At 43.4% G+C, this 265,582-nt stretch overlaps 4 protein-coding genes and 1 non-coding gene across 10 annotated transcripts; 2 read left to right on the forward strand and 3 right to left on the reverse strand.

The window, feature by feature from the left end:
• Positions 1-3,410: 3,410 nt before the first annotated feature.
• On the forward strand, positions 3,411-13,942 carry LOC139388294 (myomegalin-like). Its single transcript, XM_071134884.1, has 14 exons — positions 3,411-4,751; positions 5,060-5,194; positions 5,300-5,419; positions 5,753-5,845; positions 6,552-6,764; positions 7,130-7,300; positions 7,694-7,804; positions 7,956-8,093; positions 8,306-8,485; positions 10,584-10,778; positions 10,903-11,094; positions 13,075-13,207; positions 13,404-13,583; positions 13,733-13,942. The coding sequence occupies exons 1-13, from the start codon at positions 3,657-3,659 to the stop codon at positions 13,550-13,552; spliced, it is 2,925 nt and encodes a 974-aa protein (XP_070990985.1). The 5' UTR covers positions 3,411-3,656; the 3' UTR covers positions 13,553-13,583; positions 13,733-13,942.
• A 51,379-nt stretch (positions 13,943-65,321) lies between these two features.
• LOC139388713 (volume-regulated anion channel subunit LRRC8A-like) lies at positions 65,322-106,211 on the reverse strand. 2 transcript variants are annotated; one of them, XR_011629312.1, is made up of 4 exons: positions 106,053-106,211; positions 80,903-83,024; positions 66,679-69,681; positions 65,322-65,529 (listed from the first exon to the last, which is right to left on the reverse strand). XR_011629312.1 is itself a non-coding variant. In XM_071135566.1 (3 exons), exons 2-3 carry the CDS (start codon positions 83,012-83,014, stop codon positions 69,406-69,408), a joined length of 2,388 nt encoding a protein of 795 aa, XP_070991667.1. In that variant the 5' UTR covers positions 83,015-83,024; positions 106,053-106,211; the 3' UTR covers positions 65,382-69,405. The 2 variants fall into 2 exon arrangements, 1 of the variants encoding a protein (XP_070991667.1); XM_071135566.1 differs by having other exon boundaries at positions 65,382-69,681.
• Positions 106,212-132,009: 25,798 nt separating this feature from the next.
• On the forward strand, positions 132,010-139,146 carry LOC139388714 (uridine-cytidine kinase 1-like). The gene is made up of 7 exons (XM_071135567.1): positions 132,010-132,348; positions 132,657-132,816; positions 133,075-133,171; positions 137,487-137,629; positions 137,774-137,868; positions 138,236-138,284; positions 138,377-139,146. The coding sequence occupies exons 1-7, from the start codon at positions 132,262-132,264 to the stop codon at positions 138,562-138,564; spliced, it is 819 nt and encodes a 272-aa protein (XP_070991668.1). The 5' UTR covers positions 132,010-132,261; the 3' UTR covers positions 138,565-139,146.
• Positions 139,147-139,304: 158 nt separating this feature from the next.
• LOC139388715 (rap guanine nucleotide exchange factor 1-like) lies at positions 139,305-239,084 on the reverse strand. Of its 5 annotated transcripts, none has more exons than XM_071135569.1 (28): positions 238,822-239,043; positions 188,496-188,641; positions 176,135-176,313; positions 173,551-173,707; positions 173,006-173,094; positions 172,762-172,914; positions 169,745-169,804; positions 164,749-164,863; positions 164,232-164,418; positions 161,614-162,156; positions 158,429-158,646; positions 155,480-155,647; positions 152,305-152,466; positions 151,900-151,983; positions 150,070-150,155; positions 149,669-149,771; positions 148,590-148,665; positions 148,130-148,214; positions 147,888-147,980; positions 147,515-147,629; positions 147,348-147,418; positions 146,031-146,115; positions 145,813-145,907; positions 142,050-142,128; positions 141,834-141,935; positions 141,582-141,679; positions 141,312-141,440; positions 139,305-140,567 (listed from the first exon to the last, which is right to left on the reverse strand). In XM_071135569.1, exons 1-28 carry the CDS (start codon positions 238,847-238,849, stop codon positions 140,417-140,419), a joined length of 3,657 nt encoding a protein of 1,218 aa, XP_070991670.1. In that variant the 5' UTR covers positions 238,850-239,043; the 3' UTR covers positions 139,305-140,416. The 5 variants fall into 5 exon arrangements, with proteins under 5 accessions (XP_070991670.1, XP_070991672.1, XP_070991674.1 ...); XM_071135570.1 differs by having other exon boundaries at positions 139,560-140,567; positions 147,888-147,976; positions 148,126-148,214; XM_071135571.1 differs by lacking the exon at positions 169,745-169,804 and having other exon boundaries at positions 238,822-239,052.
• On the reverse strand, positions 207,532-207,607 carry trnaa-ugc (transfer RNA alanine (anticodon UGC)). The gene has a single exon. It is a non-coding gene; the product is annotated as a tRNA-Ala (tRNA).
• Positions 239,085-265,582: the final 26,498 nt, after the last annotated feature.

Consider the following 265,582-nt stretch of genomic DNA (forward strand, 5'->3'; position numbering starts at 1 on the left):
AGTTTGTTCACTATTACTTTCCAAGTCTACAGGAAAGACAGAAGTGGAGGAAAGATGGAAGACAACTTACTGTGGATCAGGTGGTCCTCATCGTGGACCCTCTGCTCCATCAAGCTCTCAGGCCTGTTGGGAAGGTGACTCATACTTACCCCAGAGCTGACGGACTTATTAGATCTGCTGCTATCCAGGTCAAAGGTCGGACTTACCTACGACCAGTAGACCGGCTGGTGCAGCTCCTAGGCATCCTTGATGACGACGCAGAAGAACCATTCGCCTAGAACAGACTTTCCATCTGGTTAGAATGTCATAGCAGACATTTAGGGTGGCTGTGTAAGAAAGCCTGTCCCTTTAAGATCTCAGTGATGAGCTATCACATGCTGGCAGTGTTTAGTTCATTACCAAGTGCAGCTCGCCACCTACTGCTGTGAACACAAATCTCCATTTTGGACATTATTTCCTTTCTGACCAATTTTCCTAATTATGCCCTCGATAGGATTTAGCAGGAAAGAACACATGGCACTTTGAAATCCCTTATAAATACATTTTGCACTTTATTTTAAGTCGCTCTTCTTTGCTGTTATAATAAATCTATCCAAATGAATGTAAAGACACAAGGGCATGCTAATTTAAAATATGTCTCGCCATTCTTAGCCTGGTTCTTTATGGTAATGCAGGCACATTATGGGACAGAGGCCAGGTCAAAATCAATAATACTTTTTTATAAGGAAATTGGTGCGACCAAATCATGTGCTGGTGCCACCAACTGAAAAAGTTAGTTTAGATCCCTATCATGCTTACAATTTCCAGAACAATCTAAGATAGCAAAACTATTTTTGGGCTGTCCTGGCATAAAATTGTCCAGTTGTCAGCTGTCTAAATTCTACCATCCACAAACTAAGACCAAATATTGCTGAAAGAAAAATATATCTGATAATCGTTGCATAAGATGACCAGTTGCTTTGCCTCTTGGTGGCATTGTGATGCTGTGTTGTTAAAAACTTCTTAGGGCTGAAATCCCGTTAACGGGATCGATATGACAACACCCAGTGAAAGTGCAGGGCGCCAAATTCAAAACATAAAAAATCTCATAATTCAAATTCCTCAAACATACATGTATCTTATACCGTTTTAAAGGTAGTCTTGTTGTTAATCCCACCACAGTGTTCGATTTCAAATAGGCTTTACATCGAAAGCAGCACAAACGGTTATGTTAGGTGACCACCAAACCACAATAAAAACAGCCACTATCCCAGCCAAAGAGAGGAGTCCCAAAAAGCACAAATAGAAATAAAATGAATCACTAACCTTTGATGATCTTCATCAGGTGACACACATAGGACTTCATGTTACACAATATATGTATGTTTGTTTGATAAAGTTCATATTTATGAAAATATGAGTTTACATAGGCTAGTTCCAAAAACATCCAGTGATTTACGGAATAAGCAAACCATGCAATAATCTGAGACGGCGCTCAGAAGAAATAGTCACAATAGCCGCCATGTTGGCGTCAACATAAACAAGAAATGACATGATAAATATTCCCTTACCTTTGATGATCTTCATCAGAAAGCACTCCAGGAATCCCAGGTCCACAACAAATGTTTGTTTTGCTCGATAATGTCCATTATTTATGTCCAAATACCTCCTTTTGTTAGCGCGTTTGGTATACATATCCAATCGCTCATTCTGGTCAGCGTTACATCGGACAAAAACTTTAAAAAGTTATATTACAGGTCGAAGAAACATTTCAAACTAAGTACAGAATCAATCATTAGGATGTTTTTAACATATAGCTTCAATAAAGTTCCAACCGGAGTATTCCTTTGTGTCTTGATGAGCAATGGAACGCAAGTGAATACCATGAGGAATGCACGTGATCAGAAAATGGCTGACTGCCAGTCACCTGATAGATTCTGCTCTCATTCAGTCCCACAACACAGTAGAAGTCTCGTTCAAATTTCTATAGATGGTTGACATCTAGTGGAACCCATAGGAAGTGCAACACCATTAATATCTCAAGGGGATTTCATTGGGAACTGTGGTGAATACATACCAAGCTCAGATTTCTCACTTCCTGTTTTCTCCTCAGGATTTTGCCTGCTATATGAGTTCTGTTATACTCGCAGACATCATTCAAACAGTTTTAGAAACGTTAGAGTGTTTTCTATCCAATACTAATAATAATATGCATATATTAGCAACTGAGACTGAGGAGCAGGCCGTTTATTTTGGGCAACTTATTCATCCAAGCTACTCAATACTTCCCCCCCAGCCATAAGAAGTTATTAACATGGAAATCTTCCTCCATGTCCTCTGAAACAGCTGTGTGTTTTCACTGCCTAAATGTGGTTTAATGACAGTAAAGATGTTTACGTCGGGCTAAAGATATTTAAGTCAAAGGGATGATAGGCAGCACTGAAAACACTTAGGGCCTAGTCAAAAGAACAATGACTTTGCCATGTACTGTATGTTGAGTTATTTATTATGAAGGGAGGTGATCTATTTCACAACTGCACAGAAGTTATTACAAATGAGTGAAAGCACTCCAGACACACTCAACTAGAGTGGGCCTCTGTGATTGGGGTGTGATTGGGAGCAGAGCAAATCAGAAGAGAGTAGGAGTGGACGCTATCTGTGAGTCTGTATCTGGCAGTGCCCATGTTTGCTCCACACTCTTTGCCCAGGCTATTAGGTTAATACAGCAGTAGCACCCAGCAAGCGAGAGTTGTCCTCACAGGGTTATTCATAGATTAACTTTATATAAAAAATATAACCCCTGTTGGTTTCTGTCTGGGCTGCCTGTCAGATTAGATTAGATGGTTTAAGTGGGTAAAGGAGGCCAGGCCACAGGTGGATTGTTGAAGATTTTGTGCGTGTGTTTGAAAGTGTCCGAGAGGGACACACATAGAGGTCTAAGTTGTCAGGCAGTATATCACTGTGGTCCTATCATGTTTTCTGAGGTGAGGCAGGTGGTGGCACAGAGGACTGAGGACCAGGTGAGGCCATCTCTTAATCTCAAAAGAGATAAATCAGATTTACAGGAGGACAGCCAAGGATAAGGGTACCAGCTACTACCACACCTTAACCCACCCCCAGTCAAAGTCAGTCTTCACCTGTATAGACCTAGGGCCAACCCAGAGCCTGTTGTCCTTGTGATTGCAGCTAGGCTAGGTAGACAGGCCAGGGGTCTGACGGGGCAGGATTACGAGGACAGCAGCCAGCCGTAACACAGGAGATCACAGCGGGTCTCATCCAGGGGATTTAGTCTGATTGAATGTGTGGGGCAGTGGAGGAGGGATTAGGGGATAGGTAGCAGGGACAGATTTCTTAACGCTTACGCTGATCTCACCAGGAAGAGCTCTGTCAGTCTCTCCGCTTCAGTCAGAGAGAGAGGGAGAGTAGGCTGTGTTCCATGATTGGCAGGCAGACGACCATGGGACAGCACAGTGTTATTTAGGGTCTGTAGTAGACTATTTGTGTTGGACTAAACTGTGAGCTTACTGCGCTGTCGTCACTGACACAGAGATGGATAGAGAGCATTTTCTGTGTGCCATGGCTGGCAAGCTGACGACTGTGGGACATCGGAGCATTTATACAAGGAGCCTATCTGAGTGTGTCTGAACTGTACTGAACTGTGATCTCTTGTCATCACCATGAAGGACCCGTGCCGCGTTTGCGGCGTGCGCCTCATTGGCAGCCAGTGCCGCTGGATCTTCAACCCGTTGGGCAAGCGGCAGCTCCAGGTCATCCTGTCCCACGTGCTGGGGCGCCAGGTCGACCGCGACCCTGACGGCCAGGCCTCAGAGTTCCTGTGCGGCAAGTGTGTGTTCACACTGGAGCGCGTGGTGCAGTGCGATGTGCAGATAGGCAGGCTGCAGGAGGAGCACGCCACTCTGGTGCAGCAGCTGCAGCAGGAGAGGGAGCACCTGAAGGAGTGTGTGGCCCACGTCTACGGACGCCATAACCCCTTGCCTAAGAGGCCCGATGTGGGGGAAGAGAACAATGTTAAGGTCCCCCTCTGGAGGTCCTCTGAAGGTGGGGGAAGCCCAGAGGATTACGGGGGAGGGCAGTGTACGTCAGAGGGGCAGACCAAGGAAGGCGCGGGTGAGGGGGATGGTCGGGGGAGGCGCTCTGTGAGTATGGACCTCCTGGGTGGACCGAGTGGTCCAGGGGGAGTCACAGGTCGGTCAAGCTCAGTCCCCAGGAGGGTGCAAGCAGGGACAGATCTTTGCCCGGTGTGCCAGGTGAAGAACCCCTGGCTCCAGTCATCACGGCTCCGCTCCAGGAGCCTGATGTACCTGGACCTGGTCTACCGCAAGGGTACTCTCGCCTCTCCCGGCCCCAGGCTCCGCTCAGCCTCGCTCCAGTCCCTCAACCTTGACCACCCTCAACAAACAGAACCCCTGTGCCCCCTGCCACAGAGACAGCACAGAGAGTCGAAGATACCATTGAGGGAGCGTTCGCCCTCAGTTGGCCCAGCTACCAGCACTACCACACCCCAGAGAGCCCAGCCTTCCATAATCTCTGACCTGCTGCAGCTGCTGCGCTCCATCCCCAGACCACCAGTGCCAGGTGCCCCCGGAAGCCGCATCCCCATACTGCGTAGGAGGCCCAGTGACGGACAGCCGCTCCCCCCAAGACGCAGCCTCACCCCTTGGGCCTGGCACAGGCTGAGGGAGGCAGAGTGGAGGTCCCTCCAGGACCTCACTGAGGAGTTTAATGATGATTACATGCCGCTCAGAGTCGAGGTAGTCCAGTCAGCCCAGACCCTTACTCTGTAGAGAATCTAAAGGCCCTGGAAATGTAGCCTGGTTAAACTAGACTGAATGCTGCGCTCATGTGGCATTTATACAGAATTGGAATCATAAATTGTTTTGAATGATTAAAGATTAAAAACTAAATGGGATTTAAAGCTGATCTTTGCCCATGTGTCCTAGTATTGGACACAATACTATAAATAATCCCTCTGTTAACGCACTGTCCTTTTGTCCTTTGTTAGCCAACTCATCCCTCCATGTTGATGAATATTCCTGAATCTTGTGCTTTACTTTTCCAGGGTTTCACTGAGCATCAGAGTGAAGTGAGCAGACTGGAGACAGCCCACAGGCAGCTGAGTGAGGAGATGAACCAGTTCAGAGCAACCAACCAGAACCTCTCCAAGACCCTGGAGGACACCCAGAACAACAACAAGGTAGATTGAGGTGGAAAGAGAAAATGACCAATCTAACATGTTAGAGGCAGATTCATCTACTGTTCTGGCTACTTAAGGTCCCTGACTCCTGGTGTGTTTTAATAGGTGCTGTCTGGTAAACTGGAGGACACTGAGAACGAGCTCACCACTGAGAAAAATAACACTCTGAAACAAGACAAAACCATCCAGGGACTCACTCTACTGCTCAAGGAGAAAGAAAAAGAGGTAAGGTTGATTTGTATATTGCTTTTTCAACTGCTTTTCTTTCTCCAATGAGTGCTGACCATGACAACACAATTTGATCGTGTGAAATGATAATATACTGTTGTAAATATACCAATGTATGACAGAATGTTGACCATTATAGTTTTTCCCCATACGCTATGCCATCTGTGTTACGCAGACTGAGGGCTTATGTAACATCATCACACTAACCTGCCTGCCTGCCTGCCTTGCCTTGCCTTGCCTTGCCTTGCCTTGCCTTGCCTTGCCTTGCCTTGCCTTGCCTTGCCCTGCCCTGTCTGCCTGTCTGTCTGCCTGTCTGTCTGTGTGTTCCAGATTGAAGAGCTGTACCATGAGATTGAGGACAGGGACGAGGTTTTAGTGAAAGCCAGGGAGACGGCGCACAAAGCCCAGATCCAGAAATACCAGGCAAGACGTCAGACCAGACACTTAGCATTGGTCCTGTTCCAGGCTCAATACATTGCAGTCGCACTAAACTCATCCACCAATGGCTGTGTGCCACGTCAGTCACTCCGCAGTCGGGCTTGCTATGTCATATGATGTCATTAGCTAAACACCTATAAAGGCATTGTAACTCTGCTACTCTGCTGTAATTCCAATGTGCTGTCCCTCCAGGATTCCTCGATCAAAACCTTTTTGCGAAATTAACAATTCTCCCCATATTTTGCGAGGGATTGCAAATTTGACCAATCACTGCAATGTTACCTCATAAAACATTAAAATCAGCTCAATATTACATATAAAACTGACACATCACCGTAGTTCAAAAAGAGGGCTCGCAATTTCAACCAGCCAATGCACATTTACCTCATATGGTTCAATCAAGACCCAATCAAACTGTTTCCCTTGTCAGCGCATTTTCGGGACAAATTGGAGAAAATCCCTGCATATTGCCATGCAAAATGTCAGAACTGTCACAGCAGAATCAAACATTTTTGTCTGCAAATATCACATAAAATCCCCCTGAAGTCCTGGAGGGACTGAATGTGTGTACAGTATATGCGTGTTTATAAAAGGTCACAAATGCAGACTCAACATGTACGCCACAAACTAAAAAGACAAAAAGAGGTCTCCTGCTTCTCTAACTGTATCCTAATTTCATGCTTTCCCCTAGGGTGTGGAGGAGCACCAGAGCCTTTTGATGGAGAAGCAGGAGGAGCTGGCCCAGCTCCAAGGGGAGCACCAAACCAAGCTGCTGGAGGCCCAGAAGCTGCAGCGCTCCCTGGGCAGGCAGAAGCAGGAGCTGTCTGACCTGCAGCAGGCCAAGGAGCAGCTGGACCAGTTGCTGGAGGAGTTGCAGCAGCAGAAGGTCGACAAGGCCCTCAATGTAAGCCCACGGGAGGAATTTCTATTCTGTCATTGTGAGGGAAAACTTTGATAACGGCAAGCTGGCAGCAGGTCTGCTGTTTTTTTGTTTGTTTTTTTACCACATAACTACATGGTTTTATGTAATATAATGCAGAGTGTATTACCCAAAGCCCTTTGCCCAAAATATGAGGGTGACTTATTTTCAGTGCTTTTGCTAACCACGTGACCCGACCAGGAAAGAAAACTCCGACCCTACCTGTAATCAATGTACCTTATGAGCACAAGACGTTGAAAATACTGGTTTGGTTTGTGGTTTTGGTTCAAAAGCCGTTTAAAATACGTATTTTCAATGCAACCACACAGTGGCATTGTTCTAACCCCCAGGAGGTGCAGAACCAGCTGAAGAAACTGACCGTGGAGCCGGGCGAGAGGGAGAGCAGCCTGAAGCAGCAGTACCAGGAGCTGCTGGAGCAGACCAAGAGGAGGCTGCAGGGCCATGAGGTCACCATCCAGCGCCTCACCACTTGCCTGACCGACAAGGAGCAGCAGCTGCAGGTAGAGAGACATAATGCAGGAGGGCAGTGAAGAAGAAATGGATAGTCTAAGAACTAGAGAAACTCTAGGTGAAACCATGGAAATATAATCTATAGAAGGGGTTTAGAGCCTCTAACCCTGACCATTTGGAGAGGCCAATTCTATAGTTTCTATGGGTGAAACTAGGTAAAGGCGATGTGCTAGCACGGGAACTGGTTCTGGCACGGGAACTGGTGCTAGCACGGGGACTGGTGCTGGCACGGGGACTTGTGCTGGCACGGGGACTGGTGCTGGTACGGGGACTGGTTCTTTTTTTTCTGTCTCTATTCTATCTTGTTCCTTGTCTAACTTTCACACTATTTTCTCTCACTTTCTCTACCTCCTCTCTCTGTCTATTCTCTCTCTTCCTCTCAGGAGTACATGAACATAACGAGAGACATGGAACAGAGCAGAAGTCCTGGGGGAAGCGACACCATGCTGTCAAAGCTACGAGAACAACTGAAACAGAAAGAGAAGGCTCTGGAGGTGTGCTTTCCATCAATGTCTTTTTAAAATAAAATATTTCACTCACTCACACACACACTTTCTCTCGTGTTCTAGATCTGTCTCATCTGACAAAGAATGTTGTAAGCATCTACAGTCTTCATTATCAGCCTGTTGTATTGCTCCTCTACAGGAAGCGCTGGATGATAAGTTTGCGGCTCTAGAAGAGAAAGACAATGAGATCCACCAGCTGCACCTGTCACTCAGGGAGAAGGCGAGGGACCTGGAGAGACTCAACAAACTGCTGTCTTACAATGAGGACACGATCAATGTAGGGACCACTAGTGCTGTTCACACTACCTTGACTGCTCAGTGCTCACACTGTTTGCAATCCATAGACACTTGTGGAGATCTGAGAGGATTTGATGGTGATAGCTACACTTTGCCTTACTCCTGGGGTAAAAAGCATGTTCAATGAAGTCTCAGACGGCACTATTTTTCACACCTCTTGGACTAACACATATTCTCTCTCCCGAACTCCAGAGTTTTGACACGTTGATAAAGGAGAAGGACGTGGAGCTACAGTACCTTGTGAACATGCTGAAAAACCTGCAGCAGGCCAAGCAGGACGTGGAGGACAACCTGAACTGGGCCTGCAAGGAGAAGGATGCCATCATTAGCCAGCTGCAGCTCTGCCTGGAGTGCAAGACCAAGGACATGGAGGTAGGCTGTTGAGACACGCACTAAGAAACATGCTAATGCATGCACTCACTCACCCATCCACCCACTCATTCACCCACTCATTCATTCACTCACACATAGACACATACTTACAGTACGTACATATCCCCGTAGATACACAGTACCCATCAAAAGTGTTTTCTTTATTTTGACAAATGTTTACATTGTAGAACAATAGTGAAGACATCAAAACTATGACATAACACCTATGGAATCATGTAGTAGCCAAAAAAGTGTTAAACAAATATATTTGAGATTTGAGATTCTTCAAAGTATCCTCCCTTTGCCTCGATGACAGCTTTGCACACTCTTGGCATTCTCTCAACCCGCTTCATGAGGTAGTCACCTGGAATGCATTTCAATTAACAGGTGTGCATTGTTAAAAGTTTATTTGTGGAATTTCTTTCCTTCTTAATATGTTTCAGCCAATCAGTTGTGTTGTGACAAGGTAGGTTTGGTATACAGAAGATAGCCCTATTTGGTAAAAGACCAAGTCCATATTATGGCAAGAACAGCTCAAATAAGCAAAGAGAAACAGCAGTCCATCATTACTTTAAGACATGAAAGTCAGTCAATCCTGAAAATGTCAAGAACATTGAAAGTTTCTTCAAGTGCAGTCGCAAGAACCATCAAGCGCTATGATGAAACTGGCTCTCATGAGGACCGCCACAGGAAAGGAAGACCCAGAGTTACCTCTGCTTCAGAAGATAAGTTCATTAGAGTTAACTGCACCTCAGATATTTCAGCCCAAATTAATGCTTCAGAGCTCAAGTAACAGACACATCTCCACATCAACTGTTCAGTGGAGACTGCATGAATCAGGCCTTCGTGGTCAAATTGATGCAAAGAAACCACTACTAAAGGACACCAATAGGAGGAAAAGACTTGCTTGGGCCAAGAAACACGAGCAATAGACATTAGACCGGTAGACATCTGTCCTTTGGTCTGATGAGTCCAAATTTGTGATTTTTGGTTCCAACCACCGTTGAGTGTCGTTGAGAGATGCAGAGTAGGTGAATGGAGGATCTCTACATGTGTGGTTCCCACCGTAAAGCATGAGGAAAGAGGTGTGATGGCGTGGGGGTGCTTTGCTGGTGACACTGTCTGTGATTTATTTAGAATTCAAGGCACACTTAACCAGCATGGCTACCACAGCATTCTGTAGTGATACCCAATCCCATCTGGTTTGCGCTTAGTGTTAGTATCATTTGTTTTTCAACAGGACAATGACCCAAAACACCTCCAGGCTGTGTAAGGGCTATTTGACCAAGAAGGAGAGTGATGGAGTGCTGCATCAGATGACCTGGCCTCCACAATCATCCGACCTCAACCCAATTGAGATGGTTTGGGATGAGTTGGACCACAGAGTGAAGGAAAATCAGGCAACAAGTGTTAAGCATATGTGGGAACTCCTTCTAGACTGTTGGAAAAGCATTCCAGGTGAAGCTGGTTGAGAGAATGCCAAGAGTGTGCAAAGCTGTCATCGAGGCAAAGGGTGGCTACTTTGAAGAATCTCAAACTTTTTTGGTTACTACATGATTCCATATGTGTTATTTCATAGTTTTGATGTCTTCACTATTATTCTACAATGTAGAAAATAGTGAAAATAAAGAGAAACCCTTGAATTTTTTTATTATTTATTTTACCTTCATTTAACTAGGCAAGTCAGTTAAGAACAAATTCTTATTTTCAATGACAGCCTAGGAACAGTGGGTTAACTGCATGTTCAGGGGCAGAACGACAGATTTGTACCTTGTCAGCTTGGGGATTTGAACTTGCAACCTTTCCGTTACTAGTCCATCGCTCTAAACCACTAGGCTACCCTGCCGGCCTGACTGGAACTGTACATAACACATATAAAAACACACAGTTTGCAATATACTCACAACAAATATCCACAAAAATGGACACTCACTCGACACAGTCATACAGTAATAATATACTGCCTTCTTAGATCACGTCTATCTTGGAAAAAAGTTTTTTCTCCAAGGGACAAGCTGGATAAATAAAGGTTGAACAAAAATATATATTCAACTAATTATTTCTCTCCGTGTCTCTCCATCCCCCTCTCTGTGTGTAGGAGATGGCGAATGCCCTGCTTAGTCAGTCCCAGTCTCAGGCCTGTGACCTTGCAGAGCAGATGGGTCAGAGGTTAAAGGTGACAGAGGCCATGCTGGCGGAGGCAGTTAAGGCCCGGGAGAGGCTGGTGGAGAACAACAAGAGCACCGTGGAGGGCCTGCTGTCCACCATCAGCAGCAACGACCAGCTGCTCAATGTACATACACACACACGTTCATATCCTCCAATCTGTCTCAGACACATTCATCTACACCCAATAACATGTCATTTTTACAAGAGGTGTAGTTTTACGATCTTTCATGTCTGTGTTGTCTTACCAGAAGTCAGCGGAGCACTATAACCGCACACTGTCTGAGCGCACCCAGGAGATCCAGGAGCTGAAGCGACAGCTGTTTGTCCGGCAGCAGCAGCTGGCCTTGGCAGAGAAACAGAGTTCTGAGGCAACACAGGAGGGTTACCTGGAGACTGCCGAGCTCAGGGCCCTGCTGACGGAGAAGGACTCCATCATCAACGTAAGTGGGACCGAAAGCGCTACTCAGTTATTTGGTTAGATGCATTGTAAAAAAATGACTATTTTGTAAAGTGTGGGGGTCATTTTTAAGAGTTTAGGATTTAGATGGGTGCTGGCTTCACTATGTGTAGGATTTTGCTGCTGCCCAACTCATACGCAGTAAAAATGGAAGACACTTTGGTTATTATTATATATTTATCTCGAATCCCACCGTACCTTCTCCGCTGTGCAATCTCGTTTCCGAGCCGGTCGCGGGTGCACCTCAGCCACGCTCAAGGTACTAAACGATATCATAACCGCCATCGATAAAAGACAGTACTGTGCAGCCGTCTTCATCGACCTGGCCAAGGCTTTCGACTCTGTCAATCACCATATTCTTATCGGCAGACTCAGTAGCCTCGGTTTTTCTAATGACTGCCTTGCCTGGTTCACCAACTACTTTGCAGACAGAGTTCAGTGTGTCAAATCGGAGGGCATGTTGTCTGGTCCTCTGGCAGTCTCTATGGGGGTGCCACAGGGTTCAATTCTCGGGCCGACTCTTTTCTCTGTATATATCAATGATGTTGCTCTTGCTGCTGGCGATTCCCTGATCCACCTCTACGCAGACGACACCATTCTGTATACCCTTCCTTGGACACTGTGCTATCCAAACGAGCTTCAATGCCATACAACACTCTTTCCGTGGCCTCCAACTGCTCTAAAACGCTAGTAAAACCAAATGCATGCTTTTCAACCGTTCGCTGCCTGCACCCGTATGCCCGACTAGCATCACCACCCTGGATGTTCCGACCTAGAATATGTGGACATCTATAAGTACCTAGGTGTCTGGCTAGACTGTAAACTCTCCTTCCAGACTCATATCAAACATCTCCAATCTAAAATCAAATCTAGAGTCGGCTTTCTATTCGCAACAAAGCCTCCTTCACTCACGCCGCCAAACTTACCCTAGTAAAACTGACTATCCTACCGATCCTCGACTTCGGCGATGTCATCTACAAAATAGCTTCCAATACTCTACTCAGCAAACTGGATGCAGTTTATCACAGTGCAATCCGTTTTGTTACTAAAGCACCTTATACCACCCACCACTGCGACCTGTATGCTCTAGTCGGCTGGCCCTCGCTACATATTCGTCGCCAGACCCACAGGCTCCAGGTCATCTCCATGTCCATGCTAGGTAAAGCTCCGTCTTATCTCAGTTCACTGGTCACAATTGCAACACCCACCCGTAGCACGCGCTCCCGTGTATCTCACCGATCATCCCTAAAGCCAACAGCTTATTTGGCCGCCTTTCCTTCCAGTTCTCTGCTGCCTGTGACTGGAACGAATTGCAAAAATCGTTAAAGTTGGAGACTTTTTATCTCCCTCACCAACTTTAAACATCTGCTATCTGAGCAGCTAACCAATCGCTGCAGCTGTACATAGTCTATCGGTAAATAGCCCACCCAATTTACCTACCTCATCCCCATACTGTTTTTATTTATTTCATTTTCTGCTCTTTTGCACACCAGTATCTCTACCTGCACATGACCATCTGACCATTTATCACTCCAGTGTTAATCTGCTAAATTGTAATTATTCGCCTACCTCCTCATGCCTTTTGCACACAATGTATATAGACTCTTTTTTTTCTACTGTGTTATTGACTTGTTAATTGTTTACTCCATGTGTAACTCTGTGTTGTTGTCCGTTCACACTGCTATGCTTTATCTTGGCCAGGTCGCAGTTGTAAATGAGAACTTGTTCTCAACTAGCCTACCTGGTTAAATAAAGGTGAAATAAAAAAAATAAAAAAATGTGTGTGTTAATGCTGGGCTAGAACAAAAGCCTGCGCACATCATTGGCCTGCAACCATCATCCCTGATTTCCCTTGCAATAATTGCTCCTCGTAGAATAGCGTTGAATAAAGATAATTGCAAGGTTATTCAAGGTTATGAACAAGAGAGTTCCAGTGTGTTAAACATTTGATTTCCTCTTCAAGAAACTTCTGGAGCGTGGGCAGGAGAGAGACCAGTTCCTGGCTGAGTTAGGTCAGAAGGAGCCTGCACCGCCCCAGGTGATGGAGATCAGACAGACCATCAAAGTTCTGCAGGAGAGGCTGGAGGAGAGGGAAGGTGAGAAACTCGTATCTCTTGAGCTACAGGCAGGTCACCAGTAATGTGAGACCAATGACTTCAAGCTGAGGACGAAGTCATTTTCAAAGCATTCAGGAAACGGGGGAAAACTTTGGGTTGAACATTGCTTTCTTTAGTCTCTCTGGGAAAGGTAACCCACTAACATTGTCCTCAACCGCTCTGTCCCTCTTTGTAGCGCAGCTCTCCAAGAAGAACAACGAGGACAACATGGAGAAGGTCCCTCTCACCAAGAATACTCTGGTCATCCTGAAGAAGGAGCTAGCTCACAAGACTGATGCTCTCAACAAGGCTCTGAAGAGGGAGAATGACCTCAAAGTGAACTAAAAGAACACACGAACAACCCTGCTCATTCAAGGTGTGTCACTTTTTGGGTGTTTTGTTGGCTCGTCATTCTTAGGCACAGATCTAGAATCATCTTACCCTCCACAAATCCTAATATTTAACCATTAGATGGAAAAACACAAAACTGACCTTGATGTCTTCCTGTGTTCCAGATGTCCCTAGCTGATCTCGAGTCAGTGTTGTCAGAGCTGAAGGAGCGTATCGAGGTCCAGGCGGTCAGTATAGACACCCTCACCACCACCCTTGGGACCAAAGACAAGATTATAAATGAGTGGACGGCCAGTGGCATCTTCACACACTGCTACTAATCAACACACACTCATACACACATTCAAACAGGCTCATTAGGTTACCTGGTGCCATTTGGGTTCACGGGTAGCTTTCATAGGGTTAATCCATTTGACTAACCTTGAACTGAACTTATCCATCACCACCTGTTCTACTCTTGAGCGTGGCTTTAAAGTTGAAACCATGTATTGCATTCGTTGTAAATTGTAAAAGGAAATTGGGTGAACATGTCTGGGCAATACATTTACTTCAATACGTTTGTTTTTTCAACCCTTTAAGGGCACGTTTTAATTTGCTGTAAGTTTCCCTCAGTCTCTGCTACAGTGCCTTTAGAAAGTATTCAATCCCCTTCACTTTTTTCACATTTTGTTGTTGCAGCCTGAATCTAAAATTGATTAAAGGGAGATTTTGTGTTACCGGCCTACACACAATACCCCCATAATGTCAAAGTGGAATTATGTTCTTAGAAATGTTTACTAATTAATTAAAAAGGAAAAACAACTTGCAGACTTGTTTGCGTGTTGCTGTGCGTTTTGTTGCCAACCTTACTTTGCTACCTGACAACTTTACGGTTTTTACTTTTTAATTACCGTTTATATTTTTAGTTTTTCCCTCACTCAACTTTTTTTCATTAAACTTTTTCACTCCGGATGCTTTAGCTGGACATGGTTCGTCAGGACCTCCAACAGCCGACCTCCAACATTGGTTAGACGCCAAAGCTTCCTGCCATTAGCTCTGACAAATTGAAAACCCTAGTCATTGGCGACTCCATTACCCGCAGTATTAGACTTAAAACGAATCATCCAGCGATCATACACTGTTTACCAGGGGGCAGGGCTACCGAGGTAAAGGCTAATCTGAAGATGGTGCTGGCTAACTGGTGAGTGTAGAGAGTATAGGGATATTGTTATCCACGTCAGCACCAACAATGTCAGAGGTCACCAAGGGCAACATAGCTTCAGCCTGTAAATCAGCTAGAAAGATGTGTCGGCATCGAGTAATTGTCTCTGGCCCCCTCCCAGTTAGGGGTGATGAGCTCTACAGCAGAGACTCACAACTCAATCGCTGGTTGAAAACTGTTTTCTGCCCCTCCCAAAAGATAGCATTTATAGATAATTGGCCCTCTTTCTGGGACTCACCCAAACAGGACCAGACCTGGCCTGTTGAGGAGTGACGGACTCCATCCTAGCTCTCATCTTATCTACCAACATAGACAGGGCTCTAACTCCTCTAGCTTCACAATGAAATAGGATCCAGGCCAGGCAGCAGGCTGAAAGCCAGCCTGCCAGCTTAGTGGAGTCTGCCACTAGCACAGTCAGCGTAGTCAGCTCAGCTATCCCCATTGAGACTGTGTCTGTGCCTCGACCTAGGTTGGGCAAAACTAAACATGGCGGTGGTCGTCTGAGCAATCTCACTAGAATAAAGACCTCCTCCATTCCTACCATTACTGAAAGAGATTGTGATACCTCACATCTCAAAATAGGGCTACTTAATGTTAGATCCCTCACTTCATAGTCAAAGAACTAATCCCTGATCACAATCTTGATGTGATTGGCCTGACTGAAACATGGCTTAAGCCTGATGAATTTACTGTGTTAAATGAGGCCTCACCTCCTGGTTACACTAGTGACCATATCCCGCGTGTTTCCTGCTAAGGCGGAGGTGTTGCTAACATTTACGATAGCGAATTTCAATTTACAAAAATGCCCCGACGTTTTCGTCTTTTCAGCTTCTAGTCATGAAATCTATGTAACCTACTCAATCACTTTTTATAGCTACTGTTTACAAGCCTCCTGGGCCATATATATGTCCTCACTGAGTTCCCTGAATTCCTATCGGACCTTGTAGTCATAGCAGATAATATTCTAATCTTTGGTGACTTTAATATTCACATGGAAAAGTCCACAGACCCACTCCAAAAGGCTTTCGGAGCCATCGTCGACTCAGTGGGTTTTGTCCAACATATCTCTGGACCTACTCACTGTCACAGTCATACTCTGGACCTAGTTTTGTCCCATGGAATAAATGTTGTGGATCTTAATGTTTTCCTCATAATTCTGGACTATCGGACCATCATTTTATTATGTTTGCAATCGCAACAAATAATCTGCTCAGACCCCAACCAAGGAGCATCAAAAGTGGTGCTATATAAACCCAAAGATTCCTTGATGCCCTTCCAGACTCCCTCTGCCTACCAAGGACACCAGAGTACAAAAATCAGTTAATTAACTACCTAACAAATTAAAAAGCAGCATTCCTCAAGAGACGATGGCTTTCACTTCAGCAGTAATACATTCATTAACTTTTTGGAGGAAAAGATCATGATCATTAGAAATTACAGACTCCTCTTTAAATCTGCGTATTCCTCCAAAGCTCAGTTGTCCTGAGTCTGCACAACTCTGCCAGGACATAGAATCAAAGGAGGCACTCAAGTTTTTAGTACTATATCTCTTGACACAATGATGAAAATAATCATGGCCTCTAAACCTTCAAGCTGCATACTGAACCCTATTCCAACTAAACTACTGAAAGGGCTGCTTCCTGTGCTTGGCCCTCCTATGTTGAACATAATAAACGGCTCTCTATCCACCGGATGTGTACTAAACTCACTAAAAGTGGCAGTAATAAAGCCTCTCTTGAAAAAGCCAAACCTTGACCCAGAAAATGTAAAAAACGTTCAGCCTATATCGAATCTTACATTCCGCTCTAAAATTTTAGAAAAATCTGTTTGTTTTCACTGCCTTCCTGAAGACAAACAATGTATACGAAATGCTTCAGTCTGGTTTTAGACCCCATCATAGCACTGAGACGGCACTTGTGAAGATGGTAAATGACCTTTTAATGGCGTCAGACCGAGGCTCTGCATCTGTCCTCGTGCTCCTAGACCTTAGTGCTGCTTTTGATACCATCGATCACCACATTCTTTTGGAGAGATTGGAAACCCAAATTGGTATACACTGACAAGTTCTGGCCTGGTTTAGATCTTATCTGTCAGAAAGATATCAATTTGTCTCTGTGAATGGTTTGTCCGCTGTCCGCTGTTCCTCAAGGTTTATATATTTAACCTCTTTGGGAGGTCATTCGAAAACATAATGTTGACTTTCACTGCTATGCGGATGACACACAGCTGTACATTTTAATGAAACATGGTGAAGCCCTGAGGAAGTGAATGGCTGAAAACGTTCCACTTTTAAACTCGGACAAAACAGAGATGCTTGTTCTAGGTCCCAAGAAACAAAGAGATCTTCTGTTCAATCTGACAATTAATTTTGATGGTTGTACAGTCGTCTCAAATAAAACTGTGAAGGACCTCGGTGTTACTCTGGACCCTGATCTCTCTTTTGATGAACATATCAAGACTGTTTCAAGGTCAGCTTTTTTCTATCTACATAACATTGCAAAAATCAGAAACTTTCTGTCCAGGAATTATGCAGAAAAATTAATCCATGCTTTTGTTACTTCTAGGTTAGACTACTGCAATGCTCTACTTTCCGGCTACCCGGATAAAGCTCTAAATAAACTTCAGTTAGTGCTAAATACGGCTGCTAGAATCCTGACTAGAACCAAAAAATGTGATCATGTTACTCCAGTACTAGCCTCTCCACACTGGCGTCCTGTAAGGCAAGGGCTGATTTCAAGGTTTTACTGCTAACCTACAAAGCATTACATGGGCTTGCGCCTACCTATCTTTACGATTTGGTCACAAGATGTCACAAGATGCAGGCCTCCTAATTGCCCCTAGAACTTCTAAGCAAACAGCTGGAGGCAGGGCTTTCTCCCTATAGAGCTCCAATTTTATGGAATGGTCTGCCTACCCATGTGAGAGACGCAGACTCGGTCTCAACCTTTAAGTCTTTACTGAAGACTCATCTCTTCAGTAGGTCCTATGATTGAGTGTAGTCTGGCCCAGGAGTGTGAAGGTGAACGGAAAGGCACTGGAGCAAGGAACCGCCCTTGCTGTCTCTGCCTGGCCGGTTCCCCTCTCTCCACTGGGATTCTCTGCCTCTAACCCTATTACAGGGGCTGAGTCACTGGCTTACTGGTGCTCTTCCATGCCGTCCCTGGAGGGGGTGTGTCACTTGAGTGGGTTGAGTCACTGACGTGGTCTTGAGTTGTTCCGTGGCAGAGACCTTTGCGGGCTATACTCGGCCTTGTCTCAGGATGGTAAGTTGGTGGTTGAAGATATCCCTCTAGTGGTGTGGGGGCTGTGCTTTGGCAAATTGGGGGGGTTATTTCCTGCCTGTTTAGCCCTGTCCGGGGGAATCATCGGATGGGGCCACAGTGTCTCCTGACACCTCCTGTCTCAGCCTCCAGTATTTATGCTGCAGTAGTTTATGTGTCGGGGGGCTAGGGTCAGTCTGTTATATCTGGAGTATTTCTCCTGACTTATCCAGTGTCCTGTGTGAATTTAAGTATGCTCTCTCTAATTCTTTCTTTTTCTCTTTTTTTCTCTCTCTCGGAGGACATGAGACCTAGGACCATGCCTCAGGACTACCTGGCATGATGACTCCTTGCTGTCTCCAGTCCACCTGGCCGTGCCGCTGCTCCAGTTTCAACTGTTCTGCCTGCGGCTATGGAACCCTGACCTGTTCACCGGACATGCTACCTGTCCCAGAACTGCTGTTTTCAACTCTCTAGAGACAGCAGGAGCGGTAGAGATACTCTCAATGATCGGCTATGAAAAGCCAAATGACATTAACTCCTGAGGTTCTGACCTGTTGTACCCTCGACAACTACTGTGATTATTATTATTTGACCATACTGGTCATTTATGAACATTTGAACATCTTGGCCATGTTATGTTATAATCTCCGCCCGGCACAGCCAGAAAAGGACTGGCCACCCCTCATTATCTGGTTCCTCTCTAGGTTTCTTCCTTGGTTTTGGCCTGTTTTTCTTAGCCACCGTGCTTCTACACCTGCATTGCTTGCTGTTTGGGGTTTTAGGCTGTGTTTCTGTACAGCACTTTGAGATATCAGCTGATGTAAAAAGGGCTATATAAATACATTTGATTTGATTTATTCCATGTGTAACTCTGTGTTGTTGTATGTGTCGAACTGCTGTGCTTTATCTTGGCCAGGTCGCAGTTGTAAATGAGAACTTGTTCTCAACTAGCCTACCTGGTAAAATAAAGGCAAAATAAAAAATAAAATAAAAGTGATGAGCTTGGAGGGCACTATGGTGTTGAACGCTGAGCTGTAGTCAATGAACAGCATTCTCACGTAGCTGTTCCTTTTGTCCAAGTGGGAAAGAATAGAGATTGCATCATCTGTGGATTTGTTGGGGCGGTATGCAAATTAGAGGGGTCCTTTCAAAGCATTTCATTGCTACAGATGTGAGTACTACAGGGCGGTAGTCATTTAGACAGGTTACCTTGGCGGTCTTAGGCAAAGGGACTATGGTTGTTAGTTTGATCCATGTAGCTATTAAAGACTTGGTCAAAAAGAGATTGAAAATGTCAGGGAAGACACTTGCCATCTGTTCAGCGCATGCTCTGAGTACACGTCCTGGTAATCCGTCTGGCCTTGCGGCCTTGTGAATGTAAATCTGTTTAAAGGTCTTACTCACATCGGCTACAGAGAGCGTGATCATACAGATGTCCAGAACAGCTGGTTCTCTTACGCATGGTTCAGTGTTGCTTGCCTCGAAGTGAGCATAGAAGGCATTTAACTCGTCTGGTAGGCTCGATTCACTGGGCAGCTCTCAGCTGGCTTTCCCTTTATAATCCGTGATATTTTGAAAGCCCTGCCCCGTCTGACAAGTATCAGAGCCGATGTAGTAGGATACAATCTTTTATGCTGATCTTCTTTTATCTGAATGGCTGTTGATTTACAGTCTCATTGTATGATTATGTACCCAAATTATTGTATTTACAATTTAATTTGTATAATTTTGTCAGCTCAAGGTCTGCAGTTGAGATGTATACTTATATATTTTCCGATAATTCTGTCTAGCTAATCTAACTATTGTGATCACCACTGAATCTCTCTTATTGGTTAAGAAATAGGCTTGGGTGGTATCCAGGTTGTCATACCAACCTTGTGTCATCCCGGGATATTCGGTACTACTGGCACTAAACACAAGGGGCGCAATTTTCAAACCGCAGAGAGCCTCTGTCGTTAATGTAAAATCCCATAAAGAATACTATCTAAATGTAGACATCCCAGCTCATAAAGTATCAAATAAATATGCTACTCACAGTTTGTGCTGCACGCACAAAACAAATATTAGACAGCAAGGCTGTTGATCCAGGAGGGGACTCTTTACTGTTACCAAGAGGTAAGCTTGATTTATACTTAACAAAAATATAAACGCAACATGCAACAATTTCAAAGATTTTGCTGAGTTACAGATCATATAACCAAATAAGTCAATTGAAATAAATACATTTGGCCCTAGTCTATAGATTTCACGTCTGGCCAGGAGTGCAGCCATAGGTGGGCCTCGTAGGGCACAGGCTGACCCACTTGGTAGCCAGGCCCAGATCAGAATGAGTTTTACCTCACAAAATGGCTTTATTACAGACAGAAATACTCCTCATCACCCCCTCCCTGGGAGGGCATGGTTACACTTGGTCGGAGGTTGTCAGGCCAGTTGTATGTATTGCCAAATTCTCTATAAATTCTCGCTATATAGTCCTTTTGCAGCCTACCTGTATGCCCCACCCGTGTTGCTGTATACCACTGTATAGTCCTTTTGCAGCCTACCTGTATGCCCCACCCGTGTTGCTGTATACCACTGTATAGTCCTTTTGCAGCCTACCTGTATGCCCCACCCGTGTTGCTGTATACCACTGTATAGTCCTTTTGCAGGAAAATATTGTTTATTTAATTTGTTTTACATTTTCATCACAACGTTAGTCTATAATACTGATTTGTTCAAAACATTGCTGTTTCTTTTGCTGTAAATAATTGTTTATATTATTTATTTTACATTTCGTAAATACCGGGTCGATAAGCAGTATCTGTAAGAATAGTAATACCATTAAAATCTTAACGATACCCATCCCTAGTGGCTAGTGAGTCCAAAAAGCACCAGGTATGCTACTGTAGAGCTCTACTTCCAGTCATTGCGCTAATGCTAGTTAGCATCAGGCTCGTGATACTACCTCTAACTTCCTTCATACTGGACGCGGAGACATGACATCATCTGACTCTGGACAAGTAGAAAAATGCATTGACTGCTAAAATCTGATGGTGTAGCCTTTTTGACATCCCCAGGTTGTACAGTGCTTGAAAGTGGAGAGCAAGCAGTGAGCAGCTGTTCACATTTCCTTTGACCAAGACTACAGTCCCACTAGTCTATCAATATCCAGTGTAATATTTACGGAACCTGCTGATTTCCAGGTGGCGCCCATGTCGGTGTACGCCTGCCTGGGCGGTGACGTGGCGGCCATCTGGGACGCCTACCTGACGCGGCTGCAGAGCAAGACGGAGGACATGAGGATCAAGGTCATGATCCTGGAGTTTCTCACCGTGGCCGTGGAGACCCAGCCGGGCCTCATTGAGCTCTTCCTCAACCTGGAGGTCAAGGACAGCACAGAGGGGTCTAAGGTGAGGAGCTAGACTGGGCAGTCTGAGAATAGGACTGAAATATGTTGGGACCGTTTTGTTTACTTGTTTACAGACTTTGTGTATTGATGTTTGACACATATAACTGAACAAAACTATTTAAACAACATGCAACAGTTTAAGATTTTACTGAGTTACAGTTCATATGAGGAAATCAGTAAATTTAAGTTCATAAGGCCCTGGATTTCACATGACTAGGGAATATAGATATGCATATGTTGGTCACAGATACCTTTCTGTGCATTCAAATTGCCATCGATAAAATGCAATTGTGTGCGTTATGCCTGCCAATACGATAACCCCACCTTCACCATGGGGCACTCTGTTCACAACAGCAAACCGCTTGCATCCATCAAAACGCCATACGTGTGGTCTGTGGTTGTGAGGCCGGTTGGACGCACTGCCAAATTCTCTATAACAACATTGGAGGCGGTTTATGGTAGGGAAATTCACTTTCAAAACTTGAGACATCTGTGACATTGTGTTGTGTGACAAAACTACGTTTTAGTGGCCTTTTTTGTCCCCTGCACAAGGTGCACCTGTGTAATGATCATGCTGTTTAATCAGCAACTTGATATGCCACACCTGTCAGGGGAATGGATTATTTTGGCAAAGGAGAAATGCTCACTAACAGGTATGTAAACAAATTTGTGCACAAAATGAGAGAAATGCGATTTTTGTGCGTATGGAAAATGTCTGGAATCTTTTAATTCAGCTCATGAAAAATGGGACCAACACTTTTCATGTTGCACTTATATTTCTGTTCGGGATATTTGTTTCTTTTTCACCATTTTCATTTAAAACAATCACAGCAAGGTAGTTAATTGTTACCTAGAAATGATTTGGTATTGTGATTAAAAAAGACTGCATTGGACCTTTAAGGAGCCCAAGACCCATACAGAATGGAGTCTATTGAGATGCTCCATTCAACAACCCAATCTGAAACTGTAGTGAAGGTCAGTTGCAATATACTTTCACAACTTACTCATGAATGTGGAGATAAGATGTTCGGATTGCTAACATCTGTGAGGGTCTCATTTTCTTAACAAAACACACACTTCACCTTCCAATACACACACTGCTAGGCCTCTCACCACTCAAGTGTTTCACTTGGCAACCAGGAGAAGACAGGCTGTTCAAAGTTGTAACGTAGACACTGGGAGTCGAGAAGCAGGTGCAGGTGGTAAGTTTAATATAACAAGTAACATGGAACGATACAATATAGGAGTAGCGTCTAGACCAACAGAAACAATACTGCCTGGAGAAGGAAGCTAAGGGAGATAAAGGGGAGGTAATGAGTGAGGTAATGGAGAACAGCTGAGCTTACTGATGAAGCGCAGGTGCGCGTAATGATGAAAGCCAAGTGTGCATAAAGACCGGTGGTTAGTAAACTGGTGATGTCGAATGCCAGAAGGGAGGAGCGGGGATAGACGTGACAGTACGCGCGGCTCCAGCCGCAGGACAGCCCCGAGGACGAAGAGCAGGCTGGTCCGGAAGCCGAAGATGTATATTACGGATGATATTGGGATCCAGAATGTCCTCCACCGGAACCAAACACCGTTCCTCTGGGCCGTACCCCTCCCAGTCCACCAACCCCCACGACGTCGGGAGTCCAGTAGGGATCTAACGGCATAGGCGAGAGCTCCCTCGGCGTCCAGGAGGGCGGAGGGGTGTCGTGGGGACAGCATCAGCCAGAGGACCAGGAACCATTGGCCTGAGAAGGGAGACATGAAAAGAAGGTGAGATACGTTAGTCACTGGGAAGCTGTAAGCTATACATCACCTCCTTGGCCCCCCGGAGAACCTTGAACGGCCCCACAAACCAGGGGCTCAGCTTCTTGCAGGGCAGGCGGAGTGGGAGGATTCTGGTAGAGAACTAGACATGATCCCCAGGATGGAACATGGGAGTCTCACTGTGGTGGCGGTCTGCCTGCTCCTTCTGATGGCGCCACACTTCCTCTGCGCGCCTGATCCACTCATCAACTGCAGGAGCTTCAGTCTGGCCTGGGGTCCACGGAGCCAGAAATGGCTGAAAACCCAGAACACACTGGAAGGGAGTCAGCCCGGTGGAGGAGTGACGTAAAAAATTCTGTACATACTCTGCCCATGGAAGGAATTGGGCCCACTCTCCCTGCCGGTCCTGGCAGTGACTCCTCAGGAACCTCCCCAGCTCCTGGTTCATCCTCTCCACCTGCCTGTTGGACTGAGGCCTATACCCGGAGGTGAGGCGGACCGTGACCTGAGCTTCTCCACCCGTGATGTGAATTGGGGCCCATGATCGGACACAATGTCCTCCGGAAGGCCATAATGCTGGAAGACCTGCTGGAATAGTGCCTCAGCAACCCGGGGAGCAGTAGGGAGACCAGACAGAGTAATGAAACAACAGGATTTAGAAAATCTATCCACAACCACCAAAATGGTGGTGAAACCATCAGAGGGGAGATCAGTGACAAAGTCAATGGATAGATGAGACCAGGGACGATGAGGCAAGGAAAGGTAAAGGAGTTTCCCTGCTGGAGTGTGCCGTGGGGACTTAGTTTGAGCACATACAGAACAGGAGTTGACTTAGCAACTAACGTCCTGTGGCAAGGTAGGCCGCCAATACTTCTTGGAGAGAGACTGGGTAGTGCGAGAAATACCTGGATGTCGGGCAATAACAGCTGTGTGCACCCAGGTCAGCAGCCGATCCCTTATCCCCGTGGGAACGTAGATGCACTCAATGAGGACAGGTAGTGGGTGCAGGCCTCCTATCCAGAGCCTGGTGGATGTCCACATCTATGCCCCAGACCACAGGGGCTACGACTCAAAGGGAAGAGATTATGGTTGCATTCTGGACAGGACCCTTGTCCGAATCGTAGAGGCGGGACAGGGCATCGGCTTTGGTGTTCTTTGAACCTGGGCGATCGGTCAGCGTGAAGTCAAATCTTGTAAAGAATAGGGCTCACCTTGCTTGGATTCAGCCTCCTCGCTGTCCATATGTACCAGGTTTTGATGGTCGGTGAGGATGACGAATGGATCCTTGGCGCCCTCCATCCAGTGTCTCCACTCCTCTAATGCCAACTTTACTGCCAGGAGCTCCCGGTCGCCAACATCATAGTTCCTCTCTGCAGGAGACAGCTTTATGGAGTAATATGCACATGGATACAATTTCTGTGGATTACCTTGATGTTGGGACAGGAGGGCACCCACACCTACTTCTGAAGCGTCCACCTACACCACGAAGGGCAGCGTAGGATCTGGATATTTGAGCAGCGAGGTGGAGGTGAAAAGTCCCTTCAGTAGGAGAAATTCTTCATCAGCTGCAGGATTCCACCGCAACTTCCGGGGACCACCCTTGAGAAGAGAAGTGAGAGGAGAGGCGATCGAGCTAAAGTTCTTAATGAATCGACAGTAGAAGTTGGCAAATCCCAAAAAACATTGTGAACCCTTTATGGTGGTTGGGACTGGCCATGACCTGACAGAATCCACCTTCTTGTCATCCATCATGACTCCTTGCGGGCTGATCTGGTAACCCAAAAAGGAGACATCCTCCTAATGGATTTGGCACTTCTTCGCTTTGACGTACAGGTGGTTGGCCAGGATGCGATCCAGGACTACTCGGACGTGAGTGACATTATCCTCCAAGGTAGCCGAGTAGACCAAGTTGTTGTCGAATATACACGACCACCTGGCGTCCAAGCATGTCCCGGTGCAACTCAGTGAAGAATGCCTGGAACTCTGGCAGAGCATTGGCTAATCCAAAAGGCATCACCAAGTACTCATAGTGACCAGATGTCGTGCTGAAGGCCATCTTCCATTCATCCCCCTAAAAGATGCGGATCAAATTGTAGGCACTCCGCAGGTCCAACTTCGTAAAAAAATGGGCCCCACGGAGTTGCTCGATCACGACCGGTACGGGGGAGGGTAGCGGTACTTCGTGGTGATGGAATTCAGATTTCTGTAATCGATGCACGAGCGCAACCCTCCGTCCTTCTTGGCCATGAATAAAAAGCCTGCTGGCGCAGGGGAGGTGGACGTGTGAATTAAACTCTACTGGAGCACCTCCTGGATGAACTCCTACATAGCCTTGGTTTTTATTTCCATCAACTGGTATGTCCATCAATTAATAGGCTAAAAAGCATTATTTTTCATTGTTTTTCTTCTCCTGGACAATTGGCTGGTGCCAATTTCTATTATTACTATTACTAACGGAAACCCTGGTATTTTTCTGATAGACAATGAAATTAAATACACAGTTTGAGATCATTGTGAATGGGAATTGGGCTTCCTGGGAAAATGTTGTCTGAAGTTGCAATGGTAACCAGGGGCTTAGCGACGGGTCAGTTGTCCTGATTAATCCTTAACCCCATTTGATTGTCATTATTGTGCTGATGACATTTCTTAGTATGTGTGTAGAATTGTAGGCTTCACTGTGTGCGGCGTTGTATGGGCCGGGACTTGTGTTTGTTCCGGTATGTGCATTGGCTCTGTTTGTCTTGGCAAGGATAGAAAAAGGTGTTTGTGTATTTTGACTGACATTGTTCTGTTTGTCTCTATCAGAGCACCTGTTAGGGATCAGGGCCCTGAGGCAGCGTCTGGAGGAGACCATCCACACCAACGACCGGCTCAGAGAACAGCTGTAGAGGAGACTGGCCGAGGTTGAGAGGGACCCAGGGACACAAACACATGCACACTAAGACACACGCACACACACACTCAGACACACACTCAGTAAATAGGAGCAAGAGTACTCAAGCGCACACACACCTCTACCTTGCTTTCTCCCACTCTCCCTATTTCTTCATCCATCTCTCTCCCCCACTCTCCATCTATGTAACTGTTTAAGTTTGAATTCTCAGTGACAAACTGACTGTACGTACTGTACTGTGTGGGTTATCCAGTAGCCACCAACATCTTCATCCATGGTACAGAGGGGCAGGGCCAGCTGATCAGCGAGCTGCGCTTTCTGTGGAGTCAGTAACAGGCCCTGAAGGAGCAGCCGAATCTGGGCTCCAGAGGTACGACTAACAAGTATTTGTTTGTTTTTGACTGCTTTGCACATTCCTGAAAAATGTTCTGTGCAGATTATAGCATGGTTTTATCACGTGAATGTGGTTCCTGAGATGTGATTATCAGATCATCTACACAGACCTGCTTTGATAATGCCATTAATACCACTTAGCAGATGCAACATCCTTATCGAATGTATGTTTGTTTATGGGTAACTCTGTTGTTTTTGTAGCAATGCTTTGCTTTATCTTGGCCAGGTCGCAGTTGTAAATGAGAACTTGTTCTCAACTGGCCTGCCTGGTTAAAAAAAGGTGGGAAAAAAGACTAGTAATAGTGAGTGTATATTTTGTTAACAAGGGTATGTGATCCCTGGATTGCTTGAACCCACAACCTTGGTATTGCCCAATATAGCAGAGGGATAATATAACATTTAGTTGTCTATTATTAATTGATCTAAATTAAATATACAGTAATTATTCTCTCTTCAGACAAGCAGAAGAACGAGAAGCCACGTGCGGCTGCTTCTCCATTTTAGAATAAGGCTGTAACGTAACAAAATTTGGAAAAAGTCAAGGGGTCTGAATACTTTCCAAATGCACTGTAAAGTGTGCAACTTCTTTTTTTAGATTTTTATAGTTTACTCTCCGTTAGTCAGCATCTCTACAATTTTGGGTGTGTCAGCTCATGTTTTTTACTAGACTGTAGTTAACAAATGTCACATTTATGTTATGAATGTTCTTCTCTCTTAGGATGTAGTTTTGTTTTAGGGAGTTGTGTGTATAATGTCAGTGAATTTGAGATGAGTGACCGTGTGTAACATCAATGTACATCTGTCATATATCAGTCAGTGACAGCGTATATAAAATCGGGTTGTATGTATAATGTGTGTTTTCTGTGTTCTCTCTACCAGACCTGAAATGCCAGACCCATTAAAAAATGGACACCATGTCCCAGTGTAGTAACAGCTCAGGGGACAGTGTCTCTGGCTCGGGTCCCCCTCTGTCCTGACTAGTGTCCGGCTACTACCTGTAGGCCAACCGCCTGGGCCTCCCCGAGAACCACAACGCCCTGTGTAAGCAGATCTCTGAGTGCAGGAGGCTCACCTGCACCATGGACACCTACCTGCAGCCAGCAGGGCTCCTTTGACAACAATGCAAATACAACACACTCTGAAGAGTTATTGATTCCCTTGTTTTATACCATTTTCAGTTTTTCAGCTCATACTCTAAGAATTCAGAAGAATGAAAATGTACCATTACAAGCTTAAGGTCATAAGGTTTCATAATGTCATTCAACCCCACATTAACTATGACAGCATCAGCCCCGTGACTGACGCACAACCTGGTGATATCCAGAACTTTTGCCCCAGGAAAACAAAGTCTTTGCCCCAGGTACAGATATGCCTCACCATCGAACTCCCTATCACAACCAAGGCCAGAGCCACAGAACACACCTGAGAAGAGGGCTGCTGAGACTCAGGTTGCATGCAGGCCCCAACAGCCAAAGGGACAGAACTCTGATCCAGAGAGCACAGCCCAGCAGAGGGGGCAGCGGTGGTCCAGGATGTGCCCAGGCAGTTGATAGACTAGGTCAGTGAAGTAGCTGGAGGGGCATCCACAGCCACGGAGGGAACACCCAAGTCCCTGGCAGAAGACAGCTGGTACAGGGGCTCAAAGCAATTTGAAAATCTTGAGTCTGGACGCAGGGGAAGGCGGCATGCCCAAACCCAACTTGGGTTTCATTAAATAACCTATAGGCACAATACTTTTTATTGCACATTTAGTCCTAATCAAACTGATGCATTTGGCGATGTTGAGATTCAATTCACTGACACTATGAAGAATAGCTTAACCATACTCATTGTTAGCCTAATATATACTTCGTATCTAGCACTGCCTCGCAAATTAACCAAACGTATATTAAATTACCAAGATATACCCTATACGCACAGTTCTGACTATCTGTCTGCCCCGGTCCTCTCTCGCCCTCAGGTTGCCCTAGCTGGCTCCTCTTTTCACTTTGCTATGGTCTTCGTTCTGTTGTTGTAGAATAGCTCTGCCTACTCATTGATAGCCCCTACTTTACGAACTTGCGCGAGGCATTGCAAGCCAGGAAATTGCGAAATACAGCATTATGATAGACTATATCTTTTGATTACGGATGGCTGTGCGCCTCCCATCTCTCCCTTTGCTGTGAAAGATGCGATAGCTTGTGTTCTCGAAGTAGACTACGGCAAAAATACTTCGGAATCGAAGCTTGACAACCATAAGCTTGACAACGATAAACACCTAGAGTCGATGGCAAGGAGTTGATTCTTTTGGAGTCGACTCCCCACTAAGTTAAAGCAGATATGCAATTTGTTGACACTACAACACAGTAAAGACTTGGATACACAATATCCCGAACGCTAATTTGATGCTCTGTTTTGCTTGTTTACAGCTTTTTTCATTTCGAAGGGAACTGTTTAAGGCGGTCTTGTATTGTTACATCATCAACATTTCAATAATAACATTCTAATATGGGGTGCTAATATGGTCAGCCATTCTAAAACCTGGCTTAACTCTCTATATACACTGAAAATACAAAAGTATGTTGACACCCCTTTAAATTAGTGGATCTGGTTATTTCAGCCACACCCGTTGCTGACCGGTGTATAAACTTAAGCAAACAGCAATGCAATTTCCATAGACAAATATATGCAGTAGAATGCCCTTATTGAATAGCTCAGTGTCTTTCAATGTGGCACCATCATAGGATGCCGGCCGGGATTTCCTTGTTACATCGCGACTCCTTGTGGAAGGCCAGGCGCCTGCAAGCTGACTTCTGCCCTGCTATACTGCATCGTACATTGGTGAGGCTGGCTCCCTACAGCCCCAGTGTGTGGCAGTGCAGCTGGGCTGTGTTTCAGCGCAGCCGTGACTCAGGAGACCCATGAGGCGGTGCACAATTGGCCCATCGCGTCAGGGTTAAGGGAGGGCTGCCCGGCCGTGTTGTTATTGTGAAGTAGAAATGTTACATCGCGACTCCTTGTGGAAGGTCACAGGACGGGACCGCCGAGTGCTGAAGCACATGAAAATTGTCTGTCCTCGGTTGCAATACTCACTACAGAGTTCCAAACTGCCTCTGGAAGCAACGTCAGCACAATAACTGTTCGTCGGGAGCTTAATGAAATGGGTTTTCATGGCCGAGAAGCCGCACACAAGTCTAAGATCACCATGCATAATGCCAAGCATCAGATGGAGTGGTGAAAAGCTCACCGCCATTGGACTCAGCAGTGAAAACAAGTTCTCTGGAGAGATGAATCAAACTTCACCATCTGGCAGTCCGGCGAACAAATCTAGGTTTGGTGGATGCCAGGAACACGCTACCTGTGCCCAGCGGGCAAGTTAGCTGGGCATGCTGTTGGACTTACATGCTGAGGTATCACCACACAGGCTACGTTTTCTACTGTGATTGGTCAACAACGGCAGCACTGCTTGAAAAATAGAGCACAATCCTATTTTCTCCGCCGGTCTCGGCTGGCGGTTTCTACGGGCATGAGCCCCGCTGACCATTCAGCCTGGATAGAATTTCAGCTTAGCATCACTGAAAATGAAAGGGCATCCCGGTCCGCCATGCCCTGTCTGACAGCGCCTTAACACTATTCAAAGGCTACACGGAATCTCCGAATAATGTTTACATCACTGGTTAGAAGAGAATTAGTTGAAGACAGTCATCTAAATTCTAGAATGTTGGATGAAGTCTCTGGGAGGCTAACGAAACAGGGCAGAAACAAATCAGTTGCTTTGTTATTTAACTGCAACGAATCACGACCCAGTATAGGATATCACCACTGAAAAGGGTTGGTTGTTATTTAACTGCAACGAATCACGACCCAGCACAGGATATCACCACTGAAAAGGGTTGGTTGTTATTTACGTAATAGTTTGACTTTCAAAAACGGAGCATTGGTGTGGGGCCATCAACTTTTATGCCCTGAATTTTCTGTGCCATTTGAGCTTAAAAATGTTAATGGCGTTTGTTTAAAATCCTGCGATGGACAGGTGCGTAATAACGGTACCAAACCGAATATATGAATCTGAAATCGCTCCGCCATTTCCCAGTTGCTAAAATTCGAATGGTTTGCCTAATTTCAGTTTGTGACAAAACAAAACTGTGAAATATATGTTCGATATCCCAAAATATGGTATTTTCAGCTGTTTAAAGCTGGTGTACAACCCTGAAAGTAAAAGACGCAAAAACAAAACTTAAGGAAAGCATAAAAGTAACGCACATACAGTACCAGTCAAAGGTTTGGACACCTACTCATTCAAGGGTTTTTCTTTAAATTTTTTTAGTGTAAACAAATCTAAATATAATCATGTAGTAACAAAAATAGTGTAAACAAATCTAAATATATTTTAGATTCTTCAAAGTAGCGACCCTTTGCCTTGATAGCTTTGCACACTCTTAGCCTTCTCTCAACCAGCTTCATGAGGAATGCTTTTCCAACCGTCTTGAAGGAGTCCATCTCAAATGGGCTGAGGTCGGGTGATTGTGGAGGCCAGGTCATCTGATGCAGCACTCCATCACTCTCTTTCTTGGTCAAATAGCCCTTACAGAGCCTGGAGGTGTGTTTTGGGTCATTGTCCTGTTGAAAAACAAATGATAGTCCCACTAAGCACAAACCAGGTGGGATGGAGTATTGCTGCTGAATGCTGTTTAGCCATGCTGGTTTAGTGAGCCTTGAATTCTAAATAAATCATGGACAGTGTTACCTTGAAAGCAACCCCACACCATCACCCCTCCTACTCCTACTACATGCTTCACGGTGGAAACCACACAAGGAGATCATATGTGCACCTACTCTGCGTCTAACAAAGGCGGCTGTAAACAAAAATCTCACATTTGGACTCAGACCAAAAGGACAGATTTCCACTGGTCTAATGTCCATTGCTTGTGTTTCTTGGCCCAAGCAAGTCTCTTCTTATTTGTGCCCATTAGATGTGGTTTCTTTGCAGCAATTCAACCGTGAAGGCCTGATTCACGCAGTCTCCTCTGAACAGTTGATGTTGAGCTGTGTCTATTACTTGAACTCTGTGGTTTGATGCACTTGAAATAACTGAGGTCTTGACATTTTCCGGATTGACTGACCTTCACGTCTTAAAGTTATGGACTGTTGTTTCTCTTTGCTTATTTGAGCTGTTCTTGACAAAATATGGACTTGGTCTTTTACCAAATAGGTCTATCTTCTGTATACCACCCCTACCTTGTCACAACACAACTGATTGGCTCAAATGCATTAAGGAATTCCACAAGTGTACTTTTAACAAGGTACACCTGGTAATTGAAATGCATTCCAGGTGACTACCTCATGAAGCTGGTTGAGAGAATCTCAAGAGTGTGCAAAGCTGTTAAGGCAAAGGGTGGCTAATTAACGGTCAATTACCGTGAGACCGGCAGTTATTTGCTTGACAATCACCGGCTGACAAAATGTCATGACAGCCACAGCCCTAGTTATGGCATCAGCTAATAGGAATCCTAATAAAATATAATGACAGCCACAGCCCTAGTTATGGCATCAGCTAATAGGAATCCTAATAAAATATAATGACAGCCACAGCCCTAGTTATGGCATCAGCTAATAGGAATCCTAATAAAATATAAATATATAAATAAGTGCGGCCAGACTTACTAAGGATCTTCAGCAGACTGCACTACCAGCAGGGCCTTCTGCTCCGCCTCCACCCTCTCCTCTACCCCACCTCCGGCTTCAGCTTAGGAGGGGGTCTGATGAGCCCTCTGGGCTTGGGGGCCAGCGCCTCCCCATTCTTAGCCTGGGAAACAACGGAAGACATCAGGTAAAATACATGGAAATAATAACAGTTTGGATGTTACCTTTATTCAATCCGTGATTGTTGTGGAGGAGGTACGTGCACATCCGGCAAAGGTAACACAGATTAATCTGCAAAGAATGGAAAAAATTTATAAAAATTACAAATACAATTTAAAATCTCATCCTCCTACATCCATCTGCTGCCTTCGACACCGCGAACCATCAGATCCTCCTCTCCACCCTCTCAGGGCTGGGCGTCTCAGGCTCTGCACATTCATGGATTGCATCCTACCTGGTAGTCCTGTCCTACATGATGACATGAAGATGATCGGTGTCTGCACCACATGCGCTCACTTCTGGTGTCCCCAGGGCTCGGTTCTAGGCCCTCTCTTCTGTTCTCTATTCACCAAGTCACGCGGCTCCGTCACTCACATGGTCTCTCCTATCGTTGCTATGCAGATGACACGCAACTACATTTCTCCTTCCCCCCCAGGTGGCGACACACACCTCTGTATGCCTGGCAGACAACTTAGCTTAGATGTCGGGCCACCACCTCAAGCTCAACAAGATGAAGCTGCTCTTCTACCCGGGGAAGACCTACTCTCTACATCACGGGCACTATTTTCACCTCCGGATGAGTCGGGGGCCTTGTTGATAAAGTTGTAGCGTCTTGAGCAGGCTTTCCATTAGGGACATAAAGAGGCGGTACACCCCAGGCCAGCAGGGAGAGTCCTGGGACTTACGGGAGAAACCCTGATCAGAGAGATGGAGAGAAGCTAACGTTATAATAACAATTCTGTTTTTGACCACGGCCTATTGGGCTCTGGTCAAAAGTAGTGCACTATGTAGGGAATAGCGTGCCATTCGGGATGCATCCTATGTAATTCCCTCTTCAGACAAATGCCTTTATGTCTTCAACTGAAAATGCACGTGCTGTGGGGAACTGAACCCAGAGACACAGAATGTGACCCGTAACCCAGTGACCAACTGCATCCCGTTCAGACTCATCATCACTTAGGTAATTCAGCCATTTTATATAAATGCTTTTATGTCATGTGCCGCATCCTAAATGGCACCATTTGCAGCCATGTTGTGGATGTGTGTTACCTGTGAGGCTCTATTGGAGGGCACTGCATAGGCACTGAGCAGAGGGAGACAGATGCTCTGGATGACGCTGGCCCCGGCTACTGCTGCTGCCCCCTGGAGGACAGGGCACAGAACATGCTCAATGGCTGAAACACAGAGTACATTTTCATGTTTAAATAGGTTTGTCTTTGCAGAATAGATAATGATATCTAATAATATTACATCTAAGTCTTTCTACAGTACTCAACATTGTGCTATTGGGGTGTGACAATTGGTGTCCTTCTGTACCTGTGGTGGGTGGGTGAATGAGAGAGACAGACAAAGTGTGTTCTTGTGGTGGGTGTGTAATAGAGAAAGACCAACATGTTTTCTTTTAGGGCCTCTACCAATTTTTGGGGGACCAAGGAAGCCGATGGACAATATTTTATGGCGATATTCAATATCATTACATTTAAAAATGTTAGTAAACATCTTCCAGAGACATCCATATATGCATCAATAAATCAAACTATATAACATAAATGGTAATAATTTATTTGTATGGTAAATCTCTATTGATACACTGGTCAGTAGCCTAGGCCTACAATACAGGTGAATGCATATGCAATAGAAGTGTGCATGCATTGAGTTACTGAGCTTGCTACGGCGCCGGCTGTAGTTTGCAACACAAGAGGCACGGAGGGCTCTCGCTAGAAAGGGGACATTGGCTGCGCCGATAGTCAAGACTAAGAAAGGGGTAATACTGGCCCTAAATATCGGCCAAACTGATTATCGATCGGTCGTTGACTAATGTGTACTTGTGGCGTGTGTGTACCTGTGGCGTGTGTGTACCTGTGGCGTGCGGGCCAGCGGGAGAAGCAGGTGCAGGGCAGCCTCAGTAAAGTAGAGGTTATATTTGGATCGCAGGCTCAGTTCTAGAGTGCTGAGAACCGAGTGGAGAACGGGAACCTTCCTCATCACTAGAACCCAGTGTTCCTCGTCGTCACGACACAGCTCCATAGCCAGGTGTAACGCCAGCAAACACACCTTAGAGAAAGAGAAAGATTGAAAGGAAGAGGGGTACAGAGAATATTAAGGCTGAACACTTAGTCAAATTGCTTTACATAAACTACACTTGAGATGATCCACCACAGACAAGTAACATAGATCATTCTGACTGCTGAGTTGCCCTGACTAAGTTCGTCATAGATTATCATTTTTTCAGCACATACAATTGATGAAAGATGCAGAGTTAATTTTTTGGGAATGCTTTTTCAAAACACTTGGAACAACAGGTAGGTACTGTGTGCGTTTAGAAGAGTAAAATGGCGGCCTCGGTCTGGTTGTGTGACTCACCCGTCCCTCTGGTCCTTCTGGACGCTACTGGGGGCATCAGTCTCCATGCGGTCCTTCTCCTCTGGGACATCCCCTGCCTGGGCCGTGTGATGCGTGCTGTCAATCAGTGCCAGTGCCTCGTCCTGCACAGTCTCACACACACACAGCAGTAGCTGGGGAAGTTGGCAGATCTCACCACCTGGTAAATGTAATGAGCAATACTGTTACAGTGGTATACATGTCATGTATACAGTGGTATACCCAGGGGTGCAAATAAGGAGATACAGTCTGGTACGGCGTCCCGGCAAAATAAATAGTGGGGGTAAGCCGTACCAGTAAAACATGAGCCTTTCAAACAAAATGTCAAGAAAACTGTAGGCTATTAGACCGTTATTTATCATTACCACATGTCAGAGGCAAGGAACAATTGCGAATGGACATTAAAACGGGCGATATAGTCTACGCTCCAAAATGCAATGTGGTTCGACAAGAAAACGTACATTTTGCCATGGGAGAGATGAATGGCGGACAGCAGTGGACGCCAAATGTCATTAAACGTTTGTGTAAAAGGTGTCTCTTTCCACGACTATTTGGAGGCTTGAAATACACTACATGAAATACACTACATGACCCAAAAGTATTCGGAGACGTGCTCGTCAAACATGTCATTCCAAAATCATGGGCATTAATATGGACTTGGTCCCCTCTTTGCTGCTATAACCGCCTCCACTCTTCTGGGAAAGCTTTCCCACTAGAAGTTGGAACGTTGCTGTGGGAACTTGCTTCCATTCAGCCACAAAAGTATTAGTGAGATCGGGCACTGATCTTGGGCGATTAGGTCTGGCTTGCAGTCGGCGTTCCAATTTATCCCAAAGGTGTTCGATGGGGTTGAGGTCAGGGCTCTGTGCAGGTCAGTCAAGTTCTTCCACACCGATCTCGACAAACCATTTCTGTATGGACCTCGCTTTGTGAACGGGGGCAGTATCATGCTGAAACAGGAACTTCGCTAAACTGTTGAATCGAATGGGCCTAGCCCGAACCAAGATAAACAGCCCCAAACCATTATTCCTCCTCGACCAAACTTTACAGTTGGCACTATGCATTCGGGCAGGCAGCATTTTCCTGGCAACCGCCAAATCCAGATTTGTCCTTTGGACTGCCAGATGGTGAAGCGTGATTCATCACTCCAGAGACGCTTTTCCACTGCTCCAGAGTCCAATGGCGTCGAGCTTTACACCACTCCAGCAGATGTTTGGCATTGTGCATGGCTTAGGCTTGTGTGTGGCAGCTCTGCCATGGAAATCCAATTCATGAAGCTCCCGACGAACAGTTATTGTGCTGAAGTTGCTTCCAGAGGCAGGTTGGAACTCGGTAGTAAGTGTTGCAACCGAGGAAAGACGATTTTTACAGATTCTATGATTAGGCCTGCAGGCGTGTGCACACATAGCAGGTCCCGTACGGGGAAGAAATTACATATACTTTCACCCCTGGTATACCATACACACACCCACACCTAGATACACACAGCGGTTGTTCCCTTCCATACCATCGAGGCCCTGCATCTGCAGCGCAGAGATGAGAGCAGAGGCCTTGGTCTTTGCCATCAGCTGCTGGTCGGTCTGCAGGACACTCTCCAGGATCAGAGAGAGGGGAAACAACACGTCAGAGGTCGTGGCCACCACACTGGAGGATGATGGAGGGAGGATGGGCAAAAAGAGGGGAAGATGTTAGAGCCAAGATGTACAGAGAGAGTTGAGACTGAATTAAATATACAACACAGGTTGGAGGTGATTTTTAGCATCCTGATTTTTCTACCTGAGTGGACACAATGTATATCTATTACACCAATTCACACACACACACACACACACACACCTTCTCCACTGTTTGAGCAGGATCAGCAGCAGGGTAGTCATCATGGATCCCAGACGTAGACAGTGCACCGATCTGGGCACCAGCAACTGAAGAGACAGTGGACGAGAACATGAGTGAAAAGATGAGTGAGACAGGGATGATGAGAAAACAAGTGAGTTAAAAGGAGTACAGAGATTAAATACAAGAGAGGAAGTGACAGCAAGTACACATTGCAGCAGTTGTCATGGTGACTAACTCACAACAGCTTTGGTCCCATTCAGCACATCCATGAAGAGCTTCAGTCTGGCAGAGTCCTCATTCAACTGCATCACATCTGACTGGAGACAATACACACATCAATCAACCAACCAACCACATTGACATATCTGCATTTCACTCTGGACAAAATAAATGTAAGACTCAACACACATCAGATTTATATAACATACAACAACCAGTTCCAGTACTTGTAACTAAACTAATACAACTGATCACATGAAATTGGTAGTCTCACATCGCTACTATAACCCAAAGTCAAATTAATTCAACCTTGAACTTGAAAGTCACCGTTCAGTGCAGAGCAGTGGGATGTGATAACGTACGTGACCATGGCTGCATTCCATATATACAGTGTATACCAACCATTAGGAGCACATTCCTAATATCGAGTTGAACCCTCCCCTGTTGCCCTCAGAACAGCCGCAATTCATCGTGGCATAGACTTGAAATCGTTCCACATGGATGCTGGCCCATGTTAAATCCAACGCTTTCCATGGTTGTGTCAAGCTGGCTGGATGACCTTTGGATGGTGGACCATTCTTGATACACACAGGAAATGGTTGAGCGTGAAAAACCCAGCAGTGTTGCAGTTCTTAACACAAACCGGTGCGCCTGGCATCTAACCAGTTCAAGTGCACTTAAATATTTTGTCTTGCACATTCATCCTCTGAATGGCACACACACAATCCATGTCACAATTTTCTCAAGGCTTAAAAATCCTTCTTTAACCGGTCTCCTCCCCTTCACTGAATGAAGTGGATTTAACAGGTGACATCAATAAGGGATAATAACTTTCACCAGGATTCACCTGGACAGTTTATGTTATGGAAAGAGCAGGTGTTCTTAATGTTTTGTATACTCAGTGTATAAACATGCACACATATATTTTGTATACATTATTGGGTCATGGCGTACGTGACTGGTGGAGAGGATAAGCAGCAAGAACCAGTCTGACATGACCATCTGGGTCTCTGAGAATGAGCGCATGCCCTCTTCCTCAGTCTCAGCTATGTGCACCACCAGAGACTTGACGTACTGGGACCAGTAGTGCCGCCCGCTGGAGAACTTCTGCAGTGCGTCCTTCAGAGTCTGCTCCAGGGAGCCACTGGGGATCAGAGGTTCGTTCAGATGAAAGAGTACTGCGTAGAATAGATATGAACGCATCTCAGGTAGGAATTTGTGACTTATCTATCCATTACGTTTCAAAAGTCCATCTCATTTAGTTTATTTCATATCTCTATTTTACTAATTTTCACAAGAAGTTTTTTGCATTTCGCTCCAATTCACACAGATATACAAAACTTGACACATCACATGCAATTCGGGTTGATGGAGCCATTGGTATCAGTAACAACTCAATCCACCAATCCAAACAGAGGAGGAAATATCATAGATTTAATATATTAAAACTTATAAAAACAATGATACTGTATCATCTCTCATGTCGGTCTGTGTGTGGGTGTGTGTGTTCACGTGTGTGTTTCAGGTTGTGCGCGCACCCAGGCAGTGTCATAGCTCACTCACTTGGTGCGTAGGACAGAGATGGCTCTGTCCGATTGGTCCTGCCACAGGGCGTGGAGGAAGGCCAGGATGGCCCGGTGCAGCGGGGGGACACCAGTACTTCCCCTGCTGTCGAGTCGATCAGGTCCAACAGCACCTGCAGACAGCTCCAATCACCCAGCAGAAACTCCTGAGAGGGAAGGAGGGAGGGTGAGAGGGAGAGAAAGAAAGGTATTTTAAATGACTGAACTCAGTCCACAGCCTTGAGATGGGAAGAGGAATTTATCTTGCATAAAGACGCAGAAACTCAAAAAAAGAAACGCTACATGTAAAGTGTTGTTCCCATGTTTCATGCTCTGAAATAAACGATCCCAGAAATGTTCCATACACACAAAATGCTTATTTCGCTCAAAATGTGCACTTTTTTTTTTACATCCCTGTTAGTGAGCATTTCTCCTTTGCCAAGTTAATCCTTACAGGTATGGCATATTAAGAAGCTGATTAACACAGCATGATTATGACACAAGTGCACCTTGTGCTGGGGACAATAAAATGCCACTCTAAAATGTGGTTGTCACACAATGCCACAGATGTCTGAAGTTTTGAGGGAGTGTGCAATTAGCATGCTTACTGCAGGAATGCCCAACACAGCTGTTTTCAGAGAATTTAATGTAAATATCTCTACCATAAGCAGTCTCCAACATTGTTTTAGGGAATTTGGCAGTACGTCGAACCGGCCTCACAACCACAGACCACAAGCGGTTTGCTGTTGTCAACGTTGTGAACAGAGTGCCACATGGTGAAGGTGGGGTTAGCATATTGGCAGGCATAAGCTACGAACAACGAACACAATTGTGTATTGTTTGGGTTTTTGCTGTCCGGGTTATTACCAGTGGTCCTTGGGTTGTGTTTGCGCCTGTGTTTTGGCTTCACCCATTTGTACGTGTTCCTGGTTGTTTTGGACATTAAAGCGTTTTTCCCTGGTATCTTCTGCTCTCTGCGCCTGACTCCACACCCATCACTCTTCAGATGTTACACTAATCATGTGAAATCCATAGATTAGGGCCTAATGAATTTAAATTGACTGATTTCCTCATATGAACTGTAATTCAGTAAAATCTTTGTAATTGTTGCATGTTGTTTACATTTTTGTTCCGTTATATGTGGCAAACATCAATACACAAAGTCTGTTAACAAGTAAACAAAATGGAGTCCCAACATATTTCAGTCCTATTCTCAGACTGCCCAGTCTAGCTCCTTACCTTAGACCTCTCTGTGCTGTCCTTGACCTCCAGGTTGAGGAAGAGCTCAATGAGGCCCGGCTGGGTCTCCACGGCAACGTCCCAGATGGCCGCCACGTCACCGCCCAGGCAGGCGTACACCGACATGGGCGCCACCTGGAAATCAGCAGGTTCCATAAATATTACACTGGATATTGATAGACTAGTGGGACTGTAGTCTTGGTCAAAGGAAATGTGAACAGCTGCTCACTGCTTGCTCTCCACTTTCAAGCACTGTACAACCTGGGGATGTCAAAAAGGCTACACCATCAGATTTTAGCAGTCGATGCATTTTTCTACTTGTCCAGAGTCAGATGAACTCGTAGGTACCATTTTCATGTCTCCGCGTCCAGTATAAAGGAAGTTAGAGTTAGTATCACGAGCCGGATGCTAACTAGCATTAGCGCAATGACGAAGTAGAGCTCTAGAGTAGCATACCTGTAGATTTTTTGGGCTCACTAGCCACTAGGGAAGATTTTAACGGTATTACTACTCTTACTGATAGTGCTTAAGGAACCGGTACTTTAACGTTATTCTCATCAGTTCTTTTTGTTATTTTTTACAAAATGTAAAATAAAATAAACTATTATTTACAGCAAAAGAAACCGCAATGTTTTGAACAAATCAGTATTATAGACTAACGTTGTGATGAAAATGTAAAACAAACTAAATAAACAATATTTTCCTGCAAAAGGACTATACAGTGGTATACAGCAACACGGGTGGGGCATACAGGTAGGCTGCAAAAGGACAAAGAGTTCTTAGCAGTTATTCTGGAGAAAGATCAACATATTTGCATTTTCTGGCAGAAGTCGGGACCTCTCCTGGCTTATTGTCTTCCCTGCAGTCGAAGATACTCTCTCTCTCGCTAGGGGTGGAGGAGGCTTGGGCACAGAGGTAGCTTTTTGCAATGTGAGGAGGGGCAGAGTAGCTCTATTCTCCCACCACCACTACATCACAGGATCTTCAGCCATGGGGATGGGAGGCAGGCCTTTGTAGCGCTCCACCTCTAGGTCAACATGCTCGCTGAGGGTGAGGGACAAGGTGTCCTGTTGGATCGTCAACCTCAACTCCCTGTCCTCCTCTGAGAACAGCTCCTCCAAGGCACTCCTTGTTTTGTAAAATGGAGACTGTCTTCTCCTTCAGACTCCTCCTCCTGTTGCTGGTGCTCTGTGTCTGTCTGCTTCTGCTCCTCTGACAACCCTGGTGTTGCCTCCCTTTAAATCTGGGATCCATTGCTGTGGCCTCATGCAGGAAGGCTTGAATGTCCTCAACCTGATAGGGCTCGGTGAGGTTCTCCCACACCTTCGCTTTGATGGGTGCCGCAAACGTTGCATCTTCATGCTTCACAGTGACGTGCTCTTCCAGTTTGTGGAGGATGGGTATGATCTGTCCACAGGTGGCATTCTTGTCACATGGGTGGATGTATAGAGGATTCTCATGATCTGGACAAAGTCCTCAGCCTTATGCAAGTCCTCATCCTTCAGACGATCCAGGTTGTCCTTGGTCATTGCTTTTCGCAGTCATGGGTCCAAGGCTGCTGCTTGGATCGGTGGATACTGCTCCATGAATCTCTCTATTATTAGATAAGAGTTCCATCTAGTCTTGACGTCAAGGATGAGTGAGTGTTGCGGAAGGCCTGAAACAACAAATTAAAAATTAAATTGAATTAAATTGTTAAATGTGGGAATTTCAAAATAATACTTTAATAGACTGAACTGGCTTCTTACCAAGGAGCTGCTGCTTTTCCTTCAATACTGTTTTGGACATCGAGGATCTCTTGAACCACACGACCACTGCTCTGATTCGGGCTGCCCATTTATCAATGGAAGTCATTTTGTATATTTATATCATTGGTTAATTCTCAAATATTAAAATGGCATACAAAGAACAGCATACAAACAAATAGATAGCATACGATCATAGATTAATTTTAGACTACACAAGCTTCCAAACAATTACAATGGCAAAGTCACAATAATGGCTTCAGATCAAAGTCTACGTTGAGACTGAAGGGAGCAAAGGTCTTTAAGTTAAAGATCCAGGCAGCCTCTCGTTTTAACAATAAATTGTCGAGGTCACCCCCTCTCCTACGGAGGGTGACATGTTCGATGCCAGTATAACGCAGAGACGAAATCGAGTGGCCTGCCTCCAAGAAGTGGGCCGCAACTGGGTAAGTCAAGTTTTTGCACCTAATGGTGCTACGATGCTCTGAGATACGTACTTTTATTTTGCGCTTTGTTTTACCCACATCATTTTTACCACAAGGACACGTTATAAGATAAATAACTGCCTTAGTGGAGCACGTAATAACAACTTTGATTGGGATCGATCTCCCTGTTTGTGGGTGTTTGAAGGATCTACATTTATAAGTGCCATTGCATTGAGCACAGCTATTACACTTGTAATTTCCATCCAGAAATTCAGGAATATCTTTGGGTTGTTCAGGAATATCTTTGGGTGGTAAATCAGAGTGTAGGAGAGGGGGTGTAGGAGAGGGGGTGACCTTGATAATTTATTGTTAAAACGAGAGGCTGCCTGGATCTTTAATTTAAAGACCCTTGCGCCCTTCGGTCTCAACGTAGACTTTGATCTGAAGCCATTCTTGTGATTATTGTGACTTTGCCACTGTAATTGTGTGTAAACTTGCATAGTGAAATTGATCTATGATCGTATGCTATCCATTTGTTTGTATGCTGTTCTTTGTATGACATTTTAATATTTGATTATTAACCAATGATATTAGGCCACTCCTGGCCATGATTACAGACACCTGTGTCTTTTGACACTATATAAACGACTCATCCCGCAGTGTTTGTGATTATACCCTGATGAAGACAGCTTGGCTGTCGAAACGTTGGTATTACATTTTTGCATCTGAGCTCCAAGAGTGTGCGGCTCTCTTTTATTTTCAGGTAAATCAGAGTGTACCAATTGGTCTCAGATTTCTGCCCCGCGAGAATACGACCAAGGGAAGGTCCGAAAACATATTACCCAGACGATCATCAGATTTTAGAATGTGCCTATGTTAGTGAACGATTCCCTTAATTTGTTCAGAACGCTTTGAATAGCGGGTAGTTAGAACACAAGAATGCGTCTTTTTGCGAGACTGACCTTGAAAAAGATAATGTCTCGTTTTGATTTGAATTTTCTCAATGGCAATATTAATCTGATCATTTTTGTAGCCCCTCTCCTTGAACTTTCCCTTGCGTCTCAGCCATATTTCTGTCGAAATCTGATTGATTTTTGCAAATTCTTTTGATTCGACACAATTGGCTGTACTGCAAACTATTTTTCAAGGGAAGTGGATGACAACTATCAGCCCTCAACAAACTGTTACGATCAGTAGGCTTCCTGTAAAGATCAGTGTATAGAGCATTATCTTCACACAAGATCAGAAGATCAAGAAAACTGATTTGACATGTATCAGATTGCATAGTAAATCTCAAATGATCAGAACAGGAGTTAAGAAAAGCATGGAACGCCTGGAGCTGTTTTGCATCACCCCTCCATAGAACAAAAATGTCATCAATATACCGTTTCCAAATAATGATGTGAGGCAAGAAAACATTTTTGAGAGGATTGAAAATAGACTGTTTCTCCATGTAACATACAAATTAGCATAGTTAGGAGCCATGGGGAATCCCATAGCAGTACCCTTCATCCGAATAAAGAAATCAATTAAAAAAACATTAAATAATTATGTGCGAGTACTATTTCAGCCAATTGGATGACTTTGGGAGTTTCAGTAAGCAACAATTTGCCTACTTTATTCCAATATTTCTGTTATTCAGTGATATTTATTCCCATAGTAATTTTCGTTATGGATCCATCCTAAAGGGTAGAGCCGCAGCTTTCAAGGGACTCGGAAGCTAATAAGAAATCCTGCTATGCCCTCTGACGAACCATCTAACAGGCAAAGCGCCAATACAGTACTAAGATTGAATCGTACTACAACGGCTCCGACGCTCTTCTTATGTGGCAGGGCCTGCAAACTATTACAGACTATAAAGGGAAGCACAGTCACGAGCTGCCCAGTGACACGAGCCTACCAGACGAGCTAAATCACTTCTATGCTCGCTTCGAGGCAAGCAACACTGAGGCATGCATGAGTGCATCAGCTGTTCCAGACGACTGTGTGATCCCGCTCTCCATAGCCGACGTGAGTAAGACCTTTAAACTGGTCAACATTCACAAGGCCGCAGGGCCACACAGATGACCAGGACATGTGCTCCGGGAATGTGCTGACCAACTGGCAGGTGTTTTCATTGACATTGTCAACGTGTCCCTGATTGAGTCTGTAATACCAACATGTTTCAAGCAGACCACCATAGTCCCTGTGCCCAAGAACACTAAGGTAACCTGCTTAACTATTTTTACTAACTTTCTATAAAGATTTATTTGGTGAGAATTTATTTTTTTCGGGATATGTATGTCCACATCCCCGTCAGTCCATTATATTGGTAAACTACACAGTAATGTAAAATGTATTTTTTTTTTGTGATCCAATACATAATATAGTACGTTTAAAAAAAATCCAGCTCGCAACATGCATCTGATTATTCATTATGAATAGGATTTATTTGAATTATTTTGTTTACAATCTTCATTGTAACCACAATGTCACAAATAATTGAACCCACACAACATGAGCAAATTAACTTGGTCAAAACCTGTCTTTATTAAAGACTATTAGAAATAATGTTGGTACTTATTTATTTTGATCCAAAGCCATGAATGAGTGAGTCACTCAGCTTTATGCTGAAAGATCTTCACTGGACTCTCTTTATGTTTCTTCTTCGCATCAGCAAAGGACTCAGTGTTTCAGAAACTCACTTTATATAGAGGGGATATCACTCTTTCACATAGGTAAATAAATACAGTTTGTTATTTAGAATTTTAAAAAAAAAAGTTTTTAGAGTGAGAGAAACGTCAGTCCACATGTTAAGTGTAATTCTCCGATTGTATTTACCCAAGTCTCTCTCAACTCCAGGACCACAGCCAGCATTTTTAGTTTTTTTGTTAGTTTTTTGCCTGATGCAGGATTCAAGTGCCAGAGAAGAGAGACTCTCAGATTGAAAACACCTCCATTGATTTACGAAAAAATAGTCAATTTGTGCCACAGTTTAGACTACCAACAGATCAGCATTCTAACTCCCCCTTGTGATAATGTGGTGCAATGACAGAACGATGCAATCTACCACAAACGGTTGCGGCATAGGCTCTAAACTTTTAACCAGTTGGATTTAGGGGGCGCTATTTTAATTTTTGGATGAAAAACGTTCTCCTTTTTAAACAAGATATTATGTCACGAAAAGATGCTCGACTATGCATATAATTGACCACTTTGGAAAGAAGACACTGACGTTTCCAAAACTGCAAAGATATTGTCTGTGAGTGCCACAGAACTGATGTTACAGGTGAAACCCAGATAAAAATCCAACCAGGAAGTGCCGCATTTTTTGAAACCGCCTCATGCCAATGACTCCTTATATGGCTGTGAATGAGCTACGAATGAGCTTACATTTTCCACATTTTCCCACAGGTGTCTACAGCATTGTGCCGTCTTTTTAGGCATTTCCCTTGAAGAATGGCTGTAAAGGACCATATATGGCATGTGGTCACATGGTGTCTCCCGCAGAAAACCTAAAAAAATACTGAGGTAGACATTTTTCCAATCACTTCTTATTAGAAACCAACTGCCTCGACGGATATATTATCGAATATATTTGTTAAAAACACCTTGAGGATGGATCCTTTGCCGTGTTTCTGTCGATATTATGTAGCTAATTTTGAAAAAAGTTTGGCGTTATAGTTGTAGCATTTTTCGGTCGATTTCTCAGCCAAGCATGGTGAAGAAATGGGAGCTTTTTCGCCTACAAAAATAATATTTTTGGAAAAAAGGAACATTTGCTATCTAACTGAGAGTCTCCTGAGTGAAAGCATCCAAAGTTCTTCAAAGGTAAATGATTTAATTTGGTTGCTTTTCTTATTTTTGTGAAAATGTTGCCTGCTGCCAGCAGAGCCTAGCATAGCATTATGCCATGATAAACTTACACAAATGCTTGTCTAGCGTTGGCTGTAACGCATATTTTGAAAATCTGAGATGACAGTGTTGTTAACAAAAGGCTAAGATTGTGTTTGAATATATTTATTTCATTTCATTTGCGATTTTCACGAATAGGAAAAGTTTATAGGGGTATTTATGTCCGTTGCGTTATGCTAATGCGTTTGAGGCTATGATTACGTTCCCGGATACGGGTTTGCCCGTTGCAAAAGGTTAAAGGAAGAATCACTATAGTTTGTCTGGATTTCCTGAATCAGAAATCCCCTAAACTAAATTGTTGTTCTGGTCTGTCCTCTCTCGAGGTTATGGAGAAGGTGATCACAGATGCTATCTAGATGCATGGAAGGGATAATTCGGCTGAGAACAGTGTGTACCTCACCCCCTCTAACCAGCTGATTAACGAGACGCGGTGTGATCATAACAACATGCAGGAACTCAAGTTCTTCTGACTTAGAATTCCTCACAATCAAATTTCGACCGCATTATCTACCAAGGGAATTCTCTTCGATTATAATCACAGCCGTATATATTCCCCCCCAAGCAGACATGATAAACGCCCTGAAAAAACTTTATTTGACTCTATGTAAACTGGAAACCACATATCCTGAGGCTGCATTCATTGTAGCTGGGGATTTTAACAAGGTTAATCTGAAAACAAGACTCCCTAAACTCTGTCAGGATATCGATTACGCAACCAGGGCTGGTAAAAACCCGGGATCATTGTTATTCTAACTTCCACGTTGCATATAAGGCCCTCCCCCGCCCTCCTTTCGGAAAAGCTGACCACGACTGCATTTTGTTGCTTCCAGCCTACAGACAGAAACTAAAACAAGAATCTCCCGCGCTCAGGTCTGTTCAATGCTGGTCCGACCAATCTGATTCCACGCTTCAAGACTGCTTTGATCACGTGGTTTGGGACATGTTCCGCATTGCGTCCAATAACAACATTGACCAATACGCTGATTCGGTGAGCGAGTTCATTAGAAAGTGCATCGGCGATGTTATACCCACAGCAATGATTAAAACATTCCCAAACCAGAAACCATGGATTGATGGCAGCATTCGCGCAAAATTGAAAGCGCGAACCACTGCTTTTAAACAGGGCAAGGTGACCGGAAACATGACCGAATACAAACAGTGTAGCTATTCCCTCCGCAAGGCAATCAAACAAGCTAAGGGTCAGTATAGACACAAAGTAGAGCTGCAATTCAACGGCTAAGACACAAGAGGTATGTTTATTTTTATTTATTTTTTATTTCACCTTTATTTAACCAGGTAGGCTAGTTGAGAACAAGTTCTCATTTGCAACTGCGACCTGGCCAAGATAAAGCATAGCAGTGTGAACAGACAACACAGAGTTACACATGGAGTAAACAATTAACAAGTCAATAATACAGTAGAAAAAAGGAGAGTCTATATACATTGTGTGCAAAAGGCATGAGGAGGTAGGCGAATAATTACAATTTTGCAGATTAACACTGGAGTGATAAATGATCAGATGGTCATGTACAGGTAGAGATATTGGTGTGCAAAAGAGCAGAACAGAAAATAAAGAAAAACAGTATGGGGATGAGGTAGGTAAAAATGGGTGGGCTATTTACCGATAGACTATGTACAGCTGCAGCGATCGGTTAGCTGCTCAGATAGCAGATGTTTGAAGTTGGTGAGGGAGATAAAAGTCTCCAACTTCAGCGATTTTTGCAATTCGTTCCAGTCACAGGCAGCAGAGAACTGGAACAAAAGGCGGCCAAATGAGGTGTTGGCTTTAGGGATGATCAGTGAGATACACCTGCTGGAGCGCGTGTTACGGGTGGGTGTTGCCATCGTGACCAGTGAACTGAGATAAGGCGGAGCTTTACCTAGCATGGACTTGTAGATGACCTGGAGCCAGTGGGTCTGGCGACGAATATGTAGCGAGGGCCAGCCGACTAGAGCATACAGGTCGCAGTGGTGGGTGGTATAAGGTGCTTTAGTGACAAAACGGATGGCACTGTGATAAACTGCATCCAGTTTGCTGAGTAGAGTGTTGGAAGCAATTTTGTAGATGACATCGCCGAAGTCGAGGATCGGTAGGATAGTCAGTTTTACTAGGGTAAGTTTGGCGGCGTGAGTGAAGGAGGCTTTGTTGCGGAATAGAAAGCCGACTCTAGATTTGATTTTCGATTGGAGATGTTTGATATGAGTCTGGAAGGAGAGTTTACAGTCTAGCCAGACACCTAGGTACTTATAGATGTCCACATATTCAAGGTCGGAACCATCCAGGGTGGTGATGCTAGTCAGGCGGGCGGGTGCAGGCAGCGAACGGTTGAAAAGCATGCATTTGTTTTTACTAGCGTTTAAGAGCAGTTGGAGGCCACGGAAGGAGTGTTGTATGGCATTGAAGCTCGTTTGGAGGTTAGATAGCACAGTGTCCAAGGAAGGGCCAGAAGTATACAGAATGGTGTCGTCTGCGTAGAGGTGGATCAGGGAATCGCCCGCAGCATAAGCAACATCATTGATATATACAGAGAAAAGAGTCGGCCCGAGAATTGAACCCTGTGGCACCCCCATAGAGACTGCCAGAGGACCAGACAACATGCCCTCCGATTTGACACACTGAACTCTGTCTGCAAAGTAGTTGGTGAACCAGGCAAGGCAGTCATTAGCTTCCTCAGAGCATGCGCAGACCAGCTGGCTGGTGTGTTTACGGACATATTCAATCAACCTTATCCCAATCTGCTGTTCCCACATGCTTCAAGAGGGCCACAATTGTTCATGTTCCCAAGAAAGCTAAGGTAACTGAGCTAAACGACTACCGCCCGTAGCACTCACTTCCGTCATCATGAAGTGCTTTGAGAGACTAGTCAAGGACCATATCACCTCCACCCTACCCGACACCCTAGACCCACTCCAAATTGCTTACCGCCCCAATAGGTCCACAGATGACGCAATCGCAACCACACTGCACACTGCCCTAACCCATCTGGACAAGAGGAATACCTATGGGAGAATGCTGTTCATCGACTACAGCTCAGCATTTAACACCATATTACCATCCAAACTCGTCATCAAGCTCGAGACCCTGGGTCTTGACCCCGCCCTGCGCAACTGGACTTCCTGACGGGCTGCCCCCAGGTGGTGAGGATAGGTAACAACATCTCCACCCCGCTTATCCTCAACACTGGGGCTCCACAAGTGTGCGTTCTGAGCCCTCTCCTGTACTCCCTGTTCCCCCCCGACTGCGTGGCCATGCACGCCTCCAACTCAATCATCAAGTTTGCAGATGACACTACAGTGGTAGGCTTGATTACCAACAACGACGAGACGGCCTACAAGGAGGAGGTGAGGGCCCTTGGAGTGTGGTGTCAGGAAAATAACCTCACACTCAACGTCAACAAAACTAAGGAGATGATTGTGGACTTCAGGAAACAGCAGAGGGAGCACCCCCCTATCCACATCGACGGTACAGTAGTGGAGAGGGTAGTAAGTTTAAGTTCCTCGGCGTACACATCACGGACAAACTGAATTGGTCCACCCACACAGACAGCGTTGTGAAGAAGGCGCAGCAGCGCCTCTTCAACCTTAGGAGGCTGAAGAAATTTGGCTTGTCACAAAAGCACTCACAAACTTCTACAGATGCACAATCGAGAGCATCTTGTCGGGCTGTATCACCGCCTGGTACGGCAACTGCTCCGCCCACAACCGTAAGGCTCTCCAGAGGGTAGTGAGGTCTGCACAACGCATCACTGGGGGCAGGACACCTACACCACCCGATGTCACAGGAAGGCCATAAAGATCATCAAGGACAACAACCACCCGATCCACTGCCTGTTCACCCCGTTATCATCCAGAAGGCGAGGTCAGTACAGGTGCATCAAATCAGGGACCAAGAGACTGAAAAACAGCTTATATCTCAAGGCCATCAGACTGTTAAACAGCCACCACTAAGATTGAGCGGCTGCTGCCAACATACTGACTCAACTCCAGCCACTTTAATAATGGAAATAGATGGAAATTGATGTAAAAAATGTATCACTAGCCACTTTAAACAATGCCACTTAATATAATGTTTACATACCCTACATTACTCATCTCATATGTATATGTATATACTGTACTCTATATCATCTACTGCATCTTGCCATCTTCTTTATGTAATACATGTATCAGTAGCCACTTTAAACAATGCCACTTAATATAATGTTTACATACCCTACATTACTCATCTCATATGTATATACTGTACTTGATACCATCTACTGCATCTTGCCTATGTCGTTCTGTACCATCACTCATTCATATTTGTACGTACATAATCTTTATCTCTTTACATTTGTGTGTATAAGGTAGTAGTTGTTGAATTGTTAGGTTAGATTACTCGTTGGTTATTACTGCACCTAAATATAATCCCAAATCAGAGACAACGATAAACAGCTGTCTCTGATTGGGAACCATATCAGGCCAACATAGACATACAAAAACCTCTAGACATACAAAAACCCTAGACATTCTGTGCTTCTGTGGAACCGGACCGTGGATCATCGCCAGAGGCTCTGGACTGCAGCTCATCACTGAAGAATCTAGACTGCAGCTCGTCGCTTGAGGCCCCGGACTGGGGACCGTCGCTGGAGACCCCGGACTGGGGACCGTCGCTGGAGACCACGGACTGGGAACCGTCGTTGGAGGTTCCGGACTGTGGTCCTTCGTTGGAGGTTCCGGACTGGGAACTGTGGCCGGAAGCTCTGGACTGGGAACTGTTGCCGGAAGCTCTGGACTGGGAACTGTCGCCGGAAGCTCTGGACTGGGAACTGTTGCCGGAAGCTCTGGACTGGGAACTGTCGCCGGAAGCTCTGGACTGGGAACTGTCGCCGGAAGCTCTGGACGGTGGAGTCGCACAGGAGACCTGATGCGTGGGACCGGTACAGGTGGCACCGGGCTGATGACAAACACCTCAGGGCGAGAGCAGAGAGGAGGAACAGGACGTACTGGACTGTGGAGGCGCACTGGAGGTCTATAGCGCAGAGCTGGCACAACCCTTCCTGACTGCTCACTCCAGCCCGGCAAGTGCGGCAAGCTAGCAAAGGATGCACTTGGCTGTGAAAGCGCACTGGAGACCTTATGCGTGGGACCGGTACAGGTGGCACCGGGCTGATGTCATGCACCTCAGCATGCCGCTCTGCCACGCTCTCAATGCCGGAATCTTGCGTCAAGCTCCTCACTCAACTCCCTGACAGGCTCCATGTGCGCCCACATTTTTTTATTGGGGTTGCCTCTTGTGCTTGCTCCTTTGAGCTATCTCCTCGTATCGTCGCCATTCCGCTTTCGCTGCCTCTATCTCCACCTTAGGACAGCGAAACTCCGCAGCCTGTGTCCAGGGTCCTTTTCAATCCAGGATCTCCTCCCAAGTCCACTCCTCCTGTACACGCTGCTTGGTCCATTTTTGGTGGGATCTTTTGTCACGATCGTCGTATGAGTGAGACCAAGGCGCAGCGTGGTATGCGTACATTCTATTTTAACCTCTCTGCGCAGGGAATCCGCTAGCGGGCTGAAATTCCACAACATACGGTGATCGCTACATAAATAGTCACATTAAACATTCATGAAAATACAAGTGTCTCACATGTATTGAAAGCCTAGAATCTTGCTAATCCAACTGCGTTGTCAGATTTAAAAAATGATTTACTGCGAAAGAATATGATGCGATTATCTGAGCATAGAGCCCCATAAAAATAAAAAAAATTAACCAGCACAGGCGTAACATAATCACAAACTGCATTAAAATAAGTTATTTACCTTTGACGATCTTCATCTGTTTGGAATTCCAATGCTCATTGTTACACAATGAATGATCTTTTGTTTGATAAAATCCATTTTTATAGCCTAACACAAAACATTTTGTGAACCGCTTGTGTCGTGAATTCTGTCTCATTCAATTTTCGATGACACATTCCAGGTAAATAACCCACACAGAACGTGACTTTTCCAGCCATGTTTGGTTTCACTGCAATCAACTGGTTTGTTTGTAACACAATCAAACGTGATGGGCCATTTCGCGGGACGTATTGACTGAAAAAAAAACGATTTGAAGACAAGTCATGACATCATTGTGCACAAATGATTTGCCCGCTGTTTCGTTGATTGACTGTCTTTTAACCCAATGACCACTGATCGTCTTGAAATCTAGCTGGGTAGATAGCCAATGAGCTGAGCTAAATGGCAATAGGTCATGTGTATGTGTTGCAAGACAAACCCATGTAGTAAGCTCCAGCGTAACGAGAGTCATTCGCTATTGAAGTTTCATACCGGAAGGAGAAACACATATTACGCACTGCATTGTTTGGAAAACACGCAAATTCAGCTGTTTATATATCAATCATTATGGCGACTAAGTCAGGGAAAGCTAATTCTAAGTCTAGGATATACATATGTACACACAATTTTAGAATAAATTGATTGGGAAAGTGAGACATTGTTGTAGGACGTTTCATTTAGCGATTGTGGAGGAATATTTTTTGAACGGGAGTGGACATCGTTTTGGACTGGAAAGTTCTTCTCATGCTAATGCCCTTGTTTGAAATTAATAATATAAAATATTATTTGTGATTTTTTTTATTTTAGAAGCAATATATAAACATGTAATGTCATGAAATGTGAGATGCGTGTGTCTGCCGCTCCACCCCAACCCACATGAAATGGCCTATTTGAGGCTGTTGAGGGGAGGGCAGGCCCACAACAATGGCCAAAGTGAAATGGAGACAGTAGATACAGCTGGTCTGTTGTAATATATTAAAGACAGTAGATCTAGCTGGTCTGTCATAATATAATAGAGAAAGTGGATCTAGCTGAAATGTCATAATATAAAAGAGACAGTAGATGTAGCAGGTCATAATAATATATTCAACCTTATGTTCCCTGTACTCTATCTGTTTATTATACCTGTTGATAAAGGGCTCATATGTGAAACTATTCTAACCGAACATTTTCTTTCACAGTGACACTGACTCCGAATGGGAGTCTTATCCGGTGTCCTGTGTGAATTTAAGTATGCTCTCTCTAATTCTCTCTTTAGCTCTCTCGGAGGACCTGAGCCCTAGGACCATGCGTCAGGACTACCTGGCAATGATGACTCCTTGCTGTCCCCAGTCCACCTGGCCTTGCTGCTGTTCCAGTTTCAACTGTTCTGCCTGTGGCTATGGAACCCTAAACTGTTCATTTTTACTCTTGAGGTGCTGTCCTGTTGCACCCTCTACAACCACTGTGATCTCCACCCGGCACAAGCCAGAAGAGGACTGGCCACCCCTCATAGCCTGGTTCCTCTCTAGGTTTCTTCTTAGGTTTTTTGCCTTTCTAGGGAGTTTTTCCTAGACACCGTGCTTCTACACCTGCATTGCTTGCTGTTTGGGGTTTTAGGCTGTGGCTATATAAATAGATTTTATTTGATAGAGGACTGAGGGTCTTCCAAATATTGAAAGTGTGTAAATAGTTACCCATGTTATTTTGTAAATGTATATATTTTTTTCATATTTTTTTTATAAATAATTATATTTATTCCCCAATTATTTTTTTTTCTAAAAATGTTTTTGGGGGGGAGGGTGTGTTAGAATACCATTTTGGTATTTTGTATATAGTTATTCCATTCAAAATGTATACCTCACAAAAGAGAGTTTGAACAGGCTAGTGATAATGATGGCAACAATTTGGGCAGATAATTTGGTTCTGTGCCTGAGCTACAGGCTGTTAGAAATGGTCTAGATTGAAAGGGTCTAGATTTTCATTGCAGCTCTTTGCAGAACATCAGCTGACTGGATTTATCGGGAGAAGGAGAAATGGCCTTGGCCAAGGCTGCACAGTAATGTTTCTTATCGATGGCGAGTTGCTATGGGGGGTGCAGTGCTGTTGATCGGGGTAGGGGTAGCCAGGTAGAAAGCATGGCCAGCCGTAGAAAAATGCTCATTGAAATTCTCAATCAGAGGGTTTATCGGTGGTGACAGTGTTTCCTATCTTCAGTGCAGTGGGCAGCTGGGAGGAGATGTTCTTATTCTCCATGGACTTTAGTGTCCCATAACGTAATTGAGTTTGTGTTGCAGGAAGCAAATTTCTGCTTGAAAGAGCTAGCCTTGGCTTTTCTAACTGCCGGTGTATATTGGTTTCTAGCTTCCCTGAAAGTTGCACATCACAGGGGCTGTTCGATGCTAATGCAGAACTCCATAGGATGTTTTTGTGTTGGTTAAGGGATGTCAGGTCTGGAGAGAACCAAGGGCTATATCTGTTCCTGGTTCTAAATTTCTTGAATGGGGCATGCTTATTTAAGATGGTGAGGAAGGCATTTAAAAAAATAACCAGGCATCCTCTACTGACGGGATGAGATCAATATCCTTCCAGGATACCCCGGCCAGGTCGATTAGAAAGGCCAGCTCGCTGAAGTGTTTCAGGGAGCGTTTGACAGTGGAGAGTGGAGGTCGTTTGACCGCTGACCCATTACGGATGCAGGCAATGAGGCAGTGATCGCTGAGATCTTGGTTGAAAACAGCAGAGGTGTATTTAGAGGGCAAGTTGGTTAGGATGATATCTATGAGGGTGCCCGTGTTTACGGCTCTGGGATGGTACCTGGTAGGTTCATTGATAATTTGTGTGAGATTGAGGGCATCAAGCTTAGATTGTAGGATGACTGGGGTGTTAAGCATGTTCCAGTTTAGGTCGCCTAGCAGCACGAGCTCTGAAGATAGATGGGGGGCAATCAGACTTATTATATCAAGATACCTTAATAGAAGAAAGGTGGAAGATACCTTAATAGAAAATTACTAAAGTAAAAGTGAAAGTCACCCAGTAAAATATTACTTGAGTAAAAGTCTAAAAGTATTTGTTAAATATACTTATGTATCAAAAGTCAATGGAATTGCTCAAATGTACTTAAGTATCAAAAGTAAAAGTATAAATAATTTCAACTTCCTTATATTAAGCAAACCAGATGGCACAATTTTCTTGTTTATTTTTTTTATTGACGGATAGCCTGTGGCACACTCCAACACTCAGACATAAATAGGTGCATTCTGGACAGGACAAAGCATTTGTGTTTAGTGAGTATGTCAGATCAGAGACAGTAGGGATGACAAGGGATGTTCTCTTGAGAAGTGTGTGATTTGGACCATTTTCCTGACAAAATGTAATGAGTACTTTTGGGTGTCAGGGAAAATGTATGGAGTAAAAAGTACATTATTTTCTTTAGGAATGTAGTGAAATAAAAGTACAAGTAGCCAAAAATATAAATAGTAAAGTACAGATACCCCCCAAAAATACTTAAGTAAAAATACTTTAAAGTTCTACTTCAGTACTTTACACTAGTGATCTGGTTGAATCATCAGCATACATGGACACACATGCTTTTTTTAATGCCAGTGGCAGGTCATTGGTAACAATAGAAAAGAGTAGAGGACCTAGAGAGCTGCCCTGCGGTACACCACACTTTACATATGTGACATTAGAGAAGCTTCCATTAAAGAAAACCCTATGAGTTATATTAGATAGCTCTGAATTCACGATATGGCAGACGTTGAAGAGCCATAACACTTAAGTTTTCTTAACAGGTTATGGTCAATAATATCAAGGCTGCACCAAAATCTAACAGGACAGCTCCCACAATCTTCTTATTATCAATATCTTTAAATCATCAGTCATTTGTGTCAGTGCAGTACATGTTGTGTGCCCTCTATAAGCATTTATTTTTTTATTTTACCTCTAGGCAAGTCAGTTAAGAACAAATTCTTATTTTCAATGATGGCCTAGGAACAGTGAGTTAACTGCCTTGTCCAGGGGCAGAATGACAGATTATTACCTTGTCAGCTAAGGGATTTGATCCATCAACCTTCCAGTTACAAGTCCAACGCCCTAACCACCAGGCTACCTGCCACCCCAAGCATGCTGAAAGTCTGTTCATTTGTTTACAGAGAAATAACATTGTATTTGGTCAAACACCATTATTTCCCAACAGTTTGCAAAGAGCTGGCAGCAAGCTGATAGGTCTGCTGTTAGAACCAGTAAAGGCCGCTTTACCACTCTTGGGTAATGGAATGACTTTAGTTTCAGATTAAAGATCAGCTAGGACTGGCTATAGAGTCAACTACCATCCTCAGTAGCTTTCCATCGAAGTTGTCCATGCCAGGAGGTTTGTCATTACTGGTCAATAACTTTTTCCACCTCTCCCACACTAACTTTACAAAATTCTAACTTGCAATGCTTTTCTTTAATTATTTGTTTTGAGTACAATGGCTCACTGTTCGTTGTTGGCATTTCCTGCCTAAGTTTGCCCACTTTGCCAAAGGAGGGCTTTGTACGCATTACCCTCTGTAGTGCCTTGCGGCCAAGCAGTTACCATTCCAGGCGGTGATGCAACCCAGCAGGATGCTCTCGATGGTGCAGCTATAGAACCTTTTGAGGATCTGAGGATCCGTGCCAAATATTTTCAGTCTCTTGAGGGGGAATAGGTTTGTCGTGCCTTCTTCACGGCTGTCTTGGTGTGCTTGGACCATGTTCTTTTGTTGGTGATGTGGACACCAAGGAACTTCTCAACCTGCTCCACTACAGAATGGGGGCGTGCTCAGCCCTCCTTTACCTGTAGTCCACAATCATTTCCTTTGTCTTGATCACGTTGAGGGAGATGTTGTCCTTGCACCACATGGTCAGGTCTCTTGTCGGTGATCAGGCCTACCACTGTTGTCATCGACAAACTTAATGATGGTGTTGGAGTCGTGCCTGGCCGTGCAGTCATGAGTGAACAGGGAATACAGGAGGGGACTGAGCACACAACCCTGAGGGGCCCCCGTGGTACCGATGGTACTTAATTGGCAAAGTGGGCAAACTTAGGCAGGAAATGCCAATAACGAACAGTGAGCCAGACCTGGACTAAAGCATCCGCCAACTCCTGGACAGTCTGTGGTGCAACGTGACGTTGGTGGATGGAGCGAGACATGATGTCCCAGATGTGCTCAATTGGATTCAGGTCTGGGGAACGGGCGGGCCAGTCCATAGCATCAATGCCTTCCTCTTGCAGGAACTGCTGACACACTCCATCCACATGAGGTCTAGCATTGTCTTGCATTAGGAGGAACCCAGGGCCAACCGCACCAGCATATGGTCTCACAAGGGGTCTGAGGATCTCATCTCGGTACCTAATGGCAGTCAGGCTACCTCTGGCGAGCACACGGAGGGCTGTGCGGCCCCCCAAAGAAATGCCACCACACACCATGACTGACCCACCACCAAACCGGTCATGCTGGAGGATGTTACAGGCAGCAGAACGTTCTCCACGTCGTCTTCAGACTGTCATGTCTGTCACATGTGCTCAGTGTGAACCTGCTTTCATCTGTGAAGAGCACAGGGCGCCAGTGGCGAAATTGCCAATCATGGTGTTCTCTGGCAAATGCCAAACGTCCTGCACGGTGTTGGGCTGTAAGCACAACCCCCCCCCCCCCCCCTGTGGACGTCGGGCCCTCATACCACCCTCATGGAGTCTGTTTCTGACTGTTTGAGCAGACACATGCACATTTGTGGCCTGCTGGAGGTCATTTTGCAGGGCTCTGGCAGTGCTCCTCCTGCTCCTCCTTGCACAAAGGCGGAGGTAGCGGTCCTGCTGCTGGGTTGTTGCCCTCCTACGGCCTCCTCCACGTCTCCTGATGTATTGGCCTGTCTCCTGGTAGCGCCTCCATGCTCTGGACACTACGCTGACAGACACAGCAAACCTTCTTGCCACAGCTCACATTGATGTGCCATCCTGGATGAGCTGCACTACCTGAGCCACTTGTGTGGGTTGTAGACTCCGTCTCATGCTACCACTAGAGTGAAAGCACCGCCAGCATTCAAAAGGGACCAAAACATCAGCCAGGAAGCATAGGAACTGAGAAGTGGTCTGTGGTCACCACCTGCAGAACCACTCCTTTATTGGGGGTATCTTGCTAATTGCCTATAATTTCCACCTGTTGTCTATTCCATTTGCACAACAGCATGTGAAATGTATTGTCAATCAGTGTTGCTTCCTAAGTGGACAGTTTGATTTCACAGAAGTGTGATTGATTTGGAGTTACATTGTGTTGTTTAAGTGTTCCCTTTATTTTTTTTGAGCAGTGTATATCTGGGCAATTCCATGGTAATGGAAAAAGTAAATAAAAATAACTATGCACAATGACTACTTTCAACAATTTCCACAGAACATTTTACAAAAACATCTACTGGAAGAACTTTGCAGATAATGTTTGGTAACAGAATAAAACTTTTTACAAAGATTTTACAAATATCTTTTTATTATTATATACTGTGTAAATTTTTTCAAAAAACACATTGAAATAAAATGTTTTTTGTTTGCCATACATGTCATTACAGGAAATAAATACTAAAATAATGTATCACAATAGTGAAAAGGGAGCGGTAAAACACCTGTCGTGGTGTTGTGAAGCCTAAAGTCTCCCCCTGTTACAAGGGTCTGGGGCATTCATCATTTCTCCACTTAGAAAGATAGTGTTCACTCATTTTGGAAACAAAGTGGGCAACCATAACGGTGATGAAGAAACAGAGATGGTTTATTTGTTTTCACTTTTGGACACGTTATATTCTGCATTTCAATGAAACAATGACATTATAGTACCGCCCACTGTGGGCGGCATACAATGTGTAAGTTGAGATGAATATGACCATCCAATGATCAAAAAGATGGGAGAGGAACCAAAACCTGACTGGACAAAAGCCAGCATAGAGTCGGACCCTTACAATGCCAGCCAGCGCTGTTCTAGATTGAAAGGGGGATACCTAGTCAGTTGACTCAACTGAAATGTCTTCCGCATTTAACCCAACCCTTCAATCAGAGTGAACACAAAACAGAGTAAAAACATCTATGAACTCATTCAGTTGGCTGACTGAAATATGTATCATTGTCCTGTCAACCACCCAAATATGTATGGCTTATAAGAAACAACGAAATTGTTTGACAAACACAATCTGAACTTCCATGGGCCTTCCAATACTGAGAGAGCATGCCTTGTCCATGTCCATTTGTCATGCTGCTGAGCTATTATTTAACTAATGCCATCGTACCGTCAACCTTTTGCACCTGCACTTTTTGTTGCTAAACCAAGTACATTATGTAATGAAAGTAAAAAGCAGTTTTCTATCTCAGCCTCCCTAAAAATGTGAGAACTTTTTAACTCTATCATGAACTTTAGCAGGTAGTGCAGTGTTTCCCAAACTCGGTCCTGGGGACCCCTAGGGGTGCACGTTTTGTTTTTTGCCCACCACTGATTCAAATAATCAACTAGTCATCAAGCTTGGATTATTTGAATCAGATGTGTAGTGCTAGGGAAAAAAGCTAAATGTGCACCCCTTTTCCTCCCCAGAACCGAGTTTAGGAAACACAGAGGTAGTGCCTGTTTATGAATATGCTCATTGTTAGGATTTCAACAATAAGTTGCTAATTGAGAAACTCTACTCCTAAACATGTAAAATACATACTCATGAGAAGCATCAATGCTGCTTAGACTATGTAAAAGACCACAAGTCGGTATACAACCGAAATTATGGATTGAGAATGCCGTTAATTTCTCTAATCTTCATGGCCAGACATTTATGATATTTTTATGGTAATACACAACCATAGAACCTTTTTCTTACATGACAAAATTAAGGCCTACTCAGTGCTCACACGGGGGCGCTCCACCCACACTGGATGCACAAAAGGATTGTCGAAGCAAGGCATGCATCCCATGGAGCACTGAAGACCATTTCTGTGAGAATTACAATTTTGCTTGTGAAAGCAAGCTGTCAGTCATTCTGCAGAAACATAAAGTAATTTGGGGACATATACATGTACAGTCAAAAGTTTGGACACCTACTCATGCAAGGGTTTTTCTTTATTTTTACTATTTTCTTCATTGTAGAATAATAGAAGACAAACTATGATATAACACATATGGAATCATGGAGTAAGCAAAACAAGTGTTAAACAATTCAAAATATACCCAATAGAGATGTTTTGGGATGAGTTGGACTGCAGTGTGAAGGAAAAGCAGCCAACAAGTGCTCAGCATATGTGGGAACTCCTTCAAGACTGTTGGAAAAGCATTCCAGGTGAAGCTGGTTGAGAGAATGCCAAGAGTGTGCAAAGCTGTCATCAAGATAAAGGGTGGCTACTTTAAAGAATCTCAAATAAAATATTTATTTTTTAACACTTTATTGGTGACTATATGATTCCATATGTGTTATTTCTTAGTTTGTCTTCACTATTATTCTACAATGTAGAAAAACCCTTGAATGAGTACGTGTCCAAACTTGACTGGTACTGTATGTAAAATATGCAAAAACCGGCACATTGCTGATGGGAGGTAACAAAAAAAGTTACAGGGTATGCATAAACTGTTGGGACCATGGTATAACGACCTAGCTAAAGTGACGGCACAGTGGGGGTAGGTGCAAGGGTCTTCCCCAAAGACTGATACAAGATCACATGCTATTTAATCTCCCCAATGACTAAGCTCATAATTGAGGGTATTGCAATCTGACCCTAGATCTGTCGTTAAGGGCAACATGTAGAGCCAGATATCGTTCCTACAGGGGCCTGAGTCATCATGTAATCAGATATTTTCTGCAGGTCACTCTCTCACACACACACACTCACTCTCTCACACACACTCACTCACACACTCACACACACACACTCACACACTCACACACACACACACACACACACACACACACACACACACACACACACACACACACACACACACACACACACACACACACACACACACACACACACACACACACACACACACACACACAGCTCTGTAAACACTTGGCTGACCTCACCATCGGTCCTTTAACTCACCTGTTCCCTCTATGGTGACATGCTGGAGTGGAGTGGGGATTGATGTTCAATGTGCATTTAGGGGGGAAAGTCTACAGTCTTGTGACTCAAAGGTGAAAGTGTTGCCACTGTGTCGAAGGTCAGGCCAAGTACAAAACAGATATACATTTTTGCTTGTTGGGGGGAGGGGCATGGAAAGGACATAAAAAGCTAGAGATGAGTTAGATACAAATAGTTCATTAAAAATTATGTTTTAGCAGTGTAAAAACAGTACATAAGCAGAGGTACAGTGCCTTGCGAAAGTATTCGGCCCCCTTGAACTTTGCGACCTTTTGCCACATTTCAGGCTTCAAACATAAAGATATAAAACTGTATTTTTTTGTGAAGAATCAACAACAAGTGGGACACAATCATGAAGTGGAACGACATTTATTGGATATTTCAAACTTTTTTAACAAATCAAAAACTGAAAAATTGGGCGTGCAAAATTATTCAGCCCCTTTACTTTCAGTGCAGCAAACTCTCTCCAGAAGTTCAGTGAGGATCTCTGAATGATCCAATGTTGACCTAAATGACTAATGATGATTACAATCCACCTGTGTGTAATCAAGTCTCCGTATAAATGCACCTGCACTGTGATAGTCTCAGAGGTCCGTTAAAAGCGCAGAGAGCATCATGAAGAACAAGGAACACACCAGGCAGGTCCGAGATACTGTTGTGAAGAAGTTTAAAACCGGACTTGGATACATCCCAAGGAGCACTGTGCAAGCGATAATATTGAAATGGAAGGAGTATCAGACCACTGCAAATCTACCAAGACCTGGCCGTCCCTCTAAACTTTCAGCTCATACAAGGAGAAGACTGATCAGAGATGCAGCCAAGAGGCCCATGATCAATCTGGATGAACTGCAGAGATCTACAGCTCAGGTGGGAGACTCTGTCCATAGGACAACAATCAGTCGTATATTGCACAAATCTGGCCTTTATGGAAGAGTGGCAAGAAGAAAGCCATTTCTTAAAGATATCCATAAAAAGTGTTGTTTAAAGTTTGCCACAAGCTACCTGGGAGACACACCAAACATGTGGAAGAAGGTGCTCTGGTCAGATGAAACCAAAATTGAACTTTTTGGCAACAATGCAAAACGTTATGTTTGGCGAAAAAGCAACACAGCTCATCACCCTGAACACACCATCCCCACTGTCAAACATGGTGGTGGCAGCATCATGGTTTGGGCCTGCTTTTCTTCAGCAGGGACAGGGAAGATGGTTAAAATTGATGGGAAGATGGATGGAGCCAAATACAGGACCATTCTGGAAGAAAACCTGATGGAGTCTGCAAAAGACCTGAGACTGGGACGGAGATTTGTCTTCCAACAAGACAATGATCCAAAACATAAAGCAAAATCTACAATGGAATGGTTCAAAAATAAACATATCCAGGTGTTAGAATGGCCAAGTCAAAGTCCAGACCTGAATCCAATCGAGAATCTGTGGAAAGAACTGAAAACTGCTGTTCACAAATGCTCTCCATCCAACCTCACTGAGCTCGAGCTGTTTTGCAAGGAGGAATGGGAAAAAATGTCAGTCTCTCGATGTGCAAAACTGATAGAGACATACCCCAAGCGACTTACAGCTGTAATCGCAGCAAAAGGTGGCGCTACAAAGTATTAACTTAAGGGGGCTGAATAATTTTGCACGCCCAATTTTTCAGTTTTTGATTTGTTAAAAAAGTTTGAGATATCCAATAAATGTCGTTCCACTTCATGATTGTGTCCCACTTGTTGTTGATTCTTCACAAAAAAATACAGTTTTATATCTTTATGTTTGAAGCCTGAAATGTGGCAAAAGGTCACAAAGTTCAAGGGGGCCGAATACTTTCGCAAGGCACTGTAGTTGTGATTCAAAACAATAGCATGTAACCATCACCTCAGCTGAACACCTACAAGAGGGGGGATTTTTTGTGACGCTATAAGGCTGTTAAAGTATTACTTTAATTATATACATCTATATATGGCCACAGCAAAGAAGATAAATATACTCAAATATATTATCCAGTTTTATTTGCAGAATCTCTATTTCCTACTCTGAGTCAGTCAGCGCTAACTGTTATCATATTCACCCTTTCAAGCCTGCGCCACACTAAAGCTGTGAATCAATGAGCTCTCCAGTGAAGCCCTGAGATTAAATCCTATGGCACTCAGATCAGTTTTGGTCATCAATCATAACAGCCCTGTCAAGGAATGACCAGGAGTCCGTTTGAGAGCTGTACCTGTTTGCAGTTGTTATCAAATGTTCTAAAAAGCCTGGAACAAGTCAGAGAGGAATACTTGGACATTATAGTATGTCTGTAGTCAAACAACGATTTATATACACTCACTAGATGACTGTTAGGGGGCGCTATGTTGAAGCCACCGTATCTTTATCTTGGTACTCCCCCACCGTTAAAAAATATATTTTAAAAGCTATAGAAATGCCTTTATTAAATGTCTACATTTGTTTTTGCCACATATATTATAATTACAGACACCTTAATGCATACTTATGTGAGTTAAACATACAAATAGAAAATGAAAAAATATATAAACATTTTCCTTAAAGCATAATTTTTGGAGATTAATAATATTAAAGTACACTTTTTTTGGGGGGGAATTATGCTTCTACAAACAAAACAAATCTTAAATACATGCAATTTTGTAGTTGAAACATTTAATTGAAATAAAATCAGCAAAAAAAGAAACATCCCTTTATTAGGACCCTGTCTTTCAAATACAATTCGTAAAAATCCAAGTAACTTCACAGATCTTCATTGTAAAGGCTTTAACCTTTCTAGGGCAGGCGTTCCACTAGCGGAACCCCTCGACAGCATTCTGCTGAAAAGGCAGTGTGCGAAATTCAGAAATATTTTTTCGAAATATGTAACTTTCACACATTAACAAGTCCAATACAGAAAATGTAAGACAAACTTCTTGTTAATCTACCCATCATGTCCGATTTCAAAAAGGCTTTACAGTGAAAGCACAACATATGATTATGTTAGGCCGGTACTCTGGAGCGGGATCGATTTGGAGGTGGAGGGTCCGTCACGGTCTGGGGCGGTGTGTTATAGCTAGAGGTCGACCGATTATGATTTCTCAACGCCGATACCGAGACCGATTATTGTAGGACAAAAAAAACAGCCGATACCGATTAGTCGGCCGATTTTTAGAATGTATATATACAGTATATCACAGAAGTGAGTACACCCCTCACATTTTTGTAAATATTTGAGTATATCTTTTCATGTGACACCACTGAAGAAATGACACTTTGCTACAATGTAAAGTAGTGAGTGTACAGCTTGTTTAACAGTGTAAATTTGCTGTCCCCTCAAAATAACTCAACACACAGCCATTCATGTCTAAACCGCAGGCAACAAAAGTGAGTACACCCCTAAGTGAAAATGTCCAAATTGGGCCCAAAGTGTCAATATTTTGTGTGGCCACCATCATTTTCCAGCATTGCCTTAACCCTCTTGGGCATGGAGTTCACCAGAGCTTCACAGGTTGCCACTGGAGTCCTCTTCCACTCCTCCATGACGACATCACAGAGCTGGTGGATGTTAGAGACCTTGCACTCCTCCCCCTTCCGTTTGAGGATGCCCCAGAGATGCTCAATAGGGTTTAGGTCTGGAGACATGCTTGGCCAGTCCATCACCTTTACCCTCAGCTTCTTTAGCAAGGCAGTGGTTGTCTTGGAGGTGTGTTTGGGGTCGTTATCACGTTGGAATACTGCCCTGCGGCCCAGTCTCCAAAGGGAGGGGATCATGCTCTGCTTCAATATGTCACAGTACATGTTGGCATTCATGGTTCCCTCAATGAACTGTAGCTCCCCAGTGCCGGCAGCACTCATGCACCCCCATGCTTGACTGTAGGCAAGACACACTTGTCTTTGTACTCCTCACCTGGTTGCCGCCACACACGCTTGACACCATCTGAACCAAATAAGTTTATCTTGGTCTCATCAGACCACAGGACATGGTTCCAGTAATTCATGTCCTTAGTCTGCTTGTCTTCAGCAAACTGTTTGCGGGCTTTCTTGTGCATCATCTTTAGAAGAGGCTTCCTTCTGGGACGACAGCCATGCAGACCAATTTGATGCAGTGTACGGCGTATGGTCTGAGCACTGACAGGCTGACCCCCCACCCCTTCAACCTCTGCAGCAATGCTGGCAGCACTCATACGTCTATTTCCCAAAGACAACCTCTGGATATGACGCTGAGCACGTGCACTCAACTTCTTTGGTCGACCATGGGGAGGCCTGTTCTGAGTGGAACCTGTCCAGTTAAACCGCTGTATGGTCTTGGCCACCGTGCTGCAGCTCAGTTTCAGGGTCTTGGCAATCTTCTTATAGCCCAGGCCATCTTTATGTAGAGCAACAATTCTTTTTTTCAGATCCTCAGAGAGTTCTTTGCCATGAGGTGCCATGTTGAACTTCCAGTGACCAGTCAGTATGAGGGAGTGTGAGAGCGATGACACCAAATTTAACACACCTGCTCCCCATTCACACCTGAGACCTTGTAACACAAACGAGTCACATGACACCGGGGAGGGAAAATGGCTAATTGGTCCCAATTTGGACATTTCCACTTAGGGGTGTACTCACTGTTGTTGCCAGCGGTTTAGACATTAATGGCTGTGTGTTGAGTTATTTTGAGGGGACAGCAAATTTACACTGTTAAACAAGCTGTACACTCACCACTTTACATTGTAGCAGAGTGTCATTTCTTCAGTGTTGTCACATGAAAAGATATACTCAAATATTTACAAAAATGTGAGGGGTGTACTCACTTTTGTGATATACTGTATATATACACATTTTTGTAATAATGACAATTGCAACAATACTGAATTAACACTTTTATTTTAACTTATTATAATACATATGGGCTTTTGGATGAGTGTTCTAATGTGATTCCACAGGTTGGTGGTATGTTTTGATTTAGCCGTTGCTGGCCCCATGCTTACATCTTTATCACAAATAAGACACCTTGCTTTCCCTGGTGCCAATTCCATGTAATAGTCCCACACTGGTGCTCTGCTTTTCTCTGCCATCTGTAAAACACACACACAGCTCTGAAGTGACAATGATACTGAAGAGTCTGCTTAGGAGACAAATACTCTCAACTGTTTGAATAAAAATATAGTTTAAGTTACCTGTGATGAATGTTGAAAACAAAAACTGTCATTTCTATATGCAGGAAATCCTATTTTAATAATGGACATGGTAAGAATTGACTACCAAAATGCAAGTCATAATTCCAATGACACCTAGCAAAATCTGAAAAGCGGTTCCTTCATTCATTTATTCCATAGGATATTTTTTAGATTTACTTAAAATAAGGTCTGTGTTTCATGTAGGCTTACACCACCTTGCCAATTTTATAACTGTGTAGATATCCATAGGACAAGATAACTCTGATCAATATTGGCTAAATATAAGCAAAGAATTGTTTTTTTTTTTTGTAGAGTGGATTTCTGAAAATATTTTGAGAAACATTACCTTATCCTAGTGAGATTTACACGGGTATCAAAACGCTGAGGTGGTTTAAGCCTGCACCCTATCCTGCACCCTAACCTGCACGAAACACAGACCTTATTGGAAGTAGATCAAGACATTCTCTATGGAAGACATGAACGGTAAAATAACGAAGGAACCCCTTTCAAGTTCAGCCGCAAGTTATTACAGGAATTCTAACGCGTTGACTATTTCTCTCTAAACCATATACCTTTAACTATTACGAGCCTGCAGCTGCCTACCACCCCTCAGTCAGACTGCTCTATCAAATATGAGCCTTAGGTAAAATCCGGAAACTATCACCTCGAAAACAAAACGTTTATTCTGTTCCGTAATTTATCTAAAGGGTGGCATCCATGAGTCTAAATATTCCTGTTACATTGCACAACCTTCAATGTTATGTCATAATTACGTAAAATTCTGGCAAATTAGTTTGCAAAGAGCCAGGCGGCATATACCCTGACTCTGTGTGCAATGAATGCAAGAGAAGTGACACAATTTCACCTGGTTAATATTGCCTGCTAACCTGGATTTCTTTTAGCTAAATATGCAGGTTTAAAAATATATACTTGTGTATTGATTTTAAGAAAGGCATTGATGTTTATGGTTAAGTACACATTGGAGCAACGACAGTCGTTGATTGATTATTTTTTATAAGATAGGTTTAATGCTAGCTAGGAACTTACCTTGGCTTACTGCTTTCGCGTAACAGGCAGCCTCCTCGTGAGGCAGGTGATTAGAGAGTTGGACTAGTTAACTGTAAGGTTGCAAGATTGGATCCCCCGAGCTGACAAGGTACAAATCTGTCGTTCTGCCTCGTTCCTAGGCCGTCATTGAAAATAAGAATGTGTTATTAACTGACATGCCTAGTTAAATAAAGATGAAATAAAGGAGTAAAAAAATTAATTTAAAAACATCGGCAAAATCGGCGATTTCCGATTGTTATGAAAACTTGAAATCGGCCCTAATTAATCGGCCATTCCGATTAATCGGTTGACCTCTAGTCCCAGCATCATCAGACTGAGCTTGTTGTCATTGCAGGCAATCTCAACGCTGTGCGTTACAGGGAAGACATCCTCCTCCCTCATGTGGTACCCTTCCTGCAGGCTCATCCTGACATGACCCTCCAGCATGACAATGACACCAGCCATACTGCTCGTTCTGTGTGTGATTTCCTGCAAGACAGGAATGTCAGTGTTCTGCAATGGCCAGCAAAGAGCTCAGATCTCAATCCTATTGAGCACGTCTGGGACCTGTTGGATCGGAGGGTGAGGGCTAGGGCCATTCCCCCCAGAAATGTCCGGGAACTTGCAGGTGCCTTGATGGAAGAGTGGGGTAACATCTCACAGCAAGAACTGGCAAATATGGTGCAGTCCATGAGGAGGAGATGCACTGCAGTACTTAATACAGCTGCTGGCCACACCAGATACTGACTGTTAATTTTGATTTTAACCCCCCCTTTGTTCAGGGACACATTATTCCATTTCTGTTAGTCACATGTCTGTGGAACTTGTTCAGTTTGTGTCTCAGTTGTTGAATCTTATGTTCATACAAATATTTACACATGTTAAGTTTGCTGGAAATAAACACAGTTGAGTGAGAGGATGTTTCTTTTTTTTGCTGAGTTTACTATAGAATTCCATGCATTCCTATAGAGGACTGCTCCTACTGGGGAGTGCCAATATGACCTTCCGGTGGCCTCTCAATGGCCAATACATAGCATCAGCAATCGAGGGTTTATATATATCATTGGTCTCAACCAATGATTTATATACACACTTGATTACTAATTGGGGATGCTGTGTTGAAACCACCATGCCTCCATCTTGGTACACCTTAATGCATACTTTTAAATTATATTATTTGGGCTAAACATACAAAAACATATTTTTTGGTGCATTTTTAGCATCAGCAATCCAGGGTTTATATACATCATTGGTCTCGACCAGCGAGCCTTTGCAATGGGATCTCTTGCTCCTTTCTGATGCACTCCTACTCTGTGAGCGTTGCTCCATTCATTTAAATCTGGGCCCTAGCCTTGACTAAAAAATGCAAAACTGCTAACTTTTCAGAACAGAGCTAGATTCAAAACACCTAGCTGGAAAGTTTTATTCGGTAAGTAACATTGCGAGAAAAGGGAAATGACATATGTAGTTTATACATAAAATGAAAATGATTGTGTGAACAAAGATGAATTATTAATCTCCCTTTCCTCCAAAGTTAGGCTTTCCTCTCCTAATATAACTTGGGACAGTTGGTGAGAAAAATAAAACCATCAATGCCTGTGCTCGAAACAATTTTACAACAGCTATACATTTGTCTGCATATTTAGCAAAATCATGAACATTATGGTTTTAATCAAAGACAATGTGGGACGTACAGCACAGCACCCAAAAGGTAAGGCCATATTAGTAACAAGAGTTGCCTGGCTGGTCTTGAAGGAATCAGCTGAGGTGGCAATTGCCCTCCAAATTATGTTGTTTACTCCAAGTCCAATCGATAAAAGTGTCTCTTCTTCGATATCCTGGCAGAATATATTGCACTAACATGTACTGTATGAGCCAATGCCATATCCATGGAAACTGTTTTGGAGTGCAAACATCTGGATCATTTTCATTAGGGCACAGTATCAAACGTTTCAAAACATTTAGCAACAGGAAACAAAAATATGTGTTTCTTATTGATAGTCCCTCTGTTTCAGACCATTTTCTTCCATTTGGTGGCTAATGAACAGGGCCCTGCTTTGGATGTATTGCCATCGAGATGTGTTCCCTTAAGCCAGTCGGATCCTGTGTCCTCTCACTGCCGTTTGGATAAACACATACTGCTGGTAATGGTGGACTGTATACTTTAAAGTGAAAATGATGGAAAACAGAGCACACACACATTGCTTGGTAGGCTACATGAGCCTTCCACTCCGATACAGCGTCTTTTCCATGTTGACCACTGGCTTTCTAGCAGTGGATCAGTTAGGCAGAAGATACTATATTTCTGAGTTCTAGGAGTGTGTGTGTTTTTATTTTTACCACATGGGGGAACCGTGGGGGTACTGCTTAGCTTTATAACCCCTTGTCCCTTTGTGGTCTCTGTCTATACGGAGACGACTCAGTACTAAAAAAGGGCCTCGATCTCAGAGAGATTTCTGTCTGGTTAGTCTGTTAAAGAGCATCTTGTGAACCTAAACAAACTAATTCAACCAGTAAAGCCAAGACACCAACCAACCATCCTTCTCTAAACGTACGTCCAGAAATATTGACACCTCTCACCCCTTTCTCCTTCCCGATACCAGTGGAGGCTGGTGGAGGGAGAAATTGGAGGTTGGCTGCTGATTTAAAATGACATCATCCTCCACTGCCAAATACCCCTTCTCTCTCCCGCTTTCCTCCTCTCCTTAGGCTCTCTGGAGTCTCTCCTCAGACCGGCTCTTTGTCGGCCCTCCACAGCTGCTCTTTGACCTCGGGGGGCAGGGTGTTAAAGAGGTCCTCCTCCACCACTAGACCACACCTCTTCAGCAGCCTGCACTCTCCCAACTCCACGGGCAGGCACTCCAGACGGTTCCCCCGCAGCTCCAGCTGGGTCAGGCCAGTCAGCTCGCCAAAGCGCGAGGGCAGAGTCTGCAGGCAGTTGTTGCCCAGGTTAAGGGTGCGCAGCTTCTTGCACTGGAACAGATCCGGCGGGAGGGACTCGATCTGACAGGGACAAGGAGGGAGAACAGAGAGAGGATGAATGTTGAAAAATAGGAGAAAGGTTCTTGTATTTGTTAACTTCTCCCCAGTGCATAGTTAACAGCTATATTTGTAATAGCAGACTTGGAAAAAGAGGCGAGAGAAATCCGTGCACTGTTCCCGCCGTAGTTACCCAATCAAAAACCAGTCACACACCAGCCCATAGAACTTTAAACCAATCAGAAAAAAATCAAAACAATCTGCCCTAAAGCAAAGACTGGCATGATACCCTAGCCAAGAATCTAGAGTAAATTATTTAGGTAGAGGCACAGACATACCGTGCATTCGGAAAGTATTCAGAACCCTTGACTTTATCCAAATTTTGTAACATTACAGCCTTATTCTAAAATGGATTCAATTGTTTTTTCCCCCTCATCAATCTACACACAACACCCCATAATGACACATCAATATAATTTTTTTGAAACATTCTTTGCAAATTTGTAAGAAAGTTAACTGAAATCACATGTACATACGTATTCAGACCCTTTAATCAGTACTTTGTTGAAGCACCTTTGGCATCGATTACAGCCTTGAGTCTTCTTGTGTATGACGCTACAAGATTGGCACATATATTTTGGGAGTTACTCCCATTCTTCTCTGCAGATCCTCTCAATCTGTCAGGTTGGATGGGGAGCATCGCTGCACAGCTATTTTCAGGTCTCTCAAGAGATCAAGGACATTCAGAGACTTGTCTTGAAACCACTCCTGCGTTGTCTTGGCTGTGTGCTTAGGGTCGTTGTCCTGTTGGAAGGTGAACCTTCACCCCAGTCTTAGGTCCTGAGCACCCTGTAGCAGGATTTCATCAAGGATCTCTCTGTACTTTGCTCTGTTAATCTTTCCCTCAATCCTCTCAGTCCCTGCCGCTGAAAAACATCCCCACAGCACGATGCTGCCACCACCATGCTTCACCGTAGGGATGATGCCAGGTTTCCTCCAGACGTTTGGCATTCAGGCCAATCTTGGTTTCATCAGACCAGAGAATCTTGTTTCTCATGTCCTTTAGGTGAATTTTTGCAAACTCCAAGCGGGCTGTCATGTACCTTTTACTGAGGAGTGGCCTCCATCTGGCCACTCTACCATAAAGACCTGATTGGTGGAGTGCTACAGAGATGGTTGTCCTTCTGGAAGGTTCTCCCATATCCACAGAGGAACTCTGGAGCTCTGTCAGAGTGACCATCAGGTTCTTGCTCACCTCCCTGACCAAGGCCCTTCTCCCCCGATTGCTTGGTTTGGCTGGGCGGCCAGCTCTAGGAAGATTCTTGGTGGTTCCAAAGTTCTTCCATTTCAGAATGATGGAGGCCACCCTGTTCTTGGGGACCTTCAACGCGACATTTCTTAGTACCCTTCCCCAGATCTGCGCCTCAACACAATCCTGTCTCGGAGCTCTACGGATAATTCCGTTGACCTCATGGCTTGGTTTTTGCTCTGATATGCACTGTCAACTGTGTCAACTTATATAGAGAGGTGTGTGCCTTTCCAAATCATGTCCAATCAAGTTGGAGAAACATTTCAAAGATGATAAATGGAAACAGGATGCACCTGAGCTACATTTCAAGTCTCATAGCAAAGGGTCTGAGTAGTTCTGTAAATAAGCTCTGTTTTGATTTTTTTTATGTATTTGCAAAAAAATCAGTTTTTGCTTTGTCATTATGGGATAGTGTGTAGATTGATGAGGAAAAATTACTTTCATCCATTTTAGATTAAGACTAACATAAAATGTGGAAAAAATCAAAGGGGTCTGAATACTTTCCGAATGCACTGTACACGTACATATTCTATAATAACTTATGCATCATGCCCACACTATCACCTGTTATTATTGGCTGCCATCTGTTGGGACAACAGCACAATGAGTGCATCCTATATAGATTATGTTAATTTAAGACAATTACGATCAGAGTATGCCGATTTACGAGCCTAAAAATAGCCTTAACAAATTACAAATGCGTTTCTTAGCTTCATGCGCTGAATATGTGAGATGGCTGGGGCTACTTTGGCATTGTTCTTCGAGCAAAAAACTCAAATGTAGCACATTGGTGTCCAGCTGCAAGCATTGGATCCTCGTTAGGGCCCACCTGGGAACGACGTTTTGCAAATTACACAACTCATTTAAGTCAATAATGTGCAAATTGCAAAGAGAAGACTCCGGAGAGGATCGTAAAAACGGAACACATCAGAGGGGTTCCTTGTAAACGGGGCTAATTTGGGATGCATAACACTCTGTTCCAGGACTATTTTCAGTGTGGACAAAGGAGTGCAGCAAAGGGTGTTTAATAGTTTTCCAACTTCATTGGGAGGAATGATGTTTGAAATTCTTTTGACATTTTTATCACGTTTTTTTAAATCATGATGAAAATGTCATTTTTTAGACCTATACATGCCTTCTGTAAAACCATATGACCTGTGAACGTGATAAAGACAACATATTGGTGCCATTATACTACTTATACTGTGCTTTAAAATATGAAGTATGTCTTGAATCTAAAATATAATTTTCACATTCATTAATTAAAACTACCCTTTTGAATTTGTTTATTTTAAGACACTTTGTTTGGAACAATATACTCCACAAGTACATCACATTTCCAGAGTGGGCTCTCTGCTAATTCTGAAGGTATGTAAAATTATATGAGCACCACCACCACAGTGAATGGAAAAATGGATTCAAAGGGAACTCCCTCTGCTGGTGACTTGCTGAATGTGCAATCCTAAATGTGGTCTGTGATTGGTTAACCTCCCAAGGTCGATGTCTGCACCCCCACAGAAATCAAATAAGCAAAATAAAAAACATCCCATACAAATCAGACAGTTTTAGCTAGAGATGTTTTTTGTTGTTGTATTGGATGCGTCCTAATTCTAGGATACCCACATACCTCACAAGACATGTCTGAAGGTCCCCCGGTACAAGTTGAAAAAATGTATGGAAATATATATATATATATAAACTCAGCAAAAAAAGAAACGTCCTCTCACTGTAAACTGTGTTAATTTTCAGCAAACTTAACGTGTAAATATTTGAATGAACATAAGATTCTACAACTGAGACATAACCTGAACAAGTTCCACAGACATGTCACTAACAGAAATGGAATAATGTCCCTGAACAAAGGGGGAGGGAAGGGGTCAAAATCAAAAGTAACAGTCAGTATCTAGTGTGGCCACCAGCTGCATTAAATACTGCAGTGCATCTCCTCCTCATGGACTGCACCAGATTTGCCAGTTCTTCCCCCAAGGCACCTGCAAATTCCCAGAAATTTCTGGGGGGAATGGTCCTAGCCCTCACCTTCCGATCCAAATAGGTACCAGACGTGCTTCAATGAGATTGAGATTCGGGCTCTTCTCTGGCCATGGCAGAACACTGACTTTCCTGTCTTGCAGGAAATCCCGCACAGAACGAGCAGTATGGCTGGTGGCATTGTCCTGCTGGAGGGTCATGTCAGGATGAGCCTACAGGAAGTGTACCACATGAGGGAGGATGTCTTTCCTGTAATGAACAGCATTGAGATTGCCTGCAATGACAATAAGCTCAGTCCGATGATGGTGGGACACCGCCCCAGACCATGACGGTCCCTCCACCTCCAAATCGATCCCACACCAGAGTACAGGCCTCGGTGTAACGCTCATTCCTTCGAGATATATATATATATATATATACACACACAGTGGGGAGAACAAGTATTTGATACACTGCCGATTTTGCAGGTTTTCCTACCTACAAAGCATGTAGAGGTCTGTAATTTTTATCATAGGTACACTTCAACTGTGAGAGACGGAATCTAAAACAAAAATCCAGAAAATCACATTGTATGATTTTTAAGTAATTAATTTGCATTTTATTACATGACATAAGTATTTGATCACCTACCAACCAGTAAGAATTAGTTTTTCTTTAAGAAGCCCTCCTGTTCTCCACTCATTACCTGTATTAACTGCACCTGTTTGAACTTGTTACCTGTATAAAAGACACCTGTCCACACACTCAATCAAACAGACTCCAACCTCTCTACAATGGCCAAGACCAGAGAGCTGTGTAAGGACATCAGGGTTAAATTGTAGACCTGCACAAGGCTGGGACGGGCTACAGGACAATAGGCAAGCAGCTTGGTGAGAAGGCAACAACTGTTGGCGCAATTATTAGAAAATGGAAGAAGATCAAGATGACGGTCAATCACCCTCGGTCTGGGGCTCCATGCAAGATCTCACCTCGTGGGGCATCAATGATCATGAGGAAGGTGAGGGATCAGCCCAGAACTACACGGCAGGACCTGGTCAATGACCTGAAGAGAACTGGGACCGCCGTCATGGATTAAAATCCTGCAGCGCACGCAAGGTCCCCCTGCTCAAACCAGCACATGTCCAGGCCCGTCTGAAGTTTGCCAATGGCCATCTGGATGATCCAGAGGAGGAATGGGAGAAGGTCATGTGGTCTGATGAGACAAAATATAGAGCGTTTTGGTCTAAACTCTACTCGCCGTGTTTGGAGGAAGAAGAAGGATGAGTACAACCCCAAGAACACCATCCCAACCGTGAAGCATGGAGGTGGAAACATCATTCTTTGGGGATGCTTTTCTGCAAAGAGGACAGGACGACTGCACCGTAGAGGGGAGGGTGGATGGGGCCATGTATCTTGGCCAACAACCTCCTTCCCTCACTAAGAGCATTGAAGATGGGTCGTGGCTGGGTCTTCCAGCATGACAACGACCCGAAACACACAGCCAGGGCAACTAAGGAGTGGCTCCGTAAGAAGCATCTCAAGGTCCTGGAGTGGCCTAGCCAGTCTTCAGACCTGAACCCAATAGAAAATCTTTGGAAGGAGATGAAAGTCCGTATTGCCCAGCGACAGCCCCGAAACCTCAAGGATCTGGAGAAGGTCTGTATGGAGGAGTGAGCCAAAATCCCTGCTGCAGTGTGCGCAAACCTGGTCAAGAACTACAGGAAACGTATGATCTCTGTAATTGCAAACAAAGGTTTCTGTACCAAATATTAAGTTCTGCTTTTCTGATATATCAAATACTTATGTCATGCAATAAAATGCAAATCAATGACTTAAAAATCATACAATGTGATTTTCTGGATTTTTTTTTAAGATTCCGTCTCTCGCAGTTGAAGTGTACCTATGATAAAAAATTACAGACCTCTACATGCTTTGTAAGTAGGAAAACCTGCAAAATCGGCAGTGTGTTAAATACTTGTTCTCCCCACTGTATATAGATATTCATGACTCGTTTCAGGAAACTAGACGTATGTCACATGTCACTACTTCACAGGAGCAGCATTTGAAGAAACATTGTTTATCAAAATGCGTTTTTTGGAACATGTGAACGTTCATGTGCCTTAAAAAAAAAGTTGTATTCCTTCCATAAATATTAATAAAATTGTTAAAAATGACGAGCTTAGTTGGTTTAGCCATGGAAAAAGTGAGGAACCTTCCCACTAGCCATGATTAGCTGAGAATGTATGGGCTAAACATGCCAGGAGTTGAGTTTGGATTGGTCTGCCATGTAGCCCGCTTCTGTCTATAAAGTGAGCTGTTCAGTATGTGTTGACGGTCACAGGGTAGCCTAGTGGTTAGAGCGTTGGACTAGTAACCGAAAGGTTGCGAGTTCAAACCCCCGAGCTGACAAGGTACAAATCTGTCGTTCTGCCCCTGAACAGGCAGTTAACCAACCCACTGTTCCTAGGCCGTCATTGAAAACAAGAATGTGTTCTTAACTGACTTGCCTCGTTAAATAAAGAAAAAAAAGTATTATCCCTGTACCGTTTACACCTTCTGTATGAGGCAGTATTTTCGTTTTTGGCAAAAAAAAACGTACCCATTTGAAACAGCCTATTTCTCAGCCCCAGAAACTAGAATATGCATATAATTGTCAGATTAGGATAGAAAACACTAAAGTTTCCAAAACTGTAAAAATATTGTCAGAACTGATATTGCAGGCGAAAGCCTGAGGAAAATCCAATCATATTTTGAAACCTCTGTGTTCCTATGCATGCCTATCCTCCATTTAAAGGGATATCAACCAGATTCCTTTTTCTATGGCTTCCCTAAGGTGTCAACAGTCTTTAGACATCGTTTCAGGCTTTTATTTTGAAAAATGACCATGAAGGATCACATTGCGTAAGTGGATAGGTGGGGGCTCTCAGAGTGAGTTTTGTGCAACTGAGTAAAGCGGCCATTGTTTCTCCCGCTGTTATTGAAAAAGCTACACACTTGGTTGATATATTATTGAATATATATTTTAAAAACAACATGAGGATTGATTATAAAAAACGTTTTACATGTTTCTGTGGACATTATGGATATTATTTGGAATATACGTCTGCGTTGTCGTGACCGCTCTTTCCTGTGGATTTCTGAACATAACGCGACAAACAAACGTCGGTATTTTGGGTATAAAAATAATCTTTATGGAACAAAAGGAACATTTGTTGTGTAACTGGGAGTCTCATGAGTGAAAACATCCGAAGATCAAAGGTAAACAATTTTTTTGATTGCTTTTCTGATTTCCGTGACCTAGCTACTTAATGCTTAGTGTACATAATGTTATGCTAGCGCTAAACTTACACAAACGCTTGGATTGCTTTCGCTGTAAAGCATCATTTCAAAATCTGACAGGTGGATTGACAAAAGGCTAAGCTGTGTTTTGCAATATTGCACTTGTGATTTCATGAATATGAATATTTTTTAGTAATATTATTTGACTGTGGCGCTATGCTATTCAGCGGTTGCTGATGACAATTATCCCGGTACCGGGATGGGTAGCGTCAAGAAGTTTTAAGAGGGTGTGAACGATGCTGAATGGGTGTAGACAAAGATGAGCTCTCCAGTAGGTGTACCAAAACATTCAAGGGCCATTTTAGTTATAGCCTAATGTTAGCTAGTCAACATGGAACCTAGTTTGTTACACTCTGAAAAGTGGGGTTATAAGTTTATCAACTTTAAATGCAGAATTACTTTCCCACTGTTCCTCCACGCTCCCGAGTGGCACAACGGTCTAAAGCACTGCATCTCAGTGCAAGAGGCATCACTACAGTCCCTGGTTCAAATCCAGGTTGTATCATATCTGGCCGTGATAGGGAGGCGCACAATTGGCCCAGCGTCGTCCGGGTTTGGCCGAGGTAGGCCGTCATTGTAAATAAGAATTTGTTCTTAACTGACTTGCCTAGTTAAATAAAGGTGAAATAAAAATATTAAAACATGGTGTATGACATACAATTTTCTAGCTCTGAGTCTCTACTTTTATCCAATATAAAAAATAGAATTTCAGATTTCGCTACATAAGACCGAATTGAGGCGGTTGGTCACATATGGAGACTGTTTAGAAACAAAAATAAGGGGTTAAATACGTACATGTAAAAAATAAAATGAATCTCTCCGATATAGGACAGACTCTTCAGAACAAACTTCCTTTAGATTTTTTGTTTGGACTATCTGTTGTTCAAAGTAGTGAATCTGTTATTCAATGCATTTGTATGGGTTAATAGCTTAGACTCTTATGGGTTAAACATCCTTCCTCCCTATGAAGTTTCTATGTGACAATTGCCAGAACAATCTGAGATACCCAAAATATTTTTTGCTCCCGCTGGAGTGGAATCGCCTTAAAACCATGATTCTGTACAGAAGACAGTAAACCTTTTCCAGCTATCATTGGGGCGGCAGGTAGCCTAATGGTTAGAGTGTTGGACTAGAAACTGAAAGGTTGCTCGATCGAATCCCCGAGCTGACAAGGTAAAAAAAAAAAAAATGTTGTTCTGCCCCTGAACAAGGCAGTTGTTGCCTTGTTCAGTTAAATAAAAGGTTAAATACAAAATAAAAATCTGCTTAACAAGGCTGAGTTGCATCTAATGGGGTGTAGGACACACTGTTCAAAGAATGACACTGTTTTAGAGGAGCTTGACTAGTGAACTATTTATTTATAGTCCTAAAAACGAATTCACTAGACATTTTGACTTCATATTGGCTTGAAAATGCTTACATTTTCAGTTACTAAAAAAATAAGTACAGTACCAATATAGTGAAAATCACCCCAGAGACAAGTGCTCTTTATCTGCAGCCAGAAGTATTTTATTTATGCATTTTTTGCTTTACAAAACAGACAGATAATGACAGCAAACAATACACTGAGAATACCCCCCACCCCTCAACTGGAGACAAATCAATACATTCAAAAACAACAAAACATAACATTGCTCTTAAGGAATTGGCACCTTGCTTCAATGATATTTGACACACTGCACAGTATAAGGACTATGCTCGGCATTAAAAATAATCACTGTGGATCAGGGTTGGTTGCAGGTTGCATGTTGTTTCCCATCATCACTTGAAAGATACGTGATAAAGGGCTGCCATATCTTAACAAATGTATTAGATCTGCCAGAGATATCATGTCGTATCGTTTCTACGTGTAGCAAGCTGGTGACTTCAGCTAACCAGGTTTTAAAAACAGGTACAGTCTCCTTATTCCAAAGGCTCAAAATGTTTCTTTTTGCAATAACCCTGCCATATTGTAATGTTTTTTGTTCCCAGTGGGTTAAAGCCGTTAGGTGCTGTAACCTGCCTAAAACAGGAGTATCCGGGGCTGGTATGAGGTTACAGCTGTAATACTCCTGAGAAACACTTAGAAATATCCTGCCAGAATGTGTGCAGTTTGGGGCATGACCAGAAGAGGTAACCTCAGATCCGATATGCCCTCAGATTTGCACTGAGGGCATATCGGAGAGACCGAGGGGTAGAACGAGTGTAATTTGGTACAGGAATAGTGTAGTCTGTGAATCACTTTGTATTGAATAAGTTGGTGTCGGGAGTTTATCGAGCACAAGTGAATATCTTGAAGCAATCACACCAACAGTCATCAGTAATCTCTATAACAAGGTCTTCCTCCCAGGTCTCCTTCAAATGTTAGAGTAATATGCTGTAAAGTTATCTACAAAGCTGGAGATCAAACTCTTGGAGCCAGGGGCGAAGTTCATGAAAATATACAACTGGTGGGCAGGTGTAATTGCCTCAAAATGTGGTATATTTAAGTAAACGTAGTTTCTTATCTGAAGATATCGGTAGAAGTTAGATGCGGGGAGATCGTACATTTCCCTCAACTGTGTGAATGTGGCAAAAATATTGATGTAAAGGTCTGTAATAGTAGTAATGCCCAGAAAAAAAAGTGTTGTCAATTGGTGTGTGGGGGGGGACATAGTTATGTCAAATAGGACATACAGAGGTCTCCGGGAGACCAAATGTTTTCCTTATGATACCATTTTTGCATAAAGTTATTGCCAGTAATACCTGTAGAGGATTTAGTTGATGAAAAGAAAAGTGCTGGAAGAGAGGTGTTGTGTATATCTTGGATCTACCATGCCAGGGTATGCATCCTGCCAATAAACCTAATAAACCTGCCCAATAACAATGTTGAAAATTTGGTAGGCTCAGGCCACCTAATTCTTTGGGCTTGATTATATGTTTTTTAGAGATCTAGTGTACTTTGTATCCCCACACAAAAGGCAAGATAATAGAATCCAAGGATTTGAAAAAAGCTTTACTTAAAATACAGCCAAATTCTGAAAGAGATAAAGGAATCTGGGGACTGTAACAATTTTAATAGCGTTAACACAGCCTATCATAGATAGAGGCAACACTCTCAAGATCTCAATGTTGCGTTTCAACTTCTCTATCACGTCGTGGTAGTTCAATTTAGGGTCCTTGGGGATGACAACCCCTAAATATTTAATTTAGTCTCCTGTGAATTTAAAAGGTATATGTTTAAGGAACTCTGGGTTTAAGTCCCCTTTAAGAGGCATGAATTCGCTTTTTTGCCAGTTTATGGTATACCCAGAGAGTTCTCCTAATGATTCGATGAGCTCCAACAGCAGTGGAAATGACTCTTCGGGGCGTGAGACAAACAAGATGATGTCATCCGCATAGAGCGAGATGCGGTGATCAACCTTGCCTATGTTTAGCTGAAGCAATGGCAGGACGGCTTCTGATACAGACAGCTAGGGGTTCCATAGCAATGGCAAATAGCAACGGACTCAAGGGGCATCCCTGGCTGCAGGAATGTTAAAGTGAAAAGGAGGGGAATTATTGTGATTAGTGAGAACTGAAGCCGTCGTTCACGCATATAGTATTTCAGGCCACGAGACAACACTCTTGCCCAGACCAAACTCATTTAATGATTTCTGGTGCGTTAAGTGCAAGTATTGCAATTTTAAAATAAAGATTTAATAGCTCTTCATACTGTCCCTCGAGGGTGGCGATGCATGTCTCGTGGTCACCTGCGTTTCCTTCCAGATCAATAATGTGGGTTGTATGTTCAGCCAGGGAGGTTTGCACTGATTGTAAGGATGAGTCGAGATGATTAAATCAAGCGTTCATGTCCTCTTCCATTGTCTTGATAGCTGCTAAAATAATAGTCGGTGAGGGCTCCGAGTCAGGGCTAGCGATTACGGTCAGGCAAACGCAAGCATCGCCATCCTCGTCTTGTGCTGTGGTGGGGACTTTACCATCTTTCTTTCCGGTTGTTTTTGGATTCATTAGTTTCCCCATGGCCGTGTTTCTCATGGAGTTGCTCATAGTAGCAGTTTGGTTGGGCAAAAGTAGAATTTAAATCAAATTTAAGCAAGGGTGAGGAGGTAGTCGGAAAAGCGTCTACTCCATGGTGCTCACTAGCGCCCCCCCCCCCCCCCATCAGTGTACTTTTAAAACTCGGGCACATTGCATCACATCAGACAGTTACTTTACTTGAACTCATTTGAAACATATTATTAGCACTAGCAGGGTAGGCTGTTACTGTCTCAGAATTATGGGCAAATTAACTATTGAAGCGATAATTTCAACTCAACGGAGTTGGAGACATCTCGGTCTACTACACAAAACTCTACAATGTGTACTCTACAATATGTGCACAAGATCATTAGGGCAAATTATCCCTAACATAACCACGTTCCGGTCTTCATCATTATGCTAAGCCCTACCTTCCCATTCACATGTGAAAGAGGCAGGTAGACGAGAGTAGAGCTTTTCAAGAACAAATGTCTAACATTTTCCTGTGACACACAGATAAATGCAAAGACAAGTGTTTCTTTGACCATTTGACCTGACCAGGAAATAATCTGGGCCCTAACAAAGATAGTTAGTTCCAAGTGTGTATCAAATATTTTCTCTGGGACGCTCAAATACTAGATCTGTACTCACCCTGTTGGCTGTCACAGCAAAGTACTGCAGGTTCTGGAGGAAGCCCACGTCGGCATGTATACTGGTCAGGTTGTTGTGACTCAGGTCCAGGAAGCGCAGTTTGCGGCAGTAGAACAGCTGGCCCGGGATGTTCTCGATCTTGTTGCGGTTTAGGTAGAGCCTCTCCATGTTCGTCAAGGTGCCGATCTGGATGGGGATATAAGCGATCTGGTTGTACCACAGCTTCAAGTTTACCAGACGGTGCAGGTGCTGGAAGCTGATGATCTCCTCGATGGTCTTAAGGTTGTTGTCCTTCAGGTCAATCTCCTGCAGGTTGTGCAGGCTGAAGATGGAGTGCGGGATACGTTCCAGGTCGCAGCGCAACAGCTCCAGCTCTGTCAGGTTCACCATCTTCTTCAGGCTGTTGAGCACCATCAGCTTGGTGCCCTCATTGTTGATTGACAACTTCTGGAGGTGGACCCCAACGTCTGTCACCACCTGAGGCAGCTTGGTCAGGTTACTCTTCAGACGGAGCACTTTGAGCCTCTTGAGCTCTCGTAGCCCGTCGATGACAATGTAGCGGTTGTTCTCTGCGCTCAGGTTCCCTGTGAGGTGCAGCTCGCTCAGGTTCTTCAGGCTGTAGATCCATAGAGGAATCTCCTTGATGTCAGTGAATTTTATGTGGAGGGACTTGAGGTTCTCCCTCAGAAAGGCCAAAGCTGGGGCCTCAATTTTTGCCGGTGTGTGGTAGAGCCACATCTCTCTCAGGCTGACTAGCTGGGCAATGATGGGGGGGATGGTGACATCAGGGATGAGCTCCAGCTTGAGCACCTCCAGTTCTATTAGGTCAAACACTGTTTCAGGGATTCCGTTAAGCATGAACAAGTGCAGCTCCAGTTTCTCCTGGGAGTTCTTGGTGATACGTTGCCGCAGCTTGTCCAGCGTCCACTCATTGTTGAGGTTCAGCTGACGCAGTTTGTTCTCGCTAACCTCCGACAGGAAGACCGCAAAGCGTTTGGAGTAGAGCGGGTCATACTGGTCTATCATGTGCAACATGAAGGCAAAGTCGTTTTTCACGTCTGGTATGTCACTGTACCTGCTCTCCTCGCGGATTGACTCAAAGGAGTAGCGCTTAAGCGAGCGGCTGAGCATCCAGCAGAGGGTGTACATGCAGATGAGACCGTAAATCCCCACCAGGCTGATATAGAAACATGCCAGAATCTTGAAGAGTGTGGCCAGGGGGTGAGCACAGTGGTACATCCTATAGCCCGTCAGCTTCTCAATGTCCACCGTGCAGATCACACTGAACTTGATGTAGTGCACATAGTAGGCCGTGTAGCAGATGATCAGGATGAACTTGATGACTTTGATGATGGTCTGGCGGATGTAGAGCCGGTAGACAATGTCCCCTTCTTCGACGTGGATCCGGAACTTCTTGACCTTCTCAAAAAGAGCTTTGGCCTGCTCGCCTTCCTTCTTGTCCAGGACACCCGTGTCGGAGCGGTCAACAATGCCCTGCTCGATGAGGGACTTGGTCCTTTGGAGCATGGGCACGCTGGCCTCCACGTCCTCGCTGATGCATGATGCCTTCTTGTCCATGGTACCGTTCATCTTCCCCAGAGGCTTGGGGTCGCTCTCCTCCACTACAGTCTCAGACAGAGCCCTGGTGGTCCATGGCGAGTCAAAACACTTGAGCAGGATGGACACAAAGTGCTCCAGTTTGGAGCTAGTCCGGGGGAACTTGAACCAGAAGTTACTGCAGGCTAGGAAGATGAGGGTGTGCAGTAGCACCAGGTAGGGGAAGTACTTGGCAAACCAGTGCAGCTTGTTCTCATAGCAGACTGCGTCAATGTAGTTGTACTGGTGCCGGTCCAGTTCATACTGGATGCCTTTTGGCTCTGGGTCAAAGGGGTCACGGAAGCTCATATTGAGGTACTCACAGGATTTGTTGACCACCCACTTGCAGGGCAGGCAGATCATCTTGTCCTGGGTTACCTGTAGCGTGCCCCCAAACACGGCGATCATGAGCATGACGATGGAGATGTAGTCTGTGAAGACGTCCCACCATGGCTTCAGGATGCGGTACGCCGGCTGTGTGTCGGCAAAGTATCGGAGCTCTGTGATGGGGATCATGATGGTTTACCTATAGAAAGGGAGAGAAAAAAAATGTCATGCAAGACATTCACAATGCCACTCGTATACTTCAAAGTTCATTAGAGTAAAAGCTTCAAAAGGTTGGCTCCAACATGCTTGAACTACAAACATAGCTCATCAAATCGAACAGGATTGCACAATAAAGTCAGAGAATTATTTCCGTTGTGGGGAAATACGTCATGTCAGCATGAGTTAGAGCTGGGCCATGTACCGGTATTGATACACGGACCGGTTTGGGTTTATACTTTACCTTCAAAAACTGTATTTGAATATTTGGTTTGTTAAATGTGATATGCCATGTGTAACGTAGATTTTTATAGATTACTTCGCTACTTAAGTCATCTCTCTCTGCTCTCTCCATGCCTCTTTCCACACAGACCTAGCCCCGCCCCGTCACTCAAGGAGCAGATGTTGTTCCTCAACCACGAGACACTTGAATTCAGTCTCTGCATGATTAATGCAGCACATTAAACATTGTTGAAGACAAAGATGCTGTTTTCACTTTGCTTCTTAATATAAATCCACTAGTGTTCTATTAGTTTGTGTTTCTTATATCTGCAAACAGCTAGATTGTCTTTTCTTAGCAAACTGGGCCTGAATCTTGTTAGCCGCTAATGCTAATCGCTAACTAGCTAATAAATGTACTGAGTCAGAGCAAACGTAACTAGCTATACAGCCTGATAATACCAATGATGGTGTAGACCCACAGTACCAGCCAAAAGTTGACACACCTACTCATTCAAGGATTTTTCTTTATGTGTACCATTTCCTACATTGTAGAAAAATAGTGAAACTATGAAATAACTCATATGGAATCATGCAGTAAAAGAAAGTGTTAAATCAAAATATATTTCAGATTTTAGATTCTTCAAAGTAGCCACCCTTTGTCTTGACAGCTTTGCACACTCTCAACCAGCTTAACCTGGAATGCTTTTCCAACAGTCTTGAAGGAGTTCCCACGTACAGTGGGGCAAAAAAGTATTTAGTCAGCCACCAATTGTGCAAGTTCTCTCACTTAAAAAGATGAGAGCCTGTAATTTTCATCATAGGTACACGTCAACTATAACAGACAAAATGAGAAAAAAAATCCAGAAAATCACATTGTAGGATTTTTAATGAATTTATTTGCAAATTATGGTGGAAAATAAGTATTTGGTCAATAACAAAAGTTTATCTCAATACTTTGTTATATACCATTTGTTGGCAATGACAGAGGTCAAACATTTTCTGTAAGTCTTCACAAGGTTTTCACACACTGTTGCTGGTATTTTGGCCCATTCCTCCATGCAGATCTCCTCTAGAGCAGTGATGTTTTGGGGCTGTTGCTGGGCAACACGGACTTTCAACTCCCTCCAAAGATTTTCTATGGGGTTGAGATCTGGAGACTGGCTAGGCCACTCCAGGACCTTGAAATGCTTCTTACGAAGCCACTCCTTTGTTGCCCAGACGGTGTGTTTGGGATCATCGTCATGCTGAAAGACCCAGCCACGTTTCATCTTCAATGCCCTTGCTAATGGAAGGAGGTTTTCACTCAAAATCTCACGATACATGGCCCCATTCATTCTTTTCTTTACACAGATCAGTCATCCTGGTTCCTTTGCAGAAAAACAGCCCCAAAGCATGATGTTTCCACCCCCATGCTTCACAGTAGGTATGGTGTTCTTTAGATGCAACTCAGCATTCTTTGTCCTCCAAACACGACGAGTTGAGTTTTTACCAAAAAGTTATATTTTGGTTTCATCTGACCATATGACATTCTCCCAATCTTCTTCTGGATCATCCAAATGCTCTCTAGCAAACTTCAGACGGGCCTGGACATGTACTGGCTTAAGCAGGGGGACACGTCTGGCACTGCAGGATTTGAGTCCCTGGCGGCGTAGTGTGTTACTGATGGTAGGCTTTGTTACTTTGGTCCCAGCTCTCTGCAGGTCATTCACTAGGTCCCCCGTGTGGTTCTTGGAATCTTGCTCACCGTTCTTGTGATCATTTTGACCCCACAGGGTGAGATCTTGCGTGGAGCCCCAGATTGAGGGAGATTATCAGTGGTCTTGTATGTCTTCCATTTCCTAATAATTGCTCCCACAGTTGATTTCTTCAAACCAAGCTGCTTACCTATTGCAGATTCAGTCTTCCCAGCTTGGTGCAGGTCTACAATTTTGTTTCTGGTGTCCTTTGACAGCTCTTTGGTCTTGGCCATAGTTTGGAGTGTGACTGTTTGAGGTTGTGGACTGTTTGAGGTTGTGGACAGGTGTCTTTTTGCAGGTCTGTGAGAGCTCTTGCTTGTTTGTATAACAAGTTCAAAAGTGTACAGGTGCCATTAGTGGCTGATACAGGTCTGTAGCAGTTTGGGTCGAGTACCCCCTTTGAGGACAGGGGAGCCAGGCTCTGCAACAATTTTGGCAGATAATAAGAAGTTGCAGGTCTGTGAGAGCCTCTTTCAGAAATCTTGCTTGTTTGTAGGGTGAGTGGACCAGTGGTAGCCATAAGCATGGCCAGCCGTATGCTTATTGAAATTCTCAATTATAGTGGATTTATCGGTGGTGACACTTTGGGCAGCTAAAGAATAGCCAGGCTTCATCTACTGACGCCTGGTATATTTGTTCCTAGAAAAGTTGCATATGTCAGTCAATGTCATTCCAGGATACCCCGGCCAAGTCAATTTCATCTACTGAAAGACCTGCTCGCCTGCTCGCAGAAGTGTTTCAGGGAGTGTTTGACAGTGATGAGGGGTGGTCGTTTGCTCGCAGACCCATTACGGATGCAGGCAATGAGGCAGTGATCGCTGAGATCTTGATTGAAAACAGCAGAGGTGAATTTGGAGGATGAATTAGTTAGGATGACATCTATGAGGGTGCCCGTGTTTACTGATTTGGGGTTGTATCTGGTAGGTTCATTGATCATTTGTGTGAGATTGAGGGCATCAAGCTTAGTTTGTAGGATGGCCGGGGTGTTAAGCACGCACGTCCCAGTTTAGGTCACCTAGTAGTGCGAGCTCAGAAAATAGATGGGGGGCAATCAATTCACATATGGTATCGAGGGCACAGCTGGGGGCAGAGGGAGGTCTATAGCAAGCGGCAAGAGTGAGAGACTTGTTTCTGGAAAGGTGAATTTTTAGAAGTAGAGGCTCAAATTGTTTGGGTACAGACTTAGATAGCCTGCAGAGTTCTGTATTACTATCTTTGCAGTAGATTTCAACACCGCCCCATTTGGCAGTTCCATCTTGGCGGAAAACGTTATAGTTAGCAATGGAAATTTCAGGGTTTTTGGTGGTTTTCCTAAGCCAGGATTCAGACACGGCTAAGACATCTGGGTTGGCAGAGTGTGCTAAAGCAGTGAGTAAAACAAACTTAGGGAGTAGGCTTCTAATGTTAACATGCATGAAACCAAGGCTTTTACGTTTACAGAAGTCAACAAATGAGAACACCTGGGGGGTGGGAGTGGAGCTAGGCACTGCAGGACCTGGATTAACCTCCACATCACCAGAGGAACAGAGGAGAAGTAGGATAAGGGTACGGCTAAAGACTATACGAACTGGCCGTTTAGCACATTCAGAACAGAGAATAAAAGGAGCAGGTTTCTGGGCACGATAGCATAGATTCAAGGCATAGTGTACAGACAAAGGTAAGGTAGGATGTGAGTACATTGGAGATAAACCTAGGCATTGAGTAATGAAGAGAGAGATATAGTCTCTAGAGATGTTTAAACCAGGTGATGTCATCGCATATGTAGGAGGTGGAACAACATGGTTGGTTAAGGCATATTGAGCAGGGCTAGAGGCTCTACAGTGAAATAAGACAGCAATCACTAACCAGGACAGTAATGGACAAGGCATATTGATATTAGAGAGAGGCATGCGTTGCCAAGTGAACATATGGGTCCAGTGAGTGGTTGGGCTGCTGGGGACACAGCGATTCAGACAGTTAGCAGGCTAACAAGCTAAAAGTTAGTAGGCCGGGGCTAAACAAGCTAGCAGCTAGTAGATCGGGGAAAAGCTAGCAGTTAGCAGGCCGGGTTAGCAAGCAGATAGCAGGGGCTAGAAAGTTAGTCTTTGGGGGACGTCGCGATGGGGGTAAGTCTGTTTTTGCCTCTTCGTGCAGTGACGTCGATAGACCAGTCGTGGAATTAGTAGGGTTCCAAGTAGCTCTAGGTAGCTAGCAGGCCTAGCTGGTTAGTATAATCTGCCTTCAGCGGGCGTCGCGCCTGAGGGGCCTGTTGGAGTCCTCGGGCAGATTATGTCGGTATTCCAGTCGTAGGGGATCTGCGGGGTTCCATGCCCCGTACCGGCTGTAGAAGGGGTCCGGATATTGTAGCCCAGGAGTATACTTCGGTGGTAGCACAGGAGCCCTGGCCGGGCTAGCTTCAAGCTAATTGGTGCTTGCTCTGGGATGGAAACGCTAGCCAGGAGTATTCGTCCGGGATTGCGGTTAGCTAGTTGTGAAGATCCAGATGAAAATGTTCAGTTTGCGGTAGGAATCCGGGGATAAAAATAACAGGTCCGTTATGCTCTGATTAGAGTCACGTTGTTCAAACTGACGAGAGCTTTCCGAGCTGAAGGTTAGCTGATGACCGCTGGCAATGGTTTGCTGACTGATAGCTGGTAGTTAGCTGGCTAGCTTCAGTTGAGGGATTCCAGATCCGAAGTAAATATAAATACTTTAGGGAAAAAAAGCAGATCCACGTCACATTGGGTGAGGCGGGTTGCAGGAGAGTATTTAGATGTTGAGGTTTAGCAAAATATTTTAAAGGATATGCGATGAAAAATATGTAATGCGATATATACAAGGGACACGACAGGACAAAGACGTCTGACTGCTACACCATCTTGGATTCATTCATTATCATTAAATAGCCTACCTAAAATATGTCAGTATTTTTAAACTAAGTACAATTTCAGGAAATTAGCTTCAAAACAACATTTTCCAATGTCAAAAAGGGGGAAAAAAGGTTGGGAAACCCTGCTCCAGCCAAATGTTTAGGCTACGCTTCATCACCAAGTTAATTCAAACAATTAGGAAGTAATCTTTATGATGCCTTTTACAATAGGCCTACAGCCCAGTCAGCTACTTTCAGGTCAAACCAGTGTGTGGGTTGCCAGAGTGGTGTGTGTGTGTGTGTGTGTGTGTGGGGGGGGGGGGGGGGGGGGGGTGTACTCCATGTCAGGGACATCCCAGACATCCTGTGAGCAGACAGAGAACACTATGTGGCTCCAAGAACACAGCGGAAGCTGGATGCAGAGGGGAACAGAAACTGACACAGCACACAAATGCTAAAGTAAGCAATAAATGTATTGTTACAAGACCCCGCACAAAAATGAGTAATCTGTGTGACTCGTACTTTAAGAACACACATTTTTAAAAAGGACAAGCCCATCAGGTAGGCAAACTTGACATTGTCAGGAAGGCGAGCTTTTGAGAACTTTGGCCTTTGAAAGTACTTTAAGAAAACAGGGACTGGCTGCAAGAGTGAACATGTTTCTAACGGTTAACTTTCTGAAGACATATTACTTAATGACGGTATTTATGGGCCAACAGCTAAATGTCTTAGACAGCCTGTCTGATTATAATAAATCCAATGCTGAATCCATTAACATGGCTAGAATGTGTTTATGCCGAAAAGGCTCACATCCTCATGGTGTTCCATCTGTTATGTCTAGCTCAGCTATAGTCAAACTGTATCCTCTCCACCAGTGATATTTTATCTCCCAGACAGCACAGACGTGGAAAAATGTAAGGTTACTTTGCATAACCCTGGTTCTCTGCTATTACTAGTGAGATCTCTTCACTAAGACTGCCCACCCTCTCGGAGGTGCCTATCAAAAGTGTTTGTTGGAGACAGACAGGTAAGAGTGGCGAATGAGGTGAAACCCTCACACTTCCATAAAAGGGATAGCCCTCTGGTTATTCTCAAGCATGATTTTCTTCCTCATGCTCCTGTGAGCAGGGGAATGCAGTGAGATGTCTCATACCATATCAGAGAACCAGGGATATGAAAGTAATCTTCAGTTCCCTTTCAATTATTTGTTTTGATATCTCACATGGGGATATGGCCAACTCCCGTATTGCAAAACATGCTCTCCAAAGCCAGGGAAGTCCCAACATCAGCAACCCTCAGAGGTCCCGAATACGTACCGAAGAGGTGCAGAGACAACCCAACGGGGGAAAAACTTTATAGAGTGAGGGTCAGCCCAAAATAAGACGCATACAATCTCAGTTTAATGAGATATGCTACAAAAACAGTGCCCAAGAGGTAAACTCCTTTGTAGGAGAGGGACCTTCCAGGCACCTCCAAAGATTATCGCCCCATTATAATGATTCCCATGATCCGGCAGGATATCGTCAAAAAGAAAAGGGCCCAATAAGTGAAGCGCATAACACCCTTGCCCGAGCTCTCCTACAATCCAAGTAGATGCGAACCGCACCTAATGGACAACAGAGACACCCTTCTAGAGAAGGCAACAGGTGAAAAGCCATAGGCTCCAAGGTGCGACAATGGGAAAAAGTCGACCCGGGCCAAAGATAGGGTTAGGTACATTGACCTGAAAAACCCCAGGGCAGACTGTTGGCGCGAACAGTGACTGGTAAAGCACAGTCCACACATATGTTTAGCGATGCCAAAGGCCTTAGTAAAGTGAAAGGAGGAGGAATATTACATCTCCACACTTTCCAGTGGCTAATAATAGACACGTTCCAGGACGAGCTAAAATCTCAGAGACTGGGATTAAGCAAAGAGCCCTGCTTAGAGACTACACAACAGTTATGGATAATCTGTTTCAAGCATCTCTGAACTTTGCTCCATTCATCTTTGCCTTGATCCTGACTAGTCTCCCAGTCCCTGCCGCTAGAAAACCTTGAGCCTTGGAAGGCTGAAAAAGTGGCTAAAGGACCATAACAAAGATGAACCTTCTCTCACCCTGTCACGCCCTGGTCTTAGTATTTTGTGTTTTCTTTATTATTTTGGTCAGGCCAGGGTGTGACATGGGTTTTGTATGTGTTGTGTTTTGTCTTGGGGTTTTTTCGTACGTATTGGGATTGTGGCTTAGTGGGGTTTTCTAGGTAAGTCTATGGCTGTCTGGAGTGGTTCTCAATCAGAGGCAGGTGTTTATCGTTGTCTCTGATTGGGAACCATATTTAGGCAGCCATATTCTTTGAGTGTTTCGTGGGTGATTGTTCCTGTCTTTGTTGTCACCAGATAGGCTGTTTAGGTTTTCACGTTACAGTTGTTGTTTTTGTATGGTTCGTGTTTATTCTTTATTAAACATGTATCAAGAATACCACGCTGCATTTTGGTCCGACTCTCTTTCACCTAAAGAAAACCGTTACACACCCCAACAAATCCTGCAAGGAGCATAGGACCATGGAAAACAGTGTAGTGAAAAACAATCTGTCTAGTCACACCACTTCTCCACAAAAAAACAACACACCAACTGTGAAAACAGAAAGCTTGCATAAGTGGCTGCTACTCTTTTCCAAGAGTTGCAGGCCTGTCTCTTTCCCTTTTTTCTAAAGAATCTGGTTGAGGGTGGAGAATTGCTTCGTTCGCTAGGGTTTAAACCCTGCATGACGACAGCCAGGGTTGGGGAGTAACTGATTAATGTATACTGATTACAAAAAAAATACTTTTAAATTTAGAAAGAATGTTTGCGAAAAAAAGAGACCTTTCTGTTCTCAATGACATTCAACTCAGCATTGGAAAAAAGGCACAATTTGAAGTTTGTTTCACCTGAGCGAGTCTGACCACAAGTCAGAGATCACATATCCTTTTTGTCTTCTTCTAATGCATCTTAAGGCGAAAGTAATACAAAAGTAACGGAAAGTAAATGAGATTACATTATTGAGTTTGGGTAATCCAATGTCCAGGCTCAGGGTAGCCTTAGCAAGGATCCTGCTAGTGAGGGCCTCTTAGCTTCCCTGAGGCAAAGGCAAACTGGTACTGCGGGGAGCAGTTAATAAATACAAAAAAAAGGGGGGGGGGGGGAAATCAGGGCTTTCCCGTTGTATAGATCCATTGACGGGCGCTGAGCCACTACAGGGGATGGCCACTCGATGTCTAGTCTGGCCGCAGCCGCTTTCAGACATAAAAGAGCCCAAACTTCACTGGACGTGGTCTGTGGGCCTGAGAGGGTGGGAGAACGGGGTCGTCAGTCCCCATCTCCTGCACTCTCTCAAGGATCTCCATGATATTAATCTCATCGTGATCCCCCAACTCGCCTTCCCCTGACACTATGTCGTCAGCCATTAAGGGGAGAGAGTGGAGGCTAGTGGGGCATTAGCTAGCTAGAAGCTACCTTGTTGTGAAGGTGTGCCGTGGCTAGCTCAGTGCTGGCCAAGTTAGCCTTCAGAAAGAGCGCTTCCGCAACCGAAGGTGCCGTGAAGGCTGAGATGGTCAGTCTAGTAAACACAACAGGTGAATGTAGACGATAAAAGTGTGCTCACAATGCTACCGTGTTGCAGATAAGGTATGCTAGCAAGGTTAGCTTGCCTCTCAGAAAGGTAGCCAAGTTAGCCTTGCAGAGTGGGCTAACCGAGTCTCAGTAGCTAGCGGAGAAAAGGATTTTAAAACAAAAACTTTCCGATTTGTACACAACCTCTTGACAGGGTATGAAGACCACCAGTTGAAGTCAGAAGTTAACCTTCGGGGTTCATTTCTGGGTATCCAGTCGATATGCGGCGAGCTAGAGTAGTGAGACCATTCGTGAGGAAGAGAAGCAAGAATAACCAGAGGGTGGGAGAGTGGCTCCTTTTGTAGAAGTGAGTGTCTCACCTCATTCGCTACTCTACCTCTGTCTCCAACAGACGCTTTTGATAGGTACTTCCATGAGAATAGGCGGTCGTAGAGAACCCCCACATGTGAGATATCAAAATTAATATTTGAAAGAGAACGACCCATTTACAGTGCCTTGCGAAAGTATTCGGCCCCCTTGAACTTTGCGACCTTTTGCCACATTTCAGGCTTCAAACATAAAGATATAAAACTGTATTTTTTTGTGAAGAATCAACAACAAGTGGGACACAATCATGAAGTGGAACGACATTTATTGGATATTTCAAACTTTTTTAACAAATCAAAAACTGAAAAATTGGGCGTGCAAAATTATTCAGCCCCCTTAAGTTAATACTTTGTAGCGCCACCTTTTGCTGCGATTACAGCTGTAAATCGCTTGGGTTATGTCTCTATCAGTTTTGCACATCGAGAGACTGACATTTTTTCCCATTCCTCCTTGCAAAACAGCTCGAGCTCAGTGAGGTTGGATGGAGAGCATTTGTGAACAGCAGTTTTCAGTTCTTTCCACAGATTCTCGATTGGATTCAGGTCTGGACTTTGACTTGGCCATTCTAACACCTGGATATGTTTATTTTTGAACCATTCCATTGTAGATTTTGCTTTATGTTTTGGATCATTGTCTTGTTGGAAGACAAATCTCCATCCCAGTCTCAGGTCTTTTGCAGACTCCATCAGGTTTTCTTCCAGAATGGTCCTGTATTTGGCTCCATCCATCTTCCCATCAATTTTAACCATCTTCCCTGTCCCTGCTGAAGAAAAGCAGGCCCAAACCATGATGCTGACACCACCATGATTGACAGTGGGGATGGTGTGTTCAGAGTGATGAGCTGTGTTGCTTTTACGCCAAACATAACGTTTTGCATTGTTGCCAAAAAGTTCAATTTTGGTTTCATCTGACCAGAGCAACTTCTTCCACATGTTTGGTGTGTCTCCCAGGTGGCTTGTGGCAAACTTTAACCGACACTTTTTATGGATATCTTTAAGAAATGGCTTTCTTCTTGCCACTCTTCCATAAAGGCCATATTTGTGCAATATACAACTGATTGTTGTCCTATGGACAGAGTCTCCCACCTCAGCTGTAGATCTCTGCAGTTCATCCAGAGTGATCATGGGCCTCTTGACTGCATCTCTGATCAGTCTTCTCCTTGTATGAGCTGAAACTTTAGAGGGACGGCCAGGTCTTGGTAGATTTGCAGTGGTCTGATACTCCTTCCATTTCAATATTATCGCTTGCACAGTGCTCCTTGGGATGTTTAAAGCTTGGGAAATCTTTTTGTATCCAAATCCGGCTTTAAACTTCTTCACAACAGTATCTCGGACCTGCCTGGTGTGTTCCTTGTTCTTCATGATGCTCTCTGCGCTTTTAACGGACCTCTGAGACTATCACAGTGCAGGTGCATTTATACGGAGACTTGATTACACACAGGTGGATTGTATTTATCATCATTAGTCATTTAGGTCAACATTGGATCATTCAGAGATCCTCACTGAACTTCTGGAGAGTTTGCTGCACTGAAAGTAAAGGGGCTGAATAATTTTGCATGCCCAATTTTTCTGTTTTTGATTTGTTAAAAAAGTTTGAAATATCCAATAAATGTCGTTCCACTTCATGATTGTGTCCCACTTGTTGTTGATTCTTCACAAAAAAATACAGTTTTATATCTTTATGTTTGAAGCCTGAAATGTGGCAAAAGGTCGCAAAGTTCAAGGGGGCCGAATACTTTTGCAAGGCACTGTATTAAGACATTGTTGGGGCCAGGAGTTTTTACTGATCACATGACCTGATTAGGGAAAATAATCTCTACCCTAGTCAGGACAAGAGGTCAGAAACACCTTTGTCCTGAGACATTAATACTACTACTACAGTCTACTGGGGAAACCAGTAGACCGTAGGACATTCCTCAGGAAATGAAATCATTATTCAGGTACACAAGTCCTCCGTATTTGGACTGTTTAACCCAGACACGCTACTTAATGAAAACATCTCAAACTGAGATCATAGTGAAGCTTAGAGTGCCTACCCCCAGCAGAACAACCCCTTCCAGTATCACAGACAAATTTCAGACATCAGCTATCTAATCAGTTGAAAGAGATTTCCCGTTTCCTTTTTGTATGTGTGAGGTCAGCTGGGGTGGACTGGGTGTAGACTTTAGTTTCTAGCTCCCTCTCTCCATGTGCACCTCCCCTTCTACCTGCACGAACTAACAGGAAGAGAATAAGGGAGTGTGGTCAATGGAAGCTCACAAAAGAGCCTCATCCAGTCCAAACCAGTCAGACGAAGCCATCTTAAGTCACTCTATTTCTTTGGATCGCTGCCCACTCTTACAGTAGCTCCCAGTTTGTCAGAAGTCTAGTTTAAACACTCCGACTGAGACCGAAAAAAAAGTTTGTTTCGCTCTCTACGCTGTCCATTCCCCCCTCCCTCCCTCCCTCCCTCCCTCCCTCCCTCCCTCCCTCCACCCCCATCCCCTCCCCTCTGTAGCACGAACCAAGTAACCTATCAAATGAAGTCTTTGTTTGCACAAATTTCAAGTCGTGGTGGCATGACTTCTACAATTCCGTCTGAGCATAATGAATAATGTGTGCCAGCCTACTGGGTGACTCAAACAGGCCGTTGCACAGCTGCTCAGTTCACAGTGTACCTAGCTGCGCACTGAGCACTATCTGGCAGATCTGACACTGTAAAGGCAGTTCACATGGATCACTATACGGCAGCTTGATAAATCATTCCCGTTTGCCCCTGGGGTATTAAACATATCCATCCAACAACAGTACACACAACATACTTTCTCTCTTTCTGCTGGAGTTACACTACCGGTGAAAAGTTTTAGAATAGCTACTCATTCAAGGGTTTTTCTTTATTTTTACAATTTTCTACATTGTAGAATAATAGTGAAGACATCAAAACTATGAAATAACACATAAGGAATCAAGTAGTAATCAAAAAAAGATATTCTTCAAATAGCCACCCTTTGCATTGATGACAGCTTTGCACACTTGGAATTCTCTCAACCAGCGTCATGAGGTGGTCACCTGGAATGCATTTCAATTAACAACTGTGCCTTTTTAAAAGGTTAATTTTTTGAATTTCTTTCCTTCTTCATGCGTTTGAGCCAATCAGTTGTGTTGTGACAAGGTAGGGGGGAATACAGAAGATAGTCTTTTACCAAATAGGGCTAAGTTCATATTATGGCAAAACAGCTCAAATAAGCAAAGAGAAACAACAGTCCATCATTACTTTAAGACATGAAGATCAGTCAATACCAAAAATGTCAAGAACTTTGAAAGTTTCAAGTGCAGTAGCAAAAACCAAATCTAATTTTATTGGTCACATACACATGGTTATCAGATGTTATTGCGAGTGTAGCAAAATGCTTGTGCTTCTAGTTCTGACAGTGCAGCAATATCTAACAAGTAATATCTAACAATTCCACAACAAATACCTAATACACACAGATCTAAGAAAAGGAATGGAATAAGAATATATAAATACAGTGGGGCAAAAAAGTATTTAGTCAGCCACCAAGTGTGCAAGTTCTCCCACTTAAAAAGATGAGAAGGCCTTTAATTTTCATCATAGGTACACTTCAACTATGACAGACAAAATGAGAAAATAAAATCCAGAAAATCACATTGTAGGATTTTTTATTTATTTATTTGCAAATTATGGTGGAAAATAAGTATTTGGTCACCTACAAACAAGCAATATTTCTGGCTCTCATAGACCTGTAACTTCTTCTTTAAGAGGCTCCTCTGTCCTCCACTCGTTACCTGTATTAATGGCACCTGTTTGAACTTGTTATCAGTATAAAAGACACCTGTTCACAACCTCAAACAGTCACACTCCAAACTCCACTATGACCAAGACCAAAGAGCTGTCAAAGGACACCAGAAACAAAATTGTAGACCTGCACCAAGCTGGGAAGACTGAATCTGCAAATGTACGCAGCTTGGTTTGAAGAAATCAACTGTGGGAGCAATTATTAGGAAATGGAAGACATACAAGACCACTGATAATCTCACTCGATCTGGAGCTCCACCAAGATCTCACCCCGTGGGGTCAAAATGATCACAAGAATGGTGAGCAAAAATCCAAGAACTACACTGGGGGACCTAGTGAATGACCTGCAGAGAGCTGGAACCAAAGTAACAGAGCCTACCATCAGTAACACACTACGCCGCCAGGGACTCAAATCCTGCAGTGCCAGACGTGTCCCCCTGCTTAAGCCAGTACATGTCCAGGCTCGTCTGAAGTTTGCTAGAGAGCATTTGGATGATCCAGAAGAAGATTGGGAGAATGTCATATGGTCAGATGAAACCAAAATATAACTTTTTTGGTAAAAACTCAACTCATCGTGTTTGGAAGACAAGGAAGGCTGAGTTGCATCCAAAAAACACCATACCTACTGTGAAGCATGGGGGTGGAAACATCATGCTTTGGGGCTGTTTTTCTGCAAAGGGAACAGGACGACTGATCCGTGTAAAGGAAAGAATGAATGGGGCCATGTATCGTGAGATTTTGAGTGAAAACCTTCTTCCATCAGCAAGGGCATTGAAGATGAAACGTGGCTGGGTCTTTCAGCATGATGGCCTAGCCAGTCTCCAGATCTCAACCCCATAGAAAATCTTTGGAGGGAGTTGAAAGTCTGTGTTGCCCAGCAACAGCCCCAAAACATCACTGCTCTAGAGGAGATCTGCATGGAGGAATGGGCCAAAATACCAGCAACAGTGTGTGAAAACCTTGTGAAGACTTACAGAAAACGTTTGACCTCTCATTTCCAACAAAGGGTATATAACAAAGTATTGAGATAAACTTTTGTTATTGACCAAATACTTATTTTCCATCATAATTTGCAAATACATTTATTAAAAATCCTACAATGTCATTTTCTGGATTTTTTTCAAATTTTGTCTGTCATAGTTGAAGTGTACCTATGATGAAAATTACAGGCCTCTCTCATCTTTTTAAGTAGGAGAACTTGCACAATTGGTGGCTGACTAAATACTTTTTTGCCCCACTGTATATGGATGAGCAATGAACGAGCGGAATAGGCTAAGATGCAATAGATAGTATAGAATACAGTATGAGACGAGTAATGCAAGATATGTCAATATTATTAAAGTGCCATTATTAAAGTGACTAGTGTTAAAGTGGCTAATGATTTAAAGTATGTATGTAGGCAGCAGCCTCTCTGTGCTAGTGATGGCTATTTAACGCATCTGATGACCTTGAGATAGAAGCTGTTTTTCAGTCTCTTGGTCTCAGCTGGGATGAACAGGCAGTGGCTCAGGTGGTTGTTGTCCTTATGATCATTTTGGCCTTCCTGTGACATCGGGTGCCTTAGGTGTCATGGAGGGCAGGTGGTTTGCCCCCGGTGATGCGTTGTGCAGACCACACCATCCTCAAGAGAGCCCTGCGGTTGTAGACAATGCAGTTGCCGTACCAGGCGGTGATACAGCCCGACAGGATGCTCTCAAATGTGCATCTGTTAAAGTTTGTGAGGGTTTTAGGTGACATGCCAAACTTCTTCAGCCTCCTGAGGTTGAAGAGGCGCAGTTGTGCCTTCTTCACCCCACGGTCTGTGTGGGTGGACAATTTCAGTTTGTCAGTGATGTGTACGCCGAGGAATTTAAAAAAACTTTCCACCTTCTCCACTGCTGTCCTGTCGATGTGGATAGGGGGATGCTCTCTCTGCTGTTTCCTGAAGTCCACAATCATCTCCTTCATTTTTCTGACATTAAGTGAGGTTAATTTCCTGACACCACACTCCGAGAGCCCTCACCTCCTCCCTTTAGGCGGTCTCGTCATTGTTGGTAATCAAGCCTACTACTGTTGTGTCATCTGCAAACTTGATTGAGTTGAAGGTGTGCATGGCCACGCAGTCATGGGTGAACAGGGAGTACAGAAGGGGTCTGAGCATGCACCCTGTTGGGGCCCCAGGATCAGCGACGTGAAGATGTTGTCTCCTACCTTCACCACCTGCGGGCAGCCCGTCAGGAAGTCCAGGACCCAATTGCACAGGGCGGGGTTGAGACTAGGGATGCACCGATATTACATTTTTGGCCGGTACCAATATCTGAATATTTCCTTGCCAAATAAAAACTGATACCAATATTTAACATTTTATCGGCCATTTAAGCATTCTAGTACAATGAAATAGTTGAAACACTCACACACTGACCAAAAAGTTATTTTTTTGGCATTTACGTATGTCCCCATTACCAGTAAAACATAATCAAAACCCATTTCTTTCACTTACTTGCTGTGCTGTTTTGGTGTTCATTTGTTCAGTCGTTCATTCTCAACCAGGATTTCATTATACATGTCAAGCAGTGAAGTTTCAGCTGTGTCTGTCCGTGGCCTTTCTTCCTCGGTTCGCACTGTCACTGTGTCCGTTTTCATCTTGTCCAGCTGTGTCTAACATTTCACGTAAACCCTGTTTTTTGTGTGCATTGAAGTAAAAGGTCCTTGTACCTAGCATTGACCATGGTGGTGACAGAGTAAAGAGGCTCAGAGAGAATGGCACGAATCACTTGTTCACAGCCTTGAGAACTTTTGCAAGTTCTCTGTGTCGGCAGTTTTGTGGAGCAGGCGTCTCAATGCCATGACAGAGGGTATCATGTCTGCTGCAGACGCAGTTGATTAGCTTATTTCTCGAGTCAGCTGTTCAAATGGAGCTAGGGGTATGTTCATGTTACCAAGTTTCAAACATGTTCTCAAATGTCATTGAAATGGCAGCAGCGGTATGAGAACCAGCACATTCTTGAGCATGCCATACAGTTTTCCTCAGTACGAAATCCTTGTCGACCCACTGTGCTGTCAGACTCAGCATGCTCATGGGGCTGACATCGCTGGTCCAAATGTCAGTTGTGAAGCTAAAAGCAGTGATGCCCATAGCAAGTAGCTCATAGATGTGCGTTTCAACAATACTATTTAACTCCAACATCTGCAAAATAGCACCTACTTGGTAGTGTGTTTTCCTGGGGCTCAAGGTGCTTGACCAGTCGGGGAAAGCCAACATCATCCATGACAGAGAATGGTTGATTGTCAAGGTCAATGAATTCCATTATCTTGGCGTTAATGGATGTGGCCTTTGAGTTGTCTTGCTGAAAATGTTTTACTCTTTCAAATGACTGCTCGACTTGAACTTGTTTAGTTGTTGGACGTGTGCGCTTGGTATTTTTCTGCTTTTGTTCTGTGTAGCGCTGTATTTTTGTGGCGTCATTACATAATCTACCTACGTTTATATTAGGTATGCACGTCAGCTTTGACATTGGTTTTGCACATTGGTGTTAAACTAGACACTGGCCCGATGCTGGCATTTTTAGAAATATATCGGGCATCCTTAGTTGAGACGCAGGGCCTCAAGCTCAATGATGATCTTGACGGGTACTATGGTGTTGAATGCTGTAGTCAATGAACAGCATTCTTGCATAGGTATTCCTCTTGTCCAAATGGGATAGGGCAGTGTGCAATGTGACGGCGATTGCGTCGTCTGTGGACCTATTTGGGCAGTAAGCAAATTGAAGTGGGTCTAGGGTGACAGGTAAGATAGAGGTGATATGATCCTTGACTAGTCTCTCAAAGCACTTCATGATGACAGAAGTGAGTGCTATGGGGCGATAGTCATTTAGTTCAGTTACCTTTGCATTCTTGGGTACAGAACAATGGTGGCCATCTTGAAGCATGTGGGGACAGCAGACTGGGATAGGTGGAGATTGTAAACACACCAGCCAGCTGGTCTGTGCATGCTCGGAGGACGTGGATAGGGATGCCGTCTGGGCCAGAAGCCTTGCGAGGGTTAACATGTTTAAATGTCTTAATCACGACGGCCACAGGGAAGGAGAGCCCACAGTGCTTGGTAGAGGGCCGCGTCGGTGGCACTGTATTATCCTCAAAGCGGGCAAAGAAGGTGTTTCGTTTGTCTGGAAACAAGACGTCAGTGTCCATGAAGTGGCTGGTTTTCCTTTTGTGGTCCGTGATTGTCTGTAGACCCTGCCACATAAGTCATGTATAAGCAGTTGAATTGCGACTACACTTTGTCTCTATACGGACATTATGCTTGTTTGATTGCCTTCCAGAGGGAATAACTACACAGTTAGGCCATATTTCCAGTCGCCTTGCCATGGTTAAATGCAGTGGTACGCGCTTTCAGTTGTGTGAAAATGCTGCCATCTATCCACGGTTTCTGGTTAGGGTAGGTTTTAATAATAGTGGGTACAACAACTCCTATACACTTCCTTATAAACTCACTCACTGAATCAGCGCATACGTCAATATTATTCTCTGAGGCTACATGGAACCTATCCCAGTCCGCGTGATCAAAACAATCTCCAAGCGTGGATTCCGACTGGTCAGCCTTGCATTGAATAGTCCTTAGCACGGGTACTTCCTGTTTGAGTTTCAACTTATAGGAAGGGAGGAGAAAAATGGTCAGATTTTCTGAAACAAGGGCGGGTGAGCATTGTGGAAGTCAGAGTAACAGTGTTTGTGTTTTTCCCAGCGCGAGTGCTACAGTCGACATGCTGATAGATCTTAGGTAGCCTTGTTCTCAAATTTGCTTTGTTAAAATCCCCAGCTACAATAAATGCAGCCTCAGGATATATGGTTTCTAGTTTGCATAAAGTCCAGTGAAGTTCCTTGAGGGCCGTTGTGGTATCGGCTTGAGGGGGGATATACACAGCTGTTACAATAACCGAAGAGAATTCTCTTGGGAGATAATACGGTCGGCATTTGATTGTGAGGAACTGTAGGTCAGGTGAACAAAAAGGACTTGAGTTTCTGTATGTTTATACAATTACACCATGAGTCATCAATCATGAAACATACACCCCTGCCCTTCTTCCCGGAGAGATGTTTTTTCCTGTCGGCGCGAAGCACTGATAATCCAGGTGGCTGTACCGACTCCGACAGCATATCCCGAGAGAGCCATGCTTCCGTGAAACAGAGTATGTTAAAATCCCTGATGTCAATCTAGAAATCAACCCTTGTCCTGATTTTGTTGTTATCTGATTTTGTTGTTACCTTGTTATCTAGGGACTGGACATTAGCGAGTAATATACTCGAAAGTGGTGGGTGGTGTGTGCGCCGCCGAAGTCTGACTAGAAGATCGCTCCAGTCTCTCTCTTCTCCGGCTGCGTTGTTTTGGGTCGGCCTCTGGAATCAGTTCAAATGCCCTTGGCTGGGGCGGACAAAGGATCTGCGTCGGGAAAGTCGTATTCCTGGTCGTAGTTCTGGTAAGTTGACGTCGCTCTGATATCCAATAGTTCTTCCTGGATGTATGCAATAACACTTAAGATTTTCTAGGCTAACAATGTAAGAAATTATACATAAAAAACTAAATACTGCAACGTTTCCTAAGAACTAGAAGTGAGGCAGCACTCTCTGTCGACGCCATCTTTCACAACCATCAAGCGCTATGATGAAACTGGCTCTCATGAGGACCGCCGCAGGAATGGAAGACCCAGAGTTACCTCTGCTGCAGACTATACGTTCATGAGGCCTTAGAAATTGCAGCCCAAATAAATGCTTCAGAGTAACAGACACATCTCAACATCAACTGTTCAGTGGAGACTGATGAATCAGTCATTCATGGTCGAATTGCTGCCAAGAAACCACTGCTAAATGACACCAATAATAATAAGAAAGTCGCTTGGGCCAAGAAACACTTGCAATGGACGGATGATGTCCGCATGTGTGGTTCTCACTGTGAAGCATGGATGTGGAGGTGTGATGGTATGGGAGTGCTTTGCTTGTGACACGGTCTGTGATTTATTTCAAATTCAAGGCACACTTAACCAGCATGGCTACCATACCATTCTGCAGCCATATGCCATCCCATCTGGTTTAGGCTTAGTGGGACTATCATTTGTGTTTCAACAGGACAATGACCCAACACACCTCCAGGCTGTGTAAGGGCTATTTGACCAAGAAGGAGAGTGATGGAGTGCTGCATCAGATGACCTGGCATCCACAATCCCCCGACCTCAACCAAATTGAGATGGTTTGGGATGAGTCAGACCACAGAGTGAAGGAAAAGCAGCCAAGTGCTCAGCATATGTGGGAACTCCAGGTGAAGCTGGTTGAGAGAATACCAAGAGTGTGCAAAGCTGTCATCAAGGCAAAGGGTGCCTATTTGAAGAATCTCAAATATAAAATATATTTTGATATGTTCAACACTTTCTTTGGTTACTACATGATTCCATTTGTGTTCTTTCATAGTTTTGATGTCTTCACTATTATTCTACAATGTAGAAAATAGTACAAATAAAGAAAAACCCTGAACGAGTAGGTGTTCTAAAACTTTTGACCGGTAGTGTAGTGTCAAGAAAAAGTATGTGAACACTTTGGAATTATCTGGATGTTTGCTTAAATTGGTCATACAATTTGATCTGATCTTCATCTACTCACAACAATAGACAAACACAGTCTGCTTAAACTATTAACACACAAACAATTATGAGTTATGTCTTTATTGAACACACCGTGTAAACATTCATAGTGCAGGGTGGGAAAAGTATGTGAACCCTTGTTTTAGTTCAGCAATATTCTTGTGATGTCGGGTGTGAACCGCTCTCGAGGTCATGCCACAGCATCTCAAATCGGGTTGAGGTCAGGACTCTGACTGGGCCATTCCAGAAGGCATATCTTCTTATGTTGAAGACATTCTATTGATTTACTTCTGTGTTATGGGTCGTTGTCCCGTTGCGTCACCCAACTTCGGTTGACCTTCAATTGACGGACAGATAGCCTTACATTCTCCTGCAAAAAATATTGATACACTTGGGAATTTAGTTCTGTCGATGATAGCAAGCTGTCCAGGCCCTGAGGCAGCAAAGCAGCCCCAAACCATGATGCTCCCTCCACCATACTTTACAGTTCGGATGAGGTTTTGATGTTGGTGTGCTGTGCCTTTTTTTCTCCACACAGTGTTGTGTTCCTTCCAAACAACTCAACTGTAGTTTAATCTATCCACAGAACTTCCAGGTGCTCTTTTGCGAACTTCAGATGTGCAGCAATGGTTTTTTTGGACAGCAGTGGCTTCTACCGTGGTGTCCTCCCATGAACACCATTCTTGTTTGGTGTTTTACATATCGTAGACTCGTCAACAGCGATTTTAACATGTTCCAGAGATTTCTGTAAGTCTTTAGCTGATACTAGAATTATTCGTAACCTCATTGAGCATTCTGAGCTGTGCTCTTGCAGTCATCTTTGCAGGACGGCCAGTCCTAGGGAGAGTAGCAACAGTGCTGAACTTTCTCCATTTTTAGACAATTTGTCTTACCATGGACTGATGAACATCAAGGCTTTTAGAGATAATTTTGTAACCCTTTCCAGCTTAATGCAAGTCAACAATTCTTAATCTTAGGTCTTCTGAGATCTCATTTGTTTGAGGCATGGTTCACATCAGACAATGCTTCTTGTGAATAGCAAACTCAAATTTTGTGAGTGTTTTGTATAGGGCAGGGCAACTAACCAACATCTCCAATCTCGTCTCAATGATTGGACTCCAGGTTAGCGGACTCCTGACTCCAATTATCTTTTGGAGAAGTCATTTGCCTTGAGGTTCACATACTTTTTCCAACCTACACTGTGAATTTTTAAATTATGTATTCAATATAGACTAGAAAAATACAATAATTTGTGTGTTATTGGTTTAAGCACACTGTGTGTGCCTATTGTTGTGTCTTTGATGAAGGTCAGATCAAAGTTTATGACCAATTTATGCATAATTCCAAAGGGTTCACATACTTTTTATTGCCACTGTGTGTGTGTAATATATATATATATATATATATATATTACATTATCTCCAAAATGTCAGACAGAATTATAATCACTTGGTGAAGCCTGATTGAACTGCAACATATCTTTACCACTCAAATTGTTTCCCTGACAGTTGCCTGACATAGTATTCAAGTAGGCAGATAGAGAGCTTAAGGCTTACCTGCCACCCCACCTCCTGCATCTTAATTTATGTTATTCCCCGGTAGATTGATCGACGTAGTCTGATCGTCTGGGCTACAGAAATCTGAAAGCATACCACTAACAGAACAGTCCTTGTGTAGAAATGGGGGTACAGGAGAATAGTAATTGCCCAGCTGAACATTGGATGGTAATGCATTTCAGTAAGAGATTACCTGAGTCTGTTTTAGGTCTCCATCCAGAACAAGCAAAGATGATGACCAGTCTGTTAAATGGGTATGGCTTGTTTTACGTAAGGCTTTGAGGAGAGGAGTAAAATAAGAGAATTTGGTGGCCGGTTTTCAGATCCTACCCTCAGCCTTATGTAGGTACAGTGAGTCAGTGCTCCCACCTTCTGAAGACAAAGCTACCATTGTCCAGGCAGGGCTGCTTTGTCCTGGCAGTGTTGACTGGCATACATTAGAAAAAGGGCCAAACATAGAAATATAATTACTAGAAGGCCCGTCACCACTGCGATTTGTATGTACCATGATAGGTACACTAATTGGAGATGCTAGTTCTAATAATTATATTTCTATGGGGCCAAACCTGAGCCAAACTTATATCACTGAGTCAAGGCCAAATAACCTCCTCCAAGGGCATTACTGCTCTTTACCTGGAACTACAGGGAGACAATCTTAGAGAAAATATCAAAGAATGGTCCCTGTGAAAATAGGGAACAAATACTATCCCTATAAAAGAGCATTAAGATGTTGAGTGATGTAGCTGAAATTCATCAGAGGGTGATTTGCACTGCCAAGAGGATCCAAGGACAGTTGAGACAAATTACATTTGATTTACAAACATGGTGGTGCGTAGCAGACAAACAAGCCATTTGTTAGCAACCTAATCAACACCACGTACTCGACAAAGAAGTTAGAGGTCAAGTTGTTTGTAACATTTTTACACACAGGGTAATTACATTGTGTCCCTCTTTATGTCAGCCTTGTAAAAGAGATGTTGACTTTCTTCAACAATGTTTTGAAAGTAGACCAAGGCTGAGACAGTAGCACAGTCCAGTGCATAGGATTAGCGTGAGGGCTGTTTGTGTTTGTTATGATCTGGTGAGTAACTTCAAAAATAACACTCTGCAGAACATTCCAGTGACCTCGCCGATGTCCAGCCCCAGGGACAGACAGTGTCACAGAGAGACAAGATGTCATCATCATTTTATGTCAGGGCATCCATGCTCAGGTGTTATAATTGGATGGAGGGGGGGACATGTAGTGGTGGCCGTTTCTTTTGGAATAAATAGCAATTTTGTGAACAGTTCAACCTCTGAAATAAAAACACTCCAATTTAGCCTTGATGTCCAACTCACATACAGGGTTCTGATGGCATCAATGTGATGTGTACATTTCATTTATAATTTTCTCCATGAGGTTCAGTGGACAACGTTAAGTGGCCTGGCTGGCAGTCCTATATGATGTTCTGGACAGTAGCCTACCTGAGGTGCCCCCAGGGCAGGTAAAATGCCAACAGACAGCAGAATATTGCTTTTGGCACTAGCGCCAACTAACGCTAACTTACATATCGATACTTGGGAGTGAAAGTATCGATATGTCGTCCAAAATAATATCGCGAAATGTAACTGTATACATTCTTCCTCCATCACTATCCAAATCCATTATTTGCTGAAATGCAACTGCATAGAATGACATGCTGCCAACTGATGTGCTATTACAGACTGCAGATAATCCAAGACCGGTGAGCACTTAAAGGCCCACTCAATATGTGCTTCTGTGTGCCATTGTTTGAGCTGTTATTATTTTGTATTTTTTTTACAATACATGTTGTAAGGCCTACTTTACATTTTTCCAAATAATCATTCCATATTGAAATATCATCCCATGACATTAATTTAACAAGTGTATATCCAGAAATCATTCATTATCGTCACTAACATTTTATTCACATTGCAACGATTTATAGGAAAGTGATATACAATTGCCTACCTAGACTGGTGTAACATTAAACCGCTGTGAAATCATAAAAATACTAAGAGTCTAAATGCGTGTGCCAGGTGCCGGTTGAATGGCACGTGTTATGGCTCCAACAAAATGCACAATCTGATAATGAAGCAACAAGCCACAAAAGACAGTTTAAGTGTATATATAAAGTCGTTTCGTGTCTATAACAAAGGTAGAATTACGTTATCACCGACAGTCTTTGTTGGATTCCTAAACAACACCCCGGTGACGCTGTTACGATGTCATACACAGGAGTCGCATTTTTTCTCTGAACATCATAATGTATAAAGTCCTTACTCACCTAATTTGTTACAGTAACTGTCTTTATCCTCTTCAGCACATAATTGAAACATTTCGTATTGTTTCACAGAGGGGCAATGTTACGGTTCACACTAACCATCCGCAGCACGTGTGTGTCGTGAGCAACATTAGCATATAGTGGAATCGGTGGTTCGCCTTCAAAATAAAAGTCTGCATTTGAAACTGATGCAAACGGATAAAAAGTCAAAACATGCCACAATTGAACTATAATTATATACAAATTAACAAAATACAATTATTAGTTCATTTGAACCCCCAAAAATCACACTGGGGATGTATTTGAATTCAGAATTTAATTGGGGGCATACTTATATGCACTGTACAGACTAACCTATGGATTGTGCACCCATGACATGGGAGATCAGCCACTCAGTGACACCCACAGAACACCACTATGTAGAATTTACACAAATATTAGTGTTTTAGCTATTATTGCAAGACTTTAACTGTGGGAAATCACCATCCCAGTCAGTATATTGTGTGTATTGAACATTCATATTGAACTGCACAGCCTGACCTATGGATTGTGCACCCATGAAATGCAGTGTGGATAAGCATCTCTGGAAGTATAGTTTATTAAGTTACCATGTACTTCCCTCTGGAAGTAGTTAATTAAGCTACACTAAAACTACCCTCGCAAAATATACATTTCTTAACTAAAGTTACTTTGATGGATGGAAACTACAAATGTAACGTCTGTGCTCAATGCAATGGCACTTATAAATGTAGATCCTTCAAACACCCACAAACAGGGAGATCGATCCCAATCAAAGGTGTTATTACGTGCTCCACTAAGGCAGTTATTTATCTTATAACTTGTCCTTGTGGTAAAAATTATGTGGGTAAAACAAAGAGCGAATTAAAAGTACGTATCTCAGAGCATCGTAGCACCATGTAAAAACTTAACTTACCCAGTTGCGGCCCATTTCTTGGAAGAAAACCACTCGATTTTGTCTCTACGTTATATTGGCATCGAACACGATCGACAATTTATTGTTAAAACGAGAGGCTGCCTGGATCTTTAATTTAAAGTCCCTTGCTCCCTTCGGTCTCAACGTAGACTTTGATCTGAAGCCATTCTTGTGATTATTGTGATTTTGCTTATGTAGGCTTATGTAGCCAAATTGTATCTATGATTGTATGTTATCCATTTATGTTTTATGTATGTTATTTTAATATATGAGAATTAACCAATGATATCAGGCCACAACTGGCCATGATTACAGACACCTGTGTGTGTCTTTTGACACTATATAAATGAGTCATCTCACAGCGTTTGTCATTATACCCTGATGAAGACAGCTTGTCTGTCAAAACGTTGGACATAAAAATGATTGCATCTGAGCTCCTAGAGTGTGCGGTTCTCCTTCATTTTTTCAAGTGTTCTACTCCGCTAGCCAGCACCTCGACTAAATAGGTGAAGTTAATTTCGCCTCTAGATTACTTTGAAAAAGGAATTCACTACATCGTGATAAATTATCATATGTAAATCTGAAATGTCATCACTTTGGGGTTAATTTGAGTCAGTTACAGTAAGACAATAATCATGCAACAACAGGGAATGAGAATTATAATTAATTAAAATTTTTGTAGGGGTTGATACATTTGTGAGGAAAAATCAAGTCTGACTGTAGCGGGTGCGTAATGGGTGGCAGAGAAGTCAGGCGCAGGAGAGCAGAACTGGGTGATAACAGGAGATTTATTATGCAAAACCAAACGGCATCTAGAACAACAAGATAAATAGGCACAAAAATAACCCACCGTGCGCTAACGGGGAATGTGCACAGGCACTACAATAAACAATCCCACACAAAGACATGGGGGGGAACAGAGGGTTCAATATGCAACAAGTAATTGAGGGAATTGTGTGAGGTCTGAGGAAAAACAAGGTGTGAAGTGTGAGGAAAAACAAGAAAACACATGGAAAATGAAAAGTGGATCGATGATGGCTAGAAGACCGGCGACGCAGACCGCCGAGCGCTGCCCGAACAAGGAGAGGACCCGACTTCTGTGGAAGTCGTGACAGTACACCCCCCCCCCCCCCCCCCCCCCCCCCCGCCCTTGACGCCTGGAGAGGGCCAAACACCACCGGCCTGAGGAGAGACACATGGAACGAGGGGTTAATACGGTAATCAGGGGAGCTGTAACCTATAACAAACCTTGTACACTCTCCTCAGGACTTTAAATGGCCCCACAAACCACGGACCTAGATTCCGGCAGGGCAGGCGGAGGGGCAAGCGGAGGGGCGAGAGCTAGACCCGGTCCCCCGGTACGAACACCGGGGCCTCACTGCGGTGACGGTCTGCGCTGGTTTTCTGGTGCAGCACGGCCCGCTGGAGGTGAACATGGGCGACATCCCATGTCTCCTCCGCGCGCCTGAACCAGTCGTCCACCGCAGGAGCCTCGGTCTGACTGATGCCAAGGCAACAGAACCCGTTGGTACCGCAGTACGCACTGGAAGGGGGAGAGGTTAGTGGAGGAGTGGCGGAGCGAGTTCTGAGCCATCTCGGCCCAGGGCACGAACGCTGCCCACTCCCCCAGCCGATCCTGGCAATACGACCGCAGAAACCTGCCCACATCCTGGTTCACTCTCTCCACCTGCCCATTACTCTCGGGATGAAACCCCGAGGTAAGGCTGATCGAGACCCCCAGACGTTCCATGAACGCTCTCCAGACCCTCGACGTGAACTGTGGACCCCGATCAGAAACTATATCCTCAGGCACCCCGTAGTGCCGGAAGACGTAAGTAAACAGGGCCTCCACAGTCTGTAGGGCCGTAGGGAGACCGGGCAAAGGGAGGAGACGGCAGGACTTAGAAAACCGATCCACAACGACCAGGATCGTGGTGTTGCCCTGTGATGGACGAAGATCTGTTAGGAAGTCCACCGACAGGTGTGACCACGGCCGTTGTGGAACGGGTAGGGGTTGTAGCTTCTCTCTGGGCAGGTGCTTGGGAGCCTTGAACTGGGTGCACACCGAGCAGGAGGAAACATAAACCCTCACGTCCTTGGCCAAGGTGGACCACCAGTACTTCCCACTAAGGCAACGCACCGTCCAACCGATGCCAGGGTGACCAGTGGAGGGTGACGTGTGGGCCCAATAGATCAAAGGGTCGCGGACAGTAGACGGAACGTATAGGCACCCAGCTGGACACTGGGGGGGAGTGGGCTCTGTGCGTAACACCCGCTCTGTGTCCGCGTCCAACTCCAACACCACCGGTGCCACCAGGCAAGAGGCCGGAAGTATGGGAATGTGATCCATGAACCGCTCCTCTGTGTCATACATCTGGGACAGTGCCTTAGCGTTCTGGGAACCTGGTCTGTAGGACAGAGTGGAAAAAAATGGGTAAAGAACATGGCCCACCTTGCCTGGTGAGGGTTCAGTCTCCTCACCGCCCAGATGTACTCCAGATTGCAGTGGTCAGTCCAGATGAGAAAAGGGTGTTTAGCCCCCTCAAGCCAATATCTCCACGCCTTCAGAGCCTTGATAATAGCCAACAGTCCCCCACATCATAGTTTCGCTCCGCCGGGCTGAGCTTCTTCGAAAATAATGCACAGGGGCGGAGCTTTGATAGCATGCCCGAGCACTGAGAGAGCATGGTTCCTATCTCAGCCTGGGATACGTCCACCTCCACTATGAACGCCAAAGAGGGATCCGGATGAGCCAGCACGGGAGCCGAGGTAAACAGAGCCCTCAGGTGACCAAAGGCCCTGTCTGCCTCAGCCGACCACAGCAGCCGCAACGGTCCCCCCTTCAGCAGTGAGGTAATGGGAGTTGCTACCTGACCAAAACCCAAGATAAACCTCCGGTAGTAGTTGGCAAACCAGGGTAAGCCCAGCACCACGGGAAACGCAGGAGAATCAATAAGGAACAGATTGATTCTCTCCTTATGACCCTCCTGCGTAACCATATTAAGTGGAGCGGTGGCCTCCCTAATCAGCCCTGACCCTAATGGGCGACTATCTAGGGCGTGCACAGGAAAAGTCATATCCACAGGAACAAGGGGAATCCCTAAACTATGAGCAAATGAATGGTCAATAAAATTCCCAGCTGCGCCTGAATCTACGAGCGCCTTATGCTGGGAATGCGGGGAAAACTCAGGAAATGAATTTAACACATACATGTGAGCAACAGGGGGCTCTGGGTGAGCCTGGTGCCAACTCACCTGGGGTGACACGATAGTGTCCTGCCTGCTGCCTCGACTCCCTGAGGAACCCCCCCAGCACGACCAGCAGTGTGCCCTCTGCGGCCACAGATGGTGCAGGGAATGGCCCCTTCTCCGGTCGCCCTAAGTGCAGCACCTCCCCAACTCCATCAGCGTCGGAGCGGAGGTGCTGAAACTGACAGGTCCCGATCCGGACGTCCGCGGACAGTCAGCAGGTTGTCCAGCCGGATGGACAGGTCCACCAGCTGGTCCAATGTGAGGGTGGTGTCTCGGCAGGCCAGCTCCCGACGGACGTCCTCGCTCAGACTGCACCTGTAGTGATCGATCAGGGCCCTGTCGTTCCATCCGGCGCTGGCGGCCAGGGTCCGGAAGTCCAAGGCGACTGTGCACTCCTCGTCCCCCGCCTCAGGTGGAACAGACGTTCACCCGTCGGCTCGATCCTCAGGCGGGTGGTTGAACACTGCCCGAAAGCGGCGGGTGAAGTCTGCGTAATGGTCCAACGCCGCGTCTCCCTCACTCCATACGGGTTGGCCCACTCCAGGGCGAGGGCGGACACACTCTCACGACCCGAAGGAGCCAGGTGGACGGTCGCCAGGTAGAGCTCCAGCTGTAGTAGAAACCCCTGGCACCCGGCAGCAGTCCGATCATACTCCTACGTCGAATCCCGCTGGGACCGGGTGAAGGAGAGGTGGAAAGTGGGACCTGTTGTAGTGGGGCTGGTGGAGGCGCTGGAAAACCTCCTCCTCTCTCCCAACGATCCATCCTTTGCAGCACACAATCCATGGCGGTGCTCAGATGTTTGCAATATGGGCGCGTGCTGCTGGACACCCTCCTCTATCTCTGAAGGGAGGGCGTCTGCTCCTGCTGACTCCATTCTTTCAGGTGAGTGATTCTGTCAGGAGGTCTGTGTGTAGCTGGTGTAGAGGAGTCAGGCACAGGACAGCAGATATGAGTAAATAAACATATTTTACTTAACATATAATAAATGCAATACAAATACAGAGCCCACATTAACGGACCTTCCTACATAGAAACAATCACTCACAAACAAACATGGGGGAACAGAGGGTTAAATAATGAACAGGGAATTGGGGGATTGAAACCAGGTGTGTAAGACAAAGACAAAACAAATGCAAAATGAAAAGTGGATTGGCGATGGCTAGAAGGCCGGGGACATCGACCACCGAACGCCGCCCGAACAAGGAGAGGGGCCGACTTCGGCAGAAGTCGTGACAAGCTGCTACCCCAAGCCATAAGACTGCTGAACAGTTAATCAATTGGCTAAACCCAGACTATTTGCATTGAAACCCCCCCCCCCCTTTTTTTTTTACACTGCTGACACTCGCTGTTAATTATCTATGCATAGTCACTTTACCCCTACCTACAAGTACATATTTCCTAAATTACCTCAACTAACCTGTACCCACATTGACTTGGTGCCGGTACCCCTTGTAATATAGCCTTGTTATTATTTTATTATGTTACATTTTTTTACTTTTATTTATTTAGTAAATATTTTCTTAACTTTCATTTTTCTTAAAAGTGCATTGTTGGGGGCTCGTAAGTAAGTTTAACTTTTAGCTTGCTTGGACAGTTTCACCACCACCACCATGTGAGTTACCTTGTTTCCCCTTACAGCTTAGACAAGAAACAGTCAGAAAATGCAATTCTTTACCTTGTATTTCTAACAGTTTAGCAGAAGGCCACCCCAACATATTCGAGTTGGTAAGTGCATGAGAAAACAACACATTTACTAATTCATCTGTTCTTGATTCTTTGTCTCCTGTGGAGCTCAATTAGTCCAGTAGTCTACTAGTTAAAGGTGAGTAGGTTGTCTTTTGCTACTTCAATATATAATTTGCAGTATTTTGTCGCTGTTTTTCATGTAACACACAGATGTTCTGCAGTTCTATTCTGAACTCTGCCCCTCATCTGTCTCCTGACCTCCCCAGTTAAAACAGAGCCTGTAAACAACAGTGAGACACCACAGAAGGCAGTACTGGACAGCCATGCAGGCGACGATAACACCACACACAGTTTCAGCCTCTCACTTCTCCCTTTAAAACGGAGCCTAAGACACATGCATACTCACAGATGTTGGTTTAACAGCCATATTAAAACCAACTCTCACCAAGTTTACCATTACAGACATCCGTTTCCCTTCACACCAACACACATACTGTAAGCTGTTCATGTGATGTCACCATTACTCTCACTCTTGTTATAAAGTCAGCTTTTACCATATTTATTAAACATCTTGTATTTTCTTTCTCCTAGGAATTATATTTTATGCATTGCTGGTGAAATGGACAATCAAACACGTCAGGTGTGGCTTGATTGGATAATACAATTGCCATGCAACCTTATATCTTGTGCAATCTGTGCATTCTTTTGAAGGAATGTGGATTGACCTACATGAAATTATCTGAAGGATGAGGAAAGAATCTACAGGAATTCTTCCCTGGAAATCTTGTGGAATTAACTGCAGGACTCTTACCTACAGGATATCCCACAGGATCTTGGGGCCATTTTGGTGTAGGACAATTCCTTCATGTAGTCCTTCAGGAAACAGTCCTGCAGGATTTATTTGAGGACTATCTGCAGGTTCCCTGCAGGATTGCTTTCCTGAAAGACTACCGGCATGATTCCTACAGGATCCTGCAGGAATTGTCATACAGGAGAGTGGCCCCGAAAATCCTGTGGGATATCCTGCATGACTTCCTATTCCTGCAGGATAAATAATCTGCAGGATTCCTGCAAAATTTATTGTGAAGGATTCCTGTAGGACTTTTTTGGAATGGTGGTCTGGATTGCGCTGCTTGTATACAACTTTTTAACCCTTTACAACCCATATCGGCCTTCGATGGCCTTTCTTTAAATGAATATAGCGGCCGCGAACGGTCTTGTTTTTCTAACAATAACGTCTCTGTCAATAACACAAAATGAACTCGCTAACAACTTGTTTTAGTATTCACATGGCTGTTGTCATCAACCAGACACCGGAAACAGGGTATGCTGTCATTAGGTTTGTTTGTGTGATTTTTTTTCTCTTCCAATTCATTACTCAAAATGCTTGAATGATTGCTCCAGCATTTAGCTGTGTACAGTCAGCTAACTAGATGGCTGTTTTGTCTTGTTTCTACAAATGTAATTCATATGGAAACGGCTCAAGCTGCTTGCTATAGCTACCTAGTCTGTAAGGCAAGAAAAGTTGTGTGCCGGTAAATGTGGGCTGCGCTCTTGAAGCATCAACCTCAGCTATCCATACAGTCAACCAGCTAACTAGCCACCAAAATGGAGATTAGAGCAATTTGTGGTTATCTGTTGGGATAAGGTTATGGTTTGTCATGTTTGGTAGGTACAGATATTCATAGGCTATACGTTGCCCTTTTCCTATTATTTGACAGTTTAGCTGTCGTCTTAGTGGACATGCCCGCGCAGTGGAACTCATAGGATATTGAGTGGCAGTGATATTTGTTTACATAGCCAGCTAACAAGTTGCTTGTTTTGTCCTGTTTCTACGGATGCTATTCACTTGGAAACTGTCCCATATTCGTAACTAGCTAATAAGCTAACATTGGCGAACTCTGTAGTTAGTCTGTCAGGCAAGAAAACGAGAGTTGATTGTGCTTCGCTCGCGACGCTGTCATTTGATCGTCTCACTCCCTTCGTACAAAGACAACCAGTTAACTATGCCTGTCGTAGCATCATCCCCCGTTCTGAAAGACTTGGCATTAACCGTCAGTCAGACATCATATGCTGCGACATCTGTAGAACGTTGATAACAATGGCAACGATGCGACCGAGTTGCAACACAAGATCGTAATCAATAAAAGGTCACAATATGGTGCAGAGCGTTCCATTTGCCTCCTGGGGGGCAAGGAGACTCTCCAGCTCCCCTACCATTGACAACTGAGTGCCATTTTCACGGGATTGTTAAATAAATGTTTACCATTTGGTTGTAATATCCTCGATCTTGAAGAGCATAGTCAGAACTACACATTTCTGATTATTCCATGCAAAGTAATTGTGCACATTTAGCTCTATCATCAGAGATATAAAGCAAGTAACTGCATGCTTTTCATGATCACATAAATTGATCATGTCATTTCAGATATGTGATGGTAGCCCCTCAATATTGGCCACCATTAATTTGATATTTGACTGATATAAAATTAAAGTGAACTATACAAGCATGAGTTGTTTAGGTTCATTTCTCGTCCTTTGTGGGCTCTGCCGTTCAAGCAGCAGAAGGGTGAAATTGCCCGTGCAGTGGTAAGTAGACCTAAGGCCTTTTCACACTGCATTGTTCTTAGCCCCGGAGTATCTTAGCCCCAGGAGACTGGCACGGGGCTAAAAAGTGTAGTTCTGAGTGAACTTAGAGGTAACGATATTAAAATCAAATAGTTTTACTATAACATTTATTTAACAATCCCTCGAAAACGGCACTTAGTTGTCAATGGTTTTAGCAGAGTTCTTGCCCCCCAGCAGCCCAATGGAATGCTCTGCACCGTATTGTCACGTTTTAGTGATAACAGCACATTAAATGTTCTATCCTTCTTTTTGTTCTCCACTTTCATGGGATTTCCTCAGCATTCTAAAAGTCCCATTGTGACATCATCATGACTTACAACATTCCATTCACTGTAAATGCAACAATACAACTTTTGACACAAATCAGCTACTTTGTCAACAATGTAGACACACAACTAGTGAACACAACACACACAACTACTGACCACAACCAAACAACTATTGGCAACGACAACACAACTACAGACTACAACTCCTGACCACAAGTACTGACCAAAACCATACAACTACTGATCATAACTACTGATCCCAACCACACAACTGACCACAACCACACAACTACTGGCCACAACTACATTCCATAACTACTGAACACAACCACTGATCACAATTATTGATCCCAACCACAAAACAACTGATCACAACTACTGATCACAACCACAACCACACAACTAATGGCCACAACCACAAAACTACTGACCACTAATGACTACAAATAATGACCACTACTACAGGAACCACACAGTACATTCAAATCTAGGTAGTGTTTTCAGTAGCTAACTAGATGGTAACTTTACAGGTAAAGCTGTGGGACTTGCTTTAGTTATATATAGTCAAAGTAAAAATAATTGGTCTGATTACTTTGATAGACTACTATATCAACCGTATTACTTTTGGCTCCAATGCCTTCCCACTGTGTGACACAATGTCACTATTTTCATTCCATTTCCCCCAGTGGTGTAGATTTTGCACATACTGCCACGTTCAGAACAAGTTCCCGAGTTGGATGACCGTTGGATGTTGGATGACCGTTAAAATAGATTTTTCCCAGTCGGAAGTTGGAGATTTGAGTTGCAAGTTTTTTTGAATGTGGCATACGTGTGCAACAGTTGGTGTTTTCAAGACAACTGTGGTGCGTTCAGTTCGCTTAAACATTTGCTGTTGCGGAATAGTTTGTACTGAAAGACAAAGCACTACATGCTGACCATGCCGCCCGCAAGCGTTGCAAAATAAATGTACACATAAGTTATTCAATCATTGCACCCACACTGTTTATGCGCTTCTGCGTAGCCAGGCGCTAAAATAGAACTTGGTTCTATTTGTGGCGCTTGACGTGCTGCAAGTTCCGCCTCTCCCATCATTGGTTTTTAGGAGCATACAGTGGGGCAAAAAAGTATTTAGTCAGCCACCAATTGTGCAAGTTCTCCCACTTAAAAAGATGAGAGGCCTGTAATTTTCATCATAGGTACACTTCAACTATGACAGACAAAATGAGAAAAAAAAAACAGAAAATCACATTGTAGGATTCTTTAGTAATGTATTTGCAAAGTATGGTGGAAAATAAGTATTTGGTCAATAACAAAAGTTTATCTCAATACTTTGTTATATACCCTTTGTTGGCAATGACAGAGGTCAAATGTTTTCTGTAAGTCTTCACTTGGTTTTCACACACTGTTGCTGGTATTTTGGCCCATTCCTCCATGCAGATCTCCTCTAGAGCAGTGATGTTTTGGGGCTGTTGCTGGGCAACACAGATTTTCAACTCCCTCCAAAGATTTTCTATGGGGTTGAGATCTGGAGACTGGCTAGGCCACTCCAGGACCTTGAAATGCTTCTTACGAAGCCACTCCTTCGTTGCCCGGGCGGTGTGTTTGGGATCATTGTCATGCTGAAAGACCCAGCCACGTTTCATCTTCAATGCCCTTGCTGATGGAAGGAGATTTTCACTCAAAATCTCACGATACATGGCCCCATTCATTCTTTCCTTTACACGGATCAGTGTTCCTGGTCTCTTTGCAGAAAAACAGCCCCAAAGCATGATGTTTCCACCCCCATGCTTCACAGTAGGTATGGTGTTTTTTGGATGCAACTCAGCATTCCTTGTCCTCCAAACACGACGAGGTGAGTTTTTACCATAGAGTTATATTTTGGTTTCATCTGACCATATGACATTCTCCCAATCTTCTGTGTCTTTTATACTGATAACAAGTTCAAACAGGTGACATTAATACAGGTAACGAGTGGAGGACAGAGGAGCCTCTTAAAGAAGAAGTTACAGGTCTGTGAGAGCCAGAAATCTTGCTTGTTTGTAGGTGACCAAATACTTATTTTCCACCATAATTTGTAGGATTTTTTATGAATGTATTTGCAATGTGATTTTCTGGATTTTTTTTCTCATTTTGTCTGTCATAGTTGAAGTGTACCTATGATGAAAATTATAGGCCTCTCATCTTTTTAAATGGGAGAACTTGCACAATTGGTGGCTGACTAAATACTTTTTTGCCCCACTGTATATCCATGTGGGTGATTGAAAGATGAACTGAGGTCCACACTCCAGTCCAGTTGGTGGTGGTAATGCACCTTAAATTGGTTGCCAAACACCTTATAAAGTCCAAACAAGAAGAAGCCTGAAGGAGGAGAGATTACTGGAAAATAACTTGGTTTACCGTTTTATCTGTGGATTAATTGTCAGAATAGAGGACCTTGTAAATTTCAGGTAAAATAACAACCCTGTCACTGGTGTAGAGAGGAGTAGGCAGGAGGCAGTTACAGGTTTAGAACTCCTGAATTTATTTAAGCACCAAAGATCAAAGCGGGACGACACCCAAACGCTGTTGTGCTCAAACTACATAAACAAAAACGTGTTTGTCTCCTGAGGGGGAATAGACTTTGTCGTGCCCTCTTCACGACTGTCTTGGTGTGTTTGGACCATGATAGTTTGTTGGTGATGTGGACACCAAGGAACTTGAAGCTCTCAACCTGTTCCACTACAGCCCCGTCGTGAGAATGGGGGCGTGCTCGGTCCTCCTTTTCCTGTAGTCCACAATCATCTCCTTTGTCTTGATCACGTTGAGGGAGAGGTTGTTGTCCTGGGACCAGACGGCCAGGTCTCTGACCTGCTCCCTATAGGCTGTCTCATCTTTGTCGGTGATTAGGCCTACCACTGTTGTGTTATCGGCAAACTTGATGATGGTGTTGGAGTCGTTCCTGGCCATGCAGCCATGAGTGAACAGGGAGTACAGGAGGGGACTGAGCACACACCCCTGAGGGTCCCCCTGTTGAGGTTCAGCGTAGCGGATGTGTTGTTCCCTACCCTTCCCACCTGGGGGCGGCCCGTCAGGAAGTCCAGGATCCAGTTGCAGAGGGAGACGTTTTGTCCCTAGGTCCTTAGCTTAGTGATGAGAATTGAGGGCACTATGGTGTTGAACGCTGAGCTGTAGTCAATGAACAGCATTCTCACATAGGTGTTCCTACTGTCCACGTGGGAAAGGGCAGTGTTGAGTGCAATAGAGATTGAATGATCTGTGGATCTGCTGGGGCGGTATGCGTTTTTGAGTGGGTCTAGGGTTTCTGGGATGATGGTGTTGATGTGAGCCATGACCAGCCTTTCAAAGCACTTCATGGCTACCAATGTGAGTGCTACGGGTCGGTAGTCATTTAGGAAGGCTTCCTTAGTGTTCTTGGGTACAGGGACTATGGTGGTCTGCTTGCAACATGTTGGTATTACAGACTGGTTGAAAATGTCAGTGACGACACTTGCCAGTTGGTCAGCGCATGCTCAGAGGACACGTCCTGGTAATCCGTCTGGCCCTGCGGCCTTATGAATGTTGACCTGTTTAAAGGTCTCACATCGGCTACGGAGAGCGGGATCACACAGTCGTCCGGAACAGCTGGTGCTCTCATGCATGTTTCAGTGTTACTTGGAGCAAAGCGAGCATAAAAGTAATTTAGCTCATCTGGTAGGTTTGTGTCACTGGGCAGCTCATCTGTTAGGTTTGTGTCACTGGTAGGTTTGTGTCACTGTGCTTCCCTTTGTAGTCTGTAATAGTTTGCAAGCCCTGCCACATCCGACAAGCGTCGGAGCCGGTGTAGTACGATTCAATCTTAGTCCTATATTGACGCGTTGCCTGTTTGATGGTTTGTCGGAGGGTATAGCGGGATTTCTTATAAGCTTCCGGGTTAGCGTTCCGCTCCTTGAAAGCGGCAGCTCAACCTTTTAATACAGTATGAATATTCTCTGTAATCCATGGCTTCTGGTTGGGGTATGTAATAGATGTTACTGTTTCATCAGGGAGCCACAAAGATGAAGTAAACAAATGTAATCGCTGAATTCACGTTGTTTGCTATTTCATGCAGCCACAGAATAGAAAGCTAAATAAATTGTTTTGTATTCAAATTTCGCAATGTTTAAAGTTGAGATATCATTCACACAAAGTAATTCAATTGGTTGTGCAAGTAATCCTCCACGATAATTGTAAAATTTGCCTCATGCTAGGTTCAGACGAGGGACACAAAAAGTGTCATACCAGTCGGTATAGCGGGACAAGAAAGCAAGAAGGAGGGTGACGCAAAAGAAAGCCAGCATGACAATATGCATTGCTATGGTGAGTTCAGTAAATAAACAGTGCAAATCAACATCCAGTAGAAAACAACACTATGGCAGAAGGCAGAAGTTGAAATATTTGGCGGCAGTTGGTTAAACTCTGGCGGCAAGGCCCGTCTACCGTGGCAGCTGACGGCATTCACCGCCAGTCTCAACAGCATTTTCCGTTGTGCTCTTATTGAAAACAATGACTTCCAGCTTGCCATCTACCTCCTACCATCTAAGCACAGCATCGTGTAAGGACATTCAAAACTATTCAGATTAACAGTTAATGAAACCAGCAACGCACATAATTATTGTCAGTGATTGACAGTATATAGGTATTATTGCATGCTGAATAAGTAATCACATTGAAATGAGATTCAATGATCATGATCAGTTTTATATATAATCTATGACAGTTTTGTAAATTGGTTTGGTAGCTGTATTGACATTGTTGGTTGGTTAGCAAGCAATTGATGTTACACATCATTCACATTTGGGAAAATTTGTCCCGCCGCTTGGTAGCTAGCTGTCGTTAGTTCAAATAAATCAAATTATGTACTAATATGAAAGGGAAATTGTAGGCTAAACTATGAAGTATGAACACCCGATATCTTAATTTAATTAATGAGGTCCCATGCAGAGGGTTCTCTGTTGAACGTAGACATGCTTTGGGCAGTCCTTGCACTTTCAAACCTATGCCAAACCGTCACATATAGCACCGCCCGTAATGCTAAATGGCGTGAAAAGAGTTGGCTTGTTTGACATTGCAGCCGACACTGCAGGCAACTGCCGACTGACTGATCTACAAATCACCTTGGATCATAAAAAACGACTCATAATTGTTTGTAGATCAGTGAGTCACAATTTACCCATGATACATCACGTTTTTTGAAGCTCTCGAACACAGTCAGTGTGTCTGTCACGCCCTGACCATAGAGAGCTGTTTATTCTCTATGTTGGTTGAGTCGGGGTGTGATTTAGGGTGTATTATGTAGGGGAATTGTATATCTATGTTGGCCTGATATGGTTCCCAATCAGAGGCAGCTGTTTATCATTGACTCTGATTGGGGATCATATTTAGGTAGCCATTTTCCCATTGTGCTTGGTGGGATCTTGTCTAGGTATAGTTGCCTGTGAGCACTACTCTGAGCTTCACGTTTCCTTTGTTCACTTTATTGTTTTTGTTATTGGAGTTTTCTCTTCCTAATAAAAAGGATGGAAATATACCACGCTGAATTTTGGTCCTTATGACGATTGTGACAGTGTCCCTTCACACTGCGGCTGCACTTGTGCATCGAACCATGTGCAGTGTTGCAGACATGTTGAAATTGTAGTACCTGGATGTAACTGCCGCCCGCCCACATGGTAGAGGCGTTTGAGTTCTATCCACATAATTTGTAATGTCAAAATGATTTGCATATTCAGCACAGCCTACACGCCCATCACATCACAAAATCCGGTGACAGCCAGCTCTGCTTCTTCGTTGACACTTAGCCCCCTGTTAAACTGTAATAGTGACAGAATGAATTAACTAGGAAGGAAATGCGTTGATTTACGGTACCAGTCAAAAGTTTGGACACACCTTCTCATAAGGGTTTTTCTTTGTTTGACTGTTTTCTACATTGTAGAATAATAGTGAAAACATCAAAACTATGAAATATGGCCAACATGGAATCATTTAGTAACCAAAAGTACACATATTGCACTTTTACATTATTCTCCAACACTTTGTTTTTGCATTATTTAAACCAAATTGAACATGTTTCATTATCTACTTGAGGCTAAATTGATTTTATTGATGTATTATATTAAGTTAAAATAAGTGTAAGATGTAAGAAATCTAACGTTTCAGTTCCTTGCTCAGAACATGAGAACATATGAAAGCTGGTGGTTCCTTTTAACATGAGTCTTCAATATTCCCAGGTAAGACGTTTTAGGTTGTAGTTTTTATAGGACTATAGGACCTCTATACCATTTGTATTTCATTAACCTTTGACTATTGGATGTTCTTATAGGCACTTTAGTATTGCCAGTGCAACAGTATAGCCTCCGTCCCTCTCCTCCCTCCTCCCTGGGCTCGAACCAGCAACACAACGACAACAGCCACCACATCCAAGCAGCGTTACCCATGCAGAGCAAGGGAAACAACCACCCCAAGGCTCAGAGCGAGTGAAGTTTGAAACGCTATTAGCGCGTGCTAACTAGCCAGCCATTTCACTTCGGTTACACCAGCCTCATCTCGGGAGTTGATAGGCTTGAAGTCATAAACGGCGCAATGTTTGATGCACAATGAAGAGCTGCTGGCAAAACGCACAATGTTTACGTGCCTGCTTCTGCCTACCATCGCTCAGTCAGATTATATGCTTGTATACTCAGTCAGATTATATGCAACACAGGACACGCTAGATAATATCTAATAATATCATCAACCATGTGTAGTTAACAAGTGATTATGATTAATTGTTTTTTATAAGATAAGTTTAATGCTAGCTAGCAATTTACCTTGGTTTACTGCACTCCTTGTGGAGTGCAACGAGAGAGAGGCAGGTCGTTATTGCGTTGGTCTAGTTAACTGTAAGGTTAAAAGATTGGATCCCCCGAGCTGACAAGGTGAAAATCTGTCGTTCTGCCCCTGAACGAGGCAGTTAACCCACCGTTCCTAGGCCGTCATTGAAAATAAGAATGTGTTCTTAACTGACTTGCCTAGTTAAATAAAGTTTAACTAAAGGTGTTTAAAAAAAATAACAAATCAGCGCCCAAAAATACGGATTTCCGATTGTTATGAAAACTTGAAATTGGCCATTAGTCGGTTGACCTCCAATCTGGACACTGCACTCGCATTGGATCCCTGCCTTTTGGCTGATTCATATGTAGTCTCAGGCTGGGTAGAAAAGAAGTTGAGCACTGTTAAATTGGTGAAGGTAGCTCAAAGTGGTCTTGTGATGATTTTCTTTGTTTATTCCATCCGGAGAGAGCGTGCACTTCATGTCACGTGACTAGGGACAATACCTCTATGACTTGCTTTGCTCTCCAGAGCAGGGTGTCTGAGTGATTACTGGGGTGGCGTTGAGGTGGACTGAAATGGAAAATTCCCTGTGTCTGACGAACACCGTTTGGTGCGACGCAGACCCGGTGGCGAGCGTGGTAAAACTGAGAAGACATTGTTCTTTTGAGTTTTGAAGCAGTTTTTACCTGATAAAGTCATGTTAGGATATGTCAGTTATTCAGTGAGAGCTTTTGTGCCAAACCCACTAAGGTGTTCAGATGCCAAGCTAATGGTTATGTTGCAGCAGTGTGTAGGAGGGAGATTCCAAGATATGAGAAGTGTGCAGGAGGGCATGGGACAAAGGAATGTGTAGTTTTGTGTCAATTGTGGAGTTGCCCAAGTTGCTGGGGATCAGAAGTGCTCGGTGCGAGAGAGACAGGTTGAGGTTGCCAGGGTCAGAAAAGAACAGCAGGTGTGGTATCCTGAGGCAGTGAAGAGACAATGCGTTTACACTTATCCTACAACTACTACTGCACTGATCACAGTCAAACAGAAAAGGCTGATGCTTGGAATTCATTTTTATTGTGAAGTTATTTGATATAGGAAAAATAAAGGGCCATGGCAAACTGCCAATCATGGACACTCTCCCTCTTCCTCCATGGTGTCCTCCAGTCACTCATTAGAAGCAATGCCTTCAATCCATACAGAATGTAATCATACGGTGCTGTAAAACAAACAAAAATGTAGTTTTTAATTGAATCAAATCAAATTGTATTTGTCACATGCGCCGAAATGAAAGTCACATACAGTGAAATGCTTACTTACAAGCTATTAACCAACAATGCAGTTAAGAAAAAAAGTGTTAAAGTATCTACTAAAATAAACTGAAGTAAAAAAATAAATGAATAAAATAAATGATTATGGAGCAAAAATAAAATAACAGTAGTGAGGCTATATACAGGGGGTCCCGGTACAGAGTCAATGTGCGAGGGCACCGGTTATTAGTCGAGGTAATTGAGGTAATATGTAGAGGTAAAGTAACTATGCATGGATAATAAACAGAGAGTAGCAGCAGCGTAAAAATGGGGGTGGGGGGGACAAAGTCCGGGTAGACATTTGATTAGCTATTCGGGAGTCTTATGGCTTGGGGGTAAAAGCTGTTAAGAAGCCTTTTGGATAAAGACATTGGATAAATGCATTTATACACATACAGTAATTCACAATCTCCAATCATGCTGGTGCTGTGGCCAGGGCTGGAAACCGTGCTGATACTGGGGCCGGGACTAGTACTGGGACGGTAACCGGTAACTGGTGTTGGTGCAGGTGCTGTGTTGGATCTGGGACTGTAGAGTGGAGAAATGACAACCTGAGGAGCAAGCAGGCACACAAGGGAGTCCAAGACCGTCAGATTAGGAATGGCACCTTCCTGTGGCCTGCTCACTCTGGGTGAAGGTTTGATCTTTGGTCCCTTTTGTCCCATCGCACCTCGAGTGGTGGTCGGGTGCTGGGGTTAGTGCTGGGACTGGTGTTGGATCTGCAGAGGGGAGGAAGGACAACCCAAGGAGCAAGCAGGCACACAAGCAAGCCCTAGACCCAGAGGTTGGTGGTGGGACTTCCCTGTGGCCTGCTCGCTCCGGATGAAGGTCCGATCTTTAGTCTCTCCTCCGTGCCTCTTCCAGTGTTCTGGTGCTGGATACCGGGAACTAGGTTGGTGCTGGGAATGTAATTGGTGCTGGAACTATAAAGGGGAGGAAAGGCAACCTGAGGAGCAAGCAGGCAGACAAGGAAGCCCTAGACCCGGAGGTCAGTTGTGGCACTCCCTGTGGCCTGCTCAACCAGGGTGAAGGGCTGGGGATGGAGAGTGACGTGGGACGTGGTGAAGGGGCAATGCTGCGAAGAGGCTGAAGGACGGGTCCGGGGTTGGTGTTGGTCCGGGCAGCATGGAGGGCAGTTTAGATGTTAATGTCCTTCCATCTTGCAGCTCTGTGTGCCCATAGGGGAAAATATGCAGTGTTTCTTAGATGGGTCCTTCTGGGAACCGGCAGCATGCTGGTCAGGCTCCGATTGGCTGTTGACACGGTACCTGTGGAGGTTGTACCTAGGGAGAGCTGCCAGTGTCGGGGAGATGGGTCGAAGGATGGAGGAGGTGGAGCGCTGCTTGATCAGTCCTTTATCCACCCCAACCTGCATGATGACAGACACGTTTCTATTACTTAATAGCTTAATGGTCCATGTTATAACTATCTTAAAACAATTCTGTGTATTGGGTAGTACATCTCATAGAGAAAACACGTTTATATTACTGTATCTCAGCCTATTAGAAAAATAGCAAGGTCCACACTCTTGAAATAAAGGTGAAAAATATTTATTCCAATTCATCGATTCTTCCATTCTTTTTAAACTCTTTTCCAAGAATGCCGACCTTCCTAAGAATATTACCAGTGTGCAGCTTTTCTTTCTTTTACTATTTACATATTATTTCCATGTATCAGGATTGGGCAAAGCAACCATCTACTGTTATGAAAGTCTGATTTAAGGAAACTGATGTTACCTCCTCCAACAGCTCATGCAGCCTAAATATTTCTCCATACAGTGCCTTAATCTCCCTCATGTTTCCTCGCTCAGTACTCCATGTCGCTCTAGCCAATCTCCAATAGGCAAGCTCAAGATCATGGATATCCTCCCGAATGCGTAGTTCAACCTGGGTCCCCTTCTCATTGGGCCTCTTCTTTTTCCTCTTCTTTGGGGTTGAATCTGTATTTTCCATGCCCTGCCTACGCACCTTTGGGGCATGAAGGACATTTACAATAGAACATGTTATATTTGATTTTACTCATTGGATTATTATGTGCATTCCGTTGTTATAGAAGTGGTTCCCAAACGTTTTAATGTCCCGTACCCCTTCAAACATTCAACTTCCAGCTGCGCACTCTCAAATGTTGTTTTTAGCCATTTTTCCCCATGTTTTTTTATTTCACCTTTATTTAATTAACCAGGTAGGCTAGGTGAGAACAAGTCCTCATTTACAACTGCGACCTGGCCGAGATAAAGCAAAGCAACACAAACAACAAACAGTCAGTAACACAATAGAGAAAAAATAGTCCATATACAGCGTCTGCAAATGAGGTAAGGGAGGTAAAGCAATAAATAGGCCATATTGGAAAAGTAATTACAATTTAGCAATTAAACATTGGAGTGATAGATGTGCAGAAGATGAATGTGCAAGTAGAGATACTGGGGTGCAAAGGAGCAAAAATATAAATAACAGTATAGGGAGGAGGTAGTTGGATGGGCTATTTACAGATGGGCTATGTACAGGTGCAGTGATCTGTGAGCTGCTCAGACAGCTGCTGCTTAAAAGTTAGCAAGGGACATATGAGTCTCCAGCTTCAGTGTTTTTTGCAATTCGTTCCAGTCATTGGCAGCAGAGAAGGAAAGGCGGCCAAAGGAGTAATTGGCTTTGGGTGTGACCAGTGAAATATACCTGCTGGAGCGCGTGCTACAGGTGGCTGCTACTATGGTGATCAGTGAGCTGAGATAAGGCGGGGCTTTACCTAGCAAAGACTTATAGATGACCTGGAGCCAGTGGGTTTGGCAACGAATATGAAGCGAGGGCCAGCCAACGAGAGCATACAGGTTGCAGTGGTGAGTAGTATATGGGGCTTTGGTGACAAAACGGATGGCACTGTGATAGACTGCTTCCAATTTGCTGAGTATAGTGTTGGAGGCTATTTTGTAAATGACATCACCGAAGTCGAGGATCAACAGGATAGTCAGTTTTACGAGGGTATGTTTGGCAGCATGAGATTTAATTTTGGAATGGAGATGCTTAATGTGATTCTGGAAGGAGAGTTTAGTCTAACCAGACACCTAGGTATTTGTCCACATATTCTAAGTCACAACTGTCCAGAGTGGTGATGCTGGATGGGCAGGCAGGTGCGGGCAGCGATCGGTTGAAGAGCATGCATTTAGTTTTACTTGCATTTAAGAGCAGTTGGAGGCCACGGAAGGAGAGTTGCATGGCATTGAAGCTCGTCTGGAGGTTAGTTAACACAGTGTCCAAAGAAGGGCCAGAAGTATACAGAATGGTGTCGTCTGCGTAGAGGTGGATCAGAGAATCACCAGCAGCAAGAGCGACATCATTGATGTACACAGAGAAGAGAGTCGGCCTGAGATTTGAACCCTGTGGCACCCCCATAGAGACTGCCAGAGGTCCAGACAACAGGCCCTCCGGTTTGACACACTGAACTCTATCTGAGAAGTAGTTGGTGAACCAGGGGAGGCAGTCATTTGAGAAACCAAGGCTGTTGAGTTTGCTGATAAGAATGTGGTGATTGACAGAGTCGAAAGCCTTGGCCAGGTCAATGAATACAGCTGCACAGTATTGTCTCTTATCGATGGCAGTTATGCATATGTCACTTTAACCATATCTACATGTACATACTACCTCAACCAGCCTGACTAACCGGTGTCTGTATGTAGCCTTGCTACTTTTATAGCCTCGCTACTGTATAAAGCCTGTCTTTTTACTGTTGTTTATTTCTTTACCTACCTATTGTTCACGTAATACCTTTTTTGCACTATTGGTTAGAGCCTGTAAGTAAGCATTTCACTGTAAGGTCTACACCTGATGTATTCAACGCATGTGACAAATAAACTTTGATTTGATAGTATCCCAAGAAATTGACTGATGGACCACTTCAGCTAACAGTCCGGTATGCTCTAGACAGCTAGCAGGCTAGCAGATGGGCATTCAGGGGTCATCGCGACGAAGGAGCCTGTTGAAAAACCCCCTTGGGCAGATTACGTCGGTAGTCCAGGTGGGGCTCCGTATCGGCAATAAAAGGGGTCCAGGCCAATTGGCAAAATAGGTATTGTAGCCCAAGGAATAGCTGATTGACCTCTTCAGCTAGCCGGGAGATGGGCCTAGCATAGGCTAGCTCCAGGCTAATTGGTGCTTGCTTCGGGACAGAGACGTTAGCCAGGAGAAGCCAATCGGATAGTAGCTAGCTAGCTGCGATGATCCAGGTGAATAGGTTCAGAGCTTGCGGTAGGAATCCGGTGATATGGAGAAAAAGGAGTCCGATAAGCTCTATACAGACAGAGAAGAGCTCCAACTTTATAATCATTTTGTCCCACACATTGAAATGTAGTTGCGGAGAGTCCCTGTTATCTTAGATTCAGATCATTCAGGTAAGAAAAAACATCACCCAGATAGGCCAGTTGTGTGAGAAACTCGTCATCATGCAAGCGGTCAGACAAGTAAAAATGGTCAATTTTTAAAAAAGTGTCAATACTTTGCCCCTTGATAACCAGTTGTAAAAGCGTTACATGGTCGCTGCCCATATCATTGCATAGTGCAGAAAATACACAAGAGTTCAGGGGCCTTGCTTTAACAACGTTAACTATTTTCACTGTAATGTCCAAAACGTCTTTCAAACTGTCACTAATTCCCTTGGCAGCAAGAGCCTCGTGGATGCTGCAGTGTACCCAAGTGGCGTCGGGAGCAACTGCTTGCACTCGCTTTACCACTCCACTATGTCTCCCTGTCATGGCTTTTGCTCCATCAGTACAGATACCAACACATCTTGACCACCAAAGTCCATTTAATGTCACATAGCTGTCCAGTACTTAAAAAATATCCTCTCCTGTTGTCCAGTTTCCAGAAGAGGACGTCTTCCTTAATTGACCCCCCATAAACGTAATGGACATATACCAGGAGCTGTGCCAGGCCTGCCACGTCTGTTGACTCATCCAGCTGTTTAGCATAGAATTCACTGGCTTGTATGCGAAGCAGTAATTATTTCAAAACATATCCTGCCATGTCACTGATGCATCCGAGCTGACAAGGTAAAAATCTGTCGATCTGCCCCTGAACAAGGCAGTAACCCACTGTTCCTAGGCCGTCATTGAAATTAAGAATTTGTTCTTAAACTGACTTGCCTAGTTAAATAAAGATAAAATAAATAAATTGTCTGTATAGTTTTTTTTGGCCTTTTCACTCAGCATTGTCCTAGCCATATCCACAGCAGCAGGAAGAATTAAGTTCTCCACAATTAGTATGGGGCTTGCCTAGCCACTCAGTATCTCACCATATAAGACGCTTCTAGCCCCTTCTTATTAATGGTATCTGTTGCTTTAGTACATCTTACTACTCGAAAGTAGTCTTAATTCTAGCTCAAAAACTCCCGTGGCTTATTTTCCAAATGGGCATGTTTTGTCTCTAAATGTCTGCGCATGAGTGAAGGTTTAATCAAGTTGTGAGATATATGTGCAAAAAGTACTAACACACTGTGGCTGAGGAAAGGCACTACTCCCAATATAAGTGAACCCCAAAACAATGTAGTTCTCATCATATTTACGCCTCTTCGATGGTCCAACATCCCTGTCTGTTGTTCGGTGCTTTCCGGGGTAAGGGGGCAGTAGCTCTTCGGCTGCAATCAGATTCACAACTGTCAGTGTCTATGCTAGCTGGGCTAACGACAAATGTAGAATTACTGATGCAAGCATTGGATGTGCTCGTGGAAGCAGAACAACCTGTGTCGTCGACAGGTGAAGGTGTAGTACTGCTAGTAGTAGCAGTACTACCAGTAGAGCTGGTATGTGTCTCTATGGATGTGCTTGTGGAAGCAGAACAACTTGTCGTCGACAGGTGAAGGTGTAGTACTGCTAGTAGTAGCAGTACTACCAGTAGAGCTGGTATGTGTCTCTGTGGACGTGTGCCTTACTTTTTAAAAAAACATTTATCAATTTTCGAGCAAACCGAATGAGCAGCAGCTACGTTTGGCTACATACGGACGTTAGTGAAATTCCCGCGAGAGAGTAACGGTTAATGTGATTGGATGTTAATTATTTGACTTTTTATTTGGTGTACCCCCGAGGGTATTGCGCATACCACTGGGGGTTTGGGAATACCTGATATAGAGTATCAAGAAGGTATAATGTTGACACTAGATCAAGCCATAGTTAGTTCAATTGACCATGAATTGTTAGACTGGACCACTTTAGAAAAGGAAGACATATTTAGCATACAGATTGGGACGTTGTGAGAAGTTGTGAGGCTGGGGTGTTGTGAGCCTGGTGACTTTGGGAATCGTCCCGTGCAGTCTGATTGGCTAGAAAATGAAAATAATGACAAATATGCAGTCAGTAATAAGAGGTTATCATGACACAAGCTGGTCATTTTCAGTCTTAGAAAAGCTCATGTCAAAATTCTGATTTTAAAGTTTTGACTTTATGAAGGTTGTGAGAAAGAAATTAGATTCTAAACATTCTTATGATGAACCTCGGGAAGGAGAACTTTCCCATAGTTCCCTTATTACTGTAATCCTGAAAAATAGACACTATGGCTTATAAATCTTCTTACATTATTTAAATGATCTCAATTCAATTGTTCCACTAAATAAGCCTACTCACACTAAATCACAAATGGTCACAACTACTTACCACCAAACACTTCAAAATAACCATCCAAGATATAGCAATGATTTTGAACCCGAATTGAACTCTTAAGTGACAATTTGCAGTAAAGTGACAGTAATGCTATGGCCAACCACTTAGGCTGTCAACATCTCTAAACACAGTTTTTTTTATGACGTAAAGATTGTGATTCAGTAACCACGAGCACAACCGTTCCTTGATTTTAACTGGCGGCTTTATTCTGTAGTTTTAGTCAGAATTATCACCTTCCGTGAGAACTATAAAGTAAATGAAAAATACAGTTAAGCACACTCTTACAACCTTATCTTACGAGTGACTTATTAGCTTGGTATAACTCTGAAGTGCTTACATACATAACAGTTTAACCGGCGTTATAACGGGTTCAGATTAAACACATGAATAAAGGAAAAATACCTCATTGGCTGCTTATTACAGAAGGGAGGAAATCAAACTTCACACTTATTATTCCTGCCGTGAATTCACACTTCATCCTAACATACACTCTTCAACCTTTATGAACTACACCCGATGACATGAAAACTTAGCTAACGCAGCGCAGGATTGCCTTCCCTCCAAAAGTGTGTTGCTACAATAAGGATCCCCGTTACAACAGTATTAGCTACGTAGTTCCGCTTGTATTATCGTTTCCCCCACACAGCGGACAGGTAAACAATTCAAACAAAAGACAACGACATAACCTGTAAGTCTAACTGTCAGTTACATAATGTAATCATGACACACACCCACCCTGACAGACAACCAATCACCAGACCAGAGCGATATAAGCCTATTTTCATTTTGTTTTTTACAAAAACTATATTTTGTTATTTGTTTCATTAGTCCATTGCAAAATGCATCATACAGTTCAGTTCTGTGTTTTGAAAGTTAAACATCTTGAAAACTTGATTGCTGATGTGCAAAACATTTTGGGACTATATCAACAGTGGACTAATGAAACAAATACCAAAAGATAGTTTTGGGGTGTAGTTTTCCTTTAACCAATTAACCCACTTCTATGCTTGAAATACAATATATCTCATCAAAATAATACAAACCACACTGTAAGAATGTGTATAACTGCACAGATACTGTCAATGATACTGTACATATTGAATTTGTGTTTTCTGATAGTCCAAGATACAGTCTGGGAATGTCCTAAAATGGCACCCTATTCCCTACATTATGTACTACTTTTGACCCGGGTCGATTGAGCTTTGGTCAAAAGTAGTGCACATTATGGGGAATAGTGTGCCATTTGGGATGCATTCTAGAACTATGTAAAAATCACTTCAGACCTCTTCCCCTACAGGCTATTTACTAGTGGGGTACCTGTAAAGAGTAGGCTATCTATGTGAATAGGCACTTTAAAAAAAAAACATCGCCCATTAAGTCTACCAGGATATCTTTGTAGGCCTATCTTGTGTTTTGAGGTAGGCTAATAGCCTAAGCTTCTCACAAGTATATTCCTATAGTTTGTCCACACAATCAATTTAGCCCCGATATTAAATAGTTTTTTCCAAGTGGAAATTAAGAAATGTCTATAGAAATTCTGGGACAACTGCAATTAGGAAGAAACATGTATTCATTAGAAAAAAATCTAGGCACCTAATTGGGTACCTATTAGGGCTCCCGAGTGGCACAGCGGTCTAAGGCAAGCGGTCTCAGTGCAAGGCGTCACTACAGACACCCTGGTTCTAATCCAGGCTGTGTCACAACCGGCCGTGATGGGGAGTCCCATAGGGCACAACTGGCCCAGCGTCGTCCGGGTTTGGCTGGTGTAGGCCGTCATTGTAAATAAGAATTTGTTCTTACCTGACTTGCCTAGTTAAATAAAGGTTACAGTGTAGATTCATTCCAGTTGTCAATGGTAAGCTAAAAAAAATAATACTCTTCAGGATGCAAGCAGCGTTTTGAAAAACCTTTGCACTGTCTCTGCAGGTTTTTTTTATTTTTAATACTCATTATGACATAATTGTGAGGTCATATGGGGGACACCTGGTGCATTCAAAACAACTGGGAACTTGGAAACGTCAGTGCATTCAAGAAAACTGTGAAAAAACAAGCCCTGACTTTCCTACCTGAAGAGGTCATGATTTGACCCCATATATATTTTTTAAGAGTTCCCAGTTGTTTTGAAAGCACAAACTTTGCCTGAATTGGGAATTTTAGTAGATACTGTGCTGTGTGCAGTTCCCCCCCGCCCCCCTTAGACATTTGAGTCTAAAATAGCCTACATGTAGAAAACGAACACTGGAACAACTGTTGCGTGGCTGTTAATCATCATTGTGCATCCCTCCACATAAGCATGGCATTTGATGCAGTTTATGATTGTTTCTATGAAAATTATATTGGGCTCCTCCTGGTGGTCTCCTGTGTGTATTTAGTCCTTGCTATCTGGGATCCTTGGAACATCGGTCCGCCCCCACCCCCTCAAGATAACCAGTAGACCTAAGCAATATAACATGATTATAACAGCTGAATGGTGGCCAATTGAATGGCAACATTACAGAGTAAACACATTTAAAGAGTTTCAAATGAGGACTCTTAATTTGACGTTTTTACAAACATTAGTTTTGCCCCAGGAAGTGCTTGGCCGTGTTCTCGCGTATTTACAAATATGAACGGGAACAGATTATTGTTTTGGAAGGCAGCTGACTAGCAACAAAAGCGTGCTGTTTTTCGACAATTGACCCGACATGACTGCTGCCAGACCGCTTGAGATGGAGCGGCCAAGGCACCGTCCGTTTCTGATCGGTGTTAGCGGAGGAACTGCCAGTGGCAAGGTAGGTAACGTTAACTAGCTACATAATAATAGCTATCTAGCTAGCTGTCTGGGTAGCTAGCTAGGTCGATTCAACAATCAGTAAAGTAGCTAGCTAGCGTTAGCTAGTTTTCGTTTTTCCTATGAACTGAAAGCAAAACTCTGAAAGCAGACAGACACATCAGGATGTCACTTGACACCAAGCCATCTATTAAATTATTGTCTTGTTTTCTGTCTGTCTGACAATTTTGAAATGTGCCAGCTACTTCACTCTGCTATGGCTATGCCCCAACCTTATCAACAAACTGAAATTATGTTTCTTATTTTTAGTCAACAGTATGTGCAAAAATCATGGAGTTGCTGGGCCAGAATAAGGTGGACCATCGTCAGAGGCAAGTGGCCATCATCAGCCAAGACAGCTTCTACAAAGTCTTGACACCTGACCAGAAGGCCAGGGCACTCAAGGGCCAGTACAATTTTGACCACCCAGGTACTACAGGCCTGTATGGATATTGTAATAACATAAGTATAATTGTTGTAGTTAACATACACTCTCAGGCACTTATCACTCACTAGATTACATTAATTCAATTAATTCATGCATTTACATCAAGCAATGGCAAATGTTCTTCTAACTAATAGCTACAATGTGAAAACTGTAGGTTAACTTAAGTAATCATTATTATAAACATAAAATAAATGCATATCTGGGTGGAAAAAGTGAATAACGTTGAAATGTTTATTACAGATGCTTTCGACAACGAGTTGATGTACCAAACCCTGAAGCATATTGTGGAGGGGACAGTGGTGGAGGTGCCGACATATGACTTTGTCACGCATTCGAGGTGAGGTAAACACTCCATACGGAAACATACCATTTCAGTTGGAAATGCCCTTTTTGAATTCAGACAGACCGGGTCAAAAAGGCCCACCCTACACATTCCAGACCTCAGATGGTTGACTCTTGAACTAAGACATGACCTTTGACCTAAGATGTCTCTAACCCAGCTCATCTGCAAACACACCAAACAAAAATATAAATGCAACATGTAAAGTGTTGGTCCCATGTTTCATGAGCAGAAAAAATGAATTAAAAAATGAATACGCACATCAAGCTTATTTTTCTAAAATGTTGTGCACAAATTGGTTTACATCCCTGTTAGTGAGCATTTATCCTTTGTCAAGATAAAGAATCCACTTGACAGGTGTGGCATATCAAGAAGCTGATTAATCAGCATGATCATTACACAAGGGCACTCTAAAATGTGCAGTTTTGTCACACAACAAAATGCCACAGATGTCTCAAGTTGAGGGAGCATGCAATTGGCATGCTGAATGCAGGAATGTCCACCAGAGCTGTTTTTTGTATTTATTTAACCTTTATTTAACCAGGCAAGTCGGTTAAGAACAAATTCTTATTTACAATGACAGCCTACCAAAAGGCAAGATACCTCCTGCTGTGACAGGGGCTGGGATTAAAAATAAATAAATAACATATAAATATAGGACAAAACACACATCACGACAAGAGAGACAACACAACATTACAGAGAGAGAGACCTAAGAGAGAGAAAGACCTAAGATGACAACATAGCAAGGCAGCAACACATGAGAACAAGGCTTTACGGCAAAAGCACACCATGCGATTATCTGAGGACAGCGCCCGCATACAAAACCATGAAAAACATACTTCCACCAGGCATCTGTGACACAGCGATATAATAAATGCCTTACCTTTGATGATATTCTTCTGTTGGCACTCCCAGTTACATCACAAATGGTCCTTTTGTTCGTTAATGTCCTTCTTTATATCCATAAAAACTCAGTTTAGCTGGTGCGCTTCAGTCAATAATCCACCCAGTTTCCCTCCATCAAAATGCATACAAAATGAATCCCAAACATTACTAATAAACTTTTCCAAACAAGTCAAACGACGTTTATAATCAAACCTTAGGGAATAGTGTGCTAAACACTGAAAACAGACACATCAGGATGTCACTTGACTCCAAGCCATCTATTAAATTATTGTCTTGTTTTCTGTCTGTCTGACAATTTTGAAATGTGCCAGCTACTTCACTCTGCTATGGCTATGCCCCAACCTTATCAACAAACTGAAATTATGTTTCTTATTTTTAGTCAACAGTATGTGCAAAAATCTTGGAGTTGCTGGGCCAGAACATTTACGTACCCTAATACGTAAATAAACTATCACATTTAAGATGGAGAATCGTTATTGTCTTTAACGAAGAAAAATACAGAAGAACACGCTCTCATTCACACGCTTGGAAACACTACAGCCAAAATGGGAGCCACCTAGAAAAACTGCAATTTCTGGCTCAGAGCTTCCTACTGCCTGAGCTGTTGTTGATGTAAATTGAGAAGAGCGTGGTGCTTAAGATTGAGCCTTGGGGTACTCCCCAAGGCAGATCCCCTGACTTTATACTTTCTACCTTCTTTGAGGTAGTTAGCAAACCAGGCCAAAGACCCCTCAGAGACACCAATACTCCTTAGCCGGCCCACAAGAATGGAATGGTCTACTGTATCAAAAGCTTTGGCCAAGTCAATAAAAATAGCAACACAACATTGCTTAGAATCAAGGGCAATGATGACATCGTTGAAGATCTTTAAGGTTTCAGTGACACATCCATACCTGAGCGGAAACCAGATTGCATACCAGAGAGAATACTGTAGACATCAAGAAAGCCAGTCAGTGGATTATTTACAAGTTTTTCCAACACTTTTGATAAACAGGGCAAAATAGAAATAGGCCTAAAACAGTTAGGATCAGCTTGATCTCCCCCTTTAAATAAAGGACGAACTGTGGCTGCCTTCCAAGCAATGGGAACCTCCCCAGAAAGGAGAGAGGTTAAAAAGGTTGGAGATAGGCTTGGCGATGATAGGGGCAGCAACCTTAAAGAAGAAAGGGTCTAAACCCTCTGACCCAGATGTTTTTTGGGGGTCAAGTTTCAGGAGCTCCTCTAGCACCTCGGACTCAGTGACTGCCTGCAGGGAGAAACTTTGTAGTGGGGCAGGGGAAAAATAGGGAGAAGCGTCGGGGATAGTTACATTAGAAGGGGTGGGAGATGAGGAAATGTTGGGCGGGCAAGGATGCATGGCTGAGTCAAATAGGAATCCTGTCTTAATGAAGTGGTGATTGAAGAGCTCAGCCATGTGCTTCTTGTCGGTAACAACCACATCATCAACTTTAAGGGACATGAGCAGCTGTGAGGAGGAGGGTTTATTCTCCAGGTCTTTAACTGTTTTCCAGAACTCCTTGGGGTTAGACCCACAGAGAGAAAACTGCTTCTTAAAGTAACTAACTTTGGCCTTCCAGATAGCCTGAGTACACTTATTTCTCATTTGCTTGAACAAGAGCCAGTCAGCCTTAGTATACGTGTGCCAAGCCTTTCGCCAAATGTAATTGTTGAGGTGGAGTAACTCTGCAAGATCACGGTCGAACCAGGGGCTGAACCTGTTTTTAATTCTCATTTTCTTGATGGGGGCGTGTTTAACAATATCACTGAAAATATCAATAAAGAATGTCCAAGCGTCTTCGACAAGCTGATTCTATACCATTTTACAGAGGCCAGTTCATGAAGGAAGGCTTGCTCATTAAAGTTTTTTATCAAGCGTCTATGACAAATCAGGACAGGTTGTTTCACTGAGCAGCCATTACGAACACAGCCTGTAAAACAGTGATCACTAAGGTCATTACAGAAAACACCACACTGATATCAGGATTATTTGTGAGGATAACAGCAAGAAGAGTAGCCTTTCCTGGGTGTTTGGAGTCATACCTTGTGGGATGGTGCGGTAAAAATCTGAGAAAGATTTAGGGAGTCCCATTGCTTTAGGACTTGGGCAGGTGGTTTAAGCATGTCCCAGTTTAGTTTACCTACCAGGACAAATTCAGACTTGGTGTAAGGGGCCAGGAAAGAGTTTAGGGCAGGTAGGGTACAGGCCGGTGCTGATGGAGGACGACAGCACCCAGCAGCAGTCAACAAAGAGCTATTTGAAAGTGTAATGCTTAAAACCAGCAAATCAAATTGTTTGGGGACAGACTAGGTGGAGACAACCGAGCACTGAAGGTGATCCTTGGTAAAGATTGCCACTCCCCCTTTGGAAGATCTGTCTTGCTGAAAAAGGTTATAACCATTAAGGTTAAGATCATTATTCAAAACACTCCTCTTTAACCACGTCTCAGTAATGACCAACACATCTGGATTGGAGCTGTGAACCCACACTTTTAATTGATCCATTTTAGGTAATAAGCTTCTAGTGTTAACGTGCAGAAAACCCAGGCTTTTACGAGAGCAGAAATCAGTGAAGCAGATATCAGAGCACAAGTCAGAATTGGGGCAAGCAACAGTAGATGGGCCAGGGTGTACATGCACATTTCCAGATATCATCAACAGTAATACAATACATCTGTTCCCAGAATTTAATGTTAATTTCTCTACCATAAGCTGCCTCCAACATTGTTTTAGAGAATTTGGTAGTATGTCCATCCGGCCTAACAAATGCAGACCACGTGTATGGCGTCGTGTGGGCGAGCGGTTTACTATTGTCAACGTTGTGAATAGAGTGCCCCATGGTGGGGGTGGGGTTATGCTATGGGCAGCCATAAGCTACGGACAACGAACACAATTGCATTTTATCGACTGCAATTTGAATGCACAGAGATACCGTGACGAGATCCTGAGGCCCATTGTTGAGCCCACTGCCGCCATCACCTCACGTTTCAGTATGATAATGCATTGCCCCATGTTGCAAGGATCTGTACACAGTTCATGGAAACTGAAAATGTCCCAGTTCTTCCATTCTTCTTATACTCTTCAGACACCAGTCACCCATTGAGCATGTTTGGGATGCTCTGGACCGATAACATGTTCCAGTTCCCGCCAATATCCAGCAACTTCACACTTCTTGAGGTGTATGGTGGTCACACCTACCTTTTAATTTAAGGTATCTGTGACCAATGGCTGAATATCTGTATTCCCAGTCATGTGAAATCCATATATTAGGGCCTAATGAATTTAGCAAATTTTTGCATGTTGCGTTTATATTTTTGTTCAGTAAACATACCATGAAAGTTTGTCTGTGTATAGATTGTGTCTTTGTGTGTACTAAATGTGCTTAGTTTATGTGTGTGTGTTCCAGGCTGCAGGACAGGATAACAGTGTACCCGGCTGACGTGGTGCTGTTTGAAGGGATCCTGGTTTTCTACTCTCAGGAAGTGAGGGATATGTTTCACATGAAGCTCTTTGTGGACACAGACTCTGATGTCAGACTGTCTCGCAGAGGTACTACTGACACACAAATTAAGAGGATGTACCATCTATAGATTGTCATATGCACTTCCATACCCATACTTCACTCTAGCATCTTGGATATACATATTTGTCACGTCTTGGTCCTGATCTGCTTGTTGTGGACTTCACCTGCAGTTCTGCGGGATATGAAGAGAGGCAGAGACCTGGAGCAGATCCTCACCCAGTACACCACGTTCGTTAAGCCAGCCTTCGAGGAGTTCTGCCTGCCTGTAAATGTCCAGCACTGCCACACTTACAATATGCAAACAGATTATGGACACAATATGACACATAACACATATTCAGTCAGCTGATTTACGTCAGTGAGACTTTTAAATGTGACTCAATTACAAGTGTGGCTACTTTGAAGACTCTAAAAGACATATTTGGATTTGTTTAACACGTTTTTGGTTACTACATGATTGATTCCATAGTTTTAATGTCTTCACTATTATTCTACAATGTAAAAAATAAAGAAAAACCCTTGAATGAGTAGGTGTGTCCAAACTTTTGACTGGTACTGTATATTCTGCTCAAAATCCAGTCTTTTCAGAGCATTAGCTACCCAAATGAGATTGATGTTTTTTTTTTTTCCAGACCAAGAAATATGCAGATGTCATTATTCCTCGAGGAGTTGACAACATGGGTAATAATAACGCTCATGTATCATGAAGAATCTCCATCTCCCTCTTCTTTCCCTTCCCACTCATATTAATCTGCCTTTCTTTCTCTCCGCAGTGGCCATCAACCTCATTGTGCAGCACATCCAGGACATCTTGAATGGGGACCTCTGTAAGTGGCACCGTGGAGGAGCGGTCAACGGGCACAGCCGGGGCTTCAAGCGGGCCGCCTCGGAGCAGGGGGACCTGGCCAACTTCCCCCCAGGGAAGAGGGTCCTACTAGAGCCCAGCAGTCGCCCCCACTGAGACAAAAATCTGTGTTTACTGTCTGTCAGTCTGTCTACTATATATGTGTGTGTGTTTTGTAGTATGTATTTAGAATTGAGGGTTGATGCTTTTACTGACTAGGTTTGGGATGGGGAGAGCTGGGGGGGGACTAGCTCCTGTAACTCACCTGCAGACTGCAGAGCATCCAATCAGATAGGGAAGCCTTGAGAATACATCCAAGATAATTCATTAATATATCACTGATTTTTAAAAAAATTACTCGTCTTCCATGTGTACATTTTTAGCCTGCAGTGGTTTGACTACCTCCGGCTGACATAGGAGTGAGATGGTGGAAAAAAGCTTTTTTTTTTTTTTTTTTTTAAATGTCTGTTTTGATTTTGGCTTTGTTTGCTGCTTAAAATGTGTTATATTGTATCTGAACATGTGGAAATCAGATAAGTACAATATTTATCACCTTCTAATGTGTAGGCTGTTTGGATTGTGAAATATTTGCTGGATCATCCCTTGATGCCATGGTAAATTCATGCCTTGTGAGTTTATTTTTTTAAAGCATTTTCCTAATGACCATGATATTTAAGAAATAAAATACGTTCACTATCAGAGGCTTGTGGTTATTTCTTACCCTAATGTGCGAGCACAACAAGCCTCCCATTGACATCAATGCATGATTATGTAAAAGAGTGCAGATCTCGTTGGGATTTGGCCCATAACGAGGAAGTAAGTAGCATAGTATGACAAACCTCTTCCATTCGGCAGACGGTGATGTATAGAAACAGAGCAGTTTTATTGGAGTTGGAAAGCACAGTGTGATGAGTTGGATGACACCATTATTCCAAAGGAATAATGAATAACTACAGCACACAATGGACTGACAAACCCAGACACGCACTCCCCTTTACTGGGACACAGGCCTAGTTGCCTGACAGTTCTCTTACTCAAACATGGCACATGATGATTGAATATGTCAGACATAGATCACAGCATCTTTAGTACTTCTCTTTTTGTGGATTTAGTTTTTTGCTTTGCTTTTTTGAGTGCACATTTGTATGGCACTTCTCTTAATAGACAATCCTTTTTAAGAACAAAAGGAGCACTGTATATAATAAATCATAACCATATATGATTCATAATATTAATAATAATACACTCTTGTTACAAGTCTAGTCCCTTTGTGGTCCTCCACCTCGCCTAACCCCTTAAATGACCATTTCCAAAACCACATTCCTGCCCAGTCGAGTCTGCATTGTGACAGAGTTCATGGCAGAATATAGTCCAGAATACTGAGGATTCCAAGGATACAAGGAAGTTAAGTCAGGAGAGGGAGCAGTAGGGACTGACCCCAGGATGGCCCACACTCTGTAGGGTGAGGGAGGGAATATCTGGGGATCTAGAGGAGCTTTCACCTCACACACTCGCTGACACACACATTTATACATTCAAATGGGAGAGGACAGGGAGTAGTCTCTTCCGTTGTTCGACATCTCCACCTCCTCTCCTTATATGAAGTTATCCTCTTCTCCTTGGCACCAGTCTTTCTCCTACCGTTGGTTAGGAATTTGTCTCCTGCCAACTGCAGTTCTGGGTGGAGAGAATCCAATGTAACCCCAATCATAATCTCCCCATAATCTCCCAGTGTATCAGAGCAGCACAGAGTCACTGTAAACCATAGCAGTCTTTTCCCCCCTACTAGCCTACTGTATATCCTCTGGTCTGGTCCAGCCCTAGTTAGTCTTTCTTCCCCTGTTAGTGAGGTCCAGTTGATTGTGTCCATCCATCTATCCTTTCTGTCCATCTGTAGCACAGTGGAGGTCCCTCGGCGAGCCCTGGCTGTGGTCTCGGGGGCCACACCGCACCGCTAACCTCCCCGTTCCTAAGTCTTCTCCTCGCGCTCCGTCCGCCGCCGTGTGATGTTACGAGGCTTGATCTTCAGTGAGAGTTCCCACAACGCCTCCTCGGCCAGATGGTCGCTGAAGTCGTTGAAGAAGCAGACTATGTCGTCGTTGCGCTTCAGCTCGTAATGCCTGGTGGGAAAGACGGAACGAGTCGATCAAAGAGATGCCCATGTCTTTCCATGACAGACTGACCAGGTGAAAGCTATGATCCCATATTAATGTCACTTGTTAAATCCACATCAGTCGGTGTAGATGAAGGGGAGGTGACAGGTTAAAGAAGGATTTTTAAGCCTCGAGACATGGATTGAGTATGCGTGCTATTCAGGTGTGTGCCATGGATGTGTGCCATTCCTACGCTGCTGGGTTTTTCACGCTCAACAGTTTCCCGTGTATCAAGAAGGGTCCACCACCCAAAGGACATCCAGTCAACTTGACACAACTGTGGGAAGCATTAGAGTCAACATGGGCCGGCATCCCTGTGGAACGCTTTTGACACCTTGTCGAGTCCATGCCCCGACGAATTGAGGCTGTTCTGAGGGCAAAAGGGAGGGGGGGGTGCAACTCAATATTAGGAAGGTGTTCCTCAGTGTACATGGTCAACCTTCTGTTGTATGGAGGTTAACATGGAGGTTGTAATGTACACTGTGGATCACTGCTTACCTCGTGGGATAATTATTGTAGTCTTATTGAATTACATTAAATATAACATATTCATCTATCATAAAATGAGGTTACCACACTCTCAATCTGTTTGGAGTTTTGTGGATGCTTTTCTCATGGGACAACAGTTCTACTCACACTTGTCCCCTCATATCAATGGGTCTCAATGGGACTTACCTGCTTAAATAAAGGTTAAATAATATAAATACTCACACTTGCTGGAAGCGCCTCATACTGTCCAGGATGTTGAACTGCTGCCAGCGCTTGGAGAAGTTGACCTTCCCGTCGATGAGGTCCGGGTTCCCCAGGTGGACGAAGGTCAGGTCCTGCAGGATCAAACCACTGGAAAAGGAGAGAAGAAGAAAAATGGAAGAGAGAGATTAGGCTAAATATAGACAAACAGTCCTAGGAAGAACAGGCAAAACACACAAACACTTTAATTGAACATTACCTAGCTCAGTTGTACATGAAACACAGACTTACAGGTATGGGATGCACGGAGGCTCCACGTCGGCCAGAGCCGCCCGGTACGCTCTGAAAGACGACGAGCTGTCAATCAACGTACAGTATTCCTCCAATCCCTGTGAGAGAACAAGTGTGTTACAATGTGTTATACCCATAGAACACCACAATACCTGAGTATATTAAAGTGAGACTCCATAGAAAGAATTGAAACACAAGTTTGAATATCTAGATCTTTCTATGTCAGACTTGATCCACTACTGTCTGACTCACCTCTGAGGTCTGTTTCTGCCACTCTAGCCTGCGGATGGGGGCCGAGTCCAGGGCAGACAGTATTGCCAAGTATGAGTTGAAATTGTTCAACTTCCGTAAGTGCTACATGGGAAAAAGAAAATCAGGACAAGAACAGTTGTCCAGAGAGTTAATCATCAACTAAATATACTAGTTAAGAGGAAGAGCTGTGGTTGTATAAATGCCGAGATTGGTTACCTTCATGATCTTGATGAACTTGAGGAGTAGCTTCTCTCGGTCCTGGCCTTTCTCCTGCTGAATGATTAGAGAGCGCACCCTAGAGGACAAACAAAGTGTTGCGTGTGAGAGAATTAGAATCTGGCTGAAAATACTTGGAATCAGTTACAGAACCCATTGCCCTTAACTTCTTGGATATAGGGGGCGCTATTTTAATTTTTGGATGAAAAACGTTCCCGTTTTAAACAAGATATTTTGTCACGAAAAGATGCTCGACTATGCATATAATTGACAGCTTTGGAAAGAAAACACTCTGACGTTTCCAAAACTGCAAAGATATTGTCTGTGAGTGCCACAGAACTGATGTTACAGAAAAACCCAGATAAAAATCCAATCAGGAAGTGCCGCATTTTTTGAAACCGCCTCATGGCAATGACTCCTTATATGGCTGTGAAGGAACTAGTAGTCAGCTTACGTTTTCCACATTTTCCCCAAGGCGTCTGCAGCATTGTGACGTATTTGTAGGCATATCATTGGAAGATTGACCATAAGAGACTACATCTACCAGGTGGTCGCTTGGTGTCCTCCGTCGCAATTATTGCGTAATCTCCAGCTGCAGTATTTTTCCGTTTTCTTCTGATGAGAAGGCAACTGCCACCACGGATAGATTATCGAATAGATATGTGAAAAACACCTTGAGGATTGATTATAAACAACGTTTGCCATGTTTCTGTCAATATTATGGAGCTAATTTGGAAAAAAGTTCGGCGTTGCAAGTGACTGCATTTTCCGGTGTTTTTCTTAGCCAAATAGCCAAACGTGATGAACAAAACGGAGCTATTTCGTCTACACAAATAATATTTTTGGAAAAAATGAACATTAGCTATCTAACTAAGAGTCTCGTCATTGAAAACATCTGAAGTTCTTCAAAGGTAAATTATTTTATTTGAATGCTTTTCTTGTTTTTGTGAAAATGTTGCCTGCTGAATGCTAGGCTTAATGCTATGCTAGGCTATCAATACTCTTACACAAATGCTTGTCTAGCGTTGGCTGTAATGCATATTTTGAAAATCTGAGATGACAGTGTTGTTAACAAAAGGCTAAGCTTGTGTTTCAATATATTTATTTAATTTCATTTGCGATTTTCATGAATAGGAAACGTTGCGTTATGGTAATGAGCTTGAGGCTATGATTACGCTCCCGGATACGGGATTGCTCGATGCTAGAGGTTAATGGTTGTGAGGTCTAGGGTCCGCTCACCAACCAAGAATTCACAAAATGGGACAAACACCAAATTGAGACTCTGCATGCAAAATTCTGCAAAAACATTGTGTACAACGCAAAACACCAAATAATGCAGAGCAGAATCAGGCCGATACCCACTAATTATCAACATCCAGAACAGAACTGTTCAATTCTACAACCACCTAAAAGGAAGCCATTCCCAAACCTTCCATAACAAAGCCATCACCTACAGAGAAATTAACCTGGAGAAGAGTTCCCTTAGCAAGCTGGTCCTGGGGCTCTGATCACAAACAGACCCCACAGAAACACAGGACAGCAACAGCACCACAATTAGACCCAACCAAATCATGCAAAAACAAAAAGATAATTACTTGACACATTGGAAAGAATTGACCAAAAAACAGAGACAACTGGAATGCTATTTGGCCCTTAACAGAGAGTACACAGTGGCAGAATACCTGTCCACTGTGACTGACCCAAAATTAATGAAAGCTTTGACTATGTAAAGACTCAGTGAGCATAGCCTTGCTATTGAGAAAGGCCGCCGTAGGCAGACATGGCTATCAAGAGAATACAGTTTATGTGCACACTGCCCACAAAATGAGGTGGAAACTGAGTTGCACTTCCTAACCTCCTGCCAAATGTATGACCATATTAGAGACATATATTTCCCTCAGATTAAACAGACCCCCAAATAATTTGAAAACAAATCAAATTTTGATAAAACTCATATCTGTTGGGTGAAATACCAGTGTGTCATCACAGCAGCAAGATGTGTGACCTGTTGCCACAAGAAAAGGGCAACCAGTGAAGAACAAACACCATTGTAAATACCTATATTTCTGTTTATTTATTTTCCCTTTTGTACTTTAACTATTTGCACATCATTACAACACTGTATATAGACATATGACATTTGAAATGTCTCTAATCCTTTGAAACTTTTGTGAGTGTAATGTTTACTGTTCATTTTTTATTGTTTATTTCAGTTATGTTTATTATCTATTTCACTTGCTTTGGCAATGTAAACATACAGTACAGGTCAAAAGTTTGGACACACCTAATTTTTCTTTATTCTCATTTAAAAAAATATATATTTTCTACAGTGTAGAATAATAGTGAAGACATCAAAACTATGCAATAACACATATGGAATCATGAAGGAGTTCCCATATATCTGCAGCTCAACTCATCCCAAACCATCTTAGTTGGGTTGAGGTCGGGTGATTGTGGAGGGTCATCTGATGCAGCACCATCATTCTCCTTCTTGGTCTATAGCCCTTACAGAGCCTGGAGGTGTTTTGGGTCATTGTCCTGTGGAAAACTAATAATAGTCCCACTAAGCCTAAACCAGATGGGATGGCGTATCGCTTCAGAATGCTGTGGTAGCCATGCTGGTTAAGTGTGCCTTGAATTCTAAATAAATCACTGACAGTGTCACCAGCAAAGCACCCCCACACCACCACCTCCATGCTTCACGGTGGGAACCACACACATCATCTGTTCACCTACTCTGCGTCTCACAAAGACACAACGGTTGGAACCAAAAATCTCAAATTAGGACTCATCAGACCAAAGGACAGATTTCCACCGGTCTAATGTCCATTGCTCTTGTTTCTTGGCCCAAGCAAGTCTCTTCTTATTATTGGTGTCCTGTAGTAGTGGCTTCTTTGCAGTAATTCAACCATGAAGGCCTGATTCACACAGTCTCCTCTGAACAGTTGATGTTGAGATGTGTCTGTTACTTGAACTTAGTGAGCATTTATTTGGGCTGCAATCTAAGGTGCACTTAACTAATGCACTTATCCTCTGCAGCAGAGGTACCTCTGGGTCTTCCTTTCCTTGTGGCGGTCCTCATGAGAGCTAGTTTCATCATAGTGCTTGGTGGTTTTTGCAAATGCACTAGAAGAAACTTTCAACGTTTTTTTTACATTTTCCGGATTGACTGACCTTCATGTCTTACAGTAATGATGGACTGTCGTTTCTCTTTGCTTATTTGAGCTGTTCCTATCTTCTGTATACCACCCCTACCTTGTCACAACACAACTGATTGTCTCAAACGCATTAAGAAGTAAATAAATTCCATAAATTAACTGTTAATTGAAATGTGCATTCCCAGGTGACTGCCTCATAAAGCTGGTTGAGAGAATGCCAAGCGTGTGCAAAGCTGTCATCAAGGCAAACGGTGGCTACTTTGAAGAATCTAAAATGTATTTTGATTTGTTTAACACTTTTTTGGTTACTACATGATTCCATGTGTTATTTCATTGTGTTGATGTCTTCACTATTATTCTACAATGCAGAAAATAGTAAAAATAAAGAAAAACCCTAGAAGAGTAGGTCTGTCCAAACCTTTGACTGGTCCTGTATGTTTCCCATGCGAATAAAGCCCTTTGAATTGAACTGAAAGCGAGATGGTGTGTGTGTGAGAAAGTGAAAATGTGCCATTGTGAGATGTTGACTGGTCATTACAAAGCTAGGTGATTTATATGGTAATGCATAGACAGGCTGTATGTATAGGCTCAGGTCCAGCTCTCACCAGTAGCTCATGTTGTTAAAGTGCTCTGTGAACTGAGTCAGATTCGGACTCTTCTCCTCATTCTGCTCCTTGGCCCAAAGCAACACCTCAGGAATCTATCAAAATAGAAAAAATAAGGAGAGAGGAGAGATTGAGTTAAATTCGTCACTGGAGCAGAATGTCAATTTCTCTGCAGCGAAGGTGAAGAAAAGCAGAGATAGTTAGGGGCTCTCTGGTACCTCAATTTTGTAGAACAGTTCTGCATCCAGTAGTGTGAGCTGGTCGGCAATCTCATGGCTGCGGAAGTCATGCAGCGTTCCGGGCCTGGAGAAACACACACAAGTTATGTCCTTCTATTCTCGTGGGGACCTAAAATCAATTTCCATTCAAAATCCTATGTTCCCTAACCCCTTACCCTAATTCTAACCCTAAACACTAAGCTTAGAATAGACAATAAAATACAAAAAAACATGGACAACCCTTAAAATTTGTGAATTCGGCTATTTCAGCCACACCCGTTGCTGACAGGTGTATAAAATCGAGCACACCGCCATGCAATCTCCATAGACAAACATTGGCGGCAGAATGGCCTTACTGAAGAGCTTAATGACTTTTAACGTGGCACCGTCAGAGGATGCCACCTTTCAAACAAGTCAGTTCGTCAAATTTCTGCCCTGCTCAACTGTAAGTGCTGTTATTGAGAAGTGGAAACGTCTAGGAGCAACAACGGCTCAGCCGTCAAGTGGTAGGCCACACAAGCTCACAAAACAGGACCGCCGGGTGCTGAAGCGCGTAAAAATGGTCTTTCCTCGGTTGCAACACTCACTACCGAGTTCCAAACTGCCTCTGGAAGCAATGTCAGCACAATAACATTATCTAGGGAGCTTCACAAAATGGGTTTCCGTGACTGTGTAGACGCACACAAGCCTAAGATCACAATGCGCAATGCCAAGTGTCGACCGGAGTGGTGCAAAGCTAAGGCTCCTTAGTTCCAGGAAAGGGAAATCTTAACAATACACCATACAATGACACTCTAGACGATTCTGTGCTTCCAATTTTGTGGCAAATAATTGGAAGCACAGAACATTCCGAACACCTTTGGGATAAATTAGAACGCCAGGCCTAATCGCCCAACATCTGGACACGACCTCACTAATGCTCTTGTGGCTGAATGGAAGCAAGTCCCTGCAGCAATGTTCCAACATCTAGTGGAAAGCCTTCCCAGAAGAGTGGAGGCTGTTTTAGCAGCAAAGGGGGAGCAAATCCATATTAATGCCCATGATTTTGCAATGAGATGTTCGACAAGCAGGTGTCCACACATATTTTTAGTCATGTAGTATAGCTCTCGTCCTCCATGAGACGTGGGAAATGTCCCCCACGAGGGAGAATGTTCCTTGATTTCCTGTCCTTGTGGATAGCATAACCAACCCACCCACCCACACAAATGCTTCATGATAGAGAAAGCAAACAAATCAATAGCACAAGCAAATGCAAGAAGAGGTTGCTCTAGCCCCCTCCCATACTCTCCTGACCCTTGACCCCGTGTTGACCCCTACCTGGCGGACACGCCCCGGGCGGCCAACGGCTTGAGAGAGTTGGTGCAGCGTAGCAGCTTCTTCTGCTCCACCTGGACAACAATACGTTTAGAATGCCATTGTATTTGACCTGCAGTAGATAGTACGGTGCCTTTCATGTCCAAAGTAATGTGAAACAGAAAACAGACCTTGTCCAGGATGTTCTTGCGGAGCACGCGGGCCAGGCTCAGCTCGCCGTTACACACCAGCCTGAACACCAGGTCCATCAGCTGCTTCAGGATGTCCTCCGTCAACTCCACCAGACTGGGAGGGAAGAACGAGAGGGAGGAAAAGAGCAGGGGACAAGTGAGTCATCGCCTCCACATCTGGCCATCACCATCAATCACCGTAATATATATGCGTTTAATAACTAATCCTGTAAGACCAACTAGACAATAAATAAATCATTCCTTCAAAATGGATTCAATCTGGCTACAGGCCAGAAAAACTGTTGGAGACCCTTGTTGGAGTAAAAAGCCATTTGTGTGGCTCTATGGAGAGAGTGGGTCCATCCATACTCACCACAGCTCATCCACCACTCGAACCAGCACAAAGAAGGTGTTCTTGCTGACCCGCTTCTTAAATATGTCTGGACTGTGACAGAACCTGGTATATGTGCTTGGTGGTGAAGGAGAATACGTATTCTCAACTCTTTCTCCTCATAGTAAATGCACACATTTTCCACTGTCTTTCCAACACACACAGTATCTAGCCATCGAGACACTGGTGGCGACCAACACGTCCGGTGAGTTTCAAAAGGATATCTGTAGTGCAGCTTCTTAATGAGGTCCTCTGGGCTAATGAATGTCCTGTATGTGGTCAGGAAGGCTTCACAGTACAACACCAGATCTGTCGGGGAGCAGAGGAGAACACCACCCCTTTAAGTCTGAGGTCCAGAACTAATGATGGATGCTATGAACTTTAGAAAGCATGGAGAGGGGGCATGAATAGATAGGTAATAGGTCATCTCCATTCTGACAGAACGATCTGGAAAACAGGAATGTTTTATCTATCGCGAGATATATCTATTCTAGAACTGTTCACATGTCAGAGTGAAAAGGGAGAATATACTGACATCACAATATACTGACATACAATTTAACAGACAGAAAGTGTAATCGGATCCCGTCCAGTATGAAAACACACATACACAGCCTGTGCCACTGACCCAGAACCACACATTCTAATGGGGGCTGCTGTCAAACGGTGATAAACGCGACCTACCTTTGCGTTCCGTCTCTGTGGCGTGGACTAACAGAATATCCCCTGATCCAGCACGCACGTCAGGACCATCATCATTCTGAGAGAGAGAATGAGAAAGACAGATGGAGGGAGAGATGAATAGATGGAGAAAAAGAGCACGGGGGGCATAGAGGGATAGAGAGGGGGGGGGGGTGGGGTAGAGAGAGAGAGAGGGTTAGGTAGAGAATTGATGAGGATTAGGGCAAAAATGCAGTCTAGCCCAAAATGCAGCGCTCTCCTCTCTGTCCATGCTCACCCTCCCTCCCTTCCAGCCCTGCACCAGCTCCACTGACGAGTGAGAGAGGGGGAGAGAGAGAGGGCTGGCATACGCAGGACACAGGCTGATCACACAAGCTGACAGATCCCCAACAAAAATACCCTTGTTTACCGCTACAGCTGTCCTTTGTTGTTTAATCAGACCTCCCTTCTCTTATCCCCTTTCCTCCCTCCCTTTTCTCTCTCCTTCCCTCCCTCCCACCCTTTCCTCCCTCCCTCCCAACCTTTCCTCCCTCCCTCCCAACCTTTCCTCCCTCCCTCCCAACCTTTCCTCCCTCCCTCCCAACCTTTCCTCCCTTTTCTCTCTCCTTCCCTCTTGCTACATCTGACCTTGCAGAGTGGGGACCACCATTTCACACAAATCACACACACACACACAGACTCTCCTGCCTGTCAGACTGCACCAAACAGAAAAAAGGAAAAGACATTTTAATGGAGAAACGTGCCCTGCAGTTCCTGAGAATTTCTTCTAGAGGTCAGTAGTGGACTGAGAGTTTTCTTATTTGTAGTCTTTGGTTTCAGCGTCTCACTAACATTATGTATCATGAATACCTGGGACCACGCATTTTTAAAAGGCTTAATACGGATGACGAACTAGTTTTGAATAAAATTGTCCACTAAATGGACTATATTATATTGTTATTATGAATAGAATCCCATTGAAAGAAAGCGCAGTAGCCAAAGACAACCACATAATTTTCTCTATACAATACTTAGCCAATAGACATTGGTGGGAATACTGTTAGTGCCGTAGTGAATGAGGGTTAGGGTTAGGGATACGTTACCTCTTGTTTTAGTGTAATCCTGGACATGATCTCTTTGTGGTCAATGAGAGAGAGCTCATCCACTTCCTCGTCACAAGGCGCAGAGTCTGTTGACTTCTGCCTCCTAGACAGACAGACAGACTAGATCAGTGTACCTGGATTTATATACATAGAAATAGAATGACTACCTATAATAGAATAGTCACCCATGAAAAATTTTCCATTCAAATTGATAAATGGACTTTGTCTCTTCTAATACCGTAATTCTCTCTATGCTTACATATAGAATTGGTCATTAATCAGTATCCATTTAATTCAATTGGCCTTTAATCTTCTAGGATTACCGGATCAAGTAATGACGTAACGGCTGAACGGGGAGAGTGTTTATGCAATGTAACCCTAGTGGCCACTCAATCCCTTACCTGTCCTTGTCCAGAGCCTCCTTGCTATTGGAGGAGGGCATCTGTGGAGAGGGGTCTTCAAGGACGTCGTCAGCAGAGTTGGGCTCCTGTTGGGGAAGAGTAAGCTCTGTCAAGGTAGGATGAGGAGCAGGACACATGGAACACCAACACATCATGTACACAAATGCAGTCTTCATAAAGTAACTGTTGGCACAGGTAGAATGGAACAGGTAGAAGATATTAACCACTGATACAGGATCAGATCTTTGATCATCCCCCTAATGGTTACTGTTAGGATTGTGGGTAGAATGATTTGATCCTAGATCTGTGGTGAGGATATAAACTCAGCAAAAAAGGAAACGTCCTCTCGCTGTCAACTGCGTTTATTTTCAGCAAACTCAACATGTGTAAATATTTGTATGAACACGACAAGATTCAACAACTGAGACATAAACTGAACAAGTTCCACAGACATGTGACTAACAGAAATGCAATAATGTGTCCCTGAACAAAGGGGGGGTCAAAATCAAAAGTAACAGTCAGTATCTGGTGTGGCCACCAGCTGCATTAAGTGCTGCAGTGCATCTTCTCATGGACTGCACCAGATTTGCCAGTTCTTGCTGTGAGATGTTACCCCACTCTTCCACCAAGGCACTGGCAAGTTCCCGGACATTTCTGGGGGGAATGGCCCTAGCCCTCACCTTCTGATCCAACAGGTCCCAGACATGCTCAATGGGATTGAGGTCTGGGCTCTTCGCTGGCCATTGCAGAACACTGACATTCATGTCCTGCAGGAAATCACGCACAGAACGAGCAGTATGGCTGTTGGCGTTGTCATTCTGGAGGGTCATGTCAGGATGAGCCTGCAGGCAGGGTACCACATGAGAGAGGAGGATGTCTTCCCTGTAACGGACAGCGTTGAGATTGCCTGCAATGACAACAAGCTCAGTCTGATGATGCTGTGACACATCTCTACCCAGACCATGACAGACCCTCCACCTCCAAATCGATCCCGCTACAGAGTACAGGCCTCGGTGTAACGCTCAGTCCTTCAACGATAAACGCGAATCCGACCATCACCCCTGGTGAGACAAAACCCTGACTCGTCAGTGAAGAGCACTTTTTGCCAGTCCTGTCTGGTCCAGCAACGGTGGGTTTGTGCCCATAGGCGACATTGTTGCCGGTGATGTCTGGTGAGGACCTGCCTTACAACAGGCCTACAAGCCCTCAGACCAGCCTCTCTCAGCCTATAGCGGACAGTCTGAGCAGTGACGGAGGGATTGTGTGTTTCTGGTGTAACTCGGGCAGTTGTTGTTGCCATCCTGTAGCTGTCCCGCAGGTGTGATGTTTGGATGTACCAATCCTGTGCAGGTGTTTTTACACAAGGTCTGCCAATGCGAGGACGATCAGCTGTCTGTCCTGTCTCCCTGTAGCGCTGTCTTAGGCATCTCACAGTATGAACATTGTAATTTATTGCCCTGGCCACATCTTCAGTCCTCATGCCTCCTTGCAGCATGCCTAAGGCACGTTCACACAGATGAACAGGGACCCTGGGCACATTTCTTTTGCCGTTTTTCAGAGTCAGTGGAAAGGCCTCTTTAGTGTCCTAAGTTGTCATAACTGTGACCTTAATTGCCTACCGTCTGTAAGCTGTTAGTGTCTTAACGACTGTTCCACAGGTGCATGTTCATTAATTGTTAATGGTTCATTGAACAAGCATGTTTAAACCCTTTACAATGAAGATCTGTGAAGGTATTTGGATTTTTACGAATTACCTTTGAAAGACAGGATCCTGAAAAAGGGCTGTTTCTTTTACTGCTGAGTTTATGATCTAGGTTGAGTGTTACTTACTCTGAGGCAGAGTGGCAGCTCCCCGTTGGCCTGGCTGGATGAGTACAGGTTGACATACTCACCCTCGCCACCCTCGTCCACACTCTACGTGAAGAGAAGAGGGACGACCATGGAATTAAATGGAACACATTTTATCTCTATGGGGACAGCAAGCTCAGAGGTAAGATGAGGCATGGAGAAGCACTTCCACTCAACTACATTGTGTTGTATGGTTTCTACTGGACGTAACTGTCAATAATTGGCCACCAGGTGGCACTGGTGATTAGTGTTTAGTCTGTACAGTATTTCAGTAAAATTTGTGTCTGTTACACATGATAGTGAATAGGAGAATAGGGTAATAAAATAGCCAAAATATAAGGTCTGGGAGTTAGATTTGTCTGTCTGTCTGCCTGCCTGCAAGCTCACCACTGTCGAGGTGTGGAGGAGAGAGTCAGAGAGAAGAGAAGTGGTCTCAGAGGAAGGAAGACAGACGGCCACAGAGCCCAATAGGTCGGCCAGGGAACAGTCGGGCCCATCCCCGCTGCCAGCCAATAGGGTGGCATTGGCCAAGGCGACCTGGTCCGAGCTCTGCGATTGGTGGAGAGTAGGAAGGGAAACCAGGAAGAAGGAGAAAAGAACAAGGTAAAGACAGCAGATAGGATCAGGTCAAAGCTGAAAAGGAAGTGAAGTTGAAAGTCTCCAGCACCTCCTAAGCTCCTACTAACTTGGACTAATGTAATTCAACATACTATAACAATAAATTGAATGATATCAACCTTTCTATGCCTTTCACATAGCCAAGAACACACCTGAACATACAACACACCTAAAGCAATTATTTCACCATAAACACCACCAGATAAAGGTATATTTACAATGCACAAATGTGTGTCTGAGAATGTGTGTGTTCGTGTTTGTCTGAGATTGTATGTGTTCGTGTTTGTCTGAGAATGTGTGTGTTCGTGTTTGTCTGAGAATGTGTGTGTAAAACGTTGTGCATCTCAACCCCGTCATGTTCCTGCATACATACCAGCACACAGAGCAGCCAGCACATAGATCACTGATAAACACCACACACACACTGGCATGCATGCTCCCTTCCACACACACTAAACCTACAGCACCTAGGGTATGCAAAAGAGGAGGGAGAACGAACTATGATGTTTCCACTAAAAACTTAAGGACAGCTTATTTTCTTTCCATCCAACAAATGTTCTCCATACTATTCTCCACAACCATAAAATATACTTGACAACACAGGTCTGCGCGCACACACAGACAGACACAGACAGAGACACAGCAGAGAGCCACAGACATACAGAGACACAGACAGACATACAGAGACACAGACAGACATACAGAGACACAGACAAACACAGACAGAGACCGAGACACAGACAGAGACCGAGACAGAGACCGAGACACAGACAGACCGAGACACAGACAGACCGAGACACAGACAGACCGAGACACAGACAGACCGAGACACAGACAGACCGAGACACAGACAGACCGAGACACAGACAGACCGAGACACAGACAGACCGAGACACAGACAGACCGAGACACAGACAGACCGAGACACAGACAGACCGAGACACAGACAGACCGAGACACAGACAGACAGACCGAGACACAGACAGAGACACAGACCGACCGAGACACAGACAGAAACACAGACAGAAACACAGACAGACAGACCGAGACACAGACAGACAGACCGACCGAGACACAGACAGACCGAGACACAGACAGACAGACCGACCGACCGAAACACAGACAGACAGACACACACAGACAGACAGACCGAGACACAGACAGACCGACCGAGACACAGACAGACCGACCGAGACACAGACAGACAGACAGACCGACCGAGAGACAGACAGACCGGCCGAGAGACAGACAGACCGGCCGAGAGACAGACAGGCAGAGACCGACAGAGACAGACAGGCAGAGACGGACAGAGACAGTGATCGACAGTGACAGACAGAAATAGACAGACAGAGACAGAGAAAAAGAGAGACAGAGACATAGAGAAAAAGAGACACAGAGAGAGAGAAAGAAACAGAGACACGGACAGTGACAGGCAGGCAGGCAGGCAGGCAGCAACCGACAGAGACAGACAGGCAGAGACAGAAAGAGACAGTGACAAACAGTGACAGACAGTGACAGACAGTGACACAGACAGTGACAGACAGTGACACAGACAGACAGAGAGACAGACAGAGACAGAGAGAAAAAGAGAGAGAGAGAAAGAAAGAAACAGGGAGACAGACAGAGACCGAGTCAGACAGAGACACATAAAGAGACACAGACAGGCAGAGAACGACAGACACAGACAGAAAGAGACACAGACATACAGACAGTGGCAGAGACAGACACAGACACAGACACAGACACAGACACAGAGACAGACACAGAGACAGACACAGAGACAGACACAGAGACAGACACAGAGACAGACACAGAGACAGACACAGAGACAGACACAGAGACAGACACAGAGACAGACACAGAGACAGACACAGAGACAGAGCGTAGAATAACAATTTTCCACTGAAATTACATTGTTGGCAATAAATCAATTCCTTTAAATGACTCCCATCTCCATGACATCGCCTCAAAACATCATGCCCCGAGGACTTGAGGAATGTGAACATTCCACTGGCAAACACACAGGGTGGGGGGGAGGCAAGATATGTGTATCAGAGAGAGGAGGAGGGAGATGCTGTGATGTTGAAATTAAACTAGAAATAATGTTGGATTTGATTTAAGGGGCAGAAGAGGGTAGAGGTCAGCAGGAAGGAGAAAGGGGTAGAGAAGGAGGTGGTAGAAGAACGAGAGAGGACGAAGAGGAGAAAGAAGAGTAGGACAGGAGGAGGAATCTGTTTTACATCAGGCCAGGTCCAAATGGCATGCATTCCTCTAGATTCCACAGGAAGATACACACCACTTCCCCCCCCCCCCCCCCCCCGACCTCCTCAGTGTGCCCCTCACACCCAGGGGTCACACGGGGTCAGGCCACACCATAAAACCAACATCATCCGCCTCCTATCGAATAGAGGTTTGAGGTTATGAGATGGAAAACTGTGTCAAGTGTTAACTCGGTCATGAGCTCAGCTACCCACCACAACCTCATTCATCACCAGGTTTCTATCTGCTATAGAGGTCCCTGCTTTTGTAAGATTGTCATTTGCGACTCCTCTTTGACTCCACTTGTTCCACATAACCACTTCTGTGCCGGTTGTTTTCAGGAAAAATAAAAACATCAGAAATGCATTACTTTGCATCTTATGATGCTAAACCGAAGTATTACAACACACGGCATTAAATGCACACGTCAGTACACACACACACCATGTGTGTGACGATAGCACACCGCTATCGTCATCAATGTCGGAACCATGCCAGAGACGAACAACAAAACACAGGGACCATGTGCCATTCAGGACAATCAGAACCACACCACGTGGATCCAGAGAAAACATACAGGCAGTTCAACACAACACACAAGATCACAGCACCAAACGGAACCAGAACACACAGCACACGGGAGGCCCAGCCTTTGGGCCACCGGGGGCCAATCAGGTAGACTCACCATGGGCGTGGTCAGCGAGGAGTGTCCACTAAGGTAGGAGGAGCTAGAGACCAATAGGCTGAGCCCCAGGCCAGAGCCCACCTCCTCTGCTGCCGCCACCAATGAAGGGTGGAGGTGGCACGGCAGAGAGGAGGATGAGGAAGAAGAGGGGGAGGAAGAGTGGGAAGCCTGAGGAAGAGAGAACGAATGAAAAAAAGGAGAGGGGATAGACAAATAAGAAGAGAGGGGCAGTGAGAATAGAGGGAGAAAAATAAGAATTAAAGAGAAGACGAGAGAAAGGTAGAAGACACAGAAAAAATAAAGACAGAACTTTATCACACTAAGAAGAGAAAGCAGTGTAAGATCAAATCCCGTTTCAGAATCAGAGCGATGAGAAAGAAGGAACCCCCACACTGCTCTTTAATAAGCTTATCGTATCGGCCTCACAGCCTTCGTCAGAGCTATAAAAGACAGAGTTAAGTTGATAGCATTAGTACACAATTAAGTCTTGTGAATGGAGACGTGCAGAAACGTCTACCACAGAAGAAGAAACGCACATAAGACTCCTTGTTGCGGACACTGAACATGAAGCCAGCCACAGGGTCAGAAAAGGTCATTGCTAAGCGTCATCTCTAGGGGTTGGAACAACACAAAAGAGTCGAGACCTGTTTAGCCCATCGCTCAAACAGTGTTTGGATCTGACCATCTTAAACCTGACCAGACGTCTTGCTCTCTGAACTGTGTTGCTTCAAAGAAACCAGGTCAAACTACACACCTCGAAACAGGAGAAATGTGATTTTCGCTTTCTCTCTTTTTCTCTTGCCATCTTAGATTCCGACTGGCAGACCATCGAAATTGCTTTTAATTTTCCCAAAGCCGTGTAAAATCTGAGTTTTTAAAGTCTGTAACATGTTGGCTTATTGGAAGGCAGGAGGAGGACTAGGAGATACAAACAGGCTTATCCTACCCAGGCCACACCCTCTTCAAGCCCCTTACACCACCAGCCCAGATTACCAGGAGAGACAGAGGAGGAGGAACAAGGAGAGAAATACAGTTGAACTGTACAGTACAGTAAAGTGTACAACAGAAATCCTCAAACTAAAAGGCTGGGAGTCTTCCAATAGACAGTGGTTGGTGGTTTGCAGAAGGAGAACAGCGGACCAGAGGATTATGACCCCTCTGTCGCTCAGTGGTAGGTTATATATAGTATTGTACTGTAGTGAGGTCTGCAGGAGTGCAATCTCAACGTGAAATCCAGGCATGGAATTGGAATACATACACAAATCTCCCACAGACATCCATGCATGATTTACATAAATATACTCCAGCAGGCTATTTTCATTTTCTGGGTTTCTAGTTGTGGATAAATCCGGCACTAAGCGCAAAATCCACTCAAGGGAGCAGTCCAGTAGCCATCTAGTTTCTACCCATGTGTAGTCTTTAGTAAAATGGCTGACAAACCACATGACACCAGTGTGTAGAATCTAACCTCTTTTATACCTCAACCCACAGCCAAGTTGAACCAATCTCCATTAACCTGAATAAGGTTGGGCCAATCAAATCTATCTGACCACCCCCTGACCTCCTTAGCCCCTCTCCCTGGGTTCCCACCTCCATTGACTGATTGACCGACCGGACTGTCAATCAGACAGACGTCTCAACTAACCTAGGGCAACCAGGACTAAGATAAAATGACTGGATTTGATAGAGTGATATTGATATTGAGAAAGGCAAGTCTCAACTTGTCTGGTAGGGGTTACCACCGACATTACACCACTTAGAGCGAGAAAGAGAGAGACTAGGCAGACTGAAGAGGACTGGGGGTAGATGGAGAGATAGAACGAGAGACTGATCTGAACAGAAGAGGGGAGAGATAAAGAGAGCATTGATGAGGAATGGATTCCTGGAAGCAGGGAGCTCTGGAATACTGTCCTTCCCAGCCAACCAGCCAACAACCACTACACTAGCACAAGTTACCTCAGAGTTCTTCTTCTGGGTCATGTTCATCAGGCTTCAAACTGATGAACAAGGACTGAAACAGGAGAGGGACTACCTAGAATTGTCCAATAAGAAATGCTCTATTTAATTTCACTGTTATATGTTGCGTGCCCTCATGAACACAACCCTGCTTCACATTCACCTCCATAGTGGGTAGTTTTGTTTTATTAGTTGTACGGGATACACATGGTATACACATGGTATACACATGGTATACACCGTACAACTAGAGGCTTACTTGCAGGTTCCTTCTCAGTGATGCAACAACAATAAGAAATAAAACATAAGAATATGAACATAAAAGTAAATGGCTCAGTAGAATAGAATAAACATTTTGGCCTAACTATAACACAGGAAGGCACAATTTGTAGTCCAACATTTACATGTTTTGGGGTAGGGGGATTTGGGGGCAAGTGTTTAAATAGTTTATAGTTGACACATGTTCCACACCACTGGTTGCCAATGACATATAGACAGGGGTCAACTGTCCTCTGGGGTGTTATACAGCATATGACCACCGTGGGAATCGGACCCCTCACCTTTGACCTCCAGGCAATAACTACTGTTGTGATTTCTACAGCATGCAGCACCATGACCTCAATGTTTCACCACAGGGGGCTTAAACTGTCACCTTTTACATTTCCTCATTTAATTGTTGATGTAAAACTAAGTTAAAAGTGTTAAATCACCAACCTTAAACTCCTACAAGTAAAATATGCCATCATTCAGCACTCAACCATGACTGGATGTCCGCCTGGAAAGGAGACCTTACACAAGAAACCTTTGGATCCAAATTCTCCACGCTTTCCCAGTGTGCACTTGCTCCCTCCACCATCATAACCAGTGCATCAATCTCTACGGAGGATTGTGAAATTCCACTGGTGAGGTCTGAGGCGGGGTGGTCAGTAAGGGTGAAATAATGTGTGATTGGGTGGTGAGGACTTGAGGAGGAACACACACACAGACACTCACCAGCTGCCTCTGCTTGGGGGGCAAGGCGGGAGGCGGGAAGAGGGGTACGGGCAGGGGCTCGTGGACCGAGTCGGTGCTGCTGAAGGAGTCGTTGAGGCCGTAGACGTCCTGGAAGCGCTTGTTCCTCTGCTCGTAGATGCTCTCGCTCTGCGGCGTCTGGTAGAACACGGAGGGCTGGGGCTCCGAGTAGTCCTCCACAAACTGCATGTACGCCAGGACTGAGGGGGGGGGGGGGGGGGGGCACGGCGAGACATTAAAAGTTATTTCAAGCGAAATGTTAATATGCACACTACCATGCATCAATCTTATGTGATGCAGGGAATTATAACTGCAAGAATTAGCGTAATCATAGACACGATAACGCCCTTAAACACAATATTAGCTCTGGATGTTCCTAAGATAGGAGTGAGGTCATGTAATGTTAAACGGGGTCAGTTTGACAAGGAATGGCATAGCTTGACAGGAAGTGGCATCATAGTTCAACAGTCCCGAGTGGATCAGTTGGTAGAGCATGTAGCTTGCAATGCCAGGCTTGTGGGCAATGTTCCCTCAAAACATTTTTTGGCACTGAGCAAATTTCCGGTTTGCTGAGCGCAAAAAACATCAAAAACTATGGAGAAAATGCCTCCCATAACATTTTAACATGGACATAGCTGTTCTATCATTCAGCCTACAGTAGCAGCCAATGTGTGGTGTTCAATGTAGGCCTACATTCCATGAGACCTTTGGAAAAAACATGTCGGGCTTGGTTTATCCACTTCACCTTCAGACAATGAGGTGACTGAACATGTTATTGCGTTGTTTGATGCAAGAAACAAATTTTACAAAATAAAATGCATTATTATTCCCATATCATTATTACAGAGAATCAGACAAATTATGCTGCCCTCTGCCTATTGGCCACTTAGCTTATTGAAGCCTGTCTCAAAATGCAACACTGTCCCTTTAAGGCAAAAAATAAGCTCTTTACCTGATTCGCTTTTCAAATATGTCTAGAATTTTGCGCTTTTGTAAAAACAATCACTCCTCTATTGCTGACTACAAATTATCTATAACTGGACTAATAACTCACTAACTAGCAAAGGATATGAACAAAATGCACACTTGGCTGCATGCAGCTTTCGCTTTGACCTCAAAACAAGCAAATCTACTCACGACCGCTCATGCTGTTAACACAGTCCAGTTCAAAGTAAACGGCAGAGATCCATAATAGATTTTTTTATACCACACCGGTCTGTGTAGAGTATGGGCTGAGTAGAGCATGTCAATGCAATAGAAATCCTACTCCGATGCATTTTGCAACAAAATCTCTTGCATAGTTAGTTTTGTTTCGGTATGTTGCATTGAAAGTGACTAACATTGCGTTGATTTGATCACAATACCCACAGTAAAGGGAAACGTTGATAGTGTTAACAGGGAAAACTCTAGAACAGTGGTCACCAACCTTTTCTGGATCAAGATCACTTGGGATTCAAAATGCAAACAGAGATCTACCGTTCAGATGTATTTTTTTACACGACTTAAACATGTCAACCTATGCAACATTAACCAACTAAAAACAGCAATGAGGTTTGTGCAGTGAGCTATAGGCCCAAAGCACATTGGCTTTGCTTGAATTGCCCTGTCAATGCATTCTTGTTCGGGGACATTATTAAAAAATGATTTCAAAATTTGACGTAGGCTATATGATCGCACTGGTAATTGATCGGTTCTATTACTTGTGAAGCACAGCTGAGTGAGCATACATTTAAAGAATTTGCTTTTTATTTTATCGATGCAGGCACCGTCTCAGAGGAGGGAGAGAGCAGCAGACTGAGGGTCCACCTCTCAACATCCCTCCGCTATACCTTACCAATAAGGGACAGAGTCTTCCAGATGATGGCAAAACTAGAGTCGCATCGCATTATTTCTGCCTCATGCACAAATTCATGTTGTTACTCCAATGAACTGAGAAAGTGAAATATTCCTCAATATTGAAAAAGACCCTGGCCGCTAATCAAATCAAATGTATTTAAATAGCTCTTCGTACATCAGCTGAAATCTCAAAGTGCTGTACAGAAACCCAGCCTAAAACCCCAAACAGCAAGCAATGCAGGTGTAGAATAATAATAACACCACAAGCCTATAGATACACTTTCCTACTCATTCATTACTGCTGCAGTGCTTGTTGTAGCGCTGAGTGGAAATAGGAAGAATACGCATTTTATGGCTTAGAACTGTCAACACTGTTCTGAGTAACAACTTAAACATGAACTCACTCATAAAAACAGCATCTCTTTGCTGTATTCGTTGACAGTCTCTCTCCAGCCATGGTTTTAAACGTTTTGAAATCTCAGAGTATCAACTTTGCTGTAGCTTTCTTTGATGCCTGCTACATTACTGCAGACATGGTCATCTAAGCCATCTGATTGGCCAGCGGTAGGCCTATAGCGCAGTTGATTTGTACTCTGGGCACGCTAGGAAGGCGGGCCGTTTGCCTACCTGGAGTGCAGGGCAGCGGAATCGGGTGCATCTACAGCCAACAGAAATCGGACGCATCTACCGTTGTTTACAGAAATGTTTTGCGATCGACTAGGAATGCCTTGGAGATCGACCAGTCGACCCGTTGGTGACCACTGCTCCAGAAAGTTGAGTGAAATTCAATCTCGTGCTTCTCTCTGTGGGCTAATATTTATGCGGGGCTACTGCGCCCACACAGCTTAGAGGGAACATTGGTTGTGGGTTCGATTTCCGCTCTGGAGCGTCCACTAAATGACAAAAATTTAAATATAAAAAATGTCAACAGGAAATGACATCATAGCTTGGCAGGAAGTTACATATTTGTGACCTCTGTACCCAACTGCCAGTGGATCAGGAGTCCATTGTGCTTGTCCTGGAGTTACACTTCCTCCCTCTATTCTCTGTGGCAGATTTCTTAAACATGAGTCGTGCATGAAAGACACTGCAGCTAAGTTAGCACTCTAACCACCTCTCTCCCTCAGTCTCTATCCTTTCCTCCTTCAATCTTCCTCGTTTCATTTCTCTCTCTCTGTGTTTTGCTCAATTATCTCCCTAAACCATCTCCTTCCCTTCCTCAATCATCCTCCTGCTCTTTTTCTTTCCTTTTCTCTCAATTTTCCTATAATTCTCTCTCTTCCACTCCTTCTATCCTTTTCTCCCCCACACCCCATCTCTCCATCACTCACCGTGCTTGTTCCTCTTCTCAGGCAGCGGCGGTGGACTAGAGGGAACGTCTGCGTTCTCGCTGGCCAGGTACTGGGCCACAAACACTCCCCCATTGCTCTGGGGCATGGGTGAGATGGGCGTGAAGAGGGGGAAGGGGGGCGTGGGGTGCAGCAGCTCCTCTTCCGACAGGTTATCGTACTGCGAGGGGAACCTCTCGTAGAGGGGCCCCCGCGAGGAACCACCCCAGCACCCATCCGGATAAGGCGACACCTGGGCGCTGCGCCGCTTCTTTTGGGGTAACGCTGGAGGCGCGCTGAGGCGGCAAGGGTGCAAGGGGCTGATGTGAGAACCGGGCTGGGGGGTCCAGTATTCGGAGTGGTGAGGGTGGGGGGCGGGTGGGGAGCTAAAGCGGGTGGGAGGAGGGACGGGGGAGGATGACTCGCTGTGAGACTCAGGGAGGGGCGACAGAGAGGTGACCCCTGAGGGGGCGAGGGGTTCCCCAGTGAAGACTGAGAGGTCCTGGTGGAGGAAGTCATAGTCCGGGTCGTAACTCTCAGTGTTGTCTGAAGAGAAACAGAGGAGAGATCGAGAGAAAGAGAGAGGGGGAAACAGTCTTTGAAATGCAGTATTGGTGGTTACGGTTAAGCTGTTGACATTTGAAGTGAGTATTTTAAAAATAGAGTGCTCTCATGTGTGAGAGAATATGCCTCTGGGTATGATAAGTGTACATGTAAAAAAAAATGCCCCGCCCCCAGAATTTGGGCCAACCAATCACAGCTCTCCGTTGGATAATAACTGTCTCTAACCAAGCTTGTGTCCGTCATCCTCAGTATTCATCTTTCTCGCAACAAAATGTGTGTAATGGGAGTGACTGAATATAATGAGTATATGAGCATATGTTAACAGCTGTTTGTGTGTGTGTTTACATGGGTGTTTTATATATCTATATATATATATATATGAAGTTTGCATACACCTTGGACAAGTACATTTAAACCCAGTTTTTCACAATTCCTGACATTTAATCCTAGTAAAAATTCCCTGTCTTTGGTCAGTTAGGATCACCACTTTATGTTAAGAATGTGAAGTGTCAGAATAATAGTAGAGAGAGTAATTTATTTCAGCTTTTATTTCTTTCATCACATTCCCAGTGGGTCAGAAGTTTACATACACTCAATTAGTATTTGGTAGCATTGCCTTTTTTTAACTTGGGTCAAACATTTTGGATAGCCTTCCACAAGCTTCCCACAATACGTTGGGTGAATTTTGGACCATTCCTCCTGACAGAGCTGGTGTAACTGAGTCAGGTTTGTAGGCCTCCTTGCTCGCACAAGCGTTTTCACTTCTGTCCACACATTTTCTATAGGATTGAGGTCAGGGCTTTGTGATGGCCACTCCAATACCTTGACTTGGTTGTCCTTAAGCCATTTTTCCACAACTTTGGAAGTATGCTTGGGGTCATTGTCCAGTTGGAAGACCCATTTGTGATCAAGCTTTAACTTCCTGACTGATGTCTTGAGATGTTGCTTCAATATATCCACATAATTGTCCTCCCTCATGATGCCATCTATTTTGTGAAGTGCATCAGACCCTCCTGCAGCAAAGCACCCCCACAACATGATGCTGCCTCCCCCGTGCTTCACGGTTGGGATGGTGTCTTCGGGTTGCAAGCCTCCCCCTTTTTCCTCCAAACATAACGATGGTCATTCTGGCCAAACAGTACTATTTTTGTTTCATCAGACCAGAGGACATTTCTCCAAAAAGTACGATCTTTGTCCCCATGTGCAATTGCAAACCGTAGTCTGGCTTTTTTATGGCGGTTTTGGAGCAGTGGCTTCTTCCTTGCATATCGGCCTTTCAGGTTACGTCGATATAGGACTCGTTTTACTGTGACTATAGATACTTTTGTACCTGTTTCCTCCAGCATCTTCACAATGTCCTTTGCTGTTGTTCTGGGATTGATTTGCACTTTTCACACCAAAGTACGTTCATCTCTAGGAGACAGAACGAGTCTCTTTCCTGAGCGGTATGGCGGCTGTGTGGTCCCATGGTGTTTATACTTGCGGACTATTGTTTGTACAGATGAACGTGGTACCTTTAGGTGTCTAAAAATTGCTCCCAAGGAAGAACCAGACTTGTGGAGGTCTACAATTTTTTTTCTGAGGTCTTGGCTGATTTCTTTTGATTTTCCCATGATGTCAAGCAAAGAGGCACTGAGATTGACAGTAGGCCTTGAAATACATCCAAAGGTACACCTCCAATTGACTCAAATGATGTCAATTAGCCTATCAGAAGCTTCTAAAGCCATGACATCATTGTCTGGAATTTTCCAAGCTGTTTAAAGGCACAGTCAAGTTTGTAAACTTCTAACCCACTGGAATTGTGATACAGTGAATTATAAGTGAAATAATCTGTCTGTAAACAATTGTTGGAACAATTTATTGTGTCCTGCACAAAGTAGATGTCCTAACCGACTTGACAAAACTATAGTTTGTTAACAAGAAATTTGTGGGGTGGTTGAAAAATGAGTTTTAATGACCCCCAACCTAAGTGTATGTAAACTTCCAACTTCAACTGCATGCATGTGTCTGTGTATATATATCTCTCTATCTATATATGCGTGTGTGTGCATCCCTACCCAGCGTCTCACAACTAGTATTTTGGGAGCACTGTCCGCTGTCCTGTTCCATGGAGCAGAGATGCTCTTCAGACTTGCTGAGCTTTCCCATGCTGCTGCAGGGCGAGAGGCGCGGGGAGTTGCCTCTGTACGACTGGCTACCCCCTGAAAAACGCCTCTGGAGGAACTCCTGCTCATAGTCCTGCTGCTGCAAAGACACAGAGACAAACAGGCAGGTGGACAGACAAACACAATGAAAAACAGACACAGATGTCAGCAACACAGTTTCAGGAAATAAGAGAGACCTTTGTGGAGCTAGGATCTGTTAATGGCTGGCCTAATCAAGTCTGATCACTAGTCTGTATCGGCCCATTATAATCGCTTGGTAATCCACCCTATTCAAAACCATACTCTGACAAAGTTTCTCTAGACCACTGTACTACCATTACCATTGGACAACTGGAATATGTGGGTGTTACTCAACAATAACCTTACAAAGTACTGGTATGTGTCTCTGGTGAGGTGTGTGTGTTGGTACCCGTCTATGGACGCTGCAGGGCAGGCTGGAGCCACGGCTCATGGGGCTCACCACTGCCACCCGGGTGGGCGACGGGGCCGACTGGCGCTTCTTTGGGGGCAGGGCCGGAGGAGGACTGGAGAGAGCGAAGTAGGATGTAGGACCCTCAGTGAGAATGGACATTAATCGGCAGTGAATTTCAGTTTACTTTATGAATTGACTGACTTCAATTCAAATTGACCCCAACCCTGTTTTTCGGGCTTCTGATGCACAACCAGGCTCACAAATACAAGTAGGGACATTGGTACACACACACAGTTTACTGCTCCTTGAGCTGGATGACAGTAGCTACATTTCCATCCAATTGGCGACAGATTTTCATGTGACGATACTCTACAATCCGCATAAAAACAAATATGCACATCTCCCCACCAGAGACGAGTTTCCATTAAATGGACCTGTTGCAGATGAAATTACCTGGTGCACATAAAAATTTGAATGGGTTTCAATCGTGTTTTCAACTCCACTGATGGTTTTGGCTCGTGTGCTCTAGCCAACAGCTGGCAGATACAGTGCAGGTGGGATAGCCTACACGATGACATTATTATGGATTATTATCACATTATTATTTGTCTAAAGGCATCGATCATCATTGACACTAGAATAAGACCCTAGATATTTATTGGAAAGCAGCATTAATCACTCCATGCACTTTCACCACCTTGTGAAGTTCATCATAACTTATTCAATCTACAGCCTAATAAACTGCATTCTTTATCGAGTCGTAGTGGGAGGACCACACAACATATCATCACGTGAATCTAATTTGACTTCCATATGATGGTTATTATATCAATATTTGCGCATAAAGGCATTTCCATTGCCATCTCTCGCGTAATACATTTTACAGACCTTGTCTAGCGTATTTTGTTTTGTCGACATATGGAAAGTGCTGTTTCCAACATGTACTTTGCTCGCATAAAAAGGTTGGATGGAAACCTGGTTACTGAGGGGTTATTATGGTCAAATCCAGAGGTGGGACCAATTCACTATTATTCGAGTCACAAGCAAGTCTCAAGGTCCAAGTCTCAAATCAAGTCCCAAGTCCAGTCTTGAGTAAAGTCCAAGTCATCCATACAAAGAGCAAGTCAAATTGAGTCAAGTTTTTTCAAGTAAAAAAATAATAATATAATATATATATACATACATATACATATACACACACACACATATATATATACACACATATATATATATACACACACACACACACACACACACACACACACACCACACACCACACACTTGTTCAACTACCAATCTTTGTCTATTTATTGAGGCTACCAGACAGCCCTTTCATTATTTTGTCTACAACACATTGATTATTGATTTAAACATATTCCAATTGCAAGCTTCATAAGTCAATTATACATTTCAAGCAATTTTGACGTACCAAAAGCCCAGTCGGCCGATGCTAGTAATTGTTGCTTGAAGCCCCATTGCTGGTGAGCTTGCAAAGTAATGGGTTCATATTCTTGAGCACCTCGTTTATGTGGAGCTGAATATTCATTTATGGCAAGTCTCTCTCCCTACAACTTTACGTTTGCGCCGTACCCGATCCTACAGAAAATAGGCCATCTGTTCGGTAGTTCAGTGGTTTCCAAACCTTTTGACCTGGGACCCCGAAAAGCAGTGGTTCAAAACTTGCGACACCCGCGCATGCACGCCATCACTGCCAAATTTAGCCTGTCATTACAGCCATAAACGCAGATGCATATTCAAAACGCAAGACACAGAAATAAACTGCGTTTTACACCTGCATTTTGAGCTTAAAGCCATTCATGTTAGCAGTCAATATCAACTAGGGATATTATGTCACATTGTCACTTCTCTGGAGTCCAGAGTAAGCAAGATGATATGGCCTACCTACATGCGGTAGAGTTTGCAGGACTGAATGGAAAGCATGATCTGTCTGTAGCCTTTTTCTTCCCCACAAAATGTATTTTCCAGAATATGTTACATCTTCATCCCATAAGTATCGAATGTTAAATGTTGCAATGTTAAAGCTATCTTTAGACATATAGCCAGTACCACCACTGAGGTATATAACCCACCCAAATTAGGCCTATCTGAAATATGAAATCACCAGGTAGCCTATTGTTTTAAGATACATCCGTAGCGGATTTCTAAATGGTACCTTATATGGATTGTATTCATTTAGGTAGGCTACTCTGTTTTCTCCAGGCAAAACCAGAGAAAATTAAACAAGCGCTTTCTGGTCTGCCTTTGTACACCAATGCTGATGACTGGCTACTGGTCAAGAGTCAAGACCTGCAACTCTTTGGTTCTAAAGCACAGAAAATATGTTTTTTTAAATAAGAATTCGGTCCAATGCCGTAGGCCTATGTTAGTGACCAGATCGAATAAGCAAAAACGAAATACAAATGGTAGTCTATATGTAGCCGATTAAAATAACCTTCTCAATGCGCTAGCTTGTTGATTGACAATTTGCTGGTCAAATTAGAGAGCCGAGTAAGCGTTTCACTAGCCAACACATTTTTCCCCCCAAGTGTGATACGGTCTCTGGCTGCATGGAGAGTAATCCACGGAGACGCTGTGCACACAAAAAGAGTGACAAACCTGGCCAGATCATTTAAAGCCATCAGTCTCAAGTCAAAGTTGAGTCCCGTGTCTTGACACTCCAAGTCAAGTCTCAAGTTAGAAAATAAACTATCAGGTCAAGTCATCAAATGTAACTCGAGTCATGTGACTCGAATCCACACCTCTGGTAAAAATCAGCATTACGTGCTTAATGCCTCGTTTTCAATGACATCCGGAAGTTGGTCCTTCCAGGTTATCACACTGCAATCACCACAAGCCAATGTCAGGTTAAAGGCACAGCATAAAATCAGCAAGCCATGGAGACCATGACAAGGAAAGTAACAGGGTTGGGGTCAGCTTCATTTCAATTCCAGTCAATTCAGGAAGTACACTGAAATTCCATTTGGTGTACCTTTTTAATGTTACACATAGGATTTGTTTGAATTTTTGTATAATAATGTCAGAAAATGGCCAATATACATCTGGTGCTAATTGTGAAATGATAGTGTTTCACAGTATTATTTCCCCACTAGTATTATGGACAATCTCTGAAATGAAGAAAATCCTGTGTTGAACACTTTTAAATGGAATTGACCCCAACCCTAGAAATGGATGACATTCAAGATGTGTACACACCATAGACACAGATACAGTTGAAGTCGAAAGTTTACATACATTTAGGTTGGAGTCATTAAAACCTGTTTTCAACCACTCCACAAATTTCTTGTTAATAAACTATAGTTTTGGCAAGTTGGGTAGGACATCTACTTGTGCATGACACAAGTTATTTTTCCAACTATTGTTTACAGACAGATTATTTCACTTATTATTCACTGTATCACAATTCCAGTGGGTCAGAAGTTTACATACACTAAGTTGACTGTGCCTTTAAACAGCTTGGAAAATTCCAGAAAATGATGTCATGGCTTTAGAAGCTTCTCATAGGCTAATTGACATCATTTGAGTCAATTGGAGGTGTACCTGTGGATGTATTTCAAGGCCTACCTTCAAACTCAGTGCCTCTTTGCTTGACATCATGGGAAAATCAAAAGAAATCAGTCAAAATTGTAAACCTCCACAAGTCTGGTACATCCTTGGGAGCAATTTCCAAACGCTTGACGCTACCACGTTCATCTGTACAAACAATAGTACGCAAGTATAAACTCCATGGGACCACGCAGCCGTCATACAGCTCAGGAAGGAGACGCGTTCTGTCTCCTAGAGATGAACGTACTTTGGTGCAAAAAGTGCAAATCAATATATCGACATAACCTGAAAGGCCGCTCAGCAAGGAAGAAGCCACTGCTCCAAAACCGCCATAAAAAAATCCAGACTACGGTTTGCAACTGCACATGGGGACAAAGATCGTACTTTTTGGAGAAATGTCCCCTGGTCTGATGAAACAAAAATAGGACTGTTTGGCCAGAATGACCACCGTTATGTTTGGAGGAAAAAGGGGAAGGCTTGTAGGCCGAAGGACACCATCCCAACCGTGAAGCACGGGGGTGGCAGCATCATGTTGTGGGGGTGCTTTGCTGCAGGATGGACTGGTGCACTTCACAAAATAGATGGCATCATGAGGGAGGACAATTATGTGGATATATTGAAGCAATATCTCAAGACATCATTCAGGAAGTTACAGCTTGGTCGCAAATGGGTCTTCCAAATGGACAATGACCCCAAGCATACTTCCAAAGTTGTGGCAAAATGACAACAAAGTCAAGGTATTAGAGTGGCCATCACAAAGCTCTAACCTCAATACTATAGAACATTTGTGGGCAGAACTGAAAACGCGTGTGCGAGCAAGGAGGCCTACAAATCTGACTCAGTTACACCAGCTCTGTCAGGAGGAATGGGCCAAAATTCACCGAACTTATTGTGGGAAGCTTGTGGAAGGCTACCCAAAACATTTGACCCAAGTAAAAAATGTACAGGCAATGCTACCAAATCCTAATTGAGTGTATGTAAACTTCTGACCCACTGGGAATGTGATGAAAGAAATAAAAGCTGAAATAAATCACTCTCTACTATTATTCTGACACTTCACATTCTTAAAATAAAGTGGTGATCCTAACTGACCTAAGACAGGGATTTTTACTAGGATTAAAATGTCAGGAATTGTGAAAGACTGAGTTTAAACGTATTCAGGTGTATGTAAACTGCAGACTTCCACTGTATGTATGATTACATAACATCATTGGTACACAATCATGCACCAAGCTTTCCCCTGATTGGACGTGGGCTTCATTGTGCGCCACGAGGCAATGACGCATAATTAGGAACTCAAACGTGCAAGATACAGCACTCCACTAATCAGTTCCTCTAGCAATCAAGACACTTCTGGGATCCGGATTGGATAGTTATAAAGGGGGCGGGGTTTCATGATGCAGGGGAATGACCCTATAGGCTAACATACGTGTCAGTCTTTGTGGATCTCCTTTGGGCAGCTACAAAGTGGTCAGTAGCCAAGTGTGCTCTGTTCCCCAACAGACATGGAGAGAGGGATGGAAAGCACAGAAAAAAATATGAAGTGAGAGAGCGGGAGGAAGAGGGAGAGAGGAGAGGAAGAGTGAGAAAAAGAGAGACAGCAGTGCAATTCAAAATCCTAGTTGTCATATTATCTGATCTACTGGCTAAGCCCAAGGTCTATGGATTTGTCAAAGCTCTGCTTCCTTAAGCACACAGTGACTGAATAAGTGACTGCCTGCCTATAACCCCCAGTTTCCAACCTCTTATGACTATCCTTTTCAATTTAAGAGAGGAAGATCTTCTAGGCTTAAAAATTCTAGATTATTAGAATTCCCCTTTGAGATAAAATGTTTTAAAAGTCTGAACATTGTCAATGTGGAAAAACCAGACTGTGGATGTCCCAAATGGCACCATATTCCCTAAATAGTGCACTACTTTTAACTAAATCCCTACGGGCACTGTTAAAAAATATATATACTGTACTACATAGTGAATACCTTATATAATGCTCTGATTTTAACTAGAACACTATGGGGCACTGGTCAAAAGTAGTGCACTACATAGGGATTAGGGTGCTATAGGGCCTGGTATAAAGTAGTGCACTACATAGGGATTAGGGTGCTATAGGGCCTGGTATAAAGTAGTGCACTACATAGGGATTAGGGTGCTATTTGAGACACATCCTTAGTAGCAGATGAGATACTATGAAAGTGAGTTTCACAGACTCAATTAGGCTTAGTTCATAAATAAACCCTCACCTCAAGTCAATAAAAAAATTATTCATGTTGACTTAGATACAACTGAAACGTTGACTTCGCTTCACTTCCTCTTTGGTAGAATTCTATACTGAATAAAAATATAAACTCAACATGCAAGAATGTCAAAGAATTTACTGAGTTACAGTTGATATAAGAAAATCAGTCAATGTAAATAAATTCATTAGGCCCTAATCTATGGATTTCACATGACTGGGAATACAGATATGCATCTGTTGGTCACAGATACCTTTAAAAAAAGTAGGGGCGCGGATCAGAAAACCAGTCAGTATCTGGTGTGACCTCCATTTGCCTCGTGCAGCGTGACACATCTCCTTTGCATAGACTTGATCAGGCTGTCTGTGGCCTGTGGAATGTTGTCCCACTCCTCTTCAATGGCTGTGCGAAGTTGCTGGATATTGGCATGAACTGGAACACGCTGTCGTACATGTCGATCCAGAGCATCCCAAACATGCTCAATGGGTGACATGTCTGGTCAGTATGCAGGCCACGGAAGAACTGGGACATTTTCAGCATCCAGGAATTGCGTACAGATTCTTGCAACATGGGGCCGTGCATTATCATGCTGAAACATGAGGTGATGGTGGTGGATGAATGGCACGACAATGGGCCTAAGGATCTCGTCACAGTATCTTTGTGCATTCAAATGTCAAATCGAAAAAATGCAATAGTGTTCGTTGTCAGTAGTTTGGGCCTGTCTGCCACCATGGGACACTTTGTTTACATCAGCAAACCGCTCGCCCACACAACGCCATATACGCTGTCTGCCATCTGCCCGGTACAGTTGAAACCGGGATTCAGCTGTGGAGAGAATACTTCTCCAGCGTGTCAGTGGCCATCGACGGTGAGCATTTTCCCACTGAAGTCGGTTACGACGCCGAAACATAGTCAGGACGACGAGCACGCAGATAAGCTTCCCTGAGACGGTCTCTGACAGTTTATGCAGAAATTCTTTGGTTGTGCAAACCCACAGTTTCATCAGCTGTCCGGGGTGGTTGGTCTTAAATGATCCCGCAGGTGAAGAAACCGGATGTGGAGGTCCTGGACTGGCGTGGTTACACGTGGTCTGCAGTTGTGAGGCCGGTTGGAAGTAAATTCACTAAAACGACGGAGGTGGCTTATTTCCATTTTCTGGCAACAGTTCTGGTGGACATTCCTGCAGTCAGCATTCAAATTGCACGCTGCCTTAAAACTTAAGACATCTGTGAAGTTGTGTGACAAAAACTGCACATTTTAGAGTGGAATTATATTGTCCCCAGCTCAAGGTGCACCTGTGTAATGATCATGCTATTTAATTTGCTTCTCGATATGCCCCACCTGTCAGGTGGATGGATTATTTTGGCAAAGGAGAAATGCTCACTAACAGGGATGTAAACAAATTTATACAGAACATTTGAGAGAAACACTTTTTGTGCGTATGGAAATTTGTTGGGATCTTTTGTTTAAGTTCATTAAACATGGGACTAACACTTTATATTCTTGTTCAGTTTAAAAACAGATTTGCCTACACTGAAGAACAAGTTCAGAAGTTCTAATGCTACAGGATCACAGAAGCAGTCGCTGACACAATGCGGTCTGCAGACCCGCTTGTGCTTTTTCTGACCGCAGACAGTCCAGATTGCAGGACCATGTCCGGTTCCTTCTTATAGACTGTGGGAAGGGGGGGGGGGACTTCTCTTTCTACATAAGACCGTGGTGGGGGAGGTTGCATGGGTCTACAGTACGCCGATAGATGGCATTATCCAGCCGGACGTTCGAAGGGGGGCGGAATGTTCCGTAATGATGAAAAGTTTTTCATGAGTGAAAAAGTTGATCTACATGAACGCTTAAAGACGAACAGACCACTCTCAAATGGGTGCATCTCAATAGTCTAAAGTAGCTTCCTCGCCTCCAATGTTTTTTTAATATTTTTTTTTATATCTCAAAGCAAATTCAATTCATTGCAGATGAAGACAGGTGGATGAGAAGATGAAGCCCTATAAGTTTATTTTAACATTTTGAATACACCATAAATAAGACCCCGAGTTTCTTCTCACCACCTGACTTGACCAGGAAAACTGTGGGCCCTAGTGTTAAAACTTTAGGCCCTAAAAGCAAAAGGCCCAAAGATTCTGTCTGGTGGGACCTGCTGCATACTATTGATAAGACACTGTCGATAACATCTAAATGGCCTCCCAATGTTCCTAACCTGAGCGCATCCATCTTCAGGCCAGGGAGGGGGGGTTTGGGCGGGGCTATGTCCTCCTCTGCCATGTCCGTCATAGCCTCGGTGGGCGGGACAGTGGGCGTGGTCTTACTCAGGATCTCCCGCTCCCGTTCAGTCAGGGGCAACTCGGATGTGCTGGAGACATAACAGGAGAATGTGTGAGTGAGAGAAATGGTCAAGTCTGGTGTGTGTGTAGGGGTGTTTGTGTGTGCGCACGTCCACTTACCTCTCAGGTGTGGCAATAGGTGGTGGTGGTTTGTTGAGAGTGGTGGGCGAGGGCTGCTCCTGTTTCTCTATGGTGAGTTTGACCAGTTCCTTTAAGAAAAGCACACAACTCCAATCAACAACTATTGATATTCATGTAATGTACATTACACACTACAACTACTGTTGTAAGTGGTGTCAATGTATTATAAGGGACAGAGGTTAAAATAGTGTCCAATACACTATCATATTGAATTACTTGTTAAAGAATTTGACCAGGTTTCACATGGGAAAGAAGTCTTCTGACCTCAATGGGACTACCTGGTTAAACAAAAATACATTTGAGATGCACTTGATTCAGCTTGGCTTTGCACTTCTGGGACTTAAACAATGGTTCCTTTGTACCAGGCAAACTAAATCAAATACAGCTTAAGTATTTGAAAGTAGGCATATTTGACAAATGTATTCAACCCAGGTCTGCAAGGGAGAAACAGGTAATATGACCCTCTGTGAGCCCCGGAGAGCTGAAAACTATCGTTTCACATTCCCACGACCGTCTCTTCTCACCTTGACCCCGTCTAGCACAGCCTTGATAACGGTGGTGACCGCGACCACGTTGTCCTTGTCGTCCAGGTCGATGTCATCCAGCATGACCTGGTCGGACCAGCGGATCAGGTTGGCTAAGCTCTGGTACACACGGTTGTGACACGACGACACCGCCGAACTAAGGAGAGAGAAGGGGGAAGTCACGAGTGATAGGTGGGATAGGGGGTGGGAGGGCGTGGACGACGACATTTCATGTCAGACTCCATAGATTGATAACACAGACAACTAGACTAAAGGACTACTAGGGTATCTTTTCAACAGCCAGATGTATCCACACATGGGGTTAACTCAATATTTCCCGTGGTGGTATTAAATGCAGAATGTGTTTGTGTGCTGGAGGGAATTGTCTGGTTGGTAACTACAGTATAGTGTCTGTGCTGAACTAAGCATTGAGAAACAGTAGGGTGTGGTGAAGGTTCAGACCAGTTCCAACACGTTGCAGCTGATTCACAACTCTGGAATATCCCTCCACTGCCTCTACAGGAATCAGCTCATAGAAATATAATCAATAGAACGAGCCTCCCCGTGAGTTTACTAGTCAAATTGTCAGGGTTAGTGGTTCCAAGCCCCGTCTATAGATTATATTTCTATGACACAGCTACACTTGGGCTGGGGGCTGGGGGCTGTATGGGCAAAGTGGAGCCAAAGACTATGGCTAGTAGCCAGGATGAACTAACTACACAGGCAAGAGGAGAATCAAGTAAATAACTCAGCAATAACAACTGGGGTTGTATTCATAAGCATCTCAATCACTTTTTCCTTTTAAATCACAATAATTAAGATCACATGGACATTGGGGACTTGATCCTAGATCTGACTCTTTATGAAAATGGGCACTGGACCCAGGTTCTTCCAGAAGCAGAGGCGTAGGACTTGAGTCCCTGAGGCTGGGGTGTGATCGGTGATCTAGACCTGTATGGTTATTACGATAGGCCTGTTAACTTGGGGAGTGTGAGTTTGACCTCTAGGGGCCTGAGAAGTATTATCGGGTTTGGGGGTCTGCGGCTGGAAAAGCACAAGGAGGCTGATGTGTGTGTATGTGTGTGTGAGTTGAGGAGGTCAGGCCCCCAGAGACCCATTCCTCAACCACTGTAAGCACTATCTGTCACTCAGCACTAAAAACAGGGTCCGGATACAAAACCTGTCACATCTGACCCCCTTCAACAATGACTGATGGCGCTGTGCTAGCAGTACGCTAGTTCTGGCAAGCACAGCCATTCCAGAGGAGAGAACTCCAAGTCTCTCTTTCAAAGAAAGACTGTTCTATAAAATATACTGTTAAGTGAAGGATTTGTTCTTGGCCATATTCATTTGGCACCAAACAGAAGAAAAATAACTGAAACAGGGGGAGGGACTACCAGGGACTACCTGAACTTTGTTTTCTGTTACAAAACATTTTGTTACGGTGTGCACTAATGAATGCGACCCGGTTGTCTTTCTAACCAGCTGTAAGTGTTCTGAACAGCTACGGACGGTCGAGTCCATTTTTCCACCACAGGGAGTCACATCCCAGATGAGGAGATTAATAGGGACAACATGAACACGATGGTATGAAATACCTGACCGGTCAAGATGTACACTGAATAGTCCAGGAAGGTGATTATGCCTCACTATTAGGCTCGGGCAATATACCATACACCACGGTATCTATACATACATTTGGCGTGATTTTCAATACGGGGTTGCATACTATGCCACTGTTTAACTATAAGTTAGCTATCTAAGATGTGCCAAATAAATTAGATTTGCTCAGGGCTCCAACTATGTATTTGGTTTGCTAACTTGCTAGACGGCAAAAGATCAAGCTTCTCGCTTACAGCAGAGACAATCAATCTCCTCCTGGAAACAAGACCCTAAATTGTTTTGTGTGCCCAAATGCAGTTTTATTTTTAAAGAAATAGCGCCCCATGTGTGCACTTGAAATACCATATGACCCGGTATGGTACACATATATGGCAAGTGTAGATCCTGATCATTTTGCAACATCCGTACCTTTTTTAGAGAAATGTTACAACACGACACATTACTTCTAGCAGCCACAAGCAGCTAGCTAGCAGTTAGCGATCACACCATTGGATTTGTGCCACAAATGCAACATTTTTTTGCATTTGAAACAGTGGCCAGGTAAACAAAACCAAGGCACGGATCGCTGTCATACCTTGTCCATAGACTGCTTACAGGGTAAGGAAACTAATAGATAAAGGGATATCTCACCCAAATCTCAAAATGAAGTTACATCTTGGGGCCACCATTTGTTTCTGTTATTTTGTGGCAAATCTGCAAGAATGCTTTGTGATGTAGCACAAAGCCCATATCACTAAGTTGCAACATGCCTGGGCTACAATATATGAGAAATGACAGACTAAGATCCCACTAACCTATGTTAAATACTCACCTAAGCCCATCTACTTTTACCTGCATACTATTTTGCATGCTAACTCCCTATACATTGAAGACACGTTGAAAATGCATCTTTTTGATTGAAAAGACATTTTAAAACATCTTGTGCTCACTATAAGGCCTTCTACATTCTCAGCCCACATACCTGTGTGTTATCCGGGCCTCCACCTGCACCAGGGGTAGAATGGCCTCCAGGACCTTGCTGGCCGAGCCAGGCAACATCTCCAGCACCTTCTTCTCCACCATAATCTTGTCTACTATGGTCTTGAAGTAACGCAGAGCGCTCACCACCTCCTTCTCCTGCTCCTCCAGCCGACTCACCTTCTACAGAACAGAATGAATGAAAATCATGGTCAAGCTTAGAGGAAATCTAAGTTGTTTTCAGTAGGCAACAAAAGGATGGAAACAGTGAATCGGGGAGGTACTATTCGAACCTGTTGTCATTTTCTATCGCAATAATCTATCGCCATTATTAGGGATCCTAATAAATCAAATCAAATAATGGCCCCAATGAACACAATGAAACATGGTAACTTGGAGGAAACCCTCTTCATATGATATAATAATTGATGGATGGAAAAAATGAGCATTTTCAAAAGAAGCTTAATCCAGCCCTTAAAGCAGGGGTCTCTAAACTAATTATGCCCAGGGACCGCAGTCGGTCTTCAACGAGGTCAGGAGGGCCGCAATGAAAATTAGTTATATTTCCTTGACGTCAAAATTTGCAGAAAAAAGTCCTCTATCTATTGCTTGTGGAATTTAATGCTCCCTGACTGTCCAGTGATTATTAGCGAGCTGCACAGCCAGTAAACTGTATGAATATAGGTCCATTATAATTTCTACACAGTTTTGATTTGGTTTTACTCAAACCACCCGCGGGCCGGATTGGGCAGTAAGTCTGTCACTCCAGCCTTAAAGGGATGGTTTGGGATTTTGGAGTCGGATGAACTCATGGATACCATTTTTATGTACCTGTGTCCAGTATGAAGGACATATTAGGTAGTTTTGCAAGCCCCTGCTAACTAGCATTAGTGCAATGACTGGAATTCTACAGGAACTGCTAGGTGTTCCCATAGACTTGGTGTTATTGCGTTAACGCTGGTAATCAATTGCGCTAACGCAAGTTAGCAAATTCCTTCAAACTGAATGCAGACATAAAAATGGTATCCGTGAGTTCATCTGACTCTGGGGAAGTAGAGAAAGGGCATTATTGCCCAAATCCCGATCTCTCTCTTTAAAAATGACAGCACACATTTTGACAAAAACAATATGAAATGTAGTATTGTCCAAAGAGACAGATTCCACACATACACAGTGGTTCCTTCTTTAAAAGTTGTGTCATACTGCAGACACTGCATGCTGCTGCCTGCATTCTGTGGCACGTCATTTAATTCTATGCCATTTCTTATGTTTCTGCAAGTAATTTCTAGTTTGACCATCAGAGGGCATCTTTGAGAAGCATTTGATAGTATTCCCTATTGGCATTACCAGAGAATTTAAAACCTTTTTTGTAATAACATAGTATATGGGATTGATTTGAAGAAATGTGGCTTAATTAATTTTATTAATATTATGGTGTTTCCATTCAGAGAAAAATTAAACCCTCAGGGTTTCCGTTAGATGGAGTGGAAAATATGGCGCTGTACAACGTGACAGTCGGGAGTAGGCTACAGGATTGGAGGATTCTAAATTGTTTGCCTTATTGAGACAACTCTGTTCCAATATTTCTGTAAATCAGCGATATTTATTCCCATAGTAATTCGTTATGGATACATAACTAAATCAACATCTGCATTTTTCACCATGCCAGCTCCTATTAGTTCTATTGAGCACCGTAGCACCAACTTGCTTTCCGAACGTTCTATTCCCAGCTTATCGTCAACGTCACAACGCCTGCTTCACTATTGTTGGCAATGAGACCTGCTCACGTTGTTTTTATAGTTAAAATGTACACTAAATTAATATTGGAATTCTGTGGTCTTCCCATTGTTGCCTATGGGGAAAATATAGGCATGTCTGTCTATTTTGCCAAATATCTTAAAAAATATCTAAATATACACATCGCAAGTCGGATGCCATTTCAAATCATGAGAATATCCTCTTTCTAATTATGTAAGTCTGGGCAGCTAGCTCGGTTGTCATCAAATGCTAACCCCAAAATACTTTTTGCCCTTGGAACGGTGAGCTCTCCCCATTGTTTTCCTATGGAGAGGCATGCCGGTCTATTTCGCCAAATATCTCACTGTGTAGATTTTTTTTCTTTTTTCGAGTCGGGTGTAACCGGTGTGAAATGGCTAACTAGTTAGCGGGATGTGTGCTAATAGCGGTTCAAATCGGTGACGTCACTCGCTCTGAGACCTTGAAGTAGTTGTTCCCCTTGCTCTGCAAGGGCCGCGGCTTTTGTGGAGCGATGGGTAATGATTCTTTGAGGATGGCTGCTGTCTATGTGTGCAGAGGGTCCCTGGTTCGTGCCCAGGTAGGGGCTAGGGGAGAAACGGAAGCAAAACTGTTACATGGGCACCATTTTAAAATCAGGAGAATCTCCTCTTTGTAATTATGTAAGTCTGGGCAGCGAGCTCGTTTGTCATTGATCGCTAGACCAGTCAGGTTTTATTTTTTTATTACGCACAGTTGACACCATCGAGGTGCGAATGTTTACTTTCTACACAAGTTATTTTTTTCCAGTTTCGTCCAACGAACATATTGTAGTGGTATAATAAAAAGAGATAAATTTTTTTAATGGATTTCTAAGCATCACTCCAGTCAAAACAGGCTCTGCGAACGTTCGATTCCATTAATTTGCTAGTGTTCCAGTTTAGCCATTTCTCAGCTTTGGGTGAATTTTGACTCATTCTATTGTCGTAAGGACAGCGTAGCTAACAAATTGTCAGCCAACATAACATGTAAGGTAACTTATTTGAAAAGTCATGACTTTATTAAAGTCATTACTTTGGTCGTTAGGGCAAATCTGGTCTGTGATAGGAGAGGGGGGGGGGGGGGGGGGGTTCACACCTAGCTCGGCTATTAGACTATTCTTTAGTAAAGGTTGAATAGTCTATTGTTCAGCTATTAGCACCCCTCCCCAACCCATCTCATTCCTTTCTCTCTTCCATGCATCATCATTCTGCTCGAGTGGCTCGCTTGTGGGCATGCTGGCAGGATTTGGCAGCATCTTCAGTTGTGCGTGAAGAATTCTGCATACAGTAGCACGTTTGTATGAAGGTGTGGTTATTCACAGGCAAATTGTTATATGCTATGGGGGTACATTTGTGTCTTAGTTTTGAGAGCAAAACTTTATTTTCAATCAAAAATAACTGTTCCGAAATCAACTTTTTTCCCGACACAAAGGAAGTCAAAGCAGACACCTACGAAGATGGCGTCTCAGATAAGCAGCACTGGGCTGTATTGAAGATGGCGTCTCAGGTAAGCAGCACTGGGCTGTATTGAAGATGGCGTCTCAGATAAGCAGCACTGGGCTGTATTGACGTAACCTGAAAATGACATCTGCTGCTTTAGATTGAACGGTCATATTTCAGTTATTGTTTTCATATCTATAAAAAATAAGTTGTTTTCTTTACTTTCAGAGAGCGAGCTGATCAAGGGGTCGAAAATGTAGATATTTCCAGATGTTCACGGTTTGAGGAACAGGCCGGGGAAGCTTTACTTTGGCAAAAGTGTCCATAACCAGAGGTAATTAAACTGTTCTGTGTTATTTTTCTCCATCTCTGCCTGTCTTGTTGTACATGGAACCTGTCTCACATGTATTTATTAAAAAACCTTTAAGATGTCAGCTGCTCATTTTCAGATTTACACCACATGAACACAGCCATTTTCACTGGACTATCTGTTGCTGCCAAGTCATGATTTCCCTAGGGGTTAACCTTGCAATAACCAAGTGGTGAGACACATAGCCCTCTATATTTAAATGTTTCAGGTACACTCCGATAGGTGTCTGCGTCACATACAGTATCTTCTATTAACATCATCTTCTATTGTTTGTCCACATGTGTCTGTTTTTCAGCATAACACCAGGTGAGACCACACACACACACAATAAGTCTCTCTTCTTCACTTCATCCCTCTCCGTAAATCCTCTAAATCATATCAGCTGTTTTGGTGAACCCCTCCCGCATCTGAACTGGCTGACAGAGGGCACAGCATGATCATAGTTGAGATGTCACTTGGTCGGGTCAACAGGAAGTATTATTGAAGAGATTCTTTACATTGAAAAAACAAGGCATAATTATGCTCTCTATCCAGCTGTCACTCGTCTGCAGGTATGTTTTGATGTGAGAGAGGAAGCCAGTCCCATCATCGCCACCTCACCCGCACTTAAGATGGCCCGGAGATGGCCCCCCAGTTGGCCCGGAGGTTAGGAGACACAGCAAATGTGATGAACTGAGAGAATATTAGGGTAGCACTGTAATTCAAGAATCATATGCTGTCTGCTACTGTTCTTATCTCTTTCCCTTTCTGTCTTTTACACTTCACCTCGTCATTCTTCCTCATTTTATAAAGTACACCATATGTGCATTGTACAGATTGAACTTGTATTTATAATACAATATTACAATGATCATAATTATAATGCATTTGTAACACCTGGATAATGGACTTCTTTCAATAAAGCATTTCACATTCTCCACTGGTTGAAATTAAGTATCTCATTGAAGTACTATCCTGTGTCCTCAGATCAATGAGGATGGAGGGAGTTAGATATGCATCGTTTTTCTTCTTTATATATGAATTACAAATCAATCATGTTTCTAGTCTATTGCATAGTTTCAATGTGTAATCATTGATGTCCCAGGAGCAGGAGTGGTAACATGGTTGAAGTGTATAATTGTAATACATACAGTGGGGCAAAAAAATATTTAGTCAGCTGCCAATTGTGCAAGTTCTCCCACTTAAAAAGATGAGGCCTGTAATTTTCATCATAGGTACACGTCAACTTTGACAGAAACTGAGAAAAAAAAAATCCAGAAAATAACATTGTAGGATTTTTAATGAATTTATTTGCAAATTATGGTGGAAAATAAGTATTTGGTCACCTACAAACAAGCAAGATTTCTGTCTCTCACAGACCAGGAACTTCTTCTTTAAGAGGCTCCTCTGTCCTCCACTCGTTACCTGTATTAATGGCACCTGTTTGAACTTGTTATCAGTATAAAAGATACCTGTCCACAACCTCAAACAGTCACACTCCAAACTCCACTATGGCCAAGACCAAAGAGCTGTCAAAGGACACCAGAAACAAAATTGTAGACCTGCACCAGGCTGGGACGACTGAATCTGCAATAGGTAAGCAGCTTGGTTTGAAGAAATCAACTGTGGGAGCAATTATTAGGAAATGGAAGACATACAAGACCACTGATAATCTCCCTCGATCTGGAGCTCCACGCAAGATCTCACCCCGTGGGGTCAAAATGATCACAAGAACGGTGAATAAAAATCCCAGAACCACACGGGGGGACCTAGTGAAAGACCTGCAGAGAGCTGGGACCAAAGTAACAAAGCCTACCATCAGTAACACACTACGCCGCCAGGGACTCAAATCCTGCAGTGCCAGACACGTGTCCCACTGCTTAAGCCAGTACATGTCCAGGGACGTCTGAAGTTTGCTAGAGAGCATTTGGATGATCCAGAAGAAGATTGGGAGAATGTCATATGGTCAGATGAAACCAAAATATAACTTTTTTGGTAAAAACTCAACTCGTCGTGTTTGGAGGACAAAGAATGCGGAGTTGCATATCTACTGTGAAGCATGGGGTGGAAACAACATGCTTTGGGGCTGTTTTTCTGCAAAGGGACTAGGACGACTGGTCCGTGTAAAGGAAAGAATGAATGGGGCCATGTATCGTGAGATTTTGAGTGAAAACCTCCTTCCATCAGCAAGGGCATTGAAGATGAAACGTGGCTGGGTCTTTCAGCATGACAATGATCCCAAACACACCGCCCGGGCAACGAAGGAGTTGCTTCGTAAGAAGCATTTCAAGGTCCTGGAGTGGCCTAGCCAGTCTCCAGATCTCAACACCATAGAAAATCTTTGGAGGGAGTTGAAAGTCCATGTTGCCCAGCAACAGCCCCAAAACATCACTGCTCTAGAGGAGATCTGCATGGAGGAATGGGCCAAAATACCAGCAACAGTGTGTGAAAACCTTGTGAAAACTTACAGAAAACGTTTGACCTCTGTCGTTGCCAACAAAGGGTATATAACAAAGTATTGAGAAACTTTTGTTGTTGACCAAATACTTATTTTCCACCATAATTTGCAAATAAAATCATTAAAAATCCTACAATGTGATTTTCTGGATTTTTTTTCTTCTAATTTTGTCTGCCATAGTTGAAGTGTACCTATGATGAAAATTACAGCCCTCATCTTAAGTGGGAGAACTTGCACAATTGGTGGCTGACTAAATACTTTTTTGCCCCACTGTACATGCAGACACAGCATCATTCAAATAATGGAGTTTGAAATGACTGAAAAAGAATGTCTCAGATTTATATCTGAACCGCACCTTTATTTGACAAGGAAAAGTACATGATCAGTGAATATATTCAATGTACAGGCTACAATGTGGGAATGTCATGCGTGGTAATAACTGCAGTACATGTGTAATTAAGGACTTGCATCCTTGGCACAATAAAGCTATTATATTATACTCTATCCATATGTAACAGTATAGCTTCCATCCCTCTCCTCGCCCCTACCTGGGTTCAAACCAGGGACCCTCTGCACACATCGACAACAGCCACCCTCGAAGAATAGTTAGTTACCCATCGCTCCACAAAAGCCGCTGCTTTTGCAGAGCAAGGGGAACAACTACTTCAAGGTCTCAGAGGGAGTGACGTCATTGATTGAACCGCTATTAGCGCGCACCCCGCTAACTAGCTAACCATTTCACACCTGTTACACATAGGCTTCATTAATGCCATTCCGACGTTCCATACACAGATTGGCTACATACGTAGCTAGCTACACATCCATAGGCATAGTTATTTTCATCCTCAAATACACAATAAGCAAGTAAATAGTTAGCTAGCTATGTTACTTCAGCTGCATTGCAAGGCAAGCTTACACAATTGTACATTCAATTTGCAGTAAATGCTTTAGCTAGTTAGATTCTTTACATCCACTGTTTCACATGATGACAGCCTGGTTTGCTGGTATTCTCAGGAGTCCCTAAAACATTAAACGCGAATTACAAATTCATTCTCCATTAGCTAGCTGGCTAATGGTAGCTAGTAAGATAACTTGATAAATAGCGAGTTTCGTAAATTAACTATGACAAAAAAATATGCACAATCGTTTCTCTACATTAATATATTCCTCTCAATTGTACATGTTTGATTGACTCGTTATGACGTTATAACAACTTACATTTGGTTCCACCGTAATGTTTTGTCAGCAATCTTTGTTGAAGAACGCCAAAGGCACGGGTGGCTAGCGTCAAAATTCGTCATATGATTGGTCATATAAAAACCTTGGGAACCAAATGCATATTGAGTGCTCTAACTCCCCCTTGTGGTGGTCTGGAGCAATGAAGCCGTGATGCTGGGTACCTCTAAGTCCCGCGGTGCAAGCTCGCAACTTTTAAAGGAGGAACCACTGTACCCAAATATCCTAACGAGGTTTAGGCAATGTCAACATTTGATCTATCACGATTATGTACCAATAAAATGGGCCGATTTTTTGTATTTAGAACATTTATAAAATCAGCTAAAACAACAGTAGGGATATAGCGCAAAATCAAATGCAACTGGACGCATCATGACAAAAGATAATGTTGAAAGCCTGGGCAGAGGTTAAGTGCAGGCAATGGCAAATCTTTTCAAATGTTCCTTTCTGGTGGAAGAGCAAAACAGGTTTGTGTGTCGTGCACATGATGGAGCAGTGACTGTGATGAGGAACAGGCTGTTTTATCGTAGTGGGCTAGGTTATAGGCCTACATCATGGGCTGGATAGAGGCAGTCTACAGCCTTCAGAACTGGATAATCGCTTTGTTTTGTTTTGTTAGAAATAATAGAAAAAATAAAATGTTTGTTCTATCCCTCAAAGATGCGATTGAGAATAGCCTAGGCTTAGCTATAAACTTTTACTCTTGAAAGCCACAAATACTTCAGGACAACACCTTCGGCTAGAATATTTGGGAAATAAGCTACCTTTCATAACTTTAAATTGTCTCAAAGCAGGGGTGTCAAACTTGTTCAATGGAGGGCCTAGTGTCTGCGGGATTTTGTTAATTTCCTTTCAATTAAGACATTGACAACCAGATAAGGGGAGTTCATTACTAATTAGTGACCTTATTTCAATCAAGTACAAGGGAGGAGCGAAAACCCGCAGACACTTGCAATCTGTGGAATTAGTTTTTGACACATCAAAGTTTTTATGAAAATGTATATAAACCCTGGATTGCAGATTGGACAGTGAGATGCTTTGAAGAGACCGGTTGACCATATTGGCACTCCCCAGAAGAAGTAGTCCTCCATAGGAATGTATGGAATGCTACAGCATTTAAATTAGAATGATTCAAGGACAAAATTACATGTATACAAGTCTTTTTTTGTTGTAGTGGGAACAGTAATATATGAATGTTCAAAAAAATGATACCTTAAGGAAAATGTTTTATTTTATTTGTTATGAATGGGGTGGCAGGTAGCCTAGTGGTTAGAGCGTTGGGCCAGTAACCGAAAGGATGCTAGATCGAATCCCCGAGCTGACAAGGCCGTCATTGGTTCTTGATGGACTTCTCGTTAAACAAAGGTAAACATTTTTTTTCTTAAATTAATGTTTATGTTTAGCTCAAATAACATTACTTTAAAGTATGCATTAAGGTGTCTGTAATAGAATAAACCAAAAAACCAATGTAAACATGAATAAATGCATTTCTATAGTTTCCTAAATAAAATAAAAATTACAATGGAGAGGGAATGCCAAGATGGAGACCCGGTGGCTTTAAAACAGCACCTTGTCAGTCAACAAGTGTATATAAATCATTGATTATTGGCCATTTGGTTTTCAACCTACTAGGGACTGTACATTGTTTATAATGAGGGATATCTGGAGAAAATTGGACCCTGGAAATGAAAATGGATGGCCCTTCCTTCAGTAAAAATATATTTTTCCTGAACCGCCCTGAACGCTTGAACAAAAAAAATTACCCTCCCCTATACCCAAAATAATATTTAAAATATAATGTGGATAGCAGAGAACATGATTAAGCTTTTTGTGCTAATTGAACATTTCTGGGATGTTTAATTTCAGCGTATGAAAGATGCATATTTTTGTTCAGTATAGTTGATTTCCTACTAATGACATTTTTGGGGGGAATATTGTTGAATTCCGTTTTAATCGCTGGATTCCGTTCGTATACCCCGCAAAGCAGATTTTATAGGGCCCTACATTCATTGTTTGATGGTGAGAAACCATGCATAAAACGATGAAGCGCGACTTTCAGTTATATTCATGGACTATAGAATGGCGAGAAGGGAATATAGGCTGTTTTTTTAAATCTTTTTTTTAATCTTTATTTAACTTGGCAAGTCAGTTATTAAGAACAAATTCTTATTTACAATGACGGCCTACCCCGGCCAATCCCGGACGACGCTGGGCCAATTGTGCGCCGCCCTATGGGACTCCCAATCACGACTGGATGTGATACAGCCTGGGTTCAAACCAGGGACTGTAGTGACGCCTCTTGAACTGAGATGCAGTGCCTTAGACCGCTGCGCCACTCAGGAGCCCAAATGCTATAGTCTAATGCTCGACAGAGAGCGAAACAATATTTTCTGACTGGACATCTCGTGCTGCTTTGAAGGAATTCTCTGCTCTGTCTGGCCTACATTCCTCTCTTGCGTTCTGTAGGCTATATAATATATTTATTGAAATAGGATATAGCAAATAGGAACAGGCAAATTACTCAGAATGTCACTTGCTCCCCTGCTGCGAGCTGCAAGACTCGGCTATTCTATGCACTGCGCCAGTCAACCTCAAATAGGCTAAACAATTGTCTGTCACATCACAATGTCGTCACCATCAACGATCGCAGTCAATCATCGTTGATAGACGTTGCTATCGTAATATCACCCAACCCTAAATCAAACCCACAACTCCAGTGTTACAAGCACCACCATGAGAATCCCTATCTCATATGGCACTAAGCCATATACAACACTGTTGGGGAAGTCAAGTCATTATCCTAATAGCCTTGGGAATGAGTGTTCATTCATGAAACTGGCCAGCTTCAGCTCCATTCATATCTGTATGGGTACTCCACCACCCTATCCCCTATTTAGTGCACTAGTTTTGACCAGGGCTTTATGGGTAATAGTGCACTATATAGGGTATTGGGTGCCATTTGGGAAGCAGCCTGGGTCTCACGCTTGAGGCTAGCACCAATACCCCAAACAGCCCAGAAACAGAGAACCCACGGGAACCTCTCACACACAAACACACAATATGGCAGAGCAATAGAAAGGCACAGGATGGAAAACGACACACACACAAACACACACACACACACACACACACACACAGGTAAACAAGAGCATGGGATAGGCGGGAGAGCTTGGTTTCCCACGACATGCGAGTACACACACTAGCACCCCTCCCACTAGAGCTGGAACCATAAACCGAAAATGAAAGACTCCGACATTGCCCTCCTCTTACCACAACGTCCTCTTCCTGAAGCAATCTGTAATTTCGGTGATTAGGCTACACAACGTCCTGATGATTATTTGGTTATAAAACAATTATTTGGTCAACAGCAACATGCATGAACCTGTGTGAAGGGAGAGATGCATTCTGATAAGCGCAAGCATACCGTGCTTTCAGAAAGTATTCACACCTTGACTTTTTCCAAATGTTGTTGTGTTACAGCCTGAATTTAAAATGTATTAAAAAAAATGTAAATGTCACTGGCCTACACACAATACCCCATGATGTCAAAGTGGAATTATGTTTTTCAGAATTTTTACAAATTCTCAAATGTCTTGAGTCAATAGGTTTTCAACCCCTTTGTTATAGCAAGCCAAGTTCAGAAGTAAACATTTGCTTAACACGTAACATAATGAGTTGCATTGACTCACTATGTGTGCAATAATAGTGTTTAACATGATTTTTTAATGGCTACCTCATCTCTGTACTCCACACATGCAATTATCTGTAAGGTCGCTCAGCCGAGCAGTGAATTTCGTAGACAGATTAACCAAAGACCAGGGAGGCTTTACAATGCCTCACAAACAAGGGTACCTATTGGTAGATGGGTAAACATACAAAACACAGACATTGAATATCCCTTTGAGCATGGTGAAGTCATTAATTACACTTTGGATGGTGATTCAATACACCTAGTCACTAAAAGATGAGTTTTTCAGGATAAAAATACACGGAATTGAGAAAATTACAGGAAAAATCCTACAGGAAACCTGGTTCAGTCTGCTTTCCAGCAGATACTGGGAGATCAATTCACCTTTCAGCAGGCCAAGAAGACAGTGAATGTTCCTGAGTGGTCAGGTTACAGTTTTGACCTAAATCCATTTGAAAATCTATGGCAAAACCTGAAAATGGTTGTCTAGCAATGATCAACAACCAATTTGAAAGAACTTTGAAAGGATAAATGGGCAAATGTTGCAAAATCCAGGTGTGGAAAGCTCTTCGAGACTTACCCAGAAAGACTCACAGTTGTAATCGCTGCCAAAGGTGTTTCTATAAAAGTATTGACTCTGGTGTGAATACTTATGTAAATCAGCAATCTGCATTTAATTTTCTATAAATTTCAAACATTTCTTAAAACACTTTGTCATTATGTGGTATTGTGTGTAGATGGGTGACAAAACATATATTTAATGCATTTTGAATTCAGGCTGTAACAATATAAAGTGGAATTAGTCAAGGGGTATGAGTACTTTCTGAAGGCATTGTAGGTCAGTTGAGCAACATTTCCAAAATTGAATTGCTACTGTAACTTCTGTTAAAAATTAGGATAGACTCAGCTTTATGCGAGTATAACAATTACAAATTATTTCTCAACTCTCAATATTTAGGAAATAACGGAGTATGTAATTCAGATGACGCGCTGGCGGAACAGAGCAGAGTGTGCCATTTGCGGTGAAATTACTGTTAGATCAATTGCATGACTATCTAGCAACAATATCATACTTAGCCAATGTTTTTTGAGTTCCTACTTCCTCAGGGTGGTGAATAATGTAGCATAGTCTAGGCCAAAATGCACTATAGAGATGCCGGCAAATTCATCTATAAAAGAGCCAAAAAGATACATCTGAATATTCTGGATCCTATTTTGACATGTTTGCACATCAAAATATCCATCATGCATTCCCTGATCATGTTAGATGAAATAGTCAACTCCTTTTATGTCCTACTTGGCACTGGGAAAAAATCAGTCTAGAGCCCTAATGGAAAGTAACTGTGCCTAAAAAAAGGTCAATTTATCACAATATAATTTTTAGTATTGCTTAGCTCTACCTCCCACCCACCCACCCACCTTGTTGACAGGTTTCTCTTGGCTCTTGACGGCTGGCTCAACCTGCAGCTGTTTGCCCTTCTTCGATGGGGTCCTCTTGATCTTTGGAGAGTGGAACCTGTCCTTCAGCTTCATGGTGAAGGAGGAAAGGTGGGAGCGCTGCGAGTCTGAGGAGGAGGAGAGGAAGACAGGGAAGATACATCAGTCAGAGGAGAAGGAATGGCAGAGAGGGAAGATTGAAGTAGCCTATTAGATATGTAGGACTTCGGAACCATAGTAAATGTCAGAGAAGTAGGCTAAAGCACAGACCAGGGTCGTGTTCAGCAGGCACAAATCTGTCTGAAACTGGGAGTTACGATCTGAACTTGTCCAAGAGAAAACAGTTTTTTTTTCTGTTGCAAAGTTTTTTGCTACGGTGCCTTAATGAACACCACCCAGGCTAAAATATAAGGCAGAGAGAAATAATATAATTAGAAGCAGATCAATAAGTGAGAGCGCCAATCAATGATCATAGCCTTGACAAAATACCACTGCAGTAGATGTGTGTTTGTATTAGTGCAGGGCCCAACAGTAGCAGCAGCCAGGCTGGTGTAGTCCTATCTGTCTGTGTCCAGCTGAGGGTACAACATAGATGCTATCAGGTCTAATCATGTTCACATTTCCACGCTGTCCTCAGCGTCCCCTGGTCGATAACACTGCTGCTGGTCGCAGTCTGGTCGACTCACTGCCAGGCTCTGCTCCTATCTTGGAGAAGCCAGGCTGATAGTGAGTGCGCGGACACACGCAGCCATGCACGCATACAGCAGCTCACAGACACACAGGCGCTCAAGCATCTGCACGCACACATGGAAAAAAATGTATGAATAATTGTTAAACATGAGGCAGGTAATATTATAATAAAATTATGGCTTTTTTTTAATCTAGGTTTAGCAAAATTACTGTGAATCTTACAAAAAATATAATAGTGAGACAATTGGTTATCATCAGCATTATACAAGGAAATTGATGTTTTTCATTTGAAATGACAGAATATGATTACTGATTTAAAGACGGAATAATGAGTAAAAATGTGGGTATCATTAAAGCTAGACTCAGCGAGTCTCATTTATTCTAAATGGCTATACTAGACTCAATTCAGGAAACTAGGCATATGCCACAAGTCACGACAACACAGGAGAGCCTTTTGAATGTACATTTTTTTAAATCAAAATGCGTTTGTCAGAAATGCCTTCTCAAACTGTCATGTGCCTTAAAATCAAACTCAAGCATGTTATCTGGAAATACGAATAAAATTGTTAAATAACGAGCCTAGTTGGTTTAGCCACAAAAAAAAGTCAGCAACCATCTCGCTAGCCATGATTGGCTGAGATAATGAGTGGGCTGGACGATGCCGAAAGATGAGTTTGGATTGGTCTGCGGTGTTGCATCCTGTCTATAAAATGAGCTGCTGCGTAGATAATAACTTGACTGCAGTTTTCAAAATATATTTTATCCATGGAGAACTGCAAATATGTTGCTACTGCTCTCAATAAAGTTGTTTTCATTGCAAGCTAAAGCTTGCTGCCAGCTTTACGTTATTTGGTTAGCAAGCTAGAGTTATGACAATCGGTTTGTATTGCTAGTAACGTTACTCTATGGATTGGGATTATAGTTCATTTTTTAGCTAGCTAGCTAACGTTAACGTGACATGTCTAAACAAAAGATCCTAAGTTAAAGCTTGCTGTTAGCTAGCTAATGTTAGCTGAGGTTAGGGGGCTGGCTTGCTAGCTAACATTAACTTGTGTGTAACGTTAGTGATGTTCTCAGAATGCCATTTCACATCTATTGTATAATAATGCTAAAATATTTGTATTTGGAATTTGTCTTTCAGCATTCATCAGTACAACACGCCTGACTAATCCACCAGTCATATGGTCATCAAAAAGAGAACTGGCCCAAGCAAGCAGCGATGTCATCAACTACATGCACCATTTCTTCACCAACTCCGGAGCTGGGAAAACACGTGTGGACCTGAACTGCAGTGGCCAAAACAAGAACAGGTTTGTGCTCTGGTATTGTGCCTGGTGGACCATGCACAAGCTCAACCACAATCTGGACCATCACTTCCTGATCACAGGCCACATCAAGTTTGCACCTGACTGGTGCTTCGAGCTCATCAAGCAGCGCTTCAGAAAGACCAGAGTGAACACTTTTGTCTGAGATTGCTGGTGTTGTGAAGGACAGCACTGTGACAGGGATCAACATCCCACAGCTGGTTGGACTGGAGGATGGAACGGTGCTGGTGGAAAGCTATGGCTGGCAACAACACCTGACTCCGTACTTCAGGCCGCTGCCAAAGATCAAGCATTACCAGCACTTTAGGTTAAAAAAAATCCATTTTCTTTGTATGTGGTTATTCTTATCTAAACTTGGGAGGTTAATTTATGTTGTGCAGGGTTGTAATGCCTTCTGATTTTTTGTTATTCCCTGTTTTACAGCTTCAATGCTCTGGAGCCCGCTCAAGACTAAAACAATCATTTTAAAGCCTGCTTACATTTGTATCATGTATCATGTGTCTTCTATTATGTGTTGGAATACTTGGGAACAGATTTCCAAAATTATTAATCATTGGAGCTGATTTCTTGGTGTTTTACAGTCTTATGTTCAACAATGAAAATGTGAAAATGTAACCAAAAAAATGTAATATAGAGCATGTACTGAAATGGGTGCAAGAGGGAAGATCGTAAGGTGGCTCCAGGAATTTGACTAAGTGCTGAAATCCCCTATTCTCAACCACTGAGAATGGGCGCATATCCGTGGCTATAAACCAAAGCCTGTAAAACATAGCCTACATATTGCTCTTGTAATTTCTTTGGCCCCCCCTCCGTGGCGGACGCGAGTAAAACATTTAAATGTGATAACCCTCACAAGGCTGCTGGCCCAGACAGACGGCATCCCTAGCTGCGCCCTCAGAGCATGTGCAGACCCAGCTGGCTGGTGTGTTTACGGACATATTCAATCGCTCCCTATTCCAGTCTGTTGTCCCCACATGCTTCAAGATGGCCACCATTGTTCCTGTACCCAAGAAGGCAAAGATAACAGAACTAAATGACTACTGCCCCGTAGCACTCACTTCTGTGGTCATGAAGTGCTTAGAGAGGCTAGTCAAGGATTATAATCACCTCCACCTTACAGGCCACGCTAGACCCACTTCAGTTTGTATACCGCCCCAACAGGTCCCCAAACGAATACCTATGTAAGAATGCTGTTCACTGACTACAGCTAAGCATTCAACACCATAGTACCCTCTAAGCTCATCATCAAGATGGAGGCCCTGAGTCTCAACCCAGCTCTGTGCAATTGGAGTTGAAGGTAGGAAACAACATCACTTCACTGACCCTCAACACTGGGGCCCCACAAGGGTGCGTGCTCAGCCCTCTCCTGTACTCCCACGACTGCGTGGCCATGTACGCCTCCAACTCAATCATCAAGTTTGCAGAAGACACAACAGTAGTGGGCTTGATTACCAACAACGACGAGACAGCCTACAGGGAAGAGGTGAGGGAGTGTGGTGTCAGGAAAACAACCTCTCACTCGACGTCAACAAAACAAAGGAGATGACTGTGGACTTCAGGAAGCAGCAGAGGGAGCTCCCCCCTATCCACGTCGAAGGGACAGCAGTGGAAAAGGTGGAAAGTTTTAAGTTCCTCTGCATACACATCAGACAAACTGAAATGGTCCACCCATACAGACAGCATTGTGAAGAAGGCGCAACAGCGCCTCGTCAACCTCAGAAGGCTGAAGAAATTTGGCTTGTCACCCAAAACCCTGAAGGACTTTTACAGATGCAGAACCAAGAGCATCCTTTCGAGCTGTGTCACATCACAGCCTGGTACGGTAACTGCATCGCCCTCAACCGCAAGGCTCTCCCCAGAGGGTGGTGCGGTCTGCACAATGCATCACCGGGGGCAAACTACCTGCCCTCCAGGACACCTACACCACCCGATGTCACAGGAAGGCCAAAAAGATCATCAAGGACAACAACCACCCGAGCCACTGCCTGTTCACACCGCTACCATCCGAAAGGCGAGGTCAGTACAGGTGCATCAAAGCTGGGACAGAGAGATAGAAGCCATTTTTCAATCTCAAAGCCATCAGACTGCTAAACAGAAATCACTAACTCAGAAAGGCTGCTGCCTACATTGAGGCCCAATCACTGGCCACTTTAATAAATGGATCACTAGTCACTTTAACAATGCCACTTTATTAATGTTTACATGTCTTACATTACTCATGTCACATGTATATACTGTATTTATACCATCCACTGCATCTTGCCTGTGCAGCTCAGCCATCGCTCATCCATATACTTGTATGTACATATTCTCATTCACACCTATAGATTTGTGTATTAGGTAGTTGTTGGAAATTGTTAGATTACTTGTTAGATATTACCGCAACTGTTGGAACTAGAAGCACAAGAATTCCGCTACACTCACATTAACATCTGCTATGTCTATGTGACTAATACAATTTTATTCCTCCGGGTATACTAGGGGGATGTCGGTGTAAATGTGTCAACATATTTTAGATGGTGGCAGCTGCATAGGCTATTTTTGTTGAGCGTGGCGATATACCGTTTTATCCACTATGGTCTGTCCATTGCCGTTGTAACCTACAAGGAAGCCAAAATGCTCCCAACCTGGAGAATTAAACAATTATGGCGGATCCTCCAAATCTGGTTTATCGACCCCACCATTCGCCATCGTACAGAACTAGTTCCTGGCTGCACCTCAAAAGGACAGTTTGAAATGAGCCAATTAAGATATGAATTTTGATTACAACATGCACATAGGCTCTAGTTGTTTTAACAGAATAGCATGACATGTTTTTTACAATGAAAAAAATAAACAGTGTAGGAATAGCCTAGTGATATCTTTTCAAAGCACTAATGCATGAAATGCTTCATTAATTGGATATCAAATCAAAATTGAAGGTAGCCATATAACATTGAGTTGTTTAGACATGTGTGCTTTGAATGTGTCCTCAGGTGTGATGACGTAATTCATGTTAATATAAAGGTTTAAAGCCAGACTCAGTCCCAAATACATTTTCTCTTATTTTTTTCTGGTTTAAATTATCTAAAAATGTATAGACAAAAGATTAATTTGCCATTTGGGTCACTTCAAGGTAAGGGTGTAATGACCGTTCGTAAGGGGACCTCTGTTTGCACTGTGAACCCAAATGGATACATACAAAATAAAAAGATATCACTAGGCTATTCCTACACTGTTTATTTTTTTCATTGTAAAAAACATGTCATGCTATTCTGTTAAAACAACTAGAGCCTATGTGCACGTTTTTCAAATGCATGAAATGCTTCATTAATTGGATATCAAATCAAAATTGAAGGTAGCCATATAACATTGAGTTGTTTAGACAGTTAATTGCAACTATGTTTTTTTACTTTAATTTTAGCATGAATAATTTTTGGGGTCATAATTTTGCTGAGTTTCCCCAAGCCGCTAAAGTTTGTTAGAGATTGGGCGAGAGATCCATGGCCCCCCCCGGCTGAATTGCCCCCCTCCCGCACAACACACACAGACTGACAGAGGCAGGAGATAAATACTAAACAGCACTATTGTAAGCCACCAGGAAAGAGAGGTTAAAGAGAAAGCCAGATACAAATAGATGTCCCCCCTCTTCACAGTATTTATCATCAGGTCAATATGTCCGTGTATTATGTATGTTTCTAACATTGTGTTATATGTGAAAATGTGATTGTATTATAAATTGTATTTTAATGTTTAAGGACTCTTGGAAGATTAGTCCAAATGGGGACTAAAAGAGATCCTAATAAAATCAAATCTCTCTCTTCCTCCATCTCCTCATAACCAGCACATGAATGCAGCCATAGATCAGCAGGCTTCTAAGTAGACCAAGTAGCACGTGTTTGGTGTGGTTATGAGACATCCATCCAGTATGACTCCTGGACATACCTTCATTACAGTGAGATGACGTCACTCACCCCTAGGAGGAGAACTAGTAATAATATTGAGATATCCATCCAGTTATAGCCAAACGTGACCTGTATCATCAAAACATTTACATAATGTACTGACAAATCATATATATTTTTTTTAAATCGCTAATTTTAACCTTTAATTCAGTATTTTTCTCTGAATTATGATTGAACAGTGTATTATTATTTGAGCCAACATTTAGCCTGATATCAACATGATTGGCTGCCCCCAAACAACAATGCTCAGATAATGTCTGACTCATTTTCACACAGAATCATACTGACTATTTGGATTAGAAAATTCTTCAATGACTTGACATTCATTCAAGAGATAAAAATTGCATCACTTGTTATCAATTCTAAGGGCAACGAAATTATCTAAAGAATGTTCTATTGCCTGCTCTTTTTGCTTTCTTATATTTGTGGTACCTAATACACATGCAATGGCCTAAAATCACAATGGCTGAAAGACCGTAGAGCTTCAGATAGGCAGCTATGAGCTAGTAGCTAGTGTTCTCTTTAGAGGGGATAGCCTATAAATAGTGTGCGTGTTCGGTCTGTCTGTCCCTTTTAGTGCCAGCAGCAGTAAGTGGAACAGAGAGAGGGGGGGGGGGGAAGCACTGTCTAGACACATGCAGTACAAATCCTGGGGGAAGAGAGACAATGCAACACATTGCTGTTCCTGTCTCTCTCTGGCTCGATCAATAGTCTCTTAGACTAGGTGCTCCTTTTAGAGCAGTGGTCACCAACCTTTTTGAGTCAAAATCACTTTCTGAGTCAAAACGCTGAGATCTACCATTCAGATTGTATATATATATATTTTTAAACATAAGCCTATGTAACATTAACATATTTAAAAACCGTACGGTAGTAAAGAAGTTGGTACAGTAGGCTTTAGGCTTAAATCATTATCACTGCATATTGGCTTTGCTTGAATTGCCCTGCCAATGCATTGCTGTTCTTCTCAGACCATTTTTTTAATTGTATTTCAACATCTGAGGTAGGCAGTATGATGATCACACTGGTAACAGATCAGCTTTGTATTACTTGTGAGGCACAGCAGAGTGAGCATAGCTTTTTATAATTTGCTTTTTATTTTACTGGGCTGATGGAGCCTGGTCAGTCTTAATATAAAACATCAATAAAATCAATTTAGCCTCAAATAAATAATGACACATGTTCAATTTGGTTTAAATAATGCAAAAACAAAGTGTTGGAGAAGAATGTAAAAGTGCAATATGTGCTATGTAAGAAAGCTAACGTTTCAGTTCCTTGCTCAGAACATGAGAACATATGAAAGCTGGTGGTTCATTTTAACACGAGTCTTCAATATTCCCAGGTAAGAAGTTTTCGGTTGTAGTTATTATAGGAATTATAGGACTATTTCCCTCTATACCATTTGTATTTCATTAACCTTTGACTATTGGATGTTCTTATAGGCACTTTAGTATTGCCAGTGTAACAGTATAGCTTCCGTCCCTCTCCTAGCTCCTCCCTGGGCTCGAACCAGGAACACAACGACAACAGCCACCATCGAAGCAGCGTTACCCATGCAGAGAGAGTGACGTTTGAAACGCTATTAGCGCGCGCTAACTAGCTAGCCATTTCACTTCGGTTACACCAGCCTCATCTCGGGAGTTGATAGGCTTGAAGTCATAAACAGCGCAATGCTTGACACACAACAAAGAGCTGCTGGCAAAACGCCCGAAAGTGCTGTTTGAATGAATGTTTACGCGCCTGCTTCTGTCTACTACCGCTCAGTCAGATACTTAGATACTTGTATGCTCAGTCAGATTATATGCAATGCAAGACACACTAGAGAATATCTAGTGATATCATCAACCATGTGTAGTTAACTAGTGATTCTGATTGATTGTTTTTTATAAGATAAGTTTAATGCTAGCTAGCAATTTACCTTGGCTTACTGCACTCCTTGTGGAGTGCAACGAGAGAGAGGCAGGTCGGTATTGCGTTGGACTAGTTAACTGTAAGGTTGCAAGATTGATTCCCCGAGCTGACAAGGTGAAAATCTGTCATTCTGCCCCTGAACAAGGCAGTTAACCCACCGTTCCTAGGCCGTCATTGAAAATAAGAATGTGTTCTTAACTGACTTGCCTCGTTAAATAAAAAGGTATAAAAAATGTTGATTATTTTTTATTAAAAAAATAAATAAAATTCTCACTTAGCTAGTGAATGCAGCTAACTAGTTTAGCTTACTCATACACCCGGTTCAAACTGAGAGGGATGTTATGTTCGCTAGCAGGCTATGGATATCCAACACTGGAACTCTTACAAGTCAAGGTAAGCTTTTGGTTTTATGAAATGTATTGCCACAGGGGCCCGCCTGTGTAACTGCTACACTGCTTGCTTATTGAATTGCATGATTGTAGCGGGTTTACTAATGTGTTAGTTCTGGTCGCTATGTCCACAGATACAACAATGAGCCAGATATTTCACTGGATGTATAAATGTGAAGCATCCAGTTGGTGTTTACACTCACTACCAAATATGGTGAAGAGAGGAAGCCCAGTAGCCGGCAGTGGGAGAAGATGGAGCGAGACTAATTTTGTCAGACATTATGCAAATTTAGTCATTGGTTAAACATTTTATTTCCATACAGTTTTCTGTTTCCAAAGCTAGAATCTGTAAGAGTGGACTATGTTTTGTAGACTTCACCCTTTGTTTCTAAAAACTGCATTGTTTAGGAGGGCAAATTGAGTTGTGGCATACGCACACTAAACAGAGTAAGCGTTTCCTAGAGGAAATAGGCAAATAAATATTAGAACGTGCCAATAGGATCTTACTGGCTCGTCCTTGGCTCTGCCCACCTCCTTGATTGTTCTGCCCACTAGGATTAATGTGCTCCCATTGGAAACGACAGGCTCTGGTCAATCTTGGGTTAGTTATAAAAATCATTGGTATGACGTTGGCTAATATGGTGACAACGATGTAGGCTGTGTGTAGCGGTTATGAGATGAAGGTTTGGCTTGGAAAGGGGTTTTCGCATGGTCACAGACAGCTGGTTGTCTTTCTGGAAGATTCTCTCATCGCCACAGAGGAACTCTGGAGCTCTGTCAGAGTGACCATCGGGTTCTTGGTCACCTCCCTGAACAAGGCCCTTCTCCCCCGATTGCTCAGTTAGGCCGGGCGTTCAAAACTTCTTACATTTAAGAATGATAGCGGCCACTGTGTTCTCGGGGACCTTCAATGCTGCAGATTTGTTTTGCAAAGCTGTTAAAGGCAAAAGATGGCTATTTTGAAGAATCTAAAATATATTTTGATTTGTTTAACACTTTTTACTACATTATTCCATATGTGTAATTTCATAGTTGTCATGTCTTCACTATTATTCTGCAATGTAGAAAATAGCAAAAATAAAGGAAAACCCTCAAATGAGTAAGTGTCCAAACTTTTGACTGGTACTGTATGTAAACAAGGTATCAGTATCAAACCTGTTTACGCTTTGTCATTATGGGGTATTGTCTGTGTAGAGTGATGAGGAACATTTTTTATTTAATCAATTTTAGAATAAGGCTGTAACGTAACAAAATGTGTAAAAAGTCAAGGGGTCTGAATCATTTCCGAATGCACTAACGGTGTCTCATCTCAAGCAGAGAGTAAATGGATGAATTTAAAGATTTAATTGCCTTGTCAGGTGTTTACCACACACTGTGCTGCTGTGAGTGTGAATCACCAGGTCTGTTAGTTAATAACAGATTGACCTGGTCAGTCATATTGAATGTACAGTCGTGGCCAAAAGTTGAGAATGACACAAATATACATTTTCACATAGTCTCCTGCCTCAGTTTGTATGATAGCAATTTGCATATACTCCAGAATGTTATGAAGAGTGATCAGATGAATTGCAATGAATTGCAAAGTCCCAAATGAACTGAATCCCCCAAAAACATTTCCATTGCATTTCAGCCCTGCCACAAAAGGACCAGCTAACATCATGTCAGTGATTCTCTCGTTAACACAGGTGTGAGTGTTGATGAGGACAAGGCTGGATCAAATAACAGACTGTAAGCTTCAAAAGGAGGGTGGTGCTTGGAATCATTGTTCTTCCTCTGTCAAACATGGTTACCTGCAAGGAAACACGTGCCGTCATCATTGCTTTGCACAAAAAGGGCTTCGCAGGCAAGGATATTGCGGCCAGTAAGATTGTACCTAAATCAACCATTTATCGGATCATCAAGAACTTCAAGGAGAGCGGTTCAATTGTTATGAAGAAGGCTTCAGGGCGCCCAAGAAAGTCCAGCAAGCACCAGAACCGTTTCCTAAAGTTGATTCAGCTGTGGGATCGGGGTACCAACAGTACATAGCTTGATTAGGAATGGCAGCAGGCAAGTGTGAGTGCATCTGCACGCACAGTGAGGCGAAGACTTTTGGAGGATGGCCTGGAAGGGAAGGATGGTCAAGAAGGGCAGCAAAGAAGCCACTTCTCTCCAGGAAAAACATCAGGGACAGACTGATATTCTGCAAAAGGTACAGGGATTGGACTGCTGAGGATTGGGGTAAAGTCGTTTTCTCTGACGAATCCCCTTTCCGATTGTTTGGGGCATCCGGAAAAAAGCTTGTCCGGAGAAGACAACGTGAGCGCTACTATCAGTCCTGTGTCATGCCAACAGTAAAGCATCCTGAGACCATTCATGTGAGGGGTTGCTTCTCAGCCAAGGGAGTGGGCTCACTCACAATTTTGCCTAAGAACACAGCCATTAATAAATGGTACCAACACATCCTCAGAGAGAAACTTCTCCCAACCATCCAGGAACAGTTTGGTGACGAACAATGCCTTTTCCAGCATGAAGGAGCACCTTGCCCTGAGGCAAAAGTAATGACTAAATGGCTCTAGGAACAAAACATCGATATTTTGGGTCCGTGGCTAGGAAACTCCCCAGACCTTAATCCCATTGAAAACTTGTGGTCAATCCTCAAGAGGCGGGTGGACAAACAAAAACCCACAAATTCTGACAAACTCCAAGCATTGATTGTGCAAGAATGGGCTGCCATCAGTCAGGATGTGGCCCAGAAGTGAATTGACAGCATGACAGGGCAGATTGCAGAGGTCTTGAAAAAGAAGGGTCAACACTGCAAATATTGACTCTTTGCATCAACTTCATGTCATTGTCAATAAAAGCCTTTGACACTTATGAAATGCTTGTAATTTTACTTCAGTATTCCATAGTAAGATCTGACAAAATTATCTAGACACTGAAGCAGCAAACTTTGTGGAAATTAATATTTGTGTCATTCAAAACTTTTGGCCTCAACTGTACACTCTACATGACAGCTGCATCTCCACCCACTGGTGTGGTCTGAGGAGAGGGGTCACTGTGTTTTGGGTTATTACAGCTGTTCACCCACCATTGGACCACAGAGCTAGTAGGTAATGTTCAATTGAAGTGTGCGTGTGTGTGTGTGTGTGTGTAATTGGAGGCTGCTAGGCTAAATGATGACAGAGGGAGAAACACAGGTCCCGGTACCAGATGTTAAGTAATGGGAAGAGTTCAATGTGACCGCCAGTGAGAGCGGGAGAGAGAAAGGGGAACAGAAAGAGGGTGAGAGACACAGATAGAAGAGAGATAGCGAGAGAATATCAGCTAAAAGTAGCGCAGGGATGATTAAATGAGTGAATCATACTCTGAACAAAGCAAGACTCCCCCCATTTCATCAAAGCACATTATCAGAAATTGGTGTGTGGAGAATGACTAAATTAGAGTTAGCAATCACTTCCCTATTCTGTTCTCTTCTCTCCGTAGTGAGATACAGTACAATGGGAGGCTGGGAGCTACGGACTGTGTGTGTGTGTATGTGTGTGTGCGTGCGACACTATGAAAACACCAGTGATGTAGAAACATGTATAGTTAAATGCCCATAATAAGAAGCATTAAAAACAGCTTCACTAAGTGGCTGACATGAAGAGACTAGACACACACCACGCTCACCAGTGCACACAGTCTCAATAGTCTAAAATAACTCAGCTGTTGCAATCGTACCCCCAGATCTGAAACGTTGCATTCGTGACGCCAAAGGAGAGAAAGTTAGTCAGCTGCAAAAAAAACAAGCTAGATGTAATGTGGTTAGGAGAGCAGCTTCTGCAATTACCACAAACATGGTACATACACACGCTAGTCTTTGCATAAATGAATACTTCTATACTGGAATGCTCCACCATCGTGGGTGTACTACATAATGGCAAAATTAATTATAATACAGGATATATATAGTGTATTACTGAAATAGTGCCGTGAGACCTCGTAGAACAGAGGCTAGTGCTAGCAGGGCTCTAAAGTGCAACCAATTTGTTTTTTTCCTGTGTGACTAGTTGTTTTATTTTGGTAGCACTGTGCGACTAGGAAAGACATCTCCTAGATAATAATAGCAGTAATAATGAGGCTTCGCTGTACCATAGTTTCCGTTACTACAGCAAAAACGGCTTCCTTATAGCCCAAACAGGTCAAAATATCTGACCCATATTACCAGTGGAACATTTTTATCTTCCTATAGCGGATTGCAGGAACCGCATTTTACATTCATAAACCATTCTAAAACTACTTGCGCATCATTAACCATTTGTTACACTTTGTTCAGTCATGTTACCTCATTGGCTAGCTAACAATGTGGTAATATCCAAACACTTGGGGGCAAAGAAAGGAAAAGGCAGTTTCTTCAGAAGATCAATGATCATAGCAATGAATGAATGACTGCTCTCTTGTATGTTGTCATCACAAACCTGATGTTTTTAAAAGAGACAGTGTACAATTTAATGTAATGCATCTCAATAGGAAAATTGTGCTTTTACACAATGTAGTTAACCTAATATTCCACAAATTACCTTGTAAATACAATGACAGGTATTCGAATCAACATTTAAGCCTTTATAATAAACAAATGTCTTTACAGTGTTACATATTAGTTACTAGGGCACAACATTCTAAAGCATCTAGAATTCATATAGCTTAGATGACAATCAATAAAAAAAAATACTCATTTTCTGGTGCTCCTAAATTTTATGTGGTTCTCCAAACATATACAAAAAAAAATTGGGAGCACCATTTAGAGCCCTGAGTGCTAGACTACCTGCAATGCATCTCAAGCAGTCTCAGTCACTTATGAAAACCCCACTAATTAAACGAAGACCACAGAAACCTGTGAGGCTAAACTAGGTTCAACCACAATGAGGCCGCAACCAAGTATAATCTCTAAGCAAGAGCATGGCTAACGCTGACGTTTTTTACAAGTAGCAAAAAAGAAGGAGCACAATTAAAGTATTTAATTAAGGAATAGTTTTTATGATAAGAAATTACTAAAAGTTCATAAATAAAACGTTTCTTGGAGTGTTCCATGCTCAAATCAAGCACTATGTACACTCAAATATTTGAGTCACTTAGGTGAGACCAAAATGTTCTGCTGCCCCTTTAAGGGTGGGATGTAACCATGGTAAAGGGGGAACTCACATGTCTGTCTGTGAGACATGAGATTCTCTTACATCTGTTTACTAGCAGTTGAGCAAGCGCAAACTAAAATGGAAAAAAACGAATCTAGTGTGTGAAAAAAAGTAAATAGCCAAGAAAACACGAGGACAAAGTCACAGACTTCCGGGTCAACTCGACCAAAACTTTAAAAATATATATATTTCAACACGTCACAAAATGCGCAAGCACTAACGATTAGGGTTCTGGACGATACAGCAGATTTTGAAGGACCAAAGAGTTTGGTCTGCTTCGTGTTTTCATTATTGCCATGGAACATTTTTTGCGATACTGGTATCATCACAGACTAGGTGGGATTTATGGGACTCTACGTAGTTTGAATGATAAATTACCAGCTCTGAAAACATGGCAGAAATACTTTTGAAAATAGCTACAGCAACAAATTTTTCAAAATCACAACTCGCACATGTGCTCATACTAGGCTTAAGTGTTATACAGTGTATACCAGGGTATTTGGAAATAGCCACGGTATGATTTTAAATACTGTCAATACCAAAATAAATATATATATACTTATTTTTGAATAAATACCTGCAGGCAACTTGTGCACTAGGCTAATAGATACAGAAGATTGTGTTCTTAATTTCACCTAATGCATTATTTTTTCATTACAGGGCCATTCCTCAAAGCAACTGATTAAGCTAGTCACATGGTATGTTTGTTTACAAAGAGCTCATGGAGAAAACGGAAGCTTTCGTAATGTGCCTATCCACTGTTGTGCAGCGCAAGAGACAAAGTTATACTTGAATTTCACTGCTAATGCTTGATAGACTCAGCAAAAAAATAAATGTCCTCTCACTGTCAACTGCGTTTATTTTCAGCAAACTGAAACGTGTAAATATTTGTATGAACATAAGATTCAAAAACAGACATAAACTGAACAAGTTCCACAGACATGGAATGGAATAATGTGTCCCTGAACAAAAAAGGGGGGGGGTTTAAAATCAAAAGTAACAGACAGGTCTCTGGTGTGGCCACCAGCTGCATTAAGTACTGCAGTGCATCTCCTCCTCATGGACTGCACCAGACTTGCTAGTTCTTGCTGTGAGATGTTACCCCACTCTTCCACCAAGGCAAGTTCCTAGACATTTCAGGGGGTGGAATGGCCCTATCCCTCACACTCCGATCCAACAGGTCCCAGACGTGCTCAATAGGATTGAGATCCGGGCTCTTCACTTGCCATAGCAGAACACTGACATTCCTGTCTTGCAGGAAATCAGCAATACTGCTCATTCTGTGCGTGGTGGCATTGTCATGCTGGAGGGTCATGTCAGGATGTGCCTGCAGGAAGGGTACTACATAAGGGAGGGGGATGTCTTCCCTGTAATGCACAGCGTTGAGATTGCCTGCAATGACAACAAGCTCAGTCCGATGATGCTGTGGACACACCACCTCAGACAGACCCTCCACCTCCAAATCGATCCCGCCCCGGAGTACAGGCCTCGGTGTAACGCCCATTCCTTCGACGATAAACGCAAATCTGACCATCACCCCTGGTGAGACAAAACCACAACTCGTCAGTGAAGAGCACTTTTTGCCAGTCCTATCTGGTCCAGCAACGGTGTTGCCAGTGATGTCTGGTGAGGACCTGCCTTACAACAGGCCTACAAGCCCTCAGTCCAGCCTCTCTCAGCCTATTGCGGACAGTCGGAGCACTGATGTAGGGATTGTGCGTTCCAAGTGTAACTCGGGCAGTTGTTGTTGCCATCCTGTACCTGTCCCGCAGGTGACGTACGGATGTACCGATCCTGTGCAGGTGTTGTTACATGTGGTCTGCCACTGCGAGGACGATCAGCTGTCCGTCCTGTCTCCCTGTAGCGCTGTCTTAGGCGTCTCACAGTACGGACATTGCAATTTATTGCCCTGGTCACATCTGCAGTCCTCATGCCTCCTTGCAGCATGCCTAAGGCACATTCACGCAGATGTTCCGCAGATTTATTTTGGTGTTTTTCAGAGTCAGTAGAAAGGCCTCTTTAGTGTCCTAGGTTTTCATAACTCTGACCTTAATTGCCTACTGTCTGTAAGCTGTTAGTGTCTTAACGACTGTTCCACAGCTGCATGTTCATTCATTGTTTATGGTTCATTGAACAAGCATGGGAAACAGTGTTTAAACCCTTTACAATGAAGATCTGTGACGTTTTGGATTTTTACGAATTATCTTTGAAAGACAGAGTTCTGAAAAGGGGACGTTTATTTTTTTGCTGAGTTTAGTTACAAATCTTAGACCTATAAAAGTTGAACCCTCTAAGATGGGCCGAATAATTTCTCTCCAGCTCAGGGTTCCAGCTATGCATTTGGTTTGCTAACTTTCATGCCAATCTCGTACTTTGTTAGCCTTATTTAGCATATCCCTAGCTCATAATTTACTTTTTCAGTTCGCACATCTATTTTTAGATGCAAATGTGAGTAAATGGTCACACTGTAGAACACTGAGCAAGAGGCCCACAGAGAAATGGAACGGATGAATGGAATGCTAGACTACTCTAGGCACGTGAGGTGAGAAGTCATGGAGGACTGGGTACAGTCCAGCGATTGGTGGGGTTGTTCCTGGTGGGTTTCCGGTCTGAGCCGTGCTCCAGAACAATGAGCCACAGGAAGGAGTGCTGGGGCGGAGAGGAAGTCAGACTGTGTAAAGGGGAGCGGTGTCGGTGCACACCCCCTGTGGGACTCCAGTGACCAACCACTCTCCATCTACTCCCATATAGAAGGGTTGACTAGTGTGACTACGCCACATGTTAACTCAATGACTTGTAGGCATGGGGGGAAGCTTCCTTCCTCTGGTGTGTCTACCCATTCTTCTAGGAAGGAACAGCTCTTTTAGGTGAAAGGGACCAAATCGCATCATTGAGAGTCAATAATTTGGCTCCCTAATGAGCATACTGCTTTTTGGCGATTATATGCAGATAAATTATAAACATTCGATGTTTATTGTTGAATAAACATGTTGAATCCTCACTGCAGGAACAATAGGTAGTGGAGAAAGGGTCCAAAATATGCTAAAAGAAAACAGATTGAAGGTTATTAAAGCTAAAAATATGTATATGCTATTATTAAAAGATAGATATAGGCCTACTGATTTGATTAGTGTTGACAATGGAGTAGTCAACTGCTGCTTTCTGTGTAGTAAAGCCCACGTTTAACACCTGCTTCATTCTTCAATCATACCTGTAGGACTACTCATGGGCGCATGACTTTGTATAAAAGTGGGGGTGCACAATCTGGCGGGGGGGATTATCTGTTTTGTTTTTTTTGTATTATTTTTTGCCACAATAAACTAAAATTGAAAGAGTAGATTAGACTCATTTTTCTGACTAGATTACTAATCTACCGCCTAGGGCTGGGTGATATCACCATATTTTTGTAATTGCTTATGGTATGACGGTGATGTTTTTTGATGTTGTTTTTTTAAAATAAAAGTTTTAAATATGCTTTATGAGTAGTTAATGACCATAGGGTGGCAACATAAATAAGTGATTTCAATAGGGCTTTCTCCATTTATACTGTTCAATCCAACTCCAAACAAAATCATATCCAGAATTGATCAATTTCCTGCAGTTTTATCACTTCCACACTGTGCCAAGCAGCATGATATGGGCAAAAAATATAGGCCTAGTTAATTGGTGAACTATTGGAATTATGTAAATGTAATGATTATTCTAATTCTATACTTGGAATATAGTGGGCAGCACCTTGAATACATTGTTGTTTGACATGACAACGAATGAATAAACCAAAGTATTACTGACAGGGTAGGAATCAGTGTTTGTCAGTGTTTCCAGGCGACCCTAATTTAGTTGTCACATTACATGTTTTTTTATATCATGTTGCTAGCTAGACAACATATTAATTACTTGTCTATTCCTCTCTGATAACATACCGTTGCAAAAATATGCTTATCTAGGCCTACACCAGCACCAGGCAGTATTAGCTAGCTAACTACGTTTGCTCAGACTCTTAGTACATTTAGCAAGCTAGCTAGCCAGCTAACTAGCGATTAGCATTAGCGGCTAACACAAATTATTTTATCAACACCTTGCTAAGAAAATACAAAGCAGATAGTAGATAGTAAGACGCAAACTAAGTGTATAAAACGCTTATGGAAAGCAGCATGTCACCAACAGTTGCATCCACCTGACCATGTAGAGTTAACAGCAAGAAAGTGCGTGTGACTCCGTGGTCAAGCAACTGCTTTCTACTTGAGTGGCAGGGCTAGGTGTGCTTAGCAGTATGCAGCAGCAAGAGGAGAGGGAGAGAGATGACTCAAGTATCAAACAGAGTTAACTATAAAAACTGACATACGCACCAGAGTTGCATATCACATTTAACAAACCAAATATTGCAATACCATTCATTATAGAAGGTAAAGTAAAAACTCAAAACGGCAAATGCATCAATACCGATATATAGTAAAATACGGTTTTTCCGCCCAGTCCTACTACCGCCTTCCCTCAAGGTCTGAAACCTTACCAACTCACAAACATCCTGCCCCCTCCCATGACAATCCCACCCACAGTGATTGATAAGCCAAACTATTAAAGGGCTAGTTCACCCAAATAACAAAATGACATTGTTTTCCTTACCCTAAGTGTCCACAGCAGCAGAATCAATAAAATACATAATTTGAAGAACAAAATTGTCACAAGTCATATCTTTCAGTAAAACTGAAAATATAATTTTAATCTCAAGAGAAGACAGGTTTAATGTTAAAAAAAGGTTCTTACTTTAAAAAAAAGTCCTAATCATATAGGCATTTTAACATTTTGTCATTTAGCAGACATTCTTATCCAGAGCGACTTACACACTCACTAGTGTAACAGTTGTTAAAGTACTATGTGAATTTCACCAGGTTCATATATTAATATGTCGTGTTGATTTGTTATTATGCATGCCTGCATCCTGGGAGTAGGGGAGTGGGTACTTACGTTTTGCCCTGCGTGCTCATGCTCAAATCATTTTGATGCACTATGAGAGGTAGGCACGCTTTTTCTGTCATCTTCAGAAAAGTTTGAATCTTTTAAGCACAAAGTTGTACACACAGTGTTTTGTTCATTAATAATGTTGTATATTTAGAGGTTACAAATAAGTGGTTTGTCTTGTTAAGATGCACTTGTAACTGTACTTTTTAGGATGATATTAACATTCTGAATTCAACATGTGGTTAATAGGTATTAGCAGGCTATTGCATGTGTGAACGATGGCTAGCTCCTCGAATGCACCCTCCTATTGTGCATCTCTTATTATGCATCAACACATAACATAGATAAAACCACATACCTGTGGTTTTATCTATGTTATGTGTTGATGCATAATAAGGAGAGGCTGTACTAATTTTTGTATTCTAAAATCATTTTGATGCACTATGAGGGAAAGAGGCAACGATTCACAGAGCATATGTGTCTCTATAAATGTTTTATTTCCTTTTGGATGCAGATGCAGGATGCAGAGAGTGAATTCTGCTTAATTAAAACAACCTGATCTCCAAAGTCCACGTCTATAGTCTCAATCAACCACACACAACGCAGAGCTACAGCACCGGTTACAAGTGCGAAGATTTTCGTACTGGTCCCCCATGGGAATCAAACCCACAACCCTGGCGTTGCAAGCACCATGCTCTACCAACTGAGCTACACGGGACCCTAGGCCTAGACAGTAATTTAGCTGTGTATTTTTGGGATGGAAAAATAGCATTTAGATATGTATTAGAGGCCACCAAAATAAAGCTCGTTCTGCATGCCCCCTGGACAAACTCCCAGCCCGGAACTCCCTGCATTTACGGAAAACACTGGAGTTAATGGGAACTGACGGACTGGTGGACCATGTCTAACAGAGCATAGTGAGAATGCAATGCACAGAGGGATCCATATTAGGACTCTATAATAGACAGTACTAGTAGATCTATATTACTATTATAACGCACACCCTGGAATGTGTTTTGATTTCCCTCTATGGGTGTGACACCACTATAAAATCTATTTTTGACAAACGTGATATTCGCGTAGGCTCTAAACTATTATGTCTACATCTAAGTCTGATGAGGAAGTATGCCTATCATGCCACTATCTGGGGGAAGTCGTATTTATCACTGCCAAATTAGTCAAGATCACACCTTTAGAAAGAGAAGAAAACTAGTCAAAATAACAACAGCCGTGATGTGGTATACAGCAATCACTGACACAAACTGCGACTCCAAACAGGAAATTAGTAGCTCTTTGGTGAGGAGATTTAAAGATAACTATATGTGGGGGGTATTAAAGCTTATAAAAGGTAGCCTAACTTAAGACACATGCTGTTGAAACAATACTGAATGAGCCATAGCCCATTAATACCATTCCAATACACTGCGCCAGGACTACAATGATACCACTTAGTCATAAAGTCTTCCTTCGAAGAATAGAACTACGAGAAACATGCTCCAACACCTACTCAGAGAAGCCATTGTGTCAAATGTAAGACAGTAGCACTTTGACAGTAAGGAAATGGCTGGGTTAAGGGTTTGTGTGTACATTGTGTGGAGCACACAAACACTGGCCTGGCCGAGTCTCGTCTCAATGCCCCGCTGTTCAACTAAGTATGGAGCCAAAAAGTCACCATCACACCCTCTCTCATTCTGCCTTGGGGAGTGACGTTTCTCACTAATGGCGTGTTGATTATATGGGTGAGTGGTGCAAGGCACAAGCCGTATTAGGGCCGGCGCTAAAACACAATGCTACACCATAAGGGGCCTGAGGAGAGGAAAAAACCAAACACACAAAACCCATTAAATCTATGAGTCTCTCATGTCACACACACGCTGCATCAAAGAGAATAGCCTAGTGGTACAAACTAAAGGCCTGTGTGTGTCCGATATAGCCTATCCAGCATATTCAAACAGCCCAGCAACTAGCAGAAAGCCTCCTGGGCTTATAACTAATCCATATGCAAAAGGCTGGAAAAAGGCTAGGTCAACTATTTCGATTCCATAGTAAGGCTGAAACTGAAGTACTCCCTCTCCCCTTTCCAGCGTGTTCCCAATAAAGTCTAGTTATTGGATTGAATGTTTCCAAGTGCAGTGGGCGTACCAGGCATGCACATGTGTACACCAACATAAAATTCATGTAAAAACGTTATTTTGACGACAGGGCATGTCACCAGCTCAGGTCAGCCAGTAGGGTAAGATGAGCTCAGGTCAGCCAGTAGGGTAAGATGAGCTCAGGTCAGCCAGTAGGGTAAGATGAGCTCAGGTCAGCCAGTAGGGTAAGATGAGCTCAGGTCAGCCAGTAGGGTAAGATGAGCTCAGGTCAGCCAGTAGGGTAAGATGAGCTCAGGTCAGCCAGTAGGGTAAGATGAGCTCAGGTCAGCCAGTAGGGTAAGATGAGCTCAGGTCAGCCAGTAGGGTAAGATGAGCTCAGGTCAGCCAGTAGGGTAAGATGAGCTCAGGTCAGCCAGTAGGGTAAGATGAGCTCAGGTCAGCCAGTAGGGTAAGATGAGCGATTTTGTACATTCAGCATCACCCCATCAAGGGAAATATGGTATTCTTTCTAACAAAGATATCTACATGTATTTCAGGATGTTGCGTATCCCTGGAATTTTATCAGAATTGATGTAATCATATTTTTTATTTTTTAAGTGGTTGCCACTACTGTTTTAAAACTATGTCCATCTTCATTTCCCAAACACAATTCAACACAACCACAATCTCTTTTTTTGTATTTTAAGAATCTTTTAACACAGACTTAACACAGAATAAAAACTGTTTTACCCCCCCAAAATGAATCGTTTTTACATAGGGCAGGCCCTGCTGTTACCCCATATCCCAGCGATAATGCCTTGCATTACATTTGGACTATATTAGCCCACACAGCTATACGGATGCACTTCATGTTAGGTTCAGGACCTTATATTGAAGCTTATAGGAGACCCCAACTGATGTATAGAACAGAATAATAAATTTCAACTTTGGTTTAGATACAAGCGTCATGAATCCTCTAACACAATACATTTGTTAGACTTGGTGAAAAAACTTTGGGGATCTGTTTCTTCTTTCCATGAAATGACGACCTCTTCCTAAATATTTGGTCAAATGATTGATTTTGTGTATGTTTTCCTAAAAACAAGGGTGGCTCAAATTACCCCACTCTCCCCTATGGGTGTCCATGGGGGGCAGCACGGTGCCTGGGGGCTGGGTCATTCAATTGTCCTGTATATGCACACACTCATGGAACAAAAACGCAGGCACACACTCATGGAACACACAGACACGAAGCTTGGGCAGTACCCAGATTGTCATACTGACCTTGTGCCATGCCGGAATATTCGGTAACACAGACACTGAACACATGGGACACTACTTTCAAATCCCACTGAGCATGTGCAATCTGTAGGTTAGCAATGCTAATGATCTTTTGTAATCCTTAGGTTAGCAATGCTAACAAGTTAATGTCAAATCCCATAGAGAATGCTCACTAAATGCTGACGAGTGCATTAAGAAAATGTTACAGTCCCTGACCTAAAGCATTTGCAGGAAAGACATATCCTTCCTGTTTGGCCCTGTCCGGGGGTGTCCTCAGATGGGGCCAGTGTCTCCTGACCCCTCCTGTCTCAGCCTCCAGTATTTATACTGCAGTAGTTTATGTGTCGGGGGCTAGGGTCAGTTTGTTATATCTGGAGTACTTCTCCTGTCCTAATCGGTGTCCTGTGTGAATCTAAGTGTGCGTTCTCTAATTCTCTCTTTCTTTCTCTTTCTCGGAGGACCTGAGCCCTAGGACCATGCCCCAGGACTACCTGACATGATGACTCCTTGCTGTCCCCAGTCCACCTGGCCGTGCTGCTGCTCCAGTTTCAACTGTTCTGCCTTATTATTATTCGACCATGCTGGTTATTTATGAACATTTGAACATCTTGGCCATGTTCTGTTATAATCTCCACCCAGCACAGCCAGAAGAGGACTGGCCACCCCACATAGCCTGGTTCCTCTCTAGGTTTCTTCCTAGGTTTTGGCCTTTCTAGGGAGTTTTTCCTAGCCACCGTGCTTCTACACCTGCATTGCTTGCTGTTTGGGGTTTTAGGCTGGGTTTCTGTACAGCACTTTGAGATATCAGCTGATGTACGAAGGGCTATATAAATAAATTGGATTTGATCCCAGCTGATTAAGTTATACAAGTACACACAAAACTGTATTAGACAGCAAGGCTCTTGATGCAGGAGGGGATTGTCTGCTGTTATGAAGCTTGCTTTTGAAAGAAGCTAACCACTACACAAATGTATACATAAAATAATCTAATACATTGTTTCAACAGTATAGAAAAACCCTCCCGTGGCTATTTCCAAATACACCGGTATACCGCCCAAACCTAAAAACACGGACAAACACACGGACCCAAAAACACACTCACAGTGCTCACACACAAAGACCACTCTAGGCTATTCATGAGGCTATTCATCCAAACCGTGTAGCTGAGAGGATGCAAAAGGCCCTGCCAACGACAACAATAACACCAACAAGAGAAAAACAGACAGACTCAAAATAGAGACTCAAATATAGGGGAAAATCCTCAGTAATGGAATTCCGTTGATATTTTTATTAAGATTTTATGCCAAACAAAAACCATTGATTTCAAAATTTAACAAACCATACTACTCTATTGTGGCTAACACCTAACTCTCGAAGTCCTCTTGATTTCAGATTCTGCAAAAGCTCTTTAATGTTGGCACAATCTGTCGATAATGAAGGGGGCTATACTTTTACTTGTTGGCTCTCTGTTTCTTTCTCACTCAAACACTCACAGCCCACGAGCGCCACCCCTTTCCAAACAATGAGAGGTTTCAACTCCCAAGGGGAAAAAACATTTGAGAGAACCAATCAAAGCCCTTGCACAATTTCTGAGCAAATGTTGCATTAACAAACGGCCTCCTTTCCAGACTAGTGTGGTCTAAGCTCTCCCTGCGTCACGTCAGCCAGGCCAATTACTTCAGCTGGCTGGTGTGCGACAGTGGCAAAGTTGGTTTGACATTGGATAGCCTATCTCTGGCGCTAGTAGGGACCATCAATAATGTACACAACAAAACTGGGACAATATTTTCACATTGCATAACTTTGTTTGTCAATATCCATCTATACTGAACTAAAATATAAATGCAACAATTTCTAAGATTTTTTTGAGTTAGTTCATTTAAAGAAATTTGTCAATATAAATACATTCATTAGGCCCTAATCTATGGATTTCACGTGACTGGGCAGGGGCACAGAAATAGGTGGGCATAAGCCTACCCACTTGGGAGCCGGGCCCACCCACTGGGGAGCCAGGCCCAGCCAATCAGAGTTTGTTTTTCCTCCAACAAAACAGCTTTATTACAGACAGAAATACTCCTCAGCAAAACTGGTGCAAAAGTGCACCTGTATAATGATCATGATGTTAAATCAGCTTGATGTTAAATCAGCCACACCTGTCAGGTGGATGGATTATCTTGGAAAAGTTGAAACGCTCACTAACAGGGATGTAAACAAATTTGTGCACAAAATCTGAGAGAAATAAGCTTGGAAAATTTCTGGGATGTTTTATATCAGCTCATGAAACATTGGACCAAAACATTACATGTTGCGTTTATATTTTTGTTCAATATAGTAGAGCATAGTTCAGTACAGTACATTCGTGAACTCAACACTAATGTGCTCTACTGTGTACTGTACTCTATTCCACTCTACTGTACAGTATAACAAGATGGCGCCGATAGCTCCTAGCCAACTTTCCAGTATTTTTATTTTTTTCTTAAACTATCTGCTCACAACATTTGTAGTATTAGTACCTACCGCAGAAAATAACTTTTGGACATAAGGTCTTTTTCTGCTCAGTGTACACTTAAATGACTGAATCCAGCATATTTTTTTATAATTTAATCTTTGAGAACTATCAATCACCAAAACAAAAAGCTTGACTGTAGCGTCGTTTCCATCCAATTTACGACAGATTTTCATGTGAATATTCTAAATACAGTGTACTTTGGCTTAATGACATAGTGCATATAAAAATAGCTTTTGCGGTTGAGTTCCCATGTATCGAATAAAAAATACAAGTTAAATGGGTTTCCATGCCTCCTCCCTAGTTTGTACACTTAAATGACTGAAACCAGAAGGCCACCAAAAATAAAGTACAGTATGTAATGTCATACTTTCCAATACCCAAACAGAAAATGGACAAATATTTGCCCTGGACAACATTTGTGATAATTTAATCTTTATGCTTAGAGTCCTACTATCAATCACACAAAACAAAAAGCAAATTGATGGCCTAGTAGCTTCGTTGTCAGGTCGGGGGTTTGAACTCCATTTTCATGCGAATAACTGGCCCTCTAGAATACGCATATAAACTGCACATTTTCTTACAGGCAGACCTGAAGTGTCACCCGTCAGTTGAGGATGCCTGGTCATTCTTTAAAAGTAACTTCCTCACCTCATGCTTCAGGTTCTCCTTTGCCCTCGACCCAAATCCAGATAGCAGATGTTATGCAACTGTTCAATGTCAGAGCTCAGCAAAACCCAGACCCTGTACAACTCCATCAGCTGGGCTCCTGACCCACTGCACTGAGGCTGGACCCTCTATTTCTCAACGGCTGGCCATGCCTTCCTCCTGGCTACTCCAACTATCCGCCGCCATTGTCGCAACCCCTATTACCAGCCTGTCGCAACCCCTATTACCAGCCTGGTCAACCTCTCTTTCATATCGTCTGAGATCTCCAAGGATTGGAAAGCTGCCGCAGTCATCCCCCTCTTCAAAGTGGGAGACACCCTGGACCCAAATTGTTACAGACCTATATCCATCCTGCCCTGCCTATCTAAGGTCTTCGAAAGCAAAGTCAACAAACAGGTCACTGACCATCTCGAATCCCACCGTACCTTCTCCGCTATGCAATCTGGTTTCCGAGCCGGTCACGGGTGCACCTCAGTCACGCTCAAGGTACTAAACGATATCATAACCGCCATCGATAAAAGACAGTACTGTGCAGCCGTCTTCATCGACCTGGCCAAGGCTTTCGACTCTGTCAATCACCATATTCTTATCGCCAGACTCAGTAGCCTCGGTTTTTCTAATGACTGCCTTGCCTGGTTCACCAACTACTTTGCAGACAGAGTTCAGTTTGTCAAATCAGAGGGCATGCTGTCCGGTCCTCTGGCAGTCTCTATGGGGGTGCCACAGGGTTCAATTCTCGGGCCGACTCTTTTCTCTGTATATATATCAATGATGTTGCTCTTGCTGCGGGCGATTCCCTGATCCACCTCTACGTAGACAACACCATTCTGTATACTTCCGGCCCGTCCTTGGACACTGTGCTATCTAACCACCAAACGAGCTTCAATGCCATACAAACACTCCTTCCGTGGCCTCCAACTGCTCTTAAACGCTAGTAAAACCAAATGCATGCTTTTCAACCGTTCGCTGCCTGCACCCGCATGCCCGACTAGCATCACCACCCTGGATGGTTCCGACCTAGAAGATGTGGACATTTATAAGTACCTAGGTGTCTGGCTAGACTGTAAACTCTCCTTCCAGGCTCATATCAAACATCTCCGATCTAAAATCAAATCTAGAGTCAGCTTTCTATTCCGCAACAAAGCCTCCTTCACTCACGCCGCCAAACTTACCCTAGTAAAACTGACTATCCTACCGATCCTCGACTTCGGCGATGTCACCTACAAAATAGCTTCCAATACTCTACTCAGCAAACTGGATGCAGTTTATCGCAGTGCCATCCGTTTTGTTACTAAAGCACCTTATACCACCCACCACTGCAACCTCTATGCTCTAGTCGGCTGGCCCTCGCTACATATTCGTCACCAGACCCACTGGCTCCAGGTCATCTACAAGTCCATGCTAGGTAAAGCTCCGCCTTATCTCAGTTCACTGGTCACGATGGCAACACCCACCCGTAGCACGCGCTCCAGTAGGTGTATCTCACTGATCATCCCTAAAGCCAACACCTAATTTGGCCGCCTTTCGTTCCAGTTCTCTGCTGCCTGTGACTGGAACGAATTGCAAAAATCGCTGAAGTTGGAGACTTTCATCTCCCTCACCAACTTCAAACATCTGCTATCTGAGCAGCTAACCGATCGCTGCAGCTGTACATTGTCCATCGGTAAATAGCCCACCCATTTTTACCTACCTCATCCCCATACTGTTTTTCTTTATTTTCTGTTCTGCTCTTTTGCACACCAGTATCTCTACCTGTACATGACCATCTGATAATTTATCACTCCAGTGTTAATCTGCAAAATTGTAATTATTCGCCTACCTCCTCAAGCCTTTTGCACACAATGTATATAGACTCTTTTTTGTCTACTGTGTTATTGACTTGTTAATTGTTTACTCCATGTGTAACTCTGTGTTGTCTGTTCACACTGCTATGTTTTATCTTGGCCAGGTCGCAGTTGCAAATGAGAACTTGTTCTCAACTAGCCTACCTGGTTAAATAAAGGTGAAATAAAATAAAAAATATATGCCTTCATTTCTACCCCCAAAAATACAACTATGTGCTTTCATTTGACGCCAGACTTGACATGCTCCTATGAACTTCACAGTTAGTGCTCATAGGCAAGAATGAACCAACTGCTCTGAATTCAAATGGCTTTTGCCATTGATGCTGTGATCCAAATACTAGTGTAACACTCAATACACACAGCCTACAGACAGAAACTAAATACGTTCACAAGCAATACAGTGCATTCGAGGTATTCAGACCCCTTGACTTTACGTTCAAGCCCAATTCTAAAATGTATAAAAATAAAATCCATTTTAGAATAAGGCTTTCCTCAATGTACACACAATACCCCATACTGTCAAAGCGAAAACAGGTTATACATTTTTGCCCATTTAAAAAAAAAATGTTTTTAATGAAAGAGATAACTTATTTACGTTAGTATTCAGACCCTTTGCTATGAGACTTGAAATTGAGCTCAGCTGCATCCGGTTTCCATTGACCATCCTTGAGATGTTTCTACAATTCGATGGGAGTCCACTTTTGGTAAATTCAATTGATTGGACATGATTTGGAAAGGCACCAACCTGTTTATATAAAAGGTCCCACAGTTGACAGTGCATGTCAGAGCAAAAAACAAGCCATGAGGTCGAAGGAATTGTCCATAAAGCGCAGAGAGAGGATTGTGTCTAGGCACAGATCTGGGGAAGGGTGCCAAAAATGTTCTGCAGCATTGATGGTCCCCAAGAACACAGTGGCCTCCATCATTCTTAAATGGAAGAAGTTTGGAACCACCAAGACTCTTCCTAGAGCTGGCCGCCCGGCCAAACTAAGCAATCGGGGAGAATGGTGTTCATTCTGCAGAGCTCTAGAATTCGTCTGTGGAGATGGGAGAACCTTCCAGAAGGACAACCATCTCTGCAGCACTCCACCAATCAGGCCTTTATGGAAGTGCCAGATGGAATACACTCTTCTGTAAAAGGCACATGACAGCCCACTTGGAGTTTGCCTAAAGGTGCCCATAGGATTCTCAGACCATGAGAAACAATAGTCTCTGGTCTGATGAAACCAAGATTGAACTCTTTGGCATGAATGCCAAACATTACATCTGGAGGAAACCTGGCACCCTCCCTACGATGAGGTGTGTTGGTGGCAGCATCATACTGTGGGGATGTTTTTCAGCGGCAGAGACTGGGAGACTAGTCAGGATCGAGGGAAAGATGAACGGAGCAAAGTACAGAAAGATCCTTGATGAAAACCTGCTCCAGAGTGTTCAGGACCTCAGACTGAGCCGAAGGTTCACCTTCCAACCTGACAACGCAGGAGTGGCTTTGGAACAGGTCTCTGAATGTCCTTGAGTGGCCCAGCCAGAGCCAAGACTTGAAGTCAATCGAACAGCTCTGGAGAGACCTGAAAATAGCTGTGCAGCAACGCTCACCATCCCACCCGACAGAGCTTGAGAGGATCTGCAGAGAAGAATGGGATAAACGCCCCAAATACAGGTTTACCAAGCTTGTAGCATCATACCAAAGAAGACTTGATGCTGTAATCGCTGGCAAAGTTGCTTCAACAAAGTACTGACTAAAGGATCTGAATACTTATGTAAATGTGATATTTCCATTTGTTTTGTTTTAATACATTTGCAAAAATGTCTGTTTTAGAATAAGGCTGTAATGTAACAAAATGTGGAAAAAGTCAAGGGGTCTGAATACTTTCCGAATGCACTACATCTAGACCTATACACCCTAGCACCATTGTGTCCAAACAGCTTATCCTACTACACTATGGATAATGATTTTATGGGTATTTCTGTCACATCCCCTACAGTCAGTAAGACCTAAACCTGGTCACGGTAGTCATGTTTTCTACTGTTCTGTGGGAGAGCTAGACGTGCACGCCAGGCTGACAACACACACACACACACACACACACACACACACACACACACACACCAGCCAGGCCTTTCAAGTGACCTTTTGTGTACAGTTATTGTAGTTTGGTGCATTTCTCAGCATGTATTTTGACCGCCAGCCCTGCTGTGTGTTTCAGCGTATTGTCGTGAGAGGCTGGGCTGGCTGGCTGGCGTGAAACAAGCAGGCTAACTAAATAATCACAAACTGAAATTTGCATCAGTCAGCTACATGCAGTGACAATGAGATGAACTCTGGTCTTTGTCTCTTATACACTGAAATTGTGCAAATTGTTTTGCCATCTTTCCTCCAGTCTTGTCTAGGGCCTTTTCTGTATTGATATAAACACTGTCAATTGCTCAAACACCAGCTGACAGCAGCGAGCCACATAAAATCTGATCCAGGGAGACAAACACTATGGGTCATTTCCATGTAAAAGAACCCATGAGCACCAACGTGAAGTTTATAGGAGCATGTCAAATTGGTTGTGACATAAAAGCTGAGAGTCTATATATTTTGTTAGTTAAGGGATGGCTACATGCAAAAGTATGCGGATACCTGCTCCTCGAACATCTCTTTCCAAAATCATGGGTATTAATATGGAGTTGGTTCCCCCCTTTGCGGCTTCAACTGTTCTGAGAAGGCTTTCCACTAAATGTTGGAACGCTGCTGCAGGGACTTGCTTTCATTCAGGCACAAGGGCATTAGTGAGGTCGGACTCCGATGTTGGGCAATTAGGCCTGCATTGCAGTCAGCATTCCAATTCATCCCAAAGGTGTTAGATGGGGTTGAGGTCAGCGCTCTGTGCAGACCAGTCAAGTTCTTCCACACCAATCTCAAACCATTTCTGCATGGACCTCGCTTTCTGCACAGGAGCACTGTCATGCTGAAATAGGAAAGGGCTTCCCCAAACTGTTGCCACAAAGTTGGAAGCACAGAATCGTCTAGAATGTCATTGTCTGCTGTAGCATCAAGATTTCCTTTCACTGGAAAAACACCTTGAGGATTGATTATAAAAAACGTTTGCCATGTTTCTGTCGATATTATGGATATAATTTGGAATTTCGGCGTTGTCGTGACCGCTATTTCCGGTGGATTTCTCAACATTACGTGAACAACAAACAGAGGTATTTTGGGTATAAAATGATCTTTATGGAACAAAAGGAACATTTGCTGTCTAACTGGGAGTCTCTTGAGTGAAAACATCAGAAGCTCAAAGGTAAACAAATAATTTGATTGCTTTTCTGATTTTTGTGACCTAGCTTGCTGCTGCTAGCTGGACATAATGCTATGCTAGGGTATCGATAAACTTACACAAATGCTTGTCTTGCTTTGGCTGTAAAGCATAATTTCAAAATCTGAGATGACAGGGTGATTAACAAAAGGCTAAGCTGTGTTTCACTATATTTCACTTGTGATTTCATGAATCTGAATATTTTCTAGTAATATTTTTTGACCGTTCCGCTATGCTAATTAGTGTAGTTGATGACAATTCTCCCGGATCCGGGATGGGTAGTTCCAAGAGGTTTTAAAAGACTCCTCTATGCAAGTAACCATTTCAATGGAATGTCACTGCGAAACTGTTGATAGACAGCTGGTAAATTCGCTCTGGCTATCTACTCTGATTCCATAACGCTCTCGTCGGAATGCGCAGAATAACTGACAAATTTACGAACGCTCAACACCTGTTGAATAAATGACTTCCGGCGCCGACAGAGATGGCCGCCTCGCTTCGCGTTCCTAGGAAACTATGCAGTTGTTTGTTTTTTTACGTGTTATTTCTTACATTAGTACCCCAGGTCATCTTAGGTTTCATCACATACAGTCGAGAAGAACTACTGAATATAAGATCAGCGTCAACTCACCATCAGTACGACCAAGAATACGCTTTTCGCGACGCGGATCCTGTGCTCTGCCTTACAAACAGGACAACGGAGTGGATCCCATGCAGCGACCCAAAAAAACGACTCCGAAAAAGAGGGAAACGAGGTGGTCTTCTGGTCAGACTCCGGAGACGGGCACACCGTGCACCATTCCCTAGCATTCTTCTTGCCAATGTCCAGTCTCTTGACAACAAGGTTGATGAAATCCGAGCAAGGGTAGCATTCCAGAGGGACATCAGAGACTGTAACGTTCTTTGCTTCACGGAAAGGTGGCTTACTGGAGAGACGCTATCCGAAGCGGTGCAGCCAACAGGTTTCTCCACGCATCGCGCAGACAGGAAAAAACATCTTTCTGGTAAAAAGAGGGGCGGGGGCGTATGCCTTATGACTAACGTGACATGGTGTGATGAAAGAAACATACAGGAACTCAAATCCTTCTGTTCACCTGATTTAGAATTCCTCACAATCAAATGTAGACCGCATTATCTACCAAGAGAATTCTCTTCGATTATAATCACAGCCGTATATATCCCCCCCCAAGCAGACACATCGTTGGCTCTGAATTAACTTTATTTGACTCTTTGCAAACTGGAAACCATTTATCCGGAGGCTGCATTCATTGTAGCTGGGGATTTTAACAAGGCTAATCTGAAAACAAGACTCCCCAAATTTTATCAGCATATCGATTGCGCAACCAGGGGTGGAAAGACCTTGGATCATTGTTACTCTAACTTCCGCGACGCATATAAGGCCCTGCCCCGCCCCCCTTTCGGAAAAGCTGACCACGACTCCATTTTATTGATCCCTGCCTACAGACAGAAACTAAAACAAGAGGCTCCCACGCTGAGGTCTGTCCAACGCTGGTCCGACCAAGCTGACTCCACACTCCAAGACTGCTTCCATCACGTGGACTGGGACATGTTTCGTATTGCGTCAGACAACAACATTGACGAATACGCTGATTCGGTGTGCGAGTTCATTAGAACGTGCGTTGAAGATGTCGTTCCCATAGCAACGATTAAAACATTCCCTAACCAGAAACCGTGGATTGATGGCAGCATTCGTGTGAAACTGAAAGCGCGAACCACTGCTTTTAATCAGGGCAAGGTGTCTGGTAACATGACCGAATACAAACAGTGCAGCTATTCCCTCCGCAAGGCTATCAAACAAGCTAAGCGTCAGTACAGAGACAAAGTAGAATCTCAATTCAACGGCTCAGACACAAGAGGCATGTGGCAGGGTCTACAGTCAATCACGGACTACAGGAAGAAATCCAGCCCAGTCACGGACCAGGATGTCCTGCTCCCAGGCAGACTAAATAACTTTTTTGCCCGCTTTGAGGACAATACAGTGCCACTGACACGGCCTGCAACGAAAACTTGCGGTCTCTCCTTCACTGCAGCCGAGGTGAGTAAGATATTTAAACGTGTTAACCCTCGCAAGGCTGCAGGCCCAGACGGCATCCCCAGCCGCGCCCTCAGAGCATGCGCAGACCAGCTGGCCGGTGTGTTTACGGACATATTCAATCAATCCCTATACCAGTCTGCTGTTCCCACATGCTTCAAGAGGGCCACCATTGTTCCTGTTCCCAAGAAAGCTAAGGTAACTGAGCTAAACGACTACCGCCCCGTAGCACTCACTTCCGTCATCATGAAGTGCTTTGAGAGACTAGTCAAGGACCATATCACCTCCACCCTACCTGACACCCTACACCCACTCCAATTTGCTTACCGCCCAAATAGGTCCACAGACGATGCAATCTCAACCACACTGCACACTGCCCTAACCCATCTGGACAAGAGGAATACCTATGTAAGAATGCTGTTCATTGACTACAGCTCGGCATTCAACACCATAGTACCCTCCAAGCTCGTCATCAAGCTCGAGACCCTGGGTCTCAACCCCGCCCTGTGCAACTGGGTACTGGACTTCCTGACGGGCCGCCCCCAGGTGGTGAGGGTAGGCAACAACATCTCCTCCCCGCTGATCCTCAACACTGGGGCCCCACAAGGGTGCGTTCTGAGCCCTCTCCTGTACTCCCTGTTCACCCACGACTGCGTGGCCACGCACGCCTCCAACTCAATCATCAAGTTTGCGGACGACACAACAGTGGTAGGCTTGATTACCAACAACGACGAGACGGCCTACAGGGAGGAGGTGAGGGCCCTCGGAGTGTGGTGTCAGGAAAATAACCTCACACTCAACGTCAACAAAACTAAGGAGATGATTGTGGACTTCAGGAAACAGCAGAGGGAACACCCCCCTATCCACATCGATGGAACAGTAGTGGAGAGGGTAGCAAGTTTTAAGTTCCTCGGCATACACATCACAGACAAACTGAATTGGTCCACTCACACAGACAGCATTGTGAAGAAGGCGCAGCAGCGCCTCTTCAATCTCAGGAGGCTGAAGAAATTCGGCTTGTCACCAAAAGCACTCACAAACTTCTACAGATGCACAATCGAGAGCATCCTGGCGGGCTGTATCACTGCCTGGTACGGCAACTGCTCCGCCCTCAACCGTAAGGCTCTCCAGAGGGTAGTGAGGTCTGCACAACGCATCACCGGCGGCAAACTACCTGCCCTCCAGGACACCTACACCACCCGATGTCACAGGAAGGCCATAAAGATCATCAAGGACATCAACCACCCGAGCCACTGCCTGTTCACCCCGCTATCATCCAGAAGGCGAGGTCAGTACAGGTGCATCAAAGCTGGAACCGAGAGACTGAAAAACAGCTTCTATCTCAAGGCTATCAGACTGTTAAACAGCCACCACTAACATTGAGTGGCTGCTGCCAACACACTGACTCAACTCCAGACACTTTAATAATGGGAATTGATGGGAAATGATGTAAATATATCACTAGCCACTTTAAACAATGCTACCTTATATAATGTTACTTACCCTACATTATTCATCTCATATGCATACGTATATACTGTACTCTATATCATCGACTGTATCCTTATGTAATACATGTATCACTAGCCACTTTAACTATGCCACTTTGTTTACATACTCATCTCATATGTATATACTGTACTCGATACAATCTACTGTATCTGCCTATGCTGCTCTGTACCATCACTCATTCATATATCCTTATGTACATATTCTTTATCCCCTCACACTGTGTACAAGACAGTAGTTTTGGAATTGTTAGTTAGATTACTTGTTGGTTATTACTGCATTGTCGGAACTAGAAGCACAAGCATTTCGCTACACTCGCATTAACATCTGCTAACCATGTGTATGTGACAAATAAAAAATTTGATTTGATTTGAATATGGCCGGTGTCAGTAAACATTGGCAAAAAAGCATAAAATTGTTGCAAGCAGCACATTTGCATCCGCCAATGCTCTGGATAACATAAAAACAGCCTAAATAGCTCTGCTAGGGCGAGTAAAATGATCAGTGAGCTGTCCTCATGTGTGTCTGGAAGTAGCTAGCAAGCTTGGGTGCTTGGGATACAAGTTTCTCAACTTTCAAAGCAGAAATACTTTCAAAATTTGCTACATAAGGCCGAATCGAGCCGGTCGGTCACCTATGAACATCCTTTTCTGGCTCAAATAAGATTCCCTCAAGATTTCGACATCAGAACAAAGACTCTAAATTCGAAATGTGATATGTAAATTAAGTTACAAGTATTTGAAACTATCTACAATGGTCAGGAAAAAAACTCATTTTTTATTCGGTCATGGAAATAAATTAATTTCTTGTTACCAAGTCATTTACTCTATGCCTTTAGTTTTCCATGTGGACCATTTTTTTTTAAATCTGTGAATTCTGAAAAGCTATTCAAGGATTGTTCCATAAGGTTGTTTAAACAAATTCTAATAATAATTGAATTGGCTCCAATCGGAAATCATAGTCACAAACCACAATTGGGTCACCTACTACTTTCCTCCCTTCCACTGGCATATTGTTATATTCAGCTGATAACTGTTTTCTTTCACTTTCTGTAGTCTGACCACGACTGCATTTTGTTGCTCCTTGCCTATAGACAGAAACTAAAAGAGGAAACGCCCGTGCTCAGGTCTGTTCAACGCTGGTCCGACCAATCTGATTCCACCCCTCAAGATTGCTTCGATCACGTGGACTGGGATATGTTCCAGAAAGCATCGGACAATAACATTGATGTATACGCTGATTCGGTGAGCGAGTTCATTAGCAAGTGCATCGGTGATGTGGTACCCATGGTGAATATTAAAATCTTCCCCAACCAGAAACCATGGATTGATGGCAGCATTTGTGCAAAACTGAAAGCGCGAACCACTGCTTTTAATCATGGCAAGGCGACCGGAAACATAACCGAATACAAACAGTGCAGCTATTCCCTTCGCAAGGCAATCAAACAAGCTAAGCGTCAGTATAGAGACAAAGTAGAGTCGCAATTCAACGGCTCAGACATGAGACGTATGTGGCAGTGTCTACAGTCAATCACGGACTACAAAAAGAAAACCAGCCCTGTCACGGATACCGATGTCTTGCTCCCAGACCAACTAAACAACTTCTTTGCTTGCTTTGAGGACAATACAGTGCCACTGACACGGCCCGCTCCCAAAACATGCGGGCTCTCCTTCACCACAGCCAACGTGAGTAAAACATTTAAAACGTGTTAACGTTGACGGCCCAGACGGCAACCCAGGCCGCGTCCTGAGAGCATGCGCAGACCAGCTGGCTGGTGTGTTTACGGACATATTCAATCAATCCCTATCCCAGCCTGCTGTTCCCACATGCTTCAAGAGGGCCACTATTGTTCCTGTTCCCAAGAAAGCTAAGGTAACAGAGCTAAACGACTATCGCCCTGTAGCACTCACTTCAGTCATCATGAAGTGCTTTGAGAGACTAGTCAAAGATCATATCACCTCCACCCTACCTGACACCCTAGACCCACTTCAATTGCTTACCGCCCCAATAGGTCCACAAACAACGCAATCACACTGCCCTAACCGATCTGGACAAGAGAAGTACCTATGTAAGAATGCTGTTCATCGATTACAGCTCAGCATTCAACACCATAGTACCCTCCAAACTCTTCATTAAGCTCGAGATCCTGGGTCTCGGCCCCGCCCTGTGCAACTGGGTCCTGGACTTTCTGACAGGCCGTCCCCAGGTGGTGAGGGTAGGAAACATCTCCACCCCGCTGATCCTCAATTGGGTGATGGGGTCCCACAAGGGTGCGTTCTCAGCCCTTTCCTGTACTCTGTTTACCCATGACTGTGTGGCCATGCACGCCTCAAACTCAATCATCAAGTTTGCAGATGACACTACTGTGGTAGGTTTGATTACCAACAATGACGAGACTGCCTACAGGAAGGAGGTGAGGACCCTCGGAGTATGGTGTCAGGAAAATAACCTCGCACTTAACGTCAACAAAACAAAGGAGATGATCATGGACTTCAGGAAACAGCAGAGGGAGCACCTACATATCCACATCGATGGGAGAGTAGTGGAGAAGGTGGAAAGCTAAGTTCCCCGGTGTACACATCACGGACAAACTGAAATGGTCCACCCACACAGACAGCATGGTGAAAAACGCACAACAGCATCTTTTCAACCTCAGGAGGCTGAAGAAATGTGGCTTGTCACCTAAAAACACTCACACTTTTACAGATTCACAATCGAGAGCATCCTATCGAGCTGTATCACCTCCTGGTACGGCAACTGCTCCGCCCAACAACCGTAAGGCTCTCCAGAGGGTAGTGAGGTCTGCACAATGCATCACCGGGGGCAAACTAACTGCCCTCCAGGACACCTACACCACCCGATGTCACAGGAAGGCCAAAAAGATCATCAAGGACAACAAACACCCGAGCCACTGCCTGTTCACATCACTACCATCCGAAAGGCGAGGTCAGTACAGGTGCATCAAAGCTGGGACAGAGAGATAGAAGCCATTTTTCAATCTCAAAGCCATCAGACTGCTAAACAGAAATCACTAACTCAGAAAGGCTGCTGCCTACATTGAGGCCCAATCACTGGCCACTTTAATAAATGGATCACTAGTCACTTTAACAATGCCACTTTATTAATGTTTACATGTCTTACATTATTCATATCACATGTATATACTGTATTTATACCATCCACTGCATCTTGCCTGTTCACCCCGCTATCATCCAGAAGGCGAGGTCAGTACAGGTGCATCAAAGCTGGGACCGAGAGACTGAAAAACAGCTTCTCTCGCTCTATCTCATATGTATATACTGTACTCTATATCATCTACTGTATCTTGCGTATGCCGTTCGGCCATCGCACATCCATATATTTATATGTACATATTCTTATTCATTTCTTTACACTTGTGTGTATAAGGTAGTTGTTGTGAAATTGTTAGATTACTTGTTAGATATTACTGCACAGTCGGAACTAGAAGCACAAGCATTTAGCTACACTCGCATTAACATCTGCTAACCATGTGTATGTAACCAATAAAATGTGATTTGATCAAAGCGCGTCTGGACAACCCCTCCCTCTCTCTCCAATTAATGTCACCTCTCCTGGCTCTTACTGATACCTACCCATAATCCCCCGCTTTCTATTTACTGTAACCACCATCCTCACATTGAAAAGTAGACGAAATTTGGTCAGGCCACCCTGGCCTTGATTTCAATGTCAACATGTCATTTTTTGTGTCTGCTCCGGACCAGCCTTGATTTCAATGTACACAGACATCTGGACCGGTCTTCATTTGGCCTAAACATAGATGTCCATGATTGGTTAAGATTTAGTCCAGACAAAACCGAACCAATAATGGATGTCTACGTTTCACAAGTTTGGACAGTACAGTAAAGGTAGAGTATAGTACTCTACTGTAGAGCGGAATATAGTTCAGCACAGTACAACACACGAGTTGAGTACACTAATCTCCTGTACTGGGGGGTGGCAGATAGCCTAGACGTTAGAGCATTGGGCCAGTAACCGAACGGTCACTAGTTCAAATCCCTAAGCCGACAAAGTGGGAAAAAAAACAATAATCTATGTGCCCTCGAGCAAGACACACCAGGTGTGAATCCACTTCACTTACTGAGGTTCAATAACCAAAATAGATTTTTGGAAACTGCTCCACAAACAGAGGAGACAGACCAGCTAGAGATAGATGGCTAGAGAAAGGCCGCCAGCCACTGTAAAGCTCTTCAGTCAGACACTCTTGAGCACAAAGTCCCCAGAAGAGCCAATTACACTTAAGCAGTGCTGAAGTGAGCAAGCACTGATGACTATGAGTAAATGGCTTTTAGCACATTAGCGAGAAGAGAGTACCACTAGCCTCTTTCTCGCTCTGCCTCTTTCTCGCTCTGCCTCTCCCTCACGCGCCACACAATCCTCCTGTTCATTCAGCTCTCTCTCTGTGTCAGTGCTGAAAATGATCTCTCATTGCTGGCACTAGGTGAGAACGATGGCGGGAAACATTTCACACACAGGAAAGGCTCTGAGTAGGGCAGGACTTGCAAGGTTAGGTCCCTACCTCGGTCTTGCTTCCAGATGGCCTGTTGCAGGGGGAGAGGAGGGGGAACGTTTTGGGCAATATTACAATAGCATCACCTATCAATGATGATTGACAGCCATCGTCAATGGTGACGACATTGTGATGCGTCAATGACAAAAAGCAGTGGAACTGGCTTCGAGGTACAGAGTTGAGTGAGGAGTTTAGCCTATTTGAACTTGATTGGCATGGAGTCTCGCAGCGCACAACAGGGCAGCAAGTGACATTCCGAGTAATTTAACTACTCGCTATAGCCTATTTCAAGAAATATGTGATACAGAATGCAAGAGAGGAATATAGGCCAGACAGAGCGGAAAATTAGACCAAAGCAGCACAAAATGTTCAGTCAGAAAATCTTGTTCTCTCTGTCGGATGCATGGGCTATAGCCTAAACCTGTTCATTTTTTTAATAGAAACAGATATTCCTTAAATATCTTGTGTTTAGCCATTTAAAAAAGACATTGCCTATATTCCCATTTCTCCACATTCGATAGGCTATATAAATATGAAAGCTACGCTTTGTCGTTTTATGCATGACTTTATTTGGTTTATTTGAATAGGCTAAAAACGTAAAGTAGTCAGAGACTAATAATGAGAGAGAGCAAACAATACCAATAGCCTATAGAAAAATAAAATGACAAGTTTAATCAAGTTTAAGCTTATTAAGAAATGATGCATACAGGCTGAGAAAATCTCTCCAAGCGAGGTTGAAAGTCCAATAACATATCATAAAAGTTATGAACAATAGCTTATTTGCCAAATATTCTAGCCTACGAAGGTGCTGTCCTAAAGTTGGGTCTTTCAAAAATAACAAGAATGAAAGCCTATAGCCTAAGCCTAGGCTATTGTCAATCACAGCTTTATGATAAATGGATTGTTCTTTTCCCCTATAATTTTATGAGGCAAAAAAAGAAATGAGCCAGTTCTGAAGACAGTAGAGTGCTTCTATTTAGCCCATGACGTCACTATGGTATAAGACCGTTTCTCATTAGACAATCACTGCTCCATCACAGCGCGCCACACACATGCTGAATCTCCACCAGAAAGGAATATTAGAAAAGACTTGCATGCACTTCACCTCTGCCCAGGCTTTCAACAACTGTATATTTCACCATGATTTGTCCAATTTCATTCTATTGGAGGGGGGGAGGGGCAATAGCATTAAATCGAATGCAACTGGGCGAATCATGAGGAAAGATACGGTTTGGATAGCAGGGCTGGGAATTGCCATGAACCTCACGATACTATTTTTATTTTATTTTACCTTTATTTAACTAGGCAAGTCAGTTAAGAACAAATTCTTATTTACAATGACGGACTAGGAACAGTGGGTTAACTGCCTTGTTCAGGGGCAGAACGACAGATTTGTACCTTGTCAGCTCGGGGGTTCCGGTTACTAGTCCAACGCTCTAACCACTAGGCTACCCTGCCGCCACGATGCTTTGGTGCCAATACGCAGAAGTATTGCGATATTGTCAAAATAATATCCAGATATGTAACTATTAGTGGTGCAACAGATCACAAAACTCATGGTTCGGATCACAGTTTTGAGTCAGATGTCTAAGGGATTGGTGAGAGGGCAAACCGTGCCATGGGGTTGGGAAGAGAGGGAATGAGGTCACACCCCCCTCTCTGCTTCCTATTTCAACTGGGTTCAGAAATGGGAAAATTGTCATGTGATATACTCAGCTGCCATGGAGTGAAGGAATATCCCCCTTCTTTCAAATACCACCCATTCTGTCTTTTGACACAGCCCTGCCACGCCCGTTTCCCAGCGCGCGCTCTCTCACACTTACACACCTAAAAAGGGAGCCCTGGAGTTCCACATTCCCCACATGCCTCGTCCCATCCCCTAGTCAGCCTGGGCTGCTGCCATTTATGCTGCCCTGCTCTGCTGAGGCTACAGAAACATAATATTACGCAATACAGCAGAGGTTGAGTCCACATTACATACACAAACTGCTGCAGGACAGACAGTGTGTGTTTCTGTGATGGACCCATATTAAGTATATGATTGACTACCCAATATCCAGAGTGTGCATTTGTGTTGGAGAAGGTCAAGAGTTGGTTCTGTCACGGCACGAAGGAAATAAGTGGACATGACATATCAGCATGACATTTTTAGGCAGGGACCCGCCTCCACTGCCACGTAGCTCAGCTGTGGTTGCAGTGGCTAACTACTATAGCTAGCTGGCCTTTAGATCTCCCACCAGTCTGCTGCTTGTCGGACACAGAGTCTATTACTCACACACACTGCTCAGCTGAAGTGACGGAACAGGCCACGGTGGACTCACACACACACACACACTAGAGGTCAACAGATTAATCGGAATGGACGATTAATTAGGGCTGATTTCAAGTTTTCATAACAATCGGAAATCGGTATTTTTGGATGCCAATTATTTAAAAATTGCTGTTACATTGCACAACCTTCAATGTTGTGTCATAATTACGTAAAAATCTGGCAAATTAGTTCGCAATGAGCCAGGCGGCCCAAACTGTTGCATTTACCCTGACTCTGCGTGCAATGAACGCAAGAGAAGTGACACAATTTAATCTGGTTAATATTGTCTTCTAACCTGGATTTCTTTTAGTTATATATGCAGGTTTAAAAATATATACACTTCTGTGTATTGATTTTAAGAAAGGCATTGATGTTTATGGTTAGGTACACGTTGGGGCAACGACAGTCCTTTTTCGCAAATGCGCACCGCATGAATTATATGCAACGCAGGACACATTAGATAAACTAGTAATATCATCATCCATGTGTAGTTATAACTAGCGATTATGATTGATTGTTTTTTTAAGATAAGTTTAATGCTAGCTAGCAACTTATCTTGGCTTCTTACTGCAGTTGCGTAACAGGCGGGCTCCTCGTGAGGCAGATGGTTCGAGCGTTGTACTAGTTAAACGTAAGGTTGCAAGATTGAATCCCTGAGCTGACAAGGTGAAAATCTGTCATTCTGCCCCTGAACAAGGCAGTTAACCCACCGTTCCTAGGCCGTCATTAAAAATAAGAATGTGTTCTTAACTGACTTGCCTAGTTAGACTTAAGAATGCCATCTGTTAGATAAAATACGGAACGGTTCCGTATTTCACTGAAAGAATAAACGTTTTGTTTTCGAAATGATAGTTTCCGTATTCGACCATATTAATGACCTAAGGCTCATATTTCTGTGTGTTATGTTATAATTAAGTCTATGATTTGATAGAGCAGTCTGAGCGATAGTAGGCACAAGCAGGCTCGTAAGCATTCATTCAAACAGCACTTTCGTGCGTTTTGCCAGCAGCTCGTCGCTGTGCTTCAAGCATTGCGCTGTTTATGACTTCAAGCCTATCAACTCCCGAGATTAGGCTGGTGTAACCGATGTGAAATGGCTAGCTAGTTAGCGTTTCAAACGTCACTCGCTCTGAGACTTGGAGTAGTTGTTCCCCTTGCTCTGCATGGGTAACGCTGCTTCGAGGGTGGCTGTTGTCGATGTGTTCCTGGTTCGAGCCCAGGTAGCGGCGAGGAGAGGGATGGAAGCTATACTGTTACACTGGCAATACTAAAGTGCCTATAAGAACATCCAATAGTCGAAGGTTAATGAAATACAAATGGTATAGAGAGAAATAGTCCTATAATAACTACAAACTAAAATTCCTTCTTGGAATATTGAAGTCTCATGTTAAAAGGAACCACCAGCTTTCATATGTTCTCATGTTCTAAGCAAGGAACTTAAACGTTAGCTTTCTTCTCCAACACTTTGTTTTTGCACTATTTAAACCAAATTGAACATGTTTCATCATTTATTTGAGGCTAAATTGATTTTATTGATGTATTATATTCAGTTAAAATAAAAGTGTTCATTCAGTATTGTTTTAAATTGTCATTATAACAAATAGTTTTTTTTATTTTTATAAATCGGCCGATTAATCGGTATCTGCTTTTTTTGGTCCTCTAATAATCGGAATCGAAAAATCATAAAATCGGTCGACCTCTAACACACACACACACAAAAACAAGGCATTACCCCATTCTGCGCTGTGTAATTACACAATGATGGACTCAACCACCTCAATTATGGAGCCTCTCTCTCTATGCGAAGCTAGCAGCACACCAGGGTATCTCGGTTCACACACTGCTAACTGCCTGAGCCAAAGAGGCAGTTATTCCGAAGTTACAAATTAACAGGGCTAATGAGGCTAATGCTAAATATCGCAAGTAAATGTTGCCGCTACTTTTCACATGGCACAGACAATCAAAGCCACTGACTAGTTTGAAACAAAACTGACCTAGAATGAGTGGAATCAATGTTTTTTCAATTATTTTCTACAATTGAGAATAGCCTGACCAAAGTTAAAGCCTTAACATGCAAACCTCACCGGCCACATTGCACAAACATCTACGTAGTCAAGAGCTAAAATAGAACTTGGTTCTATTTGAGACGCTCCATGCGCTGCAAGCCCCCTCCTTATTGGATATCAGGATGATACAAACCCACGTGGATGCTTGAAGGACAAACGAGGAGAGATTAACTAAAGATAAGAAATTAGATATACAGCACATTTTCAAATCAAACTTTATTTGCCACATGCACCAAATGCAACAAGTGTAGACTTTACTGTGAAATGCTTACTTACAAGCCCTTAACCAACAGTGTAGACTTTACTGTGAAATGCTTACTGAAAAGCCCTTAACCAACAGTGTAGACTTTACTGTGAAATGCTGACTGACAAGCCCTTAACCAACAGTGCAGTTCAAGAAGAAAATATTTACCAAGTAGGCTAAAATAAAAAGTAACACAATAAGAATAACGAGGCTATATACAGGTGGCACCGGTACCGAGTCAGTGTGCAGGGGTACAGGCTAGTTGAGATAATTTCTACATGTAGGTGGGGGCGAAGTGACTATGCATAGGTAACAAACAAACAGCGAGTACTAGCAGTGTACAAGAGAGGGGGTGGTCAATGTAAATTGTCCGGTGGCAATTTTTTTTCTGACCACCTCCCAATAGGCCGTCTCATCGTTGTCGGTGATCAGGCCTACCACTGTTGTGTCGTCAAACTTAATGATGGTGTTGGAGACGTCGTTTGGCAGTCGTGGGTGAACAGGGAATACAGGAGGGGACAAAGTACACACCCCTGTGGTGCCCCAGTGTTAAGGATCGGCGTGGCAGACGTGTTGTTGCCTACTTTTACCACCTGGGGGCGGTCTGTCAGGAAGTCCAGGATCCAGTTGCAGAGGGACGTGTTTAGTCCCAGAGTCCTTAGCTCAGTGATGAGCTGTGAGCACTGTGGTGTTGAACACTGAGCTGTAGTCAATGAACAGCATTCTCACATAGATGTTCCCTTTGTCCAGGTGGGAAATTGCCTCATCTGTGGATCTGTTGGGGCGGTATGCAAATTGGAGTGGGTCTAGGGTGTCCAGGAGGATGCTATTGATGTGAGCCATGACCAGCCTTTCAAAGCACTTCATGGCTACCGACGTAAGTGTCACGGGGCGGTAATCATTTAGGCAGGTTACCTTCGCTTCCTTGGGCACAGGGACTATGGTGGTCTGCTTGAAACATGTAGGTATTACAGACCCGGACAGGGAGAGATTGAACATGTCAGTGAAGCTTTGAGCTTTGAGGACACGTCCTGATAATCCGTCTGGCCCAGCGTCTTTGTGAATGCTGACCTGTTTAAAAGTCTTGTTCACATCAACTACAGAGAGCGTTATCACAGTCATCCAGAACAGCTGGCGCTCTCGTGCATGCTTCAGTGTTGCTTGCCTCGAAGCAAGCATAAAAAGCATTTAGCTCGTCTGGTAGGCTCGTATCTGGGTTTCCCATTGTAGTCTAATAGTTTTCAAGCCCTGCCACATCCGACGAGCGTCAGAGCTGGTGTAGTAGGATTCAATCTTAATCCTGTATTGACGCTTTGCTTGTTTGATGGTTCGTCTGAGGGCATAGCGGGATTTCTTATAAGTGTCCGGATTAGTCTCCCACTCCTTGAAAGCGGCCAGCTCTAGCCTTTCACTCGATGTGGATGTTGCCTGTAATCCATGGCTTCTGGTTGGGATATGTACGTACAGTCACTGTGGAGACGTCATCACTTATTGATGAAGCCGATGACTGAGGTGGCGTATTCCTCAATGCCATTGGATGAACCCCGGAACATATTCCAGTCTGTGCTAGCAAAACAGTCCAGTAGAGTAGCATCCGTGTCATCTGATCACTTCCGTATTGAGCGAGTCACTGGTACTTCCTGCTTCAGTTTTTGCTTTCAAGTGGGAATCTGGAGGATAGAATTATGGTCAGATTTGCCAAATGGAGGGCGGGGGAGAGCTTTGTATGAATCTCCGTGTGTGGAGTAAGTGTGGTCCAGGATTTTTTTTTTGTGGTTGCACATGTGACAGGCTGTTAATTTGGTAAAACTGATTTAAGTTTGACTGCATTAAAGTCCCCGGCCACTAGGAGCGCCGCTTCTGGGTGAGCATTTTCTTCTTTGCCTATGGCCTTATAGAGTTGGTTGAGAGCGGTCTTAGTGCCAGCTTCACTTTGTGGTGGTAAATAGACGGCTATGAATAATACAGATGAGAACTCTCTTGGTAGATAGTGTGGTCGACAGCTTATCATAAGGTACTCTACCTCAGGCGAGCAACACCTCGAGACTTTAATATTAGACATCGCGCACCAGCTGTTAATGACAAAAGACACACACACACACACACACACCCCTTGTCTTACCAGAGGTAGCGTCTCCGTTTTGCCAGTGCATGGAAAATCCCGGCAGCTCGATATTGTTAGTTTCTTCGTTCAGCCACATCTCGGTAAAACATAAGATGTTACAGTTTTTAATGTCCCGTTGGTAGGATAATCTTAATAGTAGGTCTTCAATTTTATTTTCCAACGATTGCACGTAAGCAAGGAGAACGGAAGGCATTGGGAGTTTGCTCGCTCGCCTCCGGATTCTCAGAAGGATCCCCGATCTGCAACCCCTTTCCCGGCGTCTTTTCTTCACACATAAGTGGTGGATCTGGGCCTGTTCCAATGAAAGCAGGATATCCTTCTCATCAAACTCGTTCAAGGAAAAAAAAATCCAGTCCGCGGTGAGTAATCTCTTTTCTGATGTCCAGAAGTTATTTTGGGTGATAAGATACGGTAGCATCAACATTATGTACACAATAAGTTCACAAATAAGTTACACAAAAGGCAAAAAAAAACGAACAAAATGTAACAATTGTTTGGGAGAAAACGTCAGCCATGTTCTTCAGCGCCATCTTTTCAGTTGGTAAATTATAATAACAATGTGCAAACACATTTCCTCATTGAGGCTAATAATACTGTTTTCAATCTATCTGAAGCTGGTGGATGAAACGAGATGGATCAGATGGATGAAACAGTGAGACGACTCAGGGTTGAGAGCCCAGGCCCATGCAGTCTACTCTGCACAGGCCAGGCTGTGGAGAGCTGTTGCTAGTGTACTCCTCTGGCTGGCTGGGTCCACCCTAAACTGCAGTACAGCAAATGAGCACCTTTACAAATGCCACAATACACAAAAAGCCCAGGGTGGAATGTCCCCGGTGCTGCATTCCAGCCAGCACTTCTATTTTTCTTTACATAACAGCTCTAAAAACAGGATGGCTTTGAATGGCTTGACTTTGAGAAGAAAATAAGGTTTTTCCATCTATCCCAAAAGAAGAACATATTCAAGCGTGGAGGCATTTAGCGCAAGAAAAAAATAGGCCTACTGGGGTGCAAGAGTGAAACAAACTAACAAATACTTCCATTGGTCTTCATCTAATCAACAGATCAAGTAAAATAAAACTGTTCAACCAACGACCACTGTAAATAGAAATGCTTCAATATGAAACATGATCAGTGTTTGGGGATCACCATACATCCCCATAGTTGTGCAATTACTGTTGATGTGACCAGGTGTGTGTTGGTTTAAACCACCTGATTGTTCCTCATCTAGTTCTCCGTGTAAAGAATCTGCATCTTCAGAAGAGCCTTGGCTCCTCCAGCTTGTGTTTCCTATCTAGGAGTCCTGCAGTCCTCCATTCAGACACTTGGTCCAGGTTGTCCAATTTGACTCAACCTTTAGTTACTGTCCAACAACTGTTTACAGTCAGCTCAGGGGAATGTAAGCTAGGCTACCTAGATGATCACCGACAAATTCACAGAAGAAGAAGTCATTTCACAACTGTTGTTGACAGTCAAGCTGCTGCTGTAAGTGTGATGAACTCCACACTTCACGTAGACAGACGATTGGCCAATTCAGAGTCTACGTGTGTCCATGTTAGTCACTCACTAAACTGCCGTCCTTAGACCACAAAACATGGGTAGAAAGATCATAGGAATAGAATATCCTTAATGATGAGCTGGCTCAAAACTTTCCCTGAATCACGAGAGGTTGAAGAAGAATCCTGTATAAGTATTGAGAAATGGGCTTCAGGAGTGACATACTCCAGTCTCCTTTAGCAGAGGTTCTTAGTAAACAAGTCCAGGCCAGTCATCAAGGGAAGCAAGTCCATGGCTGTCTATATCAGTGACATCCAGAGAAGGATTCATTGAATATTGATTGGCATTTAGATCTAAGGGGTGGGAGGTCAGACCCATGATGTAAATACAGGGATCAAATCACTTGGTCCTACTGCATCAAATGACCGAACACCACAGATAACCAGGAATTCATTGGAACCGGGGTGGATGCTGCACAACCCCTGAGAGAATCGCTTCAGTGCTAAATGGATCTGTACAAGAGGGGTTTCATAAAAGAGTACAGGGTTGCAACTCCTAGCACATTTTTTACTGGCCTCCCCAACTGATGCCAACAGTGTCCTCAGTAGCTACTGTAAAGCACTCTGACCATGAAAATCTTCTGTTGGAAGAAGATTGCGTTCCTCCAATGTAGTATTCAGCTCTGCATTGCTCTCCTCCATCTATTTGTTTATCCCATCCTTGCTTGGTTCCTCCAGATAGGACAGTACTCCGTCAGTAACTCCATTCCAACCAAGCCTCCAGTCGGTTTCCGCCCTCTCTGGCTCCCCCTCACACTTGTGTGCTCCCAAACACAATTAAAGCACATCTAAGATCTACAGAGTAAGTGAAAGTCTCTCATTCCAAGGGACCGCTAAAATACTTAAAATTGCAGCACCACGGCTTATAGCTGAGCACTCTTTCAGTCACCAAAACCTACATGAACCCTGTGAGACACCCTGTTGTCATAATAAAAGCTACTTGGTATTGTTTGTTTGTAGCACACTGGAGAAGGGAGACTCTCTCTAGTCTATACAGTGCAGCAGAGGCAAAATATATATTTTTTATGCCGCCAGTGTCACTGTGCTGCCTGCTCATCCAGAAGACTTGTGGTCTGGTCTGTAAGGTGTGTGCACGCATGCACACACAGCTAGGGGTAGGGCAGGCAGAGAGGCTAAAATAAGGAAATGGATGGATCAGTTACGCTGTGACCGGCTGCTCCATTGGCTCTGTCTGGTCAGACAGAAGTCACTGAGCTAATTATAAAGCCAGTGTTTCTACACGGACACTATTACTAACAGTGACATGACATACCACCACTGCCCGCTTACATCAGCTCTCTCTATTAGAGGTCGACCGATTAATCGGAATGGCCGATTAATTAAAAATATTATGTAATCCATTTTAGAATAAGGCTGTAACGTAACAAAATGTGGAAAACGTCAAGGGGTCTGAATACTTTCCAAATGCACTGTACATACTCTCTCCCCCTTGGACAAATTCTCGCTTCCTGACCATAAGACCAAGCTCTCTGAAGATTCCTCTTACAGCCCACAGACACCCTTTTATCTTTCCTTCATTCCCTCTCTCTCTGGGGAACAAAACATGTGCTTTTCTCCAGCTCTCCTACAGTAGCTACACATCCAGTCCTTGTGCCACTGGTGTGCCTCAGCTTAGTTTGTTTCCATGGCGCCCAGGCTTGGCCTAGTCCCTCTTTCCAGCTTACTTGCATCCAACATAGTGTGTCTGTTTGCCCTGCCCTGGGGGGACAGATCTGGAATTGATGGACACATATAGATAGAACAGAGCGGCGAAGACAGCAGACTGAACAGGTGACCTGGTAAACATGCGCAGGCGGACAAACCCCAAGTGACCAGCCAGGCCAGCCACACATGGAATTCAGTCGTTCTCATAGCGCAGAAAACATATATTCGGAAAGTATTCAGACCCCTTGACTTTTCCCACATTTTTCCAACCTTATTCTAATTCTCATCAATCTAAACACAATACCCCACAATGACAAAGTGAAATCAGGTGTTTAGAAACTTTTGCAAATGTATTATAAATAAAAACTGAAATACCTTATTTACATAAGTATTCAGACCCTTTACTATGACACTGAAAACTGAGCTTAGGTGCATCCTGTTTCCATTGATCATCCTTGATGTTTCTAAAACTTGGGAGTCCACCAGTGATAAATGTAATTGATTGGACATGATTTGGAAAGGCACACACCTGTCTATATAAGGTTGACAGTGCATGTCAGCACAAAAACCAACCATGAGGTCAAAGGAATTGTCTGTAGAGCTCAGAGACAGGATTGTGTGAATCTTTATGTGTGGACAAAGTGCAGCCTTTAATGTCATATCACTCTGTCATACATATGCACATATCTAGGGCAGCTCAGACAATCAACCTGGTCTCAGAGCATTTAGTATTATTCTGTACGTAAATCTGTGATGCTCCATTTAATGTTTTTTCATCGAACGGTATGTTATTTTTTGGATGTCCATCACCCATTTCGTATGATATGTTACAAATTACAATTTGTATTATGTTACGAATTTGCTAAACGTAAATGTCACAAATTCTAGCTAGGTGGCCACTGTTAGCTAGCTTGCTGACATTAGTGAGGCTAGGGGTTAAGTTTAGGAGTTTAGGAGTTTAAGGTTAGCTAACATGCTAAGTAGTTGCTAAAAAGTAGTATGAAGTTAGGGGCTAAAAAGCTAAAGCTGTTCATAATGAGATTCGAACTGCTACCTTTGGGTTGCTAGATGTTTGTGTTATACACCCACCCAGCCTTAAGTAACCATACCAAACATAACATAGTAAATTCTGTCTTGGATTTACGTACAGAATAATACGAAATGATCTTAGACCAGGTTGCAACAATCCAATGGCTCTGCTACTGCCATAAGAACTAATAGACATACAGTCGGAAACTTTACGTCTGTTTGGTGGGCCGTCTCTCTGTGGACAACGCACTCCCACCACTGCCCAATGTGTAGTGTGTGCAACCGTGAGCTGCAGGCATCACCGCGGGGGTCAAGAGGCGAAACAGAAAGACAGCTGGAGGGGTGGGCTACTAGCGGAGATAGTTCCCTTCACCAGGCGATGAAGTCAGGCCTCCCATTGTACTTAACGCCATATTCCTAGATAAGGATGCCTTCACTTTGTATTACACATAGTTCACTTTTGCATCACAGCGTGGACACTGTAAATATTGTGTCAGACACTGCTGCAACACATGTCATTGCAAAGCAGATATGCCACGTGCACAATGGAAAGTCAATTTGACAACACAGGGAGGGCGGGTGTGATACATTAGTCCGGTGTGATTGCAACCCCAGTTAAAGCTGGAGGTCAAATTGAGTTACTTAGCCTGCAAATAAGTTGTCTAGCACAGAAGACATGCTTGTTGCTGTGTGGCGTTGCCCCACTGGTTTAAAACTTAGCAAGCACAGCTGGTTAAGCTAACATTAACTAGAAAACATCTGCAAAGGAGAAAGGCATCTAGATGAAGTTGAGCGACCTAATACTTAGTTATTTCTTCGAGTACTAGCACCATTTGAACGTTAGTAACGGTACTATCTTACAAGCTAAGGAAAAGTGCTAACGTTAGTTAGCTAGAATGTTGTTGGTCAACATACGCCAACTGGCGAACATTTCTACACCGTTACCCCGACACAGCCATGGTGTGGAAACCCCGTTTACTCTACTGGGTAAGAGAGAAACACGGCTGGCAAAAAAAACGTGTCCTATGGAAAATATGTGAAGAGTCCCGGACGCAACGAGACCCCCAAGCCGGGCCTACCCGTCCCCAATGTGTGTGATATCCCAGTCCCCAGGATAGAGCAGTGGTATGAGGCGCCAGTCGGCTGGACTGCTTACCTTGCTTGCTCTCTATTTTCCCCGACATTTCGTCGCCAGCAGTGATTTCACTCGCAATAAAAACAACAAGAAACTGTCACGCCGTGTCTCCCTCAATTATCTCCGCATTGTTGTTTCACATGTGTCCGTGAGATGAATTCGCTGGAGGTACGAGACCAGATTTGTGGCACACACATGTACATGAAACGATGTATTAAACTGTTTCTTCTCGGTCTCCAAGCTATTTTCACTGAGTGGAGGAGCTGAGACCAACACAGCACTACTGTGAACCGTGTGTCCTCGACATGGACAGCAGCGCCTCCTTGCGCCTGGAGTTAGCTACGTAATTTGGTCAGCAAGCGGGTGGGTTTCAATTTCAGTGGAAAGTGCCCCCTGTGGCTACGATCTGTGAAGAATTTTGGGCTGCTCAGAGGTAGAGGGAGCAATACAATTAAACCATTTATATAACAATACTCTGACCAAATACTATAGGCCTATATAATTGTTGACGGATATATACTGGATATTTTACAAACTAAGTATTGTATAAGTATTTTATATTATAAGCCGTATAAAGTACAATTCTGTACGAGGTCTCTGTCTGTCAACCCCGGTGGGCCTAACAAACCAGGCTAGCCTACATTATCTTGCTTTAGTGCCAAAATAAATTAACTCACAAAGCAGCATGTCTAGCATGAAAAAGTCAGTGTGTGAGAATGCCCTTATCTTCTTGTTCTGAATAATTGATCTGACTGGCAGAGTGGATCTGCATTCCCTTCTGTCAGTGTGTAGTGATCTGGATCATCCTTTATCCACCCACGGCTATCCTGAGGGGCCAAGGGAGAAGCCATAGAATTAGGAATTAGAATACCAATACTAGTCATTTAGGAGAAGCATGGGGTGGAATCTTGGACCTCAAGTGAAGAGGTTGACATTGACCTGACTCACACTTTTCTCAAAAATCTAAGCATACCTTTGTTGTATAATACCTTGTCCTTCAATGTGTGGAGTCAATCTTAATTGCAGCAGAAATATTCATAGTGTGAGTGAGTGTGTAACATGTCACAGGAAGCAGGTCTGCCCTCTGACTTTAGGGAATGTATGTCTCGAGGCTATGGTGAGTGTTGGTGCATGTGTGGGTGTGTACACTGTGTGTGTGTGGAATGCATTTGCTGAGGCTATGGTGAAATCACAGAGAGGAAACACAGAACAATGAGTTCCTGAGCAGAGACAGGCCTGTCAGGACAGGCTAGAGCTCTGCTCACTGACAGAATAACTGGCCTCTAGTTGTAGTTCCTTCTCTATGTGTGCCTCAACATACAGCAAAGCCAATGCCTCTGTCAGTTTCTTCACTGTAGCTGTAAGCTCCGCTGTTTACTCCATATCACTGAAAATGTTTCATAAAAATGGCTGCACGCTAGTTTTGTTTGATAGTGTCAACCACAATATCCCAAAGCCTAGGACCAAGAGGCATTGAGAGGTAGCCTTTAGTTACTATGCTCCCAGCCTCTGGAATAGCCTGACAGAGAACCTGACGGGGGTCGAAACAGTGGACATATTTAAAAGAGATCTTAAAACACACCTTTTTAGCTCTGCTTTTCCTTGGGGTGGTTTATAGTCTTTCAGTTTTTATTGTTATTCTTTAGTTTTTTTATCCTCTGATGTTTGTTGTCTAGTAGATATTTCTGTTTTAATTTATATCGTTTTTAATGTTTTTTTTTCCAGTGAAGCGCATTGCATCTATGTCTGAATTGTGCTATATAAATAAAGCTTGATTTGAATGTGATGTAGAGAACTTAGTGTACTTTATACAGTGGTGAGTAAAATGACCAACTTTGCCCAGGGAAAGTTTAGTTGGAAAGTGAGAAAAAAGGAAGAGAAAGTGGAATGTTGATAATGTTGATGCAGCTATCTATTTCTATGAGGGTAGTCAACTCAAGGGTTGGTCACTTTATTGATATGTTACATAGAGCATCCCAATCTTAGTCCTGAGGACCCAAAGGGGTGCACATTTTTGTTTTTGCCCTAGCACTACCACAATTGAACGAATCAACCCATCAGTCCTTTGATTATTTGAATCAGGTGTGTTAGTGCTAGGGCAAAAACAAAAATGTGCACCCCTTTCGGTCCCCAGAACCAGTATTGGGAGGATTGGGAAGAATTTCACATAGTGCTACAGCCACTGCTCATATTTAATCCAAACAATGACAATGTAACCTATTTCATAACCTTTCTACTATAGTGATTACCTGGAAGTTGTGTTGTTTTGTCACCATTCTCGGTAGAATCCAAGATTGTGCAGTCAGTTTTCCAGTTTCCACTCCTCTGCTCGAATCAGAACCAGGCTAGAATAGCTACTGGCTGACACCTAGAGGCCATACGTTGACAACACACCCTGAGTGCCGAAAAAGAAAAGACAGTGCTGCCATTCATTTCTTTTTCCACCAAGCGTCGCTCACGTGCTGCGTTAGAAATGTGTGTTTAGAGCCGAACTGCACTGTCTCCATTGAACAAAATGTGGAATTGGATTGAGTATAAAGGAAGGGAAAGGATGGGATACCTAGTCAGTTGTACAACTGAATGTGACTCCGGGATGCTGGCCTTCTAGGCAGAGTTCCTCAGTCCAGTGTCTGTGTTCTATTGCCCATCTTAATCTTAATTATTTTTATTGGCCAATCTGAGATATGTCTTTTTCTTTGCAACTCTGCCTAGAAGGACAGCATCCCGGAGTCGCCTCTTCACTGTTGACATTGAGACGGGTGTTTTCAAAACTATGAAAATATCAGGTTTGAAGGTAAGACCCAGAGGCAGAATGTGTCAAAGTAACAATGTTTATTACAGCAACAGAGGCAGGCAAACAACAGGTAAAGGCAGGCAGGGGTCGATAATCCAGAGGTGGGGCAACGGTACAGGACGGCAGGCAGGGTCAGATCAGGCAGAGGTCGGTAATCCAGAGGTTGGTCAAAGGTACAGGACGGCAGGCAAGCTCAGGGTCAGCGGCAGGCAGATTGGTCAGGCAGGTGGGCTCAGAGACAGGACAGGTAAGGGTCAAAACCAGGAGGGCGAGAAAAAGAGAGACTGGGGAAAAGCAGGAGCTGAGACAAAACGCTGGTTGACTTGTCAAACTGGCAACAGGCAAACAGAGAGCACAGGTATAACTACACAGGGGTAATGGGGAAGATGGGTGACACCTGGAGGGGACTGGAGACAATCCCAAAGACAGGTGAAACAGATCAGGGTGTGACAGAAATAACACATATGGAATCATGTAGTAACCAAAACAGTGTTAAACAAATCAAAATATATTTTATATGTGAGATTCTTCAAAGTAATCACCCTTTACCTTGATGACAACTTTGCACACTCTTGGGATTCTCTCAACCAGCTTCACCTGGAATGCTTTTCCCACAGTCTTGAAGGAGTTCCCACATATGCTGAGCATTTTTTGGCTGCTTTTCCATCACTCTGTGGTCCAAATCAACCCAAACCATTTCAATTGGGTTGAGGCTGGGAGGATTGTGTAGGCCAGGTCATCTGATGCAGGACTCCATCACCCTCCTTCTTGGTCAAACAGCCCTTACACAGCCTGTAGGTGTGTTGGGTCATTGTACTGTTGAAAAACAAATTATAGTCCCACTAAACGCAAACCAGATGGGATGGCGTATACCCGCAGAATGCTGTGGTGGCCATGCTGGTTAAGTGTGCCTTGAATTCTAAATAAATCACTGACAGTGTCACCAGCAAAGCAGCCCCACACCATCACACCTCCTCCTCCATGCTTCACATTGGGAACCACACATGCGGAGATCATCCGTTCACCTTCTCTGCATCTCACAAAGACATGGCGATTGGAACCAAAAATCCCAAAAATTGGACTCATCAGACCAAAGGACATATTTTCACCGGTCTAATGTCCATTGCTCGTGTTTCTTGGCCCATGCTATTCTCTTCTTATTATTGGTGTCCTTTAGTATTGTTTTTTGCAGCAATTCGACCATGAAAGCCTGATTCATGCAGTCTCATCTGAACAGTTGAAATGTGTCTGTTAAGCATTTATTTGGGCTGCAATTTCTGAGGCTGGTAACTCTAATGAGTCCACTCCAGCAGAGGTAACCCTGCATTTTCCTTTCCTGTGGCGGTCCTCATGAGAGCCAGTTTCATCACAGTGCTTGATGATTTTTGCGACTGCACTTGAAGAAACTTTCAAACTCTGAAATGTCCTGTATTGACTGACCTTCATGTCTTAAAGTAATGAAACAATCATTTCTCTTTGCATATTTTGAGCTGTTCTTGCCATAATATGGACTTTGTCTTTTACCAAATAGGGCTATATTCTGTATACCACCCTTACCATGTCACAACACAACTGACTTTTTTGGTTACTACATGATTCATGTGTTATTTCATAGTTTGGATGTCTTCACTATTATTCTGCAATGTAGAAAATATATTTAAATAATAAAACCCTTAAATGGGTAGGTGTGTCCAAACCTTTGGTCCTCCCTGGTTTTTACACTGTTGCTACTCACTGTTTATTATCTATGCATAGTCACTTTACTCCTACCTACATGTACAAATGACCTTGACTAACCCGTACCCCGCACATTGACTTGGTACCGGTACACCCTATATTTAGCCTCATTGTTGTTATTTTATTGTGTTACTTTCCATTTTATTTTTTACTTTAGTTTATTTAGTAAATATTTTCTTAACTTGATTTCTTGAACTGCATTGTTGGTTAAGGGCTTGTAAGTAAGCTTTTCACAGTAAGGTCTACACTGTTGGTTAAGGGGCTTGTAAGTAAGCATTTCACAGTAAGGTCTACTACACCTGTTGTATTCGGCGCATGTGACAAATTAGATTTGATTTGATGATTCCAGAATTTTTCCATACACCAAAAAATATATAATTATTTCAAATTTTGTACACACATTTGTTTACATCACTGTTACTAAACATTTCTCCTTTGCCAATATAATCCATCCACCTGACAGGTGTGGCATATCAAGAAGCTGATTAAACAGCATGTTCATTACACAGGGACATCTTGTGCTGGGGACAATAAAAGGCCACTTTAAAATGTGCAGTTTTGTCACACAACACAATGTTACAGATGTCTCAAGTTTTGAAGGAGCTTGCAATTGGCATGCTGACTGCAAGAATGTCAACCAGAGCTGTTGTCAGATAATTTAATGTTAATTTCTCTACAATAAGCTGCCTCCAATGTCATTTTAAAGAATTTGGCAGTACGTCTAACCAGCCTCACAACCGCAGACCACGTGTAACCACGCCAGCCCAGGACCTCCACACCCGGCTTCTTCACCTGTGGGATTGTCTGAGACCAGCCGATGAAACTAAGGAGTATTTATGTCTGTATTAAAAGCCCTTTTGTGGGGAAAAACTCATTCTGATTGGCTGGGCATGGTTCCCTAGTGGGTAGGCCTATACACTCCCAGGCCCACCTATGGATGCACCCCTGCCTAGTCATGTGAAATCCATAGATTAGGGCCTAATGAATTCATTTACATTGACTGATTTTCTTGTATAAACTGAAACTCTTTAAAATCATTGAAATTGTTGCTTGTTACGTTTATATTTTTGTTCAGTATATTTGACATTTGTGTAATTGAGAAATAATGAATCATTTTTTTGTGCTTAAAAGCTACATTTGATGTCATATGACTCTTTACCATTTGCTCTGTAATACGAGTAGTATTTTGATTTCAAAAACAATTTTCTTACCTTCATTTATTCATATTGAAAAATATTGACTAAATAAAAAGTTGATTTGGCTAATGTTATGTCAAACATAATATACCCAATGGGCATATCAAAGTTCCGGAATGGGATCTCTGCTACTTTTAGAGTCATGATCCAATTCAATGAAATGTATAAAAAATGGTCGCCCTCTGCTGGTGATTTGCAGGATAGTTACATTGATGACTACACTAACTTTAATTATGCTTTAAGGTACAATTGTCAAATGTATGTCAACAATCCTTCCTCCAAATGACTCTTCTAAGGATTACATTTCGTGAAAATCACCCAAATCATTTATTTATTTATTTATTTCACCTTTATTTAACCAGGTAGGCAAGTTGAGTAAAAACAAACATACAGTCAATAATACAGTAGAAAAATAAGTCTATATACAATGTGAGCAAATGGTATTTTTTAGCTCTCGTTTTGTGAGGAATCACCTGTATGAATCAAATAATCAGCTATAGAGTTGAACTGATTCTGACTGCTGGACTCTGATCTGGTTTAACTTACAGCCTTATTTTAAAATAGATTAAATAGTTTTTTCCCTCATCAATCTACTCAGTACAGAGGGAGCAGAGAGACAACGCCTGTGTTTGATTTCCATAATGGTGGGCTCAGAGCGGAGAGTTCAAACCCAGGCTTCCTTTAACCTTGCGCCGGCCACCGGGCCTCTCTGTCCCTCACACACGTCAGAGAGCCGAGGAGAGAGGGAGGGATCAATGGGGCTTGAATACACTGAATACATTTTAGGAGGACAAAAAAATAGAACAGCCAACAACAAATGAAGTCCTCCGTCTTTGGCCCCCCTGCAATGACACAATCATGGACTGCATTTCTCAGAAGCGTTTTGTTCAATGGCGGAATTAAGATGTGCGGCCCGAGATAGAGTCGAGGTGGGGGTTTGAATCGCGGGCGATAGATTCTGGAGGTCTTAATTCAACGTCTCAGACACAAGAAGTGTGTGGCAGGGACTCCATAAAATCATGGATTATAAAGGGAAAACCAGCCATGTCTTGCTACCTGACAAGATAAACACCTTCTTCGCCCGCTACAAGGAAAACACAGCCCCCGCCGCTCCCGAAGACTGTGAGCTCTCGTGAGTAAGACATTTAAGCAAAGGTAGGCAACAACACCACTACGCTGATCTTCAACACAGGGGCCCCACAAGGGTGTGTGCTCAGCCTTCTCCTGTACTCCCTGTTCACGCATGACTGTGGCCACACATGTCTCCGAATTAATCATCAAGTTTGCAGACGACACAACAGTGGTAGGCCTGATTACCAACAACGATGAGACAGCCCACAGAGAGGAAGTGAGGGTCCTAGCAGAGTGGTGCCAGGAAAATAGCCTCTCCCTCAACATCAACAAAATGAAGGAGCTGATCGTGGACTTCAGGAGTCAGCAGAGGGAGCACACCCCCATCCACATCGACAGGGCAGCAGTGGAGAAGGTGAAAAGCTTAAAGTTCCTCGGCGTACACATCACTGACAATCTGAAATGGTCCACCTACACAGGCAATGTGGTGAAGAAGGCGCAACAGCTTCTTTAGGAGGCTGAAGAAATTTGCCATGGATACTCACAAACTTTTACAGATGCACCATTAAGCACATCTTCCTGGGCTGTATTACGTATAACCAACTGATATGGCAACTGCAACGTCCGCAACTGCAGGGCTCTCAAGAGGGTGGTGTGGTCCCAACACATCACTGGGGGCACACTGCCTGCCATCCAGGACATCTACAGCACCCAGTGTCACAGGAACACCAAGAAAATCATCAAGGACCTCAGCCACCCCAGCCACGGCCTGTTCTCCCATCCAAAAGGTATGGCCAGTACATGTGCATCAAAGGTGGTACCGAGAGACTGAAAAACAGCTTCTATGTCAAGGCCATCAACCTGTTAAATAGTCACCACTAGCCGGCCTCCACCCAGTACCTTGCACTGAACTTTAGTCACTGTCACTAGCCGGCTACCAGCCGGTTACTCAACCTTGCACCTTAGAGGCTAATGCCTATGTACATAGTGTAGACATGCAACACTGGTCAGTTTAATCATGTTTACATCTTGTTTTACCCACTTAATATGTATATACTATAATCTAGTCAAGGCCTAACCTATTTAACTATTGCTGTACATATACATACATTCACAGATACACATGGAGACAAGATCAGGGGACAAGGCGAGCAATAGAACGACACTTACTCAGACCCACACGTATCCACACCCTGTTTCCAATCTAAAATTGTGTTATGTTGTATCTGTCTGTTTTTTTTTCAATATTTAGATCATAAAACATTTGATTCTTCCGTTCTCTTAACGTTGGAGTATGATTCTACTTCCAGTATTAAAGTAACAGCTTCGTCAATATAAGTGACAAAAATAATATTGTCCAACCCATTGGGTGTCTCACCACACCCCCATATACGATGTCTTCAAATATGCAGATATCCGGATTAAAAGTACATTTACATTGTACAATTTCTGATAGCCAGCTTTCTAACCCTGCCATCACTTTTGGACTTTATAGCACTCCCAGAAGGCATGAATTATTGAGTGTGTAGTATATAATATATACCAGGTTTGCCCCTGGGTGGATATACAGTAGATGGCAGCATAGGCCTCTCTAACCCAGCTACTCTTTAAATATTCCATTTCTCCTTTTGTGAAGTGTAGCTCTCGAAGGAAAACCACATCTGCTTACGATCTCTTTAAATATTCAAGAGCCTTATGGTTATTTTTTTGTGAAGTGTAGCTCTCGAAGGAAAACCACATCTGCTGACGATCTCTTTAAATATTCAAGAGCCTTATGGTTATTTTTTTGTGAAGTGTAGCTCTCGAAGGAAAACCACATCTGCTGACGATCTCTTTAAATATTCAAGAGCCTTATGCTTATTTTTTTGTGAAGTGTAGCTCTCGAAGGAAAACCACATCTGCTGACGATCTGCTGACGATCTCTTTAAATATTCAAGAGCCTTATGGTTATTTTTTTGTGAAGTGTAGCTCTCGAAGGAAAACCACATCTGCTGACGATCTCTTTAAATATTCAAGAGCCTTATGGTTATTTTTTTGTGAAGTGTAGCTCTTGAAGGAAAACCACATCTGCTGACGATCTCTTTAAATATTCAAGAGCCTTATGGTTATTTTTTTGTGAAGTGTAGCTCTCGAAGGAAAACCACATCTGCTGACGATCTCTTTAAATATTCAAGAGCCTTATGGTTATTTTTTTGTGAAGTGTAGCTCTCGAAGGAAAACCACATCTGCTGACGATCTCTTTAAATATTCAAGAGCCTTATGGTTATTTTTTTGTGAAGTGTAGCTCTTGAAGGAAAACCACATCTGCTGACGATCTCTTTAAATATTCAAGAGCCTTATGGTTATTTTTTTGTGAAGTGTAGCTCTCGAAGGAAAACCACATCTGCTGACGATCTCTTTAAATATTCAAGAGCCTTATGGTTATTTTTTTGTGAAGTGTAGCTCTCGAAGGAAAACCACATCTGCTGACGATCTCTTTAAATATTCAAGAGCCTTATGGTTATTTTTTTGTGAAGTGTAGCTCTCGAAGGAAAACCACATCTGCTGACGATCTCTTTAAATATTCAAGAGCCTTATGGTTATTTTTTTGTGAAGTGTAGCTCTCGAAGGAAAACCACATCTGCTGACGATCTCTTTAAATATTCAAGAGCCTTATGGTTATTTTTTTGTGAAGTGTAGCTCTTTAAATATTCAAGAGCCTTATGGTTATTTTTTTGTGAAGTGTAGCTCTCGAAGGAAAACCACATCTGCTGACGATCTCTTTAAATATTCAAGAGCCTTATGGTTATTTTTTTGTGAAGTGTAGCTCTCGAAGGAAAACCACATCTGCTGACGATCTCTTTAAATATTCAAGAGCCTTATGGTTATTTTTTTGTTTTTCGTGAAGCACATTCTTTTTGTCTGAATATTTTTGTATTGTTTGAAAAAAAAAAAATCCAGATACAAATTTATATCAACAACAACTTACATACGCACACAAACAACGACTAAATATGTCATAAGGTAGTAGACATCCCATGGATATGGAAGAGTCATAGTATGAATACATAGTTGTCCGTGGCTGTTGGTGCCGTTTAAGATGAGTAAGGACAATTTTTTTTCATGAGCATGGCCTTATTTCTATTACAGTATATTGGATGATTATCATTCATATTCCATTCAGGTTCAATGTAACAGCGATAGGTTTAGGTTACTACACGATACAAACATTTTCCCTACACCCATCATGAGGTTGCTACAACCTAGCCTATGAATAAAAGTTTACAACGTCCATTAAGTGCACATAGGTTGAGAGAAACATTTGACGTGACAGACAGTAACACATGGACAGAGAGTAACACATTCTATACCACTTTGCACACTCTTGCCTGCATCTAGCTGGTCTAAGCTGTAATCATTAGTCCAACAGTTGCAAATGAGTGTTTCTATGGGATATATTCAGATATGTTTATCCCCGTTTCGTTACATTTGCTTCCGTTTAAGAAACATTTTCCAACAGAATAGGTGGAATGAATACACCCCTGATCACGCGTAAACACAGTTCACTTTCATAGCAGCCACGTTGTATTCCTTCTCGCATCTATGTACTCTCCTCGACTCACATTTTCCCTTTGCTTGTGGACTTCAATGCACAGTACATCAGCTGTATGTGACCAGGTGAAAAAAACATTCCAAGCCAAACCATATCATAACCACTACACACAGCCTACATCGTTGTCACCATATTAGCTAAAGTAATGTCATAGTCAACATAGAGAATAGAACTAAGGCGTCAGTACACATACAATCATGCAGTAACATTACAGTGTACAGTCAGTAAGCAGTTTAGCACTTACACCAGCGGGCCCCGGGTGGCAATAAATGTGTAAAACCAAAAGCTTACCTTGACTTGAAATAGTTCCAGTGGTATGTTGGATAGTCAGAGCCAGCTACAATGCATTGCAGAAGTATTCATCCCCCTTGGCATTTTTCCTATTTTGTTGAATTACAACCTGAAATTTAAATGGATTTTTATTTGGATTTCATGTAATGGGCACACAACAAATAGTCAAAATTGTTGAAGTGAAATTACATTTTTTTATTTTTTCAAAAAATTCAAACAAATATAAAATGGAAAAGTTGTGCGTGCATATGTATTCCCCCCTTTGCTATGAAGCCCCTAAATAAGATCTGGTGCAACCAATTACCTTCAGAAGACACATAATTAGTTAAATAAAGTCCACCTGTGTGCAATCTAAGTGTCACATGATCTGAGTATATATACACCTATTGTGAAAGGCCCCAGAGTCTGTAACACCACTAAGCAAGCAGCACTATGAAGACCAAGGAGCTCTCCAAACAGGTCAGGGACAAAGTTGTGCAGATCAAGAAGTACAGATCAGGGTTGGGTTATAAAAAAATATTAGAAACTTTGAACATCCCACGGAGCACCATTAAATCTATTATTAAAAAATGGAAAGAATATAGCACCACAACAAACCTGCAAAGAGAGGGCCGCCCACCAAAACTCACGGACCAGGCAAGGAGGGAATTAATCAGAGAGGCAACAAAGAGACCAAAGATAACCCTGAAGGAGCTGCAAAGCTCCACAGTGGAGATTGGAGTATCTGTCCATAAGACCACTTTAAGCCGTACTCTCCACAGAGCTGGGCTTTACGGAAGAGTGGCCAGAAAAAAGCCATTGCTTAAAGAAAAAAATGTGCAAACTAGTTTGGTGTTCGCCAAAAGGCATGTGGGACTCCCCAAACATATGGAAGAAGGTACTCAAGTCAGATGAGACTAAAATTGAGCTTTTTGGCCATAAAGAAAAACGCTATGCTAGCATAAACCCAACACCTCTCATCAAACCGAGAACACCATCCCAACACCATGTTTTTCATCAGCAGGGACTGGGAAACTGGTCAGAATTGAAGAAATGATGGATAGCGCTAAAAACAGGGAAATTCTTGAGGGAAATCTGTTCCTCTTCCAGAGATTTGAGACTGCGACTTCCAGCAGGACAATGATCCTAAGCATACTGCTAAAGCAACACTCGAGTGGTTCAAATGTCTTGGAATGGCCTAGTCAAAGCCCAGACCTCAATCTGTGGTATGACTTAAAGATTGCTGTACACCAGGGGAAGCCATCCAACTTGAAGGAGCTGGAGCAGTTTTGCCTTGAAGAATGGGAAAAATCCCAGTGGCTAGATGTGCCAAGCTATAGAGACATACCACAAGAGACTTGCAGCTGTAATTGCTGCAAAAGGTGGCTCTACAAAATATTGACTTTGGGAGGGTGAATAGTTATGCACGCTCAAGTTTTCATTTTTTTGTCTTATTTCTTATTTGCTTCACAATAAAACATATTTTGCATCTTCAAAGTGGTAGGCATGTTGTGTAAATCAAATGATACAACCCCACCCAAAATCTATTTTAATTCCCGGTTGTAAGGCAACAAAATAGGAAAAATGCCAAGGGGGGTGAATACTTTCGCAAGCCACTGTAGCTAACATAGCATCCCTCTGTTTGAGCCTGGTATTTGAGTAGGCTAAGCCAGCTAGTTGTCTTTCTGTCTCTTTGAGTCAACTACTCACCACATTTTATGCACTGCAGTGCTAACTATCTGTAGCTTATGCTTTCAGTACTATATTAATTCTCTGATCCTTTGATTGGGTGGACAACATGTCAGTTCATGCTGCAAGAGCTCTGATAAGTTAGAACACGTTGTCATAATTACTGTGTAAGTCTATGGAAGGGGGTGAGAACCATGTGCCTCCTAGGTTTTGTATTGAAGTCAATGTACCCATAGATGGAAGCTAGCTGTCCTCCAGCTACACCATGCTGCATCCTACACCCTAGTGCTGTTGAGGCTACTATAGACCTTAATTTCAAAACAGTGTGGCGTGACAACATTTAGTATAGTATTATCAAAAAATAAAACTTTTCTAATGTTTAAAATATATGTTTTAATGAAATTCACTGAGGAGGATGGTCCTCCTCCCCTTCCTCCTCTGAGGATCCTTCACTGATAGTTATTGTATACATTACATATATAAAACAAAAAATCTGTGAATTATGTCATTGTAAATATATTGGAGAAAGAATGCCAATTAAATAGTTGTCAGTTAAAATGATATCTTACACTCAGCCTCTCTCTCTCACACACACACACACACACACACACACACACACACACACACACACACACACACACACACACACACACACACACACACACACACACACACACACGATTTATGTGCTCAGCCAGGCATTATTGTGCTGCTAATCTTTACAGCGCTACGGGGCGGTGGCCCTGGCTGGCTTTTGGAGAGCAGAGTTGTCTTTTCAGGATCTCTCTGTCCTATCGCTTTGTCAGTGGGGGATTCTCTCCCTCCCTCCCTCCCTCCCTCCCTTCCCCACTCTTTTTTCAAGAAGGGTTCAAACAGAGGGGTTCACCTGCACTCTTTATCTCTCTGTCTTTCTCTCTCTGTGGAAGGTTCAAATGGTGGGGTCAACCTCACCAGAGACCTGACCATCTCACATCTTCAGCCAGGCCAAGCCCCTGGGCCCCATGGGAACCCTCAGTCTCAGAGGGTAATAGAAGACCCTGGGTGGGATACAGACAAAGAGGCAGAGGTGAATAGGCCATGGCAAAAGAATGGCAATGGCCCCAAGACACATCCCTGTGTTACACCCCCACTTACAGTGGGGCAAACAAGTATTTAGTCAGCCACCAATTGTGCAAGTTCTCCCACTTAAAAAGATGAGAGAGGCCTGTAATTTTCATCATAGGTACACTTCAAATATGACAGACAAAATGAGAAGAAAAAAATCCAGAAAATCACATTGTAGGATTTTTTATTAATTTATTTGCAAATTATAATGGAAAATAAGTATTTGGTCAATAACAAAAGTTTATCTCAATACTTTGTTATATACCCTTTGTTGGCAATGACAGAGGTCAAACGTTTTCTGTAAGTCTTCACAAGGTTTTCACACACTGTTGCTGGTATTTTGGCCCATTCCTCCATGCAGATCTCCTCTAGTGCAGTGATGTTTTGGGGCTGTTGCTGGGCAACACGGACTTTCAACTCCCTCCAAAGATTTTATATGGGGTTGAGATCTGGAGACTGGCTAGGCCACTCCAGGACCTTGAAATGCTTCTTACGAAGCCACTCCTTCGTTGCCCGGGCGGTGTGTTTGGGATCATTGTAATGCTGAAAGACCCAGCCACGTTTCATCTTCAATGCCCTTGCTGATGGAAGGAGGTTTTCACTCAAAATCTCACGATACATGGCCCCATTCATTCTTTCCTTTACATGGATCAGTCGTCCTGGTCCCTTTGCAGAAAAACAGTTTCCACCCCCATGCTTCACAGTAGGTATGGTGTTCTTTGGATGCAACTCAGCATTCTTTGTCCTCCAAACACGACGAGTTGAGTTTTTACCAAAAAGTGATATTTTGGTTTGATATGATCATATGACATTCTCCCAATCTTCTTCTGGGTCATCCAAATGCTCTCTAACAAACTTCAGACGGGCCTGGACATGTACTGGCTTAAGCAGGGGGACACGTTTGGCCCTGCAGGATTTGAGTCCCTGGCGGCGTAGTGTGTTACTGATGGTAGGCTTTGTTACTTTGGTCCCAGCTCTCTGCAGGTCATTCACTAGGTCCCCCGTGTGGTTCTGGGATTTTTGCTCACCGTTCTTGTGATCATTTTGACCCCACGGGGTGAGATCTTGCGTGGAGCCCCAGATCGAGGGAGATTATCAGTGGTCTTGTATGTCTTCCATTTCCTAATAATTGCTCCCACAGTTGATTTCTTCAAACCAAGATGCTTACCTATTGCAGATTCAGTCTTCCCATTCTGGTGCAGGTCTACAATTTTGTTTCTGGTGTCCTTTGACAGCTCTTTGGTCTTGGCCATAGTGGAGTTTGGAGTGTGACTGTTTGAGATTGTGGACAGGTGTCTTTTATACTGATAACAAGTTCAAACAGGTGCCATTAATACAGGTAACGAGTGGAGGACAGAGGAGCCTCTTAAAGAAGAAGTTACAGGTTTGTGAGAGCCAGAAATGTTGCTTGTTTGTAGGTGACCAAATACTTATTTTCCACCATAATTTGCAAATATATTCATAAAAAATCCTACAATGAGATTTTCTGGATTTTTTTCTCCTAATTTTGTCTGTCATAGTTGAAGTGTACCTATGATGAAACAGGCCTCTCTCATCTTTTTAAGTGGGAGAACTTGCACAATTGGTGGCTGACTAAATACTTTTTTGCCCCACTGTAACTCTGTCCACTTGTTTAGTAAATGTCATCAATTCATCCTGTCCTCTATTTAACTCTGCAGAACGGAAGCATTCGGGCTGTCCCCAGGTGGTGAAGTAAGGCAACATGACCTCCTCCACACTAATCCACAAAGGTGCATTCTCAGTCCCCTCCTGTACTCCCTGTATGCCCACGACTGCGTGGCTTCACACAGTTTCAACTCCATCAAGTTCACTGACAACACGACAGTAGTAGGCCTGATTACCAACAGCAACAAGACGGCCTACAGAGGCGAGGTAGACACTCTGAAGGCGTGGTGTCAGGTAAACAACCTTTCCCTCAACGTCAGCAAAAAAAAGGAGCTGATTGTGGACTTCAGGAGGAACCAGGCTGGGCACATCAACGGGGCCGCCATGGAGATGGTCAAAAACTTCAAGTTCTTCTGAGTAAACATCTCTGACGAGCTGAAATGGTCAAACCACACATACACCGTGGTAAAGAAGGCACAACAGTGACTCTTCACCCTCAGGAGGCTGAAGAAATGAGGCTTGCCCCCGAGGGTCCTCACAGTGTCCTACAAAAGCACCATCGAGAGCATACTGTCGGGCTGCATCACAGCCTGGTATGGCAACTCCACCGATGCTGACCGCAAGGCTTTACAGAGGTTGGTACGCTCATTGTCTCACAGGAAGCCAAGAAGACCTTCAGGCTGCTGAATAGCCCCCCCCCCCCCCCCCATTGTCACGGTTGAATATATGTTATTATTTTTGTTCTTGTTTTATTCCCTTCTCTCTTCCCCGTCTGCTGCGCCTCCCCACCCCCCCAGTTGTAAATATAATTATTATTATTGTGATGATTTTTATTATTGTTTCATTCAATTCTCGTTTTGACCTGCACTGTTGGAGCTCGCTTAAGAATTTCACTGTACTCTGCAATTACATCTGCAACCCTGTGCAAGTGACTAATAAACTCATCTAATCTAAAAGCAACCTCTGCCCTACTGTACATCCCCCTAGGTGACCACAGCTCCTGCAGTATCAGATTCATGGTAATAATGTAACATCCATTGGTATTAATTAACACAACATGTAGAGCTGTATTATTCATACAACAGAGAGAGTTGTTGTTTGGAACTCAATGAAACGATATGCTTTGGGTGAGTGACAATGGTATAAAACAGCTAGCACACCAGGTTGCATTGCTTTCCAAAAACAGTGTTTTCTTTTACAGGGGCAGGTGGTGAAACTACAGTCTGTAGGGAAGGGGGGTCTGTGAGTCTGGGGGAAGGTGGTGGTTTATTCAACGATTTTGCAAAAGGTGAAGATCCTAAGCTAAGCGATGGTCCTGCTGTGGATGAGTGCATTTATGAGTGAATTAAGTTGGAAAAATGAAAGCAGAGTCTTTTCTTTGACGTATATCATGTGTTGCATGCAGAGCAAGTCAGACCTAATCGCTCTCACTGCCGGGCAAAAACACACACTGGCAGGCCATTATTAATGTCGAGCTGACACACACACACACACACCCACCAGAGACACCAAACTCCAAGGGACACGAACAGTACATTTGTTTTTGTTAAACTTTTTTAAAAACTAGGCAAGTCAGTTAAGAGCAAATTCTTATTTACAATGACGTTCTACTTGTAATGCCACCCCGGCCAAACCCTCCTCTAACCCGGACGACACTGGGCCAATTGTGTGCCACCATATGGGACTCCCGATCACGGCCGGTTGTGATACAGCCCAGAATCAAACCCAGGTCTGTAATGACACCTATAGCTCTGTGATGCAGTGCTTTAGACCTCTGCTCCACTCAGGAGGCCTTTGTCACTCTGGAACAGTAGGAGTCAGTCTGGTTAACAGCGCTGTGTTGACAACTTTCCAGGAGCGGATTTTGCAATGGAAGGTACATCTGTTGAGCCATGACAGACTGTGACAACCACGGTGTCATTCGGGCGGCTTTTTCACTGTGATGTTCTAGTGTGAACCCCCCAGGTTTTTTGTATGCACACGGAGTAACCCAGTTCACACTCTGTAGGAGAAGGGCCCCAATGTTTCACGTAACAGCCAAGGTATTGAACTGGATACTGTTGTTTGTAAAACTGTCAAAAACAAATCCTGCTATAAGAAACATGAAACAGGGGATCCAACCAAAGCGATACTCAAACACACACATACTGGTAGACATCAGAGGCTGTCTCTTTCTGTCTCCGTCTCTACAGTGTTAAAAAACCTGTCATAAATAGCCCAAAGTCCAGGGCTGAAGACAGATCTGTGCTAGCTTGTGTGTGTATGTTTGCGGTTTACTTAGATTGAGGTCACAGCCCTGGGACATTGTGTGTGTTGTTGACACATTTAAAAAAACATGACGTGTTGCTTCATGCCTGCATTCCTGTGGTCATACGAATGCTCTCATATACTCTTCACACTACTGAGTCAAGCCGAGCTGGGCTGCGCTGGCCTGGTTCTTTATGTCAAGATAAATGATCCGAGACAGCACAGTATGGTTCAGGTCAACACAATAGTGTAAAAAGGGTATTATAGAATGAGTCGAAACTAGATAGTAGCAGAGGTTAAAAGTAATCTAGCATTAATCCGATGAACACTCCATCCACCCACTGGAACAAAGGCAGATTATCACCAGGAGTGATATAAAACAGGAATAGAGAAGGATGAACGGCTGGAATATAAATGTGCAGTAATCGTAATGCCGGTATTTTGAATCATCTTGGTAAGTCTACAAATAATACAGTGGGAGTTGTGATATTTCTGGGGTGTTCAGCAAAGGAGACAACAGGGTGACAGTTACTGTATGTACATACAGTACATGCATAGACTATATCAGTAGTACTCAACACAAAGCGTATGTTTCTGAGTTGGTCATGATTTGTTTTAGACCAGGGGCTCTAGTGTAGTTTAGTTATTCTCTGATATTGATTTATTCCTGAAACTGGTTGGAACTAAACACTGCAGAACTTACGGCAGAAACACTCTAGGACCACAGTTGCTTATACCACTGGACTATATGCTTATCTTCACAGTGGGAGCATCCATATTTTCATCTTTTAACACACTTCACTGTAAGTCAACCCAACTTTACAGCAATATACTAATAACCCACCACAGTCAATACCCACTACGGTTTCACCAGTCTCACCCAGTCAGGATGGTGAGTGCCAGCAACTGAGTTTTTTGTGGCCCCAAAAGGTGGGTCAACTCTTAATGTCCAGCCCAGCATCCCATCAAATTGGACATTGAATCAATGAAAACACTCACTGCAACCAGACAGTGCCACTACTGCAGGCATTCCCCAAAATGGCAGCCTCACAGAGAGAGCAGGGGGGATTAAATATGGAGCCAAAATGGTAGCCGTAAGTGATAAATAAATGTAAATGGCCCCACAGTTTCCCAATTCACAGGCCAAACTCTCCTAGTCTTTAATCTCTGCGACTGCTCCAAATGAACATTCAAAGTCCTTGTGTACAGCACATTGAGTTAAATGTAGCAAAGCGAAATCCCTCTGTCTGAAAATATGTGGCTGGAGTTCCACTCAAAAGGAATATTTAATGCGTTCCCCTTCGTTCAGATTCCGAGACAAGGCACTCCATATAACGCTTCTGTGTGTGTGTGTGTGTGTGTGCGTGTGTGTGTGCTCTCCTCTACCAGATGTCAAATACTTTTGTAGTCCCGTCAATATACAGTGCTAAGATACCTAGAAAATGGATGACTGTACAGTACATCACATCACAGGCGTGACACAGCATCTACAACTAAACGGGACACAGTATGGTGTTACAAAGATTCATTCAGTCACTAATGGACAAATTAATGAATTAGAAACAAATGGAACTTAACTTCCCTGTGAAAGAGTGAACAGCCAGATCTCTTATAAACTGGAAATGAAAAAGAAGAGGATGTGTCTTCGTCACGGGTGACTCATATAAAGTCCTTAATGATGATACTCCAATTCAAACCCCCTCAAAGGACAGCAGGACATCAAATAACATGTTGACAGAGAAACAGACATAGCATGTTAACTAAACCCACTCCTCTTTATAAGTGTATGTATTAAAAAAAAAGTTGTCCTCACCACCTGTGGACATGCACAATTTCATACATTTACATTTCTCTTATCCAGAGTGACTTACAGCATTGAGTGCACACGTTTTCAAATTTGTTTATACTGGTCACCCACGGGAACTCACAACCCAGATAGTGTGTGTGCCATGCTCTCCCAACTGAGCCACACAGGACCTCCTTCAAACACTCATTCAAATATATTTTTTCTTGGTCTTCAAATGACTCAGGCAGTTTGTGTGTGTGTGTGTGTGTGTGTGTGTGTGTGTGTAGCCTGGACAGAAAGTGTCATTAGAGGAAGGAGTCATGTATGTGCATGTGTCAGCGTGTGTGTGTGCATGTGTGTGAGTGTATGAAAACTCAGCAAAAAAAGAAATGTCCCTTTTTCAGGACAATGTCTTTCAAAGATAATTCATATAAATCCAAATAACTTCACAGATCTTCATTGTAAAAGGTTTAAACACTGTTTCCCATGCTTGTTCAATGAAACATAAACAATGAATGAACATGCACCTGTGGAATGGTCGTTAAGACACTAACAGCTTACAGACGGTAGGCAATTAAGGTCACAGTTATGAAAACCTAGGACACTAAAGAGGCCTTTCTACTGACTCTGAAAAACACCAAAAGAAAGATGCCCAGGGTCCCTGCTCATCTGCGTGAACGTGCCTTAGGCATGCTGCAAGGAGGCATGAGGACTGCAGATGTGGCCAGGGCAATAAATTGCAATGTTCGTCCTGTGAGAGACGCCTAAGACAGCGCTACAGGGAGACAGGATGGACAACTGATCGTCCTCGCAGTGGCAGACCACATGTATCAACACCTACACACCTCCTTCGTCGAAGGAATGAGCGTTACACCGAGGCCTGTACTCTGGAGCGGGATCGATTTGGAGGTGGAGGGTCCGTCATGGTCTGGGGCAGTGTGTCACAGCATCATTGGACTGAGCTTGTTGTCATTGCAGGCCATCTCAACGCTGTGCGTTACAGGGAAGACATCCTCCTCCCTCATGTGGTACCCTTCCTGCAGGCTCGTCCTGACATGACCCTCCAGCAAGACACTGCCACCAGCCATACTGCTCGTTCTGTGCGTGATTTCGTGCAAGACAGAAATGTCAGTGTTCTGCCATGGCCAGCGAAAAGCCCGGATCTCAATCCCATTGAGCACATCTGGTACCTGTTGGATCGGAGGGTGAGGGCTAGGGTCATTTCCCCCAGAAATGTCCGGGAACTTGCAGGTGCCTTGGTGGAAGAGCGGGGTAACATCTCACAGCAAGAACTGGCAAATCTGGTACAGTCCATGAGGAGAAGATACACTGCAGTACTTAATGCAGCTGGTGGCCACACCAGATACTGACTGTTACTTTTACTTTTACCCCCCCCCTTTATTCAAGGACACATTATTCCATTTCTGTTAGTCACATGTCTGTGGAACTTGTTCAGTTTTTGTCTGTTGTTGAATCTTGTTATGTTAACATTTCTTTTTTTTACTGAGTTTATGTATCCTGACGTGTGTCAGTGTGCGCTTTTATCCTGGTGTGTCAGAATGTGTGTGTGAGTGTGTTTGTGTGCGTGCGTGTGTGTATGCCTGTGTGTGTGTGTATGGACATTTGTTAATGATGGTTAGGCAGGCTCTCTCTCTTTCTCCAAAACACCCCAGAGCTTGGCTCCTTTAGTACTTCTCACAGCCGTCAGTCCCTCATTAACGATGTTCTCTCATCAGATGTTCTTAACACAAATAGAGTGTTTGATATTTTAATCAGGCAGGGCTTAGTTAGAGACAATGGACATGACAAATGTCACAACATTATGTGGTGTTATGTGAGGAAATTATTAAAGATCCATAGTGTGAAATGATTAAAGATCCAAATGATGATAGACTGGTGTGCGTATTTATTTAGGGGTTCTGTGTGTATGTGATATATGTTTAATGAGTAACAAATTGACATTGCAGCATTGACGGCTATGAGTTAATAGTGTTATTGTCATTCATGATTCACAATGGATAAACTGCAGCTGTGTGTGAGGACGTTCTCCCACATGGCTGCGTGTACAAAGACCTGAGATTTTGACTTGGATCTTAGTAATCTCTCCTTCCACCCCCCCACCCCTAATCTGCCTCTCCATCTCTTTCTTTCTTCTCTTTCCAGATTCCAGTACAGACCCCACACACTCACTTTGTGAGCTTGAGCTGGCACAATGCCTGGATGGGATACACACACAAATGCAGTCAGGCACCCACACACACAGAAACACACACACACACACACACACACACACACACACTGGCCACCAACCCCACCCACAGCTTTTGCTCTCCACCATCACTCCAGGTCATCTCCAATTAAGCAGGGGAGATCGAGGTACCAAATAATGGATTCCATTACTACTGTATCAATGTTGAACCACTCACCTTCATTAAGGTGATTACAGTTTTTTACAATCACCTTGGCACTCATTTTGGAACCTTGATGTCATTTTTCAAAACTCTAGACACAAAACTCACAACCAGTGATCAAAACGCCAATTTTTCCAAACTCTAACACTTTCCAATTGCTTGGATACTATACACATAAAGCTAAGATCATTTGTTCATTGAACTAAAATCACCTGTTCAAAATGACACAACTTAACATCAAAGTATTACCATTTCAAAATGCAATTCACACATTACATCTGAGATGACTGTCTATTCAATTCATTACAATGAACTAACTATCAATTGGTACAACTGCTCAAAATGATAAGTAACTGTTGCATTACTCTTAATGCATAGTTTTATGGAAACTGACAAAGAATATTTCAGATCATGAAAGTTTCAGGCTAACGAGATCCATTGACACCAATTACCGTGGAACATGAACCAATTGGACTACATTATCTATGGATGTAATATTTCATCATCATTCTTTATCAGACACTGTTTTCTATGGTCCCATGTACCACTTTTCCAGACCATGTTTTCAGATTTGACATTACTGTACACACTTTATTAGGTACACCTATCTAGTACAGGGTAGGACCACCTTTTGCCTCCACAACAGCCTGAATTATTCACGGTATTGTACGTTAAGAGATGCCCTTCTGCACACCACTGTTTTAAACAGCTGTTATTTGAGCATTGTGGCCTTTCTGTTAGCTTGAATGAGTCTGGACATTCTCCTCTGACCTCTCTCATTAACAAGGTGTTTTTGCCTACAGAAATGTCGCTCACTGAATGTGTTTTGTTTATCGCACCATTCTCTGTAAACTCTAGAGACTGTAGTGCGTAAAAAACCCCAGGAGGGCAGCTGTTTCTGAGATGCTCGAATCACCATGTGTGGCATCAACAATCAGACCACGGTCAAAGTTGCTTAGATTACGCATCTTGCCCGTTCTAATGTTTGGTCGAACAACATCTAAAGCTCTTCTACTCTATATACTCTATATATTGAGTTGGAGGCAGCCACATGATTTGCTGTTCGAATGTAACCTTCCTTGATGGGCTAAATCAGGTCTGTTGAGCTGATGGCGTGACCTATGTCATTTCGTGGGATAATGTCAGGTTCCACCATGCTCAATTGGTGCAAGCATGGTTTCAGGCCCAACCACAATTTACCACCCTATACTTACCCCCATTCCTTCCTTTCCTTAACCCGATTGAGGAATTTTTCTCCACATGGAGGTGGAAGGTATATGAAAGGCGCCCTCACGAACAAGCCACCCTTCTCGAGGCCATGGATGATGCATGCAATGACATCACGGCAGACCAGTGTCGGGCCTGGATTCACCATGCCCGAAGATTCTTCCCAAGATGTTTGGCTAATGAAAACATCCATTGTGATGCGGATGAGAAGCTGTGGCCAAATCCACAAGACAGGGTTGAGGGAAATATAGAAGTACAGTAATCAATCCTTTGTTTTGCTTTTTACAGTAAGACAGGTGAGGAACACTGCAGTGATGTTTTACAGTAAGTCAGGTGAGAAACACTGCAGTTGATGTTTTACAGTAAGCCAGGTGAGGAACACTGCAGTGATGTTTTACAGTAAGCCAGGTGAGGAACACTGCAGTGATGTTTTACAGTAAGCCAGGTGAGGAACACTGCAGTGATGTTTTACAGTAAGCCAGGTGAGGAACACTGCAGTGATGTTTTACAGTAAGCCAGGTGAGGAACACTGCAGTGATGTTTTACAGTAAGCCAGGTGAGGAACACTGCAGTGATGTTTTACAGTAAGCCAGGTGAGGAACACTGCAGTGATGTTTTACAGTAAGCCCGGTGAGGAACACTGCAGTTGAAGTTTTACTGTAGTTTTTTTCTTTTTTTGTGGCAAATTATTTTTGCTTTGATTCAAAGAAACCTATGTTGTGATTTTATTGTATTTCATCAATACATTTAATATTTTGTTCAATGATTCCACTGTGTCTGTAGTATTCTCTCTACTAGTCCTTTTACAGTGATGCATTTACATGTAGTAGCATAATGAAACATGTGTCACATATTTTGTACTACAATATTTACAGTTTTCTCCAACTGCTTACACACAAAATCTTTTCATGTCACACAATTTTTGAAACCTCTCACTCAAAGTGCAAAACTACACACCAAATATCCAAAACCATAAGCTATTTCTCAGCCTTTGACTCAGTTGTCAATTGCATAAAACACTTTTTTCAAAACACTACAAAACACTATTCAAAACACTATTCAGTGTCTGACAATTCTCTACCTAAAACACAAAAATCTAACAGGAAGTGACTTGCTTTCCTTTTCCAAACACAACTAATCAAAATGCTACACTTATTCACCAGGTCACACACACACACTCCTCACATGTGCAAACACTAATGGCTTAACTGATCACTAACCAATCACTGCTTTGCTGTAGTATAGGCCTATAAATAGGTCAAAGGTCAGATTACATGTTTTGTACAATGGATTCCAACAATGGACAGAGAGCAAGCGGAGTAGGAGGGAGAGGAAGAGGAAGAGGAAGAAGAGGATGAGGGCAAAGAAGAGAAGGAAGGAGAGCCATCTCTGATGAGATTAGGGCAACACTTGTTGATCATGTGATCAACCACGGTTTGACCATGAGAGAGGCCAGCCCAACTTGTGTAGATTTACAGTGGCGTCCATATTTCGAACCTTCAGAAATGAGAAAGGTATGCAACTATCTAATGACTCTTTTAGCATTACAGTAAAGTACTGTAAAATACATATGACTGCATAGTATTGCATAAACATTTGTAACTCTAAGCCATCCATTTACTGCACTGCATTGAATGAATGAGGTTGGTTATCATGCTGTACTACATTTGTTTGTACATTGTTTACAGTTCCTATGCTGAACACATACCGTGTTTGAATTCTGTACAGAGTGGAAAGGCAAAGACATCATGGAGGACGAGGACGCTTGTTTACAGATGTACAAGAGACTGCAATTATAAATATGGTTTTGGCCAACAATGCAATTAGGATTCGAGAGATAAGAGAGCATATCATGAATAATGACACCATATTTAACAACATCAATGCTGTAAGCCTGTCGACCACACAACGCATCCTCCAACGGCACCGAGTGACGATGAAACAACTTCACAAGGTGCCATTTGAGAGAAACTCTGACAGAGGCAAGAATATGCGACATGACTTTGTAGAGGTATGTATGCAACACTACTTCCAGTACTTCAGACATACCATACATCTGTATATCATTTTGTCTGTTACAGAGAGTATTGGAGATGGATGCCCATGTAATTCGCCATAAATGTATTTATGTGGAAGAGGTTGGCTTCAACCTCACCAAAACCAGGCGCAGCGGAAGAAATGTAATAGGACAGAGGGCAATTACCAATGTCCCTGGACAGCATGGGGGTAATATAACTGTGTGCTGCCATCACTCAAAACAGGGTCCTCCATCACAATGCCACACTGGGTCCGTACAACACCGGCCATATGCTCACTTTTCTGAATGCAATTTACACAATGCTTGTCCCTGATCCAGATCAGGAGCCTGCTAGATTTGTGGTCTTATGTGACAATGTTAGTTTTCACCGGGCTGTTCTGGTCCAAAACTGGTTTGCCACCCATCCACAATTTGTAGTTTTGTACCTACCCCCATATTCACCTTTTCTAAATCCCATAGAGGAATTCTTCTCAGCCTGGCGCTGGAAAGTGTATGATCGCCAACCCTATGCCTGCATGCCGCTTCTCCAGGCAATGGATGACGCATGTGGGGACATAGAGGTTGCCTCTGTCCAAGGTTGGATACGCCATGCTAGGAGATACTTCCCTCCATGTGGGGACATAGAGGTTGCCTCTGTCCAAGGTTGGATACACCATGCTAGGAGATACTTCCCTCCATGTGGGGACACAGAGGTTGCCTCTGTCCAAGGTTGGATACGCCATGCTAGGAGATACTTTCCTCGATGTTTGGCAAGAGAAAACGTATCTCGTGATATAGACGAAGTATTGTGGCCAGACCCAGGCCGGAGAAGAGATGAAGCGTAGCTTAGCACTGGTGATTGCCCCTGCCCCCCCGGGACCTCCCACACACAATTGTGTTCTTTACTGTATTCTAAAGAATGTACTTTTGGTTTACATATATTTATGTTTTTTGTTGTATGCTACTGTATACAACAGTAATGTTTGGCCTAATAAATATTTTCTCTTTCTACATTGCATTGTGTTTACAGTGTACTTGTTACCCCTCTCAGCAGATGACTTTCACTGTAGAACATTGTATTGGTGTTTACAGTGTACTCGTTACCCCTCTCAGCAGATTACTTTCACTGTAGAACATTGTATTGAAATGTAGATATAAGCCTATGAAAGACCAAAGAGCTTTAGATTTAGAACAACAGTGTTTACATGGTATATCCAGAAATGTACTATAATGAAAGCAGTGTTTGCCATTTGATGCAAAGGCTTCATTCTGACATGTGTTTATGGCATTTTGAATGCAGTGGTACATTTTGAAGGAGATGTGAGGCATTTTGCATTTTGTGTGTGCAGTTTGGGGAATTGTGTGTAGAGTTCTGAAAAATTGAGACAATTTTGAAAACGTGTGTAAGCAGTTTGAAAAAACTGTAATGATTGTTCATGTTACGATAGACTAGGAGTGGTGGGTGGAATCAGGCGCAGAGAGCAGGGTTCAGTCGTTTGTCAAATTTATTCACCGGCGCAACAAAAACAGTCACGCATACACAGGGGTATACAAGTTACCAGTCCAAACAACAGGACAAAAATCGTCCGGAGAATAAAGACAAACAAAATACCATCAAACACAGAGTAACAAAAACAAGCCCGCACAAATACCCAGCGGGCCTAGTGCCCTTAAATACCCTACAAACAAACCCTAATACAAAACAGGTGTACCCAATTACCCAATAAACAAATGGAAAGGGAATCGATGGCAGCTAATAGGCCCGGCGACGACGACCGCCGAGCACCGCCTGAACAGGAAGAGGCACCATCTTCGGCGAGGTTCATGACAGTTCAAACAACTACACAGTGAAACTATCGGTATCTTGTGTGTGGGTGATCTAAATGAATGTTCCTATGGTACTTCATGATAAATGAGTTATTTGAACCAATGATTCTGCAAGTGCAAGGTTTCTTTAAAGATATGAATGCACAATGCAATGTTTTGAACATTGGACAGCCTGTGTTACAAGTGAT

The sequence above is a fragment of the Oncorhynchus clarkii genome, chromosome 29 (genome assembly GCF_045791955.1).
Source record: "Oncorhynchus clarkii lewisi isolate Uvic-CL-2024 chromosome 29, UVic_Ocla_1.0, whole genome shotgun sequence".
NCBI lineage: Eukaryota > Metazoa > Chordata > Actinopteri > Salmoniformes > Salmonidae > Oncorhynchus > Oncorhynchus clarkii.

Coding starts and splice junctions, on each gene's coding strand:
- LOC139388294 (XM_071134884.1), top strand. CDS start 3,657: ATGAAGGACCCGTGCCGCGTTTGCGGCGTGCGCCTCATTGGCAGCCAG. Junction 5,846..6,551: donor CCCAGATCCAGAAATACCAG/GCAAGACGTCAG, acceptor GCTTTCCCCTAG/GGTGTGGAGGAGCACCAGAG. Junction 7,805..7,955: donor AGAAAGAGAAGGCTCTGGAG/GTGTGCTTTCCA, acceptor GCTCCTCTACAG/GAAGCGCTGGATGATAAGTT.
- LOC139388713 (XM_071135566.1), bottom strand. CDS start 83,014: ATGATCCCCATCACAGAGCTCCGATACTTTGCCGACACACAGCCGGCG. Junction 69,682..80,902: donor TTGCTGTGACAGCCAACAGG/GTGAGTACAGAT, acceptor TGTCCCTGTCAG/ATCGAGTCCCTCCCGCCGGA.
- LOC139388714 (XM_071135567.1), top strand. CDS start 132,262: ATGACTGCTGCCAGACCGCTTGAGATGGAGCGGCCAAGGCACCGTCCG. Junction 133,172..137,486: donor GACTTTGTCACGCATTCGAG/GTGAGGTAAACA, acceptor TGTGTGTTCCAG/GCTGCAGGACAGGATAACAG. Junction 137,630..137,773: donor TGTCAGACTGTCTCGCAGAG/GTACTACTGACA, acceptor CTTCACCTGCAG/TTCTGCGGGATATGAAGAGA.
- LOC139388715 (XM_071135569.1), bottom strand. CDS start 238,849: ATGTCGGGGAAAATAGAGAGCAAGCAAG. Junction 176,314..188,495: donor AAGAGAAACCTGTCAACAAG/GTGGGTGGGTGG, acceptor TCTGTTCTGTAG/AAGGTGAGTCGGCTGGAGGA. Junction 158,647..161,613: donor TGAGAAGAGGAACAAGCACG/GTGAGTGATGGA, acceptor CCCCCCCCTCAG/TCCTGGCGTACATGCAGTTT.